This window comes from Python bivittatus, unplaced genomic scaffold (genome assembly GCF_059951505.1).
Source record: "Python bivittatus isolate LINGU-HERP-01145 unplaced genomic scaffold, Pbiv_v1 ctg000580_np1212, whole genome shotgun sequence".
In the NCBI taxonomy this organism is placed as follows: Eukaryota; Metazoa; Chordata; class Lepidosauria; order Squamata; family Pythonidae; genus Python; species Python bivittatus.
The window spans coordinates 23,006,521-23,282,573 of NW_028277087.1; the positions used below are offsets into that span (position 1 = coordinate 23,006,521).

Sequence of the window (276,053 nt, forward strand, 5' to 3'; positions counted from 1 at the left end):
ACTGAAGGTACAATCACAAAGAATCCTCATGAGAAAGGAAATGGGAGTAATCTAATGAGACCAGTGTGTATACATGCAGATTAATCTAAAATACTGATGAGAAAAAGTACATGTACAGGAAATGGAAGAACATCATAACCAAAGAAGAATACAAAGTAATCCAGAAACTGTGGGAATTCTGTCAGAAAAGCTAAAGCTCAGAATGAGCAGGCCGGAGACATACCAAAAATAACAAAAATGGATTATATGGATATGTTGAAAACAAAAAAAAAGCCAAAGAGAGTGTAGGTCCATTGTAGAAGAAAATGGTGAAGCAGAAATGGGTGATGGTGAGAAGGCAGAACTTGTTAATGGCCTTCTTAACTCCTATTTTACATGAGAAAGGAAATGGAGACCTAGCTAATCATGGTTACGCAACTTGGGGAAGGAGAGAACTTCAACTTAGAAAAGAAGAGTATAAGAAAGAACTTAACTAATTTAAATTAATTTAGATCTTCAGAGCTAGATAGATGATATCCCAGGGTACTGAAGAAACTACCACAGATTATCCCAGAACTACTCCCAGCAGTCTTGGAGAACTCCTGGAGGACTGGTGATGAGGGGCATGAAATGGAAAATACTGTACGTGTGGTTCTGTACACACGATTTCTGTGGGTCTTTTAATCTTAGTGACCCTTCTCTCTTTAGGCAAAGGTGCAGTAACCCATATCTGAAACCTCCCAAAGCACAAAGGGATTAGCTTGTACCCTCTTCTTTTGGTGCCTCTCCCTTTTTAGGAGAGAGATAATCGGCACCCCTCCCTTTAGTGAGAAAGAGATAAATGCAAACTAACTTAGGGACCCTTCCCTGATAATGGGGAGCCACCTGATGGTATGACGCACAAGAGGCTCATAACCAATAAATGTCTTTCCTTTTGACTCTGTTTTCCTGAACCCAATGAATAAAAACCCAATTTTCTTGTATTCAGGGTGTCTCTTTTAACAGACAATAAAGGAAACTTCTAAAGGTTTCTCATGTCTGGCGAAGTCATTGGCAGTCGTCTCTGGGCAAGAAACCCGATTTGGGTCCAACAATGAGATCCCAGAATACTGGAGACAAGCAAATCTTATTCCTATCTTCAAATAAGGAAAAAAAGAGCACCTGGGAAACTATTATCAGCATGATGTCTATACTGGGCAAGATCAGCAACATGTCTGTGAATACTCAAATAGGCATGCCACAATTAACAGAAATCAACATGGTTTGTGCAACAAATCATGCTAGACTAATTTTATCATTTCTTTGACAGAATTACTAGTTTAATAAGAGAATGCTGTAGACATAGTGTACCTGGACCGCACCAACATAATACCTCATAATATTCTCCTTCATAAAATGGTAGAATAAGGGCTAGGACTGTTAGATGGACTCTCTATTGGCTGAATGACTTCACTCAAAAAGTCCTAATTAATGGCTCCAATTTAGCTTGGAGGCAAATACTCAGTGGAATGCCACATTGCTCTGTCCTAGACGATGTGCTGCTCAGCATTTTTATCATCAATGGTTGGATGAGGGGACATTTGTAAAGTTTGCAAATGACATAAAGCTGTCAGGCAGTGGAACAAACTGCCACATGACATGGTGAGTTCTTCTTCCCTGATTACATGCCATCAAGTAATTTTCAACTCCTAGCAACCATATAGATAGACTTTCTCCATAACGATCTGTCCCTAACCTGGTCCTTCAGGTCTTCCAATGGTGCACTCATTGATAGGTAACCGAGTCCATTTACCTTGCTGATGGCTGTCCACTTCTTCTCTTTCCTTCCACCTTTCCCAGCATTAGACACTTCACCAGAGGTCTTCTTCACCAGAGGTTTCCTTCACTAGAGGTCTCCTTTAGTAGAGGTCTTCAAATGAACACTGTATAATCTTCTGTTGGAGAAGGTATAGTGGATCCTGCACTTAGCAGTGGATTGGACTAGATCAGTGGTTTTCAAACTTAGCAAGTTTAAGATGTGTGGACTTCAACTCCCAGAATTCCCCAGCCACCATGCTGGGAGTTGAAGTCTACACATCATAAAAGTTGCCAAGTTTGAAAAACACTGGACTACATGATATCTAAGATCCCTTCCAACTCCCTTTCATGATCTCACCAACAACAAACACTAATACCACAATAGTTTCAATCATATTGCAGCTGAGCTGGAAAAAAATCAAGGCGACTATCCAGTACTGTTGACTTTGTGGGAACACAGAGGTACAGAACTGCTTTCAGACCAGCACAGAATCCTCATATGGAAGTATCCTTCAACTCAGGAGATGCAGACTGAAATCCCTATTCCAGTTAACTATTAAATTCAAAGGGTGACCTTGATCAACTCACTAACTTTCAGACTAACTTATTACATAAGGTTGATGACAGGTTCAGATGGGGAGAAAGAACCAGGTATCCCATATTGAACTCTTTGAGGAAGGGTGAATATAAATATAATACATAATAATATATCTGACTCCATGCTTCATCATGGAGTATTAATGTAAAGGATAAGGAAATATTCATACCATGCATCAGGATAGAAAGCAGGGTGGTTGACTTCACTATGCAGCCATTTCTGAGCTGTGCAACTAAGTGTGCAAGTCTTTCAGTTCCAATCTACTATGCTGCCAATGAGCATATGTTTCTTCAACCCAGACTGAACAAAAATGGCAAAACCCTATCATAAAAACCTCTCACACTCCCTGGTGAAACACACTGGAGCACTAGAAAAACTTCAACTACAACATGCGATATCTAGTGGGGTTAGGGTTAGCCAATCAAACATTGGTTCTCCTTCATATCACTAGCAGATCATTCATTTGAACAAGGATAGCTCTTGTTTTGCTTCTTTGCATATCAACACTGTATGCACCATGTGTGTGTGTGTGTGTGCGTGTACACACATACATACATACACACACACACACACACACACACACACAAACATTATGTATCAGAAAAGAGATAAAAGAGATAAAGATGATTTGTAGAAGTTTCAGAAACAGTGAGTGATCCCAAGGAAGAGAGTTTCCTTGCAGTGTGCTATCCGGTGATAAAAGAGGATGAAACTGTGTTTGCAATGAGATTGTCGAACTTGAACCAGTGCAAACTTGTCAGATGCTATGTGTACTGACACTGATTGGCAGAACCAAAGGAGCCACAAGAAGTGACAGTTCTGCAGAACACCAAATAAGAAAGAGAAATCAGCATCACCAGCCATTTTAGATACTATCACAAAGCAATAAATAGGTAACTATATATGAAACAAAACACAATTATTTGTTCCCTGGTGGATTTTTAAAATTGTTTTTATAAAATGCAACCTTGGGGAAGGGTTGGCATGCAGTGACTTTCAACTGCAGCTGTGATGCTGAATGATGCAATCTTAGACCCCCTCCCCATGAGCTACTTTGAACAAAAGCACCTCCAAGCTGCTTTCCTACCTGTAGACAATTTTGATCATAAATATATCCAGCAAGGAATGGATTAATCAACCCCGTCCCTAGTGATTTAATCTGCAGCTTCCCCCTCCTCCCCAAACAGCATGGGCAGAATTTTTTCTACAACTATTGTTTCTTTGCTGTAACCCACATTCCAAGTTGTTCTTGGAATTATTTATAAAGCTACGGCAGCAAGGAATAGGTTACAAGTGGGACACTATTCAGGATCTCAGCATCTCTGTTACTGTCTACCACCTTCTTCCCAACCCTTAGCCAGTATTCCATGCACATGGATGTTGGAAATGTTTCTTCCCAAATTCTCCTCAGGTTAAGGCATGCTTGTTGCCAATCCCACCTACATCAAAATACAGTTTCTGTACTGATTTAACTGGGCATTTCTCTCTTCCATTTCTGGGAATGTTTAAAAATAGAAAATGATTTATCCAGACCATGTAATGATCCTATTAATGGACCCTTAATCCACCCTTTCTATAAGCAGTGGTAATAGAAAGTTCTGGCTGAATTGTGTTTTGAACAGGGCTGTATGGAGAGGTGACTGATGTTAAAATTTCTATCTCCTGTCCTTGAGTGATGCTGATCCAAATTTTTGCCATTCAAATTATACTGATCAGTTAGACAGTGAGGAAAATCTGGCAGGGTTTTAGGGGGTCTGCAGGCCAAACAGATACTCCAGGCATGGTCCATGAATTGCAACATTTAATCCATATACCCATTTATTTCAAATTCATAATAATGTTCATTAGTTATACTATTAAGGATCCAACTATTAACTTATTTATATATATATTATATTTTTGAATATATATGTGTGTGTATACCCATACACACAGAGTATATTCAAATTTCATCCTTTGTTTTGAGCTTTCTGTTCCCATATTTCATGTGCTACTATCCAACCCAGAAAATCCTTACCATAGCAACTACCAATACTGTTAGAATTTTGATACTTATGGAAAAAAAAGCAATTTTTTAAAAAAAATCTAGGCTGTTTCTCTCTAGAAAAGAGGAAAAAGGCAAAACTGTGAGTGGACTGTTGTCAAAATGAAATGGGAAGTTTGACTGAAATATCTCTGATCATAAGGAATATAATTATTATAGAATGATAAAAAGGAACAAGCCAAACATTATTTCTTTTGGGAACCAATGTATTCTTCAGAAAGCAGTTATTTTATGGGGCTCAAAATTGTAGAGGGAAAATGATACTACAAAGAACAGCCTCAGCTGTGTATTGTTGCACACTTTGAAGATCTATGAAAGAAGCTCAAGTCCTCTGGGTCTCAAGTGAAGTTCTCATCCATCCTTCCAGACCATGGAAAAGACCAGTATTATACACGAGTAACTGGCTACCCAGAGAGTATAAATGAGAGAGATTTGGTTTCTGGGGCCATGGTCTGAGTTAGTTAAATGATGGAGTGTTGTATTATAGCTTACAAGATCCAGTAAAAAGTGTTTGGCTGAAGCATGGCACATTCAGTTAGGATGGCTTGAAATTAAATCCTATGGGGGTGGAGAAAAGACATGAACTAAGGATTCTCAGAAAAGTACATTGTAGAAGCGGGAAGGTTGCTGAAACTGGGCCCATTAAATTGCTAAATGAAAAAGTCAGAAACATACATGTATAACATTCATAGGCTTTGATATCTATAGATACAATAATGTTCAAACTAATGTGCATACGCACACAAAAAATGTGAATATCTGAAAACAAAAAAGGACCAGCATGGAAAATGGAATGGGGGGTGGGGCACATCCTGAGTGTGTGTCAGTACATTGCAACTAGCTCCTATGTGATGAAATGCAGCCACCATTCGTAGGCTGAAGATCCTAACTTGCAGAGACTTGTATGAGTATGGTTGTAAAACCGGGCATTGGTTGTGCTGTCTGTACCATTACCAAAGAATGATGCATGTGGCACCAATTTGATTAAGACTGGTAACCTAGTCTCTACCTTTTCTGTCTTACTAAAAAACATTATGCCAAAATCTTGATTGACCAAAGCCATGATGGGTGGTGAAAGTCAGCCCATCTAATGATAACTGCAGCATATAGGAAATTGTGACTTGGAATGTATGAGAAGCTAAATGGTAAAGAGCATGATTTGACAACCAAAAGACAGAGAAATAAATATATTGTGCATCTATTAAACTACACAAAAGAAACAGAAAGGATATAATATATCTGAATGAAGATGGTCTGATCTTGAAGAGTGGAATTGATGAATACATACAAAGAAGTGAAGGTTTTGGTATAATTATTAATTGATTCATTGATTATGTGCCATCAAGTCAATATTTACTTTTAACAACCACAATGTCCTTGCATCTCTGGATGCACAAAAATAACAGAGCATGTGCTTCTCTAGTTCTCATGCTACATTTGCACTAGTATCAATTTTTGCTCTAGTATCAACTAGGACAATTTTACACCATGCTGTTGCTTTCAGATACTAAACCTGCTCCAACATACAATGTTGCTAGGTTCTGTGCAGCAGCACTTAACATTCACAGATAGTAACTTCTGGCTTGTACTTCAGGTTCAACATTATAAACTAGATTCAGTGTGCACCTAGTATACTATACTCGCCACCCACATTGAGATGGGCGGCTATGGAAATTGAACAAATAAATAGAAATAAATAAGGGTACTCTGTAACCTACTAGATATAGTCTTTCACATACTAACTTTTTATGATCCTCTATATCCTTCTAATGCTCCTGTCCTATATATATGTTTCACATGAGGACAAAGAGATGTTCTGGGATTCCCTTTTCCTAAGGACATTTCACAGTTGACATGGTTAACACAACCAAAGGCAATTTTACAGTCAATGAAGCACATATTGACTTATTTTTGTTATTCTTTGATTTTCTCAATTATTTAACATGCACAAGCAATAATGTTTCTTGTTCCTCAGCCTTTTCTAAAACATGCTTGAACATCTGGCATCTCCCTTTTGATGTAGGGCTCTGATTTGTGTTGGATGATCCTGAAACTATTTTGCTGGCATATGAAATTAAAGGTATTATGTGCTCATTCACTACATTCTCCTTTCTTTGGAACTGGTATGTAAACTGCCCTCGACCAATCTGTTGGCTACTGTGTCACTCTCCAGATTTGCTGACATCATTTGATTAGAACACTGGTTCTTCGTCTGTTGCTTGCCCTATATCTGTAGATAATCTATCAATTCCTGCAGCTGAGTTGGCAATGAATAGAGTTCTAATCTAACTTCATTTTCTACTACTAGACGATAGGGAATACCTTCTAAAGTATCTTGGATGTTGGTATCTTTACAGCCTACAAGTAATGAATGAAAGAGCTAAAATATATATCAGAATATATATGACTTGGTATTGTGCATCCTGAAAATAAGGATGCATAGATTGGTATAGTGGCATGTTATACTCCAGTGAATAGTGGTAATGGAAGAATCAGCACTGAATTTAGGGGAAAATTGTGCAACATTCTCTAATAATGTAATCCAGGGGGAAAATTATGCTGCCGAGTGTTGTGAGTGAATAAATGGGAGCAAGAAGAGAAAGTGCAGAAAAGGTGGGGGCCATTCAGAAACCCAAGAATGAATGAGAAATGGGAACAGCTTGGTGAATATTTGCTTAGAAAACAATCCATTGTTTTCAAATATGTGGTATAAGTACATATCTATTCATAAATAAAATAAGGAATAAATATAAAGTCTAAAAGCACAATTGATTTTTTGTTTTTAATGAAAGATCAAGGAAATTAGCAAAAGGCATAAGGGTGATGAGCAGTTTTGAATTTGGACAGACCATTTTTTTGGTAGTGTCAGGTAGAAAAAAGATGTGGAATCTCTTTGGTACAGAGTGAAAAGTAATATATTATATAATATAGTAGTGTGTGGAGTTACGCTAATGGGAAATATGAAAAAGAATGATGGGTGGAATGAGGATGTGAAAGAGGTTATGAATGAGGAAAAATACATGTAAGAGATTGATTGCTGCAAAATATTATGAGAAAAAGATTGCATTATGTATATAAAGGGGAAAAGACAGTTGTAAAGAATGTAGTCAAAGAGAGCAAAGAACAATTAACGTTAAAAGAGGCAGAGAAAATGCTGAGCAATTTTGGTGGAAAGAAAAAACCATTTTGGAAATGTGCGAAGAAAGTTCATGCACCTCCAGCAGTTATGTGATGGAATTTAAAAGAAATATGATGGCAGGATTCAAGCTGGAGACTGGCAGAAAGATAGAGAATATCTCTTTATCTGCAAATATAAAGGGCCAGATGAATTGCATCCTAGGGTACTATAGGAAGCCATGGAGATGACCTTGGAGAAGGCAGCCAGGGGCCATTAGAACAACAGCAGGTGCAGAAGAAATGTGCATTAAGCCCAGGGGGACAGGAAAGCATGAGAAAGAGACTCAGACTGGCTCCTCCCAATTCCCTGGGGTATAAAGGAAGCAAAGGGAAGAGACAGGCACATTTGCAAGATTCTGTTACTGGAGCCCATCTCAATAAAGTATAGTTCTAGTCTTCTTGTGCAATCAGTTTCCTGATCTGGTCTATCTCGTAGGGCTGACAGGTACTGAACGAATTAGCTGATTGTCTGGCTGAAACTTTATATATAATCTTTACGAAATGCCGGAGAACTGGTGAAGTGACACATGTTGTCCCTATTTCATAAAGGGAAAATGAAGTCTCCCAGCAGAGTTGTCAGTCTGATCTCAATACCTTGGGAGATTCTAGAGCAAGAACATAAAGAGATTGTTCTGCAAGCATCTTGAAAACAACGTGGAAATTGAGCATGGTTTCTGAAGAATAAACCTTGCCAGACTAACCTTGCTTTTTTTTTTCCCCTGGATAACTTCCTTAATTATTTTTTTGGAATGTGGTAGACATAATGTATCTTTTTTTCAGCAAAACATTTGGCAAAGTATCCCATGAAAATTAAGTGGATACATAGTTGGCTTGAAAATCATACTCAGAACTGCTCATTAATAATTCTTCATCACATTGGAGACAGATATCAAGATGTCACAACGGTCAATTCTGGCTTCTCTGCTGTTCAGTATATTTATTAACGACTTGGATGAAGAGATGGAAGAAATACTTAGCAGATTTGCCGATGATACAGAATTGTTTTTGTGAGAACAGAAAAATAAAATTCAAAATGATATTGGTATGTGAGAAAAATTGGCTAAATGTAATAGGATTGAATTTAAGAGACCAATGTAAACCTCATTTAAGAAACAAAATCATATGTGCAAGTATGGGTAATTGTGGAAAACAGTATTTATTTATTTTAATTCAATTTCAACTCAGCAACTCCAGGTGGTTTAACAATTAAAAGAAAAAAATATATATAAAAAAGAAGATAGCTTAATCGTGAAATAGTAGCTGATTGCAAACTTATGAGTCAACAGTAGGATGTGGCAGAACAAAAAGATAAATGGAGTTTTAGACTTTACTACCTGGGGTATAGTTTCCAAGTGACAGGAAGTAATAATTCCACTTTATTTGCTCTGGTCAGATCGCACTTAAGTATTTTGTTCAGTTCTGGGCACCACAATGTGAAAGTGATTCAGACAAATGACGGCAACAAAGATGAACAGAGAACTAGAAACCAAGTCCTATGAAGACAGATGGACAGTGACAGGTGGCAAGGTGGCAAAATAAAATTCAAAATTATATTGGTGAGAGAAATTGGCCAAATATAATAGGATGAAATTTAAGAGACAAATGTAAAGCTCATTTAAGAAACAAAATCATATGTATAGGTATGGGTAATTGTGGAAAACAGTATTTATTGTTTACTGTTTTATGTGTGTAGCACATAAAGAAATCAATTTGTTCTTAAATCAAGCAAAGGCAAAATATGTCTGTGACTAATTCAAGCCTCCTAAGTCCATCAGAAGGCAGACAAAATGGTTTCAGATAAAATGGTTTCAATAGAGGCGAATATGTGTAGCTCAGGGTTGACCTGTGGAGTCCTTGGGGTTCCCTGAGCTTGGTTCTTTTCTTGCAAACATTTCATTACCTGGCTAGGTAACATCTTCAGTGCTAGAATGGGATGGGGTTTGCTCTCAGTTTCTATACTGTGGCATGCTCTGCCAGTGCTGGTGGGGGTGGGGGTGGGGGTTTTGTTTTGTTCCTCTGGTAGTTCCTTGATTAGGGTATTGTTCCCTGCTTGATTGTGTGCCTGGTGGTAACCCCTGCTTATCTGGGTGATGATTGCTGGTGAGATGTTCTAGTCTTTTGTTTTCTTTTCTATTGTCTCTTTTGAATAGTGTGTAGATGCTGTTTATCTCTGTGGGTCTGTTGATTGCTGCCTTATCTGAATACCAAGCTTCCAAGAATTCCCTCGCATTTTTGGATTTAGCTTGGTCTAAGATGCTGATAGTTTCCCAGTTGAAACTATGGTTAAGTCTGTCCATGTGTTGTGAGATTAAGGAGTTTTCATCATGTCTTCTGACTGCTAGTTGGTGTTCGTGGATGCGCTCTGCCAGCCTACTGCCTGTCTGTCCTATATTGTGTTTGTTGCAGTTCTTATACTGTATGTTGTAGATGACTCCTGTTTTTTCTTCTTGTGCTACTGGGTCTTTTGGTTTACTTAAGCTATTTTCGAGGGCTTTAGTTGGTTTGTGTGCTGCGGAGATGCCATGCAGTTGTAATAGTCTGTTGGTGGTTTCTGAGACGTTTCTAATGTATGGCAGTGTGATCCTTTTCATAGCGTGCACTGAAGACCTTACCTAGCCGGGTAATGAAACATTTGCAAGAAAAGAACTAAGCTCAGAGAACCCCAAGGACTCCACAAAATGGTTTCAGGAGCCACTTTCAGCCTCCAGGCCTTTATTTATACTTAAAACCATTTATAGATTGTAAGACTAAAACTGAATCAGAGCTCAGGACCAACTCCAGGGCTCAATCTCAGGATATGTTAAGCCATAAGCAATAAAAGCGAGGCCAGAAGATTTGAACAATGTAGGGGGATCCACAAGGTGTGGTCAAGATGGCAGCTGGGATAGTGTGATCAATGATCCCCCTGGTTTTTATCTGTGTTCCAGACAACCTTGGAACAATATCTGTCCATCATCCTTGATAATTTCATCCAAACTCTAGATGTCTGGGAGGAGGACTTTGACACAGAACATATTACTCATCATTATTTGCCTGCCTGAAGATAGTCTGAAGCTGATAAGATCACAACATGGATGAAAGAAATACCAGCTGACGTTTTAAGTGATTAACTGCAACTTTTAATTAGTAAGACAAATCAGTGAAATCAAGATTGAAGAGTGTGAGCCCTTATCTTTTGAAACCAGGGATGAATTTAAAAAATTACAAAAATATTTTTTTCTTCCAACAATAAATTGTAGCTTTATGGCCTTAATTTTCCTTCAATAGCTTTTCTATCCCACTTGCTAAAAAGAAGGTCTATTCTGATAATTTTCACATTTATTTATATTTAAATTATAAATGATTTTAGTTATATGATACATCTATACCTAACTTGCATTATATCCATTTTTTTTTAGATTAATAAAAGCTGCAATTCTGCAAACACTAAGGTGGGAGTAAGTTTCATGGAACTATATGACTCACTTAGACAACTGTAACAAAGGGACAGTGGCATTTTAAGAGACTAGCACATTTATTATTGTAATAATATTACAGTGATAATATTCTTTGTTTCTGCTGCAAAAGACTAGCGAGAAAACTTAGGAACAACAGTTTATACACCTTTGTACCTCAAAATAAAGTGCATCAGTTTTATTCAGTGAATATTGACGGTGACAGACTTCTGGTCATGGTGACTAGAGTTCTTTAGGGGTTGTTTCAAAATGTATAATTTAACTGTTTTGAAAAAGGCAGTATTTTCTATTATTCAGAAAATGAAGTAATGTTTTTTTCTTTGGTACAGATTTCATGATATTTTACAATAATAGAGTAGCATTATTAGGTACTTTTTTTTTATTTGATAATAATATAATATTATAAGGTCTATTTTGTAAACCAGTGATTCTATCTGTTTAATATATATTTTGAGATGTTTAATATTGGTTTTTAAATGATTTTCTCTGCTTTCTTTTATTTTGGCATTTTTTTTCCTATTAGGTTTAGGCTTTTTGTAGCTCATTAAGTGTTTCTAAAATGTCATTGTGTAGTTCATTGTTTACTTTGTGTATTTTTGTATTCAGGTGTGGTTTTTTTTCTAATATTGCTATAAAATAGAATAAAATGGAAGCATTAAAAAAATAAAAAATAAGAGTTCTCCAGGGGTGTACAACTATATTAATTTATTAATATTCCCTAGTGCTATTGAGCTGTATGGTATTACTTTTAACAAAAGGAAATATGAAATTAATAACCAATTTCAGCCACACAGCCCAAAACCTGCACAGGTAGCCCATTCCTCCCAGTTTTAGTTACATCCTATAGCAATCTCAACTTTTGTTCTTCTCAGCAAAATGACAGGACAGGAAAAAAACTAGTGGTGGTCCCTAGATTTTGCTGTACCAGGACTAGAACATTTTATCATGCTTACATTTGCCAAAGGATCTCAAAGGCATGGGGCATTTGTTGCAAAGCATCTGTAGGTACAAGGAGGTTGTTTAACCCTTCTCCTAAGCAATTATTCTTCCCTGCAAGCGTTCATCCTGTGTGAAGCTGGTAATTGTGAATCTAATCCTCTAGATCCTCTAATCATCTAGATAACAATTTCTGGGGCACAAAGGAGCATGACATGAAAGCAAGCGTTTTTCTCTATTAGCTATCCTTAAAACCTGGCACTGTATTGCCTCTGAACACTGGTGACCAAAGAGACCCAAAATAGGTTACTGACCTGAATGCTAGAGAATTAGGTAGGAAAGAGCATGTCCCAGATCCAAACCCTATTCAGCCATGAAGGTCCCTATGTGTCATCTCTCAGTGATGTGTGTATAGGTGCATACATACATACACAATATATATACATACATACATGCACATGTATGGCATTTTTGTAACAGTGGACCTAACCATATCATTGGAGGAAAGGTCAACTAAAAATATAATCACCACTATACATACATATATTATTCAAATAGATATAAATAAACCTCTCCTCTATTAGTTTGCCTGATCCTTTCAGAGCCATCTAAGTCAGCGGCTGTAGCTTGTGGCAATGAATTCCATAAGAAGATTATTCAGCAAGCAGAATTTTTTCCTGTATTTTGAATCTCCCTCCAATTTAATTGATGGAGTCCTAGTAGAGAGAGCATTAAGAAGCCAGGGCTGTAGGCTACACTGGGAAGTAAAAAAGAAAAGAAAATGCAACAGCAAATCACATCCACAATATTGCCAAGAAAACAACATAGATGTGTCTACATAGTCACTTGGAGGTGAAATCAACTTGAAAGGCATTTTACCTTTTTTTAGAAAAAGAAAATTTGCTTTCATGGGACTCTTGCCTTAAAAATTTCAAGGTAACACTTTATCTCAGTGATATAACAACTGTTGTGAGTCTCTCTAAGCGCCTGTGAAAATTTATTGGAGAACCAAACATTACATTACATTGCACATGCACACACAGAGACTGACAGATGCTTGCCATTGAGAGCAAAGTACTTCTGCATATGGATGGAAGCTCAATTTCCAAGCACAGCTTGCCTTTGGCAAAAGTCCTTACACATTCTGGAAATGAACCTCATATGAATCACTGAATGGTTCCCTCTACTGCAAGTTATTATGTTTTCATCTTGGGTCTCTGCCAGAGATTTATGATGCTTTTTTGGTATATTTAGTTCTTGGCAGGTGAAGAGATCTGTTTCTTGCTATCAGCTGGCTGTTTCTTCCACGGTGCTGCACACTATTAATGTTTTCTCTTACTACATACTGACATTTCCCCAGCAATCTGGCCTTGTATAAACACTTCTACTGCATTGTTATCAATCTTGTGAGATACATTATTGCAATACTGTAGATCAGGCACAGAACCTCACAATTGTAGATATGTTTCTTCAGGCACAAGTCCACTTAGATCAAAGAGGTTTGCTCACAGGTAAAGGGTTGCAGCCCTATTCATAATCTCAGCTACATATTCTGTTGGTTTACAGAATGTGTGTGCATCATCCTCGTACATGACCATATGGCTGCATTTTCATGGTTAACAGAAATTCATGTGGGAAATTTGGAAAGATTAAGTAAGATGTTTTTCACCTATGCCATGGTCCTTATCCAATTTGTTCCTCTTCAGTTATGGCTTCCCCAGATAATGGCTGGGTTCCACCCACTGTGCCATATTAAGCCAACAATTTTAGTTAAAATGGTTTGTTAAACCATCTTTTTGAACAAGCCAGAATGGCCTGGTTTACACATACTTGTTGTTGTTGTTGTTGTTCAGTTGTTAAGTCGTGTCTGACTCTTCATGACCCCATGAACCATATCGCGCCAGGCCTTCCTGTCCTTCACTGCCTCCCTGAGTTTGCTCAATTTTCATGCTCATTGCTTCAGTGATGCTATCTAACCATCTCATCCACTGCCGTCCTCTTCTCCTTTTGCCTTCAATCTTTCCCAGCATCAGGGTCTTTTCCAAAGAGTCCTCTCTTCGCATTAGGTGATCAAAGTATCTGAGCTTGAGCTTCATTATCAATCCTTCCAATGAGCAATCAGGGTTGATTTCCTTTAAGACTGACTGGTTTGACCTCCTAGCAGTCCAGGGGACTCCCAAGAGTCTTCTCCAGCACCACAGTTCAAAGGCAACAATTCTTCGGCGCTCAGCCTTCTTTATGGTCCAGCTTTCACAGCCATACACATACTACTGAACCATAATAGGTAGATTCGTTCAGCATGAAGTCAAAAAACTAATTATATTACAGCTAATCAATATGTCAACACTCTATAGTTCTCAGAGACAGGCTGGGATCAAATATCACACTAAACCAGCCACTGTGATTTAGTCAATTAATCACATTTTAACAAACCATGTTAGCATAATATATGTGGACCCAGCCAGTAGGAACTTATGTAGACAGGTCAATTGAGCACCTTGCAAAATTAAGGCAGAAGAGACTAGAGTTGTCAACCTCCTTGCCAGATAAACTAGAAAATAAAACAAAAATATAAAATAAAAGCTAGCAGTAGTTTAGGGGCTACTAGCTGCAGCAGCAATAGTAGAAAACTAGCCAATGCAAAGATAATTTTAAAGTACAAGGCAAGCTGATGAGGGAAAAGATGTATCCCTTGGATAGATATCTAGGCTTGAAGCCATGTAATCCTCTGTAGCTAAGTAACAGCACTTAGAATTATGCTCAGAAACAGACCAGAAGGCAATCAGTAGTGTCTAGAACAAGCAAGGATAATACCAAAATGGTGACACATGATGACATCATAGCAGAAAAATGCACAATTATATAATGTTGCCCTGACATCTGATAACAAGCACGTAAGTCTCATTCATGTCTGTGATGACTTCACTATACACATGCTGTCATTTGCCCCACTTGCACTCCCCTGCAGGGACACCTCTGGACACAGTGGAACTCCTTAAGCACTGGCCAAATGTACTACCAATAACGAAAAGCACATTAGCAACATACTGATCATATTTTGAATTATTTCCGGTTTTTCCAAGTAATCTTCAATGGTGGCCCCAAATAGAACATATTGTGATAGTTTAATCAGAAAATTGAGGAGAATGTATAACTAACTCCAAAAGAGTTTGAGTTATTGAAAGTCATTTGCTACCGCTCTGCAGCCAAGTGGGCCCTTCAGTGACAAGTTAGATTGATTCTTGAGTTTTGGCCAAGAGTGCTACAACCCTGGTTGGCTACTACCTCTCTTTTATGGACAACACATATTCTTATCTCTGCCATTAACCAGGGGACTGAAGGCCACTTAGTCTGCCCCTCTTTCCTCTTAGAAAGAGTGAGCCATCATGAATTGTTTTTGATTGCAGTAGCATACAAATACGTTTAAATAATAAAGGAAGTGGGAGACCAGCCTGACTTCCTACAACCATCACCACTGACCTCTATAAATGAGTCCATCCATCTTGCTGCTGCTCGTCCTCTTCTTTCCTTTCCTTCCACCTTTCCCAGCATTAGAGCTAGGTCCCTGCATAATGTGTCCAAAGTAGGATAATTTCAGCCTGGTCATTTGTGCCTCAAGTCAGAACTCTGGGTTGATTTGTTCGATGATCCATTTGTTGTTTTCTTGGCTGCCCACAGTATTCTCCGAAGACTTCTCCAACACCAACGTTCAAAAGTGTCAAATACTTGACTCTAAACACTATAAGTCCTGGATCTGTAGAATTAAGGGGAACCATCCACTGGCTAATCAGATAGAGGACTAAGGGTTGACTAACCTACATGCATTCAGATGTATACAAGAATCTATGAATGTGTATATTTATACAAAACACTGAGAAACAATGTGCTTATTAGTATATTCCTTGATATTTGCTTCCTTACAGGAATTGGATTTAGGGACAATCAACCTCAAGAGAAGTATTCTGACACAATAACTTGCTTTCATCCTGAATTTGCATGTTTGGTGTCCAATGTTTTCAGTGACCATTATCCATGGTTATGCAACTAATCAAGGAATCATCTATGCTTCAACGTTTCCTTCCTGCACTCGCCTAGTGATCTTAGGTTACACTGCTCCTTTGAACAATCACAGCATTAGTGATACCGAAGAACTGGAAAGAGTGCAGAGAAGAGCAACGAAGATGGTGAGAGGCTTGGAGGCTAAATGCTATGAAGAACAGTTAAGCCTAAAGAAGAGAAGACTACAAGGGAGAGATGATTACAATCTTCCAATACTTGAAGTGCTGTCACGGGGAAAAATATGTGGATTTATTCCTGCCCAAGGGTAGGACAAGAACCAATGGGTGGAAGCTTTATCGAGAGATCCAAACTTGAAATGAGTAATGAGATGAGGTAATGAGACTACCTGCCTCCTGGAACTGTGGATGCTCTAATACTGGAGGTTTTCAAACAAAGGTTGGACAGACATTTGTCTTGAGTGGTCTGAGGATTCCTGCCCTGGGCAGGGGATTGGGCTAGAAGACGTCCAAGGTCCCTTCCAACCAATTCTATGATTCCATGATCTTTAATGAAAAAAAGGCAAGATGGAGAAAGACATATACTCCTTACCCACTACTACAAGAGGGAAGAGGATTTTAATGCTAGCAACCCACAGCACATATTTGGAATCGTGAACGTGTAGCCAAGACTGGAAATCATACATATACTGCATGTACTGCTAGTTATTTACTGTCAGATATCTGTATTGAATGTGTAGGTTACAGGCCCACATAAACCCAGTGATTGAAAAAGGAATAGCGTGAACTTCTTGCCACAAAGCTTTTTTTGACATGAGATTCACAGGACATGGCTGGTGGGCCTACTCACTGATATGCTATTATTTCTCCATGTCAAATACACTGTAAAGGGAAAACAGGCAACATTAAATGCCAGCAGCAGGCTGGCCAGTTTTTCTTTTCTTTCTACTCAAATACTTCCCAGTGGCCATAGCACAGCATCTAATGATATCCTGCTTCTGGACCATAGGTGCAATGCAGCAAGTGGTAGTGAAGCAAGGGCCATCTTGCATCAATGTCCATAGCACTTCTGGTCACAGAAAATCCCACCAGTATGTAGAATCAGAGAAATCAAGATTCAGATGGTTCCCAAGTCCATAGAGGTAATCTGAGCTTCCTATCTTGCTAGGGTGGCAGTGATGAATACCCTTATTGATCAGAACCTGCCAAGCTCGGTAGTAAGAAGACCGTGATCCCCCGTCATGAAGGTTAGCTTTGCATCAGGCTGAAGACCAGTATGGAATTCCACCACACATCTGAAGAGTAAAAGTGGTTTTCCAATACCACTTCAGTAGATGAGGATTCTATCATTCCTGAAGAACTTTAGCAGTACCATTAATCCATTGCCTTTTGCTATTCCTGTCTAGGAAGTTGAAAGGATTACTTGTGAGGCAGAAGAACAGAATGGGAAGATGCCAGGCAAAACAAATGATGCTACCACAGGTTACACTAAGCATGTATGGCCAAAAGAACTGACTTATTTTCACAGCATGGCTGGTAGTGGTACAGTTGAATGGGCATCCTCGTGTAGGATCCATGCTTCACTGGAGGAGGGCAGTACACTCACAATTTCACTGAGACACAGTTTTCTTTAGACAATTAGAGGGAACATTGTGGTACAGTGGCACACCATGGTAAAGCTGTGGGTTTGCAGGATATAGCAGACACTAGTGATAGTATCTGAACCCTGAACTTTCCAGGGACTTCCCTAGTGGGCAGTTTGTGGAGGCTGCCTGGCTTGGAGGCATAAAGGACCTATAGACCCAAAGTGCTGTATGCGATGCTGGCGCTTCTCCTCTTTTGGGAGAAGCCAATTATGCATGTGGGATGATGTCTATCCCCACTCTAGTAGCATGCAGGCCAACTAGTATACAGCCCAACTCCAGGCCATTTATTATGCATGCTACATTTACTGAACTTCTACAGCTTGTTCAACTTCTCACTGGCTGGTAGTACAAGGAAACCCAACTTGATAAACTGTTCTGGGATTCTACACATGATGGCCTCAGTTCTGAATAAAGATTTTGAGCTCTAATAGGCTTTTGAACTGACCCAGAGATTTATGAAATATCCAATGGTATCAATCCTTGACATGCTATTTCTGGGCACATACCAGCTAATGCTCCTGTATGAATGGTGATTGGCCTGATGACATCTACAAATGAAGGGTGACACTGAATGATAACAACTCCTCCAAATCTTTTTTTTTCTCTACCAGCCACAAAATGGCATAGATGCTAGGGAATCCATTCCATCCTGGCACAAGCAGAGGCAATGCAATGGCAGGACAGATAAGTATTGCACTCCTTAGCTAAGGTTTTATTAGAGGGGGGTAAGAACCTAACCATTCAACTGTGTAGCTGACAGAGGTCGTATTTGGAGGAACAAATGATATGCCTCTTCAGGAACTTCTGCAACATTCTTTGCTGTTTGGGAGAGTTGAAAAGTAAGTCTGGAAATGGGAGATGTGGAGTAAGTGTTGTAGCTAGACAGTGTTTGGTAGGCATGAACTCCTAGCTGCCTAGTATTGGCAGTGAATGAAGGGATAAAGTAGCGTTTTAAAAAGCCCTTTGTCCAGAAGTAGTTAAGATGGTACATTAATTAACCAGCAAAGACACTTAATAAAAACACGCCATCATTTCAAAATATGACTGCCTCCCAATTAATCACAGGATCATATGATGTAGTAACACTGATCATAATACAGCTTACCATGTTATAGAAACTAAATCATTGGTTTGGTTTACAAGCTACGCTATATGCATTAGGATCTAAATACAACAGAACTTTAATATCTTTGGAAACAATTATGTCAGTTAGAAAGCTATGGAATGTAATATCTAATAAAATAAGACTCGATTCTTTTTCCCATGCTCAATTGACTCTATGGGGAAACCCAACATTAAAAATTGGGAAAAAGATGGTGATATGGAAAAGCTGGATGGAAGCAGGAATATTGACTCTGGACCAATTGATAGATGATGAAGACGAGTTTTTAACATATGCTGGGTTACTGATATGTTATTATTTCTCCATGTCAAATACACTGCAAAGGGAAAACAGGCAACATTAAATGCCAACAGCAGGATGGGCAGTTTTTCTTTTCTTTTTACTTAAATACTTCCCAGTGGCCACAGCACAGCATCTAGTAGAGATAAATATCATCTATCAGATGTATCCCAATGGCAATATCTACAATTACATTTCTTAACAACGTTGTTTGGAGCAGCAGCATTTTCAGCTTCCAAGACACCTGAGATACTAGAACAACCTGTTAAATCCTTTAGAACTAAAAAATCTATTAGCTTTTATAGATCTTTCTTATCAATAAATCAGTTTGATATACAGATGTTAAGGGATAAGTGGAATAAAGAATCAGAGATTTCTCTATTGCCTAGACAGTGGGAGAGTGTCTTAACTTCTATAGCAAGCATGTCAATGGACCTTAAACTAAGACTTATACAACAAAAAATAATATTTAGAATTTATCGGACTCCACTACACTTGTATAGAAAAGGATTGTCAAAAACAGCATTTTGTTGGAGATGTAATAAGGACAATGCCTCTTGAAAGTATATGTTTTTACAATGTCCTATACTAAGTTTTGGGAGAAAGTAGTGGACTATATAAATATGATTGTGTGACAAAAGCTAAAATTTTCAAAGGATAATATTCTTTTGAACTATATATCTAGTACATGGAGTCTGACATCTGGACAATGTAAATGGATTCTCCATGCCCTTACTATGGGCAAAATACTGTTATTGCAGCATTGGAAAGATAAATGTATGGCCCCATTTATTCAATGGATTGAAGACCTGATTGCGCTTGCCACTTATGAGTGGATTGCCTATAGACGTAAACTTTGTATGGACAAGTATAATGAAATATGGGACTTATTTATACAAATACAGTGGGTTAAAAAAATGATAGTCACATTAATATATTTGAAATATATATGCATCTGAATATTTGCATTAGATAAATATATATAGATTTGTAACTATTTACTGTTATGATATATTATGTTTTTTTTAATTTTCCTTGTATTTTTGTCACTTTTTCATAATAACACTTTTTAATGTTTTTTCTTCTTCCTGAAAAGTGTATTCTTCTTCCTGAAAAGTGTATTATTACATTTGTTTTGTTTTTCTTTTGTTATTAAAAAGCAATAACATTTTACAAAAAAAGCTACACTATGTACAATGTGTGAATGCAGCCATTGTGATTTCTAAACCATTGTTTACTGCTGTAAACCCACCTACTTGTTCATACTCTGGTTTCTCTTCAGATCACGTACATCTTTTGCCTTTTACTTTTTACTTAATCAGCAAACTATGGTTAAAACAAAGCACATCTTAGTGAACTCAGCCACTTTGGACATGCTGAGAACTTCTCAGATTGAGGCATGAGAGCACTGGAACGTAAAAACCAACCACTAAAGGGTTTTTCAGTTCTACAATGGGAGGTTACAGATCTTGAGTCTCCTCCTGCCTCCCCCCCCCCACACTTTGGTAGGGAAGGTTCCTAGAATCCAAAGTGAGGATCAGCAACTACAGAAGTAGGCCCAGAACAGCTTGAAGATAAAAGACAGGAGTCACAAGGGGTAAGGGACAGATGAAGTACAGCAGAAGCAGCTGAGCTGGGGTGAGCAGCTGGCCAGCTGGCTCCCACTTAGCAGCTGCTCTTGTGTCAGCTGAAGAAGGTACTGTAGCTGCAGCTATAAGCTGACCATGAATAGCAGAAGAGTGGTGTGCCGGTTGGCAGCTGAGGAATCAGGCTGGATTTCTGAAGAAAAAAAAACAGGGGGGGCTTGCTTTATGACATGTTTCCAAATCCAGCAAGGAGACTACAGTCCTTTGACTTCTTGGTTATTTGTTCCCATCAAGCCTCTCTAATAGAGCAGTAGGACGAAAGGGTTAATGATGCAGGAAGGGGAGTGGAGATTTCTTAGGCTTACAAGCTGCTGAGTATACTATATAGCTGTTTGTGGGGATGCCCAAGCAGCTGGCATCAATCAACCCTGATACCTTCAGCACTTATAGAACACTTATAGAACAAAGAATGTGAGTGGTTTGCTACAGGTGATTTAATGATGTGACATTCCTAACTACAAGGTGCAGTGGCTACATTCATGCAAAACTATCGTGTAGTTGCTTGGTTTGTGGTAACTGCACTGTGGTTTACACAGCAAAGAATGAATCAGTGTAATTTGGGGATCCAGGCAGCCTTGTACCAATAGAAATGTTTCATGCAACAACAAAACTAAAAAAAACAGTATCAAATAAGAATCTATCAATATAGTTTGGGAAGCCTCAAGATTTATAGAAATGTATCTCTTATCTCTGCCTCTCCTCCAAGTTTCAGGAGAATTGAGCACCCAGTGGCACAGGAACTATTAAGATAATATGTTAAAGCTACAGAAAAGTGATGATGGGGGTGGGTGGGTAGGGTAGGCAGTACAGGGAATAAGGTGACTAGACTGAGAATTTACTAGTTTGTAGAGTCTTTTCCAATTGGTGCCCTCCAGATGTATTGGACCAATTCCCATAACCACTAGTCAGCACAACTAATGGTATTTTGAAGGACAGCATTGCTAGCTGGCTGGCACTCTGAACATTTCATGGCACTTCTTTTTTGTAGGTTTCATTTCTCACATCAATTAAACATGGAGCATCTGTTTCATTGGTTGAGTTTATGTACTGCTCCAAGCCAAAACTGAAATAGTATCTTAAGCATTTATGTGAAAACAGTACCTTAAGTATGAGCCCAAACATTACTAGCCTAGATTCATACAACATGGCAAATCATGGTTAGTTTTATAGAAGTCTGATTCACACAAATCATAGTTTATAAATAACCAAAATAATGCAATAAGTTATAGGCTAGGTTTACACAACATGCTAGGTTAAATTATGATTAGATGGCTTATGGCTCAGTATCTTATAGACAGTGGTTATTTCCCCAGTAGCAACCTATAGCATCTTCTAGAGTCATCCAACAATTGTTGTGTTAAACAATTACATAACTTGTAGTAATGAGGACAGGCATATATATTACTTCAGTGATAGCCCCAGCAAGGAAATGGCCATAATGTGGCTTGGTTTTGACTTGTTAACATAGTCTTCTCACTCTGGTGCCTCCCAGATAGGTTGAGATTGGTATGCTGGAATTGGAGTCCAAAAACATATGGAAGACACCAGTTGGACAAGACTTTTATAGAGTGCTTTCAGTAAATGGAATTCCATTTCATCTCCATCTGCCAACAGTAACTGAATCATCAGCTGATTTTCATTGCTCAATTAACTACAAATGGATGTGCTCAGCAATACACTAAACCATACACCATGGTTCACAAATACCTGAGTTCACACAACAAAGTCAAATACAAAGGACATTATGGCTTAATATAATTGTTGTATAAATCCAATCATTATGGTCTACAAATCATGCTTTATAACTTAGCATGTGTAAACCCAGCTAATTGTGGTTTAGTTTAAAAATCCAGTCATAGAATAGATTCACAATGTGCAAACCCATTGTTTACTTAGTTTGTTCACTAAGCCATAATTGGCCACATTCACACATGCTGCACTATAATCATTAACTACTATAATCATTATAATCATTAACAATCATAAACAACCCATTATAAATTGCAGCTGTTGGATGCAGAATCACATTATACTAAAACCAAGCAAACCACGTATAGCTTAGCATAATTTTTGAACCAAGCTTGAGCTCTGCAAAGAGAGAACAAAGACAGAACAAGAATAATCTGCATGAAACGGTAGGACTGGATGGTCACACTATAAGAACCAACACATGCAGGTTTGGCACAATGTGCTAGGCTAAAATGATGTTAGTTTGTGGTTGTGTTGTACAAACTCAATCAGTGTGGTTTATGATTTTGTATATTGCAGGCTGGTTTCAATAAATCATAGGCTAGCATGTTGTGCAAACGCAGTCTCTCATCGGCACATATTCATTATTCCTTCTGGATGGTAAGACAAAGATTTAACTCACCCCTTCCAACCTGGCGCCTTCTATAGGTGAAGGATTAAAACTCTCAGATTTCCTCCTAGCTAATAAATTGCATTGACTGAGGCTTGTAATTTGGGAATACTATCTTTGATTTAATTTGGTCTAATATCCAAATGATTAGTCCCAGATCCTCTGAGGATGAGAAAAACTTTCTCTGGATGTCCTGCATGTTCCAATATTTTGGATCCTGCTCCCAGAACTAGATACCTAGGACAAAAATTGAAAATAAACACCTACGCTCCTGATCTATGGAACATTTATCTGTAAATGGGGATCACTGAGCCCTTTTTAAGGACCTTTATGTTTCAATTCCAAATGCTAGCAGTAGATTTATGCCTATTTCCCCCGATTCCTTTGGATACTGTAGGATCGAAGAATGGACCGTGGTTTCCTGGATGAGATCGGCCGCAACTCGAAGCAGCACTCGAAATTAGATTAATTCAGAGAAATTTATCTTGGAGTAAACGCGCACAGACAGGCATAACCGTAAACAGCCATCCAAAGGCATACTACGCTTGCTGAGCACAAGAGCTGCCACTCCTTTACTGGCAGCGAAGTGAAGTCAAGCACACGTTACGGGGCAAGAAGGCACACGTCCCTTCCTACCCCCACAGGGCCGCGCACGTCCTGGGCAGGGCCTTGCCCACGCGCAACAGGCCGCTTGCGCAACCGCCCGCCTCAGGGCCCTCGCCGGGCGGGAGATAAATGACAGGTTGGAAAAACCTCCGACGGCTGCGCACGCTCCAGCGTTTTTCATTTCGCTCTCCCCCCGCCCTTTAAGGAGCCGCGTGGCCACACCCGTCCGCTGCCGCTCTGGGCCCTTCCCCCTCATTAATATGAAGGCAGAGGCGCTGCCGACTAATGGGCGATGAAGCTGTCACTCTGGCACCTACTTGTTGGGTGTTCGCACAGCAGAGGCGCACAGAGGAGCGAGCGGAGTTGCGAGGGACAGCTGCCGCCGCCGCCGCTCGCAGACCGTTCCCTGTTCTGTCGCGGAGCGCTCTAATCTAGGTGGATCCCGGCCGGCAAGCGCCGGCTGCGTCTCCGCCGGTCCCAGGCTGCTGGGATAAGCATCGGGGGAGGGGGCGATTAAGGCTCGGGAGAGCTTCCACCTTGCGCCCGGCGAAAGCCTTCCTGCCGCCGATGCGCCGAGCAGCGGCTGGTCGATGGCTTGTCGAGTCCTCGCCTGTCTTCCCTGATCCAGAGGCGTTCAGCTCGGAGCAGCAGGCATGCTGGATTGTGGCGGGCGGCACTGGGCTCTTTTTGCTGCGGCGCTCAGGCTGTGGCTGCTCCTAACTTTATGGACGCAGGTAAAAGAACTGCGTTTCGGCAGGACTGGCTTGATTTGTTGTTGTTTTTGCAAAAGAAGAGCGGGGAGGGTAGCTTGGGCGGAAAACGATCGGGGATGACTTCTCGTTTGGTTTGTTTTACCTTTCCGCTTAAAGCGGTGATGAGATTTAAGAGTACCTTGCCGCTCCTCCCTTTTGAAAGAAACAGATACATTCTGTTTTGCAAAACTACAAGAAAGAAACCCGATTTTGCTTCGGGGGAGATTGGAAAGCGATTGCTACGGCTCCACTGATGTCTGTCTGCAAGGCGCCCTTAACTCGATGCTTCCAATTGTGCGTTTGCTTTGGAAGAACACGGAGGCAAACTTGCATTGCACGTTTGCGTGGAGCACCCTCGGCGCTGTTGTTTTCAGCCCATTTTCCGAACGCATTGATTTAAAAAGCAGTCACACGGTTTGCATCTCTTCCGATTACTTTTAAGAATGGGGAGTGCCTATTCAGCTGGCATCAAATAATTTCGAAGTGCCTGTTTAGTTCCCAACGGAGCATTCTGCAGGTCTTTTGCGCGGCTTGCAATCAGCCTTCCTATTACCGCGATAAGCCGGAATTGCGGCACCGTGCTTCCTCCCTCCGATGGCCCTTTTAATACTGCGTATAGTTTTAATAGTTTTATCAGAGGGCTACTTTGTCGTTGGGAACTCTGGAGTGGCCGCTTGTAAATCTCCATGCACTTTTCCCCCCCAGACACTGCAGTTAATGAGGTTCTCCCTTTCTGCTTCTTTATTTTTAGGTCTCCCAGTCCACGGGCTATTTCGAGCTGCAGATTAACTCGGTAAAGAATGTAAACGGCGAATTGTTGAATGGGGAATGTTGTGATGGCATGAAACCCCCAGCGAACGTGGACTGTACTCGGGATGAGTGTGATACTTACGTGAAAGTCTGTCTGAAGGAATATCAGGTTAAAATCACGCCCATCGGGACATGCAGCTACGGCTCCGGATCTACTCCCGTTCTTGGTGGAAATACTTTTTATCTGAACAGCCGAAATTTTCATCAGGGTAAAAACCACGACATGGGGAGGATTGTTATACCTTTTCAGTTTGCTTGGCCGGTAAGTCCAGTTTTTTTAGTCCTTGGTCTATTTCTCCAATAAGCAGACGTGATTCCGCAGCCGTTTTATAAGTGCAGGGGCTGCTTAAATGGGCCGTCTTGCTGCTGCTGCTGACCCTTACTTTGTGGGTAACTGCAGGGCTGTAACTTGAGTTGGCTTTTTCTTCCGCCCTTTCTGGTTCATGGAGAATAGGGTGTCTTACGCGCGTTTCTTCTTTCTTTTCCTTCCTGCTCTTCCCCCAGCCCGCGGGGGGGGGGAACCAAGTTGAGGTTGGAAGAAGAGCAATACCGAAATCGCTCCCGTTTCATTATAAAATTGTAAGAGTTTCTCCTCTAATGTCCACGATATCCAGACACACGCCTTGTGTGGCGGGTATGTGGGAACCTCGCGCGAATTGCGTGGCGCGTGTAATAAATCTTAATCTCCACGCGCCCCAGTTTGACGGGGACAATAAACTGCATGCGAGAAAGAAAGGGGGGGATTACTTAAAAAAATGGAAAACGGCGCACCTAGAGGCATCTCATAGGGGCGTGTCTAAGCTTGGTGGAAGCAGCTGCCAGGAGCGGGGGAGGCGAGACGTAGAAGCCCGGTGTGTGATAGCGTCTCTTCGCAAGTCCAGGTGCGAGTAGCTGACCTTTGCGCAAAACCTGTTGTGGACCCAAGGCCTCCACAAAACCTGTTGGTTTCTGCTCCGGATTCTCCTACAGATGAAGATGGTTACGGGTTGTACGTTCTCGGATCTTCCATCTTCTCTCTCCTGCGAACCCGCCAACCCTCTGTTAAAATTAAAACTATGTCTACACTTCCAGTTTCCTGAACGTTTCTTGGATTTGAAAAAGCGTCTCTCCAGCAGGGGGCGCGTGTAGCTAGTTTTTCGCGTGGCTGCGCCTTCATATTTTTACGTTTTTGTTTTTCTTTTTAAAGAAATACTTAACGTGTATCACAGGGCGTGTGCGCAAAGAAAGGGAATTGTGCCGGCGGGGCGTGGAAGGAGGCGGTGGCGGCCGCCGCTGCAAAGCAAGCAGCTGCTCTTAGCCCCGAGCTATGGGAAAGCGCGGGGCGCGTGCTGCTGCTCGCGAAGGGCGCGAGCGACTTGGCTCCTGGGACTAGACCTGGCGGGGAGGGAGGAGGCGTGGCGAGAATACTCACCCGCCTGGCGCGCGCCTCAACAGCGACCGTTGGACTAAGAGCGCTTAAGGGCGAACCGCGTAGGAGCTCTTGCTCCTGCCTCCCTCTCGTCTCCTTGGGCTTAACGGGGGGAGGGGGCACCTGGAAACCCGCTCGTGGCTTTCCATAGCATTCTTGTTTCCTTCCTTCCTCCTGTTTTTTCTTTTTTTTTATCCAATCTCTGCCTCACTATTTTCCGACCGTTTTCTAATTTATACCAGAATTTAATTCTTGGTGTAAAATCTGCTGAGTATGTGTGAAGTGCGCTACACTCAATACAGAAGGGTAAGGAACCCAGTAGCTCAAGAGAGAGAGAATTGGTAATTTGGCTAAGACTTCGTTTCTCACTTCAAATTCTGACTTTTTAAAAGACACTTTCCATTCCCTCCTTCCCCTCTTCCACTTTTTTCCCTCTTTTCTTGTCATGGAAGGTTTATCATGACAGAAAACTGACTGGGTTCACCCATTAAACTGAGTGGTGGTTTAAAATTTTACTGTTGGTTTTAATAAATTGTGATAAGATGGGGGTATAAGATACTAAGTCATAAACCATGATTTTCAAACCACAGTGGCTGGGTTTATGCATATTAAGGCCCAACCAAACAATATGACTTAGAATCACACTGAGCTGAGAGTGCAGTTGTATTGAAGACCAAGTTCTATGGTTAGAAAGACCTTTTTAACTCATAATTATTTGGTCTTAAAATACATTTTTTCTGTCCAGCTGAGCAGTGAGTTGGGCTTGCAGTGTTGAAAGTACATCTTAATTTTGGCATAGGCTAAGGGGATAGAGTATAAAACTGCCAAATTGTGGAGTTGTCTATGTGCTGCTGTGAGTTTTTACAGCACTTCCAAAGCATGCAGATCAAATGCACAACAACTGTAGGATCGTAATATATTTTCACCCCAACAGCAGCTGCATTGAATTACTGCTCATGAGTGCCTGCATTACAGTAAATAATGCAGTTTAATCTTTGGCTGTTTATCAGAGTATGTCTAGATATATGATTATCTCCAAAATAAAATGCAGTATTATGTGCACTACAGGAAGCAGATGGGAAGATGAGAGTTCCTTAAAGTCCTTTTTTAAAAAAGTCTTCACAAAGAAATTGGCAGCTTGGTTAACAAAAGGTCACTTATGGAATGGATTTCTCTGTAATGTTTTTATTAATAGGAAAGACATTTCCTAAACTCAGTTGCTGAATTCTAATCAATACAGCAGGTGTATAGGAATATTATTTGTATCTTTTAAAATAATTTGTATTGGTGTGTAGGAGGGACTACAGTCTTGAAATAACTAATTAGATAGCAGTAGAAGAGAGAGATTCTGTAGAGCTTATCAAGTACAATCCATCCTGTTTTCATTTTTAAATTGAGTTTGTGTGGCAGGTTCCAGTGCCTTGTGACAGTTGCTTTGATAGTTGATTATACTGTAGTTGTTGCATCTATCGTTAAATCTGTTTCCTTGGAATTAGAAATTAGCATACATATTTTCATAGCTGTCCTCTTAAAAGGTTCATGGTATAATCAAAGTTATTGTTTCATACTTAAAAAAGAGAATACTTTATTTCCTTTCATGAGAAGATAATTTTCATTGTGTTTATTAGAGAAAAAGATTATAAATGCTAAATTTGTGGGAGATATCTTGGAGTACATTTATGTTGGCATTTTTTTTAGCATTCAGTTGGAACAGTAAAACAGTGCTTTGAGTGTGCTTTGTACAGAATATAGCTGTGTAACTCTGGTGAATAATGCTTCATTAATGAGACACGATTCTTACGTTGTACCTGTACAAGTTCTTAGGAACTTTAGAAAGCTGTCTCTTGGTCCAAAGGCTGAGCACATTTTATTGGAACACTGGACACTTGTGCAGCCTTGAAAAAAGACAATAATTGCTAACATCAACTACTATTTTTTGATGAATGGGTCTTTTAATTTTACTTATCTTGATTTTAAGGTCTAAATATTATAAGCTATGTGTTTAACTGAGGGGATAAAGGCTAGTCAATCATTCTTAAGTATATTTAGTTGCCTTTGTACAGATTTGGATACCAAAACAGTTTTTTAACTAAACTGGCTGTTTTTACCCACGTTTTGAAAAAGACATATTTATTTTCAGCACTTAATTTTGATTAAAATGCTTCATATATGCTTTAATTATGACATTCTCATATTTTCATGTTTTTAATTTTTTAAAATTTGCCATGTCCTTTCACTTGATGTATTGCTTCACTTTCAGTTCAGACAACAAGCATCTTTTCAACCTGTTCCCTTTGCAAGATTAATACTTTGTTCAAATTATTGGACAAGTGAAGTTGGGAAAAAGTCAACATCAGTAAGCTGAAGTAATGAGACTAGGATTCATAAATATTTGGCCTTGCTTTATCACTTTTCCACAAGGTTCTTTAGAGCTATATATAGCAAGATGATCTACAAACATATTTCAGGTTTTCACATGGAACTTTTTATTCTTAAATAAAATATTCCTATGTTACTGATTATAGGGGGATAACTAAAACAACGTTTCATTGAGCTCCTGTATGCTTATTCCTCTATATGGTCATATCCTAAAGATCGATTTCAAATTGTAATTATCCTTTAAAAAACTAGGCACAATTGTTTAAGAATGAAAATTAGAATATTTCATTCTTAACTTAAATATATTTCAGTACTTATGGAAGTATGAGGCGAAGAGACTTCATAGGTTTCTTTGAAACCATATATTCTTCACAAATAATCTGTATAGAAGATCACATCTGCTGACTTGGGGGTATACTAGTAACAGTGCAAGAAAGATGAGAAGCAGAACCATAGGTGCCTAAAGGGTAATGGGTCTGTTTTAACTAAGCTATATTGCTCAAACCAGTGGTGCCACAGGATGAACATTGTGCAAATTGTCAAATTAATCCGATGAAAGCCAGTGAAAATGAAAATGGGAATCTGTTTCACTGTGCAAAGTAAGATAGAAAAAGCTTCCCATAGTACTGAAGACAAGACTTTGCTCTGCAACTTATCACTATTTTTTCTGCTAAAATATTACAATTTATTGTCTTTTATGACCCTTAACATAAGTCTGGCCTTCCATTTGTTCTTCCTTTGTACATTCTTTCTGATGAGTAATAAAATATAACAGGCTGTTAATCTTTTTCTTTATGCATAATATTGCAATTAAGAAAATGGGTCAGACAGTATAAATATTTTTGCAATTCAGTTAAGCATATATCTTCAGTTATATCATGTTTTCTATAGATTTAATTCTCACCTTATGCAAGAAAGTCTGACTAGACTTAAATTTCTCACTTTAGGTGATGCTAAGTTTTCATCAACTATTTAATAGGTTGATTTTTCACTTGGCTGAACACTTGCACTTGTTAGGATACATGTAGAATGCAGTAAAGGTATCTGTCCTATGATGTAATTAAACTGTAGTGTTTTACTGTATTTAAATTGCTGTAAAACTTGGAAAAAATCACAGTTCTTTGGGTAGATGGGTGGCTATATAAATTTGTTAAATAAAATGAATGGAACATTTTCTTGAAGTTTGTTTATAATACAAATGGGAGATTTTAGTGTCACAGCTGTATATGAAAGAGTTGCAATTTTTTTCCTTAGCATGTTGATACTATGCTTTTTATATATGTAATGCTTTTTAGTAATGTGGGAATAATAGACTTGAGTCAGGCATTATTGTATAAGTGATCGTCTTTTCATTACTGTTCTAGTGTGTTTTATCTAAATTTTTTGCTTGAAAAGCTATAGCTTTTAATTGTTGTATTACAGGTATAATATCTGATATGCTATTCAAAGATACAGGTAGTCCTTGACTAACAACCATTTGTTTAGCAACCATTCAAAGTTATGATGGCACTGAAAAAATTACCACCAGCCCTTGCACTTATGACTGTTGCAGTGTCCCCACGGTCATCTGATCAAAATTCCGGCACTTGGCAACCGGCATGTATTTATGACCATTGCAGCATCCCGGGGACACATGATCACCATTTGCAACCTTCCCAGCTGGCTTTTGGCAAGCAAAATCAATGGGGAACTGCACAATTCACTTAATGACCATGTGATTTGCTTAACGACTGCAGCAAAAAAAATTGTAAAATTGGGTACAGTCACATGATGCCTTGCTTAACAATGAATTTTCCAGTCCCCATTGTGGTCATAAGTTGATGATTACCTGTATGGTATTTGATTTCATATGCGCGCGTGCACACACACACACACACACACTTGCATAAATTGGAATAGCATGAGTGATTTAGTGTACAGAATGTATAATTTAAAATAACCCAAATATGGTGTGATTCCTGAGTGGTGTAAAAGTTTAACAAATTGGGTATATGGCCTCATCTACAACACTACTGACACAGCCGAAGTAAATGTATCTGCTGTACTGTAGAGGTGCCTCTACTAGTGAAGAAATATCAGTACAGTATGCTTATTTCCCCATATGTTGATGTGCAAAATAGGATACAAATTGTAATTGTGCTTAAATCTAAGTATATAGGCCAAGTTACCACTTTTAGTCTTAGCAATGCTACATGCATCATTCCATATGAACAGGAAGGAGTGTGGATGCATTCTGACTAGTGTGCCACAAATTCAACCAAAGTTCAGTTTTACCTCAACTATGCTCATGCTATTCTTTGCAAGCTAGTACCTCTTAATCTAAAGACTACTGTTGCTCACATTCCATCAACCAGGAGATATATGCAGTGTAGAAACACATCTCAGGATGCTGGCTTTTAAAAAAAAGTCTGGTAACATTTTGACTCCCAAGTTAATTATTGAAATTAATTGCTATAGTTCTCAAGTTCACTGTGGCATCTCAGCTTCTAGTATTACTCTGTTTAGAAAACAACATAGGCTAAAATGCTTAAATATACTATTGTCTTTGAAAGGGCTTGATCATAAGTTATAAAGCAATTGCATTCTAAACAATTGTAGCAAAATTTAATACAAAATCAGGCCACTTTAAGTTTTATTATCATATGCCATTCCATGGCATTATACCATTTTTTTTTTTAAAATTACAGTCCTCTACTTATGAACAGGTTACATTCCAAGAGGCTGTTTGTAAGTCTGTTTTGTTCGTAAGTCCAACTGAGTAAAAAGTAAAAAAAAAAAAAGAGGTGGCAAGGCAGCAGTGTGGCGTTGTCTTCTGCTGCCAGTGTGAGAAGCGATAGCCTGCAGACCATGGAGAGCGCAGTGGGATGAGCTGGCAGGGCATGACGTGCTCCATTGGCCGGTGAGGTAGGAGAGGTGGCGGTGGCTCCACAAAGTCACCACCTTCACTCAGGGAGCCACCACTAACTCTCCTGCCTCATCTGGTGATGAAGTGTGCTGTGTAAACTAACCCTTTCCAAGAACTGCAACACAAACCTGAAATCTCCCAGAAGGTGGGAAAGGGTTAGTTTGTGGCACACCAGAAACTAGCCCTTTCCTGACTTCAGGGAACATATTGTTCATATTGGCAAAAGTTTGCAACTTGAAAGTTCATAAGTAGGGAATTGTCTATATTTGTCTTGCTTAATTGTACATACATATTTCATTTCAGATTCGGTATAATTTGTTCCATGTATTTGTCAAGTAGTGCTATATAACATGTAACTTGACATCGCAGTGGATAATATGGTCTTCAGGGTAATATGGTCTTCAGGGTGCCTCTACAACCTTGATTTATGGTTCATACAGAAAGAGGTAGACATATAAAACTTAGTTTATGGATCTCTAGCTCATAAAGATGGAAAGTACTTAGTTGTATTATGTGATCACATGTTTAGAATTGCTTATATTTAACGTAACATTTCTAACCAATTGAGACTGATTTATGATGAATTTCAGTGAGAGAATATTTGCCATATATCTTTAGAAGTCTATTTCCTGATTAACCTGCAAAAAACACTTTACAATGTATTGTCGAAGGCTTTCACGGCCGGCATACGATGGCTGGTGTGGGTCTTCCGGGCTGTGTGGCCATATTCTGGAAGTTTTGTTTCCTAACGTTTCGCCAGCACCTGTGACCATCTTCAGAGTGCAGGAGCACAGACAGGAGCAGTTCTTTCTGTGCCCAGGGTGGTGTGACCCTTTTGTGGGTATTTATAGAGATCTGGGGGGGGGGAAGGGGTGCCCACCTTGGACACAGAGAGAACTGCTCCTGTCTGTGCTCCTGCACTCTGAAGATGCCAGTCACAGGTGCTGGCGAAATGTTAGGAAACAAAACTTCCAGAACACGGCCACCCAGCCCAGAAGACCCACAACAGCCAACACTTTACAAGTTTGTTTTTACATAAAGTATAATCACATTTTATGTATGAAATATGAATGATAAATACAGGCAGCCTCCAGTTTAAGAACAAGTTCCATTCTCAAGGTCTGTCCTTAAGTTGAATTAGTATGTAACCCAGAACAGTATTATTGTATGATACTGTGTAAGTAGTATTATGTAATCAACTCAAACCGTTGTGTATTTAACTTGAATCATTGTGTATTTTACTCAAATTTTGCTACAATAGGCTCCATTCTTAACTATGGGTCATCCTTAACCCAGGGACTACCTGTATACATTAATAACTTTCTAGAGCTGTATACTCTTGTTTATTCAATCTGTATGCTGAATGTATATTACAGGAAGCAGATGACACCACTCTGATAGCCAAAAATGCAACGGATCTGCAAGTTCTAGTAATAAAAGTAAAAAAGCATAATGAAAACATGGGATTAAAATTAAATATAAAGACCAGGCTAATCACAACAGGTACAACCACCAGCTTTAGAGTTGACAGTAAAGATAATATTGAAGTGGAAGATGACTGCTGAGGGTTGATCCTAAAAGGCAGAAGCTAAGAAATACTCTACAGAGTAGCACTTGATAGAGTAGCCATGAAGGCCTCAGAACAGATATTCAGATATGTCTGTATTTATAAAGATCAGAATAGTGCAGGTTATGATATTCTCTATGATACTGTATGGAAGCTGAAGAAGTAGGAGAGAAAGAATGTTGATTTTTTTTTTAATTTGGTGTTGGAGAAGGCTCCTGAGAATAGTATGGACAGCCAAGAAAACAAACAAATGGATCATTGAACAAATGAATTCAGAGTTCTCACTTGAGGCATAAATAACAAAACTCAAATTTTCCTATTTTGGACACATGGAAGGAAAGTAAAGAAGACAACCAACAGCAAGGTGGATGGACTCAGTTACAGTAGCGATGGGTGCATGATTGGAAAACCTGAAGGACCAGATTAGGGACAGATTATAATGGAGAAAATCTCTATACGGTCAATAAAGGTCGGCACCAACTTGATGGCACATACTTAACTTTCTAGACTGCTGACAACTTCAGCACTTTTCCTGCAACTGTGATAAAGTTGCTGTAGTTCTGGAAGAAAGAATAATATTTTCATCTATATTTTGCAGATTAATTTTACAGCTTTTTTTTTTCTTTTGTAGAAATGAAATATATGATCCAAAGTGCTACTCAATGCAAACTATTGATAAATTTGGTTTTCTCCTTGGTGTGAGTAATGGAATTAAAATTTTGGTTTGTACTACCAAACCAGTTATTTGCAACCAGCTATGTATGTGAAGATGAAAAAAATCTTAGTATTTTCAGAGTGATACATGTTATTACTGAAAAGCCTGAGTTATATTAGTGTACATTAAAATATTTTCTTGGGCCATGATGCAAGTGGTTTTAAGCAAATAATTATCCACATAGCTTTAATTACTGTACTTGATGACCTATTTTTAAATAATTTCGCTTTTGCTTTTCCTTCTTTCCCAAGTTTTTCAAAAAAAAAAAAAAGCAAAATCAAGTTTTTATTGAAAGTGTGGGCTTGATTTGTTTCTGTTTTATTACATAATTTAAAAAATTCATTATCCTGCATAGGACTGAAGTACAGTTGGTACTCTCTAAGTTGACATGGTAAATCTAAGGTAAATTCTAATACAATTTCTTAAAATGTTAAGAATGGATGAAAAAGCAAGTCTTGGAAAGTGATCAGGAACAATTACAAAGGTTAACATATATTTAAACAACATTTGGAAAACATCGGTCCTGTTAAGACATTAATTTGCATAGATGTGTGAAGTTTAGATGTCTCAAATTAGTAATTTTTTATATATACCAATTAAGATAACTTCTAGATAAACTAAACACTATTCTGCAGCCATTCTGGAACATGTCTGAATGTGTCTGAAAATACTTTGCAACATAGTCATGGCAGTTAGTCCTGTACATTTGCAGTCAGCATACAATTTTGGGAAGTTGAGGTGAGCTATCACTACTTATGATTAAAGAGTACATTGGATTTGTTTGGTTACACTGAAGCTCTCTCTCTTGCTCAGAATAAAGTTCTTAATTGAGAGAGTAAATCTATTGTGCATCCACTGTTTATTACATGAGGATGGGGAGAATATGGGTAGCTTATGGAAGGCTACTGTTCACGGATTGAACATACCCACCAGGACCCTATTATCTCATTATACATTATGTCTGTAACATGGATTTGCTATGAAGATTTCATATGAATTAACATAATAGCATATTTTTAGGACTGACTTGTATTCTTGTAGATTTTTATAACAAAAAAAATAATTGAGTAAGTAGAAGTTTAATCACTCCACTGTTTTTAGAGTGTGGATATAGTGCATATTTATGTTTGATTGCTTTTTTAAAAAAAAATTTGTAGCTGAAAAAATTGTGATTAAGTAAATCAGCATCATTTGGGAAATATTTCATAGTTCTGGATTTCTGAGCATATATCTTGATGTCTTTTCTCATTGTTATGGCTGGATTGTCAATTCAATTCTAAAAATGGACCATATGTAACTATTACTCCAACAAGCTTAAATATATTGTTTTATGAGCAGTAGTTACATTTTTTTAATTAAAATTTGGTCAAAACAAAAAATGAAGTTTATAATGGCATTGTTTTGTTTGTCATATACTATTCTTGTATATGTGCCAGCTTTAAATAATTTCAAATGGAAAGAGACAGTGAATATAGTAGGCCTGTATTAATCTACATATTAGAATTGTATGTGTGTGCATTAGCAGAATATTCATGAGTCTAGCACAGAAACAGTTTGAATTATAGTCCCTATTCTAATATGCTATACAGGTAAACCTCACTTAGCAACTGCCTCAGGCAGCGACTGTTTGAAGTTACAGTGGCAATGGAAGAGTAAGTTTGTGACCAGTGCCCACATTTACAGGGTCTTTCTCAGTCACATTTGCCATTACAATCTGTATGCGTTGTCCTGTGCTGACCCATTCCCCTCCCCCTGCAGAGCAAAGAGATTACCTAAACAAGCTATCTCTTTCTGAACTGCCTTCCTCTGCAACCCAGGGGTCCCTAAAAAGTGCTAATCACAAGTTAACAAGCTCAGCTCTTTGACCTTAATTAGCCAGCTAGCAGCTGCTGCCTGTAATTGACAAGACTTGAATCAGTTTCACACCTTTGGTTTTTGTTTGCCTCCTAAGCTGCTGGGGCTTGCAGCTGTGAGTCCACCAGGCAAACAGCCAACACCAACACATCTCTTTTGATGTGAATTCCCCCTTGTGTGCCTGCTTACTCTCTTGTAATCCCTTTCTCTTCAATGAATGTAAATACAAATATTAATTCCCTTCTTGCTAATTATCCCAGCACCGGGGTTGAGCATTCCAAAGGGCAGGGGAATGGGGGAAAAGGGCTATAAGATTTGCCCTTTTACCTGGCTTCCTCATGAGTCGAGTTTCCCTGCTATTTGGGCTCACCTGGCTGTTTGGATTCATATCTTTCTGACTTTGGGTAAAGCAAAGGAAAGCTGAAGTAAAATTGTAGGCAAAGTTGCAGTCATGTGATTTTTCACTTAGCAACCACTTCGCTTAAAGACCAAGTTGCCAATTTCAATTGTGGTTGCAAAACAAGGACTACCTGTAATAACTTTTAGTTTTAAGACTAAAAAGTACAAAGTATTGTAATCAAACTAATTTGTTAAAACAACAGTGTTTTTCATTTCAAAGTGAGTTAAGGAAAATTGCACTAAAATAGAAGCAATGAATTAATACTATTTTTTTTCCTTTAAGGAGAAATGTTAAGTTCATTTGATGTAAGAATACAGTTGATAATTTGGGAGTTTTAAGATAGAATGGATAGCTTCTGCCTTTTAGAATCAACCTTCAACAGTAAAAGAACAAGCAGTCAAGAAATATGCCACAGATTAGCACTTGGTACAGCGGCCATGAAGGCCTTTGGAAAGATATTCAAATACCGTGATGTGTCTGTACCAACAAAAACCAGAATTATGCAAGACATAGTATTCCCTGTGACACTCTATGGAAGCAAAAGCTGGACTTTGAAGAAGTAGGATAGGAAGCCTTTGAACGTTGGTGTTGGAGAAGACTCCTGAGAATACTGTAGATAGCCAAGAAAACAAACAAATGGATCATCAAACAAATCAACTCAGAGTTCTCACTCATTCACTCTCTCAGAGGCACAAACAACCAGGCTCAAATTATCCTACTTTGGACACATTATGCAAAGAACTAGCTCTCTGGAGAAGGCTCTAATGCTGAGTAAGGTGGAAGGAAAGAGGAGGACAACCAGCAGCAATGTGATTGGATTCAGTTACAGTAGCAATGAGTGTACCATTGGGAGATCTGAAAGACCAGATTAGGGATAGATCCTCATGGAGAAAACTATGTGGTAACTAGGAGTCAAAACTGACTTTGAGGCACATACTAAGTGCAAATCTGGTTTGGATTACCTACTTCACAATTTCTCTCTGTAAAAGAGTAGATGCTTTTGTGAATATGAAAGGAAGCCAGAGGTTAGTTGTGTGCTGATTCCCCTTTTGCATTCCCATTCACTCCCACATGGATTCTGTGGAATAGTAGGGAATGTGGCAAGATCATCTACAAAACATTCAGTTTATTTCGGAAGTGTTAAGTTTAAGAAACCAGTATAAACTACCTTATGGTGCTATGAATTAAATTTTTAATTATGTTTAATGTTCTTGGATTTTGATGTGTTCTAGGTTAGGTTTGTGTTTGTGCATGGACTACTTTACCTAATCTGAGTCTGTGCTCATGTACATCTTTGCCACTAAAGCATGACCATTTTCTTAATGGAATTAAGATATAATTCACACACATACTATTGTTAAAGGAACCCAGCAACTAGCATATTATAATAGTTCTCTTGTGGTGCTCTTTAGTCAAATACTAATTTCATACTAATTTGGCAAATATCCCCAGTTTGGAGAGAGAGCCTAGATCAGATAGTCACCTTCTTTGTCCAAATGCTATGTATCTTGGAACAAACAATAACAAAATTAAAGGACCACAAATGGAAATAAAATAATAAAACGCAGTATAATGCTGTCAAACTGTAGACACTGCCATTTATTTTAAAAAAAGATTGAATTAAAATCAGGTAAGGGGCTCTAAGGCTTTGATTAATTGGCTGGTCTTGTTACAAATTGAAATCAGTAGTGGAACTATCATTGCTGTATGGACTTATGTATGGAAGTGAGAGCCTTAATATTCATATAATAGAGCACCTTTGGTCATAGGTTCAGTTCTCTTGACATGTAATTAAAAGTGAGTTTCAGGAAGTAAGGCTTGAAGCTTTGATTTCAAAGTATTTAGGATAGTGAAATGTAAATCAAACAATTTCTAAAATACACTATTTCAATCAGAATAAAATTCACTAAAGTAAGGTTAAGGGTAGTCATTTCTAAATAACTTGTTAATGCTTCAGAAATATTTGTAAGAAGAAGTTGTCTAAAAGTTCTGTGCTAGTCTAACAACATGAACTATCTCCTACATACAGATTTTTACTTATTAATAATGTTCTGTAATTCCATTTTGCTTTAATAAACCATCATCCCCCACAGGTTTGCAAAACAGAGCTTCACAGAACCAATTTAAAAATAAGATTTTGCTTTCAAGGAATTCTAAAGTATTTTGTGTTATATATATAACACAAAAAAATTTATATATATATAATTTTTTTAAGATCTACATGAAACCTCTGGGTGAGATCATCCGTCTCAATGGGATGAGGTATTATCAATATGCCAATGATACTCAGCTATACATCTCCATCCTGGGGGAAGTAAGTGATGCTGTGGCTGCCCTTTCCAGGTGCTTGGAGGCTGTGGGGGTCTGGATGGGGAACAACAGGCTTCAGCTGAACCCTGGCAAGACAGAGTGGCTGTGAGTTAATGGCCCCTAGGTCCCTAGGAATTTGCCTTATTTGGTTCTGGATGGGGTTGCAGTGCCCCAGACAGACCTGGTGTGTAACTTGGGGGTCCTCTTGGACTCATGGCTCCTGCTCAAAGAGCAGGTGGCAGTCGTGGCCAGGAGGGCCTTTGCGCAACTTTGTGTTGTCCGCCAGTTACGCTTTTCCTGGATCGAGAGGCCCTTTGAACAGTCACTCATGCCCTGGTCATCTCTCATATAGACTATTGTAATGTGTTCTACATAGGGCTACCCTTGAAGAGTATCTGGAAGCTTCAACTGGTCCAGAATGCAGCCGTGCGGGCGATTTTAGGTATATCAAGATCAGCACATATAACACCTTTGCTCTATGAGCTGCATTGGGTGCCAGTTTGCTTCCCGGTCCAGTTCAAGGTGTTGGTTATCACCTTTAAAGCCCTACATGGCATGTGTCCAGGGTACCTGAAGGACCGTCTCATCCCCGTCACATCAGCCTGTCCTACCCGGTCATGCAGAGAGAGCATGCTACAGACCCCATCTACAAGAGAATTTCATCTGACAAGGTCCAGGAGGCAAGCCTTCTCTGCAGCAGCCCCTGCGATTTGGAACACTCTTCCCCCAGAAGTGAGGTTGGCCCCCTCCCTGTTAGACCAGAAAAAAAACTGAAGACCTGGTTGTGTCATCACACGGGTTGGGATGGGAATAGTTTTGGGGTTGGCTGATTCCCTAGTCTTACCTTTGACCGATATTATCTGGTCACAGGCTGAAATAATATCACCATCTCTTAGATTTCATTGTATTTAATAATTGTATTTTGTATTTGTATTATGTTTTTACTGATTTTAAATTGTTTTGTTGTGAACCGCCCAGAATCCTTCCTCGTGGGGGAGTTGGGCGGTGATATAAATTTGATAAATAAATATTTTCTTGACCTGCAGGTTATATATCTATATTATAAAGGTCAAGGAATAAAAATGACTTATTCTGTCTAATATTCCCACAAGCCTTGGGCAACTGCTTAATTTAAATATTTTTCAGTAAAACTCTCTAAAATACTAACAGTCAAACTTGTCACTGGGAGTTGGAGGGCACATAAATTTAATAAATTATTGTGCAACTTTAGATTGTAAAGTTGTTTGCTGCTAACCTATAGAAATAACTTTGCTTTGTATGAGTTTGTAAGGATTCCTGCTTATTTGTATCTTCAAGCATTGGTAGTTTGCTAGTTTAAACAGGCAGTAGTCTTGTTGTTTAGTCGTTAAGTCGTGTCCGACTCTTCGTGACCCCATGAACCATATTGCGCCAGGCCTTCCTGTCCTTCACTGCCTCCCTGAATTTGCTCAGTTTCATGCTCATTGCTTCAGTGATGCTATCTAACCATCTCATCCTCTGCCGTCCTCTTCTACTTTTGCCTTCAATCTTTCCCAGCATCAGGGTCTTCTCCAAAGAGATCTCTCTTCGCATTAGGTGACCAAAATATCTGAGCTTGAGCTTCATTATCGATCCTTCCAATGAGCAATCAGGGTTGATTTCCTTTAAGATTGACTGGTTTGACCTCCTAGCAGTCCAGGGGACTCTCAAGAGTCTTCTCCAGCACCACAGTTCAAAGGCATCAATTCTTTGGCGCTCGGCCTTTTTTATGGTCCAGCTCTCACAGCCATACATTACTACTGGAAAAACCATAGCTTTGACTATGCGGATCTCTGTCGCCAAGGTGACGTCTCTGCTTTTTAATATGCTATCTAGGCTTGCCATAGCTTTCCTCCCAAGGAGCAAGCGTCTTTTAATTTCATGGCTGCAGTCTCCGTCTGCGGTGATCTTGGAGCCCAAATAAATGAAGTCTGTTACTGCTTCCATTTCTACCCCTTCTATTTGCCAGGAATTGATGGGTCCAGATGCCATGATCTTAGTTTTTTTAATGTTGAGTTTCAAGCCAGCTTTTGCACTCTCCTCTTTCACCCTCATCAAGAGGCTCTTTAGTTCTTCTTCACTTTCTGCCATTAGGGTGGTATCATCCGCATATCTGAGGTTGTTGATGATTCTCCCTGCAATCTTAATTCCAGCTTGTGATTCTTCCAGCCTGGCATTTCTCATGATGTACTCTGCATATAGGTTAAATAAGCAGGGTGACTGTATACAGCCTTGTCGTACACCTTTCCCTATTTTGAACCAATCGGTTGTTCCATGACCGGTTCTGACTGTTGCTTCTTGGCCCGCATACAGATTTCTCAGGAGACAGGTAAGGTGGTCTGGTACTCCCATCTCTTTAAGAACTTGCCACAGTTTGTTGTGATCCACACAATCAAAGGCTTTTGCATAGTCAATGAAGCAGAAGTAGATATTTTTCTGGAACTCTCGTGCTTTCTCCATGATCCAGCGAATGTTGGCGATTTGATCTCTAGTTCCTCTGCCTCTTCGAAACCCAGCTTGTAGTAGTCTAGATTTATAGTTATCAGTGGTTCTCCAATGTGACTGCATTTATGAAAACTTTATTGTGTCAATGATATGTTAATACTTTGTCATAAAACGTTGCTTATATTTTCTATCTCTTGAATTGATCATCACTCATTTGGGCTTTTTTGTCTCCTAGATTTTATATATATATGTGGCTGAGTTATGGACACTGCTTATAGTTGGTTAGTTTTATATTGAACCTTTTATTTAGGAACTCGAGGAGGTGTCCATAGTGTTCCCCCCTTCAGCAACAACTCAATGGGGTTGATTGGGCTAAGAGAAAATGACTGGTGCAAAGTCACATCATGCTTAGAATTACACAACTTTGTTGTTACATGTACAGGACTGTAAACTGCTGTACAGGTTGACTTGCAACTATAAAAGGCTATTTATACTATTTCTTAGCACTGAATGATCTTATTTTCATGTAACTTTACTGTATTATTGCTATTTATACCACAAAGTATCTATTCATAATTCAGTAAAATAATAAATGTACTTTGGATCTATGAAAATTTGGTGGCTTCTTCATGCTAAGAGGCTTTCCTATTAAAGGCATACCTCTGATAGTTTAAATAATTCTGTAGAGGTAAGTACTGATTGCAAAAACAAAATAGGGAATGCCTGTAATATTGTAGCATTTGATACATTCATTTGGAAGGTGAGGGAACCTAGCATTTTGAGCCCATACCTCATTGTATCAAAATATATATAAAATAAAGTTATATGATATTCATACACAAACGTGGACATACATACATAAATAGATAAAATAAAGATCATGGCAGAAGACTGATAATAAAATTACAAATTTAGGTTTGCTTGATGAGGTTGCTAAGAAACTGATGAATAGACTCTGGAGGAAGTGGTGATTGTCTGGCCAGAAACATAAAATTTTGCTCTTTGCTCTCTGAATGTTTTTCTTTAGACCTATTTGTAGCTTGCTTCATGTTTAAGGATACACCTAATTTTAAACATTCTAAGTGGCTTTAAGTATCAATAGTAAATACAACATAGGGATCTAGTTCAGATATTGCATTATATCATGATTTCTTTAATGATGAATAAATGGCTGTGTCACACAATCACATAAAAGTCACCCTCCAAGGGAGATGGGCGGCATACAAATTTAATAAAGAAATAATGCACAAAACCATAAATTATGGTTTATAAACCAAAGTCCCTGGAGGCATACTAAGTGAAAAACCAAAGAACCCACATTATTGTTAGTATGGTTTCTGAACCCAAATTCTTCCTTTCTACAAGTTCTGGAACCATAGTCTTTTGATGTTTTGACACCCTCCCCCCCATTTATTTATTAAATGTACATGCAGCTGAAAGCACTTGAACTCATAGCAATCAAAATAGCAGTAACATACATCAACCACTTTTTTTACAATAAATATTAAATATTAATTGCTCTGATAATTCCAGATTTATGTATTAAAATGTCTACTATACATAGTTACTAAAAAACAGTCATGACTAAATTCCCTATCAAAATTCATACGGGTCCATCAGGATGACCATCAACTACTAAAGGTCCTTTGGAACAATACTGTCTTCACTGCTTTAAGATTTCGCCTGTGGGGGAAATCTAATATCTAAAGGAAGACCCTTCCACAAGTTGGTACCATTATAGAAAAGCACTGCCTCCTCAGCTAGCCCTTTAATCTCTGGAAAATGCCAGACACTTGGGAATATGTCTCTATTTGATTGCATTGGATGGGTTTGAAGAAATGGGTCCTGGAGAGACCTTAGTTCCAAATTATATAGGACTTTTAAGTTCTTAAAGGCCTATAAATGTAGCACTCACTATAATAACCCAGACGTGTCATGAGGGCATTAGTTACTGTTGTGAGGTCCTCCTATCCAGGAAAGGCCACAACTGGTGCATTTGTCAGAGCTGAACAAGATCCTCTTGGCCAGTTTCCACTTACCCTTTCAGCAAGAACCATGAAGCAAATAGGACCTCCAAGTCACTGACATCCTTCCTGAAGAGTAGTGTCTTCTGCTCAAGAAACCACATGTGGAATTTAATTCCTCAAGAATTAAAGACAGTAATTCCATCTTTCTTGAGTTTAATTTCAGGTTGTTTAATTCTATCTAGATCTTAATTGCCACCCCAGGCCATAGTGGTGATATTGGAAGTCCTGCCCTGCTGTCTGGAGGCTATGTAGAACTGCATATCTTCAATATGCTGATGATACTGCATTCAAATGATCAGATGAGCTTTCCCAACAACTTAATGTGGATGTTAATTAACAAGGGAGAAACAGTTAAGCCTTGCAGCACCCCACAAATTTGTAGCCGCCAGGTTGTCCTCTCTCCTATAATGACTGCTGAATGAAACTGCTCAGTAAGAAAGGAAACCACCGTAATGCATTTCCTTCGTTCTTCACCTCTTATAGGCAGTCACGAGGAATACCAAAATTAGTGGTATTGAATGCTGCTGAGAAGTCCAGAAGGAACTAAAAAGGGGCATGGCTTTGTAAGAAATAAGCAGTGTTTTGCTCTTAACAGGTAGAAACTGAGATTAAAATTGAGAACTATATGTATATGCTGCAAAGTAATATAGTATGGATAGTATACTGTACTACTTTCAAGGAATACAATGGTACCTCGGATCACAAACTTAATTCGTTCCGTGACTCTGGTCGCGACCCAAATCAAATTTTCCCATAAGGTTCAATGTAAATATGGTTAATCCGTTCTGACCCCTACGAATTTGGTCGCCAACTGATAATGGTCGTGACCCGAATCACATTTTCCCGTAAGGTTCAATGTAAATACGGTTAATCCGTTCTGAACCATATGTATTTTTTTTTTAAACCACAGAAATATGACACAAAGTACAGTACAGTACACTATGAAGAGAGAGAACGCTAACCTTGCTTGAGGCGTGGAGGACAGAAAGGCGGGTGGGGAGGCGGTTATTGTTTGGAGGGAGAGTCCCCCTCCCTACAGGAAGCCACGACCACATGTGTCAGCAGGGAAAATGGCCGCGGATCCTGTTTGTCACCTGATGCGGAGTTCGCGAACAGAAGCAAAATTTTGCAAACAGTGCTGTTCGTGACCCGAATTGGTCGTGAACAGAAGCGTTCGTGACCCAAGGTACCACTGTATTCAGCTTCATTTAGTATTGCCTCTGTATTATTCTATAAAATATTTCCCATGTTCCTAAGCTTTGGGGAGAGTTGACATCTTCAGCTGGAAAGCGGAACAGGCAGAAGAGTTCAGTTCCTCTTCCCATCCTGCTCCTATAGTTTTATTTCATGTTAGGCATATAGGTGTTCTTTGTAGAGATGGGGAAGCCAATAGAGAATTCAAAGTACAGGATTCAGATGAGCACCGTTTATGTTTGCCCTGTATGTATGTGGGAACCCACTGACTTTATTGGAGCTTACATAAATTAGTTTCAAATTAACATCGTTACACTAGATTAATCCCAAATGCAACATTACTCCAATTATGTTTGAATTAGAATGAAAAAAATTGGGTGAAGAAAAGTTGAATCCCTTTTATGTTACTTGTTGCTAGCAGTCTTCCAACAGTGCTCATTTCTACTCTCTGAGAGAATGGAGCAATTTTAGCAGAGTGTGGAAACCTTGCTATCTGAGGAGTGAGGAAGGTAGGCAGGAGTGAAAAAAAGTTTGGTTTCAGCCTTGAAAAATAGCCATGCTTGATACCTTCAAAACATTTTGAATGTGCTCTTATTCCTTTGTTTTTAATCTTAGGACCACAAAATATAAATAGCATGATAACCCATACCAAGTGTTACTGCTTATCCAATCTACAGAAAATGAGTCAAGGGGCTAATTTTGAATGAAAAAACAGACATGCTTTTCAGAGACAATAATTGCATTAGCAACCCACCAAATAGCAGAACCCAGCAAAGAAGCAAGAGCAATAGATTCATTTCAGCCTATGGTGTTGAGCCCTGAAAGAATGTAATAGCAGGGTTCTCTCTGTTTGGTTGGAGCTTCATCCTAATGTGCAGTTCATACTTTGCATTTGTCAGCTTGAACTAAAAAAGGAAACATAAGAAATTGTCAGGTTCAGCCCAAGAACAGCAACGAGGCAATCCAGTACAGTTCAGTTCCTTTATTAGCTCACACATAATAGACAAAATCTCGCCAGACTAAACCTATGCTAAAGCAACTAGTGGCTATAACCTGTGAGACTCTACAGAGGGGCCAGCCTCATCCTCTTTGTCTTCCCACACTCTTGCTGCGGGCTGAGGAGGCACTTGCCCTGGAATATCTCTTCCCCCTCCTGACAACCTTGAAGTTCCATTCCAGAATCTTCCCCACTCATGCCACCCATTACAGAAATTCAGCATTGTATTATAATCCATGGATTCTAATCCCAAAAATATTTTTTATTAAGTCTTTTATTTATAGTAGTAAAAACTAATACAAACTAAACTCGGAGAAAGAGAATAGAATGGAAAAAAAGCATAAATAGTGCAAGAAAAGAGAAAAGGAAAGAAGGAAAAAAAGAATATAAAAAAGAAATATATAAAGAAGTGACTTCCAACCTCCATCACAACAAATACAAATTTAATAGCTCTTCACCCCTTATAAAGTTAAACCCATCCCATATCCCTTCCTTTATTTATAAGCAAATCCATAAAACATCAACTTTTCAGTGTTGGTGTCAGCAAAAAGTTCTTAAAGGGTTGCCATTTTGTTACAATGTCTTATTTTAACCTTGAACAAATAAACCAACTTTATATTCCTTCCTTTTACTTCTAACAAACTTAATCTTTAACTATATTGTTGTAGGATTTCATTTCTCTTCAATTCTTCTTTATCCCATCATACAGATTTCTTCAAGGTTTTAACAAGTCTCTTTTGTAGATCCAATAAGAAAACATTCTCCAGGTCATTCTCTTGGTTTATCATTTGTATTTCCTTTTTAATTTTTAAAACTCATTCTCTTGACCTGTCACTTGTAGTTCCACATTCTGTACTTTATCTTATCAGATAAAATTTGTTCCACATCTGTTATTCCTTCGTTAACATCTTTTAGACATAGTCTATCCATAGAAGCAGGCATGATTACTGACAGTGTTGATATTGTAGTTACTAACTTCTGGCTCCATTCTTCAAAGATCTTTAATATTTCCAATGTTACAACGTCTTGTATCATTCTGTAATTCCCAGTGTTAACTGACATCAGGCTTTGTATTTTGTTTCTTCTGCTTCAATCTTTAGTCCCCTCTATTGTCCAGTTTCTAAAATCATCACTTATCTTTTGTTATGACTTGCAGTTGCCAGGTTAACCAAAATAAATCTGTTTCCCATGAGAAGTTGTTTATTTTCTCTAGTTAATTCCAAAATCTTATAGTAAAAGTCAATATTCCAAATTTATCTGGACCCTTAATCTGTTTATAACTTTCTTAGACCAAAATCTTATTTAGCTTTTTGCTGTTTATTTCAAATTCTTCAATTTTTTAAGCTTTTAATTAATTTTTCTTTTGTTCAGGGTTGAAGATAAACTCACCTGATGAAGTCTTTTCAAACCTGTTGTTCTGAAGGTCTCTAATAGCTTTAGAAAAGTCAATAGGCTATTTCCAAAAGTGGTTATAATAAAATATGTCCCTTTGTTTAATTCTTTGTTCTCCCTCATTCTTGCAGTTGTACAAGATGTATTAAGATAACATTGTGTGGATGCAGATAGCTAATATATTTCATTTAAATTTGGTATTAAATTGTTCAGTATGCATACCTATTACAAAACAATAGTAATAACAGTTATTGTAAGAACTGTTTCTGTGTTTTTTTGTCTACTTGATATTTCAGGCAGCAGTATGGAAATTAAACAAGGAAACTCAAATTGCAGTTGTAGAATAAAGAACAGCAATGTGAAATATACTGGTTCATTCTATAGTAAAATGCTTTATAACCAGAAATGTTTGGTTTTGGTAGTTTAAGAATAACTAATATTGCTGGATGAAATTAAAAAATACAAAGTATTTTTCAGGATACTAAAAAGGAACTACCAGAGGAACAAAACAAAACCCCCACCGCCACTAACACTGGCAGGGCATGCCACAGTATATAAACAGAGAGCAAACCCCATCTCATTCTAGCACTGAAGATGTTACCTAGCTGGGTAATGAAACATTTGCAAGAAAAGAACGAAGCTCAGAGAACCCCAAGGACTCCACAGTTCAACCCTGAGCTACACATATTCTCCTCTATTGATAACCAGTTCTATTCAAACAGTTCAGTACACCACTCAACATAACAGTAGCAAATGGGGACTTTAAAGAAGTTGTCATTTGCTATGGGTACTGCCAGTTAAGGTATCTAGAATATTAATCACATGCAGTTTACTCTTATCATAAGATGCTCTAGATAAGATTCACATTCATTGAAAATGCAAACCAGAAACAACACATGTATGTGCATACTGAAAACCAAAGTATTAGAAAACTCTATTTGTACATATTATTCTTAGCAATAGCATGATCACTATATTAACAGTCCTCATCACGACAAATTTCTCATCCCTGTACACTGAAACTTGGGTGAATAAGACACTACACTTATTTTGATGGTTTTACTAATAACAAGAATATATCTAAATTCAGGATAATGTTCTTCCACAGCTCCTCTTGTGGGAAGTTGCCAGCCTCCCACAAGAGGAGCTGTGGAAGAACATTATTCAAGTGAGCACAAATGCATTGCAGCAACCCAGAACAGCAGAAAAAGGAAACAAACCACCTATACAACATCTTCTAACAAAATGGATATCCACGCAATTTTATCAAAAAGTGCCTGACCACTCAACCTACTGCAACACAACCAACACGAACTATGAAAAGGATCACACTGCCATACATCAGAAACGTCTCGGAAACCACCAACAGACTATTACAACCACTTGGCATCTCTGTAGTGCACAAACCAACTAAACCCCTCCAAAATATCTTAAGTAAACCAAAAGACCCAGTAGCACAAGAAGAAAAAGCAGTCATCTACAACATAAAGTGTAAGGACTGCAGCAAGCACTATGTAGAACAGACAGGCAGAAGGCTGGCAGAGCGCATCCATGAACACCAACTACACTGTAGCAATCAGAAGACATGATGAAAACTTAATCTCACAACACATGGACAGACTTAACCATAGTTTTAACTGAGAAACTGTCAGCTAAGTCCAAAAATGCGAGGGAATTCTTGGAAGCTTGGTATTCAGACAAGGCAGCAATCAACAGACCCACAGAGATAAACAGCATCTACACACTATTCAAAAGAGACAATAGAAAAGAAAACAAAAGACTAGAACATCTCACTAACAGTCATCACCCAGATAAGCAGAGATTACCACCAGGCACACAATCAAGAAGTGAGCAATACCCTAATCAAGGAACTACCAGAGGAACAAAACAACACCCCACCAACACTGGCAGGGCATGCCACAGTATATAAACAGAGAGCAAACCCCATCCCATTCTAGCACTATAGATGTTACCTAGCCAGGTAATGAAACGTTTGCAAGAAAAGAACCAAACTCAGAGAACCCCAAGGACTCCACAGAACTGGTTATGTACAGGAACTTACTGTCTTTCTGCTGGTACCGAAAACATTATTACAGTTGTTTTGACTTATGTTTTTCTATAAGCAATTTTTAATCAAATGAGAATAAATTATACAACAGCAGATGTGATTTGTTTGAGTTTGTCTTAATGTGATTTGTGAATCCAAGCTTGTGGATTGCAGACAGTGAGTCAGAAATCCTAACTGTATATGAACCCAGTTGTGTGGCTTATTAAGCAAATCATAGTTAAGAGAAACGTTGCTTAGTGCCATTGAACTTGACCTGTGTAATACTGCTGCTTAGAGATGTTGTAAAGGAGATGTGTTATATGTGGGTATCACACTTTTTGGAGCCCCCATATTCCTGTACATGTTATTCTTTTCCGTATTTCAAATCAACCAATATAAGCTTGACATAATTCAGCATGATTCTGAAATCAGAGTTCTAAATGTTCCAGTTAGGCTTGAAATCCACTAGATGATGTGAGAGCAATTATAACGTAAATCAGGATTCTAAAAGGGATTCTGGAAACAAAAATCCTGTTTTCAGTGTTGGCTATATACTTACTTCCACACATCTAATTAAAGAGATTTCCTTCTACCTTACATATGGATAGCCATAGACAATTTTGCCTGTGATTCACTAGTTGTGAGGCATCACCAGCTTTTTTGTGCTATCCATTGACCAAGAGGCAGGATTAGGATTAGTGATCACTATTGTTCAGGTGCTGAAACAAAAAGTGATCTTGATCTTGGTTCTCCCTCTGTTAAGGATATGTTATTGTCAGATTGCTGATCCCCTGCTCTAGTCAGTCCTAAATCACCAGCTCCCTACCCAGTATTTGTAGTTGAATGTCTTGATGACCAAGGATTAATTTTGCTTAAATTGGTATAACCACATTAATCTAGGTGATATTTGAGCATAACCAAAGCCTTAAGGATTATATTTTTCTTATTGAAGATTATTTTTCATTTTAGACTTATATATGAATTGGAAAGCACTATATGGGTCATCCAACTTCCTTCTCAAGGCAGAAATAGAAACTATCCTTAACAGCCCCTATTTGAAAACTTCGAAAAAGGTGGGAAGAACGTATACCATTTACATCTCTGAAAAGCTTGGGATCTTGATTTTACCTTGAATTCTTCCCTCTTTGTATTGTCAAAGGCTTTCACGGCCGGCATACGATGGCTGGTGTGGGTCTTCCGGGCTGTGTGGCCGTGTTCTGGAAGTTTTGTTTCCTAATGTTTCGCCAGCACCTGTGACCGGCATCTTCAGAATGTAGGAGCACAGACAGGAGCAGTTCTCTCTGTGCCCAGGGTGATGTGACCCTTTTGTGGATATTTATAGAGATCTGAGAGGGTTAGGAAACAAAACTTCCAGAACACGGCCACACAGCCTGGAAGACCCACAATCTTCCCTCTTTGTTTTCCATATAAATGGAATATGAAATAAAACTTAGCTGTTACTGTGATTAGGCTATTGTTTTGTGACTTATGATTTGATTGCTTTTTCCAGCCTACCTAGTACATCAATAGGGACAGTAGTGTCTCAGTTACTGATAGATTAGATTCAGATGGTTGATATGGGAATTGGAAAACAGTAGTTAACCATATGGCTAGATCAGTGTTTCTCAACCTTGGCTACTTTAAGATGTGTGGACTTCAGCTCCCAGAATTCTTCAGCCAGAATACTGGCATGTGTTTGCATTCTGTACAGGATTCTGTGATTTTTTAAATTAAATTATGGTTATTCGTAAAAATAAGTGCTAGCTAAAGAACAGAAGGCCTTTTAAAGCTATAGTGGAAGCAAGGACAGTTTGCAAGAATAGAATGGTATGGAGGGGTATGGGAAATTATGTTGAGGTAAACTAAGGTTTAACTTACTACCTTTTTTCTTATAACTTGTCTCCAGTTCCTTTTGCTTACTGTTTCTTCCTTTTGTGCATCCTGAATAACATCATTTAACCCCAAACAGGTTAAGATAAAGGGTATGTATATAGGAAGTATCAAGCACCTATTTTCCTTCCAGCCACCTTATTTACAAGCAAAACAGCAAAAACAGTAAGTTGCTTTTGCTGAGCTTATGCTTAGGAGAGAGACTACAGAAAAAAGGAAAAGTATGACAGAACTGTTGCTTGATTTCAGTAATGCGATTATTCAATCTACAGGAAAATTGACAAAGAAGATTACAAGAGAAGATTACTTTTTTTAATCAAAACCACTGAGAGAAATCTCATAGAGAAGATATGTGATAATCCAAAGAAGAGTTAAAGACATAAGCTGCTCTTTTTGAATACTTCATCATGGCTAGTTACTATGCATTTCTTCTATCCTTGAATTGACAAAAAGTATGTCAAGTTGGGTCTGCTTGAGGTAGTCTTGAATTGGCTGGGTGCAGTTTTTATTGGTATATATTTCAATTAGTTCAGCTACCTTTAGAAGAAAAAAATGGGAGGTAAATCACAGAGTAGTGCAAACAGACCAAATTTATAATTAGTCCTGCAGTCAAAATTCCTGGTGACAGAATACTTGTTCAAATATAGAAAAATATAGGTTCTCAGAACCATTATATATCTGATGAATAGCTTTTCCATTCTTGTACTATTAGCTTTTTGTTTTTGAACATATCTCTAACAATTTTCATCCTGAAAATCACATGGATATCTGACATATATGAGACAACTTTCATTGAATTAATTGCAATTTTAAATGAATCAAAATATAACTTATGGGTGCCAAAATAGTTTTTCATTGGTGTTATTCTGTGCCTCCCTATATGCCTGAAAATCTGCTTTAGCAAAATCTAATCTTCTGTCAATTATAGCTGAAGAGTTAACAATTTGTAATGCATGTATCAAATAGAGCGCATTCTAAAATAATTAAGAGTGTAGGTCCATAACTAGTTGTCAAAAGGTGTTTTAACTGGACATACTGCCACTCTACTTTTGACAGATTATACAGTCATGTGAAAAAGTACACCTCATATAAAGTTATTCGTTTTTAACATATGTGGACATATCAATATTTTATCTTCATTCACAGTGTATAAAGATAAAGGTGATTTGATATAATTGAACAAAAAAAAACTATGAAAAATTGACATATTTTTTGTTTTATTCAACAAAAAATTAACACATAAGCCATTTCCTTCTGTGAAAAAAGTAAGTACACCTTTGCCTCTAATATCTGGTATTGCCACCTTTGCCAGAAACAACTCAAGTAGACATTTCTTATAGTGTCTATCAGTCTCTGACATTGACTGGGAGGAATTTTTTCCCCACTCCTCCATGTGGAATTTTTTCAGCTCTGTGTTGTTTGGGGGGTTTCTTACATGCACAACCCGTTTCAACCCCCCCCCCCCCCCAGTATCTTGATGGGATTTAAATCCAGGCTTTGACTTGGTCATTCTATAACTCTCCATTTCTTTTTTAGTTTTCCCAGCCATTCCTTGGTGGATTTAATGGAATATTAAGGGTCATTGTCATGTTGCAAGGTCCACTTTCAGTTGAGCTTCAATCTTTTGACATATGTCCTCAAGCATCCTCTGGTACAATGAAGAATTCATAGCAGATTCTATGATGATGAGCTGCCCAGGTCCTGATGCAGCAAAGCAGCCCCAAACCATAACATTTCCACCAGTTGGTATCAGGTTCTTCTGATGAAATGCTGTCTCTGGTTTTCACCAAACATGTCTTCTGGTATTGCGACCAGATAACTCTATCTTTCCCTCATCTATTCGGAGCACATTGTTCCAGAAGTCTTGATCTTTGCCTAGGTGTTAAAAGCAAACTTTGGTCTTGCTTGATGTTCTTTCTGGACAGCAAAGGTTTCCTCCTGGCACACCTCCCACATAGATAATAATTTGTGCAGCTTCTTTCTAATGGTAGACTCATACATTTTGACATCAGTAATAGTGAGAGCTATTTGTTATATATATACAAATGAGACGGGTGGCTATATAAATTCGATAAGTAAATAAATAATATCCCTTTATCAATATTGTTGAAATGAAGATCAAATTTCTGTATGATGTTGAAAAAGTTAAAAATTTCAATGGGGTGTACTTACTTTTTCACATGATTGTGTTTGTATTGCTCAGCCTCAAATAGGAACAATTCATTTGATGTAATATATATGTATACTATTCATTCCATACAAGATTTCCTACAAAAAGTTTCCTTGCGGTTTTTGAATTTGGAACCCTCCATATTTTTAATTTGGTGTGAATATAAGAATCAGTCCTGTGTTGGTATGATATCTCATTCTCACCTTTCTAGTGATTAAATCATTATTTATTGGGGTATTTTTAATTGATTTGTATAGTTACGTTTTTTATTTTACATTTATTTATTTATTTATTTATTTATTTATTTATTATTTATACATAGACTTATCCCCGCTCATCTCACCGCAATGGGGGACTCTGGGCGGTTTACATCAAGTTAAAACAATATATACATGATTAAAATTTATAAGCTGCTACAAGTATAATTTTTGGCAGAGAGGTGTAATATAAAATATTTAATTTTATTTCATCTTATAACCTTGGTAAAATTCTGTCATGATTTCAAGCAGGTTCTCATTTCAGATATCCAGGTAGTCCTCATTTAGCAATCACAGTTGGGATAATGTTGGTTGATTCGCTGGGATAATTAGCAAGAAGAGAGTTAATGTTTGTATTTACATTCATTGGAGAGGAGGGGATTACAAGAGAGTAAGCAGGCCCACAGTGGGAAATAAACATTGAAAGGAATGTGGTGGCACCAGCAGCCAAACAGCCCAGTGTATTCCCCATTGTATGCCTGCTTACTTTCTTGTAATCCCTTCCTCTCCAATCTCTCCACTCTGCAAGGGGGGAAAAAAAGAAAAACAGATCAGGCACAAGACAATGTGTTCTGAGTGTAATGGCAATCACATGACTGAGGGACAGTGCAAAGGTCATAAATACGAGCATTGGTCATAAAGTAATTTTTTCAGTACTGTCATAGTTTCGAACAGTTGCTGAATAAGGCAGTCAGTAAGTGAGGTCTACCTGCAATGCTTATATTGGAGTGGGTGATCACTGGTCTTAAGGGTTTTGCCCAACAGCAGTGTGTATGTATGCTGTCTTTTTAGGGTTCATTCTACCTTGTTTTGGACATGGAGTTCTTCAGTGGGGGGGGAGCTAGATGTCATATCTCACATTGGTAACCTTCCCATATCCTTTTTTTTAAAACAGAATAAGTCTTTGGTTCTTCCATCTTTTCTTCCATCTTTTCCTTAACAACAACAAAAAATGTTAAGGAGAGAAAGAATAGCTATATGATGTTTTCTGATTGAGAACTCCTAGTGGTTCTCTCTCAAAACATCATGAGAGAAATGTGTGTAAAATGAAATATTTTTACAATGAAAAATACATTATGGGAGGTTTTCCTCATCTTGCTGATTCAAGTATATCTGTTATAATACACACCATTTTTAGGAACGTATGAGTACAAGCATCTAACCTAATGGAATAGTTGCCAAAGTAGAAAATTAAAAGAATCGTATGTTATTAGTTGAATGCAAGCCAGTTCTTACTTAATGAACACCTCTTCTGCACATCTAATGACTTTCTTTTTGCAGTTACTTTAGATGATTGCGTATGTCCCCATAACCCTATGGCAATGCCTTGGATTTTCTTTGCCAGTAGGAATTGGGGAATCACCAAATCTATTTTTCACTAGACAACCCTGTGACCCATTGGTCATCCTTTGAGAGAAAGGTAGTGCAATCTGATGTGACCAGAATGAACATTAAATTTTAGACTGACCATATCTTTTTTACCCCAGTGCTTGGATGGTGATCAGCTAAGAAGGGTATGTATCATAAATAGAAAAATAATCGTAGTGGTAAACAAACTTCAATAATAAGTCAGTATTTCCTAAACAGATAAACAGAATGATCACAGGCGGGTGAAAAAGCAGTGGGAGCAGGAGGGACTTCCAGCTTCCTGCCGGCTTCCCCATTGACTTTGCTTGTGGAAAGCTGGCAGGGAGCGTCGGAAATCATGATCATGTGGCCATGGAGATGCTGCAACAGCCACAACTTTGTTAATAAAGCTGGTGTGAACATTGTGGAAATTCAATTCCACAGGAGTGATGGGTCCTGGATTTTTTAGGCATTCTTTAAGTTAGCGGATTTTAGGTATCTTGATTCAAAAATTGTTGTGGTATAATGCACCATTTGAGCTAACTTTAAGGTAAAAACAGATAAACGCAATGAGAGCTTTAGTAGTATATAGATTTAGCTGCTCATGTGCATCAAACTGCAGATAAGTACAGCTGCCATCACATGGTAAAAGAAGGAATGCAGATGATGCAGGAGTTTCCTTGTTTTTCAACCCAAGGTTAAAAGGTTTAGATGTTTTTGAATTTGGGTATGATGATGAAAGAAAATTATACTGTACTGTATAATAGGTATACTATGAATGGCAAATTTAGTGCCATTGAGTTGGGGTTTACTTTTGTTTGCCATTTCAATCTTTCTCCCTCCTGCAGCTCTTTTAAGGATATTACAGTAATCTCTTTAAAGTTGTCAATTAACCTTATCCATTGTCATACCCCTCTATATCCCCCAATCTTTCCAAGTATAATTTTTATCTTCCCAGAGTTTGAGTTTATGCTTGCTGATCTCCATCCCAAAGGACCAGCAGTCTGGGCCTGATTAACTGGTGATTCTTGAAGTCCATGGTGTTTATAGTAATTGTCCCCAAATCCCATAATTTAAAGGTGCCTATCTTCTTCCTTTCAGTTTTAGATGTCCAGCTGTTATTACCATACATTGCCATTTGAAAGATCATTGTTTTAACTATTCCAATCTTCCTTATCATACAAATAATCTTATCTTTATTATCTTGCCTTTGTCACTGCCCTCCTGCCTAGGATTAATCATTCTTATTTAGAACACTGTCCATCTTAGCTGTTCTAGAGCCCTAGAAGACAAAACCATCTACTCATCTACTATCTTCACATTTTGCCATCAACAAGATTGACTTTGACTTTATCATCTTATTAAGGCAGATTTTTCACTTTTCATTTCTACATTTACAATGAGCTCTTCTAAGTAGTCTTTGCTTTCTGCTAATGAACTGTTATTGGCTGCATATCTTGAATTGTTGGTATTTCAGCTTCTACTTTTGATTACAGTTGTCATCTCTTCCCAACCTGCCTTTTTTATATGTAAGTTAAAAAGATAAGGGAAGAAAGTGCTAGGAGAAGGGAAATCTCATTTTTTCAGTTCTCTAGAGAAATATATATATTTGAAGTATACTCATGTCATTGTAGTGTTTTCTTAGAGTCTAAAATAAGTTTATTGTTTCAGAACAAGGACAAGCTTAAAGGAATGGTACACATACAATAGAAATGCAGAGGAAAATCCTTCCTGTTCAAAATAGATGCTGCTGGTTGCTGAGAATGATGAGTAATGATGAAATACTATGTAGATTATAAGGAATGATAAGATAAAGAGAGTTATTTTTATTTGTTCTAACTGGTAGTTGATTTGTGGCAATTAGATCTTAAATGAATTGTTGAAGCAATTAACATGAATAGGTCAATCAGTGCAAAGCCTAGGAGGATAAAGTAAAAGGACTAGAGTGATATATACAGGTGAACTCAAGGCATTTGAGGCAAAGCTATATTCTAACAGCAACTTGTGCCCTTATCACTGCCATCATCAGACCATGCAGAAGCTTCAGGTAGTCCAGAATGCAGCAGTATGCTTGCTGGTGAGTGCATGTTGACACCAGTGCTCCAGGCTCTGTACTGGCTGCCTGTTAATTTCCATCTGCAATTCAAAATGTTTTGAGCTTTAAAGCTGTACATGGCTTAACACCAAGGTATTACAAGGATCATCTCCTCTACCCAGTTTCAACCCACCTGTTGTAAAGTTCCTGGGAGACTCTGTTACCATTCTCCCATTTTCAGAATTTATGGGGATGGGCGCCCACAGATGTTTCTCTGACATTAGTCCTTTGGAATACTCTCCCCTCTGAAATACAAGTAATACCTGCCTTATTAAGGTGTAGGAAATTATTAATAACAGAACTATTTAAGAGAGCTTTTGATGATTGAATGTGACCGCCTAATTATTTTTTGTTTACTTATTCTTGTCAGAACTTGCTTTAATTAATTTTTAATTAATTTTTAAATGTTTGAACTTGTAGACATTTCAAAACAAATTACTAATTGTAATTTGCCTACAGTTTTGAAGCAGGCTAAAATCTAACAAATATGTGTTCCTTGATAAATGGTTCCACTGCTGAATATCTCATATTTGAAGATTTTCATAATGAGCAGAATTCCTGTAATTTTAAAAAATGCTTTTTTAATCAAACAAAGATGGAAAATATTTGTAAAAGAAAGGAAAAAAGCAATGTCACAGAAACTTTACATATAAGGGCTTCTTATACATGCAGTATATGTATAAAATTTACAGAACAGATTCAGTAAAGAATAATTATATTTAATTGTAGCTGTCCATACACAATTACATTTATAAGCAATTCATTCATAAGTTGCAAGTAGTATTAAAAAATAGGAGGTATTTGATATATTCATTGCCCTGATTTATTTATCTACACGTGCACACACACACACACACACACACACGCATGCCAGGATAAAAATATTATAATAATATAATAATAATTGTCATGTACATGTAATGATAAACAGTATCATGGGGACTTAGGAATATGAAATCTAAAAAGTTATTTTGATGCTTTTCTGTTAAAACAATTAACTTTATCCAGAACTCAAAGTTGTTCAGAGGGTATAAGTTCAGTTAGTTTTGAATTCTTAATCCAATTGCTGTTCCTCCCCAATATTAAGCTATTTGTATTTACAGTTGCAAGTCCATATTTAAAATTTACTGAATAAGGTTACAAAAGAAAAAAAGTTATTGAATCTGATTTATTACCTCTTCCAAAATTCATTGGTCTTCCAAACACACATTAATAAATATGAACAGTCAAAAGATTGTTGATGATATAGAATTACAAATGTGATTGTCATCATTAATGGGAAGCCTACCTTGCTGAATTTATCTTAAACTTGGTCAAAACTTAAAATAAGACAACTGCAGTCATTTTTTAGGTTAATGAGTTCATACCAATTCTCTCTCAAAAATCTTAAAATATGGGAATAGACTTGGAATTTGTACTAATGAATCTCAGCAGTAGAGAATATGTGTAGTTTATGGTTGAAATGTTGAGATCTTGGTGTTTGTTGAGCTTGTTTTTTGTTTTTGTTTTGTTTTGTTTTTTTGTTTTTTGTTTTGCCTTCTTGCAAGCCTTTCATTACTAAACAAGGCTTGCTGAACATTCTCAGTAGAAACCCCACTATCTCATGTAGAGCACTAATGATGATAAACTATGCTTTGGGACTCTTTCTGGTGCAAAATTCCATTCAAATCTATTCTGGTAAGTTTTCAGAAATTGCCTAGGATGATACTACAGTTGGTCCTTGTTTAACGACCACTCATTCAGCAACCGGTTGAACTTGCAATGGTGCTGAACAAGTGGTACTTGTGACTGGTCCTCAAAGTTCCAGCCATTGCAGTGCTCCTGCGGTTATGTAATTGCAATTTGCGACATTCCCTGCTGGCTTCCCATAAGCGAAGTCAATGGGGAAGCCAGTAGGAAGTTGGAAGTCGTGATCACGTGAGGTCCTCACTTAATGATCCGTGTGGTCCTCACTTAACAATGGTAACCAGGGACTGCTGGAACTGCTGTTTCTAAGTGGTGCAGTCACATTTAGATGGGTTGCAGTCATATTGGTGCATACTACTATCTTTGATAGCAGTGTCCATTTACTTAGTTTGATTATTTTTGAGGAAACTGGAAAGTTGAGCAATTTTTGATAATTCTAGTACAGGTAGTACTTGCTTAACAACAGTAATTAGGATGGAATTCCTGTTGCTAAGCAGCGTAGTCGTAAAGTGTGACATGTGATCACGATTTCCTGCCAGCTTCTCCATTGACTTTGCTTGTGGGAAGCTGGCAGGGAAAGTCACAAACTGATCACATGACTGCGGGGGTGCTGCAAAGGCCAGAACTTTGAGGACTGGTTGTAAGTACCACTTGTTCAGCACTGTTGAAACAGTCCCCCACTGTAACAACTTCTGTGGGAGCTGATACTTTCATTGCTTTTATATTGCTAATATATTAACATGATTAAATCAACAATATAAATTCACTACTTCACCCTTCTTCCTACCTAAGTTTGCTTAATAACATAGAAATAATTTATTTTGTAAAACAACATATTTAGTTCAAAACTGAATGATAAATTTGTCAACCACAGTGGTGCTTAAACATTTGTGAAGCCTTTTGAATTATTTTCAATATTTCTGAATAAAATGACCTAAAACATTATCTGTTCTCTACACAAGTCCTAAAACTAGATAAAAAGAACCCAGTTAAACAAGTGAATCAAAAACATACTTGTTCATTTATTCATTGAGGAAAATGATCCAAAGCTACATACAGGTAGTCCTCACTTAACAACTGCAATTGGGACCAGCAGCTCTGTCACTAAGCGAAACATGACCACACCAGACTTACAACATCAGTTCCACTGTGGTTGTTAAGCGAATCACACATGGTAACCCTAAGTGCGACATCACATGACCGCAATTTGCAACTTACTGTCGGCTTCTCCATCGACTTTATTTATTTATTTATTTATAAACAAACCAAATGTATATGTCACCCATCTAACTATCAGTGACTCTAGGTGGCTCACAAATAAAAAAAACATAAAAACATGTAAAAATTAGAAAACATGTTAAAAGACTACAGGCAAAGTTAAAAGACGGAGGGAGCATCCTCAAGGCACCAGCCACCACCAATGTTGGGAGCCCCCATTGGATTCCCAAGCTAGTCGGCAGAGTGAGGTCTTAAGGCTCTTCTGCTAGGCCAGAAGAGTGGGGACCAACCTCACCTCGGGGGGCAAGATATTCCATGGGATGAGGGCAATGGCAGAAAAGTTTCTCCTCCTAGACTTCGCTTGTTGGAAGCTGGCTATGAAGCTTTCAAATGGCAGTCACATGACCATGGGACACTGCGACCATTGTAAGTTCAAGGACTGTCATAAAACTACTTTTTCAGTGCCATCATAATTTTGAAAGTCACTAAACAGGGCAGTTGTTAACTGAGGACTATCTGTATTTGTGGCAAAAGTATGTGCACCTTTGCTTTCAGTAATTGGTACTTGGGCAACAGTAACTGCAACTAAACATTTCCAATGACCATTCATCAACCCTGCACATAGGTCTGAAGGAATTTGAGTGCATTCATCTTGACACAACAGTTTCAACTCAGTGATCTTGGTGGGTTTCCCTGCATGAACTGTCCACTAAAGGAGGGCAACTAAGTTGATCAAGGGGCTGAAGCAGCTTCCCTATGAGAAAAGATTGTGACACTTGGAGCTTTTTACTCTAGAAAGGAGGTGAATGAATGGGGATGTGATTGAGGAGTACCAAAGTATGCCTGGTATGGATAAAATGGATAAGAAAAGGCTGTTTTCCCTTTCCTAAAATACTAGAACCAGAGGTCACTCACTGAAATTGAATACTGAAAGAATCATGACAGACAAAAGGAAATTTTTTTTACACAACACATAATTACATTTTGGAATTAGCTACCACAAGTTGTCATGCTGGCTACCAGTTTGACTCGCTTCAAAAAAGGGTTGGATTAATTCATGAAAGTCATGGGATCAATGTCTATTAGCCTTGATGGCATGTGACTGCCTCTGATGGCCATCTGCTGCGAGAATAGTGGGCTACTTTGTGCAGTTGGTTGGCCACTGGAATAGACTGCTGGATGTAGCAGGGCACTGATCACATTATGTTTTTAACATGGGTTTTATATATTCTTTGCATGTTTAAAACTTCCTATATTTCTAACTCAATGAGATGTTCAGTAAAGTAAGCAGTCATCCAAAATGCAGTAATGAAAACTGGCTACCGTTTTAAGAACCATTACTAGTAAGGTTTATATTATGACATAGAAAAAAGAAACTTTGCTGCATGGTTCAGGGTAATAATGGAATGGAACTAGTGTCTTAAAGAATGTTTGAAGGGCCTCCTGAGGTTATATATCTTGCACAGAAGCTTATAGATAAGAATTAGAATAATGGTGTTCTAAATATCTTGTGCTTTAATCTCATGCAGATATCTATAGGATTGCTGACTTAAAGATTTCAGCACCATTTGTGTTTTCAAAAAAACTGTAAGAGGATATATTAATAAACTTGACCAATTGTGTCATAACATTTTTTAATGGTTTGTAATTGAATTCATTGTTCGTGTTGCTAGAAAATGGTTTCTGGGTACATAGACGGCTTTCTCTTAAGACATTTACTCTGTAACTCACGGTGTTGACTTTGTAAAACCTGTGGTAAAACCACATAGAGAATAATTCCTATTGTAAACATCCAGGTGTCTAGATTTATTTTGTATGTAAAGCCACTTTTACCATAATTTGTAAAGTTAAACTTCTAAGGTTACCTTAGTAGATGAATTGAAGTAGCTAATGAACTCTGGAACAAACACTAGATTTATAACCTAGGATTGGTATAACAATGATTGTCCTGGTAATGGATGTGTAAAAGATATCCTGGTTAATGGTGTGTTTTATAGGCCTCTTAACCTGTGAGGGGGGGATGATAGGTGATCTGAATGGTTCATGACTACCCTTTGCAAAAACACTACCTAAATAAAGCTTTAATTTCTACATTTTAGAGCATGTTAATTTTGGTATATCCATGAAAAAGTAAATTGTGATTTTTATATGTACAGAACCAAAGGGTGAAGTAGTAGATCATAGAAATGGCAACTTACCTTTGGGAACTGAGGACTGTGAATGAGACTGTTGCCAGTTTTTCTAATCCAGGTGTCTTCTTATCCTCTCACAGGATAGCCAACATATATCTCCCTGAGCAGAGATGCCATGCAGAACAGATACTCTGATGACCAAGACTTTCAGACTTAAATCAAAAGCCTCATCTCTCTTTCTCTATGAATTTATCTTCCACATGGTTCATATGTTTTTCTTTCTGTGTTGTCAATTCTCCTAATACTCTTGAAAACCGAAAAGAATTGTAGAGTAACTTTCATTGGTGCCATCCACATCAGAGCACCTTAGAAACTTCTGTAAGATGCTTGATACAACTATGGTTTTCTTAGTCAGAATCCTCATCCAAACATGATACAGGACAAGGGGCTTCCTCAAAGATATCATTAACACCGCAGTCTATCAAAAATAGTATAACCTGGATGTAGTGGGATAGAAATTATACTGTGTGATTACATTCACTCTTTATGTAGTCACCTGTTAGACTACATAGGTGTAGTATCACCAATACTTCCTTTAGGTAGAGTTAATTCCTTTTCTCATCCATCTGCTAGAAATTCAGTGGGAATTAGCAAATACCTTTCATAATGAAATTTCAGAAACAGATTAATACAGCCAAATACCCTGCAAAGTATACATCTAAAATATTAGTAATTGTCATTGTTCTGCAGTAGTATTTGGCTGCGGTGCTCTTTCAAGTGGTATGCGAATAGGCTCAAAGAGCTTTCATTGATGGGGAACTTTCTAATCAAAGAACTGAGATGCATTTAAAAACTCAGTTATATTGTATGCTACAAGGTGCTGTAGCAGCAATCAAGCCATTATTGTGTTGGTCCCCTTATTGAAATCAGATCTTACCAGCATGTGCTGTCCCAGTCTCTAAACCTTGGCCAGTCACAGGGTCCTTCCTTTAGAAAGCTCCTAAGTTTTCATTTTCTTTAATCAGTCCGTGGTTACAAGAATGATGAAAGACTTTTGAAATGTCATTTTTGCATATGATTGTGAGCTCTGACCCAGAGAAGAGCTTATTTTTGAAAAGCATCCCACAAATATCCATGATTGATAGTTTCTCTTGAAGAAACAAAAACTAAAGCTGCTATGGGAGAAATTAGCCACCTCTTTGAACCATCATTTATTACAGTTTATACTGTTGTTCCATAAGGATGCCTCTATAGAGTAATGCTCTGCTTGTACTCACACAAAAGGGTGTTAAGCATGCTTGTTCCTCTCCTACTTTGACTTCTGTGTTAATGGAATCATACATGTGATTTCTTTCTAAATGTGAATTTCACCCTCCTTCAGTAGAGCACAGATTGATTTCCACATTTCTTTATACTGAACAACATGGTGATTCTTTCCTTGACTCAACTTAGCCTTCATTGTTCCCTGCAGGCATTAGCCAAATATTGCCAGGCTAAGAGACTAGAAATTATTTCTCTTCACTAAGATACTGCCATTATAAGTGAGAAAATGATTTTCAAATCAAGCAGCTAAAGATGTTCAAATACTTAGGTATTCTCTTCCAGTTTTCTGTTTCCTGATGCATCAAATTTGTAAGATCACAGCCCATGCTTAAAAGGCTGGAAACACAAATATTAGATCTTTGAGCTGTTATGAGAATATTTTGGTGCCTGCTTCAATCAATCAATTTATTGAGTCTTTTGCTGAGCTTTACCCTTATTCTGACCTATTGACTTTGAACCTATTCAGTTAAAATGTACTAGAATTCTATTGCGAGTCCCTAGCTCTGTTCCAAAGGATCATCTTTGGATAAAATTAGGATGTTCCTTTGAAACATTCAGAATAAGAAACTGCTACCTAAAGTATTGGCTGAGATATCCTTTTGGGATAAATCACTGGCTCATCTGACTTTTGATGACATGTTTATTTCTGCCTGGAAAAAAAAATGTTGCAAAAGATTTTTCCTTTTGCAGCCTTTCTCCTCCATTTTTAATATTACTTGGTCTCAATAAAACTATGCAGGAATTTAACTAGGAGTCTTTGGTATGGATATATAGAGTAATAGTCCTAAAATGCCACTCTCTTGTCTCAAGGGCCTCTTCCATAGCTGTTTCAAGATCTCCATGTATTTTTACAGTATTACCTCTGCTACTCACAAAAGAGCACTCACATTCGCGAGATTTAATGTTTAATGTTCAGGATTGATGAAGGGAATGTTTAATAGCATTCACTATGTGAAATGCTACTGTTATATGCTCTGATGTTGTTATTGTGTCAGCAGCACATGTCTTGCTCCATTGTCTGCTTTACAATATATCATAGTGCATTGATATTCCAATTTCTCTTCTCCTGCATGGGTTAGTCAGGTATGGAATTTACTTGCAGACCTCTCAGCAGAAATATCCAGAAACGTACTGAAGTTTTGCTCAATCATTAATGCCATCAGAGGTTTTCGGTCCGATTACCATTTAGTGGAGGCATTATCCACAGGGGCTTTAGAATTGTTATTAATTTGTCTTCCTATTTGTTTTATACTGTACGTGTATCATAAAGTTCTGTTTTTCATTTGGTGTCCAACTATAAATTAGTTATTGATAATATGATTCATAGGAAACCACTACCAACTTCTGGGATGTTGGACCCTTTTCCTTTCAATTGTCAATACCCACTCCCCAGTTCTCACAAGCAGTTAGGTATTTACACAAGGGAGGCAGGTGTATACCTTATATGAGCCTGGTCAGGACTTTTTACTCCCTGTACTAAAATGGGATGGAAGTCTGTGTCCTGTTCTAGATCAACAGTCTATCATCTAGTTTATAAATATCCTCCAGTTTTGAATAAAAACTCTGGCTATCATCATTAGTCTTAATGATTATAGTCATTAATTAGTCTGTTGGAGAGGTGCAGCACTGCCATGGGTCTTCACAAAGTGGTACATTTGTAACTTTGTGGGATCAATATCATTTCCTGTATATGCGACAAGCTCCTAATAATTCTCATGAGAGAAAGGCCATGTACTCATAAAATATGCACAATTAAGAATGTAAGGCTTCCCATTTTTATTTCTTCAACATTTTGAATCCCTCCCTGAGCTTACCATATTTTCTGCTGTTATCCTATGATGGTGCATGAGTGAAGATACTTCTCAGGAAATGAGGTTTTCCTATGAATGTGTGCAAATTCAAATGTAAAAAGGCTTTATGTCTTCAAATGTTTATATTGTAGAATGAGTTTGTTCTGAATGTTGGTAAAGAAAAAATTCTTCAATACCATCACTACCAGGACATAACCTACAAATGAGGTCTACCCTTGTTAAATTAGATTAATAGAAGAGAATATATGTAGCTCAGGGTTGAACTGTGGAGTCCTTGGGGTCTCTGAGCTTGGTTGTTTTCTTGCAGAAGTTTCGTTACCCATCTCGGTAACATCTTCAGTGCTAGAAGGGAGTGGAATTTGCTCTCTGTTTATATACAGTAGCATGCCCTTTCAGTGTTGGTGGGAGAGTTGTTTTTTCCATGGTAGTTCCTAGATTAGGTTGATAGTTACTCCTTGATTGTTAGTAGTTTCTTGATTGGGGTATTGTTTACTGCTTGAGTGTTTGTCTGGTGTTCATCCTGGTGTTAATCCCTGCTTATTTGGGCGTTGATTGTTGGCAAGGTGTTTTGGTCTTTTTGTTTCCTTTTTATTGTCTCTTTTGAATAGTGTATAAATGTTGTTCATCTCTATGTGCCTGTTGATCGCTGACTTGTCTGAATACCAAGCTTCCAGGAATTCCCTCATGTTTTTGGGTTTAGCTTGGTCTAAGATGCTGACAGTTTCCCAGCTGAAATTATGGTTAAATCTGTCTATGTGTTGTGAGATTAAGGAATTTTCATTGTGTCTTCTGACTGCTAGTTGGCGTTCATGGATGTGTTCAGCTAGTCTTCTGCCTGTCTCTCCTACATAATGGCTGTTACAGTCCTTACACTGTATGTTGTAGGTGACTCCTGTTTTTTCTTCTTGTGCTACTGGGTCTTTTGGTTTACTTAAGATGTTTTGGAGGGCTTTAGTTGGTTTGTGTGCTACAGTGATGCCATGTGTTTATAATAGTCTGTTGGTTGTTTCTGAGATGTTTCTGATGTCTGGCAGTGTTGTCCTTTTCATAACTTGTGTTGGTTGAGTGGTCAGGTACTTTCTGATAAAGTTGCATGGGTATCCATTTTTTTGGAAAATGTTGTATAGGCAGTTTGTTTCCTTTTTCTGATGTTCAGGGTTGCTGCAGTGTGTTTGTGCTCATCTGAATAATGTTCTCACACAGCTCCTCTTGTGGGAGGTTGGGTTGTTACTTTGGTAATGGAGCACTTGTTTAGTGTGGGTTGTTTTTCGATAGACTTCTGTTTCTAATTTGCCACCATTTCCTCTGCTGATGTGGATATCCAGGAAGGGTAGTGTGTTGTTGTTTTCTTCTTCCCTTGTGAATTTTATTTTATTCCTTTGAAGATGTTGATTGTTTCATGTGTCTTCTCTAGATGTTCCTTTTTTATTATGATGGTGTTGTCTGCATACTGGATCCATACTTTTGGTTGTATGTGTGGAAGTGCTATAGTTTCTAGACTCTGCACTACAGTCTCTGCTATGAGTCCTGAGAGTGTGATCCCATAGCTGTTTCTCTGATTTGTTCGTATATTTGTCCATCAAACTGAAAATAAGTAGTGAGGCAGAGGTTGATGAGGTCCATGATTCTGGGTATTTCAATCCTAGCGTACTTGGTTAGGTCAGGTGCATTGTGTAGTACTGCTGCCATGGATTCTTTCACTACTTCTGGGTCTATGGATGTAAAGAGTGCTTTGACATTGAATGAAACAAAAATTTCATCTTCATCTATTTTTAGGTCTTTGATTTTCTGGAGGCACTGTAGTGAGGAGTTGATAGAATATTCTCTCCCCTCTGTGGAGTAACTTAACTTTAACTTAATGCTAAGTTAAAGCCCACTGTTGCTCTGCAATAAAGTCCTAGTGAGACATTTATATACAACCAGTGTAATATATCTGTTAATGAAAAGCAGCCATCTGGCCAAAGATTCTGACCTGTTTAAATGATTTCAAAATAGCTGGTTTTATGCATAGTGTCTGCTCTTATCCTGAATAGAATGACACTGGGTAGAATATGCTTTTGTTACAGCATCCTACTTATCTGTTGCTGGAAGATGTAGTGATTGTTTCTTTTTCATGTCTTTGAGGCAAACTAAAGACCTGGGGTAATAATTTAAGCCTCAGGAAGGGCTTGTAAAGACCACAAGACACAAAAGTAATTTCATTAAAACATCCTACTGTTTTAGAAGTCAAGGGGTATGTGGATATGTGTTTTGGAAGGGAATTTATGTAAATGCACCTGTAGTTTAAAACAAAAACAAGTAGCATTGTAAATATTTTGTTTCTTAATCTGTGATTGTTATATTTTTAAATAAACAATGACACTTTGTATAACAAAACAAATAAGAAATGGGCAGACTTGTGACCTCCAAGCCTCTTTTTTTTTTTTTTTGCATTCCTCAGTGCATCTCTAAATTCCTGTTGCTGAAATTTGGCAATGTAATTTTTCTGCTACTTTTTAACTGTAAATAAAATAGTTGCATTGTGTCCCATAGGTTTAGCATTTTTTAAAAAAATCTCCTAGTCCATCCTTTCTGATGGCATTATATCACTATTACCACCTCTCAGCTTCTGGAAATATTTATTTAGAAAGAAAATGGCCTCTAGCAACAAAATGGTTGGGTCTCTGTGATTCACACATAGGTTATGCAACTATGCCAAGCCCATTCAGAACATTGTAGAGTTTACAGAACTGTTTGGCAGCACCCTAGTGTAAACCATGCAACTAAACACAGCTCCTGCCAAACTACATCACTCAGCACATTCAGCTTTTAGCTGATCAACTTACTGCTTTATCAAAATTCTTTAATTTTTCCCTTAATTTTCTTTATTTTTAACTTTCTCTGAACCCTTACTTCAAAACACCTTAGGAGATGTTCATCAGGATACCATGTCCTTCTATCATAAATACCCTGCCTTTTTCTGTGTAGTCCTAAGACTACACATTTCCATGTTGTCAATGCCGATTGCTGAAGTAAACATTCCCCTTGGATTGGCATTAATTGTGTTTTTGTACCTTGGTGAAGGTCTTGAAATAGACATTTGTAAGCACTGCCAGGTTTTTACTGAACAGGCTCATAGTCTTGTTTTCAAGCCATATTTGGGAGCAAAGTTTATGGACAAAGATTATAACACCATTATAACCCCCCTCATCATCTTCCAAGCTTCCTACTACATCTGGTGGTTCTTCATCTCTTTGGGAGGGTGATCAAATTCTCTCCCTGCAGAGAGTCCTCAAATTTCTGCTGTGCCATTATTGGCACTGAGGAATAGATTTCTAAGAGACCTGCCCCACCTAGTTCCAACCCAGGAAACAGCAGGAGGACAAAAGACCTGTTGCCTCCAACAGCCTCATTAGCCATTGTCCTTCTAATGAAATAGTAGTTTACTTATATTCTACCAAGACAAATAACAAATGTTTGGGCTGAAAGCCAAGAGAACTTGGAGAGAGGCAGTTAGTAGATTAAGAAGAGGGAAAAGAAAGGGAAAGGAGATAAACAGTATATAGAGAACTGAAATTATTGGCCCTGTAACAAACTATCAGTCTGAAAGCACTGCCATTTTGTGTCTCTAAACATTCAAGCAACTTGCATATTATCTTTTCATGAAATGCTATTGTTAAATTTTTAATTGTTTATAAACAGCTGGTCTTTGGAGTAAATGAAAGACAAACTATTCCCCAGCCCCCAGGCTTAAAATACCATGCTACCAGGAAAAGAGCTAATAACACAGAAGGTAACATGAGGATAAGAACTATTACACTTTATCATTTAAGGATAGTAAGATTATAAATAATATTTATCTTCCAAGCAAACTGAGAAATACTTATTTCTGACAAAATAAACTAGTTTCATTACAGTTCTTTGCTCAGTTCTCAAATTTACTTGGAAAAGGCAGGTGTGCAAAAGAAGGCCCCAGCTGTGCTGGCAGGAAAATAGGACCCTTCTAGCTATGTCCTTCTTTCATGAAAGGAGGCCCTGGCAGGCGTGCAAATGGAGACTCTGGCAGGCATGTAAACAGAGGCCCTGGCCAGGGAGAAGCCCCAGTGGCACCAGCGCAAAAGAAGGCAACACAAAGAAAGCCCTGGCCAGTATGTTAGTGGCATGTGGTACAGCAGGCAGGGCTGCGTGATGGGAGCAGCTGGCAGCAGCAGTAGGCAGGCGGCCAAAAGGCAGACGTAAATGTGGGTGGACCCAAATTTTGTTCATGTGACTGCGGAGGTACTGAATGGCCAGAACTTCGAAGACTGGTCGTAAGTCCCTTCGTTCAGCGCCCTCGTAATTTCAAATGGTCGCTGAACGAATGGACATTAAGTGAAGACTTACCCGTATTGTCTTCCCCTTCAATCTTTTCTTCTGCAACTTCAACATTCCCATCCTTTTGATTGTTCCTCTGGGTTTAATTTCCAGATACTTTATCAGACTGGTAGCTCTCCTCTAGACGCAGTTTCTCCATGTAACTTTTAAAATGCAGTGTCCAGTGCTGGGCACAGTACTTGAAGCACAGTCTAACTAGTGGAAAGTACAATGTACTCCCATGATCAGGATTTACTGCTTTTGTTAATTACAGTGAATTACATACAATTCCAGCATTAAAAGAATGACAGCTGGCTACTTTTAAACGTTCAGTTGTCCAATAAAATGGAAAATTGTATTGCGTTGCATTGAGTTTTTTAGCCATTACATCATTTTGATTGCTCATGTTTAGGTGGTAATCCACTAATACTTCTAGATCCTTCTCATGTTCTGCCATTAAGCTTTGTTTTCCCAGTCATGTACTTATACATTTGATTTTTCTTGCCCAAAGGCTGGTAGACCTCTCTGAGTTGGTTTGGTGGCAAATATCAGAGTAATTCATGTTTCCTTTTACTATGCTAGCCTGTTCTCAATTGTGTGGTTTGAGAAAGGCATCATCCATATTGTCTGCCTAAGTAAGTAGCCTGTCATACAATCCCACAAGGGTAGACTTTTGTTTGTTAGTCCTTTTAATCTTACTTGTGTGCTTTCAACAAAGCTTTGGCATCCAGGGACATTTCACAGGGATATGGTCTCCCCCCCCTTTTTTTTTTTGAGCAAATAGTATCTTTAAAGTTTTGCATTCTAGTCCTGGCTTTCATCTACCAAGTTTCTGTAGTATTTATCAGATCACAGTTGCTTTCCCATGTTAGAATTTCTGGTTCCTCCTATTTCCTATTCATATTCTGAGCATTTGTGTACAGACACTGAAGACTGGGAATGTTAGTTTACTAGTCTCCATTTCACCACATTCTGAGGACGTCTGAGTAGCTTTCCTGCATTGTGTCTCCTTCATTATAATGTGCAGCCTTGTTCTGAATGCTCAGCATTTATTGACCTGAGTCTGAGCTTTTGTGTTCCTCTTCCTTCCAGTTTAGTTTAAGATGCTCCTGGAAAGAGGAGACTCTTTGGTAGACTCTTGCCAAACATATTTTTCCCTGCCCTTCTGTGATATAGCTCATCCTGCATAACATTCTCATCTTTGACCCTTAACTTCCTTTACGGAACCAGATTCAACATAATATTAATATTTAACCAATAAAGAATTGCAAGCAAACCTATAATGTGTGTACAAAGGTTCCTTCAAATGTATTACAATTCCAGCATAAAAAGCTACAGCATAAAAAGCTACATAAACAGCTAACTACTTTTAACACTCAGTAGTCCAATAAACATGGAAAATGTTTTTGTTGGATTAATTCAGTGTTTTAAGTCATAAAATATCTAACATTCCTTGGAACTTGAAGCCATTGGTTGGACAGAATAGGATAATCTTAATTCTCTATTCCAAATTTCTTTTATGTTATCCAATTTTATTTTTGTTTTTTTTTTAAATTTTATGCTGATAAATTAGCATACTATTTGGTTTACTCCAGCTGCTTACATAAACCAAAGGATAAAGATAAGAAATTGTAATATATTCCTACAGGAATACATTCCATAGGAATATTTAAATTGTACAACACTTGAATCAGAAATTTAATTTGAATTATATCAGCATTTTTTTTAATCAAATGCAGCTAACAACACTAGTTTATGTTACACAATTTTAGAAAACAGAATCAACAGAAAAGTGGGAAATTTGTTCAGGGTTTTTGTTTGTTTTTTGTTTTTTGTACTTACGGTCAAAAGGGGAATTGCGCTGATTCCTGATCTAGGGAGTTAGAAGGTGATTGCATTTTTCAGACTAGTATCACACAATTATGCAATCTTTAAACTCACACACTGTAGTCCTGGCTTGGAAATTAATATTCCAAGTGCTTAAGAGCTAAGTGCTTAAGAGAGCAATGACAAGGGCACCTAAATGTGACTGTCTTGATCCAACTCAAATGTGATTCGAGAATCATCCTTGGTTTTCTTAATTGGAGGCCTTTGTTTAAGATAATGACAGAGATTGCAACTCTGTTATTTATTTCTCAGTGACTTCTGAAACTTTTGAACATGTTTTCTTTTTCACTGAGGTGAGTCTAAAATTGTTATATAGTAATTCAGTTCAAACCTCTGGTTTCCAGGCTCTTGGTAATTATATTTCAATGTCTGTAATTGTGTGCTATCCCAATAGTAATAGTATTTGAAGCACTTGGGAAAGATTACTAGTATTAATATATCAAAGCCTCTTCAGTATCAGTTTGCCTGTCTAATTCGGGAGGTGAACCTATATTTTGATCAGCCTCAGTTGCTGTGCCTTTTGAGTCCGTAACTAGATTTGAATAAACTAGCTGTGATTTATGTACTCGTAATCTCATGTCTAGACTGCTGTAACATGACGCAAGCTTGCAGGTTTATTGTTTTTCTATATACAGGTGTGCATGCATGCCCATCAGGCTATTTAATTTTGAGATAAGCAGTGTTATGCAAAATGCAGAAAAGAAGTAAAATCATTAAGCAATTGAAATAAAAAACTTAAGGGAAAAAATATAACTACTTTACACCAAGACCATTTACTATCTCTCTTCTTATCTTTCTACACGTACAAACCATCTTTGCTTCCACTACAGGTAGTCCTTGCTTAATGACCAAAATTGGGACCAGAATCTTGGTCATTCAGCAAAGCAGTCATTAAGCGAGATGCCCATGTGATTGCTTCGCTCAGTACCTGCAATCCAGGCACTCCCAGTTGTGGTCATTAAGCAATCTCCCGGGTTGTTAAGCGGACAGAGCGAAAGACTTGTCTGTCTTCTGAAGGATTTCAGCTCCACACAGACCTGAAATCCTTCAGCAGACAAGCTCTTTCACTCTGTCCTCTTTCCCCTCCCCTCTCTCAGTGGCGAACAGAGCACCTGCAGATTTGAGGTCTGTAACTGCCCAGCGCTGAAAGGGGAGGGGAAACCTTGCAGTGGTGTGAAGGCAGGGACCTCAAATCCTGACGATTTGAGCTCTGCAACTGCCCACTGCCACATCCCCTGCGCTTGCAACCTTCCCTGCCAGTTTCCAATGGGGAGCTGGCAGAAAAGATTGCAAATGGCAATCACATGATCACCAGGCGCTTGGCAACAGGTCATAAATGTGAGCCAGTTGCCAAACACCCAAAATGCGGCCATGTGACCACGGGGGCGGGTGCAACATTTTACAACAGCCGGAAATGCTTTGCGGGCCGTAAAGCACATTTTCCAAGGCCATTGTACTTTTGAACCGGCATTAAACAAACAGTTGTTAAGCAAGGACTACCTGTACGTACATATGCTTCTCAAAAATTACCTTTTGTTCTTTAAGGGTTCTCAAATAGTAACTTGTATTATTTAGAGAATTTCACATTAAAAAAAAAAAAAAACTTCTGCAAGCCAAGCAAGAACACTGTCAAAACTTACCCAGGCTTTGTATTCTGCCATACTTGCACAAGCCAGCTGTAGCTTTATCCAGGCAGAGCGAAAGCAAGTTCTGAAAGTTCATACTTTGCCTGTGTGGTACTGCAGAGTTTGAGAACTACTGTTCTAAACTTTAAAATTCTCACCACTCTTTTTCTGAAGATTTCACCAACTTACCTCTATGACTTTCCTTTTATTCCTAACATATCCAAATATATCTTTTTGTTGTTGTTGTTGTTGTTGTTGTTTTTGGTATTGCTTGCAAACTTCAGCTCATTCTGACAGCTTTTCTGACAATTCCTACAGTTTTGGGAGATTACCTGTTATATTTGATTATTTCCCCTTCCTCCATTTCCTATACATTTCCTTTTTTTTCCTTTTCAGCATTGTAGAGAGTTCTGCATGTATTCAGATTCACTTTTTTTAGATTCCTCCCATTCTTCCTCCTTATAGGGTTTGTTTGCAACTGCACCTTCAGAATCTTATTTTGTAGAATCTCCCATCATTCCTGGACATCTCTCTCCTAAAGGATATGTAGTCATTGCATCCAACCTACATTCCTTGGGGAAGTTAATCAAAATCCACTCTTCTGAAGCCCAGTATGCAGGTCTGATTCTTCTCAGTTCCTCCTCCTCTGGATATCACACATTCAAGGATAATGTGATTACTTTCTGTCAGCATACAGTGGGGCAAAAAAGTATTTAGTCAGCCACCAATTGTGCACGTTCTCCCACTTAAAAAGATGAGAGAGGCCTGTAATTTTCATCATAGGTATACCTCAACTATGAGAGACAAAATGGGGGGGAAAATCCAGAAAATCACAAATCTAATTTTTAAAGAATTTATTTGCAAATCATGGTGGAAAATAAGTATTTGGTCACCTCCAAACAAGCAAGATGTCTGGCTCTCACAGACCTGTAACTACTTCTTTAAGAGGCTCCTCTGTCCTCCACTCATTACCTGTAGTAATGGTACCTGTTTGACCTTGTTATCAGTATAAAAGACACCTGTCCACAACCTCAAACAGTCACACTCCAAACTCCACTATGGCCAAGACCAAAGATCTGTTGAAGGACACCAGAAACAAAATTGTAGACCTACACCAGGCTGGGAAGACTGAATCTGCAATAGGCAAGCAGCTTGGTGTGAAGAAATCAACTGTGGGAGCAATAATTAGAAAATGGAAGACATACAAGACCACTGATAATCTCCCTCGATCTGGGGCTCCACGCAAGATCTCACCCCGTGGAGTCAAAATGATCACAAGAACGGTGAGCAAAAATCCCAGAACCACACGGGGGGACCTAGTGAATGACCTGCAGAGAGCTGGGACCAAAGTAACAAAGGCTACCATCAGTAACACACTAAGCTGCCAGGGACTCAAATCCTGCAGTGCCAGACGTGTCCCCCTGCTTAAGCCAGTACACGTCTGGGCCCGTCTGAAGTTTGCTAGAGAGCATTTGGATGATCCAGAAGAGGATTGGGAGAATGTCATATGGTCAGATGAAACCAAAGTAGAATGTTTTGGTCTAAACTCAACTCATGTTTGGAGGAGAGAGAATGCTGAGTTGCATCCAAAGAACACCATACCTATTGTGAAGCATGGGGGTGGAAACATCATGCTTTGGGGCTGTTTTTCTGCAAAGGGACCAGGACGAGTGATCCGTGTAAAGGAAAGAATGAATGGGGCCATGTATCGTGAGATTTTGAGTGAACACCTCCTTCCATCAGCAAGGGCAGTGAAGATGAAACGTGGCTGGGTCTTTCAGCATGACAATGATCCCAAACACCCCCCCCCCGGGCAACGAAGGAGTGGCTTCATAAGAAGCATTTCAAGGTCCTGGAGTGGCCTAGCCAGCCTCCAGATCTCAACCCCATGGAAAACCTTTGGAGGGAGTTGAAAGTCTGTGTTGCCCGGTGACAGCCCCAAAACATCACTGCTCTAGAGGAGATCTGCATGGAGGAATGGGCCAAAATACCAGTGAAAACCTTGTGAAGACTTACAGAAAACGTTTGGCCTCTGTCATTGCCAACAAAGGATATATAACAAAGTATTGAGATGAACTTTTGATATTGACCAAATACTTATTTTCCACCATGATTTGCAAATAAATTCTTTAAAAATCAGACAATGTGATTTTCTGGATTTTTTTCCCCATTTTGTCTCTCATAGTTGAGGTATACCTATGATGAAAATTACAGACCTCTCTCATCTTTTTAAGTGGGAGAACTTGCACAATTGGTGGCTGACTAAATACTTTTTTGCCCCACTGTAGCAGTCATCCTCACTTATTCAACCAGTTCCTCCCTGTTGGTGAGGATTAGGTCTTACAGCAGACCCCATTCCCTTCTTATTCCTTCCATCTTCTGATAAATGAAGTTGTCAGCAAGAGAAGATAATAATTGGTTGACAGAGTTAAATTCCCAGCAGATGTCAGGATAATTGAAAAACCCAATTATCACTGTTAATGTGCCTTTTTTAAAGATGGTCATCTTACCCAGAAAGACCTATTCTGTATCCTAGCCACCACTTTTGTTTCTTTTTCCTTTTATTTTTACTCATATATTTTCAATAGGATTCCCATTCCTATTCCTGAATTTATGTGCAAATATGTATCTTTCTACAAATAGCACAACACCCATATCCTTTTTTGTTGGGTCTGTTTCTTTTGAATAAATTGTAGCCTTCCAGTGCTGTGCCAATCGTTAATAACATCCCAGTAAGTTTCAGTGATTCCTATCACATCATATTTGGATTCCTAAGTTAGGAACTCTAATTGTCCCTGATTATTTCAGGTAGTCTGTATGTTGGTATAGAAACATCTGAGGTTTTTAATTCCACCATCTGATATCTCTGTTGTAGTATCCTGCAAAACTTTTAAATACTCCTTCTTTTATGTTCTGCTTTCTTGGCCCCAGTCCTTGGTTGTATATTGGGTTCTGGGATTTGCTGCTGTCCCTCTTTCATTCCTATTTAATGCCCTCCTGATGAGATTGCTGAGGTGTGTTCTAAACATTTCCTTCAATTTTTCCATCTCTTCCCAGTAGTCCTTCATGAACATAGCATAAGACATTTGTTGCCACCCATTCATTCATTCATTCATTCATGACATCTAATAGAATTATTTTTTCCCCCTGGGTCAAATTCATTCAGAATGTTGTACAGTTTTCCCCAAGAGTAATATCTGGATCTTCCATTATCAACATCACTAGAGCATAACATGCAATTGTCAACAATTTATAAATTCTTTCTGCTTTCATATGCATTAAAAACAATCTACGGTAGATGATTACCAGTTCATACTTTCTGACCTACATTTTAGCCCTTTCATTCGTAATTAAACTTGTTAATTTCCTGCATGTAGTTATCAGTTCCATGAGATCTGATCATCTTCTTTCAAGTCTATTATATCTTCCTTCTTTGTATTAGTTTCTCAAATATGCATCATTAATTCATTCATGATTTCAATTTAATCCTCTTACATTTCAAGTCAGAATGTTCCATCTTCTGTAGTCACCAGGTGCCCTCATAGATACTGACTTCTGGTGCCCAGCTTGGTTTTGGTCAATTGAGACTTTTATATGAAGTTTTATTAACATAGCGGAAGAGTAGGCTAGATGCAATTCTTATGTGTATCCAGTTGACATGCAGCATTCAGTTTAATTGGTCAGTTTTCATACACTTTTGTCTTGTTTGCCACAAAGCCAATCAAAACCCAGTTTTATCCCAAGTATGCTCATGTTGTTCTATGCAAACTAGGATCTTTAATCTAGAGATAACTTGTGAACCAGTATACTGTTCCGCCATCTAAGCCATCAAAGAGGAGTAAATGTAGAGTTTGGTATACTTTGGATTCATTTCCCTTGTTTCAAAACAGAAAAAAAGTATTTTTGGACTTGAGCTTCATAGCCTTACCTCAGTTTATTAATACAATATCAAGTCATTTCACTGAGTTTTAAGACAATTTTTTCCATTAAAGCACAGTCTATGTATTCTACAGAGACATCTATGTGGGGGGGGGGGTTTCCCCCTTTTCCTTTTCTTTTTTTCCTGGACCATTTTTCTCCTGTTTGTCATCAACTTTGTAGATAAATTGATTGTCCATTATATTTAAGTAAGAAAATCTGGAAGAGTTTAGAAGTGGGTTTGATAAACTTTAAATTAGTTATAGGTGAAACTCAAAAAATTAGAATATCGTGCAAATGTTCATTTATGTCAGTAAGGCAACTCAAAAGGTGAAACCAATATATGAGATAGACGCATTACATGCAAAGCGAGATATGTCAAGCCTTACTTTGGTATAATTGTGATGATTATGACGTACAGCTTATGAAAACCTCAAATTCACAATCTCAGAAAATTAGAATATTACATGACATCAATAACACAAGGATTGGAAATAGAACAATATCGGACCTCTGCAAAGTATAAGCATGCATATGTACTCAGTACTTGGTTTGGGCCCCTTTTGCAGCAATGACTGCCGCAATGCGGCGTGGCATGGATGCTATCAGCCTGTGGCACTGCTGAGGTGTTATGGAAGACCAGGATGCTTCAATAGCGGCCTTCAGCTCGGCTGCATTGTTCGGTCTCATGTCCCTCATCTTTCTCTTGGCAATGCCCCATAGATTCTCTATGGGGTTCAGGTCAGGCGAGTTTGCTGGCCAATCAAGCACAGTAATCCCATGGTCACTGAACCAGGTTTTGGTACTTTTGGCAGTGTGGGCAGGTGCCAAGTCCTGCTGGAAAATGAAGTCAGCATCCCCATAAAGCTCGTCTGCGGAAGGAAGCATGAAGTGCTCCAAAATCTCCTGATAGACGGCTGCGTTGACCCTGGCCTTAATGAAGCACAGTGGACCAGCACCAGCAGATGACATGGCTCCCCAAATCAACACAGACTGTGGAAACTTCACACTGGACTTCAAGCATCGTGCATTGTGTGCCTCTCCATTCTTCCTCCAGACTCTGGGTCCTTGGTTCCCAAATGAGATGCAAAAGTTGCTCTCATCAGAAAAGAGGACTTTGGACCACTGGGCAACAGACCAGTTCTTTTTTTTCTGTAGCCCAGGTAAGACGCTTCTGACGTTGTTTGTTGTTCAGGAGCGCCTTGACAAGAAGAATACGACATTTGAAGCCCATGTCCAGGATCCGTCTGTGTGTGGTGGCTCTTGATGCACTAACTTCAGCCTCAGTCCACTCCTTGTGAAAGTCCCCAACGCTTTTGAATGGCCTTTTCCTGACAATCCTTTCCAGGCTGCGGTCATCCCTGCTGCTTGTGCACCTTTTTCTTCCACACTTTTCCCTTCCACATAACCTTCTATTGATGTGCTTTGATACAGCACTTTGGGAACATCCAACTTCTTTTGCAATTACCTTTTGGGGCTTTCCCTCCTTATGGAGGGTGTCAATGATGGTTTTCTGCACAACTGTCAGGTCAGCAGTCTTTCCCATGCTTGTGATTCCTACTGAACCAGCCTGAGAGACCATTTAAAGGCTCAGGAACCCTTTGCAGGTGTTATGGATTCATTAGCTGATTAGAGTGGGACACTTTGAGCCTAGAATATTGAACCTTTTCACACTATTCTAATTTTCTGAGATTGTGAATTTGGGGTTTTCATAAGCTGTACGCCATAATCATCACAATTATACCAAAGTAAGGCTTGACATATCTCGCTTTGCATGTAATGCGTCTATCTCATATCTTGGTTTCACCTTGTGAGTTGCCTTACTGACATAAATGAACATTTGCACGATATTCTAATTTTTTGAGTTTCACCTGTACATTCCTATAGGATTACTTCTTGAAATCGAAATGGTGCCCTCTTAAACATAACATGAGCGTATAAGGAGTTTATTTTTGTATTGTAATTCCAATTTAAAAGAATAAATTACTTGAAATAGGCAGGAATGGCTTTATTTGCTTTGTAGTTATCCTCCAAATAGCAGCAGCTTAACATGCTTGTTTTTAATGTTTATGTCACCAGAGTTGCTATTGAGTTGGGTGGCCTTTGAAATCTAAATTATAAATACAACGATAAATAAATAGTTGAGGCAAGAAAAATGTCATTGTCCCCCTTCCCTCAGCTTCAGAATTGTTGAAAAATTCCTCATCCCATGAAAGAACACAGCTACCCAGTTCTCCAACTCTGCTACTACAAAGAAAGAAACCCACTTTTTACAGGCTACCATATAAGTGTGAAAAAATGGTGCCACCATTTTAAGAATTGTATTAACTTTAATGAGGGTATTCCTTAAAGCAATGGCATCTTTTCTCAGATTATTTTTCATTTTCAGAACTCTGAAAAAAAAAATAGGTTCTTTCATGAATAAGAAAGAGATATTCTAGCATGTTCCAAATTACTTCTCCCAAATCATTTTTGGAGCTTGAACAATCCTAAAATATGTGATTTGCTATATATTACATTTGCAAAACATTGAAAACATATCTACTCTTATAAAGCCTCCTTTCTACAATCCAATCCAATATTTTGTTTTACTTAGAATTACTTTAAAATTTAAATTTACTTTTAAAATTTATTATTAAAAAAAAATTATATAGGTGCAATCTTAGGCAGTTTTTCTTACATAGTTCTTTTGCTAGTAGTGATTGGATTTTTGAATAGCAAGTATTATACTGCCACCAGATCCTTAGTCATTCCTTGACTAATTCTTGTAAATTTGCTTTGCAACAGGTCAGGCTTTTTTTTAAAGCTCTCACTGCACAAATGAATTAAATCCTTCTGGAAGAAATGATGCTTATGCTAAATTGGATTCATGTTGCATGTTATTTTCAGAGGTTCATTATATTGATTTAGCCTCTCTAGTAACTAATTTGTATGCTTTGTTTCAGAGGTCATTCACATTAATAATAGAAGCTTGGGACTGGGATAATGAAACTAAAGCTGGTGAGTATATTCTTAAAGAATTTGAACTCTCAAAACTGAAATTTATAAGGAAACACACATCTTGTAGGAAACATTTTGAATTTACAGTTTGGCAGCTGAAATTAAAACAGAAAGATTTGTTTATATGCCACTTCTGTACACTGAAAGTTAAACTGGGAATATTGGTTAGGATGAAGATTAAGAGACATAGCCTAACCTGTACTTTGTATATATCTCAGAGATATATACAAAAATACAGGTAGATTCTGAAATATGTGCTTAGGAAAGGTAATTTCAGTAATTCTTGCAGTACTCTTTCTGAGCTGTTTTAGCTATTGTTATCATTACATCTGAATCATTACTCTATAGTAATAGAGTTAGTGTAATACTCTGCCTGCATTATCTCTTGAGTATATTTATAGAGAGCACCTGTGACATGGAGTTCATAGTATTTTGGGCTAATCATTTCTGTTAGCATCTTAGCTGTTTGAAAACAGAAATATGCTCAGGTTGTCTTTGAGGTTGGAGTAGAAAAATTTAAATACATCTCTGCCCAGGAAATCAAAATATAATAGCTTAGGTCAGGGTTTCCAAATTTTGCAGTAGCACAACACTTGAAATAAATGCACTTCTGTGGAAGTTCAAGTGTTGGTAGTGGGTTCCGCTAAATCTCTGGAAGCCTTGAGAAAAGTTGAAGAAATATTTCATAATGCAATTTTGGTAGAGAGAGATCTTTTTTCCCAAGATTTCCCCCCAGACCTGTACATTGCTAATTTCTCTATAGGAAGCAATGGGAATTCAAAGCAAATACTGAACTCCATAGTCTTCTGTTTTAGATCACAACATAAGTGCTACCTCCTTCCTAGCCTATAGAAAAATAAACCAGGGAGATGATTTTTCTAAAAAAAGAACATTTGCATTTCCATGACAAATAATAGAAGCAATAATTCAAGTATGCTTTTGTGCAGCCTGCCTTCATGAACCGTCCAGTGACAAGAAGCAGGGGGTTTTTTCAACATAGAAAAAACATTTTTTTTTAACAATAGAAAAAAACTGTCTCTAGCTGTTGGCTTAAAGCTTCTTCATATACACAAGTACAGTACACATTTCTGCATTTGGAAACCTGCCAGCAACACTCAACAAAGAAGGCAGCATAGTTTTGCATTTTGTATGCTATCTAAAAATGCAGTCTCAATAATATGCACATGGTGGACCCATCCAGAGGCTTAACAGACAGACAAAAACAACAGAGCTTTCACATTTGCAGGTTACAGCTGAAAGCTTAACATTATATTTAGCAATACCTATTTTGCACACACTTTTGGCCTTGCCTAATGCACCCACTTATGAAAACATAGAAAATGCAAACCATGAAATACACCTCTACTTACCCCAATACTTTTTGGAGGGGGCAGGGCAACATTTCATGGTGATGGTGGTGGTGGATGCCTGTTAAATGGAGGAGAGGAATTTTGGCAGCAAAATAACAAAAGAATTAGGTTCAGGTGGTTCCTATTTATTTTGGTGTATGGCCCAGTAAGCACATATGCCCTCTGTATTATCATATGCAGTATACAAGTAGACCTCACTTACCAACTACCCTGTTTAGCTACCATTCAAAGTTACAACAGCACTGAAAAAGTAACTTTACCACCAGTCCTCACATTTATGACCATCACAGCATCCCCACAGACACATGATCAGCATTAAGGCACTTTGCAACTGGTGGGCATTTACAGCCGTTGCAGCATTCCACAGTCACGTGATTGCCATTTGCGTGCTTCACAACTAGCTTCCAACAAGCAGAGTCAACAGAGAAGCCAGCAATAAAATCACAAATCACAGCCACATGATGTTTCACTTAATGCCCAGTGGTGATTTGCTTAATGATCACAGAAGTGAGGTCGTAAGCCCATCATGATCATGTGTTGTTTCTCTTAGCAACCACTTAGTGATGGAGTTGCCACTCCCAATTGTGGTCACTAAGAAAGAACTACCTGTAATTTGGAAAATATATATTTCCTAAATAAACAAACAGACCTTATTTTCTGGCAGGGATCAGGTGGTAGAAATTTAAGGACAAAGATTTGAAAAGCTGAAAAGAGAGAGTGGGCTTTCTCCCATCCCTATAAAACATTTTGCATAGCCTTATTTATAGGATTTTTAGAATGGTTCTTTTAAGTAATAGCATTCAAAAATACAGTATGAATGATGGAGCTTTTATTTCTGTCCAGTGTCTGAAAGAAATTAAATTTTCTCTGCAGTTACATAATTTAGAAACCTAAAGGTTTGTTTTCATATAAATCAGACTTCATCCATACGGTACTCTTATTATCTTGGTAAAAGGAGCAGAAGCCTCATAAGCATTAAGCAAGTAGATACAGATGACATACAGTAAAGCTGTTGGTTTTTTCCTTTGGATGCTCATTCTCATTTTGTCTTCACTTCTCTGATTGTACAAGTGTTAGGTGGGTTGAAAGGCAAAACACTAATGCAACAAGAGAAAGTCAAACCACAATTTACCCTTCTATATTGGGGGTATGCAGGAATCCTGTAGTCCATTTGCCACTGGTCACTTCTCTTAGTTTGAGTATGTGTTTTTAGTGTGTGACCTTATTCTTTTCTGAACATAGGAATCTCTTGTCTGACCGTTTCTAACCAGCAGCAGCTTCTCTGCACTCTTAACAACATATTTTTATTGTTGTTAGCCACCCAGAGTCACTTGTCAGAGATGGGCGGCTATTTAAATTGAATAAACAAACAAACATAACTTTCTTTATGTAAAAAAAATAATTTGCTTTCTAAACTTTGTTTAAGGTGAAACTTAGAAAAGCTTCACTGTACATTCTTAAATGGGGGTGTTGATTCTCAATACAGAAGTTAAAATCTTCTGGAGTTCTTTCCACATGTTGTCCTTTTGCAACTATAGTGCTCTCCTTTGATGACATACTCTGTATTAAAATGTGTTTGTTCTAATTCTGTCATCTTTTTATTTTTAGATGAAAAATTATTAATTGACAGAGTATCATTTGCGGGTATGATCAACCCGGAGGATCGATGGAAGACATTACGGTTGAATGGCCATGTTGCTCATTTTGAAGCACAAATAAGAGTGAAGTGTGATGAAAACTATTATGGCCCACAGTGCAATAAATTTTGTGGCCCTCGTGATGACTTTGTGGGCCATTACACATGTGACCAAAATGGAAATAAGGCTTGTATGGAAGGCTGGATAGGTGATGAATGTAAACAAGGTACTGTACTTCACATGTTTTAAAATGTAACAGTTATGCTGGAATTGTGACATGTTTTTTATGGGAAAAGAGCAGTGGCCAAATTAAGGATTTTGAGTGTTCCCCAGCCCTATTTTTGTAGCTACCAGATCCACTCAAGACTGAAATTTAGTAGCAAACTATCAATTTTAAATGGCACTATATTCTTTGTTTTATTTACACTCAGTCTCTCTCCAAACACACACATTAATGCCCCAGAGTAGATACATTAAGCCTCTGGCATTCTTGAGTGATAACAAAGCTCATACCATCAAGCCATCTACTAAAGCATTTGAACATCAAAATAAATAAATAGTTGTCCTTCTCTAGCATAGAGTATCAGCTCACTATTATTAACTCAGTACTTTGTGTTGATGCCATATATGAATTAGACAGTTGGGACATTTAGCCACGTGTTGTCTATTCTAATTAACAGTGGCTCTAAAAGTTTGGGAGTCTTTTCTAGACGTGAAAAAGGCAGGAACTAAACCTGACAACTTCTGCACGTAAAGTAAATGTCCATCATTGAATTATGCCTCCTCCAAAATAATTAATATGATTTTGTGTTTATTAGACATACTGTACTGAATCAGCAAGTCTTAAGCACATAATCACAAAATGTTTTAACCACAGATTTGGAAGCTCTTGCACCCACTGTCTACCTTCAGTCAAGCTCATTATTTATTAAAATATGTTTTTTATCCTATATTTCTTCTAAAATGTTCAAGAAAAATATGTACTGCCTACCATGGTATACTAGCTATAATGACTTGTTTTTCACACAGCTTAAACTGCAGTGGGGTTTAGCTGTGATTTGTTTTATTATCCACATAAACTCTAGTATTACTATATTTCATTCCTGTATTTAACAGCTTATTCATGTAAGTTGATCAAGTATGTTAAGAGACTGGACTGCTCTACAAACTTAATTTGAAGATACTGGGCTTGTGCTTTGAAAACTATCATGGTGCCACAGTTTGATTTGTCTATAGTTCACAATTAAAAAACATTGTAGTAATATATTTGTCCTCATTTTAGAGAACTTAATTTACATCCATTCCAAAATTAGAATGTTGGCAGAGCATCTGAGATATTATAATACATTTATATTTCATAAGAATAGCCTTTGGACAGGGCATTTTTATAGTGCTTTATGTTTCTTCTTCCTTTGTATATTTTTGTGCTTCCTGAAATAGATATTTTTAGACAGGAAAAAAACAAAAAATCTATTTGGCTTTCCATATTCAGGAGATGATGGATATGATCATTGTAATTGATAATTCTAGCTGAGATCTAGCTAAAACAGTTCCACTTTAAGTTCTTGAAAGTACCTTTCAAGAAAAAAATCAGTGCATGAAACAGTAGTATCATTTAATTACAGTAATCACTTTTTCTAAAGAGTTGGTACTAACTGATGTTTAATTCTTTCTTTTCGTAGCTGTATGTAAGCAAGGATGTAATTTAATCCGTGGAGGCTGCAGTGTACCTGGGGAGTGCAAGTAAGCTTGCTTATTTACTTACTTACATTGAGTGGCGTACAACTCCCTAATACGTAATTCAGATTCAAATCGTACAATCGGTTAAAAACAACTAGAAACTTTTCTGTGGAATCAGGAATAAAAAGATTAACAAAATTGAAGAATCCACTCTCATGACTGAAAGGCAGTTGTAGCAAACCAGCTTCCCTGGCTTGATGGAACAACCAAGTTTTCACCAGTTTCCTAGAAGCCAGAGGGGAAGGGGCAGATCACACAACTTGGCAAATGGTGCTGTTCCAAAGGAGATGGGTGGCAACTGAAAAGGGATCCTTATATTGCCCTTAAGATTCTCTTCAATTTCTAATTGAGGAGAGAGATAACAAGCCCACCCTACTAGATCTTATCAGGCAGGGCAAAGGTGGTCCCATAGCCATCCAAACCCCATAGATATCTGAACCCCACACCATAAGGTCTTCACAACCACTCTTTGAATTGTATCTGGAGGCCAACTGGCAACAAGTATAGCTCTCAGAATAGAAGTGTTATGTGGGTACCTCGAGGTGCATCCATCGCTAACTAAACTGCTCCATTCTGGTTCGGCTGTAGCTTCCAGATACTCTTGAACGCTAGCCCCATGTTGAGTGCATTGCAGCTGTCCAGTCAACAGGTAACTGAGGCTTAAGTGACAGTGAGCACTGGCTTTTGTTCCAAGAGAATTTACAATTGACATACAAGATGGAACTTGCAAATCCCCTTTTGCCCACAGCTGCACCTGCTCTCCCCAAACTGCAAACCAGTTCTGCCTGAGGCAGTACCACTCTGTTTAGAGTTAACAGTGGAATCTCACTGGAAGCAGCTGTCCTTCAAACCCATTGGCACTCCATCTTCCTTGGATTGAGTCTCAGCCTGTTCCCATCCAGACCCAGCCTGCCTCCAGGCATTTCAACAGCATCTGCACCTGCCGGGCAGCATTTCAACAGCATCACTTAACCAGCAGTCAAGATATACCATTGGGTATCATCTCTATACTGACAAAACATGACCCCATGCCCCTGGATGATCTCACCCAGCAATGTCATGTAGATGCTGAATAGGAGTGGGAGAGCATCACGCCCTGCAGCATTCCCCATTAAGGAGGTCTATGAGACAATCCCCCCTCCCCCTAACTGGAACTGTGACTTCAGGAAGGAGGAGAACCATGTAATACCATGGACCATTCAGCCCTTGAAGATAGCTCAGAAGAATACTGTGTTCTGTGGTACTGAAAACCACTGAGAGATCAAGCAGGACCTGAAAAGTTCCACTATGTCACACTGGTCCTATCAAACATTAATAAGCACCATCAATGATGTATTTAGCTGAATCAAGGCCTGAAATTGGACTGAAACAGGTCCAGATAATCTATTTCCTCCAGGACAGGTTGAACTGTCCAATTACAGCTCAACCACTTTCTCCATTATCCTCCCCCAAAGGAAAGGTTGGAGACAGGTGTATAATTGTCTAGTTTATCTGGGTCAAACAGTGGGTTCTTGCGAGGGGACTCACTATCACCTCTTTCAAATAGGGGGTAACACTCCTCTCAGTATAGTTTTTGGAATTTGTATCTATGTGTGTTAGGCTTATACCCTGTCTTTTGTTCAGAAGCAGTGTATATAGTACTCCCCCCATTTTTCCCCTACAATAACCTAGTGAGGTAGATTGGGCTGAGAAAAAATGACTTGCATAAAGTTACTTACTGAGTTTCTATGGCTGAGGGTAGATTAGAACCTAGGTCTTCTTGTGTTAGTCTAACACCTTAACTGCCACACCACTGTTTGTGTGTGTGCGTGCATGTGTGCATGTTACAATTTTGTGGGGGGAAAATATAATAGCTAAACAAATCTCTGAATTTGAGAGATTGTTTCTATTTTTGAAATGATAATACTTTTTTCAAAGATGTATAGCAAGCAACTAACAATAAAACTGGCACATATTTTTATATTTTCAAATATAGATTTTGTTGTCAATTGTATAAATTAACATAGTTTTATATCCCATCTGTCTGCTCAAGTAGAGCATTCAGAGCAGCCTACAGATAAAATAAAATGGAATGTAAACTACTTAGAGCAGTACAACCTGAAAATCAGAACTCATGGGCAATTTTGTTCTCACTGCTATCTTGTATACAAGTGCAGTATTTTATTCACACATATAGACAAAGTAAATTAGTACACTTAGAGCTGAAAGCTAAACATTCCCCAGTGATCTCAATATTTGGACCTTTCCTGTTTGCACCCCAAGTTACAGCCTACTTAATGGGAATCACTAACATAAGCTAATTTTTCTTGTGTATTTTCATCTCTAACTCTATAGCGTTGCTATTTGTTTGATATTATAATGTGATAAAATGCTAAAATGGAAGCTATTTTTATATTTATATAGGTTAGGCTTCTTTATTAGGCTTAACTGGTTTTTCCTTCCTCAGTTTCTGAAGTACATTAAGTTCACCTGTCTCTGAAATATTCTGACCTTGCTTTTAGAATGACAATGTCATTTAAAGAATGTTGTTCATAGTTTTTAATTAATCTGTTTATCTCTTTAATGAGCTGGTCAGTGTAACAGTGTAGCTAAGAAAGGTTGTAGAGAAGGCTGTTATCCCAAAAACATGTATGTAAAAAACTATGTATCCTACTCTGTTGAAATCCAGAGGTAATGAATACATAACAGCGGGACATTCTGGGACATTTCTATTTTCACATGTCATTCATTCATTCATTCATTCATTCATTCATTCATTCATTCATTCATTCAACTTCTAATTTACCCATAACTAAAATTCTGTGGGCAAATTGTAAACTTGCATGAAAAATACAGTTTAAAAGTTTCTAAAAACATTTTTTTAAAAAATGCATAGTTCACCATTGAGGAGCTTCAGTTGATGGCTGTTTGAGAGACAAGATTAAACAGTATCAGTTCATTCATATTTCTTCCATCATCTGTGTTTAATCTGATATTGAGTTCATTGAGAACCAGTGTGGTAATTAAGGTGTTGGACAAGTCTACCCTAAACTATGGAAGCTCACTGTGTGACTTTGGGCCAGCATCTCTCAGCCAACCTATCTCATTGAGTTTTTGTAGTTGGAAAAAATGTAGTGTATCACCTTGAATTCTTGGAGGAAAGGCACGGTATAAATCTTAGCATGCTAGAATGGAGCTCTTCCAAAGAGCTATTGTAGTGTTGGTGGCTACCACCTGAGCTTTTGTTTGCTAATTTTGGTTTGATTTTGGTTAGGATGTTGTTACTATTTATATTATTTGTATTATTGAAGGTATTTTACATTGTTTATGCTTATTTGTTAGCTGCTAAGAGTCCTACCAGATTATGGTGGGTTGCAAGTCCGATTAATTAACTGGAAACTACTTATGTTGATAAACGTTTGTCCAAAAATGGCTTAGACTCACAATAGTATAACAATTTATTTGCCTAATCTCTTGATGGGGGTAACCAAAAGGGATGTTTGAGGTACTGGAGGGTTAAGCACCCCCCATTCCTGATTTCTCTGTTGTTCTGTACTAAAAACCCTGTAGGAAGTCAAGGAAATAATCCACAAACTCAAAAGAATAGAATAGATGAAATGTAACTTCTGGTTTCTGCTGATTATACAATAAACAATAAAAAGAGATGCTAGATAGACATGATACTAATATATTCCTGTCTAGCTTTTCATTCATACTTTCATTGTTATTATGCTAGATTTCCTCACTGTGAAATTTGGCTAGCTAACTATGCCAGTCTGGTGTACTCAGTCTCTGCTAGTTTATCCTAAGCATGAAATTCCTGGGCTTGCAGCAGACAAGAAATTGGAGTTCATTCTTCCCCTTTGGCTGCTTTTATATATTCATAACCTTTCAGTCTTATGTATGTCTATTTAGAAGTAAGCGCCATTGACTTGGGATATAATGTATCAGCCAAACATACCCAGTTGTTTGCCTGCCTTCCATCACCACCCTCATCTGATGAAAACTGTTTTAAGGATTGTGCACATCCAGGATTGTGCATATCCATGCAGGTTTAACAGAGAAAGGAGTTTTAACATGTAAGCAGTTAACAACTCCTATTTATCTAACTTGTTACCAGTGAATCTTCTTTCCCTTGAGGTAGCTGTATAGCACAATGTGAACTATCTACAATCTATATGGTGTGGATTCAAAAAAAAAAATTGAGGGTGTAGACTGTTACTTCTTCATTAACTTATTTGGTTCCTGCAGAAATTTAGGAAGTGTGCTATATATTCAAACTGCTTATATGGACAAGTAATTCATTTGTATGTAGATAAATAGTAAGTGTGCATCTAGTCCTGACTTTATTTTTTTTGTAGCTACAAGAGAAGGTCTTGGTAACAGTTTTTTTCTTAAATGAAAATACTGTTTCCAGGTGAATCTAAATGCCTCCATTTTACAGCCCAGTATAAAATAATATCTTCTTACTATCAGCTATATATTACTTTCTATGCTTATATAGCTTTGGAACCAATATTAGGTAATATAAATGTGAATTGGACAATGGACCTCATGAAGCCCTTGTCTTATCTGGGAGGGCTTTCAAGGATTGGAAGTAGGGAGGGAAATGAGTTGCCTTCAGCATTGAAAATGTTTTAGGAGAATCTCTTATCTACAGACTAAAACAATGGCACATTCACAAGTTATTTTAGAATAATCAAGATGATAAAGTACATAGAGTTTTTTAAAAAATAATTTGCACTTAGTGCTCAAAGTAAACCTGAATATTGGTAAGCAAAACTTTGCTGCTAACGAATCTGCTGCTTGGAAACATGAACTTTTCTGTGACCTCCTTGGCAGAATTGAAGAGCTTAATATTGGCTGTTTCCATCAATGACTTTAAATGCTTATGATCTCTGTTACACTTTACCCTAGTTTTTAGAACATACCATTGCTCCACTGTCCAGAAATACATACATATGGAGAAAGGCACCACATGCTTGCTCTGCTACAGCATTGTGCTACTTTTTTCCCTGGAAACCAGGTTCAAACCTATCATTATTCCAAGAAATTGAAGCAAAGCTATTCTTTGAACATGCTTTTATGTGGCTGGATTAATTAGGCATTAGGTGGTGAATTTTCTTATGAATGTTGTTTATTTGTTATATATATTTGACCACTCTGGGGCTGGGTAAATAAGAAAATATAAATCAGCTAGCAACCCCAGTATATTTTTGATTTATATAAGAAGGGCCACTCTCATAAAAAAAATGACTGCACATATGTAGTTCTGTAACTTCTCACTGAAATCTGTTAGCTATAGTAAGGGATACATGTGTTTAAGATTACAGCAATCCTGTGCTAGCTGGCTGGCTGCTTAGATGCCATTAAAGACAGCTTACACAACATAACTGAATGCAAGGTTGCAGCTTAAAATTGTATGAAAGTTATAGTTAACCAACATGTTGCTAACATTTAATATGCACTTATGTCTAGGTGTAATTATGGTTGGCAGGGGCAATTCTGTGATGAGTGTGTCCCCTACCCAGGCTGTGCTCATGGGAGTTGCAACAGCCCATGGGAATGCAAATGTGAAACCAACTGGGGTGGCCTGCTCTGCAATAAAGGTATTGAACTTCTACTTGTAATAAACATTTTAAAACTTCATGGTTAACTAGTAATCTAGTACCACTTGTTATGTAAAGATATTTACTAGAGAGCATCCAACAGAATCTGGTTTCATATTCTCCAGTGCTACTTACCTGTTTGCTTCAATGCACTAGGTGACTTTCAAAGCCTGTAAGTTGTCGTTCAATAGCTTGATACATTTTTCTACAACATTTTCCCCAATCATGCATCATAAATAACACAAAAATGATAGCATATGCAATGACTTATCTGAAGTCAGATGCATTAAAGGATAATGTAGATATGGATACATGTATGTTTCAACTAGAAAAGTATTTTAATATTTTGTTTGAAAAAGCTTCCATATAAAATTCTGTGTCATATGACTTTAACCCTTCCTCTCTGTCTAGATTTAAACTACTGTGGAAATCATCATCCATGTGTGAATGGTGGAACTTGTATGAATACAGAACCAGATGAATATAGCTGTGCTTGCCAAGATGGTTACTCTGGAAAGAACTGTGAAATTGGTACTGACAACAGTTAATAATGTGTTTTCTACTCCAGAAATTTTACTAATAAGTGGCATAGTCTTGGAGGAATTTGGAATGTATTGTTAAAAGACTCCTATTCCCTGTCATCACCAGGAATAAATGAAATATCTGTTCTCTTCAATGTCTTGTATGACTTTCATCTGTACCTCAAGAATCTGTAGATAATTTAGAGCATACTTGCATGCTGAAATTTGCTTTTTACAAATGACATTTATGCCTCAGATAATCCCAAAAATGTACAAAATCCTAATAGGCAAAATATGTAAAAGCTATAATAGAGAAGTGTTGGAAAGCATGTTCATCTTAGGAATGTTGAAAATAATACAAAAAATGTTGATGAGCATGCATGCAGTTGTTTAAGCAGCCTTGTTGAATATTTAAATCGATTCAGAAACAAAGCCAGGTAGAAAAAACAAGAAACTGAGAGAAAATGAAATTGGCAGATATGAGCCATCCCTAATTTCTCAACAGCCTAAACATGCAAAATTTTATGGTGGCTTTTCTTATAGAGAAACTATAAGTAGTGCTTCAATCTGGATATAAAACTATTATTTCTTTTCCCATTAGCTGAGCATGCTTGTGTTTCAAATCCTTGTGCTAATGGCGGAACTTGCCATGAAATTTCATCAGGGTTTAAATGCCAGTGTCCTAAAGGATGGAGTGGACCAACATGTGCAATTGGTAGGTACTGTCTGAGTCATAACATTTATATCTTGTGGATGAGAGACTAATTTTAGTGCTTGAGATTTTTTTTCTGAAATGCAATTCAGTAACCATTCCTTTAGAGGTATCCTGAAAGTAGTGCCCATCTACGCAATTAATACATGGTCTCCCTCTTTGTCATCCTCCAGGTTATCCATATCATTTTCTTTTAGATTCTTTCAATTAAAACTAAATAAAATTCCACCCAGAAACATGCCTTGAAATTATTATGGTGAGTGGCTACAATACAGTGCTTAAGAAGTCTAGCAACCTATACAAAAGAGAGAGAATGAGAGAGAAGTGATTTTAGGATTGATAGGAAGGATTGTCATCAGTTTACTTACTAGTAAATACTGTATTTTGACTAATGTTCATCATATTAGTCTTTTTCTGAATTAGCTAATTTCTTTTCCCAATGGCAGTATATGGAGTTGCATTGTACAATATTTACAAAATTCATAAGCTCAAAAAGGTTGGATAAACTTTTTTTTAAAAAATGTGTGTAATAAAACAGTTTTTCAGACAGTGAGAAGTAATTAACATGGTGAAGGGGAGAACCATAGTAGATGAGACAAAGATGCAAAATGCATCCATCAGATGCATGAGCAAGTTAGTATTTTCCCAATCCCATTTGAAGGACTGGGATTTTTTTTCTTTTTTTAACTGCGTTAACCCTGTTTTTGGATTTGAACTTTTTTACTTTATTGCCAGTTTTGACAATTGCAGTCAATTCTGGAATTATGCTTGAGATTAAATTAGCCTCCTTTCTTTGCTTGCAGTATATTTCTCAGATAACTCTTTCCCTCCCCAGATATTGATGAGTGTGCATCTAACCCTTGTGCTAGTGGTGGTACTTGTGTTGATCGCATAAATGGGTTTGAATGTATATGTCCACAGCAGTGGATTGGGGCAACCTGCCAGCTTGGTAAGTCTTAACATTTAAAGGTGTCTCAAATTATTATTTAAAAAAAAAAAAACTTTTAAAGATGTTGCAGTCATCTTTGATGAATTATTATTTAGTTGCTGCTTATATCACTTCACAGAAGAATTACAGTGTGTAAATTGTAACTAACTTTTGAATGCAGGAACCATACACTGTACTATCTGTAATCAAAATTCATATTTTGTGAAGCATTCCTCCCTGCTGTGGATAATTATCTTCGGCAAAATAACAGCGGCCTTAATTCCATCGTGGCTAAATTAGGCATGCGTAAATGTTTAAGCCACTGTATTTCACTGCAGAAAGGTTCTTGCTCCTACTGTGTGGCCATTCAGTTTTCCTCATTCCTTCATTTGCTTGATTCATTTCTTGATTGTGGTATGTGCATGCTGCAGGGTTACTCAGAAACATTGGCTCTTTCTGTACAGATACTTGGGCAGGCTCTTTTTGTATGCATAAATCAGGATGGAGTCCACCCCCCCAAAAAAAACTACAATTATTGTTCGTGCCAGAGAAGTTAGTAATGGCATCAGAGGAGGATCAAGTCCATGAGAGCACTGACCTTAATCCCCCAGATATCATAATCAATTTTCTGTTGAGCAAAGGACTGAAAAGTTGCATAAGAGATAGCATAGATATTGGTATCTAACCATTCTTTAAAAGTGCTGCATTTCCATACGTTATCCCAGGTGTTCCCATTTACTGGCTATGTTGCATCTAATCCACAATTAAGTTGTTAGTTGAAAAATTCCTAATGCAAATGCCAGAGGGGTAGTGTGGTTTGGTTTGGTTTTTCAAAAGAGTTGGAGATAACCTGTTCAGATAATTTTTATTACAGCTATTTCACTGGATTTTATTTAAACTGTTAGTCATTGAGGCTTTCCTAGGGAAAAGAATGCAGCATGTGTGTTGAAAATATCAGCAAACTTGTATCAAAGTAGCAAATAAAATGTAGCTGATATTTGGAAAGCATGGAAGCTTTGCTTTGGTGCAAGGGCAGTCTCTTTCTGGGTTTGTTCTTCACTCTCTGCTTTTCTTCTCTTCTTTCACAGATGCTAATGAGTGTGAAGGGAAACCCTGTCTTAATGCTCATTCTTGCAAAAATCTTATTGGTGGATATTATTGTGACTGCATTCCAGGATGGAAAGGAGTAAATTGTCATATCAGTCAGTATTTAATCTTTAGTGTATACGCTTGACCCTAAAGGTCTCTTATTTATAGACTAAAAACAGACAATCTTAAATTAATGCTTCTGTTCATTTCTAAACCTAACTTTTCCACAAACCCTTACGGTGACATTTTTATCACATATTTCCTTGCATCTAAAGCCTTAGCTTTTGGATTGTGGAATGAACTAACTGAAAGTATCTGAGAAATTAAGCTCTTGGAGAATACTCACATGGGACATTTTGTTTTGCATATTGCTTGACTTTATCATTTGGGCTCTTTCAAATTTGCATCACTCATACAATTCTTATTTCCTTTCCTCTGGAAAACACCGGTTTGAATATTTGAAATCAACATATATCATTAGTTAGGCTTCAGTCTATTTTTTCCATCAAGTTTCAGGCTGTTATTTTTAATCTTCTTCCTGTTTTATCCCTAGATGTTAATTACTGTCATGGGCAGTGCCAAAATGGAGGGACTTGCAAGGTAAAAGTAAATTATTTTTGGTGTTGTTTTTCTGTTATTTGTGGTTCTTTAAGCAACCTGTTAAATTTAAATTGTGTCAGGACAATAATATTTGGATCCTTACATCATTTGTCTCAACCTCACCCTTAATACTTTGTATCTTTGTAGATAAGTGTGCATTGTAGCAGTGGTTCATGTATGGCCAAGGCATACACAGTTCAGGATTAAAATGGGTAGCCAGCAGCCACTCAAGAATATGCTGTTGAAACTGGGTGACAAAATAGCCATTTTCCGTGATGTACAGGTAGTCCTCAAGTTACAATAGTAATTGGGACTGGAATTTCCATTGCTAAGTGATGCAGTTGTAAAGCGTGATGTCACAGTCCCCATTGCCATTGTTAACCAAATCCCACCAGTGGTTAGGTGAGGACCCACCCCAATCCAAGCCATCCCCAACTTGGTCCCTCCCAGGCCTAAGCCTTGATAAGGTAAGGGACTGCCTCCTCTGCCTCCTCTTCAGCTCCCCCCACCCGAATGTCTCCCCCACATCTTTGCCCTTTTGGCCAGCCTGCACTCTGCTGCCTCTGCCAGTCCTGGGCTCCACTCATCCTGGGCTCCGCTTGCCCTGCTGCCCCCAGCTGACCTTCGCCATCTTCTTCCTCCCACCGCTGACAAGGCGCTCCTGGCCTGGTCCTTTGCGAGGCAGTTGCTGGCTGCCCCATCGCATGCGGTCTTCTCATAAGGCCTCCCAAAGCCTCATGAGAAAGCCACACACAATTTGGATAAGGCCACACACAGCATTGGGAAGAAGGCCTGGCACAGCCAGCAGCTGCCTTACAAAGGGACAGGTTGGGTGCACCTCATCTGCAGTGGGAGGAAGAAGATGGCGAAGGTTACACCCAGTCCCTGAAGTTATGGTTGTTGCAGTGCCCAAGTGGAGTATAGGACGGCAGAGCAAGCGGAGTGCAGGGTGACCAAAAGGGGAGAGGTAGGGAGAGATGGGGGGAGTTGAAGCGTCCCTATGGTCGCGAGTGCCAGTGAGCTGCCAAGCACTGAATTTTGATCACGTGACTGCAGCGGCGCTGCAACGACCATAACTTCGAATAGTCACTGAATGAATGGTTGTTAAGCAAGTACTACCTGTAATATTTTGTTTTTCTAAAAACTTTCACTCCTAAAATAATCCCTCTAAGTCTCTAGTAGCACCTTTCTATTAATTAAAAGAGCACCCCACCCCCAAAGTTTGTAGTACTGGTTTAATTTTATCATTATACACCCTCTGAAAAGATGTAAACATGAGGGTTGTGAAGACTCCATTGGGCTAGGATGAGAGTTGAGGTGTAAGAATGTTTGGACTGACGCTGGGGGGAAGGATATCTTTGTTTTTAACTATGTTTTAGAGATTATTGTGAGCTGTCTAGAGTCATTGTATGATATATGCAGCCATATAAGTCCTATAAATAAATAATTTTTCCAGTGAAATCAAGGAGATAAAAGGATGCGTTAAATCCAAGCCGTTGACAATATGGAATAGATATACTAAAAGCAATAGTGTAGGATACTGCCAGACTCTTAATTGCCCCCTTTCTGTAAATAAGAGGAATCTATAAATTTCTTTTGGTTGGTTTACTTCAAAATGTAAATAGGACCATAAGGAAGAGCTCTGAAATACTATGGAAGCAATCTGTCCCGGTACATATCCCTAATGCGATGATACTAGAGAGTAGAAATATAAATTAAGATTTAAAAACTATTAAAAAGGGAAATATCAGTTCAAATCCACATGTGAGCATTTAGAGGTCAATTGGGAAGAATCCTACTGAAATGTTTATTAGATTGTTTTAGAGCAAACTGATTGAACTATTAAGCGTTTGCCCAGTAATTCTAAAAATTCAAATGCAAAATTGCTGGGCTACTTAGCTTTCTTCAGTACGTTTTGTATGGCATTGTCTCTGTTATTATTATTATTTTTTATCTGCGCTCACTCATTACTGACTCTGCAGTGGCTGCTTGGACGAGTCCTTGCAGTTTTCAAGGCAAGTGTTTCTGAAGTGGTTTGCCAGAGCCTCCTTCCTAGGCAGAGCCCAGCTGGCGAGCGCAGGAGGCGGGGTTTCCGTTGCTTCGCGCCCTTTTCGGGCGAGCGCGGTTTCGCGTTTTACTGGCAACTGCTCCCGACTCCTTTTTTCCAAGGTGCCGCCAGCATTTTTCCTCCCACCGGAGTGAGAGTACCCATTTATCTACTCACGTGAGTTTTCGACCTGTTGGGTTGACAGGAACTGGGGAGGAAACAGGAGCTCACTCTGTTTAACACAAAGGCTGAACTCGAACCGCTGAAGCATCAGCCATTTCTGGCCGGCAACTTTCAGCGTCATTAACATAAATATTCAAATGGGTGTTTTATTTCCTAAAAAGATCCTAACAATTGCCTTAGAATAATAAATAAGCATAATATTAGAAACAGTGAATATAGAGCATAAAGGAAACCAATTACTTTTTCTGGACATCAAACTTCAATATAAAATCAGTTTCCCACAAATGTTCTTCAGAATTTTACTATTACTCATCCCAAGCAGTTTTCTCATGGGATTGTTTTTTCTTTAAAAACACATGCTTTAGCAGCTTCTTTTTTAAAAAGTTAGGGTAGAAAGAGTCACTTTAGTTTCATAGTCAAGTAGACATTAGAGTGTTTTAAAGAATTAGATGATTTAATTTAATAATTTAATTAGAATTAAATCCATGGGCCTGGATTTGAAGTTATTAGAAGAATCAGCCTAGAGGCCCCAGTCATTCTTCTTTTCAGAAAACATCTGGAATTTCTTTTAAAGTTGTAATATTGATTCATTAAAACTTTTCTAGTATCCTCTGAAAATTATAATCTTTTTTTCAATTTTTCCACGTAGGATGAAGTGAATGGTTATCACTGCATATGCCCTCATGCTTTCATAGGCAAGAACTGTGAAACAAAAATTGATGACTGCATGAGCAACCCATGTCAGAATGCAGGTCATTGTACTAACCTCATCAACGGATTTCATTGTCTTTGTCCACATGGCTTCTCAGGAGAATTCTGTGAGGTAAAGGATACTTTAGACTTGTTAGAATGCTTTGATGGACTGAATTCTAGAGCAGCTTAAATCTTTGCAGTTATGGATGAATAGAGCAGTTCATTTACTGCCCCACAGGAACAAACAAACTTGCTGCAAAACGGCCCTGTCATCTGGGTATAGTGGGACACATATAAGAAAGAGCCCATTGAGGTTGACTTGATCACCAACATTCTTCTTTTTTTCTTTCTCTTTCTCTCTCTCTTTTTTTTTTTGCTATGACAAAAAGCTATTCTTTCATTTCCCCCAAACTACTCTGGATCCCAATTAAGTGATTTTGCTTTGTAGCATATGTCAACTACCTCAGTAGAAATTAATTATTGTTATAAGCTTTTTTGGAAAAGGAAGTACTTGGAAGAACACTTCTTCAGGATGCTCTCAAGTTGTCATCTGCCCTCCTGGGAGTAGCATTTATTTAAAGTAGTAGCACATTTGGAATATGCAGCAATAAGCTACTGAAAGTGTGGATGCTAATGCCCCTTTCCTTTCTTTCCTTTCTTTTCTACACCTTACACCATCACTGTTCCAGGCTAGAAATCGGATTCCAAATTCAGTGCTCAGTGGGGATTACTAAAGTGCATGTGCATATACATTGATGCTCATTGCATTTCACTCCAGTACGTTCAAGAATAGACTGTATTTTTTCTACTGTATCCTAGTATTATTGGAATTATTGATTAGTGCTTTGCTTCTAAATTCTGTTGCAGGTGAAAAATGTTTCATTAAAGGATTTTTTTTATCATAGTCTGCTTCAGATTTGAGCAGGCTAATGAACTGTTGGGGCCAGTCTCTTGTCTGGCAAAGGAATTGTTTCATGCAAAAATCTGGGCATCTTAAACCATTCCATCAATTTGTCTGTTTGAATTAATACATTGGCATATAGCAGGCCAAGGTATTCTGAGTAAATCCTGTACTGTATGTTAGGCATAAGTCAAAAACAGGATTGTGGTGTATTGTCTTATAAGCAGCGTACAAGCATTCTAATATGGCTATGCTGCTATAATCACAATAATGTTTAAAGAATTTGCATCAATCCCAAACTGGAAGATATTCTCCCATACAGCTAAGCTTAATCCCGACTCTCACATTTTTAGGGGAAAAACATATCTCTTTTATCTGGCTATTTAAAGAATGTTTTAATGCCTTATATGGTTTTGTTATGTTTTCATGTATTTGATTAATGGGAGACATTTGTGGAAAAGCTTATATAACTTAACTTATAATGCTAAGAATTCATCACACAGGTGCCATCATATTGCTATGTCTATCACGTAAATAGATGCTTGTTTAAACCACGTGTAGTTGATACAAACAAGTATATTAAGATTAGCCACTTCGTTAGAAGGATTTGTATGTAATTTAATGATTTTTGTAATTCAAGGAACTTTTAAATTTGCCACCTTCACCATAATAGTAACAAATCACTTTTAAAATGCTTTAAAGTACCCATAATGCATTTAAAGCAAACTTGCTTCTCATGTTACAACAAAAGCCATAAGTAATATATTTCCACCCCAAAGCTGGATTAACTGTTGAGTGAGTAAAAGCGCTTGTACTGCTCTCATAAGCAAAATAAATTTCGAATCCACATGTATTTGGCAAAAAGTAATTTAAAGGGAAGCTTGGAAATTAAATATTTTCAGAGAAAAGCCACTTCCCTGTAAAATTCTCTACACTATTTTCATCCCAGAACCCCAAAGCAGTTTGAAAACAATTGTTTCTGCAAAAAATAATCCTAGCAGTTCTTTTTGAGGAGAGGGATTGAAAAGCAATCAAGCTACCTTTCTCTTTGAAAAACTTGCTAGCTGCAGCATGAATTTCTACAAATGGTCCCACAAGCTCTACAGAGCTACAGATGTTTTATTTATTTGTTTGTTTGTTTGTTTAATATTTCAAATTTGTCACCACCCATCTCACTGCAGAGCGATTATAAAAACAAACTAGCTTTGCAGTGGTTTCAGATACATAGCAGCTGAGCCATACATAAATCAGGTCAGCTCCAGATGCATCCTAAGTGTGGGGTGCATCTGAACTGCAATTCTATGGGAAGCCTTTCAGTGAGAATTAATAGTTCATTGGCTGGTGTGGGTCTTCCGGGCTGTGTGGCCATGTTCTGAAACTTCCAGAACACGGCCACACAGCCCGGAAGACCCACACCAGCCATCCTATTCCGGCCGTGAAAGCCTTCGACAGTACATTAATAGTTCAGTTGCTTGATGCTGACAAGTGGTTTTTTGATATGGTAGATGATCTGCATTTCTGTCTTTTTCTCCATTTATTGTTCAGTTGCCAATAACCTTTTTTGTTAGCTGTATAAGAAGGATAAGGTGGAAGTATGTTTTTAATTGTTGGAGGCTTTTTTAAAAAAATTAGTTTAGTGATGCTTGTTTTACATCTGTTGTGTAGTTTTTTTAAGAAATGGAATCTTTCTGTTCCCATCTTCCAGAGGGTATAAAAATATTTGTTGGAACAGGGTCTATCTGCCTAGATTTTAGAACTTCTTAGGCTTAGTTCGATGCAGAGAAAAAAAGCAGTTTGTGTATAGTAGACAAAGGGATTAGCAGAACGAGTCAAAATCTATTGAACTGAAATTCTTAACAGAGTAATGCATTCAGCCAATGTGTTTTAATTATTAATATATTGGACTAGGATTGGGAAGATCCAGGTTCAAGATTGTCTTAGCCAGGAAAACTCACTTGGAGATTTTGGATCACTCATTCACACTCTGCCAAACTTACCCCACAAGTTTACTGCGCAGATATAGTGAAGGGCGATCCCCATTTAAGTCATCTTGAGCTCTAGATGTCAGGTTATTCATCTAGAGGTTGAATTATCACTTGGTATAAATTAGAACTTAATTTGGATAGCAGACTCCTCCTCTCTGTGGAAAGTCATACTTCTTTAAGTGTGCATAGCTAATCTGTAAAAAATTGGAGTAACTATCCTGTGGAAATAGGTTAGAAAACTAATAATGCAGTTTGAATCTTTTGTAGATTGATGTAGATCTCTGTAAGCCTAACCCTTGCCAAAATGGAGCTCAGTGTTACGATCTAAGAGAAGATTATTATTGTGCTTGCTCTGATGATTATGATGGAAAGAACTGCTCTCACCTCAAGGATCATTGCAAAAATAACTCTTGTAAAGGTACTTACTGTCTGTCCTGTGAAATTTTGACTGTGTAGCCAAATGCTGGAAATCTTACAATAATAGGATTCTTGCAGGAAGAATAATTTTAAAGTGATTTTTTACCTATCCATAGAGGACCTGTTTGTCATTTTTTCTCAGATAAAGCTTTTTAAACATTTGTTCTTATCTTGTTTATGTTATTAAACTTGCTTACTAACAGTAGGTTAAATTCTATTTTGTGGGTCTGTGAAACAGACTCTGGGAGTCCACATTCCCTGTCCCTCTGTGGTCTCCTTTTGTCTCTCCAAATCTGATTCAGAGAATTGGGATCTAGAGCAGATTTAGAACATCATACAGAGGGGAAGAAGGATAAAGTTCTGATACAATTAGTTAGAAGTTCCTTCATATGATAATGATTAGCTAATTACTTACTTATGGAGGATCGTATATTATATACTAAATACAGCAAGTAATATTTAGAATCCATCTGCTCCCTAATCCATGCAAGCATGTGTCATAAAGATACTTTTTGTTGGTTTTCTGCTAAATACAGTGGTACCTCGGGTTACGAATTTAATCCGTTCCGTGACTCTGGTCGCAACCCGATTTGTTCGCAACCCGAAGCAAATTTTCCCATAAGGTTCAATGTAATTACCGTTAATCCGTTCCGGCGTCTGCGGACCACGCGTCAAGGGCGGAAAAACGGCCGCGGACCACGCAGCAGGGTGGAAAAACGGCCGTGGACCGCGCGGCAGGGTGGAAAAATGGCCGCAGACCACGTGGCACGGGTGGAAAAATGGCCACAGACCATGTGGCACAGGCAGAAAATGGCCGCGGACCACGTGGCACGGCGGAAAATGGCCGCGGATCCGGTTCATACCCCGAGGCGGTGTTCGCAAACCGAGGTAAAGTTTTGCACCCGGAGCTGGTCGCAACCCGAAAAGTTCGTAAGCAGAGGCGTTCGTAACCCAAGGTACCACTGTATTACTGCAACTTAAATATGAAAACTAAATGAAATATTTTGCACCAGAACTAAGAAACTACATGTTTATGGTGGCCTTCTAGCCTTTAGGGTAGCTTATATGTTTATTTTCTCTCTTATTCTTAGTAATAGACAGCTGTACAATAGAAGTCTTCACAAACGCTACTCAGAATGGCATTCGTTTAATCTCCTCCAGCGTGTGTGGGCCTCATGGACACTGCATCAGTCAACCAGGAGGCAATTTTACTTGTGCCTGTGAGAAGGGCTTTACTGGAGTATATTGTCATGAAAGTATGTAAAAGAAAAAATGCTTTGTTAAAAAACAAGGCTTAAATACTTGGGTTTAATTTATAAAACATTACTTCTAAACTGTTTAAAGTGATTCCGTAGGGACATAATAGGATTTAGAGGTCTAAGGTAGTTGAAGGCTTATAGTTGATTATGAATGACTAATTCTGTGAATAGTAGCCATTTGCTTTCAATAGGGAGATGGGCAGGTGTCTTTACACAGACAGCTTCTGTGTTGTACAAAGACTAAATGATAGTTACTCATCGATGAGCTGTTTAAAGATCCACTACATAATGACTAGATTGTTACTGTTTGGCAAATTTACAAGATCTCACTCTCTTGCTCTCTCTCAGTGATACCAAGAACTTTTTCAGGAAAGCACTCTGTAGTGAAATGTATAATGCATGAATATAGGATATAGATGTACAGGCACAGAAGATCTGTAGATCTACACTATTCAGTAAGGTCTCCAATATTTATAGATAGATCAGAATCTTCTGGTTGATTTTTGGCGAGAATTTCCAGCTTGTTTTTGCTTTACGACAGGATGATAAAAGCACTGCTGAATGAAGAGAGGTTAGAGAGAAAATAAGAAACAGAGTACCCTGGTACTTTGTTTCCTGGCCCACAACCTGCCATTTTACACCTGGCCACATTTGATAAAATTAAGATTTGTAGTAAAACTTGCAGAGAAGTAAACAGCTTCTATAAATGTGATGCTTGTTCTGCTACAAACTGACTAACATTTTCCAGATTATAGAAAACTCCACAAAGTGATAAAGACTTTTCACAAAGCAAGAACCCACTCAGATAACATCTTATATGTAGCTTGGTTTTAGACTGTTCAAGGAAACAATTGTGACATGGTAGTTTTCTTTTAACAAAAGGAAAAAGTCATCACATCAGACTTGCTTCATTGGAATAGAAAAATGAAACTCACCATATTGGGCTCCAGTTAAGCACCAGATTAATTCAGAAAGGACCTTTATAGATGCATGCAATATTGCTTGAAACAAATGGAACATTTTGTTCTCCAAGATTATTTCATATTTGTTTTATACTTATTAGTTTTGGATGATTGTTGAAGAGTTTTGTTTAAGGTATTCTTTTTCTTCCAAAAAGTCACTACAAGACAAACAATCTAGTAATTTTGTATTATTATTCTTTAGATATTGATGACTGTCTTGAAAAACCCTGCAAGAATGGTGGGACTTGCATAGATGAAGTCAATGATTTCAGGTGCTTCTGTCGGAGTGGCTGGGAAGGAAAATTGTGTGATATTAGTAAGTACAACTAAATATTAATATATTAAAGTTAGCCTGTTATATTTAAGAATAATTCCAGTGTACCAGTAACCCTTTAAAAGGCTAGCTGTAAAGGAAATCTCTTGTGATGGGTTTTATTAAGTTGTTTTTATCCTGTTTAATGACAGGTTAACAACCCATTATACAAACAATATTCATGCAATTGAATATCCATAGGAAGGGTATATAGAACCAGTCATATTTATTTATTTATATTTCAAATTTGGACACTGCCCATCACATGAGAAAGTGACTCTGGGTGGTTTACAATAAAAACAACAAGTATTAATTAAAATACAATAAAAATATAAGATACAATAAAACCAAATACATGCATAAATAATACATATTCCAAGAGTGCTATTTTTCTGTTACACTACTATAATAGATATATGATTATATATTCTAGTATGTAATCATATACGTATCAACTTCATGCTTTAAAAATGTTTATTGAAGTCAAGTCAGAGATTAATAAAAGACAACCAAAATAAAAAGAATCATCAATCAAAATAATAGAAGTTGACAAGAATTTCTAGCTAATCTGAGACAGTCAATTCTTATCGTTATAACCAATCAGACAGAATTTGATGTTTTAGAATCTTGTGTTAAGAAAAACTTGAACTTTGGATGGTTATAATTTTTTTATTCTGATAGTTTGTCATTAGTATACTTAGTCTTAAGTCAGTAATTCTCAAAATACAAATGCAGTGTTCAAATAAATGTTGCATGAATGTTAATGATAGCATTTGTTTGCAGTGTTCTGTCTATTTTGTGAGATAGGCTTTCCTTGTATAGAGTGATTGGTCTAGAGTTACCATATGGACAGTAGAGACTTGAATATGGTTTTCCTTTGCTCTAGTCCAGCACCTTTACACTGGCTCTCAACTGAGCTAAGTAAAAATGTAGTTCAGTTTGGTTTTAGCTTAACATACTATATGAACCCAGAGAGAGGGTTTGGTCTAGTGGTTAAGGCACCAGGCTAGAAACCAGGAGATTGTGAATTCTAGTCCCATCTTAGGCATGAAAGCTAGCTGGATAACTTTGGGCCAGTCACTCTCTCTTAGCCCACAATGTCAGGCTCAGGCAACAAGCCGGTTAGCAAATTCCTGTCGCAACCAACGGACCAACATTCAGTTCATCTGAAAAAGCAGAACCTACACCTGCGGAAAAATGCTAGGAAGAAAAAAAAGTTTGAACCCAGCAGTTGTACTTTATTCAGTGAGGCTTAATTTAACAGAATTTGGACTTGCAAGATATAGATTAAGTTGTGACCCAGATTAATTTACTCAAGGTTATTCAGGAATCTATAGCGTTTAAATCCAGATAAAATGAAACTAGATTCAGCTTGGCTTATTAGATGGTTGTTTATTAATGAAGATTCTTCTCAATCTTTCACTAATAAATATATATTTTTATCTTTTGTTCAATTCTTTGTGAATTTTACAGATTTTAATGACTGCTCACCAAATCCATGTCACAATGGAGGCCAGTGCATTGATTTAGAGAATGACTTCTATTGTGCATGCAAAAATGGTTGGAAGGGGAAAACATGCCATTCAAGTAAGTGTGCTGTAGGTGGTTTGCTGTTAAAATATTCAAACATTGAAAGGAAAATTTTCAAGAATTGCAAAAAATGTGATGAAAAAAATAATCCACAGCTAAGTCTAACAACTGGAATGATCTAGGTTTAGGGAGGAGTATAATAAAATACCAAATGATAAATTATAGCTTCTGCCTAGCAGCCATTTAAAATTAATGTTTATAAAATGCTACTTGAAATTATTTTCACAGATAATTTTATTTAGAAAGGGCAATGCAGTACTTTAGATTCAAAAGCAAAAAGGTGCTTCACATTGGATAGGAGCACTTGAACACCACCTCTCTGCAGCTCCTTAAAGCAGCTGCATATTTTCCTGGGATTATGCCGCTGCCCTCCACAGCTGCAGCATTATTCCAAGAAGGGAGGTGTTCAGTTTCAGGAGTCACAGGCAAGTTCTGCGCATGGATGCTTGCATGCTCCAAAGTGCCTTCTTGTCTTTGAATGTGAAGCACTGCATAGCTGAAGTAGAAAGTAAGTAGTAGCCATTTAATCTATTCAGGGTCTAATAGTGTACATAATCCCATGCAACAAAAACTCATCTCTACCTTCTACAACAATGAATTCTATAGTACATTTAATTAGCTGATTTAATTTGCCTTTGTGATATTTTAGGTAAGTACCAGTGTGATGCAAATACTTGTACAAATGGAGGAACATGTTACGATGATGGTGACACTTTTCGGTGCTCTTGTCCTCCAGAATGGAAAGGAGGCACTTGCAACATTGGTAAGTGCTTAATCTACTTAGTTGTATTGTCTCTAAATTGAGAGAATGTCTTAGCTGAGAAGCTAATATAAGCAGTCTCTGTTTCTTCTTTTCTCATTCTAGAAAAGGTCTTGTTATAGGGAACAACTTACTAGTCTTGATTATATTTGAGGGGAGCTGTTTTGGCATAAAAATGAAGGCTGTGGGAAAAGGAGAAAGAGGGAATTGTGATGGTTATCCTCCATTAAGATAGAGTTGAAGAACCATTGGTCCCAAGGACACCAATCCTTTTTTTATGGCTCCAAAACACTTTCAGTTGTCATTACCCCAAATGAAAGGTGTCATTTCTCACAATTTTGAGGCAGGAAATGTACAAAAATGGTAGCATAAGCCCTAAAATAGGTTTAACAGTTTTTTAAAAACAAACTATAATCCCCCATCTACCCAAAAACTCTGTGGAAGACAAAAAACAACCTTCCTGTGTGATGCAGCCCCATCTACATCACAACATTGTCTTTCTATGTTAAATACAACTCCTGGCAACCAAAAAATTGTCCACCTATGTTTTAGGATAACTCCTTGGGAGCTCTTTTGAAATATGGTAATGCGGACCTTGAGGGAAGTGAACAAAGTTTCCTCAGTATAGGTGGGCAGAAATAATGGCCATGTTACTAGGTGATAAACTTGGCAAAATTAAATATTTTGTTTACTTTAGATTAGCAGTTCTGAAACATTTTGGTCTCAGGATCCCTTTATGTTCTTAAAAATGATTGAGGACCCCAAACAGCTTTGGTTTATGTGGGTTACATCTATCAATATTTATTATATTAGAAATTAAAACTAAGAAATTTTAAAATATTTATTTATTTGACTTCCCAGACTTCCTAAAAGGGTCTCAGGGACCCCCAGGGATCCCCAGACCACACTTTGAGAACTGCTGGTTTTAGATGATCAGTTGAGACTTTGCTTTGTGAGATTGAGAAAACCGAAATCTATCAAAAATCCCATCCATGGTGCTAGCAAGGACGTTGACCAGACTATGGACTGTCAATTCAAAGGAACCTGCCTGGCTGGTTTGATGATAGCTCTTAAATAAAATACAAATAGGGGCTTTTGACAGGGGCTTGGTGCAGCATCTGATGTTCCACTTGGGTTATTTGCAAATTATTTTAAATACTGTGGTAATCCACTTCATGGACTAAATTAAAATTATTTTAACAATGTAGATTCTTATTTGGCATGTCAGTTAACATTATGAATAAAAATCCCTATGGTTAGAAAAAACCTTTTTTTTAAAATTCTGTTGAAGCTAACAACAGCAGCTGTATTCCTAATCCTTGTTTGAATGGTGGAACTTGTGTTGGCAGTGGAGATTCCTTTTCTTGCATATGTAAAGAAGGTTGGGAAGGACGTACATGTACTCAGAGTAAGTGTATCTTTATTTTAAGATAATGTTTTTAGCTCTGTAGCATACCCAGATGATGTATTACGATAGATGCTTAAGAGTGGACTTTTGCACTAAAAGTTTTTTAAAGACTGAATTTAACTTTTTACCAGAATAGCCTAGTTGAATATTATATTTGAGGATTTTATTAGCATTCTGATATACTGAGTTTCTTAGGTGTGGCTGAGCTTCAGTTTGTGACTCAAGACAAAATTTCCCTAACATTTTACATCTAGTCTAAATCTTCTAATTTTGCATTGAAATTATTTTAATAACCTCCTGACTTTAATAAGACTCACAACTCCTGCTCAAGGAACAGGTGGCAACTGTGGCTAGAAGGGTCTTTGCACAGCTCCATGTTGTGCGCCATTGCACCCATTCCTGGATCAGGAGGCCCTGCTCACAGTCACTCATGCCCTAGTCACCTCCAGATTGGATTACTGTAATGCACTCTACATGGAGCTGCTCTTGAAGAGTATCTGGAAGCTTCAACTGGTACAGAATGCAGTGGTGCGGGCAGTGATACGTGCTCCCAGAACAGCACGTCACATCTCTGCTCTGCAAGCTGCATTGGTTGCCAGTTTGCTTCCAGGTCCAATTCAAGAAGCTGGTTTTAACCTTTAAAGCCCTTCATGGCATGGGACTGGATCATCTGAGGGACTGCAGCCCCTGGTTACATCAGCCCGTCTCATTAAATCTGGCAGAGGAGGCATGCTGTGAGTACCATCTGCCAGGGACTTATATTTGGTGGGTCCCAGGAGGCAGGCCTTCTCTGCCATGGTACCCACCTTATGGAACATCCCCCCCGAAATCAAGTTAGCTCCATCCCTGTTAATGTTCTGAAAGTCCTTCAAGACATGGTTATATCAAACAAATAATGTCTTATGATGGCTCCACTACTGATATATTCACTCTCTCCATACCTGGGGTTTGTATATTTTACTTTTTAATATATTTTAATTGTAATAATGATTATTTTGTACTTTTATAATGATTGTGTTTATGTAATTGTTGTTTTTATTTGATTGTTGTACGCCGCCCAGAGTCACTTCTTGTGAGAAGGGCGGCTATACACATTTGTGTATTGTGTATTTTTTCCTAAGTTCTGATGCTGAAAATTGTTCAGGCTGGAGGCAGAGGGTGAGACTAGGGAAGAAATGTGCTTTACGTGAGTTAAGACACTGGACTAAGACTGGGCAGACCCAGGCTCAAGTCCATCCTTAACTATGGAAACTAACTTTGGGCTAATCACACACTCTCAGAGCCAACCAACCTCACCTGTTGTGATGGAGGGAGAATCCACTTAGAGCTCCTGGAGAAAAATTGGAATATAAATCTAGCAGACAAGTGGGTTTAGCTCCCATCTTCCACTCACATATTTTGACATGAAAAAGAGTTCCCTGTTTACATACTTAAAAATGCACCAGCATTATTTCACCAGAACACTTTCTTGTAACTTTAGTATCAGAACTACTGTGACTACATATAAAGACAAAATGGGTTATATGTATACAGTTCCCATGGTCATTGAAGGTAATGGGGAAAACATTTTGTACATACAGAAACTTGGAGTTGAGTAATTATTTTAATTTTCTCTTTTTAGATATTAATGACTGCAATCCACACCCATGGTGAGTACTCAGTGATTATTTTTTTCCAAAATATTGTAATTCAGTGGTAAAAACAAATAATCTTGAATCAAAATCTTTTCATTCCTTTAAGCAATTGTGCTAGGCTTACCAAATGAACTTTCCTGTATTTGTTTACTAACTGATCTGCCAATATTTGTACTCTTAAGAAGTCTGTTATATGAGATTGGTAGCTGCAAAGATTCTATGAAGGTAAATTAGCTCAAAAGAAAATTACTTGAATAATCCCATTTAAAACAGTAGAATTATTTGGCTCTAGTTATTTGATGTCTATATTTAGAATGGGAGAGGAAGTCGGAAAAAGGTAACTATGTTGTTCCCAAGCTCAGGAATCCACTCCTTTGAGACTTGAGCTTGACCAACCTTCTTCCCCCAGTCACCCACTCTCTCTGGGTTTAGAAAACCTGTAAGGCACTCTTTATTCCAGATTTTAATTGTTAGATTATTTTAGTATTTATTTTATGGCTAATTTAAACTGGTATTTCTAACTTTGCCAATTTTTTTTTCTTTTTAATTTCATTAGCCATCTTGTGTACCCACTCATAACAGAAGAACAGGGCATAAATTAAAGAAGGAAATATAACAATCTTAGTAATGATGAATATCGATATGAAATAATACCAATGCAAAGTTTTTATAATATCTGTGAAGATCTAATGTAGTCTTTTCCTCCCTCAAACACTGGTATTTCCAGATGTGTTGGATGTAGCTTCCAGATCTCATTGTTAACATTGTCAGGGAATTGTAGTCTAACATAGTTGGAAGTCATCTGGTTGGAAAGGTTAATCTAAATTGTTCCAAAGATTCCTATACCCATTTTGATCTAACCATTGATTTTGAGCCCAGAGAAGATCTATATTCATCTAAATAAATTTTGTTTTCTATATTTGAAACTACAAGTTACATTTGTATAACTTACTGAAATGATAGCACACTTCTATATGAAGAAGAAGCAAGCAAGATTTTTCATGTACAAATTTTCTACAATTAAAAAGCAAGCTTATGTATTTCACACAGTATGAAAAAGAACTATGCTGCAAATAAGGTCAAAAGATTATGAGTCTTGACTGGTTAGCTTTTAAAGCATGAAGCGCAGACCATTGTCTGAAAGCTTCTTGTCTCCACAGGTTAACAGTTACACCTTTCTTGTAATACTGGTTTTGAAGAGAGATATAAGTGCAAACATGTGAGTGTAAACACTCATTCCTAGGCATGGATTTATCATGTGTTCATATTATATCCATATCATATTCACCATTCAATTTGTATTCTACCCTTTGGAGCATTCATCCTTCTATGCCCACTTACAAAGCAACTGACAAAATGGTAAATAGTTGTATAAATAAATAAAGGCAATAAATTTGCTTTTCCTATGATACAGCAGTACTCAGCCTACTCAGAAAAAAAGTATTCTTTTTGATAAGACTCTTTTGATTTCATATCTACTCATGATAATAATTCTAGCTAAATGTAATGTTCTCTTCTCATTATAGTTCTACCTCAGTTTTAGCTTGTCTCTTTGCAAATTTCCTTAAGAACTTTCAGATTTTGTGCACCAGCATTAAATACTCAAATACACAATCATATTCAATTGTGTTTTCTTCCGGCTTCTATTTATCTACATAGCTTTAGATGCAGTATTGTTTTCAGATTTTTGAGAAAATACTTCCTACTTGCATTTTCATCATTAAAGTTCCCAATGTCCACTCATGGTTCAGTACTCTTGATTATGTGCCATCAAGTCATTGTCAACTCTTAGCAGCCATAAGATGAACAGAGTTTTTAAAAGGCTTTCCCATCCCTTTTTCAATTCCTTGAGGTTATAGAATTTATGAATTTGTGCAACTTAGTATGATTGTATTTAAAATGTTTTATTTCCTAAGTCATGAAATTTTAAATCTTCCTATCCTTGTTTGAAGTAAAATCTAAAGTGGCGGCTGGATTAGTTTGTTTGTTTGTTTGTTTGTTTGTTTAATTTGTCCCCGCCCATCTCCCCACAATGGGGGACTCTGGGCGGCTTACAACACACTAAAAAACATAAATACCATTAAAAGTTATAAAACCAAACATTAGAAAAATAAACAACTAAAAAATCCAAGAGGCCACTGGCGGCACAGCATACCACTAAGGGGCCAGCCAACCCCACTTCTGATATCCTCCCTCCCTGCCCCAGGCCAGATGGCAGAGCCAGGTCTTCAAGTCCCTCTGAAAGGCCTGGAGTGAGGGGGCCTGTCTCACCTCCGGGGGCAAGATGTTCCAAAGGGCAGGGGCCACAACAGAGAAGACCCACCTTCTGGACCCCGCTAATCGAAGTTCTTTTACCACGGGGATCCGAAGCATACCCTCTCTGTGAGATCGGGTGGGACGGGTAGAGATCGTGGGGGCGAGACGGTCCTTCAGGTAGCCTGGCCCCATGCCATGTAGGGCTTTAAAGGTGATAACCAACACCTTGAATTGGACCCGGAAGCAAACTGGTACCCAATGCAGCTCACGGAGCAGAGGTGTTATATGGGTCCTTCTTTGGGCCCCAAAAATTGCTCGCGCGGCCGCATTCTGGACCAGCTGAAGCTTCCAGATATTCTTCAAGGGTAGCCCCATGTAGAGCGCATTGGAGTAGTCTATCTGGGAGATAACGAGGGCTTGAGTGACTGTCCGCAAGGCATCCCGATCCAGGAAAGGGCGTAACTGGTGCACAACCCGAAGCTGTGCAAAAGCCCTCCTGGCCACGGCTGCCACCTCTTCGAGCAGGAGTCGTGAGTCCAGGAGGACCCCCAGATTACACACTGGGTCTGTCTGGGGCAGTGCTACCCCATCCAGAACCAAGGATGACAACGTCCCGGATACAGAGGAGCCATTAACCCACAGCCACTCCGTCTTGCCAGGGTTCAGCCGGAGCCTGTTGTTCCCCATCCAGACCCTCACAGCCTCCAGGCACCGCGAGAGGGCGGAAACGGCATCACTTACCTCACCAGGGATGGAGATGTATAGTTGAGTATCATCAGCATACTGATGATACCTCATCCCATGGTGACGGATGATCTCACCCAGCGGCTTCATATAGATGGTGAAAAGGAGCGGAGAGAGAACCGAACCCTGTGGCACCCCACAGAGGAGGGGCCGAGGATGGGACCTCTCGCTCCCTATCACCACCGATTGGGATTGGCCCCGGAGAAAGGAGGTGAACCAGCACAGAACTGTGCCGCCCACCCCCATATCCCTGAGCCGTCGCAATAGGATACCGTGGTCGACGGTATCAAACGCCACTGAAAGATCAAGGAGAGCAAGGATGGTTGCACTACCACCATCCCGCTCCCGCCAGAGATCATCCATAAGTGCGACCAATGCCGTTTCCATTCCATAGCCAGGCCTGAAACCTGACTGATAAGGGTCCAGATAATCCGTTTCCTCCAGGACCCTTTGGAGCTGCGAAGCCACCACTTTCTCAACCACCTTCCCCAAGAAGGGGAGGTGGGAGACTGGACGAAAATTGTCCAGTACAGTGGGATCCAGGGAAGGCCTCTTGAGGAGGGGGTGCACCAACGCCTCTTTAAAGGGTGCTGGAAACACTCCCTCCTGCAAGGATGCCTTAACCATCGCCTGGATCCAACCACATGTCCCCTCCCAAGCTGCTTTCACCAGCCAGGAGGGGCATGGGTGCCATTAGTTACTACTGAATTATATAGTCTTGCTGCTAAAATGTCTTTTACACATGAAATAATCAAAAATCTATTTTATATTCCTGTAACCTATTAATTTTCTCTCTGCTTTAATAGAATTTAGGGAGTTTAAATCAAAGCTATTATTACCCATTATTAACATTTTTGACTGCTTCTGTTAATAGGAATAGATCCTTTGCTTAGTGTGATTGAGCATTGATTTAATTAACTAAGCTTAAATAAATAAGTTAAGACAACACAAATAGCTTATTAAATAGGTATACATTATAAATTAACTATGCCTCTTGAATTTTGCATTGTTGATTAGTGATACAGATATAGTGACTTTGGATACAGATAAAAGAAATTTGCATTTGAGCAGATTATTTTGTACAAGAACTAATGTTCTCTCAGCTTCTAAAACTGTTGACAGCCTTCATTGCAATGATAGATTTATTATTTTTACAGTTACAATGGAGGCATCTGTGTTGATGGTGTGAATTGGTTTCGCTGTGAATGTGCACCTGGGTTTGCTGGTCCCGACTGCAGAATTAGTAAGTATCTATATAGGAAAATGAGTGAAAAAGTCATGCTGTTGTGATGTATTACGTTTTGACTTTCCATGCATTAAGATTTAGTCAGCTGTATCTCAAATAATCAAGCAGAAACTAACTGAATTATTCATTGATGCTGATCTTTATTTTACAAAGAATGGTACTCTCTTTGTTATTGGACAGAATCCTTTATTTTATAAATGCAACTGTAATAACATGGTTTAAATTGTATTTAAGTTATCCACTATTTTTAAGCAAATGTGTGATATTAGCACATTCAGTCAGGATTTTTAAAGATAATTTCTATATTCAACTCATTTACATCTTAAGGATGTCCTGTAGTGTGTTTGTTTATTGTTATTGTATATTTATTTATATATTTCTTCATTGTGATATCCATGATTTATACATGAGTTATGAACCTCTGCAAAGCCCGTTCAGAACATTCCAGAACTAACATGGTAGGAGCCTTGCCTGTCTTTTATTAAACCCTAATCCTTTTAAGTTATTTTTTGACTTCTATAGTGATGGCCAGTTCCATTTGTTATTTGCAATTCAAATATTTCCATTTTATTTTCTCTTTACTAATTACAATTTTCTCTTAGCTGTCATTTCTGTGTTTACATTGGGACATGCATGTCTTAATGTGTTTCTCCCTTTTTTGGGACTATGTGGCTTTGAATGCTGCTGTATTTCAAATGCAAGGAATGCAGGAGTGGATTCCCTTCATTGAACAGACACACTGTCTCTCTTACGTTTAGAATAATCACCCTGGAAAGCCCTGACACATGTGCCCACAGCATCTCACCTTCTTAACATCTTTTTGTTCTTTCAACCAAGGACCTTGTCTCCAGGTAGCTTCCACTGTGAAACTTGTTTATGGCCTTACTAAGGTCTTGAGAAACCCTGATCACTTCTTAGTACCAGACAAGATCCAGTCAGATCATGAATCATTAATTTAAATTGCTGCACTGTAATTTATCCCAAGTATGATTATTAGCACTTACCATTTTACTTCTCATTTCTTGCCAGTGCAATACTATTACTCCGAAGCTTTCTGTTGTCTGGCAAAACCTATCCTAAATACGAGATCAGACCCTTTGCATACTTTCCTGATAAAGTCCCATCTGCATCTTTTTTTCAACCTATCCTCCTATACCTGGATCCCAACATAAAACAGCTAACCAGCTCTTTCCCCTTCTACTTCTATGTTTTCAGTTGTTCAGCCAGTTCTTACTAGATCTTTATATTACCTTAACCCCTTGTCAGCATAATAATCTTCTGTGTTTGAGGATTTATTATCACTTGGCTTTGGCACCACACTGTCTCTCAAAAGGTATTCAAAACAGGTTATTTGAATGTCCCACTCCTCAGAACTCAAACATCTAGATGACTCAGTGGTGGCATCTGATCCAACCCAAGTTCCATTTGGTTCAAGATGACATTATACTAATGCAGAAAGGAACAAATCCAAATTTTCATCCATGATACCCATCTCCAAAAGATGGAGAACCTCTCTGGGATCCAAGAGAATGGTTGGTTCTTCCTTCTTCAGCACCTTTCTCCACATTTCATCATCATGGAAACTTATTAGACTTAAAAACAATATTCAGTTCCTTTGGATTAGGAAGATAGAAAGTGTAGACCCCACAGGCAGGAAGAAGCCTATTCTTCCTGAGTCTTTTTGCTTAGAATTTGAGCTACCAGTCTTCTATGGCCAAGCGACACCTCTTCATTTGAGAGAAAGTAGTGTTATTTTTTTCCTCATTTTCTGAAATATAAAAGAAACCTGGCAAGTGTATTCTATGCAGAAGTATTTTGGGATGCAGTGCAACAAATTGAAACTGCTTGCCATTTTGGATTAGAGGTAATGGGGGTCTTGACTGCTTTCTCTTGCCATCCCTGAGTGGTTCAAACACATATGGAGGACTCCAGTGACAAAGGCTTACGGTAGTCCTTGACTTACGACCATTCATCAGTTACGTAATCAAAATTTGGGTGCTTGGCAACCAGCATGTATTTATGAGAGTTGCAGTGTCCCAGGGTCACATGATCACCATTTGTGACCTTCCCAGCTGGCTTCCAACAAGCAAAATCAACAGGGAACTCTGTGATCCACTTAACGACCACATAATTTGCTTAACAAGCACCGCAAAAATGTAAAATCGGGTGCAGTCATGTGATGCCTTGCTTAATGACCACACCACTTAATGATGAATTTTCTGGTCTCTATTGTGGTTGTAAGTCAAGGACCACCTGTATTTAGTCTAAAGATTAATGATGCTCTTGACAGGGTTCAGAAGCCTACATGTGGCAAATGCCATTAATCCATCATTATCCTGATTTGTGACCTTATCAGAATGCTTCTTTTAGCAGAGCAGTTCAGTCATCTATCATTTTGCTCTCCTTGAAGTAATAAATTAAGTACTGATAAGTATGAATCAGAGACACCCTTATAAAGAACTGTTGCTTAGAAGTAATGGGTTCTTTGGTCAGTTATGAATACATATAATCCATCCTACTTCAGTTGGTATCGCTTCCAAATCCATTGTATTGGTCTTTGGAACTGAAGGGAAACAGTGGGCAGAATACCTTAGAGCAGAGATGAATAACAAATTTTTGCCTGGAAGCCACATTTCCTCCTGCCATGTCAGGGAATAACATGGATGTGGCCACTAACATGATAAATTGGAGTGGGCACAGGGCTAACAATTTTGAACTTCTTTCTTTTTTTAGACTGGGGAGGTTGCCTCTTAACCCATTTCCAGCAAACATAATTTTGTTTTTTGTTTTTTTTAAAAAGACTTAAGCTTTCTAAGGCATAAGATACTCATTTTGTCCCACATCAAACAAAACTAGGCTCTGAGGTTTTTAGACACGGCTACTCTGGACTCCCTGAGGGGCACAAATGAGAGAGTGTATTAGGAGACACAAGCCAGGGGTGCTACCTCTGCTAAAAGGACACATACAGAAAACTTAATTCCAAATGGTTCTGAACAGGGTTCTATATATGTATGTAATCTGTATCTATGCATTTATGGATGACCAACTTGTATGACTACAGTTAAATATAAAGTTTGATCCCATTTTGGAGAGAGATTACATTTTGAATGCCTTTTTTCTGGAATGCTCAGCGATATTGCTGCATTGTGTAAGAATTGCTGGCAAAATATTTTGATTTGTGTTTGAATAAAAAGTCTCTGAACTTTCTTTACAGCTGAAAATAATTCTGGCTTCTCTTAATTGGCCTTTTAAGTCCCAAAGTCTGAGAGTAAGAATTGCCTATTGGAGACAATACTAATAATTTATCTATTTACTAGATTGATTTAGAAATAATCAAGACCAATTTACTTTAAAAGCATAGCAGAAATGGATATCTCTTCAAGTGATGATGCATTCAAAACTGAATAAAGAAATAGAAAAGTATATTCAAGAGTTTGAAATTAATTAGTATTAGAGAAAATGTATGAAAATATCTAAGCCTGGTGCCAAAAAGTAGTTAGGCAAGAAGAGCTGAACAAAAACTGAGACATATTATAAAATTTATACTAGCAAATTGTGTTGGCACACAGCATTCTAAGCAATGTATTCAAATTTTGAAATAGCATATATATGAGGTTTCTGAGAGATAAACGATTGGTGAATACTATTTTGTTTCTTTCTCTCTCACTTCAATTCACTCATTTTTTGCACCTAAAAGTGCTGGTTTCAAAGGAAAGCAGGTTAGGGTTCTCAGAGTGTCATTTCTTGCCACAATTAGAACCCTGCTGACTTTTCTTATGGGGTCTGATTTTCTCTACATTGTAACACTTACAAATGGTAGGCTTCCATGTGGGAAGATGGTTAAATAAGCAAAACCAACTTCCATATTTTCTGCCTTAGTCAGTCAGTCTGAAAGAAAATAGGTACTTGATGTAATTTTCCTGAGAAAGAATGTAACATTCTCAAGCCAAGTTAGCTTTTCTAACCCCCTACTAGAACTTATCTTCCCTAGATATGCAGGAATAATTGTTATATTCTTCCATTTTCCAAAAACATGATTACTTACCACTGCTAATCAAATAATAAAAATGTTTTCTTAGGGGCAAAACTGAAAAAGAAAAGTTTATAATGGCTGAAGAGGATGAAAGATGGAAGAAATATAAAGAGCCATTTTTTAAAAAAATACAAGGACTCAGGCCTGTAGATATAATGGACTACTGCAGCCATCATCTCCAGACACTACTACTACTGGTCATGCTGATTCACTCTAATTCATTGCATCTCAAATAAGATTGGAGAAAGCTACTAACACAATATTTGAATAAAGTCTAGTAAAGGTAGTTGACAGCAGTAGCAAGAAATGAAATAGTTTCTACATTGAGCACTTGTTTTTAAAATGGCTTGAAATTTTCTTTTCTTTAGATATTGATGAATGCCAGTCCTCTCCTTGTGCGTATGGTGCTACTTGCATTGATGAAATAAATGGGTACAGGTGTACTTGCCCTCCTGGACGAGCTGGAACAAGATGCCAGGAAGGTAATTTGAAGCTGTAAACTAAAACAAGGAATTAGATATTGAAATTTGACGTCTTGCGTATAAGTGTTTGCCAGACTTTACCTGTAAATTGAATTTGGCATTTTCTGTCTTGGCTTAGGTTAAATTTCCCATTCTTATGTTGCTCCCTTTCCTTCCCTTCTGTCTTAGTGATAGGTTTTGGAAAGTCTTGCTGGTTTAAAGAAAAGTCCTTTCCTCACGGGAGTAGATGGGATCAAGAATGCAACAATTGCCATTGTCTGGATGGCTACATTGACTGCACCAAGGTAATTTTGCAATGAAATTTTCTCCCACTTCAAACAATGTCAGTTTTATTAATTGTGTATCTTTATGGCAACCTTCCTCTGAATGTTTTTAGTGAGAACTCTTATTATGGGCACAGAGAGAACTGCTCCTGTCTGTGCTCCTGCACTCTGAAGATGCCGGTCACAGGTGCTGGCGAAACATTAGGAAACAAAACTTCAAGAACACGGCCACACAGCCCGGAAGACCCACACCAGCCAACTCTTATTATGTCCGGAGATTGACATGCTGGCTAGGGCTGATGGAATAATACTTTAAAACTGAGATCTTAAACTGAACCACAATGTAGGCCTCTAAATCATTTTCTGCCACCAGCAGCAATCCTTAGCAAAAAGTAAGCCCTATGCAGTATGCATCTCCTGGTTGCAAGGACTATCATAGAAGAATGGCAAATAACTCCCTGCCTGCCCATTACAGTGGGTGTTACAAGTAAAATGAGAGCAAACTAGATGGAGGAACTGACACAGACAAAAACGGTGCTGGCTTGCCAGAGGCCCAGAACAGCAAAAATGCACATGACTGCCAGAAGTAGAGCAGCAGCTTACCAGGCACTGTGGATCCTCCCTCATGCTCAGATGAAATGGCTCTGCACCTGAACAGGGTGGGCAGAAGGATTGCTGCATTCCTAGGACTACATCAAGATGCCGTCATAGCTAGGGCCAGGGCAGGCAAGTGAGGAAGAGCAGGCTACAGCCCTGGCCCTAACTCTAGATGTGAGGCTAGGAATGTGCCCTATCTGGGTGCAGAACCACATTTTCTGTTCGCTTTTGTGTTCCATCTGTTTGGTGTCCTTAGATCATAATTTCCTCACAGCCAAATGGTGCGTTTTATACTGCTACTAATTATGAATGGGCAAATTGGACTTACAGGTAGTCCTCATTTAACAACCACTCATTCAGTGACTGTTAAGTTACGGTGGCACTGAACGAGTGGTACTTAAAACTGGTCCTCGAAGTTCTGGCCATCCCAGCACCTCTGCAGTCACGTGATTGCTATCTGGCCACTTGGCAATGGCTTGCAGTTGTGACAGTTGCAAAATTCTGTGGTCACGTGATCATCATTTGCAACCTTCCCTGCCAGCTTCCCACAAGCAAAGTCAATGGGGAAGCTGGCAGGGAAGGTTGCAAGTCACTCCAGCAAGTTGCTCATACTCTCCCTCACCTGGTAGCAGCCAGCCCCACCTCACCGTACCCTCCCCTGCCTGGCAGCAGCCCTGCTGTGCTTGTGCCACACCTCACTAGCCACCTGTGCACCCTGGAGCAGCCAGCCCCGCCACACTCACTCTGCACCTCGCCAGCCACCTGTGCACCCTACCCTGCCCACCAGTAGTCACCTGCCTGCCAGCCTGCTTGCAAGCCTTCTGAGACTCACTTAACCCATGATCCTTGCTTAACGACAGCAACGGGGAGTGCTGGGATTGCTGTTGCTAAGCAATGCAATCATGTGACTTGCTTTACAACCGCATCACTTAGCAATGGAAATTCCAGTCCCAATTACTGTCATTAGCTGAGGACTACATGTAGATAAGAAATTGGGGAAAGGTGTTTATTTTATTTATTTATTCAATTTCTATGGCAGCCTATTTCAAACAAGTGACACTGGGCAGCAAACAATCATAAAATCAATCAAAACCAATTACAAACACAATAAAAAATAAATACAACAGCTGAGAAAAATTATAAACCATAGGTGTTAATATAACCAGGGACTCTTAACACGCTCGTGACCCCAGGCCCAGGCCCATAAACAGATCTTTAAGGCCTTCCAAAGGGCAACAGGGGTGGGGTCATCCTAATCACTGGAGGGAGAATGTTCCAGAGGGCAGGGGTACAGCAGAAAAGATGTGCCTCCTAGTCCCTGCCAGCTGACATTCCTTGGCTGACAGGACCTGGAGCATGCCCATCCTGCTGGACCGGATTGGACAGGTAGAAACAACAGAGAGAAGACGGTCCCTCAGGTAACCTGGTCCCAAGCCAGGAAGGGCTTTAAAGGTGAAACCAGCACCTTGAATTGCACCTGGAAACAAATTGGCAACCAATGCAGCTTACAAAGCAATGATGTTACATGTGTTGAGTATCCAACACCATTTACTACCTGTGCAGCTGCATTCTTTATCCGCTAGATGTACAGCATATTCCTCACAGCAACCCTGTAGGTGAATCCCAGAATTAATCCCTGCAAGGAGGGACTGGGTCACCCAAAACAGGGCCACTGGGTGGCTGTCTGCAGATGCAATAAAGGTGGTGAAATAATTACATTTCGCCACCCTTACTGCCATGAGTTAAGCTTTAATAGCGGCTCTAGCTTGTGTTCAGTCGTCTTTGCTTTTTGTCGTTCACCAGTGGTGCTCTAGGTGTCTCTTCACCCTCTTCATCTCCTTTAGCTCATCCGTAAACCATGGAGAGTTCTGGGATCCATGGGAGTGGTGGCCACTCAGGTGTGATCTGTTCCAAAGCTGCACCCATTCTACATTCCCAGTGGCCACCAAGGCTTCAGGCAGACTGTGTAGCAGACCTTCTGGAACAACCCCAAGCTCCCTCTGGAACTCAGTCAGGTCCATCAGTCATCTGGGGCAGGCCAATCTAATAGGCCCAGCCTTCCTGTTACATGAATATAACCCCAGAACAACTTGTTTGAATGACATGAAAACAGTGATAGGAATTAATTATACAATCTCCTTTAGTGTTTTCTCTTACAGTCCATTGATATCAATAGATTTGTATTAAATTCTAGGTGTGGTGTGGAAGGAAATCTTGTTTGCTTACCAAACATGGGGACCATGCTAGTTACCAGTGTCCTAGAGGCCAAGAATGCCAAGAAAACTCATACATCAAATGTTTCCAACCACCTTGCACTGACTGGGGAGAATGCAGTGAATCAGAACCTCTACCTGTTAACATCAAGTGTCTCCCTAATTCAGGCTACTTGGACAATATCTGTGCAAGAATTACTCTGATTTTTAACAGGGATAAAGTACCCCAGGTAAGAATGTTTAAGTTTTGCTTAAATCTTGCTAGTGTTTCACACAGCATGCTGTTTTGGAATTGACCACCTTGCTAGCAGAATTCTGTTATTAACTGGTCTATAGCACTTTCATCATTTCTGTTTGAAGTCCTCTGTTATGGAGGCAGTGAGAGAAAAACTTTTATTTTTAAGTCTGTTGGTATTGTGTACTGATCTTTTTTTTTTAGGAAAATATTCCTGTTGGTTATTTGGAATGTGAATAAAGATCAGCTCTCTTGTGCAAAATCATTTTTTCTAATTCTGAAAAATTCCATGTGTTTATGTACATTTATGTATATAGTCTTCTTATATAGTATAATTTTTTTTAGCTAATTTAATGTGGATATTTATATTTTTAACTGTTTTTGATGTTTTAATTTAATTGTGAGCTGCCCAGAGTTACCCTCTGGGGGGAGATGGGCAGCATATAAATTAAATTAAAATAAATAAATAAAATTTAAGGTTGCCACCAGTTTTGGATATAAAAATTAGGTAGATGTGTGGAAGAAGTGATAAAACATCATGATATAGTCAGTTCCGTGTTTACTTCTACTACACTGGGGAAATGATTTATATATTCTTCCTGGAATATATTTAGGACTCAGAAAAATCCAAACACTTGAAAATGTTGTATTGTGTCCATTGGGAATGACTTTACTTGCCCATCTTTTCAACATTTGCCTGTTATTTGGCCTTTTATGGAATGAGCTTTTTGGCAGGATGGGTTCTATTTGGTCAGCTGGTGGAGCTTCCTTGTGCTTCCATTCCATCTGTATCAGTTGGAAAGGAAATGCAACAATTTTGGAAGCAGGCCCAATTTCACAAAGATTTTAGATCTCACCCCCATCACACTTAATTTATTATGTTCTTCACATTTTCCCATCCATCCCCACCACAATCAATTAGTACATTTTGGATGGAATTACTTTATAGATAATTAAATAGTTACTCCATAATTGAATTCTTTTTAGAGGAATTGCTTGTGATACTCAAGATAGCAGAGGGCAAAACTCTGTGACATTCCTTTCTTCTCTACATTCCTTGAAATTATTTTCTTTGTTGAAGAGTTGAAATCCTTAAGTGGGGAAATAATATAAATGAAAGCGCTGACATTCTTCATGAATACTGATTTTGATCCATTTGATCAACGTGATGGATGTCATATCATAGAACTGTGGAGTGGGAAGGAACCATGATGATCATTTCATCCAGTGCTCCACAATGTACAGGAATACCAATAAATCCAGGAGAGGTGGCTGTCAGACTCTTCTTAAAAACCTCCTGAGGTAAAGAATCCACAATCTCCATAGATCCTCTGTTCATTGTACAGATTTTATTGTCACAAAGTTTTTCCTTATATTTAAGCAAATCTTGATAACTGCAACTTTATGCATTATGGTCCTAATTCTGCGATAATGGAAAATACTTCCTGACCATCTTCCTTATGCCACATTTTTATGTACTTAAACATTGATAATATGTTTTCCCACAATTTTCTTTTCTCCAAATGAAACATCCTAAATGTCTTCAACCTGCCCTTATAGGGTATGTCATATGTCTGTCACCCTCCCTGGATTTGTTCTAACCTGTCATTATACTGGAAATGTAGTGCCCTGAATTGTACATAGTACTCCAGATTTGATGTCACCAATGCAGAATAGAAGGGAATAAGAACTTTATGCACCTTTGATACAGTGTTTCTTCTAATGCAGCCCAGAACTCCATTAGCCTTCTAGCAATTGGCTTATTGCTGGCTCAAGTTCTGTTTGTTGTCAGTGACCACACCCAAGTCCTCCTTCAATGTGTTTCCAAGCCATGAGTTCCTCATCTTATGTGTCCTATATTTTCCTCCCTAATACTGAATGTTTTCCCCTGTTGAAGGATGTCTTGTTCCTCTCATTTAAATTGGCTAGAAGGTCCTTTATCATATCCTACTGACTTGCATTTTCCCCTATTGAGCGTGATCCCAGTCTATGTTACTCAAATCACCATTTCCTTTAGATATAAAGACAGGCAAAACAGGAGTTAAGTTCCTCTGCATTCTCTTAGTCATGTGTTAAGACTTCTCCATCTGGAGTAAGCAGTGAGCCCACCACCTCCGTTGTCTTCCTGTTGTTGACATGGATAAATCCTTCTTGCTTCTCTTGCTAGCCTTAGTTAACTTTCCATCTTGCCTTCCTGAACTCATTCCTGTTTTTCCAAGCCAAAGCTTTGTGGACTGCTAGAACATCAGCCTAAACTTCTGTTTACGATCAAGAACTCAAACAATCCCATCACAACCACTTTATGGTTTTTGAAGCTTCAGTTACCTGCTTCAGTAAATCTTCATTTACCACTTCTGAGTGGTTTGGTGGTGTGTAGCAAAATTCTAGTGAGCAATCCCTTCTTTTGGCTTGTCCTTTTACCTTAACCCAGATGGTTTCAGCACTCCGTTATCATCACTCCAATGGACCTCTGTATAGATAGCTTCCTTCCTGATATACAGCACTGCACCACTCTTACATTGCCTGTTCTTTTGGAACAAGGTGTACCCATCAAGCCCAATGTTTCTGTAGTTCTTATCATATCATACTTTGTGTCTCATGACATCTAATTCACCTTGCCCGACTTTGTGCATTAGTTTAGAGACATTTAAGGCAATGAGTCCAGCTCCCTTATGTTCAGTCTCCATTTTTCTGAATTTTATTTGTTAAAGTAATAACCTGCAAAACACCCTGCTGTGGTAAATACTCCATTACTTTGTACATATGGTTTGTTACATATGGTCTTATGGCTACCAAAGCCTTGTTTCTACTTAAACTCACTCTCACCAACATAGCCAGTTATCCAGATATGTAATTTGCCTTCTTAGTGGGATGAATTCCATCACTTCAAAGTAGCCCCTCATCCCTGAAGTTTGTACCATTATTGAAGGACCCAAATCTCTGTTGCTTGTTCCAACTTGAACATTTTTTCACGTTCTTCCTCAAAGCCATGAAGTCACTCTTAATATGGTGGAGGTCTTGCCTTGGAGTAATATCTGTGCTCACAGGGATGAGTAAGAAGGGTCTGTGGCTGGTAGGTCCGATGGGTCAGGTCAGTTTTCCATTGCTTCTTGGATTTGGGCACCTGGAAGACAGTGTAGATGTCAAGATGGAAGTTCTGGATGACAAATAGAAGCTTCTGTGCCTCTCAAGAGGGAGTCGTCTACAATTATAGCCGCCGCCTTATTCTTGTTGGTGATTGGTGATCAATCATTTCCACTTGGGTCAGGTGACAAAAGTGGAAATGTCTTCTGTAGCTCATTCGTGTTTTTAAAAGTGTCTTCAGAGAGTAGAGGTTGAAATTGGTTACCAAATCTAAGAATTTGCTCTGCTTTGTAGTAGTTTTGCTTCTGATAGCAACACATTGCCAGCTGCCTTCATTCTCATCCTTTGTTGAAGTTATAAGTTTCATATTGCTCTCCTGCTTATGAGAAGTAATGGCATTCACACTATTATTCCAGAACTGTTCATCTTGAGGGAATGAGGTATAGGGACTATGCTTTGCCTCCAGTTCACCAATCTTTGCTTTCAGAACCTCCACCAGCTGACATTTTATACATATGAAATCTGTTTTGTTTTCTGGGAGAAGGGCAAAGGGCACATCTGTTGCAGGTGACTATGAGAACCCAATCTCTGGCCATGATGTATTCTGTAGAGATAAAGGGAAAAAGAAGTACATTTGTTAAATTTCATGCGCCACCTCCTTGCATATCTCCAGTGAAATATACAGCAGTCCATTGAGATTGCTGAATATCAGAATAGTGTTTCTAATATTATCAATCTGCATTCTAACATAAGGAGTTTCCATATGTTGTAAGTTATAACATTGTTTCCCTTTTTTGTTTAATTGTTAAGTGTGGTATGAAATTAATGTGCACTTTAATTTTTATTTCCTGTTGGTATGTTTTTCTTCTCCCAGGGCACTACTGTTGAAAATATATGCTCTGAAATAAGATATTTACCAGCCACTAGATCTGTTTCTAGTGAAAGAGTATTGTTAATGTTGTGTGATCTGTCCTACTCCATAGAGAATGCAGTAGAAGTTGCTGTTGTAAGTATTACATTTTTGTTCAAGTAAAGTGGATGTCCTGTCTATAGCAATGCCAGGCTATAATTCTGCCAGTAGGCATTATAAGAAGTACCCAAGATTTGGATGATGAGCTGATTATTATTGGTGACTGGCTGATTATATTGTGTAGTTACAAATGAATCTGGCCAAGAAAAGGGCAGAATGCTGAATAAAGGAAGAACAGAAGTGTTGGGTATGACCCAGAAGATGAATAGGGATTGTCTCTTTCTTCTTTCTTGAAAGAAGCCCTTCAGATTAATGTAAAGTTAACATTAATGCAGTTATTGAAGGGAGATGTATAACTTATGGAAGTAGAAATTGAGTTTAATTCAGTTTAAGAAATGAAGAAAAAAGCAGAGAATGGGTGGTGGTTAGATTTGCTTTCGGCATGACTCCTTGCTATTTTTTTAAATTATTTGTCACTTTTTTAAAAAACTAATCTTGGTGCTAACCTGCTTTATGTACCTCTGTTCAAGGCCAAAAGATGGAAACAGAAGTATTTTTAGAATTTTCAAGTTATTCTAGATCCATGCAAGTATTCTGGATTCTGCCATAGGATGATGGGGGATATGTTGCATTTTTCTTTTTTAGAAATTTCAATTGCTTTCAAAGCAATTCAACTGGTTTTCAGTAATGGCTTATGAGAAGACAGTTTAGATTCTAGAGATATCATTTCTCCTATCTGTGCTTTTATTCAAACAATTAATGAATAGATAGTACTCTATACAGTAACTGGAACAATGTAATGACATGAAGAAGTTAATCTGTATCAAAACTTAGTCCCCTCATAGCTAAGATAAGGGAAAACCAAGGTTCATATAATACCATAGGATGGTTATAAACAAGCTAGACACTTCTCTTCTAAGGGGGTATCTGGATTGCTAATTGCTTGTGCTGTTGCATTCTGGACCAACTGCAACTCCTGGATGTTCTTCAAGGGCATCCCCATGTAGACTTACAGTTTATAGTTTACTTACAGTTTCTACTTACTACTTGAGCAATAGAGAAAGGGTTTGGTTTAATTTTAATTAATGAATTGCAATGGCAGATTGACTTCCACTGTATTGCTCTTGTTAAAATTGGGTTAGTCAGTGTACAAGACTGGAGGGGTTGAGTGAGAATCCCAGTGACACTTAAGGAGGGGGTGATCCACCCCCTTTTCAAAAAGCATATGCTGGGGAGGGGGGAAGAAGCAATCCCTAGACCCAACTGTTTTGGACAATGTTCATCTCATCTCCAACCTTCCCTTTTTAGGGAAGGTTATTCAGAAAATGGTTGTGCTGCAGCTTCAGAGAATCCTGGAGGAAGTGGATTATCTGGACCCCTTTCAGTCAGGTTTGAAGCCTGGGTGTGGGACTGAAACAGTATTCATCATGCTGATGGATAACCTCTGGCACTGCACACAGTCACTCATGCTTTGGTCTCCTCCGGTGTGAACTACTGCAGTATGGTCTACATGGGGATGCCCTTGAAGAACATTCTGGAGTTGTAGTTGGTCCAGAATACAACAGCACAAGCAGTTAGCAATCTAAATACGCCCATGTTACACCTTTGCTTGCAAGCTGCATTGGCTTCCAGTAGGATTCCCAGTGCAATTCAAAATGCTGGTTGTTACTTATAAAGCCTTCATGGCATAGGGCTATGTTATTTGAGGTTCTGCCTTTTTCTAGTTGTCTCTACCTGTCTCAGACCTGGCAGAAGGGACATGCTCCAGGTCCTATTGATCAGAGAATGGCATTGTGTGGAACCCAGGAAACATGCCTTTTCTGTTGTGTAAGCCCTCTGGAACACCTTACCACCTGATATTAGGTTAGCCACGGCCCTGTTGGCCTTTTTGAAAGTTGTTAAGGCCTAGCTATTTTCCAGGCACGGGGGTTGAGAATTGAGCCCAGGTAGATTGGTTGCTGGTTTTCTCAATGTATGTTGTCTGTCCTTGTCTTTTGGTGGTTTTTTATTTTTTTATTTCATGGATTGTACCTTTTAACATTTTGTTAGCTGCCCAGAATAACATTTGCAAGATAGGTAGCCATATAAATCAAATTGATCTTTTCTGGCTGAAGTAAAGTGCCTTGGATATTGGAAAGATAATAAGATGAGTTCAGCTTGGAAACTAAGAAAAGAGGTTTGAAAGGATCTGTTAAGGACTGAAGATTGCTTGATGACACCTTAATGTTTTGGCTGAGTAGTATTGGCTGATTATTCTTAGCTAAATTGCCCACCTAAAGTATGGTTGCAGCTGTGATACAAATTGAGGAAAGTATGTGATATCTATCAATCGATCGATCGGATTATATCATTAATGCAAATATCTAGTCAGATAACAATTCAAAAGTCTCTAAATGATTATTAAGTTTAGCTTGGTGTAAATAATATGAAGTCCGCAGTATGTAACCAGTTGAATGTACTCCTAGTGGGCAAGGTGAAGGATACCAGTATGATACTTCCATATTGGCTTGAAACCAGCCCTTGTGCCACAGGAGTCAACTGGGATTCTCAAGTTCCCCATCATCAATCTCAAAAAAGTACTTACTTGTAAATCTAAGTTTCCTGTCTGTCTTTTCTTCCTAGTCCTTCATCTTGCATCAGGATGAGACTGATAATAATCTCATACAAAATGCTGCCAATACTATAGTAAATGCCATTACAAAGCGGCAAAACAGCACAGTTATGCTAGCAGTAACAGAAGTCAAAATAGAGACCATAGTAGTTGGGAATTCTTCTTCATCAGGTAAGATAAAATGTGTGAATGAGACAGAGTGCCTACCTCAGAATGTATTGATTTTATAGTACAGGTAGTCCTCGTTTAGCGACTGCCTTGTTTAGCGACTGTTCACAGTTACAATGGTAATGAAAAAGTAATTTTGCGACCAGTTCTTGCATTTACAACCTTTCCAGGTCTGTAAAGCAAAAGAACGCTGAAGTAAGATCGTAAGCACAGTCACGTTTTCACTTAGCAACCACTTCGCTTAATGGCCATGTTGCCAGCCCCAATTGTGGTTGCTAAACAAGGACTACCTATACTTGTATATTGCTTCTCATTTTAAAAAAAATCCCAAAGCAGTTTACATAGAACAGAATTGGCCATCATGTATAGTTCCTGTTGTTGTTTGGACATATTTTAAACATCGAGGTTTGGTTTGGTTTTTGATTTTTTTTAATGTTCTGCCGTAGAACTGTTTACGCTAAAACTTTAAATAAAAGCTTATTGTCTTTCCTTTTCTACTGAAATGTGTTTTCCCAAATTCCTTCTGTACTTACCTGAAGAAAGAAGGAATCAATTATAAATAGAAAATGATATAAGTAATAAAAGAAACAACTCTTCTCCATGTCTATCCAGATGACTTTCCACTTTAATGGTTGTGTTGTGTTGTGTTGTGGAAGTGGGAGACGGCCAAAAAAAAAAAATGACACATAATATTGTATTTCACTCCTGCTCTGCAAGGAGGGCAACAGAAATAACTTTCCAGCCACTGTTCTTGGAAAAAGGAGCGTGTGGTTCAAAAACTTATTTCAGTGTATCCCATTGAAAGGCTGTTCTTCTGTTTCCAAATGTGTCTAAAATTACTGTGTCACAAATGGCTGACACAGGTAATTCAAATGGCAAACAAATTTGATACATAGTGTAATATAGATTTCCATTTTCTTTCTTTAAAACAATTACATCTTGGCTATTAGGAGGATCTATATGCCCATTTTTCTATTTTATATTTGCTTGGACAGACGTAGATAATGTTTTGTGACTTTGTTTATAAACTGAAGCAGTTATTTAATACCATTTCAAAGTAGATCTTCTTAAAAGCTCAGTCTAAAAATGGTAGTTGCTTCCCATGTCCTTATTCATTAGTTCTGCAAAAATATTCTTTTTTTTAAGTCTCCTTGGTGGATTACGTGGCTCACTGCAAATGGTGTTTATGATGCCTTTTGGAGACTTCATTCGCACTCTATATTGTTTCAGGATTTCCTGTCTAAGTTATGTGTTTGGTTTGCTTTCTAGATTATCTGGTTCCAATCCTCTGTGCAGTTTTTAGTATTGTATGGTTAACCTGCATAATAATTTGTGTGTGGTGGACACGAAAGAGAAGAAAAGAGAGAGAAAGAAATCGCCCATCCAGAGAAGAGGCTGCAAATAATCAATGGGCACCTCTAAATCCTATTTGGAATCCTATAGACAGACCTTACAGTCATAAAGGCATTCATTATGAACACAAAAATTTTATATCTCCTCAAAAAAGAACTTATGATGGGGTAGAGGAGTATACAGAGTATGAGGAAGAGGAGGAAGAAGGAGAAGAAGAAGAAGAAGAAAAAGATGTTATGGAAATGGACAAATTCCTCTCTCACAAACTCTCTAAACCTTTGACATCAAAGGCAGCAGTGGACTCATTAGAGAACAGTCCTATTAAGAAATCTCTTCACACAACCAAAATGGACAACAGAGCTGTAAAAAATGTGAACACAACAAACCTTGAAGGTGGAAGAGACTAAACCTGTGTTTGGACCATGACTACATTGCTTACGTTAAAAAAATTGGAGAAATTGGCATCTCCATTGCGCATAAAGGACTTAACTGTCTGGAGTAAAACGTTCATAGTTTATTTTGAATAAAAAAATTAAAATAATAAAATAAAAACTTTATTTTGTTTCTTTTAGCCTTGTATAAATTATTCAATAACTGTCAGATGATAGAGTAATCTTTGATAGTTGCTATTTTTGTAAATTTTACTTAGAATACACTTGCTGTAAGGCAGAGGAGAGAAGTTTGTATTTTCGATTCATAAGATTTATCACAGAAGGCTCAACACTGTTTATAACATGGATTTTTTTAATTTTTTTTTTTTTTTACTTGTTACAACAGTGGCTTGGAAACCACCTGGTTGAGGAAGTTGCTGAACTTAAGGAAAAAAAAAAACCTCTGACATGAACTGTTCTTGTTAATATTTACTAAAGGCTTCTCTCTACACTTCTGCAAGTTTGTCCCCTTGAAAAAAAATGCCTTATTCAGTGAACAAAAAATCTATAGAGATCTTTCAAACTGTGATTGGTTAGAAAAAGTGGCCTTTTTAATTTGACACTGTCAGTTTGATTTAATTACCTTAGAAATGCAGTATTGAAGCACATACCAAGTGCCTTGAAATATCACCTTTCTTTCTCGATAGCAACTGTCAAAGACTGCCATTCCCATCTAAGTTTACCACAAGAAGATATTTGGTGCCCTCAGACTGATACAGTTTATTTTCAGATTGTACAAGTGCATTTTTGTAAATATGTATATATTTAAATGAATCACTTCTGTATATTTGAGTTAATAACTTAAAAATATTTTTGATCTTTTTAAATGTCATTCCTTTTTAATTTATGTCACAGAAAGGGAGTTTTATGGCAGTTTCTAAAAAAATAAATACAAAAACCTTATTTTGGTATTATGTTCATATTAGAAAATGATGTTACTATAATTAATGTTGGGAAACTGTTGGTCACTTTTTGTACTTTCTTTCAATGTATCGCATCCATTTCACATGTAAATAGATCCAAGGTGTTTCCTTGCATCTCAAGAACACAGAGAGTAAGTATCCTGTACAGCATAAAGATGACAGGGCAATATTCTTTTTCTTTGTGAATGTCTCTATTACATGTGGTATTGCTTTTTTGCATTTTTTTAAATACAGGCCTAATGAAGGGAACAATATTCTTCTCATTTCTTGTTTGTTTGCTTATTCACTCTGGAAAAAATGTTGGCAAATTCACGCTGGATCTAGGTGGTACAGCAGAGACCTGCCAATGATCAGAAACAGCTCTGGGATTCTTTCCTTTATCCCTGACAACTAGTGTTTCTTAATGTTAGATGTGGTGATGCCACTGAATTGAGTTTCCTGCCTCTCTGTCACTTCATTAGCTGCTACTTGTGGAGGCAGGTAAACCCACAGCACAGCAACATCATGTCATGTGTTTGGGGTTGCTAGATGCACGCAGAGAGAATACAACACAGGCTTGCGCTTCTCAGCCTTACATTGGTTGTAACATCTGGTTCCATCTCACGTGATGGAATATCTCAGGAGAAATGGTTATTCTTAATGGAAGGCTTATGCATCATTTGTGGGGTTCTTTTTTAAAAAGCCTTTATTATTAAAGAAATGAGCTATACCTTTATTTTAATTACTGGGAAAACCCTATGTTACTTGGGTTATCCTATAATTGCAAAGGAAACAAATATTTCAATATCTTGGCCATTTTGGAACCATTTTTATACATGAATGCAGAAATTACTTTGCAGAAACGTCTGTGCAGTGCATTTTGTTTGACATGTTCTTCTGTAGCTTTCAGATGAAAACTATTTATTAAAGCATTTTATAACAATGTCAGTAGTTGAAATTTTTCCCCCTGACTCTGTGCTTAAGTGTTCAGAATGGTTTGGAATCCCTGATCACCTTCCTACTCCCACAGCTGTAGTGTCCTTTTCCAGTTTTTCCTGTGCAACCTTGGAGAGTTTTCTTAACATTCATTTTTGTTGCCCTTGTAACTTTTTTTTTTTGTATTGCAATACTGCTGTCTTCCAAAACCTAATAAAATGATTTCCCTCATTATATATGCATAACATTTGAAACTCTCTGCTTTTCAAATGTCTTCCTTGTCCTCTGTGGTATTTCAGGTTTGGAAGGACAAAGGGAGTACTGGAGGAGTCTCAGCCTTCATGCCAAATACAAATGAGTGGTTTCTCGACTGCAGAGTGAGGAAGTTTTAGTAATTTGATAATATTGAATCTGGAATCAGAATTTCAAAACAAAACAAAACTTACTACAGTCATCTCGGGTTCCAGGATCAACTTAGGTACCTTGTATTCCTTTTGGCCTTTTGTTGTTCTCTGTTTGTGTACTTTCACCAACCAGGTTAATTAACCCTCAGGAGAGCAATAGACTTCAGTACTATTAATGAATCTTTGAAAGCCTTTCTGCTTTGATAAAAAGGATTCTTATGTATTGCAGGCCTTCCCCTTGGTTTTAATAATTCCTAAATATTTCTGCCATGGATGGATGCAGGTTCTTAGGGGCCTATCATTTGGATCCTTTCAGTTATCCCTCCCCTCCTCACCTGACATCCATACTGCTTGGGTGCAGTATAATCTCTTCAAGAAAGGGTTAAAGCTTACTTCGTTCCAATTGTTTTCTGCTCCTCTCAGTTGAGATGGTTTATATAGGATAGAGGGCCATGTCAAACAAGGTTTCCTAAACTATTTGGGGGATGGACAGTAGCCCAGAAATAGAGGATATCTTTTAAGGTTCCTGCTGAATCAGACCAAATGTTTCACAGAGGCCACATCTTGTTTCCCCAAATGCCTAGCCAAATGTTACCAAGAAGCCTTCAAATTGGATAAAAAGACAATAGCACTCTTTCAATTATGTTCCCCAGCAACTGTATCTCAGAGCAATGATGCCTGAGATTCTTGGAGGTTTGTATGTAAAAGATTTCATCGCTGCCAACTCTAAACAGAGGGTGATCAGGAAAACCCCTTACCTGAAGCTTTGAAAACACTAGTCAGGAGACAATAGTGGACCACATTGCATGCAGTGTAAAGCAGCTTTCCATGTTTCTTGCTCCTGTGAGTATAATAGGAAATAACCTATTTCCTGATCCTCTAATTGTAAAGTGGAATCTGGGATGCTGTTGCCAGATAATACAGTTTTCATTCCCTCTAATTATTGGCCAGTATAGCTGGTATTGATGTTCCTGAAAGCATGTAGAAGCCCACATATCCTCTCTGTCCTTATACTATACATTCAAATGTTAGCAGAGACAGCTAATCATAAAGTAGTAGAATTACAATACAATACAAAATCTTCGTTTTCCTGAATTCTGAAGACATAAGATCTTGACTATATCTTTTCTCCTTTTCTGGTATTTCAAGGCAAGTTTGAGCAAGACCTAGTTTAGGGTGAAATGTAGCCAAGGAATGCTACATTGGAAAGCTTACAAGACCAGGAAGAACAAGATCATGAAAAGAGCAAATGTCCAAAAAGAGGAATGCTGACTAAACTTGTTCTCCTATATCTATCTTGGGGTGGGGCCTCTCTTAGTGTTGCTACTACTATTACCACCAAAAATAAACTACAGTAGTTAAAAATATATTTTAAAATGTTCCTCACTATTTTTAAAACCATCTCAATACCTGACCAATTCATCAATTGCGTACAGTCGGAATTGAATAGACCTTTTGCTTTAAAACAACTTGTTTGTTCAACTTAATTATAGCCAGATATTCAAGAAATAACCATAACTTATCACAGAAGAGCAGTCGTAGAAGTCCCTTATTTTGGTCATTAACCAGCAAAATTTACATTCAGTGCTAAAATTAAAACCATCCCATGTTAGAGTTAGGATTTTAAAATCAATAAATATATAGATCTATAAGAGATATTATATGAACCTATAATGCTAAAAGTGACAATACAAATGGCTAGACAGTATATAAAAATCACTAGATTACTAAAATTTACAAGTATTTCAAACTGAATATTAATGGTGTGAATGTAGTACTGTGGTGCAGAAATTTAGAATGACAGAGAACCTAAAGACCCAACGGGCATTGCTTTAATGACCCTGATGGCTCTAGTGTCTCACGGTGTAGATTGTGTGGAATAGATGTAACATACTGAATAAAATAACATTTTTAAAAAAGTAAAACTAGCACCTCTGTCAATAACTGCTATTGGCCATTTGTGGGTGGAATTTACACATAAATGTAACAAAATTTTGTTACTTTTAAAGAAATAAGAGTTATTTTGATTGTCTAACAGATAGTGTAAATAGGAATTATCAGAATGCCCTGGAAATTTAGTTAAAAGACAGATAATCTGCTGGTGACAAATGTCTCTATAAAACTGACAATGAAGAAGGACATGGGCCGTGGTTTCTATCACATCTATGCTGCAGGGACAATATTGTGCTTCAAAAGGAATTTTCTTATATTTCCCTTCCCAAACAGCTGTAGGGAGGGCAATAAAAAGAGGGTAGAGTTATCGCTGTCCTAAATTTAGGGGTTGAAATTTGGTATAAGTACGAAGCTGGTTTGGGAGCTAAACATTTAATTCTTTACAAATGTATCCTGTGAGAGGGTAGCAGTTTCAATTTGACCTTCTATATGTAAAACTTGCTTGTTCAACTTAATTATGGCCAGATATTCAAGAAGCAACTGAAGAGCATGCATTTACTGCCCTCTTCTACACGACTCACTCTTCTAAATCTCTGACATTGCTTGACTTCCTTGAACTGTACTGTTTGCTTACGTACTTGCTCACCCTCTGTAGGGAGAGTCAGTCAAATTAATGGCAGATAGGCTAATCTGGCAGCCATTCTGTTCTGCCAGTCTTATTGGAAGTTGTTCTTAGTAAAATATGGACAATCAAATTCCAGCTAGAGTATACTTTTTTTAAAGGAGCAATGGAAGGTGACACGTCAATCAGAAATACTTGAGAAGTTGCACCAATAGTCCCACCAAGATATCTTGGAATATAATAGGCCAGCATCACTTTACAGAAGTGTGCATATAGAATCCAAATACATGAACTGTTACAACGTATAGGATGGCTATACCACAGAAAATCCATTGTACCTTGCACCTTACACAAGAAGCAACCAAACATCAGAGCTATAGAAAAACATGAATATAGTTTTTCATAGTTTAAACTACTGCCTCGTTCACCAGGCACTTCCCCATTACCACAACAGTCTGCTTTCTGAAGAGAGATGGTCCTAGAGGAGTGTACAATGTACCTGTTCACATTACCTGGATCAACCCCCAGGATTTCCTTTACAAAATAGGAATGATTCATTTACACAAGCTAAAATTTTATGTGACCCTCATGATTGTATCCTCCTAATATTTGAAAGAGTGGTAAGCTTTATGTTAACTTAGTAATCAGTCCTCCACCTAGTTTAAAAAACTTTAATTGGCTAGGAAAACTGGAAGCAAGCTTTTTACCTACATTAACATTTGTATGAGAAGGGATTACTTATAGGTGACTTGGAACCCGCAGCCAATTTCCCAAGGCCACCCGGAGGCCAATTTGGGTCAGAATTATAACGTTCCTCAAAAAGCACCAAAGAACAGTGGCATCTTATCCTGAGCTAACATCTGGCTATCGCTCATATTTTGCCAAACGTCTTTCTCTAAATAGCTTAATAGTTCTTCTGCTTCTGAAAGAGCAGTCTTGATTTAGCAGAGGCAACTAAGTGCAAGGGTATATTTGATCAGAAAATGACATTTGACTGCTGTCTAAATTTAGGCAGGGAAGCTCAGAGATACTGGCTCGGTGGCAGATCTGCTTAGCTTTAATGGCACCTATGGTGGCATTCAGTGCACTTTATCTCCTTGTGGGTCTCATCATACACAGTTGCACTTTAGAGGTGTTTCAGTCTCTGGAGAGTTTCCTATCTTTTCTCAGCATCACTGGGCTAAAGGGCTGAAGTGAAGATTCTTCACAGTGACACAGGGCAAACTAGCATCTTTTCATGATGTAAAAATAACACTTGTGCACCTGGGCTGATCTACATTAGAGGCAGGCTGTCAGAACAACTTCTCACCATTTTCTGGAACGCTTCTCAGCTGGTATATTAGGGACACAGCACATTTCAGCAAGCTACTCATTCTGAGAATGTAAAATTTTAGGGTAGGGACATTAACTGCATTCATGCAACAAGAAAGGCAGTAGTTTAACCAAGGCTTGTACAATATGGTATGATATCTGGGTTACAAACATAACTAAAACCAAACAAACTACCTTATGACCCAGTGGGCTGCATAAATCCAGTCCAAGAAAATTTAGTTTTCTTTGTATGGGTTTCCTATACATATACAGAGAAGATTTACCATAATATATTATGTTATGTTATGTTATGTTATGTTATGTTATGTTATGTTATGTTATGTTATGTTATGTTATGTTATGTTATTATATATAATCCCATTTGGATTTCTGTAATGCGCTCTACATGGGGCTGCCCTTGAAGAGTATCTGGAAGGTTCAGCTGGTGCAAAATGCAGCGGCGCGGGCAGTTATGTGTGCCCCTAGAGTGGTACACGTTACACCTCTGCTTCGCAAGCTGCACTGGCTGCCAGTTTGCTTCCGGGTCCAATTCAAGGTGCCGTTTTTGACCTTTAAAGCCCTTCATGGCATGGGGCCGGGTTACCTGAGGGACCGCCTCTCCCTGATTACATCAGATGCCCGTCCCATCAGATCTGGCAGAGAAGACATGCTACGGATCCTGTCTGCTAGAGAATTACATTTGGCGGGTCCCAGGAGGCGGCCTTCTCTGCTGTGGCGCCCGCCTTGTGGAATCTCCTCCCCCTGGAAGTGAGATTAGCTCCATCCCTGTTAACATTCCACAAGTCCCTCAAGACCTGGCTATGTGATCAGGCCTGGGGCTCCCAGGGGACCGGGGAGATTTTACGATGGCTCCCTTATTAATTTTATCCCCTCCTGGTTTTGTGTGTTTTTACTGTTTTTTACATATGGTTTTTTATGTATTTATTTTTTTAATTGTTGTACCCTGCCCAGAGTCACCTTGTGTGAGATGGGTGGCTATATAAATATGATAAATAAATAAAATAAATAAATAAATAATGTAATATAATAGCTGTGTTCACTTAAGAACTTAAAAAGGGATTGCACAGGCAATGTTTGAAAGTTTACTGTCTTTAAAGTGGTTCTTTCAAGTTGTTTATTAATAAATCACTTAATAACCAAATAGAGTTCTAAATGTACTGTATAACCCTTGATTTTTTAAAGGAATGACTGAGTAAATATGCTTTTTAGATTTTATAATCCAAAGCATAAAAGTTGCTCATATTTCAGAAGTCTTTAATGTGAAATACTTAGATCTGTTATGATAACACCTTGGCTGATCTTGAAAAGCTAACAAGTTTTTATACTAATATGGGAAGTTCAAAAAAATCGTAGAAATCAGTAGTGATCTACTTCCATGTTATTGCCAGGAAAATAATGTTGATGTGTACATGAAACTTTAGGGCTCAAACGTGACACAAAGTAAGTGTTACCTTTTATTACTAATCAGTTCTATTTATGATTGCATATTTTGCTACTATCAGGTTTGTATGTTGTATGATTCATTAGGTTTGTGAAGCATTTTTCTTAAAGATTTTATATTTTTACTAATGTATTTTGGTCTTTATGTTGAATATTATTCTGAATCATTCTGGAAAAGCAGAACTTAAATAACTGAACTGTGCAGTGCTTTTGGTTCGATCACCAAAAAGTGATTTGTAGCGTAGGGAAATGCAGCTGTTTTCATGAGCTGCGGCTAGGTGCTGTGTTTGCACTCCCACATGTTCCAGATAATCTTTTGGAGACTGAATCTGTAGCACTGCACAGCTTTAATAAATAAGGTTATTTGTGCATCTTGAGTATGAATTATTTTTCTTTTTTCTTTTAGGAAAATCTCTAACCCAGTGTGTGTCTGCCTAAAGGGGCTTATTGTTTTATTGTTAATTCATGCTTGCCTTTTGAAATTAAAGTGTTTAGCTTTAAAAGTCATATACATATTTTAAAAATGCATATTAAGATGCTACATAATGAGGAGTACATGTGGCCAAACACTTGATGGATTTATAGTTAGGGATGTACTAGGTATAGCAATAAGTAGACATTTTGGTCTTTGGTACCCATATTCCTCAACCAGAAGGCCTTTTCTGGTAACAATTATGGAAGAGGAATGCTGCAGCACAATGGGAGGTCACCACATTGAGGAAGCCCCCTTAGCTATTGGAGGTGCTTTCCAGGTGCAAAGGGGACCAAAGAGTTGCAAATGGAATTGGGAGTTGGCTGAGTGGTATAAATGCTGATTCAGAGAAATATCCTTCCAGTGGGATTTGGTAACTAATTCAAAATTTACAAACATACCTATTTGTTAAGTTTGGGAAATCACCTCTGCAAATTCAAACTTAGTAGACAATGTACGTTTAAGAAATCATTTACAAAACAAGGTTACAGAAGTCTGTGTTCAATTTCTCTGCAAAGCCATTATCATTAAGCTTTTAAAGATCTTGGGAGGCTCATCTGTTTTAGCTATAAACTGTTCTTCATCCATTATTCATTAGTGCTGATGGAGGAGAAGCAGCAACCAGGAAGGAGTGAGTGAGTGGGGGTGGGCAGGAATTGAAGTGACCATATGGCTTTCAGGCTGAAGGACAAAGGGTATCATGGCCTTGGACTCCCCAGGTAAAATCCACTTTACATGACTATGTTTGGTTGCTCAGTTATGTAGATACTCTCAACATAGATTGTTCAAATGCTTAGGAGTGATCAGTAATCTCTAATATGCCTTAATACATTTATTCCAGATTTTGTTCTTCCAGTTCTCACACTCACACACAACACACATTGCACACACAGATACAAACACCTTGGTAGCTGGGCTGTAATCCAGACATCTTGGCTGCACTTTTTAAAGCCTTGTTTATGCTTTATAATAAAAAAGACAGATGTGTCTTCTACCTATTCAGTCTTGTGTCTTGTGTCTGATCATAGGCTTTTCCTCAGTTTCCCATCTTTGTCATGTACAATATATGAAAGGCAGCTGCACCTGTTGTATTTTTTAAATTATTATTATTTTGCCCTTTTTACATCCAAGAATTATAAAAGGCCAGGGTGTGTTAGTATTCAGTTTAAAAAAGTAGAAGGGTTAATCTTATCACTGCATAACTGATTGAAAAAATGGCTCTGTTCCCACAAGACACTTAACCGGGTCAGTGAGGGTGAGGGTTAGTGAGTCGCAGAAACATCAAAAAGCAATTAATCAATCCAATCAATTAACCCTGAAGGGTTACATTTTGCCCCAGAAACAATTTTGCCTGCAGGGTGTCTATCGTGTGTGAAGGAGAGGTGTCAAGATGGTGTCTGCTACCAAACAGTTGAAGCCCCATCCCTTTTAATAAACACTATGGATGCCATCTTGACCTTTTTGACACATACACTTACCTGGGGATGTCCCTGTTCACCTGACCAACAGAGAACTTTACCAGCATTCTCCTGGCACAATGACTTCCGGGGGATATGAGGCAAGTTCAGAATTCCTGAAATAGCAATTTTTGACCTAGTTAGTATAGCTATAAGCTGCCAAAGGAGATTTGAAATGATTGACTGCATTTAAAGTGTTGTGGGAAGAGGCCAATAAGGTCAATAATAAGTCATTCAGATACCTTTTACATTTATTTTGAATTTGTAAATGCTACCTAAGTGGCAGAAATGTTTAAAGTCATGATCTGAACAGAGGCATATGTATGTGTAACTGCTGTGCAGTTGAGTAGAAGCACATGGACTTCCATGGAAGAAAGAATATAAACTGGGAGAATTTTTAGACTCTGTGAAACATATCAGGTAATCTGGATATAAAAGATCATATTTTTTTCCCACTGTAAATGCACATGTCAAGAGCTTCTAAAACCTCTAATGTCATTTAACATTAGATATAGATTTTAGCGGTATACCCTTGAATCTCAACTGGTTACACCACATGTCCTCATGTTGACTACAGATGAATGCTAAACTAGAGATGATGCAAAGTGTATGAATTAAATTAGTGTTTGTTGTATTTGCATATATGCTTAAATAGCAGCCATGAGGAACAGCTTCAGCATCTCACAGGGCACAAATTTAATTCTTTTCTTGCCATAATCTCAACACAAGTCTTTCTAAAAACCATAATTGGCATTTTAATAGTGCTGGGCAAATTAGCATTAGCAAAAAAGCCAAAAAGCCAATGAAAGCATGTATTTGAACTCTATGTATAAAATTATGCATGATGTCTAGGAGAAGGAAAAGTTTCCTGCTTGTTTATTAGTATTATATCTGAAGGTCATCCAATGAAGTAGATGGCGGAGACTCAAAATACACCACATCATGAAATTATAGAATTTAGTAGCCAAACAAGTAATTGGGACTGCACATTTGAGAGTCTTTAAAGGGGGGTTAGACAAATCGATGGATTAAAAGGCTATTGATGGCCGGCTACTGGTTATGATGCCTATTCATTTCCTACAGAAGTGACGACACTGTCTTTCAGCAATCAACACCAGCAAACGGAAACAAGAGGTGCTACAGCTACCAAATATATTGGTTAAGATGGGGGAATAAAACTGGAGAGACTCAGGTTCAGATCCACCTTCTGCGATGGAAATTCATTGGGTGATTTAGGGACAATCACCCTCTCTCAGATCAACCCACTTCATTGGGAAATTGCTGTGGGGATTAGAAGAAGGGAGAACCCCATGTAAGCTGCCTTGAACTCCTGAGAAAAGGCAGGATATACATTTAATGAATAAGTAGACATTAAATATCACTATCACTTCTTTATTGTAGGCTTCTCCAGAGACACCCGGTTGTCCATTGTGGTCACCAAATGCTGGATTACACAGGCCTTTACTATCTTAAATTCCAAAACAGATTCATCCCTTGCTTGTCACTACAGCTGAGGTGGGCAAACTGTCACTGCAGTGTTAAAATATGGCAGCATGGTTTCCCTTGCTGAGATGAGACACAAATTGTAATATAAACCCCAAAATAGGATTCACAGTTTTCAAAACAAAAAACAAAAACAAATTCACACACACCCCACAAACCCAGAACATTTAATTCCTACCCACACCTATAAAGTGGTTCTACCCGTTTCACATCATTGCCCAGCCTTAGATAGAGATGAAAGATAGATAGATAGATGATAGATAGATAGATAGATAGATAGATAGATAGATAGATAGATAGATAGACAGACAGACAGACAGACAGACAGACAGACAGACAGACAGACAGACAGACAGATAGATAGATGATACATATAGATAGAGACGCAGACATGTACACGTGTGTGTGTAGAAGCAGAGAGAGAGATACAGACACAGAAGAGAAAAATAGCTGACAACCTTTGGGAGATATAACAACAGTTTGGCTGAAGGTGTTTGTGGCAGGGAACAGGAGTGTTGTTCCAGCCATGAAGAATGTTAGGCCAAGTTAACAATGGACACAGTTTATATTGAGCTGTGTGATCTGTTGCCAAGATCAACCAGGAGAAAGGCACTGGAAGGAACTCTGATGACTGTGGTAGTAGAGATACCCTACAGCATATCCTGTTCCATGTCTAAGTTTGCCTTGGACCCGGTATGAACTATTAAAGGCATTATAAGTTAAAATGTTCAAAAAGAAACCTAGAAGGCAGTACAGGGGAACCCATATTTTCTTTTTCTTTTCTTTTTTTCAACCGTCTGAAATTCTTGCTTACCTCGTAGTTCATGAAGAAGGCACTTAAATTCTTGTGTCATGTATACAAAGCAAATGGTTAAGAAGAATGGGATCAAGCTGAGCACAAAACACACGTTAGAGTTTCCGCAATTATATTGTTTGGCTCAATCTCTCTGGAGTTGATGTATAATGGATTTAATTCTCTGGAGTGACTTCATAGTGGCACTCATTCTGATCTTGCACCATGATGAGGAATGAAGAGGGAGACAATGAAGACAAATGGGCTGATTCTTACATCTTCCAACCTGCGACTAGAGATTAGCCCATCTCTGGGACAAGCTTGACCTGTCTGATGAATCCAGAGGTTTTTGATTGTTAGACCATGATGTTTGCTGTCTTTTTGGCTTTGAAAATCACTTTTGAAGATGTTTGTCTTGAAACATAGGACAAAGAATATAACATCTATATACTACTAAAACTCTCATGTCTGTCTGTTTGTAACCTTCAATTGGGCAAAACGGTGCATCATAGGGGAACAATTTTTTAACCAAGGTACCTCAGATGGGCTAATTTACAGAATATGTCCAAAATCCAGATCCCATTACTCCCGTGGGATTGAAATTTGGCAAAATTCTGGCCACTTCAGCACTGCCCCGCTGCCGCTGCTTCAGCACTGCTGCAGTCAGCCATGGTCACATAATCGTTGTTTCCAACAGTCCCTGACAGCTTCCTACAAGTCAATGGGGAAGGCGGCAGGGACTCTAAACTCGATTATGATTGCCTATGCTCCCTGCCAGCTTCCCACAAGCAAAGTCAGTGGGGAAGGCAGCAGGAAGTTGCAAGTCCAAGGCCACCAGGCAGGGAAGTGGCTGCTGCTTGGTAGCGGAGGGAGGGTGCATGGGGGTGCAGTGCAGGTCAGGGAGGGTGCTTGGGGAGGGAAAGAGGAAGGAAGGAAGGAAGGAAGGAAGGAAGGAAGGAAGGAAGGAAGGAAGGAAGGAAGGAAGGAAGGAAGGAAGGAAGGAAGGGAGGGAGGGAGGGAGGGAGGGAGGGAGGGATTTCCAGTGCTGCCAGCTTCCCACAAGGAAAGTCAGTGGGGATGCCAGGAGGAAGTTGGAAATCACTCCTGCTCCCACTGCTTTTTTGTCTGCCCATGGTCATTTTGCTTCTCTGTTTAGGTAAGGAAATATCTCTGAAACATGAACATGGGTCATGGGTTTTTAGTAAAATATAAATTTGGCTTTCCAACCTACAGATAGAAGTAACAAAACAAAGTGAGCCAATTTAGTGGAAAAGACTGAGATGCTGATTCAGAATCTCATATTTACTTCTCCAAGGGACTTGCCAAGAAAACTGGTGAGTTAAGACAGCTAATACATTCAGATAAATCAGTGGAACTGTGAAATTGACTAGGTTGTTTTGCATGTTCTGATAGGGGAAAACAAGTTAATGCAACGAATTTCCTTTATGCACAGTCACCCCAGACACAAATCAAGTTGTTGCCATGACAATTAATACATTCTTTCTAGAACAATTTCAACATTTTGGTTTTTAATTTCTTCTTTTGGACAAACTCTGAAAACAAGATCAAGGAATACTTTCTAACGGTATAAGCATTTTTATTTTTTATTTTTTGGGATAGCTGAAGCCACACTTCATTTAAAAATGTTTTTGTTTCTGTTTTGCCTCTTGGGCTCTTTTTTAAAAATAAAATTATGGGAGTTTGGATTTAAAAAAAAATTAAAGTAAATGCTCTAAGTTTACTGTATATTTGATTCACTTTAACTCAGATGTGATCTTGAGGAGTGCTGCCTTGTAAAAACAAAAAGAATGGATCCAAGTTCTTCAATATAATAGTACTAGTAATTTACTACTATTCAATGTACCTAAATATTTGCTCCTGCATTAAGAACCAAAGAGATAATCTGGGGACACAGTAGCTATCTTTGCAAAATATGCCTTGACCACAAGCCATGGTTAACAACACTGGCTATATTCACACAACTAATATGCAAAACCAAATTACATTGTGACTTAGTATTATGGTTTGTTTTACATGACGTGCTAAATCATCCTGTGGTTTATGAACCATAGTTTAGTGTTGAATACATTGTAGAAGGACAACAAGCGTGGTCAGTCTCTATTAAATTAACCAGAGTGTGCTGCAGTTGGCAAAAGAACTAACACAATGTTGGGCTCCATCAACAGAGGTATAGTGTTGACATCAAGACAAATGATAGTTCCATACTACGCTGCAGTGATTGGCAGTTCTGGTTGTCACAATATGCAAAGAATAAGGATCTGGAAAAAGTGTAGGAAAGATGATGAGGGGCTTGGAGGCTATGAAGAACAGTTAAAGAAGTGGGTAGGTATGAAGAAGAGAAGGCTGAGGAGAGACAAATGATGATGATATATGATGATATGATATGATATGATATGATATGATATGATATGATATGATATGATATGATAGTATCAGTCATTTATTTATTTATTTATTTATTTATTTGCTTGCTAGCTTGCTTGCTTGCTTAATATAGTTGCCCATCTCACTGCCCTGACTCTGCATGGCTTACAAAGTTAAAAAACCCCAAAACAGCACAAAACTGACCAAAAAATAACCACAGAAATAATTAAAAACACTTTAAAAACTAACAGTTTAAAACCATGAAAAACACTATCTGTGGGAAAGCACCATTCATTTTCCTAGAAATGCAGCCATTTAGCAGGCTCTCCACCAACATCACCAGATCCCCAGGCCAGAAGGCAAAGCCATGTCTTCAGGTTCTCCCAGAAGGCCAACAAGGTTGGGGCCAATCTCACCTCGGGTTGGTGGGGGGGGATGGTGTTCCAAAGGGCAGGAGCAATGGCAGAAAAGACTCTCCTCCTGGGTCCTGCCAGATGACACGCCTGCATAGACAGGACCTCCAACATACCCTTTCTGCCAGATCTGAGGGGATGGGTAGAAGTAATTGGGATGAGGCAGTCCCTCAAATACCTTGGTCCCATGTCATGTAGGGCTTTATAGATCATCAACAGCACCTTGAACTAAAGCCAGAAGCAAACTGATAGCCAAGGCAGCTCGCAGAGCAGAATAGTAACGTGCACTAATCTGGGTGTGCACGTAACTGCCCATGCCACCACATTTTGCACCAACTGAAGCTTCCGGATGCTCTTCAAGGGCAGCCCCATGTAGACTACATTACAGTAATCCATACTAGAGGTTCCCAGGCTGTGAGTGACTCAAAGTTGCACAAAGGCCCTCCTAGCCATGACTGCCACCTGTTATTCAAGCAGGAGTCGTGAGTCCAGAAGAACCCCTAGATTGTGCACTGGGTCTGTCTGGGACAGTGCCACCCCACCCAGAACCCAGGTGGCCCCAAAACCCAAAGCCACTCAGTCTTGCCAGGGTTGAGTTGAAGTCTGTTGTTCACCATTCAAACCCCCACAGCCTCCAGACACCAAGAGGGGACATCAACGACATTGCTTACATCACCAGGGTGGAGATATAAAGCTGGGTATGATCAGCATACTGATGATACTTCACTCCATGGCTACTGGTGACCTCACCCAGTAGCTTCATGTAGATGTTAAACAGAAGCAGAGAAAGTATTTAACACATAGTAGGGGCCGAGGGCAGGACCTCTCACTCCCTATTAACACCAACTGGAACCCCCCCAAAGGAAGGAAGAGAACCAGCACCCCCAACCCCTGGAGATGATCCAGAAGGATACCATGGACGATGGTATCGAAGGCTGCTGAGAGGTCAAGTAGAGCGAGGATGAATGTGTTACCCCCAGTCTTCCAATATCCGAAGAGCTGCCATGAGGAAGAGAATGTGGACTTATTCTTCACAGTTCCTGAGAGTAAGACATGAACCAATGGGTGAAAGCTTTGCAGAGGGAAAGCCAAACTCAAAAAAGGAGGAGAAACAGCCTGCCTCCTGGAGTTACTGTATGGATGCTTCTTCACTGTAGGCTTTCAAGCAGTAATTGGACAGCTATTTGTCTGGGATGTTCTGAAGATTCCTGCCCTGGGCAGGGGGTTGGAGTAGAAGACCTCCAAAATAGCTTCCACCCCATGATTCTATGATCTTAAGTTCCTCATCAACCTTTCCTGCTATACCAATGCACTCACTTCAGCCAGTGGCTACTAAAAGCATTTCTAAACATTAGCATATTGAGTGCAATCAATGTATTTGATACCATCTCTGGTTTGGCTTTAAGCACATTCTGAAATGGAGCTGCAGATCAGTTGCATTTGCTGAAGCAGAATTTCTTCGTGACCTTTTATTAACCTCTTACTCTCTATCCTGGGTGATCTCTCCTTGCCACCCCTGGCTTTGTTGTGTCCATAAGATCACTGCCTTGGAAAATCTCAAATGTTGCACTCTTTTACATAAGGAATTCTCAGAGCTGTAGAAGTGACAGAAAATATGTTTAAGCTACCAAGAGAAAGTTAATTAAACAAGTCAGCCATCATTCCTGAGGCCATTTCTTTCCTCATCAAATGCTGAGAACACCTTCACTGTCCTTTCTAGCTCTCTGCCGGAGAAGAGCACCAAGCTGCCTCAGAGAGAAAAGGTGGGAGGAATCCAAGAGTCTGGATTCTGAGTAAGGACACCAGGATTCCTTAGGAGTTCATTTTGTCTGGCCTGATTGTCTCAGCAAAAAGAAATCAGAGGAAGAACAAATGGCAGGGTTTTTTCCTCCTTCTTTAAAAAAGGGGGGGAAATGGTAATTTCTCCATTTCAAGTCAAAATGTGGCTGCACAGCCAAATAGCACTGAAGAGAATTAGCATTTGATGCATTAAAACTGATAACATCTTTTCATGCACAGATTTTAGGCACGTCACTTGGCATTCCAGAGAAGGAACAGCTACCCTGGCTAGGCCAGACTGAGCTTGTTTGCCAGCGAGGAAGGCTGTGAAAAGGTGGCCTGAACATTCCCCAATCTAGACGCCCTCCAGATGTGTTGGATTACAACTCCCATAAACCCCACCTGCCTCAGATGGGGGGGCTGAAGTCCCCATCTGGCAGGCATTTACTTGGGGAACAATGAATTAAAAGAATAAATTAAAGGCAGGAGTAGATAAGATTGACTCATTTCATCAGAATTAGCAAAAGCAATGTTGTAATTTGAATATTTTTTTTCATTCACACATACCCCAAATCCTTTTCCCTCTACAGAGCTGAAGTCCCTCCACTCATCCTTGAGCTGGCAGAAAACTGTCTGCATGTAATGTTTTCTCCCCATTGTCAGTTCTCCTTAATGCAATATTTGACTTTCCTTCTAGGGAATATTTGACTTTCCTTCTAGGGAATGGGTGAAAAATCCTAATAGATTTTATAAACCATGAGGCTGTCCTTGGATCGTGTTGGAATAAAGGGGGGAAATGCTGCTTTAATACCAGTACCATTAATAGCAACTTAAGAATGTTTCACCCATGGGCTGGGGCCGAGATAAAGTCAACATCACAAGGACATGGGGGAAAATTGCTATTGTCAAGGCATGACTGAGCCATAGTTAGGGGCAAGTGGGCAATACAGCCCCAAAGCATAAATAGGGCCAGTCTGCATGCACTCCCTCTGGGTGTCTACAAAGTGTGGTCCAAAAGTCAAGGTGGCAGCCACAACAGTGTGATCAAAGCTCCGCTGGCACATAAAAAACAAGCAAAGCTTTAATCCCACTATTGTGGCTGCAGTTTTGATTTATTTTAACCATACCATACCTGGGGACCCCCTGCTCTGTGCATTCCCTGATCTTCTGTTAACCAGTATGAGAACTCCAGACAAAGAAGCCTGCAAAGAAGCCTTCGGCTCACTGCCGTCTCTCTCTCCCTTTTTGTGTGCATTCTCAAAAGAAGTAAAAAAGATCTGTTCTTTGTTCACATATACGCACGTATCAGCCTCTCAGGGCTTGTGAAAATGGAGCAGCATACAAACTGCAGTAAATAAATAAATCTAAACTCTGAAGGTATAATCTGCATCAAACATGCATGTACTAATTTACACATATAGAGACAAATCTGGAAAATAAGCCCTATCATTTCAACAGGCATCTGTTGAGGGGGCCTACACTCAGCTGACCTGAGCCATTGACTTCAAAGAATATTTCCTTCTACTTTTCAAAGGAACTGTTTTTTAGCTGACTGCTGTGTTATTCTTTTGGGGTGGTATTCTCCCTAATCTACAGAAAACATATATCTATTCCAGTGTTTCTCAACCTTGGCAACTTTAAAGTGTGTGGACTTGAACTCCCAGAATTCCCCAGCCAGCCATGGGAGTTGAAGTCCACACATCTTCAAGTTGCTAAGGTTGAGAAACACTGATCTGTTCTACATATGCCTATGCGTACATGTATCTGTATGTGCCGGATGAGGATGTCACTTCATGCATCTGAAGGCATGAAAGTGCCAGCTTTTTTTCCCCCCGGAACACCCTCCTGAGAGATGGTCACCTGTCACAAGGCAAGATATGATAATGGTCACTTAAAAATCCATCTTTTCAAAGGGAGTTAGTGAAATATAATGGATTCATATTGTGATAGCTAAACCCTATCTTCATAGTTTCAGGTACCAGGCTTACCAAGGAACCACAATAGGAAAGACATACCCAGTTACCTATCTACATATGCATACAGAGGCATCTCCTCATTCCCAGGAGGAAACTAGATGCTGGACAGGTGGGTCTTTGGTCTGAGACAGCACTGATCTTACCTTCTTAACACTTGTATCTTTTCAGCGTTAGATGAAATTGTTTAATGCTCCCATACATTTAAAAATCTTGTTGAATCTTAATATTACAGTAATGTTGCTTGTGCGGGAAAAAAATGAGGTTATGATTGGGGGTTTTAATGATTAGATGGATTGTGTTGATAGAAATAATGTGAACTTGGATTAATTAGCGGTAAGAGATTATTTTTTTTTCAATTTGTATTTATATCTGTATTGGAGATAGTCGGAAGTCACTTTCTGTTTCAATTTTCTATCTACTTTCACTATTATAGTTTTTGTCTTTTTGCTTTTAGTTCTATTTTCTATCTTTGTTGTACTCTTTGTTTTGCATTTTAACTGTACTTTGAAATATAATAAAGTTATTAAAAAAATTACAGTAATGTTTTTCTCTCTATTTTTTTTATTGCTGATGGTCATGGCTGGCTATAGGCTGTCATTTCTTTGTATATTGGATCAGCTGGCTAGGTCACAGCAGTGTCAAAGAACAAATAGAAATCTTACCAATGGAGGAAAATAATTTTGATTATAATTTAAGCTACAATACATTTGTACGTTTGCCCAGGAATGGGCAATCTCTGGCTCTAAATGGCCCTGGAATCCCCATTATCACTAGTTCACCTGTCCCCTGGGGTCCCGAAAGTGTTAAGGGCCTCATTACCTGGTTGCACTGTTGACTTTTTATGTAATTTTTATGATAATTCTCGGCTGCCTATATGTATAATTTGTAATTGTTTTAATGGTTTTAATTATTGAAATTGTTCGCTGCCCAGAGTCACTTGAACTGAGATGGACGGCTATAGAAATTGCATAAATAAATAAATAAATAAATAAATAAATAAATAAATAAATAAATAAATAAATAAATAAATTTGAAGACCCCAAAGTCTCCTCTGTATTTTGATATTATGATTGCCATATATTGACAACATAGACTCTAAAACAGGTTTAATACATTTTTAAGAGAAAAAGAAGTACAACTCTAACCTCATCCAAAATAATCTGGGTAAAAAAAAACCTTAAATCCCAGGCTGTTCACCCCTGTACTCTTGCTCCTCTCTGAAACATTATGCTCAAAACACCAGCCACCAGAAGATTATACATCATCTACTTCTGAAGAAATCATGCATCTCTTGGTTATTTCTGCTGCCACAGACTGAAATGGCTACCTCTTTGGAAACTGATTAATAGAAATGCAGAGGAGTTTGGATAACCTTCAGTCATGGTCTTCTTTAGTCCTCCCGGCTCCTCCTCCTCCTTATTTTTGTCCTACTGCAGTCTAAGTAAAGTTACAGTTGTCCATCTCACATCTCCCCAGGCTCTGATAAATGAATTTTCAGCTTCAGAATTAAAGTTTCCTCCAGTGGAACAGCTTCAGCAGAGTCCATATGAGGAGAGAAGAGGAAAGGAATGTGTGATGACAGCAGCCTGCTGTGAGGCTGTCGGAAACCCTTGGAGTCAATACCCATTTTGAAAATTGTGAGTATCAAATCCTCCAAGTATTTTAGAGATAGTTTCCAAAAGAGAAATATTTAGAAAGAACTTTTTTAAAAATCCATAAAGATGTGGAGGGGAAGGTCATCTCAATCGCAGCTCTACACATAAGGATATTTATTCTTCTTGCCTAATTAAACAATGTACAAAGGAAGAATCCTACTGGAACTCACCAAAGATCTGTCTTCCATCACTAATTAAAAGACATATCTGAAAAATCTGATCTGGACAAAGAGCATTCCTCCCAAAATGACAGGCATGGAACATGGGGTGTTGCTCTTGACTCCAAGCTGACATTACAGGCAGAGATGGCTACAGAAGCAAAGAGGACTTATGTTCAGGTTTGGCAGGTGCGCTATCTATGATTCTACCTAAATTTGAGATAGCTTTACTTCAGTGATCCATGGCCTATTCAACCTTTGACTGGATTCCTCCAATGTGTGAGGCTACCTTACAAGATAATCAGGAAGCTTTGACTGATGCAGAAGCAGCTGCCCCATTGTTAGATGGGGCAGCTAGGTGGGAGCATGTAACCCTGGTCTTCTAAAGAATTGTTGGGTCAATTCAAGATTACTCTGTAGAGTCCTAGGTGGTTCAGAACCCAGTGTTCGAAAGACTGCCTCTTTCAACACCACCTGCCACTAAGAATTTATATGGAGAGACCCTCTTGGAAATCCCATGAGAACTTCAGGCTTAGGAGTAAAGCATCTTGATAGTAACATCCCAATTAGGGAACTCTCTCCTGAGGGAAACTGTAATGCATACAGGGAGATTTACTTTTAAGTCCTCATCATTTGTCTGATGAATACTATTTATGTGACTACACCCACTGTTGCTAGATTGCTTGTTCATACACACACGCACACACACCCATGCTTTGAGAAATAATTGAAATAATGTAAAACCCCTGCAAGCCCCAATTATGTCGTTTCCTAGGTGATTCAAGGTTCTTACACTCCGTCTTTCTGATATGCCTCCAGGGAGCTTAAGACAAGGAAATGAGGAAAGATGCCTGGACATTTGTAGCAGAAGTGTAAGATTCCTTTGTATCTGGTCACACTTGTGGGAGATATGCTGGTTTTCTCAGAGCAGGAATGCTGAAACATTCATACCTCCTCATCACTCCTGAGTTTTCAAAGGTCCCTCAAGACCTGGTTATGTCAGCAGGCCTGGGGACCCAAGGGGACAGGTGAATTAGTGAGGTGGCTCTATTATTAACACCCCTTCGCCTGTTATTTTCTTTTTCTGTTTTAGTTCTGTTTTTATAGTTTTTAATGTTTTCATTAATTACTATATAATGATTTTATGTAATGATTGTTTATATATTTATTGTTTTCTTGGATTGTTGTATGCTGCCCAAAGTTACTTTTTGTGAGATGGACGGCCATATAAATTTAATAAATAAATAAATAAATAAATAAATAAATAAATAAATAAAATAACAGTCACCAAGCCTTGCAAAGAATAAGAGAAAGAGGTATTGAGTTTAACACAGAAGGGCTGCAACTTCATTCTGTTAGTGGACAATCATCCATTTATAATGGCTTCTGTCTTAGCGTATAATAAAGATTCCTTATTAGCTGTGCCATATTGTGTATTCATGAAGTCTCATCAAAGCTCAAGCCAGCTAAGGGAGGGAGCCAGACTACAATGTTGTGCAATCTATATTCCAAATAGGGGCTTCACTTGTCCTCGAGTGGAATGCTGGTGCGGGGTCAAAAAAGTTAAAATGGCAGACATGACCATAAGATTAAAGCTCCATCCCTTTTCTATGCACATTGCAACACACATTAAAAAGGAGCAGGGCTTTAATCACATAGTCACAGCTGCAATCCTGACTTTTTTATCTCCTTCTTGAGGATGCTCCTAGCAGGGGCCACAATCCAAGAAGGAGGAATAATAATAATAATAATAATAATAATAATAATAATAATAATAATAATATTTTTAAAAGCAGCAAAGGCCAGAACACCTGTTAAATGTGATTCAGTTCAAAATTTCAGTTGATATGGGCAAGCAATGTTTTCCCTGTGATATTCTATGGAAATGAAAGCTGGGCTTTGAAGAAGCAGGATAAAAAGAGTCTTGATTCTTTTGAACGTTGATGTTGGAGAAGACTCCTGAGAATACCATGGTTACCCAAGAAAACAAACAAATAGATCACAGATCAACTCAGTCAGGAAGTTTTCATGAGGCACAAATGACCAGGCTTAAATTATCGTATTTTAGACATATTATGCAAGGACTGAGCTTTGAGAAATCTGTAATGTTGGGAAAAGTGGAAAGAAAAAGAAGAAAAAACAACTAGCAGCAAGGTGGATGGACTTGATTATAGTGGCAATGAGTCCACCATAGGAAGACCTGAAGGGTCAAGTTGGGGATAGATCTATCTAGGTGATTGACAAGCGTTAACACCAGCTTGATGTCACAAAACCAATCAATAATTCAATAATAATGTGCAATACTTTAGATTTAAATTCCCAAAAAGTGCTTTAGATTTAAATTCTCAAAAAGTGGTCCAGAAGGACAATTCCAATAAATGATGAGGTTGTTTTAAAGAGTACCAGACAAGAATTCATGTTTCCTCCCATTCCAAAGTACCTCTTTTCAATAATTTCTGAAGTGCTCCACCTTTTGTCACATTTCAAATTTTTCAGCAGCAAGTTTGAGAGTACCCAGGACCATATCCAAGACTTTCAAGGGCTGTATGTGACAGTTGGGTTTCAGTTTGCACTCCCTGTTATAAAAAGGAAATAAGAATGGTCCTGCTATAAAATGAGATGAAGCAAGTAGCACCACAATGGGTAGAGGATATATAAAATTCCCAGGTGGATATGAGCTGTGTAATTAGACAATCATGAGCAGAAACAGCAGAAATGAAGGTAAAGAGAAGAGTGAATTGTACTCAATTGTCTTCTTTTACAATTAAAAAAGTGCTGTAAGTAAACACATATTTCTATATCCCATGGTGATTCTCTGCTGAAATTCATCCCTTCTTGAAATTCACTTTTTCCAAGGAGAAAATAGACACTGTGTTCAAATGCACAGCTATACCACAGCTCTTTCCTATCACAAGTTTAGGGAATGCTGAACTAACACAGGTATCACCCAGCTTGAGAAGCACAGCTTCTGCATCACCTATGTCCTCTCTGCCAGGATTGCCAAAGCAGTCAGTTCTTCTGTGAAGCCATGCATTCTTGCCAGCCTCTTGGGAATAAGTGCTGGTATTCTTACCAGTCTCCTCTCTTCTCTCTGCAGCAAATGAAAGCTTATTTCCCCTTCATCTCTTCTGAAACAGAGGGTCCTGCCCCACCATCAGATTTCTACCCCTCTAGTCCTTCACCAAGTGATTTGAACCAACTTGTTATTTCTTCTTTTCTGCCAGGTGTGAAACACAGAGTATGAAAAGAACACCATACACCAATCAGTGCTCACCTTCTGTCTCTCCAGCTGACCAACCAGAGAGACCAGAGAACAATATCTTTCAACATGGAGTATAAAAATCCCTTCCACCACTCCATAAAAATAGGAATGAAATAAATGGCTAGTAATTCCACATCCAAAATTTCCATACATGTATTTGTGTGTATTTCTCTAGTTGTTTGCAAAGGATGTTGAACAGTTGCTCTGATGGAGTTATGTGAATAAAGATCTTATATTGTTTTTAAAAAGTATAAATGAAAGCATTGAAATCCCACAGAGGCTTCCAGCTGCTTTGACACCATTCCTCTGTTGCATTAAAAAACCCCTGGGTGTTGTGAATATAAAATGATAGCATGCCAACAATGTTGTGATCAGGCTTTTTTTAAATAGCTGTGGCCATGGTTGTATGTTGCCAAAGCAGCTGGATTGGAGGATGGGATAGATAGATTCTAAGCAAGGCATCCAGGAAGAGACAAGCTCCAGAAACAAGATGTTGATCCACTGTGGGGTGAGGATGAGAAATAATGGTAGGCTTGAGCCCAGGAGCCTGGGGGTAAAACAAGAGTTCCAACCTACGGGAAAATTGGTCACCCACAATAACTGCAGAACTGCAGAGATTCAAAAGAAAATTCTAACTTTGTAGTTTCAAATAAACCAATACAAAGATAGAAATGAAGCAATTCAGCTCCCCAAAATAGACACTGGGAGATCAAACAGAGCAAGAGCTGATCCTGACGTTGTACAAAATATGGGAAATGCCCAACATTTACCCCTAATATTCTGGATATATCACCCATTGCTAGTTTTGCACATAATTATCACCCAGTATTACCTTCCTGGATTTGTGATCAAAATATGTAGCACAAACCAAGAAGAATCCTTTAACTTTGAAAGAAATACTTTGATCTGAGTAGATCAAGAAGTGACATGAAATGTCTGAGGACAATAGATGTGTAGAATCTGGAAACAAACTTAGGAGGAAAGTTCTAGATGAATAACACTGGTGTCATTGCACGTCATTGCATTCAAAACTAGATTTCTGAACATTTGGATTCCTGGGGCTCTGTCTCATTTTTTTAATATAAGACTCAAAATTGCCCTATTCTCATATTTCTGTCTCAACTGTATATGCAGCACATGACACCAATATAAGGATCAGGAGGTTATTAGTGTGCCTGGACTTCTCTAATGCTTAGAGCAGTGTTTCTCAACCTTGCCAACTTTCAGATGTGTGGACTTCAAGGCCAACTGGGGAATTCTGGGAGTTGAAGTCCACACATCTAAAAGTTGCCAAGGTTGAGAAACACTGGCTTAGAGATTAGGTTTACAGACCTTCAGTCATAATTTACTCTCACTTATCTACAGTTTATTGAATAAGCCACAATTGGCTTATTCACACAGTACACTAAGACAAAAAAGAATGACAACACATTATGACTTAGCAAGATATGTAAAGCATCTCCTGATAAGACAAAGGGCATGCCACAATAACACTGGTACAGACTTTCAGGTTGTTGGACTGTATGAATTTCTCCCTACATTTGGGGTAAGAGATCTATTTTGGATATCAGGCTATTACAAGGAGAGACACTACCCATAGAAGGCAAGCTAAGTTTAACAGAGGAGGATGAGCTCATAAATACTCAGGAAGAAGTTACGTGTTTGGAAATGGCAAATCCTCAGTTAACTGCCCTCTAAAATACTCAGCATGTCTCCCCAGTCAGCTACACAAGAGTAAGGTAGTATTTAAGGTGTTGGACTCAGAGTGGAATGATCCAAGTTGAAGCCCCACTTGAATATAGAGTTCACTAGGCGATGTCTCTCAGGCCAATCCACCTCACAAGATTTTTGCTGCAGGTATAAAATAAGGGAAGATTCCCAAATAAGCCATATTGAGCTCCCAGAGAATATAATAAACATGTTTGTATCTCACATAGTGGGATTTATAGTTCAATAAATCCGGTAGACACCAGGTTGGAAAAAGCTAGTCTGCCAGATTAGCTCTATTCCCATATTTGTTCCAAAAACACTAAATGATTAATTGAAGGCCACATTCCTTCCTGTGGATGTGATCATGACTCAAAAATGGACAAAGACATGACATAAAGAAATGGATGTAAACATGGGTAAAAATGAAAAGAAAAAACTTTAAAAATCCACAACCCTCTCTCCCCAAAACTAACATACTGCACTTAAAAAAAATCAGAATACAAGAACATAATTAACTAATCACAATATGACACTTTAATACTGAATTTTGGAGGCAATCTGTAGTACTGAATGTTTACTGGATGTCAGAGGTTCAATAAATCATAAGATTCTGGGGCTACCTTTGACGTGAGCTAATCTGTCATTTATTTATTTGTTTGTTTGTTTGGAATTACACATCATTTTTCCATTCACAGGGCTGGCCCAATCTTTATTTTTGAGTTGAGAATCACAAATCAGTTTGTAGAATGTATTGGGAATCCATGGATATCAATAAGTTAGGGTTATTTCATGAAATAGAATGAGGATTGGGTGGGGAAAGCAAGCAGGAGAATTTTTCTGACTGGCAGTAGATGCAGCTTCCTGATTCTGGACTCCCTATTATTCAAGGGTAAAGCCCTAAGTCTCGGTTTTCAAGGAATTTTGAGCAATAATAAAAAATGTTACACCACTACAACCATCACTTGAGTTCTGAAGTGGTGTAGTTTTTCTACCTTAGTCTGTTTCGTGATACTCTGGCTGAGTAAGTCAAGAAATGTGATGTGCTTGAGGCAACTTTGATAGCACATCCTGGTCAAAGTTTCAACACTGAGCAGATTAGCAGCAGCTAAATGAACTTGGGTAATGTGGCATGAACCAACAGGCTTGGAGAACCTCTCCTACGCAAGCTATTCCTCGAGACAATGCTGTGATCCTGGGTGGAGATGTGCCGACAAGCAAGCACAAGAGGCAAGAGACAGCCCGTTGTTGCACCATAGACACCAACGACACTGTTATGCCTAATTCTTTTGCAGTACCCTCTTGTTTATATGATGCACCCTGAGCAACAAAGCAAGTTTGTGATAAGCAAATGCAACAACAGACAGTGCATGCAAGATAGGAAATGTCAAAAGAAGAGAGATCAAGAGATCTCAGAGAGATTGTGATCTAAGGAAGAAAAATGAAATCTACAAATAGAAATGTCAAAGCATCCCTTAAGTACAGAAGAAGATAAAAGAGGGATAGTTCAGAAATAGGGATAAGATGGTTGAAGAATATAAAGCTGGAGAATATGAATACCTTTCACTGCTTTCCAACTTTATGTTTTCCACCCACAGATTATCTTGCTGGTTCCCAGCTTGCTGCTCATCCCCACTCCAACTTGCTCTAACTGATGAGGATATAGGTAGGTCACACAAGTGAGGGGATGAAAGGAGAAATTATGACTCTTCCTGCTTCTTCTGCCAGTCTAAAAAAAGTGTTTTAGCTGCCCTACCAATGTGCCACCGCCTCTCTCATAACTCCTATCTCCTAAAGAAACAATCTCTTTTTTCAAATTCATTATTGGGCGAAATAGGTCTCTTAGACTGGAAAATGTATTCAGGTCAGAATTACCTGCCAGCAGAGGAAACTGACATCTGCACAAAAAACAGGAAATGGTAAGTGATTCTGCTGCAGTCCTGGATGGGGGTGAGCAAAGGACAGCACCTAACTAATTATCATAGCTAGGGCAGAAACAAAGCTGGCTTACATACCTCCTGAAAAGGCTAATTGGTGCCTCCAGGCAAGAGCAGTGAAGCAGAGAGAAGAGAGCAGCCTTCCTGCTCCTTTTTGGTGATTCGGGATAATGAAGTATTCCCGTCTGGTACAGGGACTGGGCAAATCCTCATGGTCTCAAAGAAAGTTTTCTGAACACTTGGGCATCAGATGCCATGGTTCAGTGGCTGTTGTATGATGAGGCAAAAGAGAGCACATACTTCCAAGTATGTTCACCACAGGGTGTTTGACAGACCCTGAGAAGAGACCTGTTTGAGATCACCCAACGGTTGCCAGGGGCCAGAAATGGATGGTAACAAATGTAGCACCTCTTTCCTTGGAACTGCAGTTTACCCACCCTCACAAAATGGCCACTGGGGATTGCCCACTCACGAAATGGCTGCCATGGGGATATCACCAATTGCAAGGCATCAGTTTACAAGAATGTTACTTATGATTCTCTTTAGCAACCCCCATTCCCCTGCCCCAGGGCTCCCTCCTACCTGAGTCTACCATTGCTTTTCTGCGGGCAGGTGGGCAAACCATGAGCTGCAACTGCCCACCATTATCCTTCAAAATAAAGGTAATGCTAGAGAGAGAGATTCTGTTTTGCACCGGCCTGGTTTGCATTTTTAATTAAAATACTTTTAATGTCAATTTTTTAAAAAAAACTCAAATATTTTTAAATAAATAGAATAAATAAAACAATAATGCTCTATAGATTACTGCCACAGCTCCTTGATGCAGATGCCACGAGTAATTCCCATTTCCAAAGCTTTTTAAAAAGGGAAAAATTAACATCAAGAGCAGGGGCAGCTTACAACAGATTACTGTTCATCACAAGACTGGTCCATGAGGTCTGTTTGTTGTCCTTCCCTTCATTTCTCATATTCAGACACTGAGTGTTGCTGCTTCTGTTGCCAAAACGTATCCATGTTCAGCAGGCCACAAGCAAGCCTGAGACAATCCCCAAATTCGCTGAAGTGCAGATAAGTGTGTAGGAACACATAATGAAAGGCAGGGGAGGGGAAGGGGATGAAAACAAACAAAAGCTAACTGGGTCAAGGAAGAATAAGGCTGACTGCAAAATTGTGACTTTGGGGACCAGGAAAATAGACCGAACACCAGGCAGGAATGCAATAGAATGCAGGCTGTTTGAATGCTGACAAGCAGAGGCCAGTGATCCAAGATTTTCTTGTAGATTCCACCACTTATTTACCTAAGCCATTATTAGACCTCATTCCCCCCATGGGGCTTATGCAGTCCTCAGGGTATCGATCAGCCAGGCCCAGATCCCACTCAAACCTACTTAGCTCCTTCACCCATGGTGGCTGCTTCATGAGTTTTCAAGACCTGCTGGGTATCTGTGCAGCAAAGTTTGTTCCAACTTCTCAGACATAGCTGTACCCCTCCCCCTTCTCCATCCCCATCACTCTCCCCAGACCGTCTTACACCAGGATTATGACATGCTTGTAATTTACTATAGTGGGAAACCTCCAAGGCAGAAACGCCATGGAAAGAATCCCAGAGTTTCCATCTGTTGGATTCCCAAATGACAGTAACCTGATTCCTAACAGAGAGGATACGATCTGTGTTATTATTGGGCTCACAGATCAAGCTGCCTCGGCTTCTGGTAATGCATTATTAAGTGAGCTGGAAAGCAGAGCCAGCGCATTGAAAGGGGAAATGTCACGCTCAGCTTTATTGAGGCCGCATATAACTGGTGTTGCAGCCATCTTGATAACCCAAGATGACTGGGCTTTTTTCTGCAGGAAAAGTTGACTCAAGGAGGTTGCTGAACTCCTGCTCTTTAAAGTAGTAACGGTGGTGGTGGGATCTTCCCTACAGCATTTCAATCATTTCTTTTGCCAGTGGCTTGGCTCCTATTGTACGCTTGCAAAGTGACTGACTGGTAAAAGACACCAAGCCCTCTTGATGGTTGCTTCTGTTACACCTAGATCAAGTGTCTGGCATGGGAATGTTCTGCAGGATTGTGTTAGAGCCAGAACCTGCGGAGTGTGTAACCCCATCCTGCAGCAAAAACTAGCTGCCTGCTGAACCAAATGATCTTTTGAATAGCATTTGCCCAGCTTTTCACAAACAGGGGGATTTGGGGGTTGGAGAGTGAGTTGCACAGGAAGATGAGAGAACATGTGTGAATCCACCATCTCACCTGATTTATCACTGTTGGCAGTGCTGTCCACCTGACCTGGCTGGGCTAGAATTATCATGAAGGTTTGGCAACCTTTGGAGGAGTCCTTCAGGGAGCATATGAGGCCACAGGTACACACCTATTCTATTTGAAGATGCCCTCTCGTATTGCTACTCATGTATTTATTTGTTTTTTATCTTGCTCAACTAAACATGTGTGTTGACTCTTGGTGACTGCCTGGACAAGTCCCAGCAGTTTAAAACTGCATCTAAACATAAAAACAGCATATGCTATTTTTATGCAAATCTCTCCTTTTTTGGCCTCTTCTCTGGGGATGCATTTTCTCTTTTTTAAATGTGATCACCCTGTAATTAAATAATGAAGATGACTCTACCCCCTTGACCAACATCCATGCTCAAAGGCTCTCTTTCCTGCAACATCACAGCAGCTGCTTCAGTCCCGCTTCAGGTACGCCAAACAGTGCAGCTTGCAATCTCATCCATGTGACATCATCTCAGTGGTGTCTGAGGTGTGTGCATTTTCCATGGATCCTTTCTGCATCTGCATTGAGAAGTCTCAGACATTGAGGCTGGAATTAACAGCAGTTGACCAAAGACAAAATCAGGCTGGTGATGATTCTTTTCCTGCCTGCAGGAGTGGTCAAAAGGGGATAGTCCAAAAAGTTAAGATGCTGTCCACAACTGCATGATTGACTGTACATAAAAAGGGGCGGGGCTTTGATGTGATTTGTGGCTGCCATCTTGACTTTTCTAACATAGACACGCTTGCTGCAGATGACTGCGGACAGGCTCTATAGCACTTCATCAATGACTGGGTGATGCTATGCAGATATTAGAAAATACTATTGTGGAAATGACTTAAAATGAGTTGTGGTTCAGAAGGTTGTGTGAACCAAGGTAGTTGGGTAATTTAGTAAAGTACTGTAAGGTAAATCATGAATTCCCATATGGTGCAAACACAACGAAAACCTACTGGAGAAATGAACGCAGATTGAGAATGTGGGGTTTATAGTTCATAATGCAAAAGGGGTCAGGACAAAGAATCAATTTTCCTAAATGTAAGGTGCAATCAGAGTGGATAGCACTACATTAACACACAGTGAAAATCAGTGAATGGCACAAGGAAAGAGAGTTTAAAGCTTGGAGCAAGGACACAAGGCATTCACAATGTTGCTCCAGAGCTGATTCACAGCCAACTAAGCTCTTCCATAGAACAGCTGCCAATGCAGCTGTGCATACCTAAAAGCACTTGGGTCTTAAAGAGCCCTGTTTTTAGCCTTGTGTGTTGGCTGCATTGAGACTGGATGGCAGTGAAGTCTCAGATCTTGCATCCTTCCCTTCTGAGTCTAAGGAAGAGAAGAGATGTTCTGACTGGGGGTATGTTGGAAAAGGTAAGTAGCTTCATTGTCCCACCCTCAGTTACATGATCAAGATCAGAGACAGTATTGTCCCAAAATATGGCAGATAAATGTTACTCAATCTGCCATCCAAATGCTAACTTCAGAACTCCTTCTATCCCACCCTATGGTGTTTGTTGTCTGAACAGAACTTGGACTGGACAATTTTTCATGTAGGGGGTGTCTTCATGCTGAGGACTATCATGTAGCTACCTCAGTGAAGTTGTCATACTCTGGCTATGCTGGTTGGGAATTCTAGCAATTGCATTCCCAGCACATCTGGAGGATTTCAGACTGGAAAAGGCTGACTTAGAAACTGGGAATGGGTTGGAAAGGAATATAGGCTTTACAAACTTCTCAGGTTGAGACAGTTGATTAGCTGTGATGGAGGATGAGCCACTGCAGTGTTTGATTGATTGATTGTTTTCTGCTGGAGAGTGCGGAAAGTGGCAGATATTGGTCCTCTTGCTCCATTTTATTTTCACAGCAACCCTACAAGGTAGGTTGAGAGACAACAAGTGGTCATGTCAGCCAGTGAACTGTGTGTCTGGGAAGAGATTGAATCTCAGGTCTCCTTTGGTCTTATCCAACAAAGGCCAGTGTCTCTGTTCTGTTTGCAGGAGGTGATACTCATTGTTACATGGCTGTCTTCCCCCATCTCCCTCATTCTTCCATCCATTCCAAAGCAGAGTTGGGTGAGCATGGGAGGAAGGAAAGAAGGAAGAGTCTCTTTTGCCACTTGCAATGGGATGCTCTGTGGTGTGTTTCTTGGGCAATCACTCTCTGCTCAGTGCTGCCTCAGATCATGAGACGGTGCTTCCTAGAGATATTAGATACACCTCTATTCTGTGTATTCCTACCTGCAGATAAGGCCACCCCCATGGACTAGGCTGTAAACATTTCATTTTCTGTTCCTGTAAGAGGCACAATGAGAGTGGGGGGAAAGCCCATGGTGAGAGATTCATAGCTAGACCATGTGTACATTTACTTAGCTATTTAAAACAAAAACCTTGGTGTATGTATAAAATATCTGAATCCTGGAGCCCCTCTATTATAGTCAAAGAATAGATGGTAGTGTTAAGGTTTAAACAGTTATTTATTTCAAAGCTTAATAACAAGGAGCATAGTAGTCATGGTAACGGTGACAGCCTGTGCCTGTTCCTTCCTGTCATTTCAATGAAAATGTTCAGACTACTCAAATATCTCCTGTGGTGTTTTCTCCCAAACCCTACAAAGGGTTAATAATGCACACAGCTCTGTCAAATCGCAAATACCTTTTCATGATGCAGAGACTGAGGACTAGCTCAGATGCCATTCCTATGATTTCCCATGGAGTACTCACTGAGTTCAAGCCAATTCTGCATCACAGATCTGCAGATTCTAATTTTCAAGACAAAATTTTTCATCCTCATAACCTACCTACCTACCTTTCTTTCTTTCTTTCTTTCTTTCTTTCTTTCTTTCTTTCTTTCTTTCTTTCTTTCTTTCTTTCTTTCTTTCTTTCTTTCTTTCTTTCTTTCTTTCATAGTCCTTCCAGTACTAAACTTTATGTTAGGGGGGAAACAGGGGGGAGGGGAAATATTGAGTACCAGTATTGATTCTGGTAAATGTTTTCTTTTATAAATATTTATATTGATGCCTGTTCACCAAATACTATGCAAAAAGTTTCTGTAATTTCCAAAAGTGCCATGTTTACATTTTGATTTGACAGCCGTGTACTTGTTTTAGATATTACTTTCAATACTTAATTCTTCCATGTGATTTGGTTTCAGACTTACTGCTTGTGGCAGGGAGATTTGCTCTTTATGTTTTCCTCTACCACCTGACATATGGACGAATAAGGCATGTACAATGGGCAGATATGGGAGCAAACTACAAACTGGGGATTAAAAATCAATATTTCAGAAATAAAATGTGACATCTTGAAATATAATTTAAATATCAAGATACTGGCATTTTTTAAAGACCATATTTCTGTATTTTCTAGTTCTTAAGCACAGGGCATAAGGATCTTTATTCCATTCCCATCTTCTCTCTGTCCTTCAAATGGAATGCCTGTTTTTGAATTGGCATGTAATATCTTGTCCTCTGCAGGTATTGATTTACTAAAAGACTTTTTTTAAAAGACGAGTCTCAATGCCTCATCATTTATTAAACAGCTGCCCAGAGAACTTTGCTAGAAATTGCTGCTTTGGCTACTAAAAGGAGTCACCAGCTCCAAGCTATAAAGTTTTTATAGTATCTGATTATATTTAATGAGAATGGTTTTTAGTTTATTTAATTACAACATTTTTAAAATGCCTGCTTGCAAGATCTAGATGGTGTACAGTGAAATACAAATACAATAACACATTAACTTAAACCTTCTGCTAAAATAACCATAATTATAAGGAGAACTATCACTAAACATAACCTGACAAGACTGCCCAGTGTTCATCTGCCATCTAAGTCTACTCATCTAAAAAAATTGTGTTTTCAGCACCTTTCCAAACACACAGAGCGAGGGCACACTACCTGGAGCAGCGTGTTCCATAATGTGGGGAAACTATGGAGCAGGCTAGTTATTTCTTGTAGCAGTGGATCTTGAGCAGTCCCTCTCTAGACAACTACCCAGAACAGGCAGAATGACATTTAATAAGGCTGCGCCCCTAACAAAACCCAGTGGCACACCATATAGGACTCTATAGGTAATAAAAAGCATTTTGAATTGGGCCCAGAAGCATACTGGTAACTAGTGCAGCAACTGTAAAATAGATGTTGTTCTGCAGTAGTGGGTTCCACCTGGCAACACCCTAACTGCTGTGTTTTGTACCAGCCAAGTGGCCAAGATAATGTCTTGTGACACAGTTCTAAGCTGCATCTCAAGAAAGTCCTGGTAATGCCATGAGTAAAACTTGGCTCCAAAAATCACCAACACACTCTCAGGAGTAAAACGACTCAGGAGAGCTATTTTTTTCATGAACATTCAACAGCCATTTTCTTTCCCTGGCAATCTTAGTGGCAATCTTCTTGCTCCATTTTGCTAAATTATAGCATCTTAAATATGCTTCTATCTAGATTGTACGCAGGATCCAGATGATTTTTAACCTGATTGATTTGCTACAGCAGACGAATTGCTTATCTAGTCCATCATTTGATGACCAAAGAGATGCATTCAGGAAACTAAAATATAGAAAGGAGGATGATATCTCTCTTTCAGGTTATTCTGCAGCAGAGTAGTGCCTCTGATTTGAGCAAATGATCCATTTTTAAACCTTCTAAGTTGAGAGTCATCGCCCTGTCTGATTTCTGCATTTAGTTTCAGCAGATGACCCAACCATTTCTCTTTATACATTTCACACGCCTTGCATGATTTTTACATACAATTTTTATTTCTGCCCTCACCCATCCTCACTCTAAAATGAAAAGTCTCTAACACAATAGTGTTTCTAGCCCACTAATTATTTCAGTTATTCAGTACAATTTCCAGATTTGTCCCGCTTGAGGTGCCTTTGCTTGTCATTAATACTTAGCAACACCAGAATATAGTCAGGAATAGAAATGCTGTAACTCTATGCAAGGTTGGAATCCTTCCTTCCTTCCTTCCTTCCTTCCTTCCTTCCTTCCTTCCTTCCTTCCTTCCTTCCTTCCTTCCTTCCTTCCTTCCTTCCTTCCTTCCTTCCTCGCACCATATTTCCCCATACATACAGGCTGTTTAATGTAAAGCACAGTTGCCCAAACCTTTTCCCAAGAACCCTACAATTTCTATGGTTTAAGGGCATCAGTTTCCATTTGCTTCTTAATTACAGGGTTGAACAGACAATTAAATGGCAGCTAAGCCTCTACATGCATGGAATGTAACACTGCTTTACTTTGTCTCACCTGAAAGACAACTTATAAAAGCCACAAATGAGCAATTAAAACACCCAAAAAAAAAAAAACCCAAAGAGGGAAAATTTAATTGGAAGGGCACTAATAAAAAAAAATGAAGCAAATGAAACTATACTTCTAGTTGTTTCGCAGTAAATAATTATTTCTTTTGAAGTTCTGCAGATAAAAGACAGTTATCTGCCTATCAGGAAGTGGTTTTTCCTCTGAATTGCTGCTTCTTTTTTTAACGGTGGCTTTTGTGATCTGGAGCAGATGCATTGTGACTGCAACTCCCAGAATCCCAAACCAGAACGGCATTTCAGAAAGGAGTTACAACACATCTCTTTATTTTACCTTTTAAAGTGATCAATAACAAGTGTTCTTAAATGCTCTTTAAATATTGTTTTAAATCTAATTTACTGTTTTAATATAAACCACTTTAGTGACATTTGTCAGATGGTGGCAAATAAATATCACAAAAGTTAAATTAAATGAAGATTAATATCCAGATGAAGATAGAAGAGTGTGGGGCACAGGATTCTCCCTTCAAATCTGTTACTAGTGATAATAATTATTCAAATTCTCCTGCCTCATTCAAGAACATTTACTAAAGCCAGGCTTGTGAACAAAAATAATGATCCAGCTAGATTGAATTTAATATTAGTTTTCATTAGGAATTTTTTCACTAGCAAAAACTAATTGCCTCAACATTTTGAAGAAGAAACCACAAAAATGGGTGGATTCTTCTTAGGAAATATATATTCCTAATCTTCACTTTGACCTGCATTTCTTTTCTTCCACTGGAAGATCAAATTAAGTTCTTTCAGATACACTCTAATTAAGTGTTTTTCTTCTTTTTCACCACCCCCCTCAAATGGCAAATTTTTGCATATTGAAACAAGTTATATCACCCTCCTAAATTATTATTATTATTTAGTTAGAACATTCTTGTCATTCCAAACAAATTAGATATGAAAGGGTGGGTTTAGGTATATCTCTAAGCAGAAATCTTGTCTATATAAAAATGGCACTGTGAAATTGGAACAGAAGTCAAGTTGTTTTTGTACAACCAAATGATGAGTCCACATTTAATGACTCAGTCAGTTCTGGGAATTAGACCTTACAATGAAGGAAGATGTAATATTTCAACAGTTGCAAGACGTGTTCAGAAGTATTTGGACCTCATTCCAGGTTCTCAGCATGGCTGATGTTGGACCTGGAACCTGTGACATCACAAGAGTTATTTATAAAAATAATAAAGGCGGGATAAAAAATCTAAAAAAAAAAAGTACACCCAAGGGGAAGGGAAGAGAAGTGATACTTTATTTGCCATTTTAACCATTATTTTTGTGAAATACATAAAAATGAGTAAATAATAGATGGCAGATAGACCACTGGAAGCATGAACAAGGAACAAAAATGGATGGGTGAGTGAAACTAGGCAAATATAACAGTAAGATAAATGGTCAGGTCAGCCTCACCATCCCAGATACAGGCAAAAGTGTCCACAGTGTGTCTCTCTGTGATATTGGCCTCATCTTGTGATCTCTTAAATTGTCAGTAAAAAGACAAACATGGCAATATTTAATTTGTCAGAAACACAACAGCATCTTTGTTATCTCTCTTCTCTTTCTTTTTCTTGAAAGCATGTCACAGCTTGATGCTGATCGATCTAAGCCTAGATTTTTTTAAAAAAATTGAAAACAAAACCTTGGATAGTTTTCTTGCCAATGTTGCATTTGCCCTTTTTAATTGCTTTTTTAAAGAAAGGCTTAATATTTTTTTGTGGCAGCCAATAGATTACTCACTCCTGGTGGACTGATGTGTATGAACATATCTTCAAATGGGTAGAATAACTGACAAATTGATAAACAGCCAAAATCCAACAAGGTGCTCAGCTCCAAGAGAATCTACCAACACTTAAGCTCCCCAAATAAAAAATAACAAGAGACAATGGTTTCCACATTGGCAGAACATCTTTCTTAAATTTTATTTCATTGCACAGGGTATGTAAAGTTGTAGCAACAAGTTGGTGGCATGAGGCATCCAAGCATTTAGCTCACTGTTTCCCCCCATCTGTTGCTCAGCAGAAATTCTTTGACTATCATTAGAGTATCCAAGTGGCATCTCAATGTTTCTGAAGGCTGCCAAGGCAAAGAAGCTGGACCTCACATGTGGTTTCCACCAACATTTTCATACTGAAACAATGTTTAATAGAAATACAGTGCATTTCTTAAGAGCAGGGAAGATCTGGCAACCTGGGTTCCTCCTGTTTACACTGCTGTCCATGTACTAAGTATTGAATGGCAACTTCAGGAACCCTAAGCTCTTTTCTTCTGGTTCATTAACTTTAAATGGGAGTTTCATTGGATAACCTTTCAAATAGTAGAGGATGGAATACAGAGAACAACCTTCATACAGCCTGCCAAGTAAGGAGGGTCATGGAAGATTCAGAAGAATTGAACATAACACTAACCAGCTGCTCATTTCAATGATGGTTGGGTTCCAGCTTCACAAGGAGAGGAACAAAGAACAGTAAGACCTTTTATAAGAATTTTGAATTGTAGAGGGGGAAATTCTTGGGCTCTGATTTGCTGCCAGGAACTTGGGACCATATAGAGAAAACCAGATAAATTTGATTGTGCAAGGAGAGCCATTTTATTGTTAAGGAAAATTGTGCTTTTAGAGGAGGCAACTTGTGCTGAAAATAGCCATTGTCTCTTGTTAGCCAGCAAGGAAGTTGAGGGCATTAGACAGGTATTACTCAGTTACTTGGTTGCAATTTCCTAATTAAGTTTGCCTTAGTCCAGTGTTTCTTAAAGTGTGGTCCTAGGGGTCTCTCAAGACCCACTCAGGGGTCCTTGAAATCAAAATTATTTGGCAGCCTATGTTGAAGAATAGTACAGTATTAAACTCCCATCAAACTATCGTGAGAAGCGGTAGCGCCAGCAAATGCGTCACTTTTAATTTTTAATACAGTAAATATAACCCATACAAACAAAAGCTCTTTTGGAGTCCTCTATAATTTTTAAAAGTGGGGATGAGCCCTGAGAGGAAAAAGAGTCTAAGAAACGCTGCCTTAGCCGATTGCATGGGCTAAATTTCCCCTGCTTCTGGTCATTTTGACTCCACCTTTGTTCATGGTGAGCAATTCTTCTTTCTTTTCGGCAAGGAAAGTGGGGGGGCTTTGTTTGAGGGCAAGAATAGTTCCTTTAGGTCTGATGGGATTATGTAAGGGGGGAACTGAACCTGGTCCCCATCATGTTGGCAAAGTCAGAGGAAAGGATCCTGGGAATAAACTCTCTTCCAACTTCAGTCATCACAGAGGACGGGTTGGTAAGGAAGAAAAGCACATGGGTACTTCAAACCTATGTTCCACCCTTTCTCATTGACTAGTGTGCTACTGCTCGCTTTGGGCCTCTCCTCCAGCTTGCATGGTGGCACTGGAGCCTCAGTTAAGCAATACTGTACATCTCCAGATTAGACAACAGTCAAGCTCTTTCAGTCGTCCTCCCCGCCAAAAGGTTCTCGCACCACTTCCTTTCTCTCTCCCAAATTGTTGAGTTATGAAAAGAAAAATGCCTCTTTCCCCATTTCTCATAAGGCCCCTCTCAAACACTGGCTGAGGTTTGCCCTTATTTGTTGTTCTTTCTCTGTGTGTTTTTCATGCCAGATTAATAAGTGACATATCCTTCCTAGCCACTCGTATCATTTTAACAAAGTGCTTGGCCAGAGACCCTGAGGAAAGATCCTCCCCTGGGTGTCAGTCAGGCAATTTTCCCTCCTGCCTCCTTGCTCCTCTCCCATTAAGCATCAAACCCAGGAATGCGTCAGTTCCCCTGAGATGGGGATCGCTCCCTTCCCACTCTAATAACAGGCTGCATGAGCTAAGAACAGCTTCTGCACTGATTGCCTCCTTCAGACTTAGGAGCGACAACAGAATCACTGGTTCCGAGGCAGGAAAGGCTGAGTTAACCACCGCCTTAAGAATTAAAAACGAAATCTATTTTGCACCAACTGCCTCCACACGACAGCCCAGCACCTCTTCCCCGCCTGATGCAAAGAGTTCCTCATTCTCCAACACTCCAGCTGAATTCATCATGGAGTGATTACGGATTTGATGGGGCTTCTAACACCTGTTTGGCAAATTAGAAACTCCTTGAAAGCAGAGACCTAATTTTTCACTCACAGATGCCTGCAGGCTTGCTGTTATAAAAACTGATTTAAAGAAAAATGGTTATAAATAAAGTTAGTAAGAAGTATCTTAAAAGAAATAAGTAAACTCAGGTAGCTCCTTTCAAGCAAAGTGAGAGATAAAGATGAACAGTATTCAAACTGCTGCTAAAGATGCCCATCAAAATTTTTTGTGAAGTTGCTGGGGAACCTCAGCTAACCTCACATGAAAAAAGAAAAGAAAAAGGTCTATTATGAGATAGATGGATGTGATAGATGATAGACAGACAGACAGACATTATGCATCATGTAATGTATACAGATAGTTTGAAGGACCAAAAGAAGTAGGGAATCTAAAAAGAATTTTTAAACATCCTTTCTGTTGAGTAATGTTTTTCAGTCTCACTATACCATTCTCTGAGCTCAGATAGACACAAACAGCCTTCATAATGCTTTTGCAATCTAAGAAATCTATCATATTCATCCACTGTAGATGTACTATATGCAAAATATATTGTGCACACGTCCACCTTAATCCACCATTTCGTTTTCTTAAAGTTTGCATGAAAACTTATTCTCAAAATATTCATTTATTCATCTATTTATGCATTCATTTACAGGAATTTATATGCCTCTCCAATCCAAGAGGAATGCATTTCTGTGTCTGATTTCTTTAAAATTATGCATTCAAATGTGTTTTATACCTTTTTAAAAAATCCAAAAAGTGCTTCTGGATATTTTGGGGATGAGACATTCATTGGATAAGATTAAGAGGTAATTTGCATATAAGCCCAGGTTGTGTAGATCAGATAGCTGCACAAGTCACAAAGATAAAATACCTTTAGGATCCTTATTTTCATTTGGATAAATTGAATTTGTCAATTTTGGTTTCTCTCAAGTCCTCATTTTTGCCACCTCGCTAAGTTGAATTCTTTATGGTTTCTCATTTTTTCAAATACATCAAACATGTCACATTTTAAAAATGCACTAAAATATGCATGTATTTTGGTGCACATTTCTCTCAAACACTTGCATTTTTATCTATACATTTTCTAATATACATTTTTTACAAATAACTATTCCTAATATAATGCATTTTGTATTGTTATGAATACATGCATTTTAGTAAAGATTTTTCTCTAGTATGCATTTTATTGCTAGCAAACTGCTTTGTTTCAGTTCTTGTTGGTTTATTAATACAAAATTAGATTAGTGCACACTCAAATACAAGCTAAAGAAATTTCTCCCTCATTCTTAACTCTCACATCACACAGCTCCTGAGATTACAAGGGGTTGGCCTGACTTTTTCAAGAGTAAATAAATGTCAGAGCAGGAATGCAGAAAGTGAATGATGCCCCCAAATGGAGATTTTCTAGACATTTGTTGAAAAGCATGAAACAAGCATAAGTTGAAAGGTCAAAGTCCATCCACTAAGTGCCCAAAGGCTGTAGTTTGCATTCCATGAGATCTGGCATTAATGTTAGAAACCAGGTCATTTTTTAACATTTATCATGGTATCTTAGTTGAGTTTTATTGTTATATTAAAAAAAACCCCAAAGCTTGGGTTTGGACCCATACATCTTTGAATGTTGTTACCAAACTGTAATTTTTATTAAATATGTGGCTGAATAATAATAATAATAATAATTATTACATTATTATTATTTTAATGAATTTAGTATTAATTAAATTTAAACATAAATGAAATGAAAACCATTTTCATTTTTGTCCTGGTCCCACCCATTACATTTTGGAATGTGTCCTGCAGCACATGCCATTCAACAGCCAAGTGCGGCCCTCAGTTTGCTAAAAGTTCTGTATTAACAATTTCATCTGCTTTGTGAATATTCTTTTATCTCCCTCTTTTTATGAATTAATATTTGATTTCCTTTAGCGTTCCTATGTAATAGCCTTCCCCAAACTGGTTCCCTCCAAAGGGGTTGCGATGACCATCAGGAAGCCTTCGCTGGGACAGAAGTATGTCTTCCTTGCAAGCGCACTGGACCGAGGCTATAGCTTCCTTCCAAGTATTTTGTGCTGCCCTGGTCAGAACTCCCTGATTTCCTAGCCAGCCTAAGCCATCTGGCAGGAACAAGGTTGGGAAAGAGTGCTGCATATTTTTGACGCCTACAACAATACAGAATATCTGTTTCTGAGCAAAGGCTCCAGGCTCGAATACCCAATCCCAGCCTGAACAAGGAAAGCACTCAATCCCATCCAACGCCACTCTTCAGCATTTTGCCTTGGCATATCCTTTCTCCAATACTTTAGCCCTAGGACGGAAGGAAGCCCTAGGAGTAAGGGCCCTCCCCACTGCACAACTCTTGCCGTGGCCCTCCTGGGGGCAAAGTTCGCAGGGGTCGCCCCAGCCTGCACCCGGCATCTTGCTGCAACAGCATCGGGCCTTGGTGGTGTTGAAGGCTTTGGGGACGGAGCACCTGCCATTGTCAAAGCGTGTGAAGCAGAAGCTCTGGCGGGTGTCTGCAAAGGGGAGGTACGGGACGCCAGGAAGCGCGGCAAAACGTGGAGGCATCTGCCTGGGGGAGGAAGGTGCCCTGGGCTCCTGAACATCAGGACACAAATTTGGGGCAGAGGTCCAGGGCCTCACGCAGGAGCAGGGGCCAGAAAATACTGAATTAAGACCCATTCCACAATGATGATGACAGCAGGAGGTACTTTCCTTTCTGCCTCAGTGTCAAGCCCTTCCTCAGCCTGATTATCCTGCTGCTTTTCCTAGCTCTCTGCTACCGCTACACTCTCCCAATGGCTGCAAATAAACAAATTCCTAATCCCACTTGGCTCGAGCTACTGCAAACCACTGCTCTATACGCTCTGTGCTTTTTATCACCTAACGGGGGTGCCCACAGGAGGTCAAAAAGTCAAGATGGCAGCCACAGACATGCTCAATAGTGACACATGTAAACAGGATGGGACCTCGATTGCATTGCTGTGGCTGGCATTTTACTTTTTTGACTCCCTTCTTTGAGGATGTCCCTGCACCTGAAAGAGAATGATGGGTGCGCATCATGAGGGATCCACCCCTGCTGCTTTTTGTCCTGCTAAAGGTATTTACATAAGAGTCTTGAAGATGATAGGATGAGCGTTGTGTTAGCCATGTCCCCAAATGATGAAGTAAAAAAAAAATCTTGATTTGCTTCAAATCTTTTGTAACTCCATAGCTTCCATTAGGAAGAGTTCTTGCAAATGTTTCAGAAAATAAGATGAAACATTGGCTGGGCGCTATCAGCTGCAGGATTCTGTTATGTGAGTCACGTGGAAAATAACAAAATACTATGCAGTAGCATGCGTGTGCAGATTAAAAGCATGGGCAAGTTTCTTTTCATTAAAACTTCACAATATAATAAACTACCGTATTTAACGGTGTATAACATGTACTTGTTCCCCTAAAATTCAGGGCTGAAATCCTAGCTGCATGTTATATGTGATATGCCCTGCGGCTTCTCAAGCGGCTGGGCTGGGAGAGCAAAGCGCAGGGAGAGCATTTCTTTTTTGGCAGCCGCTGCAATCCAGAGCTGCCACTCCAGATGGCCGCGCTACAGATGGCTGCACAGGGAGGCGCAGAGCCCGCTCCTTGGTTTGCTCGGTTTGCTAAAACGGGGGGGGGGGGGCAGGGAGCCTGGCGCCACCCATTCCCCATGCACACACACACACACACATCCCAGCTCTTAATACTTCCTCCTCCAGGCACAGCCCGCTCAGGACAGCGGCTGGTTTGCAAAGTGGGAGGCCTGGGGAATGGGTGGCGTGCGGCTCCCTGCCCCCCCCCCCGTTTTAGCAAACCAAGGAGCTGCTGTGGATCTGCTCTTTGCGCTTTACTCTGACACTGAGTGCTGGAGAATTCATGTCTCCAGACTCTCCTGTGCTCCCAACAGCATGGTGCAGCCCTCGGGGGAGTTTCTCCTGACAGGCAGGAGCAGGCGAGGCCGCGGGGAGCCGGAGGAGAGGCTGCATCTTCTGTGCTCCGTTGGTCCCAGGGCAATCCGAGAGGGGTCAGGCGCAGCTCTCAGCAGGTGGCCAGGGGGGCACTGCACAGCGTGCCGCGGGCTCCGCACCTCCCTCTGCGGCCATCTGGAGCAGCAGCGCTGGATTGCGGCGGCTGCCAAAAAAGAAATGCTTTGCTCTGACACACTGAGTGCCGGACCACACGGGTGATGTTACTAAAGACTGCAAACAGAGGAGCCATACCCTAATAATAAATTACTGTACCCCCCAATCCACTCAGACCACCAGGGATTTTTAACCCGTACTGGTCCACCAGAGATCTTGGCTGCCTGCCTGCTGCAGACAGGTAAGCAGGAAGGGAGGGAATAAGTACCAGTATGGTAATAAACAGATTACCATTACCACACACTACACACAGCTAACAAACACTAATGATACGTACACATTATACACAGCCAGCCTACAACATACAAAAGAGGTGATTTTTCTTTCATATTACATATTTATCTTATAAATGGTATAACTATGAATGAACAAAAAGTTCAGAGCTCCCTTTGTTTTGCTTCCAAATCATTTATTTTAAATTTAAGTTTTTTTACTCAAACTTCCTTCTTAAAATTAAGGTGCGTGTTATATGCCTGTGCGTGTTATACGCCGATAAATATGGTAGTTCTGAGTTCAAAGTAGTACTGTAGCTAGAGAATGAAGCTAAATGCATGGTAGGTCTGGAAGACATGTAAATGTAGGTATGGTTTGAACTTCATTCAGAAGTACAAATATATCTAAGCTATTGCACACAGATCAGGAGTTCTCTCAGCCTAATTTGTGGGGAAGGGGAGATTGAAAAAAAATGTTATTGTCAGTTCACCAAGCAATTCAGAATCAGAAGCACCTGCCTACCTGTAAATCATCCAGAAACCTATTAGTAAATACTCATCTACTTCTATGCTAAATCATAGAAAGGTCTTTCTGGTTCCATAATAATTTTGGGGAGGAGAAGGAGGTACCACTTGGATTTTACATTTCAGACACCAAAATATCTTGGGCCATCCTTGGCTGGTTGCAATTCAAAGGGACTACTCTCTATGCTTTCACTTTGAGATATGAGTCTGCATGATCCAGATAGTAGTGGTGCTAAAAACAGAAAAGCTGTAAGCCATATTCTATAATAAACCCATGCCAGCAACTCGCAGGAGCCCATGAGTTGTGCAGAGGTCCCAAATTAGCTATTTTTGTGTAAATGGCAACACCATGGCTGGCCTTACAGCTTTTCTTCCCAGCTGTTCTGTGGAGTAAAGCTGTTCTATATTGGGTTGTTTACCTAGTCTGCTGTAGGAACAGTTCCCATGACGGTCTCTGCTAGCAGAAGCCAAGACAGCAGTGCTCAGAAGAAGCAGAAGGAACAATGAGTTTTAGTGACATGGAGATGACTTTGAATTTTTAAAGCATGTGATCATCAAGACTTCAAAAGAGAATGGAATTTGAATTCCAGAAAATGGCACCAGTTTGGGATCAGCTTCCTTCATTGTCTGTTTATTGTTGGTTGGCTTGTTTACTGGCTAAAGTACTCAGTTTCATTTAATATTTGTCAGCCCTTAGGTCCATCTTTTTGTACCAGGTGTCAGACTAACGAGGTACTCCATACAGGAAGCATGATCAGATGGACTAATGCTACTTTATTGTAAGGTTACATTAACAGAATCTTGCAAGTCTGAAAATACATTTCTCCCCCCTCGCCTTTACAGCCCAAGAAGCTAGGGAGGGTCCCTTCTGAGACATTTGCCACATCCACATTCCTGCTGTGGGCTAAGCTGCCTCTTATCCAACCATTGGCCTGGCTGTGACTCTTCCCCCTGCCTCCCAAGGTCATTCCCACATACCATTACACCAGGGTACAACCTATTGAAATGAATGGGACTTATGCCAAGATAGCCCTTGTAGGAACAGAGCCAAAGATAGGATTCCATATGGACTGTATAGGAATCCCAGTTATTAGACACACATCACACACTTAACTTTAAGGAAACCCACTAGTTGGATCCTTCAGTTCCTGGAATAACTTTCTTGTTACAATGAGGAGTTGTAGCTGGAAACTGGGCACTGGGAAAATTTCTTCAACTCAGACATGAATCAAATACCTATAAAAGTAGAGTTTTTACAGTATTATTAAACATGACCATGCTGCCCCTCCAAACATGATAAAAGAAGTCTTTTTAAATAAGTCTTGCAACAGGCAGGTATTTTTCTTCTAAAATTCTATGCAGATGTCACATCATATAGGATGAAGTTCTAGGAACTGCAAAGATAGTCTGAAAAAGGGCAAATAGGAAAAACTCCTCTCATCTTTCTTGCCCTTTTTGTTCATGTTCCTGAAATTCAGTTACCCATTTGATCTGCTTTGGGTTCCCCAAAAGAAGAGATTTTTCCTATAGATCCCACTGGTACTGAGTGCCAAAGGCCTGTCTTGCCTGTATTAAGTACTTAAATAGTGCCACATTTCCTTCCAGGGCTGGCCAGCTCTTCCTGCATGAATCAGTTGCCAGAGTGGGCAGCTTTCTTTCCTGTATATAAGTTAGCAGAAATCCTATCTGAGCAGGGAAGTTTCCATGTGAGGAGAAGATGGAAGGAGCCCGGGTTTGGCTTGGTATCATGTAGGAAACTGGTTTTTTCCCCTTCATTTCTAGTTAGCAAGTCTCTCTCCTTTGGTCTTGATCAGCAGCAAGGAAAAGGATTTCTTTGCAAATCAATATTTGGAAAGCATTTTGAAGAGCTTTAAACTGCACATGCACATATACACAAAGGGTGAATGAGGTACAGGTCTTCAATACAAGCTCCATCCTGCACTGCCCAGCATAAGCCACTATGCTTGCTAACAGTCAGCTAAAGGAATAGTAAGTCTCAAAAATGAACAAATGGATTTGGATTTTTTTTTTCCAAATATCTCTTTTTTTACCAAGGTGGGCCACCCAAAATCCTTACACCAAATTTAATAGCACTTTGTAATTCCGGTTAAGCTTTGGCCCAAACAGCTTAGATTGTAGAAATGTAAAGCATAAACATGGCTCTAATTGTTTGTTCTGTCAGAACTTCCTGTGCTAGATGGGAACCAATCTGACTGAGTTGATGTAGCATATAGGATCCCATAGCAGTGCACACACACTTTTTGAGAATCTGCTTCCCTCCCACCTTTAGAAGGCCACCATCTTACTGATGTTATATTTAACCCAGGCATCTGTGGTGACAGTCATTTTTTTAGAATTTAGGAAATGCTCGCGCTGCCTCCTGGTTGGATGCCTGGTGCTACTGGAAAGCATTTGCTGGAATTATTTTGGGAACTCTCACAGCCAGAGTGGCCATCAATCACCACTGTGGAAGCCATTCAATTCTGTCTGGGCTACTTTGACTTTGCCCGTCAAAGGTAGCAGAGGAAGCAGGTGTAAGAAAAACCCTTTGCCCTCTTTCCCTTCCAGGATGTATTGTCAAATTGTCTAATGTATGAAAATTGACCTAATTAGAGGTGCTAAAGCTTGCAAATACCAAGCCTACTCGTGTTACAATATACAATATATGCATATATCTCAACCATGGAGGCAAGTCACTTATACATGGGATACATATGTTTTTGTTGTAAAGTAAGGAAAGCTGCTTAGCCATAGGCATGATCCCTCTCTCCCCACTAAATTTGTGGCCCATAGTCAGGCAACTCAGTGCTGCCTCTTGCTGATGGGAGATAAATTAGGATTTAAAAAACTGAGCAAAAAATGCTGCTCTGGATTTTTTATCTTTTGCAACTAAAGTGTGTACATATGAATGTGTATGTGTGTGTGTGTGTATTCTTCCTATATATAATAAAAATAAATATATATACAATTATACACACACACACAATTATAATATATGTATCTACATATTTATAAAATAATTATATTACTTTTATTATATTATATTAGCAAATGATTCTATAACCTGCCCTGTACTTGCTTTTTTATCAAGGGGGAGGATGGAAGAGAACAGGGTTATTTTTGCATTTAGGAAGCAAGTATAGTGAATAATAGATAAGTCTGAAAGGATCTGGGATTGCTGACTCCAACAAAAGCTTTGAATATCGTCATTAGATTTTGTGCTGTCCCTTCATTTTTTATTTAACAGATGAGAACATCTTCACCTCCATCAATGTTAATGGGTTTGCATTATGACTGGAAACACTGCTTCTGGAAAAAAAAGGGGGCTTCTATCTCCAGAACCACATACTCTTAAACTGAGTTTAATCCTTCATAAATACTTCATTTAATCCTGTATCCAGATTAAGAACATGCAATTGCTGTGTTTATCTAATCTTATATGCCCTCATATCAAAACCCTTACTATGCCTTGGAACAGCCTTCCCCAGCCTGGTGTCTTCCAGCTGGGTTACTGTATGCTTTGCATGCACCAAGTCCCAATTCCAGCTGCTGCTGTCTTCAGGGTGAAAATCCTTTTAGGTAAAACTGCTTCCTGAGGCTCGGAGTGCTGCCAATCGAAACAGAACCATAAGATCGATTGATTATACCTCAGCAGACTGTAACATCGTCTTAAAAACTCCTCCCTATTCAGAGCCAGGTCACGGGGTGACATAATGAACTGGAGGAGCTAGATATAAAATGGTGGCTCAGCGATGCAGCCGAAGAGTACATTTTGTGAAATGTACATTGGGAGGGTATATCCATATACAAATCAACATCCACTGTAAATTACCATGAATCAGGAATTATAACCATTCAAATGGACTCTGCCACTTTGATCTTTTCCTCTCTGACCACAAAATCACTTTTTGTCCACCAGCCAATTTGGAATTCATAGCTGCTTTATGAGTATGTGATCAAGAAAAACTCCTAGTTCAGTTATGGAGTGCTTCAGCAGACTACAGCCTGAAGGACTAATGAGGTTTTCCAGCTCTTTTCCATTTCAAAGTGCTTTTTAACCCAATGATGATTAAGGCTTTTTAGCAAGTTCCCCTATGGGGCAGGTATATGCTATCATCTCTATACAAGTGATTTGGAAGCTGAACCAAGGAGATTGGGGGACTTTCCCCAAAAAATGTAAAGGAGAAGAACATTAGAGGAGGGGAGAAAAGCATTTTAACTGAACAGTAATTAAAGTATGGCTTATTAGAATTAAGAACAGTGTCTTCTAGCAGTTTCAAAACCACTTTGAGAAATAGGCCAAATAACCGTCAATGTCTGTCTTGCTTTCTTGATACCAGAAAATAGTATTTTACCCACGCTATTGACTCTGCTTCAGCATGACATAAGGGGAAGATAAAAGAAACCAATTTCTAGGTTTAAGCCACCTATTTGCTGATGTCTCTTTATCAGCTCAATTTTTCCATCTGATCTGTATTGTTTTATTATTATTACTTTTGGTCATTTATATCCTATTGTTCACCACCAAAAATGATCCAAAGCAAGATACAGTGATCTAATAAAGACATTTCTGTTTCAGTTAATCTTGCTTCCTAATCTTAAATGGATAGAATGAGACTGTAAATTCAGTAGTACTCATGGAATAAGCCCACATCTTTTTTCCCCCTGCGCTAAGCCTAAAAGAATGCTCCATTTCTCAGCCTAAGTGATAATTCAGATTAATTGGGTACTTTTAACCAGGTTTTTGTGCAGGTCTATTAACCATTTTTTGTTTGTTTTTTATGTTAGATAAACATAGGATATCCATAGGAATATAGCAAGGTTTTCAAATGATTGAAATATCCACATCAGCCCAATGGATGGCTCACAGGTTCCATGTAGTTAATTTTGCATCCAGCTTTCTCCTTCAAATCACTGTTGTTGCTTTTTAATGTAGTTCCCGGTTTTAGACATTGGAGTTTCAGTAAACCTCAGCCATCCTGTAGAAGACAAGAAGCATATTATTCTGGAAGCCAAGCATGGGCCTGAAATAGCAACCGTTAGCCCATTGTTAATTGTTAATGATTTCATGGCTTTTCCTACTGTTGCTAATACAGGCAGTCCTCACTTAACAACCATTCATTTAGCGACCATTCAGAGTTACAGCAGTGCTGAACAAAGGGACTTACAACTGGTCCTTGCACTTATAATCCTCACAGCACCCCCACAGTTACGTGATCACGATCTGGGCACTTGGCAACCAGCTCACACTTACAACAGTTGCAGCATCCCAGGCTCACACAATCACCATCTGTGACCTTCCCAGCCAGCTTCCAGCAAGCAAAATCAATGGGGAACCACATGATTCACTTAACAACCGCATGATTTGTTTAACAGCCACAGTGATTTGCTTAATGACAGCTGCAAAAAAGGTATTAAAATTGGGCGTAACTCCCTTAACAACTGCTATGCTTAACAGTGAATTTTCTGATCCCTATTGTGGTGGTTAAGCAAGGACTACCTGTAAGGCCCATGCACATTTTGGCTTCTGCTTTATCAATGCTAGGCAAAAGATTTAGCAAGTGATGTCTATCAGCCCTGGGATTCCCATTCTCAGGAGCTAAATGAAGACGCTCTCCAAGAGCTGATTACTTCATCAAGTGATGATGATGATGGAGAAGAATGATTCCAAATTAAAGTTGATTTTATCAAATTTAAATAAGTTTTGTAATATTTAGAAAGGCACTAAATGTCATGATGATGCTTATATAAAGAACAGCAAATAGATAGCTGACTATTCACACTTTCTTTAAAAAAGTGTAACTCCAATCACAGAGCCTGAGCTTCAATCATGCACTAGTGGATATAAAAGGCCAACATCGGTAAAATTAAGAATTATCTTAAAATGGTACAGTATTATACTATGCTGCTTTATTGTAGGTTAAAAATGTTTCAGGAATTTTAATAAGTTGAATCATTACTTATTAGTTCTCCTAACCTTACTTTTCCATAAAGTTTACCAACTGCAAATTGTCCAACAATGAGGGTTTTGAAGACCAGAATCCTTGTGGTTGGCTTATGTTATCCCCCCATGGCTGGCTATTGGAATGGAGTCATAGACAGCATATTCTTGGAAGAGAAGCTTTCTAACATGGAACTCCCAAGGAATGCGGAAACGGATATGTTCTATAATAAGACCGATATGGTATCAACAAGGACTTCGTGTTGGCTGCAATAGGAGCATGAGAAATTGGCATATGGATCACAGACACTTTTTTATCTGAGAGCCAGAAGTGGCTGCTACCAAAGTAGAGAAATTGAAGTACTTGAGCTCCATTGAGAAGATTTCTACAACACGGAACATAGCCTGCCAACATTTTCTCACCTCACGTCTGAGGTGTGCATGGAACTGTTTGGTACTCAAGCATTTGAGAATGTGTGTTTGACATACTGTGATTTCATGTGTACCAGAGACTGAAACCATCAATCCCAACTTTATGCTGTTCCACAATGCCTTGCAATTGTGCTCATGGTTTCTAGTAATGCCTATATTTTACAGAATATTTGCTCTTACAAAACATGTCATGTTATATATGAAATTTATAACATAATGTATAATGCTATAATAAAAAAATATCCTGAATACTATCCCTATCTTACAAATTAGATAACAGCTGGATGTAATAACTATGTCTAATGCTATATACTGAATTCATTTTAGTTGCATCAGAAGTGTTTCTTAAGAGGTATTTATTTGTTGTATATTATTAAATTTAAATGCTGCTTTTCTGTTTGTATAAACACTCAGAGAAAGTATTTCACATTTAAGCCCTCAAGTGAACTACTATTCAGGCAGATTTTATGGCCAAACCTGTACAATTGCAGCAGGTTTGAGACATAGGTCTAGCCTTCCCATTTTTGAAGTAACTGAAGTAGGATACATTTCCAGAAGAACACTGCCACACCTCAGTATCATTAAGAGCAGATTCTCAAATTACCTAATCAGTGCTTATAGCTAAAGTGGTAGCCTCATGGGAGGCTGATCATGGTAAAGGCCGCATAAACTGGGGAACATCTAGTTCATAGCTCTGTCTCTTACATCTACTTCCAAAAGAAGCTACCACGAGTCAGTATAGAGTTGAGTTAAAACAATCTTTAATACTCCAAATAGTCTGATTGCTTGGAGAAGGAGAGCTGTGTAAATGCTTGCACTCTGCACACACTAGTGTCATGCATATTTATCATTCCAGGAATGTTGACACCGCATTTCATTGCTGAAGGAGAGGCTTTTCACTGTATTTGGAGGAAGGCAGCAAAATTCACTGCCAAGTTGATGGGGGAAGAAGGTTTACTTTTGAGGGCAATCATGGCAGCTTTTTTCAGATTTTTTTCAAAATTTTATTTTACTGATGCTACTGAGAATAGTGGTGAGAGTGGTGCAGAGCTTGGGATTCAAAGGGAGGTGCAAATTTCTGCAGTCCCTTAAACCAACTGCATCTCTTCCTGGGATTCAAGTCATGTGGTCCTGGGGAAAGACATGTTTGACATAAGAAGTTGCACATAGGTGCTACCTTTGTGCTCCTACACACCCAAGAGCATCTTTTTGCATCAGAATCAGAAGGGCTGCACAGCCCTAATAGCAGCACCACAGAATTTGTTTTCTCCCCTAGAATTTTCCAGACTCAACAGTGTTTTCAGGGGTTGTGCCTGGGGATGGGATAGCAGATGCAAAAAAAGGAAAGGGAAAAAAAAGCTCCTTGGTGTTTTTCTCATTTGCACTCAAAATTCTTCAGAACAATGCTGCATCTTAGACCTTCTGGGGAAAGAAAATGGCTGATAGAACAAGTCAGATATAGTTCTTTCTTCTGCCTAGAGAAAGCAGAATTGAAATCATGAATCTGAACCAAAAGAAGTCAGGGGTAGCAACATGAACCCAACCATACTGAACTACTGTAGAGGCATCACTACCAAACACTTGATAACTCAGTAGGTTTAAGTCATCTGCGCACATGCAATCTTGTATTGTAGATTGGCATTGCATGATAAGATAAGATATGATTGCCAAGACGTGACTGATAATGCTCTGTTACATGTGAATATATGTTAGACAATAGCCGTAGTATTATTCTTCCTCCAATTCTCCTCTTCTGATTGGATAGTTTTAGTATATAATGTTATTACTTTTTATACTCCTTATTTTCTGATGCTATGCAAACACCGAGTTTTTTCTGCACCGAAGACAAATTCCTTGTATGTTTCATACTTGGCCAATAAAGCTATCTATCTATCTATCTATCTATCTATCTATCTATCTATCTATCTATCTATCTATCTATCTATCTATCTACATCTGAGTATTGCTTGAAAGAGCAATGAAGTCAAGAAACTTCATGCCTTATTCATAACTTTCAGAAGCAGACTTTATTCTAGCCCTCTGTCCCAGGGCCCCTCTTAAGCCAAGATTTGGAGATGAAGTACTGCTTTTTCCTTATTATTTTAGAGATGGCCAAGTGAAGTGCTGAGTACTGACTGGGCCTTCCAGAACTTCAGCAGCATCTGAGTCAAAGGATGAGCAAAGAGAAGAAATAAATGGTTTGCTGTCTGATTCATCAGCAAAGAGAGAGGGGGCTGAAAGAACCCAACTAACAAGGATTAGATGGTAGATTCAGGTAGGAAAGGAGGCCCCTATGAAGAGAGAGGAAGCCTACAGTGATAGATAAGGTGCACTAAGGTGTATAGGGAAAAGAGAAATGCTCGAGGGATGCGTAGGACTGAATTATTGGTCCTTAGTCATAACAGCTAGCATCACTAATTGGAAGTGAGAGGTTAATTTCCAGCTAGGCCTGAGCCTGGGCACTGCATGGAAAACTTGGAAGTATGGAATAGTTGAGAGGAGGTGAGTCAAGAACACCCCAGTAACAGGAAGGATGGAATTTCATCTCACTGCAGAGCTTTACTCTTTACACACACACACCCTTCTGTCCATTTTGGGAATTCTGATGGTTCCAACAGGCTTCAGAACTGGGCTAATGGAACCACTGAGTAAGTCAATGTGTGACTCAGATATAGCCTGGGCCAAAGAAAATTGAGAATTCTCTCCAGCACATCTGTGGAAAGCAGGTTGAGGAAGACTGTCCTGAGAAGTCAAGGCAAGAGCAGATTAGGGCACAAGACATAAAATCTGGAGAGATGTTAAATTATTTCCATGCCCATCATGATGGCAAATGCCTTTGCTTTTTCTAAAGCTCACTTTTATGGAATTAGAAGCTAGCCAAGCTGGCAAAACCATCGCACCCAGCAAGAATGAGAAAGGCTAGTCATTTTCTTCCTGAAAAAGAGAGGATTGAGCAAGACACGATAGCCCTCTTCAGATACATGAAGGGCTATCTCACCAACCTGTTCTCTGCTTTTCCAGAGGGCAGGATCAAATCTAATCAGTTTAACTTGCTTATCCAATTATAGAAGACAGATTTTGGTTAGCCATTAGAAGAAATGTCATCATGGTAATAACGGCTTAACAAAAGAAACAATTAGCTAGAGGGATAGTGAGCATTATCTTTGAATTTCCTCCAGTGACCAAAGGGGCTAGTCAAACTATGGTCTACCGGGTCTCTCCATATTTGTCTTTTCTAGCACTAAAAAACTAAGAAGAGAAAACATCTTGTGGAGCACAGAAGTAGGATGTAATAAAAGGGCACTGGATTTCTCGCACATCAAAAGCTGCTGGTCTAACACCAGAAACAATGGGGTGATTTTCCTTGGTATTTCTGCCTTGCCTAGCCACCCCCTGCGCCCAGTTGCTTTCTTCCTCCCTCTCATCTGCTACTGTCTCATCCATATGAATCTAGTCTGGAGACTTTAAACCTTAAGAAAACAATCCCGGGCCCCTGCCTTCACTCGAGTAGGTCACCACATAGCTCCTGTGTAACTTGAACTTCACTGCAAGATTAATAAGATTCTTTTTTGGAGGACCAACCTGATAAAAAGAGCTGCGGTGAGCAGGTGGGCTAATGGCAAAAAAGAAAAGAAGCACAGATCAAATATAGCCTTTGAGCAGGGCTGCTTGGCTGTGTATCAGATATCTGCCAATTCCCTTAAAATCTTTCACTACACAGCAGTTGTCAGGCAGGGCGAAGGGTGAAGTCTCTGGTCTTAACGAGGCCAGGTGGGGTGATGCCTTTTAGAGAAGAAAGAAACCGGGGGCTCCCCTGACCCCCAGCATGTGCACACATGTCACTTGCCCATAGAATAAAGAGGTCCCTCCTGACGGAGCAGACGGCACAGATGTAACTTTGTTTGGGAAGGAAGGGGATTTGAACGCCAGGAGCACACAGGAAATTCATTATCCATTGACAATGCAATCATCCACTCTATTAAGCAGGCACACTGCTTTGATCCTTTCACTCCCTTTGGCCAAAGAAATGCCTCTTCTCCTTTTCTAATGTTGCAGAAGATGCTGTTTTTCATCCCTGCGTGATCCCTCCGTAAAAACTTTGGTCTGTCCATGGTCACAGCTCCCCTCCTCTGTGAACAATGTCTTATGTTAGTCCCCACCCACCCCATACCTATCCAACTCCCTGCTGCCAAAATCATTTGTCCATTTGCATCATCCAGATGACAGGATTTCTCTCTTTATACCTCCTTACAGCAGATTTCTGTCTTCTCTTAGATCCAGATCTACCCTTTTCACTAAGCTTTTGGTCAGCTATTACTGGGCCTGATGTAACATAAAGTATCCTTTGAGTAGAGATCAACTCCTGGTAACTATGTACATGGGCGCTTCTATGTGCCTTTCTTAGCTACAATATGGGCATCACCAAGGACATCCCTGACTCTTAATCCTAGCTACAGTGGAAGGGGTGGGCGTAGCCCCGCCCTGGAAGTGGCAGAGATAGGGCTTTTGCCCACAGAAGCAGAAGGGGCAGAGCTTATAAAACGACATCCAGTAACCGCCCCCCACTCCCTCACGTGGGAGGAAGTTCTGCCCTGCTGGCTGTTGCTCTGATGTTGGCTGTCAGCGCTGTGGGGGGCGGGGGTGGTACACGCAAGGAGTGTCAAGTGAGACAATCATCCTTGAGGCAGAAGACCTTGAATATTATGGTTTGCCAGGGCTGCCTCCTGGCATATTTGATTGCCCGGCCTAGCTTGCGACTCCAATCCAAGCACTCCACAAGCATAATCCTGTTTAGCTTCTGAGCCTAGGCAAAATCCGCCTCGTGCTGCCTCCCACTGAGGTTAAGTTTAACTCAGCCTGGGCCTTCACAACCAAAACAATTGCTCGTTGCTCTTTGGCCTCCCTCACTTCCCTTCTCTTTCCTTTTTCTGTTGTTTCCCAAGTCAGCTTCATGCCAGGGTTATGTTTTCTGGTACACCTAAAATACACCGTAAGCATTGGTGGCACCATGTAAACCAACAAATGTATAACGCAGCTTTTTCAGATAGTTGTTTATGAAAGACCCGTACAATTGGTGATTGCTTGAACTTTTCCACATTTCACAGAAAACACATTCAGAGTCTTAGCATTCTCTGCCTCATCCCAAAGCTGAAAGTACTTCCATTTTCCTTCAACGTTTCCACAGGATATGGTCAAAAAAACAAGATGGCAGCCTCAATGGTACAATCGGAGCTCCACCCATTTTTTATGTGTGTCACACATGCGACACACATAAAAACGGCAGAGCTTCAATTGCAGCACTGTGCTTCCATTTGGCCCTTTTTTGACCACACCCGCAGACATCCTGATTCTCCCCCCCAAAAAACTGCTTTAGGCATCCCACCTTCCATTAATACATTCTCTTGACAGCAGAACCTTATTCAAGAATTGCCTTCAGCACTTATATAAACACATGGATGGAACTGCATAGTTGTACTTGACAATCCTAGAATCTTGCAGTACTAGACATGGACATTTTCGTAGTCATAATGAAGATGAGTTGTGTGATGTTAGTTCTAGGCTGTTGTCTGAAATTCTGAAATTGCTACTCACACAAGAGAACCAATGAAAGTGACCTACCATATTTGAAATCTTGTATCTGTTCTTAAGGAGACCCCTGTTTAATCTAACAAAAAAATTAACTAAAGTTCATAATCTTCTATATTATTTTTTTATCTTCAAATCCCTATTCGCTTTCCAACAAAGAGTAATATACACAAACACAAATGTATTAATAACACAGTAATGGCCTGGAAATTGCTCCCTTTTTACTTGAGACAAATAGTTCTACTGTAAAAAGTTATGGTGACCCTTTAGATATCTGCTTTATCATAATTTTCACATTAGGTAGATCATTTTTAAATAAATAAATAAATGGATTAAAAGCACTTCTGCATTATTTGTTCATCTTCTGTTCTAGTGAAATATTATTTTACCTACACAAAGGCTTCCTTACAACAGCCATTCATTCAGATGCCAGTTTGATAATTGATCCTGAATGCTTGTTCACAACAGGCAGCAAAAGTCAACACTGGCACCCAGAGTTTACACACCTCAAATTTACACAGCTGCTCCTTGATGAAGATACAATAATCATGTTTTTATTATCAGTCTAAACTATAGTATTTTTTTAACAAAGTCAAGGATGTTTGCTTCATTAGGCATTTCAGTACAATCTTTTGAAAATATTTACCAAGCTATAAAATGGGAATTCTTCATTTTTTATGGCTCAAAATATTATTGAAACATCCTTGGGTAACCTAAAAAATTCCAAGCGGCTGTCTGTTTGTGTGTCTTCCTTCCTTCCTTCCTTCCTTCCTTCCTTCCTTCCTTCCTTCCTTCCTTCCTTCCTTCCTTCCTTCCTTCCTTCCCTCCCTCCCCTCAGTAAGATTCATTCTTTTTTTGGTTTATCAGATGCAATTTTTTTTGGCCAAATTAAAATGCAATATTTCCCATTAGTCCTGTGATAGTTGCAGCATTCACTTGAGCATGTCACTGAAAAAGTGACTCTTCTCAGGCAAAGCAGGAAATACAAAGCAGGAAATGGACTGAAGCAGAGGATGAATTTGTTCGGGATAATGGATTTTCCTCATCAAGACATTCAGTAGAATAAAAGAGCAGCGGAAACGAAGTAGAGAAAACCCAGCAGTGCCTTAGAGGAGCTTATTTCCAGCTAATGAGTATGGATCCTTCCCCAAACCATGCATTGTTCTCATTCAGCCGTGCTTTGGCTGATGTTATTCAAACATACCTCTTTTCTGTTTGCAAGCAACAGAGGGATGGGGACTATAAGAAATAAATCTATTATCCTGATTCCTTGAATGTTTATGGGCGTGGGGGCACCTAGAAGTGACCTATCCCAGAAGGACTTCCCACCTTGTTTTCAAGCCAGGAACCAGGTCTTGCTGCTCAGAAAAGCATTCCTCTTCACACACTGACCTGCTCCCTTATTGGAAAAAACTCTGGCTCAATGTTAGCATTGCGCAAAGTCAGACAATGTTCTCCACTAGTATTTGGCAAGTACCAGTGGGCTTGCCTGGCCTTGTTTATATCTTTATCATTTTAATTAAAGTCTGGAGGGGGGGTGGGAGGGAATCCCAGGCTGTTAGTTTGAGATTCATGACTTTGGTATTTGCTTTTGGCTCCAAAAGGAATATTCTTCCTTCACTCCTGCTTTCAGGTGAAGGGAGAAGAGGGAAATACCAAAGAGCTAGTAAGAGCTCACCTTTAGTTCATTCACTGGTTGTTGATATGGGTCAGTAGAGGAGGGGACTGCAGATCAGCTCCTTTAAGGGCCTTTTTTGTTTTGCAAATCTTAATACCTTCATGTTTGGGTGAATCTACTGTACATTAACACAACTCAGTGGAGGATATGCTGGTACATATGGATTTTGAAGAGCGGTATAGCTGCTTTCCAAAAGGCTCACTTTATACACATACTGTATAACTCTGAAATATGCACATAGCCACTCTAGGACTTTCCATTCTTTTTGAGTTGAAATTTAAATGTTTCACTCCCTTTCTTCTATGTGCTGTTGATTCTTCCATGAAGACTTCAAACAAAGTAAGTAAAACACTGGAACACTTTTATTGTTGTCTTTATTGAAATCACCAGTGAAGAAAATTTCCAACATGTGCAGTGCTCATGATTGCTTTTGCAGAAGGAAGTACATGCTCTAAAGTCTATTTTTCATCAACAAAGGGATGTTGATGAAAAATAGACTTTCAAAGAAACTCTGTCCAATGTCTCCTAAGCAATAATGATGAAAATCAAGTTCTAAGCCTTCTGAAATGCTGATAACAGGTAGCACTACAGAGTGAGAGGGTAGGTGTATAATGTTTGTGGTATATGTCCTGTGCATTAACTGATCTGATAAACAGCTTGACTAAGGGTGGGTGGAGCCTCAGGCAAAGGAATTTTATACAAAATAATAATGAATTGTTATGCCCTCTATGTGAATAGAGAGAAGTTTTTCTTCTCTCTCTCTCTCTATCTCTCAGTGGCCAGCAAAGAGCCTCCTTGCAGAAGGGAGAAGCTTCCCAGAATCATTGCTCATGATTGTTTGAAAATGATCAGAGTGTCAGGTGCTACCAGCTTCTAACTCTGACCAATAAGAAAGAAGTAAAAGAGTGTGTTAAGTTTTAAATTCTCCAGAATTCTTCTCGAGGCAAGATGTTACCAAAAGCAAGAGAAGCCAAAGGGGGGAAAAAAGCAAAAAAAAAAAAAAAAAAAAGTTCAAAATTAGGCTAGACATTATAGTCATGAGGTCTATGATTCAAAGTTAATCTCGAGATGGAGTTTATAGACTGAATGGGTTTGTTGGAGTTAAATATAACCAGTCAGTTTCCACATATCATTTGGATTTTTCCCCCCTCATAGTTCAACATGACTGCAATTGCCACATATGCTGATTTTGGGGGATTTTTAAACGTTCAAACAGTATATGCAAAGGGCCAGGTTCATTTTTAGGCTGAAAACAAGGTTGCTCAGCCACCTCTATTTGCAATGGCAGAAACTGCACTCAAACATGCCCTTTTATGCAATTTTAAAGGAACAAATTGTTTTAAAGATGGGAACAATCTGTTTGGACATCCTTCTCTATATTGATATTGTATACTGGAAATAATACATTCATCAAAGTAAACAAGTCATGAATCTCTGTAGCAGTTTTCTTCAACTTGATGGCCTCCAGGTCAGTTATGGAACTTCACTTCCCGTAATTCCAAGCTAGCATAACCCAAAGCTTAGAGATGGGAGATATTTAAGGAATGTATTCCTTGGTGATTAAAATATCACTGTGGCAACTTAAAGACAGATATTTGCATAGGTGAACTCTTCAAAGGGCAAGGATCAAAGATCAATATGCAGTTGCTGATTTTGGATATATTTGCATTCATTCACTCATTCATTCATCTGTTTGCTGATATTTGGATAGAATTTTTCTGAGATAGCCAGCCTCAAAGATACCGAGGCCTCAAGCTATGTAGGGATCTATAGATGATAATTACCGCCTTGGCTTGAATTTCAGAACAGACCAGTAGTCAGTGTAGCTTCTGTAGCAGTAGGGTCATATCAAGACTGACTGGCGAGCACATGGGCAGTTATATTTGGTATCAGCTGATGTATCCAAGAAGTCTTCAAGAGCAGCCTTGTGTAGAGCAAATTAGAGTAGTCCAAGCGAGACCTGACAAGAGCATGAGCTATTCAGGGCATGCTCTTCAGTACATGGCATTCCAGGAAAGGCTACAACTGGTGTACCAGCTGATGCTGGGCAAAGTTCCTCCTGGCCACAGTCTATCCCTGCTCTTCTAGCAGATCCATGAGTCCCCAGATTGTATTCTGATCTTTTTGGAGAGCACAACACCATCAAGAACCAAATTAAGTACCAACCTAGCAACAGACTTCTGAATTAAGAGCCTCTGTATCTTGTTTGGGTTGAGGTGACACCTGTTTCTCCCCATCCTGGCTCCTGGCACCAAGTTAGGACTTGTACTGCAGCTCCCATTCAGCTCAGGGTGAATATATGTAACTGGAAGGAGTATAGATGACACTTCGGAAATTTGTCAGATTGTCAGTTTGGGCCTCAGTGCCAAGTCTGATTCTTGAAACTGTAACTGTTCATTTGTATATACTTACACATGAAATGAACTCACACACCCACACACAAACCCCAACACCCAATTCTCCTCACTTCTTCAACCTTGAAGCTGCACTTAACTTCTCCCTCTGAAATCAATCTAGCCTGTTCTAATTATAGGAAGATAATGCTTGGGGTATTGTTTGTTTAAAAAAAAAAATAAAAATAATAAAGAAGATCAAATGCAGTCTTTATACTTAAGGACCAAAGCAGAGCTCCCCCCAAATGCCAATTCAAAACATTTTCCTCCCAGCAGCAACACTCTCAAATTCTTGCTGCTGGCCTATTTACTCTGAATGTTCATGAATATTCCATAGCACAGCAACTCAGCCAGTGAATGAGTGGAGAGGATTTTCCCCCAAAGCTATGAAACTGAATGAGAGACTTCTACTTCAGAAGGTGGACAGAGAAGTGTTGAGGCTTCATGCTCCCTACTCTTGCAATCATGCTTCATGCTTCACTGCTCTTGCAATCCCTGCATTATGTTTCTGTTCAGCAGTATTACTAATGGGGCAGCCTTATTACCATGTTGAAATTATTCAACCTCCACTCTGGTCAGCTGCTGGATATGGAATGGAATGGTGAGTGGGGCATCATTTTACCTTTCTCCTAGACAGCAAATCTCAGATTGGCTTGCAGAATAGTAGACTGATAACACACAATTGCCAGTTTGATTCTCTTCCTTCAATTTGCTCAGAAGGAGGGCATGCACAAACATATTCCACTCTTCCCCCGTAGCTGGTGGAATTTCAAAACCACCTCTCCAAAAAACACCGCCTCCGCAGCAGCTCTATTTCCCAGATTAAACCTCACATCAGTAGGAAGTGTTTTGTCAGTTATGGAGTACTAACAGTAGTGCGTGCCCAGAATGAGGCTGGCACCAGATTGCCCTGCATACTTTGTGCACTGCTTAAACTTGCTCACCAGTGACTTCTTGCAAAATTGCTGGAATCCTGACAATGCAGGAAGGCAGAGGGATTTTAAAAGGCAGCCCAGAGGCAGAAGCCAGTTTGTTTAGGAGAAGCCCATTCAAGATTTCTTTCTCCTTTCTCCATTCAAAGTATTTCTTTGCAGCTTAACCCAACCTCTCTGCTGGGTTACCACTGGATTCTCAGGAAAAGGGCTCTATAGAGTTTTTCTTCTATAATCCTTAAAACATCCTGAGGAGTAGTCCAACATTTTACAGTTGCCAGGATAAGGTGTAGTCACAACCCATTTCCTTGACACCAACCAGGGAGATTTCAGGTCATAGATCATTTTTTTCTAACTACACAATTCTCTACTACATTTTTGAGCAGCTGGGAATACAGAAATCAAGAAAGACACTTTTTTCTGTCCAATCTTCCTGGTTGAGAAGGTTCATTTTAAATTCAGGATGTTCTTTTTTTCAGGTAAATATTAGGATTTCCAGATCTGCTCTGCAAAAATCAGCATGTCAGCTAGATGACAATTGAAAGATATCAAAAACTCACTCTTTCCTGACATCCAGTGTTTATCAGATTTCTGCAACCCTTTGGAGACTGAAGCTCTGAAATGGGATGAAGCTCGGGAATGAAAGAGTGGACCCAGTTGCCCAAGGCTGGGAGTTCAGGAGCTGCTGCCTGATAGGGGCTGGAAGGCAGCGCTTGGCAGGCAAAGAGCCACTGGGCTTGGCAAACAGGAGGGGCTGGAGCCAAATAAAAAGATGGAAACCGATGGCAATAAATGAGGGCAGCCTCCAGAGCAGAGGAAGGGTGTACCATGCCAGGCATGGAACCTTATTGCTGTAGAGAAAAATCGAGAATGAGGGGCAAAAAGAAAAAGGGAAAAGCCAAATAATACATTTTGCTGTTGCTCCTGATCTTCATCCTGAGGCATTATTCCTTGCCTGAAAGAGAAAGAGGAAGGCTGAAACCTTAAATATTCAGGATAAAAACTGCCCAAACCCATTCACTTTACTTTTCTTTTTTCTCTTTGAATACTATGTGTGCTCTGTTGAAAGAAATGAAAGTTTAATAGAGTGTTTCTCAACCTTGGCAGCTTTAAGATGGGTGGACTTCAGTTCCCAGAATTCCCCAGCCAGGACCCATCTTCAAGTTGTCAAGGTTGAGAAACACTGGTTTAATACCTGAGAAAGCCATTTCTTTGGTAGGGTGTACTGAGCCTTTAGTGGCCATCTTTCCTTTTTCAAAAGCCATTGAGGAAGGTTGAATATGATGTCTTTTTTTTCTTTTTAGCTTCCTGTTGAAAGCTGATTTTACCAAGAGTTGGTATTTGAAACCTTTGCCTCTTGTTTGCGGAACACTTATGCTCCAGACATGAAGCTACATGTTGATTTCATAAATCAAAGAACAAGGTGAACTTTTTGAATGAAAAGGAGAATATTTTCAAAGCTATACCTTTTAACATAAAATACTTGCCAAACTGAAAATTAACTGTTCTGACAAACTAGTGCAAAAGGAGAACTACTTGTCCACACATTGGTTTATAGTAAACTCCCTCAAATTCTTAGGGATCATCTCAAAATAAGTAAAACACTTAAACATATTAAAACCAAAGGCTACTAGAGATTTACAAGATGATGTCTTGAACTGATCTACAAATTAACAAGACTCACTGTGATTCACAAAATGTATCGAGCTGATTAATACTACTTTATTGTCATTTGTCAGCTTTACAGTCCACCTTTCCTCCAGGACCTCAAGGCGGTTTGCACAGGAATTCCCCTTCTTTAATTCTCACAATAGCAACCTGGTGAAGTAGGTTAGGCTGAAAGACAGTGATTGCCCCAAAATCACCCACTGAATCGCCCCAGCCCTAGACTAACATCTTAATCACTACTTCTGTCAGCCTTCCCATGTTGACCAGACAGGAAACACGACCAGATGAGCTAATTCTACTTTATTGTAAGGCTACATTAACAGAATCTTGCAAGTCTGAAAGTACAAACCTCCTGCCCTCTCTTTTACAGCCTGATAAGTAAGGAAGATTCCTTTCTGAGTTTCTTTCTCATCTTGTTATGCAGCTGCGGGCTACTCCCCCTTGCCTGATCGTTCCCTAGGCAGCATCTCTTCCCCCTATCTCCCAAGGTCATTCCCACAAACCATTACAACTTCACACTTGCTCTCATTTGTGGTCTGGCCCTCTGCAGCCACTGTGAAACAAAATGTTGGACTAAGATCATCCTAAGCCTGATCCAGGTATGCAATTCCTGTATTCTTCAAGGAACAGAAGAAGCCCAAGTGTGATTCAAAATGCTCTGAGGATTCTAACACTATATCTCATCCTGACCTATCTCCAAAGTTTGATTTAGGGATAAACTGGTGTAGAGGAAAACCATATTTGTCATTCTGAATTGAAAAAGCAGTATATTAATGTAAAAATAAACAATAAAAGCCCAAATAACTTAGCATTGTGCAGCTGCCAATGATTACCTTGGATTTTTGCAGTCAGGAGCCAAGAATGAAATTTGCAAGTTAAAGTTGTACAGAATTGATATTAGAGATGCACAACTTGAGACACCAGGGCTGTGTGAAGCCCCTCATAAGCTGTGAGTATGGTCCCCAAGTCCCTTCCAAATATTGCTATTTAATTCTAATTTTATTGTGAAAGAAGGGGAAAATCATTAAATATATGGAGGGTATCCATATTTGCAACATTTAATTTAAATTGACATCTAAAAGATGTCCAATTAGCCCCCAGCACCCTCTTGGAGAAGCTATTGGGTTTGGGTATCAAGGCATTGTTGCTGAGTTCAGCAGAAGGAAACATTCAGTCTTAGAAGAGGTGAAGAAGACATCTGTAACTGGTAGGGTAGCTCCAGTAACATGGAAGTCCTTATCTCAAGAAAGAATAACACGTGGTTGTGGAGTGGTGGTAGGTATTGGGGATTGTTATCTTTTAAAATGACACATTTCCAAGTTGTAAACATCTTGTCTGGATAACTTATCTGAGAAGTGCTTATCTTTATATTGGTGATATGGTTTTCTGCTATTTTGAGATTTTAAACACAAGCAGGAGCATCTGTTGGGGGACAGGTCAGAAAGTCAAGGTGAGAGTCATCACCACAGAATTGAAGCCCTGGCTCTTTTTTTAAAAAAAAGAAACAGGTGGGGCTTCAATCTCATAGTCATGGCCACCATCTTGACTCTTTTGAACCCCCTCAGGATCTTAAAAAAACTGTTAGATGAAATTAATACTATTTTAGAATATACCTACAACTCTTTTGGAAATCATGGCCTCATCAATATATGACTCAGCCTCTCCCACTTTGTATCCTTGTCCTACCTACTGTGATACTTGGCTCACCCAAATATGCTAATTGCAGTTTCCAGCCACCAGATGATTGATCATCCTGTTTTACTGCTTGGACTAATTGTTCTGCAGATTGTAGAGGCTGAATTCTCATGGTGGCAATACCGATATTCTCATCTGAGTTGCAGGCTGAAAATGGGGGAAATGGGGTTCATTGCATATGTTAAAATAATAATAATAATAATCTGGGATTAACATGTTAGAATCACAAGGAGAACATCTTGAATGCAACCATATAATTCTCTTCCTAAACCTGAATAATAAAATACTGTTTTCATAGGCCAATATACCTCTCAGACCTTTGGGAACTTGTTTGGTTCCCAAAAACAGCTTTCCACATTCATTCATTTGTACAAGTTGCAAGGGTATAGGATAACCTTGATTTCTCCCACTAACAGTTTAGTAACAGAATGAACATGTGATACATCAACAAGAGCAAGGAATGGGCATCCAGGTATTGTCCCTGAGTTCAGCAGAAGGAAGCATTCACTCTTAGAAGAAAAGAACTCATCTGTAACTGGTTAGGTATCTACAGTAACATGGGGGTCCTTATCTCAGGAAAGAAAAAGGTGTGGTTGTGGAGTGGTGGCAGGGATCCCTCTTCAGTTGTTATCTTTTAAAGTGACACATTTCCAAGTGGTAAACATCTTGTGTGGATAACTTATTTGACAAGTGCTTATCTTTACACAGACCATTCAAAAGAAGGCAGAAAGACTTTCTTGGTGACAGAATTCAAAAAGGCTTTACTTCCTCCTGCTCTTGCCACACTCTCTTCTCTGCCTCCCTCCCTCCCTCCACTTTAGGTCTTCTGGGAAACAGAAATAAAGGAAAGTCTAATCCAAAAAGCAAAGTTAACATAATGGATAGTCTGCTACATTGGGCAACAACATTTGGATTGGCTTCCAACCCAGAGGCAAATCAATCTCCCAAATAATATTAGACTGTTGAAGCTTTGTGAATGGTCCTATGTGTGCCCTGGGCCTGATTTTCTAGCCAGATTATTCCTTAAAAGGAATAAAGTTTCCTGCAAAAGAAATTGGGCTATGCTTGGTTTTGCTTTATCATGCAACAGATCCAGTCTCTAGCAAGTTGCTTCATGACCAAAGCATGCAGTAACGTGCAAGTCAAAAAACTGAGACAGGAATTCCTGAATGCTTGAAACTAACCTGATGGCTTTAGTTTTAAACCACTTCCTTCCGACATTTGTGTAGCTATGGGTAATGGAAGAGTTTCTTGGCTCTTGTAGTTACCAAAGGTTAAAGACCTCTTTTCATGTATACAAAGTATGGGCTGATAACCAAAGAAAGTCTGTGCCTTTCTCCTGGATTTTGGCCAGTTTTTACATGTAATTACCCGTCTTGCTGAATTTGCACCCCATTGCTAGAAGACAGCTTTGCAGATATGCTGATAATAGTAGTGCCAGCTTTTCCATTCATTTTCCTAGATGTGCCTCTCATCATAGTTTGCTAAATCAGAAATCAGCAAGTGGAGTTTTTTATGCTGTGAAAATCAGTGCTATCACTTACTGTTCCCCCCCTCCTTGGCTAGTAATAGTACTGTAGAACACCACTTCTTTTTCACTTTAAGAAAACTTTGGAAAATCTACACTGCTTCCCAAAACAATCTGGAAACAACATTCTCTGTTTCCTAATGCAATGCTCTCCAGATGAATTACAATACAACTTTTCATATCCCTCCTTCTCTACTCACTGTGGCCATTGGGTCTTGGAATAACTTTTTCTGTCTAAAATAGCCTTATGTATTTTCACAAGGAGTGCAGTGTGGACCAGAAAAACGAAGCCATGCAAGGCTCTGTATATTAACTATCTAAAATCCACTGTTGCAAGCAGTCTTAGAGGTTTTCTCTTGTTTTCAATCATGGACTTTCACAAATTCTTGCCTGATTTACTAGAAAATGATGAACTTTCCCAATGCATCTGGGTGTCTCTAAAAAGTAAAACCAGAGGCATATAGGTAAAAATACATTAACTAATTCTAGCCCAGTTTAGTCAATAAGATGGCATGGAAGCACTTTGTATTAACTGGAATTTCTCCCCTAGTCTCTCTTGCTGGAGAACACTTTGCCTCATTCCTGGATCTGGACTACATGGGCCAAGGAAGGCTGAATGGCATCATTACTCCTTCCAGATCCAGACAGACAGGCAGGTACTGGCCAATTAACCAGACATTGTGGTAGTAGACAAGGACCAGAAGACAGCGGTGGTGATAGATGTAGCAGTGTCAAGTGACAGCAACATTAGGAAGAAGGAGTATGAGAAGCTGGAGAAGCACCAGGACTTGAAGAAAGAACTAGAGAGGATGTGGAAAGTAAAGGCCAAAGTGGTCCCAGTGCTGGTAGAAGCACTTGGAGCTGTGACTCCTAAGCTGCAAGAGTGGCTCCAACAGATCCCAGGAACAACATCAGAGCTCTCTGTCCAGAAGAGTGCAGTGCTAGGAACAGCTAAGATACTGTGCAGAACCCTCAAACTTTCAGGCCTGAGATTGAGGAAGACACATACCACCCATAGGGGTGAGAGGGGAAATTGGTGTACAATCTCTGGGTGTTGGACTTGGGGTGGAAACCTCTGTACATTGTGAGGAGCATCTGGGTCTTCACATTGGCAGCCTCCATGTCCTCCTTTATACTGGCAGGGTATCTGATGACTGGCAGGGCATACATGTTGATGGCATGGATCTTGTTCTTCCCATTGAGCTGGCTCTTCAGGACGTGTCTTATCTTTTGGTGGTACTTGGATGTTGCTGTCTTCCTTGCCTCCTCATCATGGTTCCCATGTGGCTGTGGAATACCAAGGTATTTATAGCTGGTCTCTATGTCTGTTATATGGCCCACTGGTAGTTCCACTCCATTGGTCTTAACTACCTTCCCACTTTTTACTATCATCCTGCCATATTTCTCCAGTCCGAATGACATCCCAATGTCTTCACTGTAGATCCATGTCAGGTGGATCAGTGAGTCGATGTCTCGTTCACTCTTAGCATACAGCTTGATGTCACCCATGTAGAGGAGATGGCTGACGGTGATTCCACTCTTGAACCTGTACCCGTATCCAGTCCTTGTGATTATTTGGCTGAGGGGGTTTAAGCCTATACAGAACAGCAGCAAGGACAGTGCATCACCTTGGTATATGCCGCACTTGATGGCCACTTGTGTGAGCTGTCTTGAGTTGACTTCCAGTGTTGTCTTCCACAGTCCCACTGAGTTCTTGAGGAAGGTCCTTAGTGCCCTGTTGACTTTGTATAGCACTAGGCATTCATAGATCCATGTTTGTGGCATTGAGTCATAGGCTTTCCTGTAGTCAATCCAGGCTGTGCTCAGATTGGTCTGCCTAGACCTTGAGTCTCGGGCGACTGCTCTATCTATGAGCAACTGGTGTTTTGAGCCTCTGTTGTTGTTCCCAATGCCCTTCTGAGCTGTGCTCATGTAGTGGCCCATATGGTCTTGTAGCTTGGTGGCTAGGATGCCTGATAGAACTTTCCATGTTGTGGGGAGGCAGGTTATTGGCCGGTAGTTGGATGGTGCTGTTCCCTTGTGAGGGTCTTTCATGATCAGCACTGTCCTTCCTTGTGTTAGCCAGTCTGGGTGGGAACCTGCTACTAGCAGCTGGTTCATCTGTACTGCTAGGCGTTCATGCACTGCTGTTAGTTTCTTTAGCCAGTAGGTGTGGATCATGTCTGGGCCAGGTGCTGTCCAGCTCTTCATGTTCTTGACCCTTGGATGTCTGCTACTGTGATGGTGACTGGTTCCTGTTCTGGGAGATTGCTGTGGTCTGCTTTCAGGTCCTGCAGCCACTTTGCATTGGTGTTATGTGTTTTCTCTTTCTCCCTTATGTTCTTCCAATGCTGTTCAGTTTCTGCTGCTGGTGGCTCTGCTGTTACTGTGAGCATACTGTGGATGGTTCTTTGGAGAACAGGGCATTTATCTTCTTGGCCTCTGCTTCTCTAGTGTATCTCCTTAGTCTGGCAGCCAGTGCTGTGAGCCTTTGTTCAGCAGTCTCTAGGGTTTCAGGCCATATATTTTTTCAATAGCCAAGTCTTATCCTTAATCTCCACACCCTTCTGTAGTTCCACCAGCTGACTGACTTCTCTCTGAGTTGCCTTGATCTTAGCCTCCAATCTCATTTTCCAGGGGGAAATGATCTTCTTGATCATGTAGCCAAGCATTTCCAGGATTACAGCAGCTGTAGCGTATACCAGTTCATTGGGGTTTGAATTATGGTGGTAGTCAGGATTGTCTGGAGGGCTCTATTGGCATCTTCTAGCATAGTCAGGATTGTCTGGAGGGCTCTATTGGCATCTTCTAGCATACCATACGATGGTACTTCTCCACTGAGCCTTGGTAACTGGTCTCAAGGGTTGACTGTAGCTACTTTATCCATGATCTTATGCCTCATATCAGCTGCTGTGCTCTGTAATGGAGGGGGTGGCAGTGACATTCCAACTTCAGGTGTTGGCTGCACATCCATTTGTTCTTCCAGGTCTGCTTGAGTCCAGGTTGTAATGTGGAGTTGGTCTATCTCAAGTTGTGAGAGCAGCTTCCTCTTCACTATGTTGAAGCACTGGGTAACTAGTTGTTTCTCAGTTAGTGTGGATATAGGTCTTCTGTCTATCCATAGTTCTCTCATACATTTCATATATCCCCCCTCATAAGGTCTGCTGTTGTAGTAGCATTCCATCAATTCCAAGTTCTCTTGTCTTGTCCATGTGTGGTTTGTTCCAGTAGCCCACTTATCATCAGATTGTCCTGGTTCCCCAACATCTGACGTGGACCTTGTTAATCCAGACAACATCCGAGCCGGCATGGCTCTCTTAGTCTGTGTCACTCTCATATTTGAGGTAGGCAGGTGAAGTGTTAGAGGGTCTTTGCCCAAGGACCCCTACTGCTAAGGTAGGAACCAGCCGGGATTTGAACCCTGGTCTCCTGTGTCAAAGACGGTGTTCTAACCACTATGCTATCTAGCCACTATACGATTGAGGAAGACACATACCACCCATAGGGGTGAGAGGGGATATATATATATATTCCTAAGAGATCCAGTTTAGTACAGTATGTTGCATTTCAACTTCAAGCATTTCAAGTTTTCTTTGGTTCATGCCAACTGGATGTTCTTGTAAAGTGAAGTTCTTTTGTTTCAATACTGGCACCATCTGTACAGACTTCCTTTCAGCTTTAAACTCTGTATCTACTCCATATCTACTTGTGGGAGTCACTTTCCTCAAGTAACTAAAGGAGTGCCTTTTGACCTGGAGGTGTCATCTTCTGGCATACAAACTCATCTACAGTAAGTATTACAGTCATGTCCATATAATTTCCTTGGCAACAGTACCAAAGTGGTTTGCCATTGCCCTCTTCTGAGTTTAATTTTGGCTTACTATCCAATATTTTGTGTCTTGTTTTATAATCGCAACTCTGCATAGCAATCATTATTTCCATTTTACATGCATGGAAATATCCCTGAGGTTAATGACTTGCCTACCACTTCCTTACCAATTCTTTCGAATTATAAAATTAGCTTAAATAATCTATGATTATTATGGAAGTAGAAGGAAAATCTTGTTTAATCTCACCAAGCCACTGTGATGTGAGATGTCTGATGGTGTCCAAGAAATAATACGTTGTTTTTGAATATGTGTTTATCATTGTAGTAAGCATAATGGGGGAAAAAAATCCTCATCATCTCTGTGTTTCTTTCACATACACATTTAATGCAAGAGAACTTTTCCTTGAAACTTCCCTAAAAGCTAAAATAAAAGTTATTTTATTTAATATCTGAGAATATAATGTCTCCATATGAAAACACAGATCTCTTATTCTTCATTTCATAAATGGCAAAGAAGGATTTGCATAGAAGTAAGGAGCTGGGTAGGTTCAGCCTGGAAAAGAAAAAATGGATGGGGCAGCGACAGAGATGATAGCACACCTCAAGTCCTGCTCTGCTGCTTCATTGTAGTGGGGGCAGGAGGGGCAATGTGTTCCTGGGAGGGATGACTGAGACACACTGGCAGCGCACCCCAAGGATATATACTCCCAGTAGGTTCACTCCATGTGTAAAAGTCATCCCAAATGCCTATCTAAAGCAAGCAGGCATGTATAGTGAACAGCAGTGCTATAGCAATGTGGTGGAGGCAGATTATCACTTTAGTGATAATGGCATTGACATAATTTCATAATGTGCAGGAGAAGTCAATGGGTGTTGAGATTTGGGTGGCATACAAATTTAAATTATTATTATTATTATTCCAAGAAAATCACACTGATCGGTGTTAATATAGTGCTGGATAATAGGCCCTTCAGGTCAGATTGCACTCAAAATGCTACTGAGGAAGAACTGATATTTTGAAGTAATAATGATGTTTACAATATGGCTAGATTAAAGCCTTGTGGATGTCTAGTTGCTGATGTTACCATGCAGGAAAATAAAATCTGAAGCTGAAAAGACAGAATTACAGTGAAAACCATGAGCATGGAAAACACAATGAAAGAGGAAATGAATCAACTACAGATTGACATCTTGGGCATCAGTGAATTCAAATGGATTGGAACTGGACACTTTCAGACAGAAGGTCATACTGCTTACCACTCAGGACACAAAAAACAAAGAAAGAACAACGCTGCTTTCATGGCCAGGAAGGATATAGCAAAAACAGTACCTGGTTATGATGCAGTCATAGGTAATTTCAATTTGATTTAATATGATGGTTATTCAAGTTTATGCCCCAGCCAGTGATGCAGAAGAAGAGGAAATTGGTAGGTTTTATGGTCAAGTTCAATCTGAAATCTGAAGAACATGCAAGCAAGATGCTTGTGGGTGGAGACTGGAATGCCAAAGTAGGAAATAGTAAGCAGGAAATCATAGTTGGACTGTACAACCTAGGAATAGAAATGAATCAAGCAAATGGCTTATTAGTTTCTGCCAATTCAATTATTTCTTCATTGCTAACCTATTTGTAAAATAACCAGAACAACTCCTATATACATGGACATCACCAGATAGAGAACACAGAAATCAAATTGACTATACTATTGATACAATGAGGTAGAAGAGCTCATTAATAACAGCAAAAACATGGCTAAGAGTTGATTGTAGAATGGATCATAAACTATTCATCTGCAAGTTCCAAATCCAGCTAAAGTGGAAGAAGAAAGTCCACCAACCTCCACAATATGATCTTGAGCATATAGCCACCATTTTCAAGGAGAACAATCTCATTGATAGGAAGCAAAGCAACTGTGGAATGAAATCAAAGAAGATGTTAAGGATGAATCTGAGAAGAGACTGCTAAAGACCAAGAAAAAGAAGAAACCAAACTGAATATCAGAACAGTGGAAATTGCCAAGAAAAGAAGAGAAGCCAAAGCCAAGTAAGACAAAGCTCTCAGAAAGGAATGTAACAAAGAATTTCAAGGAGATGCTAGAAGAGACAAGAAGCAGTATTATAAAAACAGCTGTGAAAACACCGACGGTAGAAACAGACACAGAAAAACAAGGAAAGTCTTTCAAAAATCTCTGAACTCATAAGGAGATTCCAACTTCAAATTGGTATGCTAAAGGATGCCAGTGGGCAGAGAGTGTCTGCTTCATTGACCGTAGAAAGGCGTTGACTATGAAAGACCATGTCAATCTATGAAATGTCCTTAGGAGAATAGGAATCCCAGAATATCTCTTTGTCCTCATGCAAAACTATACACAGGACTGGGAACCACAGTTCAGAAAAAACATGGCAAAACAGATTGGCTCCTTGCAGGACAGAGCAAGACAAAGCTCTATACTATCTACTTATTTATTCAACCTATATGCTGAATATATATTAATGAAAGCTGGATTGGAAGAAGATAAGTTTGGTTTAAAAACTGGAGGAAAAAACTTCAAAACCCTGTGCTATGTTAATGACACTACTCAGCTGAAAATGCAAATGAACTGCAAGCTCTTCTAATTTATTGATTTATTTAAAAGATTTGTATGGCCACCCATCTTGGAACCGCAACTCTGGGCACAACAATTATATAAAAACCAAACATCATACAAGAAGTAAAATATAGGTAGATAGATACAGAAACAAAGAAACCTGGTGCCATAGCAGAACTCTCTTGATGTAGCCAACAGCACTATCTTCTAACTCCAACTTCACCCTATCCCAGTACTTGGGGGGAAGAGCCAGCTCTTTACAGCTTTCTGGAAGGTTAAGAAGGTAGGAGCCTGCTGGAACTCAAGGGTTTTCCATAGGGCAGGGGCTACCACAGAAAATGAAAGTCAAGGAGCACAGTGAAAAATGGCACTAAAATTAAATATAAATAAGACCAAACTAATTACAGCAGGTACAACAACCAGCCTTAGAACTGACAATGAAGATATTGAAGTGGTGAATAGCTCCTGCCTTATAGGATTGATTTTCAATGCAGAGGAACCAACAGTCAAGAAATATGCTCCATCATCTCTAGGAGCTACTGATTTACAAAACCTGCAACACCAACCAGTGAAGGATGCTAAACATATAGTTCACCCATGCCTGAGTTAGAGAAAAGTTATAGCATCTAAGATGGAACACTGCAAAAATGCTAGTCACTGCAGTAGAAATATTGGCTTCTTCATATTTATTTACAGAACATGGTTCTTTTCCACTTTTGCAAATGGCTAGCCTATACAGTTGTTGGAGATGAAATATTTAAAACCAGGTTGATCTTACTATAGAAAAACCAGGAAGAACACCTGGAATGTTAATGAGAGCTGGAAGAATAGCAATCGATGCAGCAGAACATTGCCCCAAATTCAGATACAGCAGCCTATCAATTAACATATTCCTTCCTTCCCAGAACTGCAGTATATGGCTACAGTACTTCCTGAGTCATAAGATCATACAGATATGTTTAACACCAATATTTTGCAGCTTTTCAACCTGAAAACCATTCTTTTCATATTAATTTATCTGCCAAGGAAGCCCTGGAAGATGTTTTAAAACAGCAGTCTTCAGAACTTTCAGACCTAGGACACACTCTTAATGCCAAACTATAATATAAGGAATGGCATTTCAAATAAATATGACAATTTGCATCCACAAAATTTCATTCTTTACCACAACACTTGTTTGTTGATTTCCTGTCCTTCCAGTTCTGCTAAAGGAAATTAGCAATGCAGGAAGAAACTTTATTTTCTTTTGCATTTGATCTTGTTCTCTTTCTTATCTGGTAGAATTTACACTGGATTCCAACCCCACTTCTCCTTCATGTGTGGGGCATCAGGGTGATGGTGCTTTTCCAAAAGGCAGTTGCTGCTCATTGCACACAATATAACACAATGTCCATGGTATTTAGAATATGGAGTGAAGGACTTCATATTGTGGAGTCCTTGGGGTTCTCTGAGGTTGGTTCTTTTGTTGCAAACGTTTCATAACGCAGCTATGTAACATCTTCAATGCTAAAATGGGATGGGGTTTGCTCTCTATTTATATACTGTGGCATGGCTTGCCAGTGCTGGTGGGGGTGGGTTTTTTTGTTTTGCTCCTCCAGGTAATGAAACGGGTAATGAAATGTTTCCAAGAAAACCGGGTAATGAAATGTTTGCAAGAAAAGAACCAAGCTCAGAGAACCCCAAGGACTCCACAGTTCAACCCTGAGCTACACATATTCGCCTCTATTGGTCTTACTTCATATTTTCAGGAGAAGGGAGAGGTGCTAGAAAGACAATGTATTTTGAGCAACCAGTAACCTTGCAGGCTTCAGTTGCTGCCATGCATTTGAAGACGGGGTTCAGTCCATTTTTCTGTCCATGAACATGCCCAAGTTCTTTTTACCAAGAAATCAAACATTTCCTCATTGCTAGGATCTTGGGAGCACCCTCTCTTCTCTTTGCCACACTCTAGTCTACTCCACAAGTTAGTTATATCAACCAACCCTGCCTTAGTCACTTCTAGTCAGTTCCACAATGCCTGCAGAAAACTCCCTGCCTTGCATCTTCGTCTAGCAGTGACCCAAAATGAAACTATTGAAGTTTGCACACAATAGCCAGGATTGTCTGTAAGAATCATCATGAGCAAGAGTCAGGGGAAAAACTGAATTTTTGAAGGGAAAGAATATCAGGAGGATAACATCCATCGTGTATTGCCATAGGTGTCCAGTACAAACTGCAATGACAAAAGTATGATAAAACATGCGTTGCAATATCACAACACAAATCCTGGCCATCCATGAATCTTGATGGGTGCAAGTACATGACTCATATTTGCCCCCTGAAGACACCTATGCAATCTTTAAAACCTTTGATTAATGAAAATATGTGTTTTAAATAGAATGCACCCTGACTTAACCTGTGTTGCACTTTAGATATCATCACTATTGTTAGAACAGTTTTATAAGAAGAGTTTAGAGAAAATGCAAGGAGGGAAATGATGTAGATGGGCAATTATTCCATCAGGGAGATTTGTCTTCCTATTGATGGAATACACATGCATCTGTTCTTAACCACAATGATGCCAAAATGATGAAATGTGTCATGATGTCATGGTACAAGCCCCACCCTTTTATTCTTGCATCACATGCAAGTATGTAAGAACAGAGCTTTATTACAATTAGCAGCATCTGCTGAGGGGGGTCAAAAGAAGCAAGATGGCGGTTGTGGCACTGTGATCAAAGCCCTACCCCTTTGTACATATGTACATGTACAAAAGTGGCAGAATTTCAGTTGTGATGCTGTGACTATCATCTCACCTGTTTTGACCCCCAAATGTCGGTGCTGTGGGTCACAACGTACCTTCTGTCACTTTCTCCCTGCAGACACTGATGAAAATTATCTTCCCTTTATTCAGGCCACCTAATCCGAATAATTGGCTTTCAGTGACTTGCTGTTATAAATAATTTTATTTAATTTTATGATAATTTTATTATCGTAGCCAAAAGCAATGGAGAGATCTGTCCTTCATTTTTTAACTTAGACAAATTGGGAAAACTGTTATCTGTGCCTCCAGAGATACAGTAGATGATCTTTTTTGAAAGTTGAATTGTTTGCCCACATTCCCTGCTAACTTCATGGGCCATATGACTGCGTGTCTACCATCATGTGCTACAAGTTCCAACAACAACCTGCATCTTCCAAGAACAAAATAAAAGTAAGTAATCACCGTTGTGGTTTTTTTCCCTACCCTTTATGAGGCCTAGAATCGGTAATTTAGAACTGGAATGCAAAACAATTCTGCCACTTTTCAGCAGGACAGCTGCTCTTAACTCTGACACAAATGGGTTCATGGACATTACCCTCCCCATTTTCCCCTTCTCTCTTTAAAAGGGTGTGGATATGTCTCAGTTAAAATGTCTTGGGTTAGGGTTTCAGAAGCTGCTTTGAGCTGAATGTGGACTGCAGCTGTCACTCAGGACTATTTCTCCCGAAGGAAATTAGTCCATTTATATAATTGCTATGGGCAATTCTCTTTTTCTAAATGGGAGACTTTCTGATTATGGATGCAAAATCTTTCATGTAGAGTAGTCTAATGAATTTGATCCTCAGATTTCAAACTGAATGGAAAAATCTGCTTTGTAGTTTCTCAGATATCTTCTTTCCTGGTGAAAGAGTTTCTAGTTGTCTTCCTTATGCTCAACGTGCTTGGGAATCTCCTTTAAATTACTCTTGGTGGTATTTTTGAGTTTACTATATTACTGGAAATGGGAGAGTGCTACTGCTGGGGTTACATTCTCTGTTGCACAGCTTTTCATTGCTCTGGAAGCTTCCCCGGATGCCTATGCTTCTCATTTGGAGAATCCAGTGGGAGGAGTTCCCTTATGTCATCTTCCTTGGGATTTAACTGAAATATGGGAGGTCAGGGAGGCCGCAGTGCATCCCTTTGGAAAGATGTTTATATAGTGAAGGACAGAACATTCATACATGCTCCTTGTCATCTTATAACTGTGTAAATTCAAGAATATAATTCTTCACTTGGGAAGATTTCACCAAAAATTTTTCATCTGAAAGAAATATCAGAAACGAATTCTTTTTCATCAAACTGAATGATAACACAAAAAAAATCAGGAGAATTTTTACACACTAGGAGTTCTTCCTCTGCCACTTCCTACATGGTCTGGAAAATGTCACTTACTTCCTCATGTTACACTATAGCTCCAAACAGCTATTTTTCTCATTCATCCCATTATGATCTCTCTTCTGGCTTTCTTCACAGAAAAACAAGATGTAGCAAAATAGTTACAACCTCTGGATGGACATTACTAAAGAGACTGCTTGTGAGAAAAAAGCACATTTTAAAGAAGTGATATGATGCACCCTGGTTCCCCTGGGTAAAGTACCCAGGAATAACAGTTCTTTGGAATTCACTAAGCTACCTGCCCTACATAATTACTTTTAAAAATATCTTTTCCTTTAAAAACAAGAGTGGGAGATTTGCATGCTAAAAGCAAAACACCAGCCTCAAGCATAATCTTTTTTCCCCAACAATGCCTCTGAGTCCCATGTGAATGGAGAGCAGCTGTTACCCACTGCTTTGCTTACTTTCTGGGGCATGGGAATTTTGTGATGGGCCACACCAATCATGGCAACCATTTTGTGACAATGCCAGGGCATGTTCTCAAAATTCCAAATGTGCCCCTTTACCCAAAAGATTGGGAATCCCTACCCTTATGAGATTATTAAATCCTTCCTAATGCCTCCCATGCATGTTCAGGATGCAACTCCCAACATTCTCAGCTAGCATGGCCATACCACCATATTAGCAATATTAGTCTAATGTTACTTAATTGGGAATGGTGGGTGTTGTACATGCTTAATAAGTGCTCATATTAAAGTAATTCACACCTTTGAAGTGTTGCTAAATGAAAGGGCTACTTTTTAGTCAATCACAAGGTTTTAAATCTAATAATCTACCCAATTATCAAGTAAAAATGATAGCCATATTTATCATTCCTAACTGCCTCTCTTAAGTTACTGTGTTTTGTTCACAAACTTTATTCTACTGTTGACTCATACAGAGCTATTGCGGACACCCCCACTTGCAATCCAAATTGTTTTCAAGACTCCAGGAAACACAAAGCTATCCAATCACTGAGGTTTTCTCATCATGTACCAGGAAACTTCCTAACCCAAATGACCAACAAATGATTAGAGGCCCTATTTTGAATCAGTATTCCCACTAGGACTACCAAATCTGTCATGCAAAAAATCTGAATGACTATTAAATGGCAGCTAAGCAATACAGAAAACTCTAACTCTAGTGGGCATTTAGATTTTTTTCAGCCTATATCTGATTGTTCTGCTTCCCACATAATATAGCTACCTGCATTTATGCCCCTTTTCTGTCAAAAAGTATGCCACCATTTCCTGCAGATGCTGTCTTAATTAAGTGAACATGAAATGTTTTGCCATATTTTCTAATCACACCAAAAAGGGGAAAGAGTTATTTGGGAACTTGTTGAATATACTCTTGGGACCATTTCACTCTCTTGAGATTCCAGAGAGGAACATGAATTGAGAAATCCAAGTTGGAAATTTCTCTGAACCACACTCCCAAATCTTGTTCATTGATTTTAAGGCAATTGTTTCAACTTTGATGCCATTTTAGGTTCCCCCCTTCTTCCTGTCTCTGCCATTCAACAGCATCAGTGTAATCTGAGACATTTAAAGAAAACAAATTAGATAAAGTTACTCGAGATGTTAGTATCTGAAACATGGGATCTACTATCAGGAAACAGAGAGGATGAGGTCTCTCTATCCATTTTCTCCCTTACATTGTAGATGTCTAGGTATATGAATACTCCTTAATCTGTCCATTTTTCTAAGTAAAAAAGCAAACACATCAATCTTTTTTGACAGAGCAATATCTGCTTAAACATTTGGGTTTTGCTCGTATGGTTTTTTTTTTTAATGTTCTACCTTGTAAGTATATATACAGAGCAATTAAAACAGTTAATATGTGCTCGCCCCACCCTTTATATTCTTCCTGTTCTTCCAAATTTCAGGAGACTGAAATTTTGGCCAGCCAAATAAGATGATGGGTAAATAACAAACTTTTTAGTGGTACACTTTTATAAATGATATAGCACCATTCACTAACTAGATCAATAGCCATTCATTTGGATGGCCCACAAAGCAGACATTTTATGAGACAGAGAGTTGTGGCATTATAGATAAAATGAAAAGCTGGATTTTGGAATCCAAATTTCTAATAAGCAACTACAAAATCTGTAGAGAATGAGTGTAATTTGAGCCATTATACCCTTCTGACAATGCAACCTTTATCCTGCCATCTTCAGGGCTGTAGGTCATGTTCTGCCTCAGGTGGTTTCATGTTCGGTTTCTGGCAACTTCTGGTAAGGTGGGAAAAACTATCTGAAAAAAGAGTCACTGTCAGTCCTTAAAGATACTGGGATAGATGGACCAAAAGTCTGACTCAGTAATTGAGTTTACTCTTTCAAAAGGAAAAGAGAATTTTTAGTTACAAGTTGGCCAAGAGGTCTATTTCAATGTCCTGCCTTGTGTTATACTGTTATCTCTTCAGCACGCCAGACATATTTCAGTATACCTCTCAAAGGAAGGTGCTATGAGAGAACATTCTCCATTTCAAGTTTTTCAAACTGGAGAGTGTGAGCAGCCAGGGAGGTTACAGTGTGATGGGAAGATGTCCAACGGAAAACCTCTAGAGCCTGGTTAACATGCAATGCACATAGTGAACTACCCATTTTCTGGGTTTGCACAACAGTTAAGCCACAAAAAGCAAACAAACCAAGATTAAAACTAAGCAGCCTTAGCATATTGTGTGAATGTAGCCACTAGGTCTAACTGAAGGATCCTCCAGCTCCTCCAGCAACCAAATACATTCAAAAAATCTACCAAAAGAGCATCTAAATAAGTTCTCAAGTACCCTGAAGAAAAGATAGAACCACGGAAGGCTCTTTTGTTGGGGAAAATTGCACAGCCTTGGTAAATACTGATCCAGGGTTATAGCTGAGAAGACCTCTGCCAAGAGGTGTAGTAAGAGCTATTAACACCAATGCTTTTAAAAAGAGGTTAGACTGATTCACAAAGGGCAATGCCATGATGAACATTTTGGCTTCCTGGTTCAGAGACCATATACCTCTAGGTAGCAGTTGGCAGACTCAGCAGTGGAAGAAAATGGTTTGGGAGTCTCCCAGAAGCATCTGGTTGGTCATTATGGGAAACAGGATGCTGGAATTCAAAGAACATCTGGGTCTGATCCAGCAGTGTTCTTCTTACCTTTCTTATGGGTAAGATCCAGAAAAGCAGCAGCTGAGGAAAGAATTAGGCACACCACTGTACTTTTTATTTCAGATTGCACTTTTACCCAAACACTTTGCAGGAAAAAAAAAACCCAGATGTGCATAGCCAAGACTCCTTTGAACACTTTGTTTTGGCCAGAAAGAGAGAGAGAGAATCTCTTCTAGTCTAGGTGGGAACATTCTGAGAGTCGGTGCCTTGGCCAACTCAGTTTATGTCAGGGTGAGAGTGACGCATAGTCTGCCTCCAACAACCTTTGTTGGCTATTTTAAGAAGTCTCCATTTCAGGAAACACAGGAAATTACAGCAAATGGATCTTTCATGCAGTAACTTAAAATATGATTGGCTGGAATTGTGCCTTTGATCCTGACACTGTGTTCCCATCAACCTCCTTATTTTTATTGCTTACTGTCTTAAATGAAGTCTAATTCCTCATCTGACTTGTCCTGTGAAAAAAGTCTCCTGCAACTTTCTGACATCATTTAATGCAAGTGATCAATTAGAGGATGTTCCCTACACAAGCCATATTGGCTAGGAATTCTGGGAGCTGCAGAAAAGCACTAAGTTGTTTACAGAAAACGCCTTTAAACTCTTACTGTCATAGTGATGCTAGAACTCTGGAACACCCTCCTGAGGGAGTCTTGTCTTGCCTCCTCTTTTAATCAAATGGCCAAAACATCCTTTTCGGAAATTCTTTTGAAGCCATGAATGCCTCTTCCATATTGATGTGATTTTAATTAATGTAATTATTTTTTCTATTTGCTATATTTTCCCTCCTCTCTGCCCTTTTGTGTCTGTGTTTTCTGTGATGAGGATGGAGGATTTTATTTCTTCTGCATTTTGAAGTGCATGCAGGCTCAGAGAGAGGCAACATGCTTTGGGCTGCTGGGCCCATTTATAATTTGAGAGTCCATAACAAAATGGTAGTCATCCCATAATAATTCCCGCCACTTCCCCCCTGCATGCTCTGAACCATCCCAGCTGACAATTTTTCTGGGCAATGGGGCATTTGTCCAGAAAAGCGACTGCTCCCTCCTTTTTTTCATTCTAAGAACAGGGCCTAGGTGGAACCCAGAGACATTCTTGGAAATAAAGCTAGCATTAAAAATTGGTCTTTTGCTCTGCAGTGTGCCAGCTTCTCTTGAAACAAAAATAAAATAATGAAGAAGAACTGGAGCAGGAGCCTGCTGGATGCCAAGGACACATTGGATCCCATAATCCTCAAACTGTTCTCTCCTGTCCTGGATCAATAGTGGGATCAGAACATAATTACCCTTTAGATTTTCAACTTCTTTACATTTGGAGGAGCAGTTCTAGTCTCAACAAAAAACAAAACGCCATAATAAAATGTTAACGGTAAGACACAATATGTTAAGAAATGTGTAATTTTGTGATAACATATGTTAAACCATATATTAAATATAAATTATCCTGCAAATTTAAATAAACCTAACTTAAAATCACAGATGAATGCCTAGTTTCATGACTATTTTTTTGGATTCTTTATTGCAGTCAGATACTGAAATGGTTAAAAAAAATGTTAATGGATTTATATCCTATCTCTTCACTCAAGGTGGGCATTCATACTGTTTGGTACCACAGGCTAGTTGAGAAAAGATGGAGAAGTACACACAGTTTAAAGAAGAAAATAAACCAGCCAAAACTACCAAAGCAATTTTTAAGAGTTTGGAATTCTTTACTTAATTCATACTTCACAGTATATCAGAAGCTGTCTAGTGAAGCAGGAATTGATTTCCAGCAAAGCACTGGTACTCTAGAGAGTCTTGTTTACACGTTGATCCACAGACCATCCTGGATTCTGAGAAAAGGGAACTAAATACAGTAAAGAGCTGGTGTTCTAAGCTACCACCAAAAATGTTGTTCTGCTTCAGGGATACTTGTCTTGCCTTTAGAGTCTTCCTCCCTCCCTCCCTTCCTTCCTTCTTCAATTTATATAGCCGCCCATCTCAGATCAGTGATTCTGGGTGGCTAACGATAATAAAAACAATCAAACAATTAAAACAATACAGAAAATAAAATATAAATACAGCCAAGAGATCTTTAAAAACCGTCGGTGTCAGCACAACCATGAAACAGGGCCCTTCGCACACTCAGGGCCCCAGGCCTAGGCCTAAAGCCAGGTCTTCAAGGCCTTCTGAAAAGCCAAAAGGGTCGGGGCCATCCTAATCTCAGGAGGGAGGATGTTCCATGATTGCACCTTGCTTGCCCATCACAGTCCACTCTCCCAGCATGGGCATTTTATCCTTCCAATTTTAAGAAATGCTTCAGAAATCAAGATACTTCTTCAGCATCTCTGTTGCAGTGACATCAGCAGCCTGTCCTGGCTGGGAGCCTCTTCCTTCCTCCCTCCCTCCCTCCCTCCCTCCCTCATTTCTTAGGCTGCCTACCCCCCCCCCCCCACACACACACACTTTCAGGAGGAAAATCAGTTCAAACTCTGCATCAGCCTTGGAACACCAACTTCCTCTCTCAAGAGTAGCAGCAAACAGCTTCCTTTGACCGCTGCTGTCCCAGACACTCTGGCTCCATGACACACCCACCAAGTGCAGAAAAACAAGCGACAGGAGAATGTTGCTTTTTCCCTTTAGGAATTCCAACTTAGCTGGAGCATCAATCCCCCCACCAAAAAAAAAAAAAATCCCAAACAAAACACCTGTAACACTTTGGGGAGTGTTCCGTTTAGGAGGCCACCAAAAAGACACACAGCAACAAACCACCCTTTAAACCAGTTTAACAAGGCCTGTCTTAAATACTTTACCTCAGGTGTTGCATTCTCTTTTTTGTAAGAGCTGATGGGCCAGAAGGCCAGCAGAAGCAGAGTGATCTGGAAGAAAGAGCTTCGCTTTTGGAGCACAGGTCTGACTGAATGGTTGGGCCTACATTATTCCCTCAGGAGCCAGAACAATCCCTAGATTAGAGGTGAGCAACCTACACTGCAGGGCTGTGCAGGGCTCCCAGGTCTCTCTCGCTGCAGCTCCGCCAACCACACCCAATTGCATCACTAACTTTCAGTTGCCTTATTGCCATAACTCGAGGGCATGTTTTCTTACTATTTTGAGACAGAAAAGACAGCTTTAAAAATCCATTTATCCCATTCCCTCCACTCCCCAACACCTAAAAAGAAAGATTCAGACTTTGTTAATATCTGTGATGTGACCGTGCTCGCTTTGCATCATCACTTTGCTTACTGAGATCCTCCATCCTTAAAAAAGCATTAAGTGCTATTCCTGACCACCTAAAGCTTAGCCAGCCTGTCCCAGATGGACCAAAATCCTGGCAAAATTCCCAATTAAATTGGCAAAAAAAACCAAAAAACAAAAACATTAAGTGCAATTTACTTTCTTTTGCCCTGGGTTTCCTACTGAACTGGAGTCATAAATTGCTGAGTTCTCATAAAGATACAATATCGTGTATTTTCACCAGTAAGGATCCCCTTTAACCAGTAAGAAGCAGAGGGGATGGGTGGGATACGCAAACCAAGGGCACCCGTCCAAAGTTTCTTCCCATATGACTCATGCAAGCAAGCTACACTACGTGCAAAACATCATTGTCCTGGAGGCTTGCATGCCCGGTTTGCAGTTGTTCTTTGTAACTGAAGGCAAAGGAGAGCCAATTAAGACAAAGGATGCTAAAAACAAGTTGTGTTTCATTAAAACATGTTATCCTCTACATCAGGCTTCCTCAGTAGGATGTTTATCTGCACACTGAATACATTTGCATATATTTGAATATGCTAATATAGAGACATGATGCAAAATTAAAAATTGTTACTATTATCCAAAGAACAATACAGATCATCTCAATTTTGCTATCCCATTCATGTTAGTTTGTTGTCTGCTTGGAGGTGGGGGATCAAACATCCTATCAGCACTTGCCATTTTATTTTCCCATAATGCCATAGGCATTGCTTAAATTAGATTATCTAGGATGAGGGTAAAGAGGAAATTGCAGATGTCAGTGCTGATTCATTGGTTATGTTCAAGCAGAGGCTAGACAGCCATCTTTCAGGCCTGTACTGAGTAGGGGGTTGGATTCAGTAGCGTAGATGGCCCTTGCTGACTCTATGCTTTACGAATCTTTCTTCAGTCAGTTTGCAATGTGGGCTCCATATTGCCTACCCTGGCCTACTTCATGGCAATCTCTCAGTTGTGGATATTAAACCTTAAAATAAGTCCCCCAATACTCAGAATGTTCATTTGTATTACACATGCCTGTCTCCCAGGTTTCTTCCTCTTGAAAAATCCTCAAACACAAGTCAGGTGGCATTGTGTGACAAAAAGCAAAGTGTCAACCAAAGCTCTCTGCCGTGAATATCCACAACTGAGAGATTGCCATGAAGTAGGCCAGGGTAGGCAATGTGGAGCCCACAGACACTAATATGCATCTCAGCCCTTCTCTTGGCACCAAACAGGTTCCCACCTTCACCTGAGTTTTTAAAAGAGTAATTATAAGAACAAAATAGAAAGCTATCATGCTGCCAAACTTTAGCCGCAAATATATCTATTCTCAGCTCCCACCATTGATAAAGAGCACCCAGAGGAGCTAATTTACCTTCCGGTAAATGGCTGTTTAGGATTGGCCATCCTCACCACGGCAGCGATTCTGAAGAATCAAAGCCCCAGCCCTGTTTTATGTGTGTTGCAGGGGTTACAGTCTGTTCTGAATTCCCAAATGTGGTGAAGTGATTAAGGCAGTGTTTCTCAACCTTAGCAACTTTAAGATATGTGGACTTCAATTCCCAGAATTCCCCAGCCAGCATGAAGAAACACTGAATTAAGGGTTTCCACTGGGACTGGTGAGAGCCAGATCCAAGTCTCCACATGGAAAGCAGTGAGTGATTTTCTGTCAATCATCCTATCTCACAGGTCTGCTGCTGTGAGACCAGGGTGGTGGGACACCTACACACGTGCTGTTTGTTTGCTCTCAGAAGAAAGGTGGAATATAAATATAATAAATAAAATTTAAAAGTTCCCAAGCATAAGCACTGTATGTTTAATGCAACCCATGTGGCAGTTTGCTTAAAGTATAGATATCTAGTTTCAGATCCATGCAGAGTTCTAACACTAATGGAGATTTCTTGGGCCAGTTGTTATTTCTCAGTTTAGCCTACTTCACACAATTGTTGTGAGAATGAAATGAGAAGCAAGGAAACTCTGCATATCACTCAGTTCCAGGAGTAAAGGTAAGATTTAGAAAAACGTCTCATAACTGCAAGATGGCAAATTTGGAAGTCCAAGAAACAAAGCATTCTAGATACATTACTGGGGGAGAGCAGCACTTGGGGATGGAGAGTTTATACAGAAGGTTGGACACTTCACAAAATCATTTGGCTCACTTTGTAAATTCCAAACAGGAGCTTCTGATTTTGTTGTTCTTTCTTTTCTTTTCTTTTTTCCAGCATTTTTTGACTGTCAGCCACAGAGCGTGCGCACACAAGCCTATCAGCAGCAATCATGCACATTGCGTTTTTGTTATAAATGTAGCCTCAGGTAGGGTGCTGTCCATGCCAAGCATACATTAGTAAAACGAGATGAAGTTTCAACAGGCGGGTCTGGACTGTGCATTCTGCGGGCAGAGCATTTTTCTGGCAGGGCTGGTCTTCCTTCAAAACAAGGCCAGAGACGTTCCCTGATCCGACCACAACACAGAGAGAACTTGAGAAGCAAGCTCTTGCTTGTGCTTCTTGGTGAGTACAGCGTTAGAGGTGAATGCCAAAAAGCCTTAAACCAAAGCCTTAAACCAAAGCCCTCTCCACCTTCCTCCTCTTAGGCCTTTCAAAAGTTTTTGTTCTTTTAATCCCATTTTAATGTGATACAAAAGACTCTCAGGCTGGAAATAAAAGCCAATGGGCACCAAAAAGAAGTGTCTAATTTTTGTATCTTTTCCTTCGGTTTCAAGATTCAGTTGACATTAGTCCTATCAATCTTCCTTCATGTTAGGAGGCTAGTACTGTAGTTTCCCATTTAAGGAAAACCATAATCTAGCTGAAGGCCTGTTGGAAATAGGGTTGAGAAGAAAAGTGTTTATAGAAGCTAATCTAATGTCATATTTTCAAACCAATATGCAAACTGAAACTTTGTTATGATTTGAAAATGACAGTTCTCCAAAGTTTGCCTTGCAGTTTGCTGGCAATTTTAAAAGTATTGCAGAAAAGTCTTTATAAAAATGCATATCTTTATGTAAATAATGTACAAAGATGCATTATATTGGGGGAAGTGGGGGGAAAGGTCAAAGTGCATACAACTGGAGGAATGTTCACCAAAAGGTATATAAATTTTCATGCAAACTTAAAACAAAATAATTCACAAGCTTAAAAATTTGATATGACCACAAAAATAAGCATCAGCCATTTTCTGTATGAATTCCTTCTCAGTCTCATGGAGTAACCAGTCATTTTCTATCGAAACATGGAGAACAGGACCCTTGAAATTGCACCAAAGAAAACTAAGCAAGCACGTAGGTCACCTGTGCAGGCAGAGTTAACTGTGTAATCAAACTTAATTTAATAAATTAAGAATTTGGTAAACTTTATGTGGCTTAGAAGTAAACCAGTTTCAATAGAATTAACAGTTCCCATAGTAAGCCCAAGATCCATTCCATACTGTCATTAGGTCTGTATCTTGAGTGACTTCCCTTTACATATTTAAGGCTCTAAGAACAAATCTACTCTTAGATATAATTTCTTGCTATCACTATTTCAAAACATTTCTCCACTTCTAGTTTATTTGGTTCTATTTTAATTGTAATCATTATCTCTCAATTTGCATAAATGCACACCAAATAGCATAGGAAAATACGTTTCCCCTTTTTTAATTATGCATTTCCCTTTTTGGCACTGATAACGTTACTATATGCTATCATATGTATCTGTAGATACAAGGAAACAGGAATGCTAGAATCCCATCTTTTCATGCAGGAAATGTGTGTCAGCCCACTTGCAGTACAGAATCAGGAGATAATAGAGTTATATTTAATTACTATGTCCACATCATATGGTAATTATATAACCATGGCTTACTGAATAAACCACAGTTGGCTAGGGGTTTATTCAATATTCTAATCCATAGTCCATAGTTTAAAACCACAATAGCTGGGTTTACATAATATGCTAACCCCCAAACAATCAACCTAAATTATGATTACAATAGCGTGTTGCGTGTAACCAGTATAAACGTGGACTGAGACGGAGACAGGAAATGCAGTTCCCCTGTTATTATTGATTTGTTTACATTGGAGCTGCAGTCATGGAATAGATAAGATGCTGGACCCAGAGCTCCCAGGCTAGTCCTTCTCTCTCAGCCCAACTTATCTGACTAGGTTGGTGCTGTGACAATAAAACAAGGAGACAGTTCTATGTATGGTGGAGCTCTCAGAGAAAAGGAATGCAAATAAATCAATACAGAATACCTTCCAAATAATTTTACTGCCTAGGAAACACAGAACATAACATTTTGGAATACAGTAAAATAAGTTTCAAACAGTAAATAGGAGGGTAAAATATCCACACATATTTGAACAATCGACCCAGTTTGGCCCATGACTGAGTTAGACAGTGCTGCCCTCAAGGGACCGAAGAAGCCAAATGACAAATGTGTGGATTAAGAAAGAAGTTTTGTTTGTTTGTTTGGGGGAGTAACTCTGAGCAGCAAAACTGGTGATGAGGAAATGGGTTAAGCAGCATTCTCACTTTCCTCCAGTCCAACTCGTAGTTGTGTTTCTTTTTAAAAACATGACTGTTATGTGTGCCTGGTAGGTAATGTCTAATTAGCCCCAAACTATGATTTTTTTAAAAAAAAAGCTGTATCCTTCATTCGGACAAATTTGCTTTGAGCAGGTATAATATCAAAAATTATACATCCTTGAAAATCTTACTCTTTTTTCTGCACTTGAATCTTAATTAGAAGATGTGTCTAGAAGAGGGCTCATGCAGAGATGCAAATATATCCCCTCTGAAAACAAGGCATCCCGTTGTGTCTCTGCATCAATGCTCATTGAATGCTCCAATCATTCTCGCTATTTCCAGTCATTCAGCCATGAGCGCTGTTGTGTACACAGCCAAAATAGCATCACAGAGCACCACTCACATTCTGCCTCAGCCACCTGACGGGGAGAGGCAGATCATCCGCCCCGTTTTAACTGTTGCACAAAGGAGGGGATTTCAGTGAATGCAGTCTTTCTTTTCACTGAGTTAATGCTGGGAATACCTGTAATCTGAAGATACAGATGCAAATGCTCCCATCCTCTTTCAAATATTTTGCATTGATATCAGTGCTTTTAGAGATGGGGACCAGAGGACTGGATTTGCAGTGCAAAAAATTTTGTCCATGTCCTTCAGTGTAGTTAATTCCATACAGAGACTTCTTTGATTATACATAAAGCAGATTTACACTGAGTCAGAAAATCTCCTGCAGATGCAGAGGGGATCCTTTCCCAGCCCTGCTGTCTGAGCTCCTGTAAACTGGACATGCCAAGAATTCCAGCTGGAACCACCTGCAGGCAAAGCAGGTCCTCAGCCAGAGAAGTATGACCTCTCCCTCCCTCACACATTTCCCAACAGGAAATATGCTATGGCCTTTAGCTCATTATTCCATGCATAAATCCATATTGTCCAACTGGGTTTTTTCCCTACCAAGTAGGAAATCAAGAAAAGCAACAAGGTTTTGCAGTACCCAAAAAATAGTTCACAGGGATCTGTGTAATCCTTCATTATGGTGACAGAAAAAGATTAGCATTTTTAATGGTTTTATTAAGTTTTATACTGTGTTTGATTTTGTACCCTACCTAGTACTGAGTAAGTACAAACTGAGTAAGACAGTTTGTAAATATTGTAAATAAATAAATAAATGTCTGAATCATTCTGGACTAAAATTTCTGACATGATTAATAGTGAAGCAAACAAAAATATCCCCCCAAAAATCAAACAACAAAAGGTGAAATGGCAGCCTGCTGATGTGTTGAAAATAGCTGAAGAAAAATGGAAAGTAAAAGGCAGTAGAGTCAGAGGACAACTTCCTCAAATAAGCATTAAGTTCCAGAGAAAATCAAGATGAATCAAAGAGTTACACCAATATAAGCAACAACTGAATAGGAAGGATAAGAAACATCTTTAAGGAAATAAAAAAAAAAAAACCAAGGGACACTTTCATGCAAAGAGGGCACGATTAAAAAAAAAAAGACAAAGAGCTACTGGAGAGAGAGATGATGCACATATACAGATCTGTGTAAAAAAAATCCCCAAATCAATGATACATATGAAGGTTTTATCATCAAACTACAGCCAAACATTATAGAAAGTAAAATTAAATGCCCCCAACCCCACCCTGTTGCTAACAATGAAGCAGTAGGAATTGATGAAATACCTGCAGAACCTTAGAAGATGCTGCTGCAAAGTATTACTTCTGGTTTGTAATCTGGAACAAAAAGGCAGCAGTGCCCAGGACTTGAAAAACTACCTTTTAAAAATGTATATTTTTGCTTTCTTGATTATAGAAAGGCTATTAACTGTGTAGACCACAACAAAAAATGGGAGTTAACCCTTAAAGACCTGGTTGTACCAGCCACCTCTTCTCCCTGTTGAAGAATTTGTACAGTGACTGAGAAGCAACAGTTAGAATGGAATATGGAGCAAATAATTGGTTCTGAGAGCCAGTTTGCTGTAGTGGTTAAGACACCAGCCTAGAAACTAGGAGACTCCGAGGCACGAAGTCAGCTTAATGATTTTGGACCAGCCACTCTCTCTCAGCTCTAGGAAGAAGGCAATGACAAACCACTTCTGAAAAATCTTGTCAAGAAAACTGCAGGGAGTAGTCCAGGTAGTTGCCAGGAGCCTACACTGATTCAAAGCCACAGAAACAACACAAAGCAGGAAAAAAAAAATCTCTGATTCAACTTTGGCAAAGAAGTATGCCATGGTTATATACTGTCACCTTATTTATTTAAATTCTATGAAGAAGATTTCATGAAATACGTTGGACTAGAAGAAATAAAAACTGGAATTAAAATTGTGGGTAGAAATGTCAAGAACCTCAGATACGCTGAAGATTCCACTTTGAGGTCTGGAAGTTAGGAAGTCTTAAGGAATCTCTTATTGCAGGTGAAAGAAGAGAGTGTGAAAGTTAGTCTACCACTCCACTGAACAGGCAATGCCACCCAATGCAAATGGGTGGAGAAGAAGTTGAAGGAGAAACATTCTTCCTATGCTCAACAATTTGCAGGGATGTTGATGGCAATCATGAAATAAAGCAGTATCTGCTACTTGTGAGAAAGACTATGGCAAGGCTAGGCAAAATATTAAACTGCAAAACTGCAGGTACAATACACAGACAACAAAGGAACATATTGTCAAGGCCATGGTTTCCCCAGTTGTAACATTAAGCTGTGACAGCTGGACCTTCAAAAAGGGTGATCAAAGAAAAAGTGATGCCTTTGAATTTTACTGGAGAAAATGGTTCAAAATATCTTAGGCTACAAGAAGAAAATATTCAATACTAAGTGAAGTAAAAACAGGAAGCACTAATAATGAAACTAAAGCTAAAATATTTTGGACACATAATGCAAAGACAAGAGTAACTGGAGAAGTCCCGGAGCTTAAAAAAAATCAGAGGCAATCAAGAAAGTTGACAGACGACAAGATGGCTACATTGGTAACACACACAGAAGTTTACAAAATTCCAAAGAACTAGCAACTGAAAGACAATCCTGGCAAAATGTTGTCCATCTGGATACAAAGAAACAGGAAGCAACTGAATGACCGAACAATTATCTCCAAAGTTATAACCATACATACTGTAAATGTTAGCCTAAGCTAACCTGAGCACCTTTATTCTTTGAAGAGAGTGATGAGTTTTGGATGCATAGATGGCCACCCTAATCCCAGCAGCATCTGAAAACAGCATTTTCATTGGAAATGAATGTGGGGCTGGAAAGATGAAAATGCACACTCCACATTCAGATCCACCTCAAATACAGCTTCTAAGTAAAAAAGAATAAGGCACATTGAATGTGATTGCATAACAGGTACGTATGTGTGTTCGTTCACTGAAGTAAAATGCAAAACATCCTATTTGAAAATGAATCCCAAAACAAAGATAGGATTGTGTTAATTAGTTAGTTGCTATCAAGTCAAGATCAATTCCTGGTGACATATGTATCAATGTGTCCCTGTTCTATCTGCATCCAGCAACAACACATACCTCTTCTAAGGGCATTTCTTTCATCCCTTTTACCTTATCCACCTTTTCTATTGTCTTCCCTTCTTCTACTTCTCTCAAGATTGCCACACATAGTTATTTTTTCTAGTCCAACATTGTCTTGCAATACTGGCACCACAAGCCATGTCTCTACGGCATTTTTGGCAATAGTGCTGAAGGGTGGTTTGCCATTGCCTTCTTTTGAGTTGGATTTTGGAGTTGTATCTCTTGGTGGGCAGGCTTCCCTCATGTCAGCAGCCCCGCCTGCCCCCACCTCCACTGAGTTACAGCCATAAAATCTACATAAGAACTGGAACTGTTCAAAGCATTCCAAAGACCATTTTACAGAGCAGGTTGATGTGACTGGTGTCCATTCTTGAAGTACTGGGGCAGCTGTATCCTCCAAAAACACAGTGTGACTGTTCCAGGAGAGTCCAGAGAGTATGGTCAAAAAAGTCAAGATGACAGCCACAATAGCGCATCACGCTTAAAAAAGAGACAGAACTTTGATCCCACCATCACAGCCATCATCTTGCTTTTTTGACTACAGCCTGAGGACATCCCTGGGTTGCTGTAAGGATTTTTCTAGGTTGCTTCTACTTTGCTTCACAGTCATCTCAGGGGAAGTTTTAATTTTGTGTCTGCAAGCAGAAAGCCCAAAAAAGCCTTCAAAGCACTCACACCAATCTTTTTAGTGGAGATGGTTGCTTCAATGCTTGGGGGGGGGGGGGGCTGCTTTGTGCCAAAATGCTTTGCAAAGTGTTCCATTTGAATGCTTTGCACATGCCTAATAAACATCATCTTGCTCCCTATCTTTACTGTATTTATGTAGTGTAAGTTCTCAGAAGCTATTTCTAACCAACTTATGCCCTCTGTTACCATGGAATTTCCAACACAGCAGCAGTGAAAGGCTGCTAATTGGTCTTCAGGAAGCCATATACTGTTCAGGCTTCTGCTGGGCTACAAGACATTTCTGAATCCAGTCTCTTAAGCAGAGATGAGTGAATCCCAAATATTTTGATGGCTGCAGCCCACGAAGACACTGAAATCGGAAAGCCACCAACCCACAGACATCTATGATTACACCAAAGCATTCTGACTCACATCCAACTGGCAACCCACGAACTGAAATACCGATGGCTGATGTTTTTTAATCAGTTCTCTGAAAAAAAGCATTCTCTGTCTTGTGATGAATGCCTATTGGTGAATCCTCCACTGCAAATATAAATGGCACATTTGCTAGGTTTTGAGTTACAAAATATAAAGTTAGATTACCCAAAGCTGTCTGTAAGGAAACTATTCAGAAACCTTATGGAAAAGCACAGATTATCAAACAGTTTCATACACAGCCAGAATAAGGAAGGATGAACAGAAATTTGGCCATGGGCTGGTTGCCAGTTTGCCTTTATATAATAGCCAAAATGTATCACACCCTCATACTTTTTTAACTTAATGAATATGCAGGAACTATGTTATATATGCAGGAATATGCAGGAACATAGTTATATAGTTATTTCTTCTTCTGTGCATCAAGAAAATAGATTTGTCCCCTATTAACTGAATAGCAATGGAAAACAGTTGTGTTTCAGAAAGCTTTGTAGGGATTGATGAGCAATTCTTTATAGTACAGATGAGGAAGCCACAACTCACAAGCCTAATCTGGCTTGCAAAGAAGTTCCATCTGGCCCACTGAGACTTAAGTGAGACCCCTCCTACAGAGTGTCTCCCTGTGGGCAGTCTCTAGCTTCACAATGGAGGTGGAAACATCCTTCATCTTTTCCCTCAGGGAGTGGGTGGGGTGGGAAAAAGCCAGCCACAGCCACTGCTTGCAGGTAGGTGCTTTAGATTAAATGTCTGCAACTGTCAGCCAACATCAACTACTGCAACCTTTCCCCATCATGGTGCCTGAGGTACAGCCAGCAGGAGCACTTGCTAGGATAGATTCATTGGCTTCTCCTTGGAGATTTGAATTCATAGGAGTATTTCTGAGCATGAGCAGAGACCTGAAAGAAATCTGAGAAATTAAATAGTAGAAAGTCCCCCTGGAAAAAATAAAAATGCTGATAATGTAGGTGTAGCCCAGCTGTCAATGAACGCTAGCAGACATTTGTTATATTAAACAAACAAACAAAAAAGTTAGCCGTATTAAGAAATACATAAGATACAAAAGCCTCACTTCTGTCTAAACTACAACTTGAGGAAAGGGAAGCACAAGAGAAAGAGAGGGAGAAACAGGAAGTTCCTTTTGTCTGTTAAACACAAGACTCATTTAACTAACAATAGATCAGGTGGGAGACAGACACAGGGACAGCTTATGAAGACCCATTTATCTGTCTCTCATGGCTCATAGGTGCAGAGAGACATTTTGGCTGTCCCACGTGTTTTTCCCCTTTTGGACTTTCTTCGGATTGGGCATGGTGCAAGATTGCACTGCAAATCTCCAGTTCCTCCCTGCTTTCTTCCAAATGGCACGGGTCACCTTTAAACCTTCAATTCTGCTTTCAGATAAAGTCGCTTAGGAGTATTTATAAAATTATTCTTTTCTTTTTTGTAAGTATTCCAAAAAGTAAAAATACTTTCCCAAGTAAGGAAAGGATTACAGTAGAATGGCATACTTTTGTGTGTGTTTTTTAAACAAGTCTGATTCAATCGCTGCTTGGTTTTGTTTTGTTTTGCTTTGCTTTGCAACAGTTCACTTCCAGAATTAATTTTGCTCCTTAACAAGCAATATATGTTGTGAGAAAGTATATATTTTTCTCTAAATAATTAATTCTAATGGCTGCACATAACAAGTACAACAGCCAGCCTTAGAACTGATAATGAAGATATCAAAGTGGTAGATATCTTCGGAATTGTAGGATCAGCCATCAACAGTAAAGGAACAAGCAGTCAAGAAATAGCCACAGACTAGCACTTCCATGACATTCTTGGAAAAGATATTCAGATGCTATGATGTGTCCATGCCTACAAAGTTCAGAATAGTGCAAGCAATGGTATTCCGTGTCACATTCTACGGAAGTGAAAGTTGGACCTTGAAGAAGAAGATAGGAAGAGTATTGACGCTTTTGAACTTTGGTGTTGGAGAAGACCCCTGAGAATACTGTGGATGGCTAAGAAAACAAACAAATGGATCATCAAACAAATCAATCCAGAGTTCTCACTTGAGGCACAAATGACCAGGCTCAAATTATCCTACTTTGGACACATTATGCAAAGACCTAGCTCTCTAGAAAAGGCTCTAATGTTGGGAAAGGTGGAAAGAAAGAGAAGAGGTCAACCAGCAGCAAAGTGGATGGACTCAGTTACAGTAGCGATGGGTGCTCCATTGGAAAACCAGAAAGACCAGGTTAGGGACAGAACATCATGGAGAAAATCTATCTATGTGCTCGCTAAGAGTCAATCCCGACTTGATGGCACATAATCAGTCAATCAATGAATGACTGCACACACTATAAAGCATGTTAAACCTGGGTTAGCAAAACACAGTTCATACAGCATGCTATGTCAAAACTAATGAACTATATTATGGCTTACAATGATGGTTTGGTTCACATAGCATGCAAAGGCAAACTGAACCATAAACTACCAAATTCCATTTTAACCTATTGATCATGTTGTGTAAGCTCAGGTAGAAAATGGTTAAGGAGGCAGCCATTTCAAATTTTTCAAAATTCAACAAACATCCCAAACTAGAGCTTTCTGGGAGATATCTATCTCTATCTCCAACATTCTTCCTCATCTCGTAAGTATAGCAGAAACAGCTGATTTTGAAATGGATAAAATTGGTGAGGAAATCCTGAAATATGCACACAATTTCTTAAAGTTCAGAAATGTATTGAAAGGAAAAGGAGAAATGGCCACCTGATATCATCAAGACTAAGCCAGCTACAAACAGGATGAATGGATTCTGTTCTGCTGAGTTCAGTCTTTACCATTGTACTTCTGAACAAAATATGGTGAATGTATTTTTAATTGCTCCAGCTTTGTAGAACTGAAGGCATCTAATCTCTGTAATACATCTTACTTGCCCTTAGTACATAAAATCTATTGAACTGATAGCTAGGTTCATCAGGGCAGTGGCAAAATGTATTGCAAAGGAGGTTTCATAAAATATTCCAACAGTTCTCCTAGACAGCATCCATCATGGGTGGTATAAAAGTATGGGGTGGGAAATGAATAAAAACACTGAAAGCTAATATGCTTCTATGGAAGAACAGTGTTAATTATGAGTGGGTGCAACAAATCACAACATATGAATAATTGATGTAATAGACAAAGAGAGAAAGGAAATAAGATCCGAGATGACTAATATATAGACATGCTACCTTCTTTATTTTTATTCATATAAACATCAGATTCTGCAGATTAGGCAATCGTGATAGTTCTGATTTCTTTCTGGGTTTTCTGTCAGGATCTTTTGTTTAAAACAATAATGAGCCTTTTTCCAGGAATATGTTTAGCATGTCTGTAATAATCCTCCAGTTCTTTCTTTCCCTGGGAAAAAGTGTACCTGGACAGGAATATCTGTGGGGAGGGGAGGCTAAGGGAGGCTGAGCCCAAAGCTTTAGATGTGGCCTTGGGTTTGCATGTTGTTCATCCCTGCCAATATTCATCCCTTCATCATCTGGTTCAACTATCCGCCCCAAAAAAGTTCAAAGTCTGATTATTTGATTTCCTGAAGTTTTCAAGGAGAGAAGCCATTTAGTCTTTTACAGGAAAAAATCATCAGACTAGCAAATTTATTATCACCTACGTTTTCATGGACCATACTCACATCATACAGATGTGGGTCACAAAAACTTTAAGATGCCACAAAACTCTTGCTTTTGTGGGGGGAGGGGGTGATTCTGCAAATGCATGAAGTATTCCGAATTCCAGTGAGTTGGTTTAGAAGGGATGTGGGACATTTTCTTATGTTTAGGACTAAAATCTGTAGAGAATAAACTATGAGTTGCCAACAGTTGGTAGCCCCACTGCTAAACACTAGGTGAGGGCACGACTTTTCTTTCACCTTCTCCCTCCCTCCCTCCCTCCCTCCCTCCCTCCCTCTTTCTCCTTTTGCCACTCCTTTTTCTTTTTGTCTCTCTCTTGGTCTCCCTCCCCGCCATTTGGGGACTGATCAAACTTGCAGAGGACTGGATTGAACAATGACTTTAAGCACCTAACTCATGCAAATTTATTTAGCAACTCATTGGCAGTTTTCAAACTAAGCTAAGATAACAATTAAGGTCTCTCAGACAGTTGTCAAGATTCCTTGAGGAGATCAGTAATGGCGGATGAGCTATGTAGTCTTGTTCATATCTGCCTGAAATATATAAGGAAGCACTGACCATGTTCTACACAACTGTCTTTGTTTGCAGGACAATAATGTTGTCCAAGAAGCCAGCTATACCTACAGTGGATGAGGGAAAGGGAAGGAGGACAAGCAACCTTAAGCTCTATTCTGTTGCTCTCTATATTACTTAAAAATAAATTCCATTTTATAATCTACTTTTGCCATATTAATAATTGCAATTTGAAAGCAACCATGTTTGTCTGCTGCAATGAAAATAACAGGACCTTAAGATTCTCAGATAGGTTGAGGCATAAGCTTTTATGACTCAGAATCCATGTCATTAAATGTAATTTTTAAATAGACTTAATTGCTTTAATAGTAAACAGAAAAGCTACCCTGTATTGACAATGATTAGAAACCATCATCCAGTTGTTTAAGAAAGCAAAATGTACTGGGTTGAGTGCATCCCACTGAATAGAGCTCCAAATGACTAGACTAAAGACAAAAGAAATGTTAACAAAGGTGCATCTGTGGAACAAGGTCTGCCAGCTGGCCTCTTGGGGGAAAGGTTAGGGTATTAGCCCCTGGCCTACCATCCCTCATTCCCTTTTTGAAACAACCTTCCAGGAAAAGGACTCGGAAGGTGATGATGCTGGAGATAAAGATGAAAGCGGGTGCCTATTTTGCAAAGCCAAACAGAAAAGCTCGAAGTATATTTAGACAGAATCCTGTTAAAAAGCACAGAAACAAAATGGCAATGCTATACTGCAACCTGAATAAACAAGAGATAAGAAGACACAGGCTACGTGTAACAAGAAAGAGATGAAAGGTAATAAAATAAGATGCAGCTTGGAAAGATGTAGACAGTAGGAAGAAATGGTTATGATGACAAGGCACATTGGGCTACACAGAAAAGGAAATATTTCCTTTTAGGACAACTACTTTTAAAATGATCAGTCTTGGACTATGCAGTCATTTATTGCTGCAGCAACCAGGACAAAACAAAGAGGACAGCAAGGAGTTTGTTGTGACTGCAGTACAATCAGGACTATATAGTAAGTCTGTTTTAAATAATAGGTGTGGAATTGGGAAACAGGCCATTAAAAAAACATTATCCAGAAAGTTTGTATTCAGTCAAAATAATGAACAGCTAACATAATTCAAGTGGTTTTTCACTGAGATACAGTGTGAAACCCAAGTGTGATTCTACTTAGAACAAGCCAAATTTTCATAATCATTTGGAATTTTGAGAGTATTATGGCTACTGTCACAAATTATCTGCCAGGTGAGATGGACCTTCATTTTAGTCTCAGAATGGGTACCTTGATGAGGCTAAAGGAAAAGTAATTTGGCCTCAGACCTAAAAAGTTAAACAAGGAGACTTCTAAAATAAAGCCCAACTCCCAATTTTTATTTTCTAAGAATGTCTCTGATATTTGCATTGTGCTCAGAGTCATTTCTTGAAATAAACATGGCATATTGCAACATCACTTATGCAGCATTTCAGCCCATATGTGCCCATGGACCCTTCATTAGAGGTTCTAGGAACAGATCCACTTAAATCAGTAAGACTAAACCTAGTCATAAGTGACTTAAATTCCTTAGTGGATCTACTCTAGATAGGTCAAAACTTGGAGTACACTCTTTGTTTCTTGGAGAAACAATTCACTAATAACAAAACCATTATAACAGTGTAATCTACCTTGTTAGGTAACATAACTATCAATCTAATTCAAAATATCTTCCAAGAAAAGTACAAAAACTGGCAACCAAAATGATTAGGGAGCTGAAGCAACTTCCCACTTTTTGGCTTGCAAAAAATAGTGGAGACATGATAGACAGAAAGATATCAAATCATACATGGTATGAAAAATGTTGATAGAGAGACAAGCTTTCTTTTCTAAATGGATCATTGTAACATACAGAGCCAATTCTGGCAACTAGGCCTTTCTTTTACTTGAGTGAGAAGTCCACACTCAACAGGGTTCTATATCCAATCAGAGCTTCTGTAATTAATATACAGGTAGTCCCCATGTTAAGAACCCCTAGTTTAAGGACGACCCATAATTAAGAACAGAGCTTACTGTAGCAAAATTTGAGTTAAATACTGTACACAATTATTCAAGTTAAATACACAATGGTTTGCGTTAATAACGCAATATTACTTATACAGTATTATACAATACAATGCCAGCTTACATACAAATTCAACTTAAGGACAGACCTTGGGAACGGAATTCATTCTTAAAGTGGTGAATACTTGTACTTGCATAGTTCATTTAAGAATAGCTCTCCTGCAAACATAGTACAAAACATGGATGTAATGCTCACTGACATCCATAAACAATTCCTATTACATGTGAAAGGCCATGTTTTTGACTCTTACATCTTTTAAGAGTTCTCAAATTATGAAATCTGTGCAATTGAGAAAATGCAAGATGGACTTCACCAACATAAGGCAACATTCACACTGATTTTATGAATAGAATCTTCACCATTCATTTAACTGAATGTATATTTTGAATCAAGGCACTTAACCATCAATGGTTTCTAACTATTGACCATTTTTCTGAAAAATAACAGATGGTCTGAAAGATCCGAAGGGTATTATTTTGTGGAAGTGTCTGGGGAAAAAATAAGGTTTGGATATTATAAGAATAAACTGTGAGCCAAAAAAAAGCTGAAACTAGCTGTTGTGTCACAGTGAATCTGTAATGCAGTGGGGAGTCTTGTTTAAGGCTACCAGATCTGGGCTGCAACAATTTACACAAGCACTAGATGACAGCAAAGAGTGAGTTATGTATCTGTATATGATCTAGTGGTCATTCTGATTTTTGCAGCTCAGATCTGGCAGCTTGGAAGGACTTTGAAATCAGTAAATATGCATTTGCCCTTAATTTTTTCTTCTTTGGCACTAGGGATCATCCCTCATCCCTCCCAGTTGTTACCTGCAATTGCCAGCAATCTTTTCATTTCCACAGTGAAGTAGAGGTAATGATGCCCCATATGGCTTTCCCTTAGCCTCCTCCTCACTTTCCTGCCTTAAAAGATGGACTGCAGGTGCCTTCTATTCAAATCTGGATTGTTAGCTCCAAGTTATTATCTACTAGATTTTAACTTTGTCCCATTTGGTAAGATTACTATATTTAAGCTGCAGGACTTTGGGCAACCACTAGTTGGGAGCAAAGGGATACAGATTTTTCTGACCGTTTGCTGCCATCTAGTGGCCATTGGGTTTTCTAGCCCAGATCTTGTAGCCCCACCCATTTGTGAATTGCTCAGGCGCCAGTCCTCCCAACTGTTATGGTCTATTTGTTTTTCACAACCACTCTCCAAACTGTTTTCTTCTGATATGCTTGCATAATGATCAGTTGTCAGTTTGTATATCATTTGCTACTGTCTTTTCATATGGTTGCTCATCTGAGGAAGAAGGGCAGGGGTCAGATGAGGCACCAGATGGGCTCATTTCTGCAGAGCCAGGGAAAACCAAGCCCCACTGTTCCTAATTCTACATCCAGTATTCCTTAAGATGGGGACAGCCTTCCAGAAGTTAGAGATGGTATGATTATTCACCATTGGTATAGTGTGTCTTATTTATTATGTCCTGTTATTGCTGTTTGGATTTTGATTTGTTACCATTGTGTTAGGATGTTGATGTTTTCTTGCTTTGGATGTTTTTACTCTATTTATGTTAGTTTTCTATTGTAATGCTATGTTATTGTAAGCTGCTGTGAGTCTAGAAGATTCAGTGACATGCAAAAAGCAGAGAGGTGGAAGACATTGCTTGGAAAACCTCCATGGGGTAGTGATTTACTTGAGAGTAATGGTCTACATAGGATTAGGGCAACAAGCTATGATCAGTACCAGTTTTACTTGGTGGGGTACCATGTCCTCATACCTTGCTCCCAAATTTTTCCTTCTCAGCCTGAGCTTCAGCAGCACCAAGCGACCTTGGCTGCAGCAATTAAGCTCTGGCAGCGAGCTTGGGCTTTTCCCTGGACCGCAGGCAGGCAGGCAGGCAGGCAGGCAGGCAGGCAGGCAGGCTGGCTTGCCCTGGGAGCTGGCCTGCTCCAGACCCCAGAGCCTCCAGCGCTTAAAGAAGCTCCTCCCTCCAAAACGGGTTGAATTCATTTCTCTTCTCCCTCCAAAGAGGTCTAATTAGTATCTGTTAAATTTCAGGCTGCACAAGGTCCATGATCATTGTGAACCCTATACACATTTCAATTTTTAAATCAATAATAATGGAGGTTTAAATAGGCTCAGAATACATCCAGAGAAGAAGGAAAGAATGGGGGGAAATGAAAGAGAGGAAGCAATCTAAATGTTATTTGTATAATCTTTTCTTTTTTCTTTTTTAATAGTTTTTCTTTCATTACAATATCAAATTCCAAACAAAGAAAAAAAAAGAAATTTAAATTACAACAATTTGATTGAGGTTATCAGTGACTTCTTTTGTGGGTGTGCCTTCAAGTCAGTTTTCTTGGCAAGTTTCTTTGGAAGTGGTTTACCATGGCCTGCTTCCTAGAAATATGTAAATATTTTAACATGTCACTATTACATGGATTTGCAATTTGCTCATATTCTTGTATTGTGGCACACAAATTTGTACTTGGTTTGGGAAAATCTGCACAAAACATTTTTTTTCCACAAATGGGACATCAGACGTTAGAGGGAACATTGCAGGGAGGTGATAAGTAGGAGCAGGAAGTAAAGAGGAGGCTCAATAATTTGGTGGTAGGCCAGGAGGAAGCTCAGAGGGGAGGGAGTGGGGATTTATATTTATATTTATATTTATTTTTCTGTGAGTGTATATATATATATTGTATACACACAAATACATATAAATACACATACTGTACATATTTTTAAAAATTCATAATATTTCTTTTTCATGTATTAGTTATATCTAGTTCCTCTCTGATTTTAATGTGTTAATGTATTAATACAAAAGTAATATATAATAGATATATAATATCTAAGTCAACATGTGGCCCCCAAGGATCTGTATGTATGATTTAGTGGCCCCATTTCTATTTGAGTTTGACACCACTGATATAGGCTATAGCAACCTTGGCAACTTTAAGATGTGTAGACTTCAACTCCCAGAATTCCCCAGTCATCATTCTGGGAGTTGAAGTCCACACATCTTAAAGTTGCCAAGGTTGAAAGACACTGCTCTACTGCTCTATACAGTTGGACTATAACTACATCTTTGCCCTCTTGCATACTAACTTTGCACTGAGTCATCTCTTGAGCATCCATGGGAGGCAAGAAGGAAACAAAGGACAACATTTCATGACAATGTCATATTACTCTCAAATGCTGTGACTTACATGTGTATCAGACATCAGGACCCAAGCATGTAATGACATGCATGTTTGCAGACACTCTTGATCCTCTATGAACTCTTTAGATAGTTACTCCCTACTTGTATAAACTCTGTATTATGATTGTCCATTAATACTATTGAAGTTGGCTGGTAATACATTAGTTAAAAGAGCTTTGGCATTACTATGGAAAGCAGCCATAGGATGTGTTGGATACATCATTCCCATCCACCACAATGTTTCCTCCATGGTGCAGAATAGAGGAGGGATCACTTGGTGTCCTACTTTCTATCTCTATTCTGCTGCCATTATGTATATAGAAGGGTTAGGGAGGAGGCGGTCAAGGGCAGAGATGTCAGTATTGGCGACCCCAGCAGAAGAGAGGGGAGGTGACGCTGAGGAGGAGGAGAGGAGGAAGATGATGATGCTGAGGACAGGGAGGAAGGTCTGCTGGGGGGCGGCAGCAGTGGGTAGGTAGTACAACGGAATACAGCAGCATCTTCATCTCAGCCATGCTGTGCAGGGCAGCCAAAAGGGCAGAGATGGGAGGGAGATAGGCAGGTGGGGAAATTTTAAGGGGAAGCAGTTTGTGCAGGGCAGGAGAAGCGAGTCAGCCTTTTCTGGCTCAGTGATCCCCTGAAAGTGTCCCTTGCCTTGGAAGAACTGAGACTCAGGGCTGGGAGGGACCAAGGCAGGATTGGCTTGGATCGGGGTGGGAGCTGCGGGAGATGGGAGACTTGATCACCATTTGCAACCTTTCCAGCCAGTTTCCAACAAGTAAAGTCAGTGGGGAAGCGAGCAGGAGGTTATAAGTCATGGTCCTGTGAGATCCTCACCTAATGACCACGCGGTCCTCACCTAACGACCACAATTGGGACTGCCAGAACTTCCGTCGCTGAGTGATGCAGTCACATGACGTTTCACTTAACAACCGCTTCATTTAGCAATGGAAATTCTGGCCCTAATTAGGGCATAACCAGAGGACTACCTATAGTAAAAAAATGATTACTTGAAATAAGACGTTAATTTGAGTTAGAAAAGAAAAACATTTTTGTAACATGGTGATTCATCAAGTTAATTTAGCCAATGCAGTGTCAGTAGATGTATGTGGAAAATGCAATATTAAACTGAAATGCTTGATACTTCATAATGAATGCAAGAATATAATATTTCAAGAAGGATATTATATACCTGAGTTAGATGCAAATTACATAAGTCTATGTTATCTTACGCAATGTGGTTGTGAAATTGTGCTTAAAAATGGACTTTGCACTGTTACAAAGGACCACCAAGTAATGTTAAAGGGACGCACAATGCAGTTAATTTGCTGAAATGTATGCAGCCTGAAGCAAACAGAGTAGCAGGAGGCATGCATAATAATAATTCTGCAAATGGCATAGAAGTTTTGGTAACAGAGATGAGTGTTATTACAGAAAATATAGGATCACAATTTGATTAAATGTTTGTCCTTGCTAGAAACAAATCAAATCAAAATGTGACTGTTGTTCAGAAGGAAAAGGAAAAAAAAGATCAGTTTTCCTGGGCTTGAATTCAAACAAGCCAGCCAGCTGTTGGAACTTATTTTTTCAGATATTTGTGGTCTCATGCCAATCAAAATGAAGGGTGGGAAAAACTACTTTGTAACATTCAAAAACTGTCACTCAAAGTATACTTGTATTTATCTTTTAGTGACGTGTTTGAGAAATTCTAACTGTACTATGGTTATATAAAAAACAAGTTCAACAGAACATTAGAGATATTAAGGTCTGATTACTGGGGAGAATACTGCAAACAGGAATTTGAAAAACAGTAAAGGCACAAAACACGAAAAAAGATTAAATAACCGTCTTGAACAAAACAGAGTTGCAGAAAGAAAGAATCAAACCTGCTAAGCATGATAAGGGTTCTTCTAGTTAATGCAAGGTTACTAGACTATTTCTGGGGAAAAGCACTTTACACATCTACTTAGCTCCAGAATCATTTACCAGCAAAAGGTGCAGGTAAAGCCCCATATGAGTTATAGAATAATAGGAAACCCAATCCATTACACCTACAAATATTTGGATGCAAGGCTTATGCATATAACCCCAAAGGAAAAAGGAATAAATTAAACTGCAGAACCCATAATGCTGGGCTATCAAATAGGATCAAAAGACTACAGGGTTTTGATCTACAGACTTAAAAAACTGGAAAAGTAAACATGCAGTTGCTCATTTTAATGAAGAAGAATGAATAACCCCAGATGAGGTGAAATATTTACATACTAGTGCAAACTAGCCTTATTTTTCTAGCACAGGTAGTCCTCACTTAACTATGATAATTGGGACCAGCAATTCCGTTGCTTAGGTACGTGGTCATAAACCGTGATGCCACGTGACCCCACCGACTTATGACAGCAGTCATGGCAGTTCCAGTTGCTGCTGTTAGGCGAATCCCGTGCAGTCCCAGCATTCCATGGTCACATGATTGCCATCTGTGACTTCCTCCTGGCTTCCCCATTGACTTTGCTTGTCGGAAGCTGGCAGTGAAGGTTGCAAATGGCTATTGTGACCATGGAATGCTGCAACCATGGTAATTGTGAGCTGGTTGCCAAGTGCCCGAATCGTGATCATGTGACCACAGGGACACGGCAACGGCTGCAACTATGAGGAATGGTCCTAAGCCCCTTTGTTCAGCTCCATCGTAACTTCGAATGGTTGCTGAATGACTGGTCACTGAACCAGGACTACCTGTAGCCCCTGGATCTACCCAGGAAGCTCACAAAGGGGAACAACAACAATTGCACACAATCAGAAGAGGTTATTGAAAATGAGTTTGAGGTATCTGAAATAGTGTCAGATTCAAAAGGGGCTACTGTACTGACATCCAGTTGGAATCAGGCCTAGAATTAGAATTAAGAAGATCTCAAAAATCTAATGAAGGAATCCCATCTGAGAGCAGAGCTAGACCTAGAGCAAGAGATATGCCTGATCTCAACTCATGGAAAGAAATACAGGGACTGGGGCACAGAAATGGAGGGAATCTCATGGGAAGAAATGTAATCCTTGCACAAAAACTAAACATGGATTCTAACAGAATTAAGGGCAAGGAAGCCATAGGTTGTAAGTGGCTTTTCAAAAATAAGTGTGATGTTCATGAAAATGTGCAATGCCATAAAGCTAGATTAGTAGCAAAGGGTTATACTAAAAAAATGGCAAGAATTAAGACAAAGTTTTTGCATTAATAGTTAAACATGCAAGCATCAGAACTCTACTAAGCATTTGAAAAATTTCATGTGGAGCACTTAGATATTAAAACAGATTTTCTGCATGGTGAACTGAAAGAGGAGATTTACTTGCACTAAACCCCAAGTTTTGAAAAGCCAGGGAAAGAAAAACTGATGTGTAAATTGCAAAAATTGATGAATGGGCCAAAGTATGGTCTGAGAAACTAAATCAAATGTTGCAGCATTTGGGTTTTGAGCAGGGAGATGCTGTACCATGCTTATATATAAAAATTAAAAATGGAAGATGGATGTACATTGTCTGTTATGCTGATTATTTCACTGTATGTGCAGAGGACAAAAGAGAAGGCATGGAGTTAGTGAACAATTTAAATAAAGAAGTGGAAGTAAAACATCTTGGAGGTATTAGCCACTATCTTGGAACTGAAATAAAAAAGGACAAAAGAGGAAGGTACTTACTCAATAAAAACGAAAAATAATAGATCTAATAAAGTTGCTAGGTCTCAGTGCGACAAAGGAATCAAGTATACCCATAGAACCTGGATACCTAAAACAAGGGAAGAAGCCAAAATGGCAAATAATGAGCAGTATAAGACAGCTGTGGGAAAGCTATTGTACACTGTGTCTGTGAGCTGGCCTGACACAGCCAGTGCAGTTGGACTGCTAAGTAGAAAGTCACAAGAATAGTAGACAGCAGTAAATAGATCGGGCAGATACTTAAAATAAACTATGCACTTTAATTTGAAAGTGGAGGGATCTTGCATGGCTGCACAAAGTAACATTATCATTAGTTGTCATGTTATCTGAGGACAACAAAGGATATAGAAGAACTGCAGATCCAAAGCAGTTCAGACTAATAATGAAACATTTAGACATCAAACCATACTGTGTGAAAGACCTTCAAGGAAAGGGGCAAATAAAACAGATGCATTGCCCAACCGATGATATGGTGGCAGATGCACTCACTAAGCCATGTCCCCAAGTCAGGCTAAGAGAAACACTGGAATTACAGTACAGCATGAAACGATGCATAGTGGTGCAGCCATTTCAGACTGTCCATGCTATGTTTCCATCCATCCATCTCCTGAAAATGTAAGATCAGTAGCAGTTTCTCCCCGTTTGATCAAATTGGTTGGGCCAGTACTGGTAGGAGTAGGCAGTCCTGCAGATATCCAGGCACCAAGCCATAAAGGGCTTTATAGGGTAAAATCAGCACCTTAAATTGTACCTAGTAACCAATTAGCAGCCAATGCAGGGTCCCAGTAGTATATGCTCCCAATGATAGGAGCTAGAAAGGATGTGGGCTGTTGCATTTTGGACCAATTGTAGTTTCCCAGTAGTTTTTAAAGGCATCCCCAAGTAGAGTGCATTACAGTAGTCCAATAAGGCGGTCACAAAGGGCCCAAGTTACTGTCGCTAGGTCCTCCTGCCCCAGGAAGGGTTGCAAGTGACACACCAGCTGAAACTGGGTGTAGGCCCCTCTGGCCACAGCTTCCAGCTGCCGTCCTAGCAGGAGCTGGGAGTCCAGAAGGATCCCCAAGTTGTGAACCAGCTCCCTGACAGGTAGTGTCAATTCACAGTACTATTTCCAGTGCTGTGTTGTTTGATAGATAGATACAGTAAATATAATGTAAATCCTTGCATGTTGTTCACGTTTCTCTCTTCTCTCTCTATTTTTATTCACCTTTTATCCCGTTTTTGCTAGTTATCAAGTGGCGCGCATCCTTGCTCTGGTCTGGATTTAGGGATTGATTGAGCAGATTGATTGTGCTGAGTGCAAATTGATCTGGAAGTTACCCAGAGTATTTTCCAACAGGATGCCTGTCAAAATGCTTTGCATGTCCCAGTGAAAGAATAGCTCCCAGACAACATTTGTTAAAGTATACTACAGCCAGTTCTGATTTAAAGACAGCTTTGTATAAAAAGTTTTAGGTGTACATTTTTAATGTATATATAGAAATACACAGTGTGACTGTGCTTATACACTTGTCAGGGAGCTGTGATTGTTTACAGCAGGCGAAAAGCACATCTTCAGTGGGATTCTTGTTTTGACTGATATGGTTTCCTTTTTTTCCAGAATCGCCATCCATTGTTCTCCTGCTCTTTACAAAAATTCCAAGCAACAATGTGGGATTGTGGCATTCCAAGTTTCCCCTATTGATCTCATTTGTTTTCAGACCTAATTTGCGGTCAACTTCCCACTCCCTCCAAATGGGAATAAGGTGCAGATGTAGCAACAGCCTCATCCAGTGTAGATGGGCAAAACTGAGATTTCGCCAATGTGTTTTAACTGCTTTCTGGATTGCCCCAGTGTCAGTTTCTGTTCCTGGGAGATGGAAGGTTTTTGTTACCATTGCATTTTTCTTTTAAAAAATTAAACTTATAAGAAGTCTATTTGTACATTTTATACTGCTAATCCACATTGGTTTAACAATACTGTAAAGATCTTCCCCATCCAGGTATTTGTCAGAAGTGTTGATCCAGGGCTACCATATCTGGACAGTAAAATTCTGGATTACCACTAGATGACAACATAGAAATACAGAAAACTCTCTTTGTCACTTTCTAGTACTTGCCCAGATTTTTGCAATTTGGAATCTGGTTGCCCCAGTTGGTACCACAATCCCCTAAAACACTGGTGTTAAACTCAAATAGAAAGGGGGGCCACTAAATCGTACATAAGGATCCCTGGGGGCCACATATTGACTTAGAAAATGACACATTTATATATTACTTTTGTATTAATACATTAACACATTAAAATCAGAGAGGAACTAGATATAACTAATACATGAAAAAGAAATATTATGAATTTTTAAAAATATGTACAGTATGTGTATTTATATGTATTTGTGTGTATACAATATATATATATACACTCACAGAAAAATAAATATAAATATAAATCCCCACTCCCTCCCCTCTGAGCTTCCTCCTGGCCTACCACCAAATTATTGAGCCTCCTCTTTACTTCCTGCTCCTACTTATCACCTCCCTGCAATGTTCCCTCTAACGTCTGATGTCCCATTTGTGGAAAAAAAATGTTTTGTGCAGATTTTCCCAAACCAAGTACAAATTTGTGTGCCACAATACAAGAATATGAGCAAATTGCAAATCCATGTAATAGTGACATGTTAAAATATTTACATATTTCTAGGAAGCAGGCCATGGTAAACCACTTCCAAAGAAACTTGCCAAGAAAACTGACTTGAAGGCACACCCACAAAAGAAGTCACTGATAACCTCAATCAAATTGTTGTAATTTAAATTTCTTTTTTTTTCTTTGTTTGGAATTTGATATTGTAATGAAAGAAAAACTATTAAAAAAGAAAAAAGAAAAGATTATACAAATAACATTTAGATTGCTTCCTCTCTTTCATTTCCCCCCATTCTTTCCTTCTTCTCTGGATGTATTCTGAGCCTATTTAAACCTCCATTATTATTGATTTAAAAATTGAAATGTGTATAGGGTTCACAATGATCATGGACCTTGTGCAGCCTGAAATTTAACAGATATTAATTAGACCTCTTTGGAGGGAGAAGAGAAATGAATTCAACCCGTTTTGGAGGGAGGAGCTTCTTTAAGCGCTGGAGGCTCTGGGGTCTGGAGCAGGCCAGCTCCCAGGGCAAGCCAGCCTGCCTGCCTGCCTGCCTGCCTGCGGTCCAGGGAAAAGCCCAAGCTCGCTGCCGGAGCTTAATTGCTGCAGCCAAGGTCGCTGGGTGCTGCTGAAGCTCAGGCTGAACTCTGGTCATGTGGTGCTCCTGCTCAGCTGATTCTGGGGCAGCACCAAGCAGTTTTGGCTGCTGCAGTCAAGTTCAGGCAAGGAGCTTGTCCAGGATTCCTTGTGAGTCCATAGTTTATGGGGTTGGTGACTCAGTGTATTATTATTATTGTTTTAGAATGTCATATTATCTATATTTTGTTGTATTTTTATTTTATTTTATTTAAATATTACCCAGTTGCTTTTAGTCTGGTTCGGGCTGCACTCAGGAGGGTTGTAGGCTTGTTTGACACCTCCACCCTAGAATACTTCGCTTTCCCCTGGAAGGTGTCAAGCTGGGGAACACAGTACTTACACCGTGCTTTTAATATTTACTTCTCATTCTTAAGGAATTCTAGGAACTGTCTGCGAAGCATTTCTTAAACATTCTCAACTCCCTCACCAAACTGAAGTAGCCAGGTTCTTTGGAGGAAAGCCATATCTTTTAACATACAACACATGTATCTTGATGTAGATATATCCTATTATTTCATGGAAAAGAAGAGTATATCCTGTTAGAAGAACAGCTGTTGAATTTTTCAGCTATGTTTTCTTACAGTGTTCAACACAGTGCCACAATTTCTTTCAGCAAAGTGTGTTGCCCCCTGCTCTGCTTCTGTTGTGTCCTAATTTCAGTTTCTTTCCAACATAGCACGTTATATTTCTAAGATGTTGCCATAATTCACTTTTTAACGATCAGCCCAACATGACATTGATTTGGCCACAAGCTTTCTGCATGGCCTAATTACAAACGGTCTTTGTATTGGTTCAACTGTAACACTGTTGGTCAGTGGGCTCTGCTGCTGTTGATACCACTTTGGCAGTTGAGTTTGATGGTTCTCCAGAGCATTGACTAAGGATGAGTCTGAAACCTTCCTCCATGCTCAGAGCAAATCCCCTTTCCCCACCACTCCATAATACAGTTCTCTTCTGAGAGAACAAGGCCTATTAAACACTATTCTTACACACTGGTGGGCATGCAATATTCAATAAGGCACACCCTCAAAGCCAGCTTGTTGACAGTGTAATTGATGTCATGCCATGCTGTTAATCCAGCTGCCTGTTTCCAAAGCATCTCCTTCAATACTCGCTTCACAGAGGGAACTAATGCAGGTCTCTACCAAAACTGAAAGAAACCTGAATGGAGGAGGGAGGAGGATCTGTTCCCGCAGCTTTCTCACAGGGCTGTGGTTACTATGGAAATTATTCCATCTGCCTTGAAGCAATAGCAGTTTTTGCAAGATTGACACTAAGCCATTGTCAATAGCCCTGTATTTTTAAAGGGATTTTGAGAGAGGATCTTTTCTTAAATAGCTGCAAGTGGGTACATGTATGCTTTCTACCTTAGAGTGGGATGCCTTAGAGAAGGAGAACACAGTGTTGAAGTTGGACAGAGTGCACAGGAAGCTGTCTGATAATAGAGCCATAGTCCAGTAGGCAGAAGCATTCCAAAAACTAGCTTGGACATGTGTTTCACATGTTCCAGTTCTTGACTGAAGAGGGAAGGAATGTCCAGTTATCATTTTGCTTATAAGAATTTCCCTGGATGTAATGTCCTTCTGGGGGACTTGGAGTAAAAAAGTGGCTGCCAACAAAGAGACTAGAGTTTCCCCCCAAAATGCTCTAGGGCAGCATTTCTCAACCTTAGCAACTTTAAGATGTGTGGACTTCAAGTCCTAGAATTCTGGGAGTTAAAAGTCCACACATCTTAAAGTTGCCAAGGTTGAGAAACACTGTTCTAGGGCACTGCTACATCTGGGGTATCCAAACTGAGGGAGTGGGGAAAATAGCATCTATGAGTTGAGGACCACCAAGAAAAATGCAGTATAGCCAAAGTTAAGGAATCTCTGAACCTCCAAAATGCCTCAGCAAAAGGATCAGCAAAATGGGCTCCTATTCACTGTCTGTCCTATAGAGCCATTTTCGTTTGGCCCTAACCTCAGCCTCTTCAGTGTTTAAGTCGTATTGAACTAAAAGACTCTATGGGCAGCCTTGGACAAAACTCCATTACTTAATCTTCATCTGTAATCTCCATGTGCCACTATAATAATAAAGTGCTACCTCATGGGCCCGTCAGAATATTGACTAAAATAAGGCATACAAATCTTTTCTGTCCTACCCCAAACGGTTATATAAACTAGAGAGGTTGGCAACCTAAGGCCTCTCCACTGCAGGCAGGCCCTGGAACCATCTCTGCCTATAGTTGCTCTATGTTGCCAGCATGGTTTCTTACCATTTTGAGATAGAAAACATTTAAAAAGTTGGTCTATATGCACTAGAATCACAACAAATACAGTACCTCACTCCCTGCAAACACACATCCAGAGAATCCTGGACTCACCCACTTTTCATCATCTCACCAAGTGAGCCCCCCCATACACAAAATTTTAAATTAAAAGGTCGCCAAATGCCAATCCTTGATTGTTTAAAGAACGGAAATTAACACCTAAGTTGCCAAACAAGGATTTACCAAAGTGAGGGGAAACCATTTTAGGGTTTTCCAAGGATCATTTACCTCATCTCTGCAGATTGGTTTCTGAGAGTCAGCCTCTTTTTTTCTTGGGCAAGGTGTTCAATGGTTTAAAATAAAATGAGAATTTAAAAAATTAAAAATCACCCTAAGGTGTTGTTTTTAAGCTTTCTTCACTCATCAGGCATGTTGTGCTTTAAAAGGAGAAAAACAGTACTCTTATATTGCCAAGTGCTTACTTTGCAATTCCAAAGGATTGGTAGTTTTGATTCAGATGGATGAACTATACTGTATACAAAAGAGAACCTATTTTGTTACAGCCCTGGGGATGGATCTATCAAAGTGATAATTGACAAGGCCTGTTTGCTTCCTAACTAGTAGGTTCTTTTGTAAGAGTTAAGAAAACCAGGTTGTGGATGTCCAAAGACATACATAAAACACTGTAAAAAGGATCAATCAGACAACTAGCTGTTGGCCATATTTCAGCTGCACAATGGCTGCAGCTTCTGCTGAACTTCTATAATTCTCCATGTACTTACCTTTTCTGCTTGCTGGAAGGCTTTAATTTCTCTTTTCTTTAAAGAAGCTGTTCAGAACAGCTATTTAAAATATCTGAAAGAAGTAATAGTGAATATTGCTTCTTTAACCTATGTTTTGAGAATATAAAGTTGGGCCTATTTTGGCATGGAGCAAAACTTCCCTAAGATGTGCAGATATCCTGACCAGCTGCTATTGTAGGTGCTAAGAACTAGCCATACAGCCCAAATCACACCTATGCAAGTTGTGGCCCAACAAACTGAATGCAATCAATCAGCCATTTATTATGACCTGCTAAATTAACCCTAGTCCTATATACATATCTAAAAATGAGAGCCAGTGTGATTTAGTGGTTCAGGAGCTGGACTAGGAGTAGCAAGATCCAGTTTCTGGTCCTCCTTTAGGCACAGAAGCCAGCTGGGTGACCTTGGGCCAGCCATTTTCTCTCAAGCCTACACTGGGTAATCAAAAAACATCTATCTACCAGCCCGAACTGGACCAGCATTGTAAATTATGATCCATACGCTTCAATGAAGAGGCCTTCATCCTGAGGTAGATTGATTCAGGATGATAATAATGAGGAATAAAATAATATATTCATGAAAATAATGGACATAAAGACTTTATATTAGGCACATTTTTGCAAAAACTATGTTAGGCAAAATTACCAACAAAAATCTGTGCACAAAAGATGTACTCAGGCTTGTACAAGAATGCTTACAAACGTGTGTTATCTTGACATTCAAACAGTAGAGGAATAGGGTGAAATGTATTTATTACTGGGAGAAAATGAGAATTCAAGAAAAGTTGAAGTGGGCAGAGTCAAAAATGAGAAGGGGAGAAACTAAAATCAACAAGATTTGTCCATCTGCACTTTAAGGTTTCCATGCAGACATATTTTTATTATCCATTGCTACTTAATTCTTTCACTTTCAAATGTGAGTTGTTGAGTTCTATCTGCACATAAGCTATCTGTTTGCCATTAATATATACTGCTTTCCCAGCTTATATTACTTAGGACTGTGCTTAAGACTCCGCGTAGGCTAGTCCTCTACCTTCCATACAAGGCTTTAAAGGAAATTTAGCAATATAACTATGTCTCCTATCTGTGGCCATAAAAGCGAGGAACAGCTGTATATAGCTTCGAGCTATAACTTCAAAGCAGCAGCTGAGGTGAGGATGTCCATTCCATCAGGACAGATACTGCCACACCACACTTATGAGACCTATATAAGGTCAATTAATTAAATTCATTGCTATTTCCTTCTTTTTTCTGACTTGCATCACTCATCCTCCAACAATATCTTTTTTGTTATATCTGCTTTTTCCAGAGAAGTTTTGTTTTTTCTTGGCCATCATTTCCTTCAGTTGTTAAAGATACCATTCTGATTTTGGTTATAGAATGGACACCACCATTTTAGAAAAAATCCCATTTCCGAAAAAATGGTAGTGTCCATTCCATAACTAAAATTGAAACCAAGGCAAAACATTTGTCCTTTCTTCCTGGTTTCCCCCTCTCAACAAGTATGAGTAAAGGCTGCAGGTCCAATTAGCACTTGGTTAGCTCCCTGATAAAATTTCATAGTTGGTTGCATGTGCAATGTCACCACCACCATCCAAATGGGATACATGCTCACACATACCAACAGCAGATGCCCAAGGAATGGATTTTCTCTTTTTTGAATAAAAAACTATTCAAAATTGAAATTACAAATTTTAGCAAGGACAACCATCATGAGAAGCAAAAAAAAAAAAGTATAAATAATAAGGATTTATTTCCAAATAAACATTTTCTTCCTGTCTTTATGTAAAGCAATAAAGTGAGTAAATAGCCAATGGAGGGGGGGGGGGAACTGAATTTCAGAGATAACAGCTAAAAAAATCTCTGATTCTCATAGAAGCCTGTCTGACTTCAGAGATAAATCAGAAGTCAAGGCAGAGCACAAATAACTAGTATTGTTCTTGAGGAGGCTTTTGTGAACATATTTTGACATTCTTCTGATTAACTCTTTATGCAGTAAAGAGCTCTCCATCTCATGCCTGCCAGCTATATCAAGACTCCTAAAGTTCCAGAATTTCTTGGAGTGGCAACCCCACCCCAGATGGAGGTCACCCAATTAGGGAAGGTCCAAGAGATGCTTTGTTACCCATAAAGATTTGTTTCCATCCTCTCAAATAACAAACACTGTACACAGCTTATATTTGCTGTCTGGTGTATATCTGGCCAGTTGTTCTTAACTGAACAGGGGTAATGAGTAGGTTGCCAACGGCAATGAATAAAATGACTATTATGTAGGTTTTCAGCAGCAACTTAAACTTCCAAAATATTTCCAAGCAAAGCATGGTTATTTGCTAATATATCAATACTCAATTCATTATTAAAAATCAAATAGGGACTGATTTTAGAAAATATCCATAAAGTCTCAACCCACATGCAACCAGGATTTCTGATGTTTCCAGTTTTACATGTACTTTTACTGTATTTTTTTAGCCATTTTTTTTAGCCATTGTTGGTGTGGTTTTATTTATTTATTTTTGGTATTTTAACTGCTGCATTTTTTTAATGTTCATATTGTTTTATGAGTCACCTTGCAAACTTCAGCTGCAAGATGGCCCAGAAATATTTCAAACAGATAAAATAAAACAAACAAAAGCCATTCATGCTTATTTAAGGAAATATCCACATATTACTTTCAGGCAGCCTGAGCTACTGTAATTTGTATAAATCTCAGGCAAAGGTCCTGGCAGCAGGGAGGCAAAGAATCTCTTTGTAGTGTGTTTGAAGGCATTGCCATTTTCATGCCCCTGGCATCCTGTATCTTATGATAAAAAATCAGTAAGGGATTGGTATCTGTCCACTAAACACATCATGCCAAAGGGCTAATGCTTCATTTTCCCTTCATCAGCAAGGAAGAGATTTATTTGCTTGAGGTACATCCGTCATAGACACCCCACCCTACCCCATATACTCCCCAATGCTCTTTTGTTTATGCAAAATGAGAGCCTGAGACACAGCAGGTCAAGATCAACATCCAGAATAGGAAATCTGTGTTTGCAAACAGTTGCTATTATGAGTTCAAGAGAGGAAAACTCAGCCAGTTGTGTCAATAGGCTTTCACGACAGAAATTAAAATAAAAGAATCTGCCCAGAGATGAGTGAACTAATCCAGGCCACATGAACTTCATAAGATATTTTGGAGAAGTTCATGCTGGGAGCAAACCTGTGACTCTTGCCTTCCTTTTTTTTAACTGGAATGTTAATAGGCATTGGAAATATGTCGTAGGCATTGTTAAGGAAATTGCCAAAGACATATAACAATTTATCTTATTGTTTATACATCTGAACAATGTGTAATGAGAAAGCATAGAACAATGCCTTGTAATTTATTGGTTGAAGCAAAAGAAAAAAAAACAGTGGAAGAATGACATAGGAAAATATGGAAAAGACAGATAATGTGTAAATTAACTGATATAATTAAAACTAAGGAGGGCAGTTGTTAAGTGAAGACCCCTTCGCTTGATTCTATGTGGAAAATATTACCAGATGCACTAGGAACAACTATGTTTTTAAAATGTGTAAATATGATTGGAGGGCAATCCCAAACATGTCTACTCAGATGTCCCATTCAGTTCAAGGGAGTTACATACCCATAGATATTTGAATATAGTTAATGTGAAATATGAGGGTTACCCATCTGCACAAAGGACACTGGAGTGTAGGTCACCAGCTGTCACCTGTCTTGACAGCCAAGTAGAGCCTCCAGCCTCAAATACAGTATCCCTCTGAATATGACTTGCTGACCTTTGTGGTCTGTTTCATATTCTTAGTATCTTCCATTACTTATTTTTGCTGGCCAGAGATTGTAATAAATATTTATTCTGATTCCATATTCTTAAAAATATTAATGGGTATTCAGAGATGATCAAAGGCTTCTTATGTCTGGCATAACACTGAAATGGCACTAATTGTTGATCAGTTGATCAACTAGTGGCATCTTAGAATAATTCCTTGGCATCAACTTTACAAATAATGTTATATTTTCAGTATAAGATGATGACCTTTCTTTTCAACCAGGCTGCTCTCCCCCAACCTGGGGGCCCTCAGCTATCAGTCTGAACTCCCGTAATGTTTTACCAGTGTTGGACTTTTAATGAGGTGAAGTTCAGTTCCTCAAATGGAGGAATACTAGACCAGGACATTTAAACAATGAGCATTCTCAACCAACAAAAACCTAATATTTCACTGTCTAACCCAGGAATGAAGATTTCTTTCAATATTTCACTTTAGAAATATTAATGTTGTTGTTATTGTTATTATTATTATTTAAATCATCTGATTCTTGTTTTTATGCTGTCCCTTAAACACATTTTAATTGACAGACATATAATGGGAATCATAAGCCCAAGTAATGTGGACCTCCTAAACTTCCTTCCTGAGGCAGGTTCCTCACCATTCCTAATACTTCACCCTCTTCTGTCTCCAAACATTGAGAATGTGCTTTATATTTAGAAAACAAGAAGTTTCAAAAATAGCTGTGAATTTTGTGTGTCTGTGTATGTGTTTAAAAACATGGAAATGATTGATCAAGTGAACATATAAAAACTCTGGGCTGGGTATATCATCTCATGTCAACATACACTGATTAGAAACGTCTTCTTTTAAGGGATAGAAGTTTAATGTGTCATGTTTCAAGCACAATACTGCCACCTATGGACCAATGTCTTAATGCTCTCTAAACATTTTTTAAACTCACAAAATTCTAACCTTCCAGAACCCCACACAGATCCCAGATTTGAGTTTGAGTTTAATTCCCATATTCCCCAGCCAGCATAGCCAAGAATGAAACAGAGTAAGAGAAATGTACCATCCACTCCTTCCTTACTAATACACAATAGCATCCACTAGGAATTGAAAGACATCAAGTCCATTTCTCTCAGTTTCTCATTTTCCCACTTTAACATGAGTTTGTCCCATTTCAGTATTGGTTCTGAACAGAGCAACCTATAAGCCCAGTAAAATAAATAAATAATAAAGTGGATTTGTGCCATATGTATTTTGGAGAACCTTTCTTTTTTATATATATATTCACAATTTTGCCTACTACACACAGTTTTACAACTCACTTTCCCCTATATACTATATTTTTGAAAATAATTTGTTACACATATTTGTGTGGATTTTTCCCTAACATTCCTTTGTTTTTCTTACTCTTACTGGGGAGCTGCAGTGCAAAATTTGGAAAAGCACTAATTTTGAAGTTTGTGTATAGGTTTGAAAACATGAAACTCAGTTAGTTTGCATTAAAATGCAAATCAAATGAAATAATTTGAATTATTTGAAATAATAATCTCTCGTGTTATTTTCAGCAAGAAGATCTGCATATAGCTGTTTGATTAGGCACTATCAGACCAAGTGACAGCACAGCTTGGAAGAATCTGTTCTCTGAACCATTCAGAGCAGGTAATTCTGTGCTCAGTAGATTGATGCTCAGTCCTGTCTAAGGTCATCTCCTCACCACTGATTTATACAGCTTTCCTGCATCATCTAACTATCACTCTGCTGATATAACAGAAAGGAGAAATAGCTTTTATGTTACCTTAACAATGGTCAGGTGATGCTATAAAAATGCTCTAAGTCCCTAGTAAGGAATGCAGCAAGACAAGCGAATTCTTTTACTTTGTTCTCCACACTCCAAATCTACAGTGTAGGAAATACATTGGCCTCTTATAAGTTATCCCCCTGCTCAATGGATACGTAGAGTAAAATTAGAAAACAGAACTAAAAAGGGAAGAGCTTGCATAATTGGTATGATTTAAATAGAAATAAAATACAATCACGACAATAGGGAATACTTTGGCTAAATATCTAGCATGGTGCCTGCTCAATATCATGGGTTAAGCCAAGGATAGCCAACTGTAGCCTCCAAGTTTCCTCTTTGTAGCCTCAAAGCCCAACTGATCCCCACCATGTTGAGGGGGGAAATACATTAAAACTAGTGTTTGCTCTAAAATCAGCATATTGCAGTTAAAACAGTAAAGAATCCTCCCCACAACTCATCCCTTAATTCCAACCTCACTCATGTTTGTGATGTGGTCCCACGTTCTCTGCAGCTGTCAGTTGCAAATGTAAAATGCAGCTCTTGGCTATCTAAAGGTTGCCCTCCCTTCGACTGTGTGGCATTCATGGTTAAGCAGGGATATATAAGGGGCAGATAATTTCGTTTTCTTCAGCTGAAAAACATAAAGATGGAAAGTGTGTTGGAGAATCATTGGGAGAAAGGCTGTGAGAAATTTGGACAAGATCATGAGGGATAAGGATATTTTTATTATTACAAAAATCAAAATCTTTAAAACAGCTTTTCATGTGGTAACATGGAAATGTGGAAGCTGGAGACTGAGAAAGGTGAGACTAAAAGATAGATGACTTAAAATTATGAATTTGGAGATGTTTAATAACAGTACAGCAGACTGAAAGAACTATTCCATTGGTCCCGGACCCAACAAAGTTGACTGTTGCCCTAAAGAGTTGATCAGCAAATAGGTACTCTTATAGTTCGTAAGTGATGTAAACAAATGAAGACTAAAAAATATGTCTATGTTTGGCAAACTTGAGAGAAGTAGAAGACAATGGATTAGACTTGTGAATTAGGAGTTTCCCTGTCCTGGGAAAAGCTACAGAGATAGGTCATGATTGTGGCTATTGGCCAGGTGCCAAGCCAAGCTTGATGGCAGTTAACTAAATTGTTAGTCCTAGTCCAGCACTCTGACTATTAAATCACATTGGCTATATATAATCAACTATAAAGAAATTAAATTACATGTTTGTATGGATAAACCAATCCTGTTGTCTAGGAGCTGTAAGTGCAGGGGCATCGAAAAAAATCAAGATGCCAGGCATGACCACATGATCAGACCCCACACCTTTTTTTACATGCATGTGTCAAGTAAACTTCAGGTACACAGTCACACCCACCATTTTGACTGTTTTGACCCCCCCTGACCCCCTTGTTTAATTGGCTTTATATATCTACCTTCACAGAAATATAACTATTATACAGTGGGGCAAAAAAGTATTTAGTCAGCCACCAATTGTGCAAGTTCTCCCACTTAAAAAGATGAGAGAGGCCTGTAATTTCCATCATAGGTATACCTCAACTATGAGAGACAAAATGGGGAAAAAAAATCCAGAAAATCACATTGTCTGATTTTTAAAGAATTTATTTGCAAATCATGGTGAAAAATAAGTATTTGGTCAATATCAAAAGTTCATCTCAATATTTTGTTATATATCCTTTGTTGGCAATGACAGAGGTCAAACGTTTTCTGTAAGTCTTCACAAGGTTTTCACACACTGTTGCTGGTATTTTGGCCCATTCCTCCATGCAGATCTCCTCTAGAGCAGTGATGTTTTGGGGCTGTCACTGGGCAAAACGGACTTTCAACTCCCTCCAAAGGTTTTCCATGGGGTTGAGATCTGGAGACTGGCTAGGCCACTCCAGGACCTTGAAATGCTTCTTATGAAGCCACTCCTTCGTTGCCCGGGTGGTGTGTTTGGGATCATTGTCATGCTGAAAGACCCAGCCACGTTTCATCTTCAATGCCCTTGCTGATGGAAGGAGGTGTTCACTCAAAATCTCACGATACATGGCCCTATTCATTCTTTCCTTTACATGGATCAGTCGTCCTGGTCCTTTTGCAGAAAAACAGCCCCAAAGCATGATGTTTCCACCCCCATGCTTCACAGTAGGTATGGTGTTCTTTGGATGCAACTCAGCATTCTCTCTCCTCCAAACACAACGAGTTGAGTTTAGACCAAAACGTTCTACTTTGGTTTCATCTGACCATATGGCATTCTCCCAATCCTCTTCTGGATCATCCAAATGCTCTCTAGCAAACTTCAGACGGGCCCGGACATGTACTGGCTTAAGCAGGGGGACACGTCTGGCACTGCAGGATTTGAGTCCCTGGCGGCATAGTGTGTTACTGATGGTAGCCTTTGTTACTTTGGTCCCAGCTCTCTGCAGGTCATTCACTAGGTCCCCCCGTGTGGTTCTGGGATTTTTGCTCACCGTTCTTGTGATCATTTTGACCCCACAGGGTGAGATCTTGCATGGAGCCCCAGATCGAGGGAGATTATCAGTGGTCTTGTATGTCTTCCATTTTCTAATTATTGCTCCCATAGTTGATTTCTTCACACCAAGCTGCTTGCCTATTGCAGATTCAGTCTTCCCAGCCTGGTGCAGGTCTACAATTTTGTTTCTGGTATCCTTCAACAGCTCTTTGGTCTTGGCCATAGTGGAGTTTGGAGTGTGACTGTTTGAGGTTGTGGACAGGTGTCTTTTATACTGATAACAAGGTCAAACAGGTGCCATTACTACAGGTAACGAGTGGAGGACAGAGGAGCCTCTTAAAGAAGTAGTTACAGGGACTGGCAACTCCATCGCTAAGTGAAGCAGTCATTAAGCAAAACAACACATGACCACCCCACTTAGTTCCAGCAGTTCCAGCATCCCAGTTGCAGACATTAAGTTGAGATATCACGTGACTGCAACTTGTGACTTCCTGATGGCTTCCCCATTGACTTTGCTTGTTGGAAGCTGGCTGGTAAGATCACAAATGGCAATCACATGACCATGGGACACTGTAACCATTGTAAATGTGCGATGGTTGCCAAGTGCCCAAATCACAATTATGTGACCATGGGGATGCTGCGACTGTCACAAGTATGAGGACCAGTCATAAGTCACTTTTTTCAGCACCATCATAACTTTGAACAGTCGCTAAATGAATGGTCATTAAACAAGGACTACCTGTACTTCATGCAACTACTAATTAGGGCTATTAAAGATACAATCAGCACAAGTGCAAGGGAAAAGCCATTCATACTCTGCACATTTTGGCTTGATAACAAATATGCAGTCTTGAACCTGAAGGCTTCCCAGTTCTCTAGCAAAGAATCTCTTCTATTTCAGCTAATGATTCAGGTTGCTGAAGAACTAGACTGGCCTGTCTGACTTTTCTTTTAGGTAAGATCTTACAATCTGAACATTGTTCTTTAGGAAAAGAAATTATCTCATGCTAAGTCTTTTCCACACTATATCATATCAATGTCTAAACAATCTCCCATAAAACAGAAACAAAAATATCTGAATGCAGAAAGCTAGCATGTTAAGAAGACGGATGTCTTTGAAATTTTTGGCCTCATTCTTTTCTACCTGCACTGTCTTTTCTAGTTCTTCTTTTATCTTATCATTTTTCTTCCTTTTTTAATTTCACTCTATATAATTTCACGTTTATTTTTCCTTATGTGAAAATCTTTAATAAAAACATTTTTTTAAAAAAAAAAAGAGAGCCATTTAAACCTCTTTTTTCCCAGAATGCAAGACCAAGTTGACAGTGTAATCTTGGGTGCACCAGCTTTTTCTGAATCCAACTTATACACATGGAAGTTTTCATTCAACATTCTGTTGATCTGGATTGCAAAATCTTGAGCATTATTTTACTAGGATGTAAGTGATGTGCAATTATTTGGTGGCTGAGCATTTTTTAGCACTGCTCTTTTTGGTTTTAGAATATAAATGGACCTCTTTCTAGTCCTTTGGCCACTGCTGTCTTTTCCATACCTGGTTACAAACTACAGGTTCTTTACAAACTACTTTAACTGTATCATCTTTAGTATTTTAAGCAGTTCTGCTGGTATTTCACCAACTCTTGCAGCTTTGTGGTTAGCAAAACTTTCTAGGACTCATTTAACTTTACTTTCCACTCTAATTCATCCATCAAACCTTCATATACAGTATATCATTGATTTTAGGAACTTTTTTGTACAGTTCTTCTGTATATTCACACAATTTCTTTTTTCTCCAGTAGATATTTTCCTTTTAACATTCCCGTCTTTGCATAAAATATTCTCTTGATTTTCTTAAAGAAATGTCTTGTCCTTCTCATTCAATTGTTACCTTCAATTTCTTTACATTGCTTCTTTAGATATAACTTCTTTTCTTTTCTTCTCTGGAACTCAGTAAATGTTGCTTTTTGCATTTTGGGACATTTTTAGATTTGGTTCATCTTTAATGATGTCATGAATGAATGAATGCTTCAGGCACTCTGTTTATCAAATCTAATTTGTTAAATCTATTCTTTACCTTCACTAACCATATGGAATATCACTGAGATTGAAATTTGTTTGTCTGGAGTTTTATTTGTTTTCTTCAAATTAAAATGTAAGTTTGCAAGGAATTCATGGTCTAAGGTGCATCATTACCAGTCTTCTTCTTAGTGACTGACTAGGGATTTCTCATTTTTGCTTACAGAGTTTATAATCAATATGATTTCCATATTGCCTGTCCAGAAATGTTCAACTGTAGTCTTGTCTTTTAGGTTGTCAGAAGAAGATATTTGTTATAAACGTTGAATAGAAGAACTCTGTTAGTCTGTCTCCTGCTTCATTTCATACACCAAGGCCAATGTTCCTATTCTCCCAGAAGCTATTTTGTTTCCAACTTTAATATTCAGGTATCCTATAATTATTATATCAACTTTTTGTTGTTGTGTCAAAAAGGTTTTCTCTTGTTTAGTTTTCGTTTCCTCTGCATCTGTGGTTGGAACTTAGACTCAGTTGCCATAATCCTGATTGGCTTGCTTTGGACTTGATCTGAGATCATTCTAACATTTGAAAGTTATATCCAAACACTGTTTTTAACACTTTTTTATTAATAATGACTATTCTGTTTCTTCCATGAGTTTCGTGACCGTCAAAGGAGATGCTCCTTTGATGTGAAGTGAACCCTTCCAATGTACTTCAATTCACTAATTACCAGAATATCACTATTTAGTCTTGATATTTCTGGTTTCCTTGATTCATGGTTCTGACATTCCACATATCTTTACAGGATGTCTTTTGCCTCTGGACACATCATTCGTTGGACATCCTTTCAGTTTTGATCCAACCACATCGTAAGTACCAGCACTACACATACTGCCCTTTTCTCTTTCCCAATAGCTCATTGGATAGCTTCTGACCTGGGCAGGGAGGTTCTGTGTGTGTGTGTGTGTGTGTGTGTATGTGTGTGTGTGCACTCATCTTTCAGTATCATGTAAACATTGTTCTGGGTGTGAATGTCCATTTGTTTTCTTGCTGTTGCCATTTTATTGTCCAGGAGATCCTTTTTAATCTGATCCTTGTCCAATACCTGCTTATCATGGGTGACCTTTTGGGGAGTGTCCAATCCCAGAGCTCATATCATCACTGGAATGTGCAAGCTCCCTTCACCACTTGAAAGTAATGATCCATGAAGTGGACTTCTTCACAATCAACATATTAAATGTTGAAATTAGCTACTTTACAATTTAGTCATGGCCATCAACTCTGAGAATTAAAAAATACATATTCACAACAGATATGTCTGCCATTACTGCTTATAATTGCTATAATTTATCTCAAGTATTAAAGGCAATATGCCCCTAATATCAGTTACAGAGGAACAAAATTGGAAGGGTTCTATTGCAGTAATATCTTGCCTGCAGGCTTCTATAAGCATCTGGTTGCTACAGTGGAAAGTGAATATTGGGCTACATAGATCTTTGATCTAAACATAGCTCTTCTGATATTCTTCTGTAGTTGTTCCAAGCAGGATGGAAGCAGGATAGTAATTTAAGGAAGATTCCAGAGAGGGCCAAAAGAAGAATTTGCAGTTCAATCCTATGAATGTTTATTCAAGAGCAAGTTTCCTGTCATTGAATGTGATTCATTTCCAGTAAAAGAAATAGGATATTATATAATAAAGAGGATTGTTCTAGAGGTAAAGATAAATAAATTGTCAAGAACTGAATTAAGCATTTCTTCAAAGAAATCTGGAATAATGACGCAGGAAAAACCAAACATGGAAAGCAAATATGCAAATCAAGAGACCATAGAATCATTAGAGAAGCTGACAACTGAAGATTCCTATAGTAAGATCTATGTACTGTACAGGAACAGACAAAATTTGGCTGTTGTTCATACAAAACTGGCATTTATCTGGGCAGATTTCTAGAAGGATAGGGAGGAAAGTAACAGCTGCCTTAGAAGTGGCACCTTTTTGAAATCTGTTTTTTTTAATAACTTTATTAATTTTTTAAAAGGAACAGTAAAACTAACAAGAACTAATATTAAGAAAAAGAATAAGAAGAAAAGAGAAATTGGGGGGTGGGGGGAAGGATGGTAAAGATCAATAGTGCAGAAAAAAAGAAGAGACAAGACAAAAGAAAAAAAAAGAATTGACTTCCGACCCTCCTTGCAACAGGTGTAAGTAACAATATACATCAAACTCTTGTTCTACACGTACAACCTAACTTCCATTATTTCTATTAACCCATATTATTTCTCACTTTTTTGAAATCTGTGATCAGATTCTATGCAGGGGAGGCTGATAAAGAAGGCGATAAAATCAAGGTGATCTGAATAAATATTTTCTTAGACCAATAAGAAACTGTGAGGAGTATGTGTTATCTGACTTGCCCTGCAGGTACAATTAGCTGGCTAGATCCACTTCTCTCAGTTCATCAAATTAAAACCTCTATGTTCCTGACTCCTGACTCCATTTTCCTCCACACTTAGGACAAATTATAATAGTGTTTGCTTTTTATAATGGTGCTTGTTCTTCCTTCCACACCTCACATACCTTTTTCTCCTTAGATTTCCCTCCTCTTACAGGTACTTCCATTTGAATGTTTGTTTTAGAGGTCCTGACAGTTGCAACTGTCTCTCACTTTCTAAAGGTTTAACACAATTCATTCAAGTTTACTCGTAAGTGAAAGAATGAGAAATATCCCAGTATACCAAGTACAGAAACCCCAAGAAGTTTATGCAAAAAATGTGCACCATAAACCATTTTGGAATGCATTAATTTATAAGGTGTTAACGGTCACCCAAATTTGATCCAGATGGAATGCTACTTGTACTCGTCTCTTGAAACTGTATCCTAGGTGCTGTTCTGAAGCTAAAAATAAATGCTGGATTTCAAAGTATGTCACAGCCAACTTGGGGTGGGTGGGCTGGAGGGATGGAAAACAAGCCGTGTGGACAAGCTTAAACAAAGAGAAATTAATGGAGAAACACCGGTAAGCAAACTTAGAAGCCCAACAATTGCAATTAAACAAATATGCTCTGAAATATATACATAGTGATGAGTGATAACATAATTCTATTTGTAACTATCCTGACAGATTAGAATATCACATTTTAATTCAATTAATAAAAATAGGAGGAAATCCAAAGTTATCTAAGACATGTTCTTGAAATATAAACTGTTTCATATCGAAGAACTTATCTAATCCATGTAACAACCACTGTCAAATATAATTTATTTGATTGTGCAGCTAAAATATTAATTAATGATCTTATTATCCAAAGTATGATGCTCTTTTATAAATTCAGATTACATGAAGAATGCATGTAATGAATTATGTGCATGAACTATTGAAGATAATACACTATGAAGTCTTTGTATGAGGATCGCTGACAAAAATTTAGCAAAGAAATTGGGCAATAGCTTGCATAATCAGCTGGATATTTACCAGCCTTTAAAATCACAGATATAAAATCTTCATTAAAATATGGAAAAACTTTATTCAGAAAGGCATCACTACAAACCTCCAACAATTTAAGAGGAAGAAAGAAACTTATAAAGAGCTTGTAAAATAAATAGCTTATGTGTTAAAGTGTTTCTTAAAGTGCATGTGTTAAAGTGTTTCTTAAAGACTGGTCCTAGGACACCTGGGGGTCACCCAAGACCCTCTCAGGGGTCTGCAAAATCAAAATTATTTGCCAGCCTATGTTGAAGATTAATACAATATTAAAATTCCATTAAACAATTATGAGAAGCGATAGCAGCAGTGAATGTATCAATTTTAATTTTTAATGTGGTAAATATCAATCAATATAACCCATACAAACAAAAGCTCTTTTGGGGTCTTCCATAATTTTTAAAAGTGGGAAGGGGTCCTGAAAGAAAAAAGTGTTGATAACATATGAGTCTATAGGGTAACAATTTGCCAGTTTTTTTCATTGCTGCTAATAAGTAGAAGATTCTATGGAAATAGTTATTCTGAATATATTAAAGTATTACTTTACCTATTATCCCTCAGGAAACACTAGTGGGTCCCAATAACCTATTCCGTATTTTCATATTTCCCTTTCATGTTCTGTTTCTCAGATAATTCAGCATCATCTCAAACTCAGCAGTGCAGATGAGTAATTTAGATGCCACACTTAATTGTTTTATCCATAGAAGGAGGAATTTATGGAGTGATGCCTAATTAAATCATGTCAGGACATCACAACATGTTCATTGGTTTTTTTATGTAATCTCTATTTCCCACAGAAGCCTATGAAAACTCTTCATATTAAAATAAGAAAATAAAAATCTGTAACATGCACCTGGTTATTCACATCCTGACTTTATTTTTTTAATAATAATAGGAGGAAAGAAAAACAGTTAAATGTAAACAAGCCATGATTACCTTAAGTCCCATAACTTCAAATAGCCTACTTGAAAAATTTGGATCCAACCCATTGTCTGTCTATGCTTAGTTTCTTATCTCACCAGGGATCAATTTTCAGGAAACTCACATGCAACCTTATGAGTGAATGCCATCTTGGGGGAAAATCATTTGGATGATGGGAACAGAACAAGAGAATAGAGACAAGGTTATTGGTTTATTTAGAGCACCAAGAACCAGTGAGAATGGTTACTGTTTGATAATTATCTGCTTAGAAAAAGGCTAATTTTGAATTCAAAGAAAGAGAAATAAATAGGCCTTAGTTGTATCCATGCCCCAGGCAGCATTCCCACTAAGAGTAATGACATACTAATAGCAGGCTATAGCCTTCAGCTGCTTGTTTCCTATGAGTAAACCAGCTGGAAGGTAAGCTGGCTTAAATCCATTTCCAGATTTCAACCCCTTCCTTCACTTTGGCCACAGTCATAGCTGGCCATTCTGCCCAGACCAAAGTTAATATGGCCCTCAATTAGTGGATTCTGTTCCCCTCCCACCCATAATAGCACCAATTGCTTTCCCTTCTCTGGGCATGTCTTTTCAGGCCTGGTGGAAAAATGAAAAAAGAGGGAGGGAAGGCAGGTAGGCAGGCTTCCTTGTGAGATGGGCAGTATCTAAATTCGATAAATAAATAAATAAATAAATAAAGAAAGAAAGAAAGAAAGAAAGAAAGAAAGAAAGAAAGAAAGAAAGAGAAGGAGCCAGTATTTCATCATTTTTCTGTTGAACCTGTTTAAAAGAAATTTGCCAGCATTTTAGTGTTTCATTACCAAAAAAAGAATTCCAGAGATGCAGACTTTTGTGGCAAACATCATAGCAGCTCACTATGAAATGTCCAGGGAAAGTCAAGCGTAGGGACTGAGAAGAGGTGTCGTGTGCTAGAGCATGCATCACCAATCAGAACAGAGGCATTTGTGTGAAACAGAATGAAATCCAGCAGGTGGACCAGGCTGCCTTACTTGAAATAGCAGAGGGGAAAAAACATTTTGATGCAGAGCAAGGAAACTCAGCTGGAAGTCACCTTCCCCAGCAGCCTGGGGGGGTGGGGGGGGGGCTTAGAACAATGTCATCCATTCTACCCTCCTAAAATAGTCCTTGTGCTGGGCAAGCAGGAAATGTGGATCAACAACAGATTTGGGTTTGCATTTCACAAGTGCCACCAAGCATATTCACATTATACTATGCAAGCTAGGATCTCTACAGTAGAGACTGCCTAACAAGCCAACATACTGCTGTTTGCATCCTATCACCCCAAATGTACTGACAAACAGGATACAGACAGCTTTCAAAGGAGAGGAAAATGTGTTGAAATTCTTTTAGGTGCTTGCCTATGAAAAGGTCTCTAACAGAGTATGTGTGAATGTCCTATCTTCCACTGTACATATTTTGCTCCAGCAGCCTGCAACCTCCTTGAATTTCTATTTCAATTAAATCTCAGGAAAACCATTGGGGAGGACTCCTTCCCAAGCCCATCTTCAGAAAATAAGCCTACACAACTCATGACACCACAAAGTAAAGGAGAGATTGTTGGGTGGGAGGGGGCAGAATAATACCTCCTATCACTTAGTGACCATAAACGAAGCTGAAAAATACTAGCAAAGGAATTTGAATGCACCTGAAAATTCAAAATGTGAAAATAGGCTGGAAAAAAAACCAGACCCCTCCTTTCTTTTCTTAAAAAGTTTTTTAAAAATAAACAAAAGTTAATTTTGTATGACCTGACTACAAAAGCACAGATGATATAACCCTTCTTTTCTCTTTTTTGGAAAAGAAACAAACATCAGAAGAACTCCTCTGCCAGCGTTGCAGCAGTTTCTTGTCTATAAAGTGTTGCTGAACTATCATTCTTCAATGCCTTGTGTATAATTTCTTCTCAGTCACCCAATTAAATATCCCATTAAGAACAGGTAGCTAGCCTGGACTTGTCTAGGCTGATACTGGCTGCAGTAACTTTAAAGTTTTTAGTTAATAAAACCAAGCATTGCATTTCATTCAGTTTGCTCCTTGGCCAGATCCCACTTTTCCTAGCATTAATTCAAGTGAATTTGCATTTATATTTTTCAACATAACTTTCAATAGCAATGTCTTGATTTTGCATTTTGTGTTCGGTCTTTACCCAGGTGGAACCTGCTGGTTGTTAACATATAGCATTATTCCGAAGCAAGAGCAAGACACATTTGATGTTTCAGTTACAGGTTCAAGCCAGCTCAGAAAGACCATAACTGGGGGAGGGGGAGAGAGCTTTGCAACCTTTCTTAGAAATGCTCTGTGAGAAGGAAATCAAATTCTCCAGCTCCCCATGTCAGCAGGAAGTCAAAGCTTCCCGTTTGTCTCATCCTACCATTGTTTATCTTAACAGCAATCAAGGTATATGACTAAATTATAGTAAGAATGGGCTCACCTAAAAAGATTAAAAACATAGTAGGAAGAATCAAGAGTCTTCCACCCCAGCCCAAAATTAAATAACTAAAGACCTAGCAGGAAGGGCCAACGTCTGAATACCAAGCTTCCAATAATTCCCTCACATTTTTGGATTTAGCTTGGTCTAAGATACTGACAGTTTCCGAGTTGAAACTATGGTTAAGTCTGTCCATGTATTGTGAGATTAAGGAGTTTTCATCATGCCATACATCATGCCATACATCAGAAGCATCTCAGAAACTACCAACAGACTATTAAAACCACATGGCATCTCCGTAGCACACAAACCAACTAAAGCCCTCCAAAACATCTTAAGCAAACCAAAAAACCCAGTAGCCCAAGAAGAAAAAACAGGAGTCATCTACAACATACAGTGTAAGGACTGTACAACCACTATGTAGGACAGACAGGCAGAAGGCTTGCAGAGCACATCCATGAACACCAACCAGCAGTCAGAAGACATGATGAAAACTCCTTAATCTCACAACACGTGGACAGACTTATTCAGACAAGGCAGCCATCAAGAGGCACATAGAGATAAACAACATCTACACACTATTCAAAAGAGACAATAGAAAGGAAAGCAAAAGACCAGAACATCTCATCAGCAATCATCACCCAGATAAGCAGAGATTAACACCAAGATTACCACCAGACATACAATCAAGCAGTGAACAATACCCTAATCAAGGAACTACCAGAGGGAAAAACAAAACAAAACCCCCACCAACACTGGCAGGGCATGCCACGGTATATAAACAGAGAGCAAACCCCATCCCATTCTAGCACTGAAGATGTTACCTAGCCAGGTAATGAAACGTTTGCAAGAAAAGAACCAAGCTCAGAGAACCCCAAAGACTCCACAGTTCAACCCTGAGTTACCCATATTCACTTCTATTGACAAGACTTCACGTACCTCAACAGGTAGCTCAGGGTTGTGCACTTGGTTCTATCTTGGCAAATACCGGTCTGCTTGTTTTGTTCCTTTCTTTGTCCAGAACCAGGGTTGTGAGGACAAGGACCAGTACTCCGGGTGTAAAGGATGCACCTAAAACCTTGGGGGACACGCATGCCATAAGTTAGGGAATAGGGGGAATGAGCAGCCTAAGGCCTCCCCGACTTCCCCCCTGGGAAGAATGCTCATCACCTGGGACAGGGGTTATTACCTGTACAGGTGGGGATGAAGAAGAATCGTGCACGAGGTTTATGTCTGGAATGGACTAGGGTTACTGACGTAGCTGGTAGACCAGTCTGGCCTGAAATGGGTACTTTTGACTATGCTATATTAAAAAATCTTTAAGACAAAAACTAAAGCCTTCCATCTGCCTTATTGGTACTGTTGGGCAGGACTTTCTAGTCCCATGGGTGTAACTTTTAATTCAACCATGCTCAGTGCGTTCAGCCCATCCTGAGTTGGATGTCTTGGACGGGAACACTGCGAGGAAATTGAATGGCGCCTTTATGAAAGGAACCTATACCTGGCCAAGCACAAGGTGATTTAGATTTTGTATTTACCCACATGCCTTTCTACCTGTCTGAGCTAGTCGTTTGGAAGAAAGATGCTCCTTCCTTTCAAAAGGACCTGTAGATGGTCATTAGGACCCTGCAGGCCGTTATTGAAAGCCATAACCCCTCTTGGGGAGACATGGTGCAGCTGTTGAATATCTTCCTTACTAGAGACGAGATTTTTTTTTCTCTTCAAAAAACTTTTGAGAAAACTGCTGCAAGTAGTCCCACCCTGTTTTGCATGGCCAGCAAACAGACCCATTTTGGACTACGATAACTCATCACTGGGACAAATATCTACAACCCAGGCTTGTGAGAACCAAGAGTTACCAGTAGTTTTGGGTTGTGTTGTGTTTTAATCAAGTGTATCTGTGCACGCACATGTGTTTTGCCTGTTTGTCTTTCTGAACCATGAATTTTTTGAGGCTAATTAGATAAGTTCTTGTGTGTGCCTCCTGCTCATTTCTACTCTCAACTTTGTGTATTTGTGTGCACGTGTATGTGTTTCCCTTTCCTTCAGTTCTCAGGTATGTAAGGCCACTCCTTTTTCCTTACCCTTACCCTTCTGATTTATGTCTTCTTCTCTGCTCCTGGTTGCTCCACAAATTCCTACTGAACCGAGCTAGGAAAAAACAAAAAAGGAAAAGGAAAAGGCACCATCAAGTATAGCAATGGGCAATAAAATCTGAATAATAACTGGAATTCTATACTTGTTGGTGGTGTGCATTCCTCACATGCCACATATTTAATTTTTAAAAAAAATTATTATTATTTGAATACTTTTATAGAGGCCTCCTCTTGTACTTTGATTTCTGTGTATTTCTTTTTTGGAACTGACCTTTTCTCCTTTTCATTTCTCTTCTTGATGCATGTGTGCTGGTGTACTGTTTGTTATCTATACTTAAAGCCAATTCAGAGCATTATTAGGTGAAACACAGCCATACATACTTGAGCCACTGGAGCTGTGTGGGGGTAGAAAACATAACTGTGTTCCCACCCTCCAATAGATCTGGGATTCTGAGGCCTTTTAATAGAGCTCTGGTCAAAGGAGAGGAAGTCTCCTCTCCATGTAAAGGTACAGGAGAGCTCCAGTAGTCAGGAAGTGACAATCTTGAGTAGAAGAAGACTGAAGTCTATTTGGATTGCTTTGAACTGCTGGAAGTGGGTCTCGGTGAAGGTGAAAGGGTTGGGCAAGGTTGCAGAGGATGGAGTACAAAGGGACAAGGTGGTCTTTTGAAAGACATCAGAAGATGCACACTGACAGGAGCAAAGAAAAACATGTTGTATGTTGTAAGAGAGTTTGTGAGGGGCTAGTGTGTTGGGAATGGGGAAGATAAAGGCAGATGTCTGTTTACTGGCAATTCAGTTTGAGGGCCTGATCTCAAGGTGGGAAAGCAGTTGATCTAAATGCAGAGCTGCAAAACGCAGCTATAAGCTATCTGAACAGCCCACCGGAAACGCTACCAAGAATTGGCCCAGGAAGAAGTGAAGGAGTGCATGTTCTTCTGTTTTCTTTTCTTTTTTTCTGGTACAGGAAAACATCTGACCAGAAGTGAACTCCAGCTCCATGGCATTTGTTTTATCTGAGAAACATCAGGGGAGAAACCTGATGTTTTTTCAGGAAAAACCTGATGTTTTTAGGAAAAATATGAAAAGTTTCCTTCCCTTCTTATGGTTTTGGAGCATTAGTTCCCTGAAAACAAAAGCCCTGAACCATTTTTTTCTTTCCAATCTATCAGACTTGAATCGGGGGGGGGGGATTTTTTGTAAAAAAAAAAATCACCTTTTTTGTAAAAAAAAAAAAAAGGTGATTGCAGTAAATGGGCTGGACTTTAAGTGTTTCTTTTTTAGAATAAAGATCTACATTTCAAACATTTTGTTTTGCAAATGTATTTTCTTCCAGCTGCTACTGTTAGGAAAAAGCGGTAACTTCTCTCAAGAAGATCTATGCAACCTCAGAGAAGCAATAGCTCAGAGAAGGGGGGAGGCAGGTACATTTTTGCCCTATAGCAAAATATAGCTGTGCTGCCCCCAAGAGTGCTTTGCATTTCAACTTTTGTCAGCAATCTCATTCTCTGCTTTGCAACAAGAATCCAGCATTGGCCCTAAAGGGGGTCTTCATGTGTTTTACTTTTAAACTAAATGGGTTATGAGGAGAAACCCCAAGGGCGGCCGCCCCGACAGCTGATCGTTTTGTGTATCTGGCTCTTGGAAAATAGTCTTCTCTCTCCTTCAAGCAACCGCCTGCGTATTTATTCCCGGCTCGGAGACGAACCTCTAAGCTTTCTTTCTAACAGCTCTTTCCAGGAAGTGCACTTCTAATGCCTTTTCAACACTAAAAAAAAGGCTTTAACCAGTCCCCCTCCAAAACCTGGGCTTCTGAAGACTTGACTTGCATTACATTGCACAACCTTTTTTAACAGAAAAAAGTTGTGATTCCATTCTTCCTTCTCACTGTTGTTTTTACTGAAATTATGTCAGCTGCTCTGGAATTACAATATATTAAAAGATTCAGTATTGGATTTCTTATGCCTACTCATCTAAGGAAGTTCACCTACAGTTGCTGCTAATTCATCTCTTGGAGATTTGGGGTTGTGATTTCTCTTTAGCTTCTTTGGATCTCTGGAATGCACTCCCAAATCTACTTATATATGACAAAATATTATACCAAAAATATATCAATTATTTACATGTCCAATTCATGTGAGTCAGTGAGCCCGCAAATTATTTACATCCCCAACAAAGAAAATCTGAAATCCATTTTTTGGGATGTCCAGTAAACTCAAAATCTTTTGTTGAATCAGTTTTAATCTGAAATCCACTGAAATCCATTTGACTTTTTAAAGATTTGCAACCATTAATGTTTCATTATTGGATGCTCCTGTTATTTAATCCATGAGCTACAATTGTCATTCATATCAACTTTAAAAATATTCTTCAATTTTTGATAAAAATATGATGGGGGATTAGTTTTAGATCTCAGCTCCATCAAAGATTAAAGCACCTCAGGTTTCTTGGAAGTGGACAAGCATCCAGACCATGCTGAGCCATCAAAACCTACTTGAGTTGACTGTATTGCCATTCATGTGAATTAGGGAGACAAAGTTCTGTTTGAAGTCAAGAAAAATCCTTAAAATAATCATTGCAAAGTAATTGAAGTGTGTAGTCCAGATTCTGCCCACAATTCCCAATAGAATGTATTGCCCCATATTTTTAAGCAGAGTTAAATATTCAGGAGCCTCAACATCAAAATCCAGTCTATGACCCAACAGAGCTCAAACATGTCAGGTGCTTGTCGTCCAAGAAATGTAACACCCTTTCTACTGTAGGTCAAACCCAGCAATTGCTAGGACCTTAATGGAAATAAATAAAAACTTTCCAACAGGGCCCACGAAGGTTGATTCTCTACTGAATTTTCATTCCACATAGATATAGCCCTTAAAATATAAACAAAACCCAACTCTTCTCATTGTTGTATTGAGATATCACAACCTAAAGGAAGTAAAAAATATTTATTCCAATGAATCTTATATCCCAAATACTTACCAAAATGCTGAACCAGCTGTACCTAGACAATGAAATAAAATAGTTGTCTAGAATTATTAAAATAGCAGCAGCATATAAAAATCATTTATATTCAAAACTGGCCAGTTTAATTCCAAAAGACTGCCTAATAGAAATTGCTAAGTGTTCAAGAATTAAATCAAAAAGCAAAGGAGAAAATGGGTACCATGCTGTAACTCAAAGGCATCAGAAATTAATTGATTTGTTATAACTCTCACACAGAGCTGCAGATAATAAATTTCTATCCAATTAGTAAAACAATGGGAACCCATATCTACTCATCACTTGCTTAGAAAATTAATCTAGACCATATCAAAAGCTTCTTCAGTATCAGAACTAATATTGCAGTATCCATTCTACCTTGAGCTATATCCAGCATATCAGATAATAAATATAAATTATCCAATGCTTGTCTTTTTTTAATAAATCCAGACTGGGCAGGATGAATGTGTTATCATGAATGCATGATAAAATCTTCTGGAGTTGCCTGGCTGATAAAGCAGTTAATATTTTAGTATCAACATTAATTGAGATAAGTCTATAACTTGTACAAAATTTAGCACCTATAATAGGTTTTAAAATCACCATTATACAGTATATGCCTCATAAAACCATAGGAGCCATTTACGTGACTTAAAAAATATATTATACACCTCTTTTTTTAATAGTAATTTTATTAAAAATTACACTTACAATGATGAAAAATTAATACAAACTAAAAATATAAAAGAAAAAATAGAAGGTGCAGAAAAAAGAAAATGGAAAAGAAATAGAAAAGAAATAGAAAAGAAAGAAAAATAAGAATATAGTAAAGAAAAAGAAAAGAAATATATAAAGTAATGACTTCTACCTTCATCACAAGTATAAACAATTTTAGTAACTTATCACCTTCTCTTAAATACAACAAATGACCTCTTCTTCCCACATCTCATCTCTTATCTGTAAATAAATCCCTAAAACTTCGTCATTTCTGTTCTGATCAGCAAAAGTCCCCTAAGGGTTGCCAGAGATAACAACATAACTTTAGTCACTTCAAATAATGTCCTAGAATTTGATTTCTTTTCATTTTTTCTTTGTCCCTTCTCACAAAATTCTTCAAAGCTTTAATAAGCCATTCTTGTAAATCCAATATAGGAAAATTATCCAGGTCACTCTCTTGGTATTTAATAGTTAAAAGGTATTTCCCTTTTAACTATTAAAATATCAGCCCGTTTCTTTTGTATGTCCAGTGTAGCATCTTTTTCTGTATTATTCTTGTAGCCTGTCATTTTTAAATCTACTTTCAGATCAATCTCAGACTTATCTGCTAAAATTTGCTCCTGGTCCATAGCATCTTTTAAACACAGTCTATCTATACAGACAAACACTCTTAAAATTGACTTCTGGGTCCATTATTCAAAATATCCTTCAATATGTCCAGTGTTAAAATATTTTGCTCCATTCTGTATTAATAAGTCAAATTTAAATGTCCTTCTCCTTTCATTGTAATCTTTAGCTCCTTCTAGTTCCCTCTAGTGTCTAACCTTCAAAGTCCCATCCTGTCATGTTTTTTGAAAAAAGAATTCAAAACAAAAGCATTTTCCCACAAGAAGGATTCTTATCATTAATTCCAAAATCTTATTTCAAATCTATCTTGACCCTTAGTCTGTTTGTAACTTTCCAAAATTAAAGTTCTAATCACCATTTTGCTGTTTATTCCAAAAAAAAAAATTTTTTTTTAAATCCTTAACCTGTATTTAGAACTTGTTTTGCTAAGGATTGAAGGAAACTCACCTGGTGTTTTCAGACTTGTCAATCCAAAGGTTCTGAAAAGCTGAAAAGCTGAAAAGCAGTTAACAAGCAATTCCCTCATCTCCCAGTGCTCTAAACCCACTGGAAACCACTGTCTTGGGGTCTCCTTGCGAGGAGCAACTGTCTGGAGCGCTGGTGAGCAATCTCAAGTCCACTGCTTGTCCAGAGAGGAATTACAAAGAGCCAGTCTACTTGCCAGCTTCTTTCAGCAGAGCCATCTTCAGTTCGCCATTTCTTCCCCGGAAGTGAAATATATTATACACCTCTAACAATATAAGATGCAACAGATCTATAAAAGATTTATACCTTTCAACTGGGAAGCCACCCAGACCTGGCTTTCCTGTTTATTTATTTAAAACATTTGTATAGCCACTCATCTTAAAACCACACTCTGGGTGACTTAAACCCAACGATAAAAACAATATATACAGCTGAAACAAAAACAGTTGAACTACCTCCAATACCTCCTGAAGTGACAGAGGTGCTGTTCAAAATATCAATATTATCTAGTGATAATGATTGAATATTAATTTTTCAGAACAATGTATTAATATAATATTGATGAATCTTATCCCCCATATAGGATGATTTATAAAATTGAAAAATGGACTCAGGAGTCTGTAAATCTCTGTTACTATTTTAGAAATCGTACTCTGTTGGTTGTTTTGTTTTAAGTGATGTGCCAGCAATTTACCAGCTTTTTTGCCTGATTTTGAATAATTTAAATATAATTTCCTCAAAGAAATTTCTACCTGCTCAGTGTAAAAAAACCACACAGCTGTACCTTAGCTAATATAAGAGCATTATAAGTCTATCCAATAGGGTTTTTTTGCATAGACCAATTGATTGATTATGTGCGATCAAGTCCTTCTCAACTCTTAGCAACCACACAGATAGATTCCTTTAACCACATTTTCCATCTGCTAATAATGAAGAAGCATTAAAATACCACCTATCATCAATTAACATTTTAAATTAAAGAGTTAGTGTCATCGGAGCATGATCTAATATCTAATAGAATTAATTTTAGAAACTAAAGCATGATCAACTAAAAAATCAAGAAATAATCTAATCTAGAACAAATGTTATGAGTATAAGAAGTGCACATATAATTCCTGGTAGTGGGATAAAGTTTATACCAAATATCTATCCAATTTAAATCCTGCAAATAAGCATGGTATGCTTTACAATTGTGATTGTAAATACATATTTTGATGGAATATTCCAGCCCAATTGTTTTTTGTTTGTTTGTTTGTTTAATTTGAAATGACCCTGTCTTGAATTCAAAATTGATGTTGGCTTGTTAATTTTTTTTAAAAGGCCTCTAAACACATACGTTTTTAAATGTGCATGTTAATTCTTATTCATTTTTAATTTATTTTTAATATTTTTAGCTTTAACTTCCTTTTACAATTGTACTTTTTATTGGAAACCTCCAAGGCCCACTTAAATAAGAATCCAAAGCATTTGGAGATAGATGCAACCAGGTATCTTTTATTGGCATGCACTGCTACAGTGATCACTGGGCTCTTTGCCAAAGAAGTACAAAAGGTCCCTGAGGCCCACAAGGTTACAGGTTATATACTCTCTGAAATGATACACATTTCCTTTGCTTTCCCAGATGTTTGCACACTTGGATGCCTTCACAACCCCTTCCCATGTTCTCTCCTTTGACACTAATGCACACCTTTCCTTTGTCTTTACTGTACCTTTTTTGCAACATAGGCACATAGGAATGAAGCTAGAAAATTATGGTGAATGCTACTTTGCTTCTATGAAGCTGAACCATCAGTTCTTCCTTGTGACATTCTTACTGTGGAAAGTAGGAATGAAGGAACAACCTGTTCCCTTTGATTTAATCACTGCAATGCAACACCCTCATCCTTTCTCTGAGTCTCTTCCTTTTTACTAAATTATAGCCATCCAGTGCTGGGTGCCATTAATGAGTATTATCCCATCAAGTTACAGTAATACTTATCACATCGTAATTGTCTTCCTGAATTAGATAGAAGCATTTTCCTTGTATGTGAGGTGATCCTTAGATAAGATAATCTTAGCAGTACATATGAATGGACACTAGATACTGAATGGATATTACAGATAAATAAAATGTTATTGACACATTTTCTCTTTTTCTTGAACCTAAATTCTCTTGTTGCCAATGATGATGATAATCATCATTATAGTAATATATTTTGCTACTTTAATTCCCACCAAACTGGAGAGGCACCTGCCAAAATACTTCTCAGTTTTTGTAAGAGGCATCCTGTCTCATCCCAAAAGTCCTTCATGAAGGCAGCATAGGCCATAGTGACAGAATCAACCCCTTCTTGGCAATGCCATCTATGTAGACAAGATCCTATTTCCCCTTTTGGCACCATGATCCCAGCTGGACATGCTGATGAAATAAGTACTGTACCTGTGTTCCCAGTTCCTTCACCTTCCTCCCCAAGGACTCATAGTCTCCAGATATTCTTTCAAGGTCTTTTCTGGGGGTGTCATTCATCCCCACATGGATCAAGAGGAAAGAGTGGCTCGTGGTGCATTTGAATAAACATGATAACTTCTCCATCACATCCTTTATATAGACATCTGGAAGACAATGCATCTCCTATTATGTCATATGGGGTCTGTACACAGCTACCTCAGTTCCTCTTTGCCAAAGAGGATACAGCTGAAGACAGCTTTCTTTGTCTTTCCCTTAGAGAAAGAACCCCTATTAAATCTGATCAACCTGACTCCACTCATTAGGCAAAGAAGGACCTGCCATCATCCGTAAGGAGCTGCTTATCTTCCTCTGCTTCTCCACTTCTTCTTCCTTGTACCTATTCAACTGTGAGTGTGTAGACAGACATTCTGTTACCTTTTCATCTCCAATTAAGGCTAAGAAAATTTCAGATACTTTATAAGTACAGTGGAACCTCGGTTCACGAACTTAATTGGTTCTGTGACTCTGGTCGCAATCCGAATTGGTCGCGACCCGAAGCAAATTTTCCCATAAGGTTCAATGTAATTACCGTTAATCCATTCTGGCGTGGAGGACAGGGAGGCAGCTATTGCTTGGAGGGAGAGTCCCCCTGCCTATGACCACATGCCAGGGGTGGAAAATGGCCACGGATCACGTGTCAGGGGCGGAAAAATGGCCACGGACGTGTCAGGGGCGAAAAAATGGCCGCGGACCACGTGTCAGGGGCGGAAAATGGCCGCGGACCACGTGTCACAGGTGGGAAAATGGCCACGGACCATGTCATGGGAGGGAAAATGGCCACAGATCCTGTTCGTGACCCGATCCGGCGTTCGCGAATGGAGGCAAAATTTTGCGACCGGAGCTGTTCGTGACCCGAATTGGTCATGAACAGAAGCGTTCGTGACCCGAGGCACCACTGTATTATATTGTCATTCATTATTCTAGAACCCAATATTGCACCATTGTCTGTGAATTCAGTCTTTTCCAACTCAATGTCCTTCACATATCAACAGTCAAGATGACCAATTTCCATGGGTTTGAACATTATGGAAACTGTAGTTCAGCACAACTTGGGGTGGATTATTGTGACCTCTTAAAGACCTCTTTGCCCTTTCCCCAATAGCAATGAAATCTGCTAAACTTAGCTGAATTTCTCCTCTAAATTATTAATGTGAGATAAACTCAACTCATTCCTCCTTCTCTTCTTTCTTTCCCACATTTCCAAAGGAAACAGTATCTTCCATTTTTTTTCCTGTTCACTTCAATTTGCTTAACATCATTTGGAACCCTTGTCATCAAAATCTATTGATATTGCTTAAAAACAAAGTCACTTCCTGTTACTCTTTGTGGAAGAAACCGAGCAGCTTATTTTTGAAGCCATTACAAAAAAAGCAAACAACAAAACAGAGAGCTGAAGACTTCCTGCCCTCAGACTTAGCAGTGCACCTTTTAAAATTACTTTGGCTGTCTCAGCTTTTCAGAAATATAAATGCAGCTACAGTTTTGATAGTAGCAAGAACAGGAGTTGGTGGAGATGCATACTGTATATATGGTGTGTGTTCTAGGAGCTCCATCAGTGAATGAAACTTGAGAAATTTGCTCCTGCCCACAGTAGCATTAGTTTCTTAAAAAGATCTCCATGGCAAGACTGAGTAATAATGCTGGAATGGCAAGGCCTTGTTTCTTACAGATTTATTCATCTGGTCTCGTATCAGGGAATTTAGATTACATTTCATTACACAGTGCATAATGAAAGAGAGAGAGAATTCTTAAGGAAATTTTCCATAAAAGGGGTTCATTTAAACTGGAGACAGGTTGCATTACACTGATGTACAAATTGATTTACAGACAGTGTTGGAGGCAAAGATACAGTATGTTTAAAGAGGGGTGGGGTTACAGTTCCTCTTTATAGATTTATGCAAATTAGAATAGACATGGGATTGGATATAGCAGCCAGGTACATTATTGCATAGTTTTCAATTATCGGCCTTTTTAAATTTTGGAAGCAATGGGGAAGGATTAATTAAAATAGGCAGGGTTTGTTTGTTCAATGATTATCAGATTTATATCCCACATTTCATCCAGAAGCTCAAAAAAGTATATATAATCCTCCCTGTTTTACTATTCAGATTTGCTGAGCCAGAAACTCACTCCATAATGAACTCAGGAGTTCATCTGAAACTCTTGTGGGTTCAAGTTTGTAGCAGGTTTGCTGAGTTAAGAGGCCCACCAAGTGCAGTTTGTCAGGCCCAATCCTCAGAAACCTGGAGCCATTAAAAAGTAGCTCTTAATTTGAAACTTAGGTTCAGGAATGAGTTCATCAGGTCACTGAGTCAAGTCACTCCTGTCAGCCGATCTTCTTGAAGTATGAGAGGCAATAGTACTGTTATCTGACTCACAGGATGCTTGCAGGGTGTTCAGCATAAATACTATTTGTGAGGAATGCTTTGTTCACCATAGCTCAGTGTTGAATGCAGATTGTTAATAGCATTGTCTCCTCTGAAAAGTTGCCCTCCTTTGGAATTTTTACTCTGCACCATACACATTAATGCTGGGGGTTTTTTGTTTTTGTTTTTCATCCGCACTCAATCATTACCAATTCAACGGTGACTGCCTGGACGAGTCCCTGCAGTTTTCAAGGCAAGGTATTTTGGAAGTGGTTTGCCAGAGCCTCCTTCCTAGAGCAGAGCCCAGCTGGCGCACGCAGGAGGCGGGGTTTCCATTGCTTCACGCCTTTTTCAGGCAAGTGTGGCTTCCGCCCTACCGGCAACTGCTCCCGACTCCTTTTGCAAGGCGCCAACAGCATTTTTCCGCCCACCGGAGTGAGAGTCCCCATTTATCTATCACGTAAGTTTGCGAGCTGCTGGGTTGACAGGAGCTGGGGAGGAAGCAGGAGCTCACTCTGCTGAGCGAAGCTGGGCTCGAACCGCTGAAGTGTCGACCATTTCTGGCCAGCAACTTTCAGTGTCATTAAGCCGCTGCGCCACCGCATATTCACAAGACATTATCTGTCTCCTCTCTCTATCTGATAACTGGGTAAATACACACAGTCTACACCAGATGCTTAATTTCAAGTAGATATACAGTCACACTCACACACTTTGCAGATAAAAGTGGGGATTTTTATAATGCATTCACACCCCGTTGCATTTTGAGCCATCAAGCAAGGCGTCAGGATAAATGCTTGGCATTTATTCTAATGAGAACAGCAAAAATTCAAACAGAGTTCCCAGGTCAATCAGGACTAACATGATCCACTCTATTTGTTTTATGGCACATTCTCTGATTGTTTTGCAACACAGAGTTCAGCCGGTGTGCAGCTATGTAGCTTAGCAACTTGCAACAAACATTATTAAACTTCCCCAAATGATTTCCATGCCTGAGAACAAATGAGAAACGGCAGCGAGAAATGTTGAAGAAGGGAAAGGAAAGAAAGGGGATGGAAAAGGCATTTAAAAAGGGTGTTTAAAAAGGGTTAAATTCATGAGATGAGCAACCCCTCTCAACCAGTAAGCTGTCCTTCATGCTAATCTTCAAAAGCATCCAGGTTTTTCAGCAGTTTGTTTGTTAAATTTATACCCCAGGAGTTCAAGGTGGTGTATAGTGTACTATAGTGTATAGTGAAAGACATGTAGCAAAGAAATCACCCACACTCCCCTTATATTATAAGGGCCTTACCCTTCCTTTATTTTGTGTGCCAGCCCTTTAAAAGAGGGTCTGGCTGAAGATGAAATGTGGCAGCACAGAGAAAGGAAGTGGAAGAAATCAGATAGAAGATACCACCACATAGAAGACACCAGGAAGAAGCTCGAAAAAGGGCTGAAAGTTCTAGAGCAGAGCAGAGCAGAGGTGAGGGAGGCCATGGCAATCCCTGACCTGAACAGTGAATGAACAACTACAGGGAGGGCTACCAGCACGTGCAGTAACACCAGTGGCCTCGTAAACAGCTATAGCAACTCTTCACCACACCAGTGGAAAGTGGAAAACAGGAAGGAAGCCTGAAATGCCAGCTGCCTGGTGTTAGCAAAGTGAAGATCTCAGTAACAGGGAGTCCCAAGTAAAGTCACAGACACCAGCTTTCAAGAAAGTCAAATATCCAATAGTAGCTGCAGCCTTCAAGGAGCAGGCAATGTCCCCAGTCTCCACCCAGTACCACGTGACTGTGGGACAAAGGGAGTGGTTCAGAAGTAGGCCAAATGGGTGGGTGTATCTATACAGGAATGTCTGCACGGTGTGGTAAAAAAGGTCAAGATGGCAGCATTACACATGCAGACACCCCTGTGTATAGATTGATTGATTGATTGGAAAAATAGTAAGGATACTGTGTTCAGTACACTGAACCATAGTAAGTAGATAGACTGTAGAATTGTAAATAATGTACAATTGGACTGGGGGTAAGGTAGAATACAGTAAACGTAATTTCTGGGAATAAGTGTCCAAACCTAAGACTCTTTGTACTATTTACTTATTTTATTTAATTCAATTCCAAGGCTGCCTGACTTCACAAATATTCTTGGTGGTTTATAATTAAAAGAGAATGAAAACAACATATATCAAAGAAAAGGGATACAATTAACCAGATGACCAACCCATAACACAAAAAGACCAAAAAATACCCAAAACCAAAGGGGCTCAACCACCATCTTATCCCAAGGTCTGTGGGAACCTTTTAATAGTTTGTGAAAGGTCAGTAAGGTGGGGGCAGTACAGATTTCTGGAGGGATGGCAACCCAGAGAGCAGGAGTCATCACCAAGAACACAAAAAGAAATTTGGGGTTGAAGTCTCTTTTTGTAATAAAATCCTTCGGGAAGAGAATTGTTCAGCCTCTTATCTGGTTTTGATAAGACCAAACATGTACATGACACTTCCTCCTCTATTTCTTTATTTCTTTATTCCTTCCTCTCTTTCCCCACAACAGTACTGGAGGTAGGTTAGGCTGAGAGAAAGTAGGCAGCTCAAAGTCATTAAGTGAGCTCCCATGAACTTAAATCTAGATCTCCCCAGGCCTAGTCCAATACCTTATCCACTACATCACACGTGTATCTCCCCACATTCCTTTTTTTCTTCTTTGTCAAATAGAAAATAACCCTCTCCATTCACACTTCACTATCTGGAAGGGAAAAAATCATTTTCCTGTTGAATAATTATAGTTGTCTTCTGAGTTGAAAAACGAGGTCATAAGTTTTATGAAAAAAGCGAACTAAAAATGTTATTTCTGAGAATTCTGACCACAGAGCTATAAATTTTAGAAAAAGGTTCTAGTTCAGAAAATCCCTTTCTGCATCTATTGCCATTGTAGAAAGAGTATGGAACACAACAGAGGAGGACCTCCAAATGCCCGAAGATTAACTTTCCTTCTCTTGGTGTAAGAATTCCAAATCTGCTTGAATCTGGGCACAGGCAAACCATTTTTACAATGGGGGAGAAAAGTTTGAGAATCTTCTTAGTGAATGACCAAAATAACTGTCTGCTGTCCAACAATTTTTCTTGCTCTGTCATGGTGACAATGGAGAAGTCCATGCTTACTGATGGGTTGTGATTACCATAGTGAAAATATTTTCTGCTGGTACATCTATAGGAGACCACAAGATCTGTTGCTCTCCTCAAAATGCTGAAAGCAGCATCACCCTGTTATAGCATAAGCTCTGCCCTTTCCTATGTACGTGCAATGCCACAACACACATATATACGACACAATGTGGGTTTTATCAGTTGCCCTCCCTTGACCCCACTGCAAACAGTTCTGTTTTAGGTGCTCATTTCAGGAATGCAAGACTTTAAAAAAAAACAAATTCAAGAAGAAGAAAGTCTGATGATGGTCTAGAGAAGTCATAACAGCAAGATAAAACTTCCATCTTCAGAGATAGTTCATCAGTGAACGTGAATAGACTTTACTGGAGACTGAGAAAATGCTAGTGGTGGAAAACAAGGAAAGCAGGTATTTAACATGCTTGACAGGTAATGGTGGCAAATTATTATTGTTGGTCGCACAGTCAGCCAGATGTTTACACTGAATTTGGCATTTTTATCCACCTATCGAGTCCTTCCCAAGGACCTGGGATAGGCAAATGTTATTGTTTGATGGTGTTAAAGGTATCGTCACAGGATGTAAGCTGTTCCAGGTAAAGCTGCCTTTTGCAATTGACTGATGGTGATTTTGTCAATGCCGATGGTCTTCAAGTGGTGCTCCAGATGTTTTGGGATTGCACCTAAGGTGCCTATTACTATTGGTACTATCTTTGCTTTCTTTTGCCACAGTCATTCTATTTCTATTTGCAGGTCTTTATATTTTGTGATTTTCCCCAGTTCTTTCTGTTCTATTCTGCTGTCTCCAGGTATTGCAGTGTCCACTATCCAGACTTTTTTGTCTTTCTTATCAACAATTGTTAAGTCTGGGGTGCTATGTGGCAGGTGCTTGTCTGAATTCTAAAGTCCCAGAGCACTTTAACTTCTTCATTTTCTGTTACTTTGTTCTTGCTTGCAGGAAAATGGTATTTCTTGCAGATATTCCAATGCACCATTGTTGCTACTTTGTCATGCCATTGTTTGTAGTCAATCTGTGTGATCTTCTTGCAGCAGCTAACTGGGTGGCCACTGTTTCTTCAGCTTCTTTGCAGAGGTGGCATTTGGTGTCTTGCTGTCTTCTCAATTCTGGCTTTATATGCATTTTTTCTTAAGGCTTGGTCTTGTGCAACCAGAATTACCCCATCTGTCTCTTTCTTCAACTTTCCTGTTCTTAGCCATTGACAGGTCTTGTTATCTGCTTTGCCTGCTAGTTTTTTTGTGTACTGGCCATGTAATACTTTGCCTTGCCATGTCTCTTTAATATTCTTCATTTGATCTTTCTTGTAGGCCAGGTTGATCTCTTCTGTATTCAGTAAGCCTTCATGGTGTAGTTTCAGTGCATCTTCTTCACTGTCCTTCAGATGTTCTTCCGATGCCCTTTTTTCTTCTTCAGCTGTCTGGTGTACTTGCAACATTCCATGCCCACCTATGCTCCTTGGTAAGCAGAGTCTGTCAGTGTTGCTGTGTGGATGAAGGGCATGATTCATTGTCATTATTTTTCTGGTCTTCCTATCCAGGGCTTCTAGTTTTGCTTGAGTCCAGTCCACTATTCCAGCTGTGTATCTAATGACTGGAATTGCCCAGGTGTTAATTGCCTTGATGGTATTTCATCCACTGAGTTTGGACTTTAAGATCTTCTTCGCTCCCATGATGTATTGACTACTAACCTTCTCCTTGACTTCAATGTGCTTGATGTTGTCAGCTTGAAGGATGTCAGGTATTTATAGTGATCTTCTTCATCCAGATTCTTGATGTTATTTCCATAGGGCATCTTGATTCCTTCAGTTTTCATTATTTTTCCCCTGTTGATGGTAAGAGTGGCACATTTGTCCAGTCCAAACTCCATTGCAACATCTTGCCTGTATTTTTGGACAGTGTTGAGCAGCAATTCTATTTCATATGGTGTTTTTCCATACAGCTTCAGATCATCCATGTAAAGGAAGTGGGAGAGCCTGGCAGAGGTTTTTGATGTTTGATAGCCATGGCCTGATTTGTTCAGTATTGTTGACAGAGAAATCAATGCAATGACAAACAGTAGAGGTGATAGTGAGTCTCCTTGAAAGATTCCTATTTTGATATTAATCACTACCAGTCTGTCACCATTGACCAGCAACTGTATCTTCCATTGTGCCATTGATCGTTGCACAAAGCTTCTGATGTTTCTACTGACTCCTGTTATTTCTAGGCACTTGATTATCCAGTCATGTGCCAGGGAATCAAGTGCCTTTTGGTAATCAATCCAAGCTACATTCAAGTTGGTCTTCCTTCTCTTGCAGTTTCCAAAATCATATTGTCAGTTAGGAGCTAATCTTTTGTTCCTCTGATGTTTGGGCAGTTTTCTTTCTGCTCAGATGGAAAGAGCTTGTTTTCAACTAGATGCTGTTGGACTGCATCAGCTATCACACCAGTTAGCAATTTGAAAGTTGTTGGTAAGCAAGCAATTGGTGCTGCCCCTTTTATTTGGATCTTCCTTGCCCTTATCTCCACCATTTCTGCTGTTATTACAAGTTTTTTCATTTCAGCTTCTTTTTTATTCTTATCCACCTCCTTTATCCAAGCTGCATTCTTGTTGTATTTCTTTGGGTTGTCCCATAGCTGCAACCAGAACTGCATTGTTTCTTTTTTGTCAGGTGTTGACTGGTTCATTGCAGTCTCTCCATTGATGGATTGGTAGAAACATTTCTGATTCAACTAAATTTGGAGATTCTGTCTATAGTGTGTAATTCAAGCTTCATATCTGCTGATCTTTTTGGCTATGGTTGTTATTTGCTGCTTTATTATTTCCAGTGCTTCTTTGATCTTCCTTGCTTCTAGGAAATATTTCTTGATCAAGTATTCTTTGGTCTTCTTGTTCTTCAGCTTCTTTTCTTTCATCTGTTCTAAGTTGCTTGGATCTGATCCTAGAATGCTGATCTTATTTTCCAACCTGATCTTCCATTTTGGTGGTGCACTGTTTGGCTTTGTTGATTTTGCATCCAAGGTATTCAGTTATAACTGCAACTGTGCTATACATTGGTTGGTTTGTTTCTTGCAGTGAGCTGGTGTTTCTATTTGATATTACAGTATTGGCATCTTTTAATACATGTGCTAGCTGTTTCTTTGTAACAAGCTTCAATGCAGGCAACCTTATTCTGTTGTTTTTGTGCTGTTCTAGATGCTCAGTTATTCTTTGTTTCAGTTCCTCTTGTTTTTAGTTAGAGGGCTTTGTTCCTTCTGAGGAGAAAGCAGAAGTGAGGGTGTGTGGTTTGTGAATTAAAACAATTCAATAGCTATGCTGGCTTCCTCTACTGCCAACTCCCCCGGTTTGCCTCTACAGTTTGAGCTACTCCTGGCAAGGCTTCGATTTCTTTGCCCTAGGTAGACCTTTGCAGTCCTTCCAATTCTAGTTTTGTGAATACTTTATTTCATATTATAAATTAATGTTGATCAGCTAGCCTCTGTTCTGTTATTTCTGATTCTGGATGTTGTTCTTTCCAGAACTGCTGCATTCTTTCCAGATATCCTCTTCTCATTGGACTTGATTTGTAATAGCAGATCATTATTCCTTTGTTTTCAGTCTTTGTATGTTTGCGATGGGTAAACAACTTTTCTTTCAGTAGTCCTGCAGCTGCTGGCTCTGGTTGCTCAACCAACAGTCCTGAGTCCTAAAATTATTATTATTGTTGGTTGCACAGCCAGATGTTTAGACTGGATTTGGCATTTTTATCCACCCCTCGAGTCCTTCCCGAGGACCTGGGATAGGCAGATGTTGTTTGATGGTGTTAAAGGTATTGTTGCAGGATGTAAGCTGTTCCAAGTAAAGCTGCCTTTTGAAATTGACTGATGGTGATTTTGTGAATGCTGATGGTCTTTTTTTATTATTATTATTATTATTATTATTATTATTATTATTATTATTATTATTTTCATTAAATTAAAATATATATAGGACTTTGTACCAGGGTCCCTGTAACTGGAACAAGTTCATAGCTGTATCTAAGGGCTGCAATGATGGTGGGACCAGAAAGCCACTTAGAGTGACACATTGTCAATTTTACTTTCTTTGTCAAATGTTACGAACAGCTTAATAGGGAAGTGTGGATCATTTTAAAACATTCTATGCTGTTTTACTCCCCATATTAGAAAAGAAATATTCAAACTCATCAGGTTTTTTTTATAATTTTTGGTTTCTTAAACATCTGTTTAAAAAATTTATATCAATCTGGTATAATCCAAAATGACATCTTGTGCTTCATGATGTCGTCACAGAAATGCCACAAATTATATGGCATGCATAATTTGACTTATCACATCATGAAACCATCTGCCATTTGGTGCCATTTGTTCCCCCCACTTGCCCCCCTCCCCCCATGAAGAAACGGAGAAGGAAGAGAACACAATGGGGAAGAAAATGAACAAGAGCAGGTGTGACAACCCACAGTCCATGAGCTGCAGGGAGTCTCCAGCAAAATTTCAGTGATCCTGGAAGTATCCAAGTGTGGTCTACCATATTCCCTTACCGCTTCTCTGTATTTCTTTAGTAACTTGCATTGACAAAAGCAGAGCGGTGATCTTTTTACTGAAACCTCTGCAATTCAGAACCTACAGTATCCTCAGTTCCACTAGCCAAAACTCTAGAGTAAATGTGTCTACTAAGGTCCAGTGTTATTTGGAT

At 38.9% G+C, this 276,053-nt stretch overlaps 1 protein-coding gene across 2 annotated transcripts; it reads left to right on the forward strand.

Moving 5' to 3' along the window:
* The first annotated feature begins 23,932 nt into the window (after nucleotides 1-23,932).
* JAG2 (jagged canonical Notch ligand 2) lies at nucleotides 23,933-130,683 on the forward strand. 2 transcript variants are annotated; one of them, XM_088149763.1, is made up of 26 exons: nucleotides 23,933-24,395; nucleotides 25,165-25,485; nucleotides 79,518-79,572; nucleotides 82,551-82,805; nucleotides 84,262-84,322; nucleotides 89,777-89,907; nucleotides 90,319-90,438; nucleotides 91,030-91,143; nucleotides 91,976-92,089; nucleotides 93,157-93,270; nucleotides 93,711-93,757; nucleotides 96,637-96,810; nucleotides 99,834-99,984; nucleotides 101,075-101,239; nucleotides 102,407-102,520; nucleotides 103,991-104,104; nucleotides 104,757-104,870; nucleotides 106,159-106,275; nucleotides 107,897-107,924; nucleotides 112,067-112,152; nucleotides 116,557-116,670; nucleotides 116,839-116,954; nucleotides 119,725-119,973; nucleotides 123,937-124,068; nucleotides 126,655-126,814; nucleotides 128,081-130,683. In XM_088149763.1, the coding sequence occupies exons 1-26, from the start codon at nucleotides 24,315-24,317 to the stop codon at nucleotides 128,569-128,571; spliced, it is 3,738 nt and encodes a 1,245-aa protein (XP_088005889.1). In that variant the 5' UTR covers nucleotides 23,933-24,314; the 3' UTR covers nucleotides 128,572-130,683. The 2 variants fall into 2 exon arrangements, with proteins under 2 accessions (XP_088005889.1, XP_088005890.1); XM_088149764.1 differs by lacking the exon at nucleotides 93,157-93,270.
* Nucleotides 130,684-276,053: the final 145,370 nt, after the last annotated feature.

Excerpts from the sequence above, each read along its gene's own strand:
- JAG2 (XM_088149763.1), top strand. The coding sequence starts at position 24,315 with ATGCTGGATTGTGGCGGGCGGCACTGGGCTCTTTTTGCTGCGGCGCTC. Across the intron at positions 79,573-82,550 it reads GGATAATGAAACTAAAGCTG|ATGAAAAATTATTAATTGAC; the intron begins GTGAGTATATTC and ends TTTTATTTTTAG. Across the intron at positions 116,671-116,838 it reads TGGAACAAGATGCCAGGAAG|TGATAGGTTTTGGAAAGTCT; the intron begins GTAATTTGAAGC and ends CTTCTGTCTTAG.